The sequence below is a fragment of the Lissotriton helveticus genome, chromosome 1_1 (genome assembly GCF_964261635.1).
Source record: "Lissotriton helveticus chromosome 1_1, aLisHel1.1, whole genome shotgun sequence".
Lineage (NCBI taxonomy): Eukaryota > Metazoa > Chordata > Amphibia > Caudata > Salamandridae > Lissotriton > Lissotriton helveticus.
In genome coordinates, this window is record NC_136057.1 from 1,342,874,548 (window position 1) to 1,343,162,905 (window position 288,358).

The 288,358-nt window shown below is 44.1% G+C and overlaps 1 protein-coding gene and 1 pseudogene across 1 annotated transcript; both read left to right on the forward strand.

Moving 5' to 3' along the window:
- The first annotated feature begins 2,125 nt into the window (after window positions 1-2,125).
- On the forward strand, window positions 2,126-234,398 carry LOC144823916 (coagulation factor XI-like). Its single transcript, XM_078682830.1, has 11 exons — window positions 2,126-2,268; window positions 63,365-63,427; window positions 91,075-91,222; window positions 99,270-99,379; window positions 153,041-153,203; window positions 155,594-155,703; window positions 158,171-158,339; window positions 160,703-160,803; window positions 183,634-183,793; window positions 230,319-230,431; window positions 234,201-234,398. Exons 2-10 carry the CDS (start codon window positions 63,373-63,375, stop codon window positions 230,413-230,415), a joined length of 1,113 nt encoding a protein of 370 aa, XP_078538956.1. The 5' UTR covers window positions 2,126-2,268; window positions 63,365-63,372; the 3' UTR covers window positions 230,416-230,431; window positions 234,201-234,398.
- On the forward strand, window positions 158,346-160,693 carry LOC144823922 (large ribosomal subunit protein eL19 pseudogene; annotated as a pseudogene).
- Window positions 234,399-288,358: the final 53,960 nt, after the last annotated feature.

Here is a 288,358-nt window from a genome sequence, read left to right on the forward strand (position 1 = left end):
TCCTCACCCCCTCCTGGACAAGACAACGAGAAGGCAGGCTCTCTTTCCAAAATATTAGTTTTGCCCCCCCCCCCCCACACTGATGTACAGTACTTAAAGGAGATACTCCAAGAGAACTGATTTAACTGATTGTCCTCCATACTTTGTTAATCAGTGTGGGTTCGATTGTGCCATTTCTTTATTTTCTTACATTATAGACTGCATGTTTGAAGAGCCGAGGTTTGCTTACAATCTAGTGACAGTAATTGTAATTACTCTCTGTGAAGAGAACCATGTGCTGCCTCAGTGTAATCAGGGCCGGTTCTAGGATGTTTGGGGCCTTGCGGAGACATGGCGCATTCAGGGCTGTTTGCTCCTGAATAGATGCCCCTGCTCCTGAAGTTGGCGCCCCCCCTCTCAGTCACCTTCAAGCAAGCACCTCTTAACAGCTCATCAAGGGCTGGAGGTGAGAGGGTTGCCACCCCGCTGTGCCTCTCCAATGCTGCTGGGTATGTGAGCTTTTGTACTGCCTCGGAGTCTGTTACACCCGACCTCAGTATCGGAGTCAAGAAGGGAGGTAGGTGGAAGCTGCGCTGGCTTCAGGGAGTTGCGACCGGTGCCCGGTTAAAATTACGGACAAATGGCGTCCGTTAAAAGATCCTTCACGGACAACGGACAAATGGCCGAAATTACGGACTGTCCGTGAAATTTACAGACGGTTGGTCACCCTAGCACAGCACCGCCTCAGCATTAGCAAAGCTCCAACTCTGCCCTCTGAATCTGGCATCTGATTCTCCCCAGTGTCCGTCCACTGCTCGTGTTGTAATTCAGGTGCTATTTCCCAACCTCCAACCTCCCGTTGGTTATGTCCGCCCCATAACAATCAAAAAGCTATAACAAACAAGCATCAGAAAACGCAGGAAGCAGATGCCTGCATTGCAAGGATAAAGAACTAGAAGACATTTATTATGTACATTTTTTTAACAGGGTCGTTCAGTCATGCATAATGTCTTCTTGGATATATATATATATATATAAGATAGCAAAAATACTTATAACACTTTTTTATTATTATAACCTTTCAACATGCTGCACAACAGCCACACTGTTCTACGCCACAGCTTAAAGACATTGGCAAAGCCAATAGCTCTGGCTAAACACTTATAAGGTCCCAAAGACAAGACCTATTGGCAATGCCAATGATTGTTTTTCAAGGTCGCCCAGAGGAGTAATTAACAAAGTACAAAAGTAGTCAGCTTCGCACGGGTGAAATGTTACAATCTGGTAAAAGGCAGCAGTTGTCTACTCTTGAAGGCTGAGCTGAGACTCTTCTTGGGGGAGAGGGTGACCAACACTCACCTCCCAAGGGAAGACGGATCATACACAGTGTGTGCATGTGTGTGACCACACTTCTTGTGAAGTAATATCTGCCGTTAGCAGCCATTGCGATGCTCTGGGGGTCATGGTGATTTTAAGACTGGCCCAGGAGTCCAAGAGGTCTCTGGTGGCAGAGAGAGCCCTGGGCTCCTATGTGTCCTGCCCTCCCCCCAGTCCAGACCCCCTGCTCGGTTGAGGAGTGAGTGTCGGCTGCCCATGTGGCTGTTTATTATCAGACTGTTTGCAATGCAATGAAATGTGTATTTTGGCCCGATCTGGGCTCTGCCTGTTCAGGGACATGTGCAGTGCTGATTGGCTTCCAGGAATCGCTTCGTCCAATCAGGTTGCGCGTGGTCTTTCCTCCCCGGCTGCTCCCCTTCCCTTGCCCATGGTCTCGCCTTGTCTCAAGTTGGATGCTTCTCCTTTTCCCACGTTTCACAATTACAATTGCCCTTTGTAGGCTGCCCCAGCAGTTTTATCTCCGATCCGTTATGTGTCCAACTTAAATTATATTCGATTTAGCCCCGCCCGTTACTTATCTTCCTCCCCAGGCTGTAAGTGGGCCGGGTCTTGCCGGTGCCCAGCACCGGCAGTTTTAAGAAGTAGGTGCTGAGATGTGCGCCCCTGTCGGGCTTTACATTTTTGCCCTCAGCATCGGGATGCAATTTGAGAGACCCGGACCCCAGTTTTTTCATCCCACTTAAAGCCCCGTTCCATCCTGATTTTACGCAATCACCTGCTCCCATCACTACCCCCTCTGTCTCTGATGTCATTCACCTCCTGTCAGTCACTCCTCCACCTTAGCTGGCCCCGCCCCTCTCCCGCACCTTAAATAACGCGCTCTTGGTCCACGAGAGCGACTCCCGCAATCACCCGAACAGAGACAGCAGCTGCCGGCAGAGGCTGCACAAGGTGAGACGAAAACAACTATTTTCAGAGTATTGTGTGATATTGTACATTTAAGTGAACGTTTCATTGTAACTTGTGGTCATTGGTGAAGTTATGGTTGGGTTGGGAAGGCGTTGGGTTGGGAAGGCGGGCGATGCCCAAGGGTCACCTGCGGTCCGTGTCTTTTTAGGACATCGGTCAACCGGCCAAAGAGCCTTACTGCTTTCCTTGGCACCCGCCAGGCCACTGTAAACTGCAAGCAGGGCCGGCCTTTGCCAAGACAGCGACATGGGCGGAAAGAAATGTAGCGCCTTTGCTAATGGTGGTGAGTTAAACCAGGCACTGGGGGGTCCCGTTTGTGTTCACGAGTCAGACCCTGGCTGAGCAGGGACCGGGCCCTCAGTGCAAACATCCTCATGGAGAGCTGAACCCCGCACACAGATGATGGATTTGTTGATGTCGGTCAGAGGATGAAGGGAGGGCAAGGAAGGGCTAAAGGCGTGTGAAAAGCATCGCCCGCCGTGTGGTAATTTGGCTCCGCTCGCCCGTGCCTAAGGCCGCCCCGACAATACCCCCCCCCCCTATTGTCCGCTGCTCCGTGGTCGGGTCCACACCCCCGCTTCACCCCTTCCTTTGGAGGATAGGCTGCACCTGTCCGTGAGAGCCTGCGGTGAATGATTACAGCGGATGAGGTAGGGTTTTTTTCCTTGACACTTTCCCCTCCCACGCATCTCCGACTAAGGCTGTAAATAAACAAGCATTTACAATGCAATGGTCTCGGCATTAATAAGGTAGAGCTATTGGCATCGCTCATGCCTTTTTTTTTTTTAAATCATAAATAAATGGTATTGTCATTTACAATGGCACTAGGTGAGCATTAGAGAATAGTAGAGAGTATTTGCGGACAGACACAGGCAGAGCCACGCACGCACAGACAGAGCCACGCACACACAGACAGAGCCACACACAGACACACACAGAGCCACGCACAGACAGAGCCACGCACACACAGCCACGCACACACACACAGAGAGCCACCCCCACCCCCACAGAGAGGCATGCACACACACCCACAGACAGAGCCACGCACACTCACCCACAGACAGAGCCACGCACACACACCCACACACACACACACACACAGACAGAGCCACGCACACAGAGGCACAGAAAAACTGGGATGACAAGCCGGGAACAGTGAGATCCTGGGCAAATCATCATCCCGTAGCCTAGTCAGTAACAGCAAGCCATAATCTTATAGCCACGCCCCCCCCAAATAATTGGCAGCGCTTAGAAAGCATACTAGAAGCATATAAGGGACACTTACAGGTAATTATTGCAAAAAACAGGGAGAGGAGGGTCAAAGGGAAAAGAGTTTAAAGACCTACTACCAGTTGACTTCCGCAGCTAAATACTATGAAAAACAAAACAAAACTAGTAAGGTCTGGCGGCCAAATAAATTAGCCAAACTGGCATGAAATACACTATGTTAGTGTGTGCTATAATTGCCATTAAACAGGGTAACAGAGTGTGAACCACATATGTGAGAAGCAAATGTAATCACGGACTGGTCAACAAAATCCAGAGCAACTTGTTATGGATAACCATCAAACAAACCAAGTGATCAGTCATATCATTTGATCGTCCACACTGTGACCAGGCCGGTCTTTAGGTCATCTAGACCCCATGCCACACAGTAAGATGTTAGTACTGGATCAGGTCCACAGTGTGTTGTGAGCCACCAGTTGTTGGCCAGGTAGTGATGGTTGAAAGTGGTGAAAAACAGTGCAACATAAAACAAACGTGGTGAATCTAAAATAGGGTGATATGTCAAAGACTACTCTTTATTGAAAACAAGGCACATCCCCTAACTAAAACAACAGGAACAGTGCAAAAGACAGTATGGAAAGAATGACTGTCGCTAATAGGGCCGACATGTTTCTGCCTAGTGGGCTAAACGTCCCTTGGCTTTCATCAGGGCCACTGCTCTAACGTGTTGCTACTGTATCAAATCTGTGAAAAATAAAACAAACATTTCACTCTAAATTAATCAGTGAAAATGAAACTCAAAAAGCAAGTGAAAGTAGGAACGATACAACCTGTACCTACATATATGTACACATCCTCCTGGTCACCAGGATACTCAACGTGATCTAAGGGGAGATACATAACAGTTACTCAAGTAGATACTGAGTGTTCACTGCTTCACAAACACATATGCTCACACCATCTCATTCGTAAGTTATAAAATAATTTAGATTGATTGCTCACCCAAAGTGACAGGGGACTGAACCTCATCTCACCTGGACCGTGCTCAGGTATACGAGGCCCCGCTCTGTGAAACAAATGGTATGTAAACAGGCGAATGCATCCCAGCTCTATTCTATCTATAGAGTCCAACGATGCCTATCTATCCTGCTCAAAATATCCATTGTTCCACAACTTCAATCAATAGCGCACCTGACCCACTGACGCTGGCCGCTACAATTTATACAGGCATTAAAAAACACCCATATAGTACTCCTTGAGCATACAAAATCGTGATATCAGTGTTTATCACACTTGAACAATATCAAACTTAGCTGACAAACTCGATCTTTTTAGGGTAAATCAAGCCTGATCTAGCCTAGAAACAAGTTGGAAAGTCAATTAAAAAGTAGAAAGGAAACATGCATCGCTATGAAGTAGGCGCCGTGCGTTCTATCTCACCTGTCCGTCGGTGCCCCAAACTTTTCCTGAGGCTTGGGGGAGGCGTGGTGTGGTGAAAAACGAGCGTCTATGTGCAAAAGCACCAAAGGGGACTACTTTGCAATCGAGTCCCCTTTTGCCCAAAAGGATAAGAGACGGATGTAAGACGTTACAAAGCATACTTTTACAACGCCTACCTTTACATCGCAAGTTTTACAACGCATACTATTACAACTCATAATGCTTTTGGGCACTGGATAGTGAATAGTTTAATTTACTATTCCAACTCCAGTCCCCGTGGATAGTAGGGAAGGTGTTGGATAGTACATTAAACCTATTCCCTATCCTAGAGCGCCCCCCAGCGCTATGCGTTGTAATGGTTTGCGTTGTAAAAGTTGCGTTGTAATGGTAGTTCGTTGTAAAAGTTTCGTTGTAAAGGCTGTATACCTAATAGACCGCTCGCTGTTTGTTAATATAAACGATCTCCTCAGTCTAGGAAATGTCCATTATGTGTGTCACTAGGTTTTCATGCAGGAATACCCATGGAGAAGGGCAGCACCGTGAACAGTTTGGAAAACAAGATCCGGGCGTATGAATCAATCCGCGGAACTACAGCATGACATCTCCTCAGCCATGCTTGTAGTTCCAACGGCGTCTTAGTGTTGAAAGATACTGTCAGCACGAGGACAGTGAAGATACTCCAAATAACTAGCCTAAACGGAGGACCGACCATTGATCACTGATCATTAAGGCAATAATTAGTGGTGTGGTGATAATATTTATTTTAGGCACATAAATGCCGAACCAAACGAACTACACTATACAGTTCCATCAGACCCTAGTTAAATTGAGGGCATTAACTATCGTAAGCCGCTATCAATTATGCATTATCATAGGTAACTCTCATTAGTCTAGACTAGAGATATAGGACTACAAGGTAGCAAGATGGCAGCCATTTTGGTAGTTTATCAACTGAGTCAAAATCGCAGAGTCTCACCCCGGGGCAACTTTGCCCTAAATAATCATGGAGTCCAAATATAAGTGTTGAATCTGTAATTATAAGTGTGAAGAGATGGCTAATTACAGAAGGCTCTCATGCTTTCACAAAGAAGTGAAACTAGTGCTCAGTGTATGAAAAACGATTCAGAAGTAAATCGATGGTTTATTACAAAAAATATACTATAAGTAATCCTGTAATTACAACTAGTAAACGATGGAATCTCGGGCTCTGGATGTACAAAATAGAGGGAGACAACAACAATTGCAGGGTGATGAAAGTTATGGAACAGTGACCCTTACAATCGACTCCCAGCATAGAACATAAACAAAACTTTCCAAAGAAGTGACTACAAGGCATTCCAAGGTATCTGGTCATTAAGCCCTGATATGTCAGAGGAAAGTTTAAAAATCCATTTTTGTTCCCTCAAAAAGAGTTATCTGGAGACATTGCTCACATGGGATGGTATAAAAGGCTTTTCTAACACTGTCCAGTGAAAATCTGATTCACCATGATGATTCTCAAGAAAATGTCTGGTAAGGTGTGTTATGGCTTTTCTACAGCAAATAGAACTCTTGTGTTCCAGCATATGTATCCACACCTTGCGGGTGGTCATTCCTACGTATTGATAGGAACACGGACAGGTCAGCAGGTATATGAGGTTCTCACTATTGCAGTTACTGAAGTGAGTTTGTGACCATGGTTTATCCGTGCCTATATTGATCACTGTAGAGTGGCTAGTTTGCGGGCATACAGAGCAGTTACCACATGGGTGGTGCCCGACTACAGGTGGTAAGTCCCACAGGGTACCAAGCAGTCTCTTCGGTGTTTCTTTAGGGTGCGTATGTACAAGGCGGTCCCAAATACTATTTGATCTCTTAAAGGCAAACAGAGGTAATGCAATTTTCTCGTTGCCATGATTCAGGATGCGCTAATGTTTCCTAATGATTTTCTGTAGTGTGTTACTCCTAGTGTTGAAAGTACTAACCAGAGCTAATCTGTCAGTGGGAGTTTTAGGTGTCGGTGGTTCTAAGAGTACCTCACGGTTGATATTAAATGCACGCTTAAGAGAACGTGTGATCAAAGGTCGCGGATATTGTCGATCCAATAGTTGAGAAGACAGGTTATTCGCATGAATCTTAAAATCATCTGCCCTGGAGCAATTTCTCCGAACCCAGAGGAACTGACCGTATGGTAAGTTATCCCGTAGGGATTTGGGGTGATGACTCCCATAAAGCAGTAATGAATTTCTTGCCATTGGCTTTTTGTACAGTTCACTCTGCAAGCCAGTGGATGTCACAAAAATGGAGATGTCCAGGAACGCCAACCTCTCCTTGTGGGCTTCAGAAGTGAATTTTAAGAATTGGTTCCTGCTGTTGAGCCATAGATGGAAATCACTCACTGATTCAAGACTACCTTGCCACACTACCAACACGTCATCGATATAACGTTTCCACCATTTGATCTATGATCGGAAGGGGTTGGTAGGTGTTAGTACGTGCTGTTTTTCAAATTGGTGAACGTACAAATTCGCTAGGCTTGGCGCGAAAACGTTGCCCATGCTCGTTCCAGAGGTCTGTAAGTATATTTGATCCTCGAAACGGATTTTTTTTTCTTTCATGGCCTTGTCGCTAGAGCCATAATGAAGGCTATTGGAGTGATGGTTTCCCCAATGTTGTCCCCCAGGATAGATGTCACAACCTCTAAGGTTTCATCCTGGGGGATCGAAGTATATAGTGACTCAACGTCAAGAGACCAGTAGGTCTCTCTCGGGGTCGAAATCGATCTCTCGAAGTACCCTCAATACGTCTTTGGTATCTTGGAGATAGGTGGGCATTTTCTGCACAATTGGCCTTAGGAAAAAATCTACAAACGTAGATAGGGGTTCTAAAACTGAACCCAACCCAGAGATAATAGGTCTCCCTGGGGGGGGGGGGGGCTCTGTGGTTTGTGTACCTAAAAGTATGGCATGACAGGAAAATCAGTTTTGAGGAAAGACCCCTCATTAGGAGTGATCCATCCCTCAGCTAGGGCTTCTTCCACCAAGATCTTAATGCGTCTCATAAGATCATCGGTGGGGTCTTCCTGTAGGGGCAGATATGCGCGCCTGTCTTCTAGTTGTCTAAGACATTCCACACGGTAGTCAGAGGTGTTCCAAAGAACGATTGAACGGCCTTTGTCAGCAGGCTTGATAGTTATTAGCTGGTCGTCCGACAAGCTTTTTAAAGCCTTTTGTTCTTATGTTGACAAGTTTTGAAAGGATTTATCCGGTGTCTTCCATAATCTTGAGATTTCTTTGTTCACAGCTTGTTCGAACGCTAAAATCTGTGGAGGTACAGTATGTGTTGGTGGTACAAACTTAGATTTCAATTTAAGTCCTGTGTTCACCTCATGAACCAATTCTTGATCATTTGATTTGTTCTTGAAGAAAAAATGCAATTTCAATTTCCTATAAAATTGGTTCAATTCGCATTGAAGCGTGAAAGGGTCTCCTCTATTGGTCAACACAAAACCCAGCCCATTGTTTAATACTGAATCCTCAAGTGGGGTTAAGATCTTGGTGGAGAGATTCACTATGAGGCTGGATTTGACGATGTCCCTGCTTTCTGCTGGGTTTTGGCTGTCTGACTCCGGGTCCCTGCATGGGGGCCGGTTTGGTCTGCCCACTGGACCCCTGGTTGCTGTTGTGAAGTCCGACGCCTGCCCCTGTTCCTGCGTGCGCCAAACCCTAAAAAAGGTTGTGTATTAAAGGTGTTTGGAAACCCTTGGAAATTGCCCGGTGGTGGTGGATAACACTGGGGTTGTTGTAATGGATAACCCCAAGGGGTGGGTGGCCACCATTGTTGAAAATTACTCGGTGGCTGATTCCCATATGAGAAACCTCTCTTCCCTCGACCGCGGCCCCTCTGTTGGAATTGTGGTGCATAGGTGTTATCTGAGTCGCTACTGTCTGTGCTGGAGCCAGAGTAGTTTGACCCGAACCGTTTGCCATTATTCCTAAATGTGGGTGGAGTATAATTCTCACTCGTGTAAGGATATACTCTGTCATGTTTAAACTTGGACAAATCCTTTTGTTTGGCTTGATGATGTCAGCTTGGCTTTTGAGATGTATTGTGACATCCTCTACCAGGAAACCCCTTTCATGCTTTCTTTACGTCACGGAGCGATGCCTTTGTTGTAATGTGCATCTGCGCACAGCTAAAACATGCTAATCCCATTATTACCCATGGTACAAATAATATTTTTCCTTTTTAGGTCTTGCGCCTAGCGTTGTAGTGCGCAGCGAGAGACCACATGTAGGGAGTTTGAAAACGGACCTAGGAATTGCACAGGCTCGTGTGTGCTTTTCCTTTGGGCCACAATTATCGTGCCCAGACACAGGCACGATAATTGAAACCACATGGCTCGCCGTGGCGCACGCGCACCGTTTGTTTTTTCTTTGTTACATTTTCTATCCTGTCGTTGTCCTTCAACTCTGGCCAGGTGTGCAGTGAGTGGAAATAGAACAAACAGTATTAGTATTTTCAACTGAATATTGTAAATAGAACACGTTCGTATCCCCAGGCTACCACAATAAACAAACATTTTTTTCGATTCAGGTAAAAATGTTCTTGTGCCAATAGAGAAAATATGTTCTCCAGTGCTGCCAAATGGAGCTTCAGAGCTGCCTTCTAAAGCTGAAACCTAGACACATTTTGTGTTTTTCACTCCCAAAAAACATGCCTGGTGGAGCCAGCGTTTGAAAACACGACGGACAATTAGGAACCGGACCTGTTGTATCTGGATAGGAGGTGAGGGAGAGACCTGTGAAAGGCAGGGGTTTTCTAACGTGTTTTTTTTTTTTTTTTTTTTTGGTCCTACAATGCGCCACTCATAATTCAAAGACCCTATCGTCCCAGCTACCGCTGCCATCCATTATTAATGATTTTCATTTCAGCGTGTCATTTTGCTTTTCTGTTACAATGGAGATCAGAGCGGCCAGGTTCACCACCAGCGCGCGCCAGGTTTTTTTCTTACCTGGATCTGAAAGTAATAGGCTCGGGTGTAATTTGCTGCAGCCTCAGATCCCACTCTTGACATGTGTCGCTCAGATGGTGAGCTGTCACTGAGCACCGGATGGATGTTTCTGTCCGTCAGCCCTTACAGCTCTGTAACCTCTCACCTGCCAGTCTCCAGCTTGTCCCTGCAGCCATCTCTGTCTCTCATGATCTCTTTCCCCCCTGTCCATCACCCTGCATGTATCTCTCAACAATCGCCACCCCCCGCACGTTGCTTCTCTTCACAGCTCATGCACGTTATGTAGTCAGATGTGAATTTGAGCAGTTAGGGGGTGTGCTATGGCATCATCAGACTTCTGGCCAAGCCAGAGAGGGAGGCAGAAAAGGGTGAAGGAAAGAGGGAGAGAAAAACAATGGTGACCAATAAATCTAGCCGGAATAAAAAAAGAACCTGCAAAAGCAACAGTGCTGGAGCAGTTTTCAGACTGGGTGTCCTGAACAATAACCTCACAAAACACACAAACCTGAGGTAGCACAGTGGCTCAGGGGCGAGTAATGTGCTGCACAGAAGGTGTTACGCACCACACAGGTGTAGAACATATTACATGCTAATGGGGAGTAATGTAATAAACAGTGGTGAAGCTCCTCAAGCAAACTCCTTCTCCAAGGCCCCCTGATGACAGGTGCCCCCGAGTACCACATTGGGTTGTATATCCCAGGTGCGGTATTTATAACTAGTTTGCTCACAGGGACTGGTGCACATTTCCGTGGAAACATCCATGCTTTGCACTGATGGAGAACTATTGCTGCTGAGAGCTATGCAAGAACAAAGAGGTGGAGCATTTTAACTGTCCCTCTTAAGGACCAGCAAACACAATGTATTAGTGGCCAATGTATTTGACATTGCATTGCAGGTTGCATAATTCAGCACCAATGTATACAAAAGATTGTGCAGAATTATGCAGATCTAAATGGAAATCAGCATACCACTCCTACACATGAGGATGCATAGGAGTAAAACAAGCAAGATGTAAATTGGATATGTTTTGTAAAGTGGGCATATTGTTCTAGGTTCCATTTTCCTCACGCAACTGATTACTCCCATGATGTTTGAACTCGGATTCTGAATTGCCTGCCTGCCTGCCTTGCGCATGAAGGACTGGACCCAAATCTCGTCACACTTTCTGTAAAAGTCTTCGTTACCCCAGAGCTTTCTGGGATTAGTATGTCCGCTCACCATCTGGGTCACCGTCTCCTCCATTATTTCAACCCAGTGATATGGTTGTGTCTGCCTCCATTTCTCGCCTCCAGACTATTCTGCTTGAAGCTCCAGCTTCATTCTTTGACACATTTTTAATGCTGACCATTGACCAAGGGTGTAAAAGGCCAGAGCCAAATCGGTTCCAAATTTTGAGAATCACCACTGACTGTAGATTAAGTCTACATTTTTAGGTCTCGCTCTCGAGACCTATTGTCGCCAAATTGCCTCTCAAGGGAGACAGAGCGGTGCACGAGCTTACCAGGGTCTGTGGACGCGCTTACGCAGGCCGGCCGAAGGCACGCACACACGCGCAGACACACACACACACTCACACACGCGCAGACACACACACACACACACGTGTCAAGCCCCCCAAGCCCCACTTACCGCCTCAACCGCCACTCCTAACTTCTGCTGCCACCGGTCCTCTGGGCATCCACTCCGTGGGCGCAGGCTTCTCGCAAAGATGGAAGTCCCGCCCCACGACAGCCGTGAGCGTACACATCCCGAAACCGGAAGTTCGGGAGCGTACACGCTCGCAGATTGTTATGTAATTGCAAGTGTATAGCGCTTACTAGTATACCTGAATGGTTTCTAGCAGGGCCCCACGAGCTCTCAAACGCAAATAAACAATGTTAAAATCTAGGGTTTACTTTGTTGGTCAAATAAAAAGTGCTACGAACAATATATACACATTTTATTGGACTAGCAGCACGCCGACACACTGCAGTGAACTCACAGGAGTAGATAAGGTTGTACCCGGGCAGTAAGTCCAAACACAAGTTTGGTAAAGATGCTGGTGTCGGACCTCCTGCTGAGACAAACAGACCGTGCACACTGTAGGTAAAAAGAGAAGTTTTCTGCACAACGTCCGGGTCCGCCTGGCCAGCCAGGCACGGTGCCTTGAACGAGCAAACAAATGGATCCCACTCCAAATCAGCACGTCTATTCTCACTGGCGCTCACAAAGCGCCAGGACGCTGCAGCCCGGCGCCTAGGCGCTGCCCTCTGCTCTTGGCGCTGCAGACACGGGCTCGCTGCTCGGGGGAGGCGGCGGGCAGCAGGCTGCCGAGGTCCAGGCTGTGTGTGGTGTGAGCAGGGGTCAGGGTCCGCCCGGCCGTCCGCAGCCAAACTGACCACAACAGGTGCCAGGCGCGTAACCAAAGCCGGCGAGAACGGGGCTTCAAGGAGCTGCGAGCATGGCTCCTGCAGCTAAAAGTAACCCTAATACGCGGAAGTGTGGGAGGTGATGGATGTGCATTGAGAGGGCTCATGGCATGCATCTTTACAAACCTACTTTCTGAGCTTCCGCTTCTGATTTTTTACATTATCATAAAACTCGGAGAACATGATTAAATATGTGTGTAGTCTGTAGGGGGTGTGAATAGTAATTGTCACGAGTACCGCTTTCACTCCACTGCCATTGATGGTTCAACGCTGAGTCAGCACCCGTGGGATTGGACTTGGAGATCAGAGAGCACTTGAACCCACCGAGCTACCGCCTCAGTTCTCTTCTCATTCAGGCCTGGCAGTCACAACTCTGCACAAGCTCCCCTTTCCACACCTGTCAGTGGAATTCATGTCTTTGTCAGATGGTATTTTTCAATCTCTGGTTATGACCATCCACTATCCCAATGGTTCATTCAACACCCCCGCCATATAAATGATACCCAGCCCTGGCCTCCAATGTTACCTATAAGCAAACACATATCATCAATAGGAAACCATGTGAGCTAACAGACCCACGCCAGAGCACCGAAGATCCCCCCACACAGACACAGAAATATCCTCACGTCAGCGGCGGCCTGCCACCAGAAGACACTCTAACTGTGTTGCCCCTAGGTCTGAAGAAGGTTTATACGCAGCAAAAAACTTTAATTGGGTGAATTTTCAGCTGCAAATAAAGGAAAGGTTACAATAACTAAACCTCCATGGTTTCACAATGAGAAAGTAAACTCCTTAAATCTACTCGCGGTAGGAATGAAGGAATGTGATACATTTATTTACTCACTGATAAATAAAAGTACTCACATTTTCCATTAGGAGGGAGGGACATGGTCCCTCTTCTAAACCTGATCTGGACCCCTAGCTCAACACACCAATGTGTAGGCATGCACAAGCAGTCAAAAGGCAGTACATGTTGTATAATACATATATTGTGAAGCTCCCGAGGGCTTGCGGGGGGGGCGAGGGGGGGTGGAGGAGTGGCGACCCACATTTGTAAGCAGTGGATACCATCCTGTTCATGGTGGGACGGGTAGAAGTGCTCAAGCAGTCAGTGAGCCAGATCCAAGGCGGTCTAAGAAGAGGGCAGAAAGTAAAAAACCATGATGGGGATGGATGTACCAAAGCACCTACGAATGAGCAAGCCGCCCCCGCCAAGCATTCAGAGACATGTATGCAGACTGCGGGGTCGCCACAGACTCTACATAAGCTCCCATGTCACAGTGGTGCCTGCCTGGACTATTGCATACTGCCCATCAGGCTGAAAATACTTATTCTTACACAAGTGACAAATTCTTGAAAATAAACTGGCACACCTTTGCACCTCTGCTCTTCACTTCTCCAATGCTGAACCACTACGTGTTCAACTACATGGGCTTCTCCTCCATGTATAAATCATGTTTAAAGATGTGACTGTAGTCCATAAAGTTTTACTTCCCACACTTTCTTTCCATCCATAATGTATGAACTTCTAATCACCTTCTTTGGAAGGTACCACAGTTTCAGAAAGCTTCAACTAGTGGTCGAGCTTTTTAAGGGTTAGCACCTACTCTCTGGAATTCACTCTTGTTAAGTGCCAGCTCCTGACACTTACAGAATCTGAGAACAAAACCAAGTGACAGTTCCCTCCTGCTCTGTGGCTGTAACATGAATCCAGAAGTCCCAGCGCACAGAGAGGGGGAGACGCACAGACACACCCACTCCACACAGAGAGAGAAATGAAACTTAACAACTTCCTGCATTTCTGAATCATGGCGGCAACAGCTGAGCTCGGGAATCTCAAGGAAGAGTTCACTTGTTCTATCTGTTTAGAATATTTTACTGATCCGGTGATGATCGACTGTGGACACAACTTCTTCCGCTCCTGCATCACCCAGAGCTGGGAGGGAAGAGATGGAAACTTCCCCTGTCCACAGTGTAGGGAGATATCTTCTGGGAAAAACCTCCGACCCAACAGGCAACTGGGGAACGTGGTGGAAATAGCAAAAAAGCTTCACCTGCAACATGTGAAGCCCCCAGAGGAGAATCTGTGTGAGAAACATGATGAGAAACTGAGGCTGTTCTGTGCAGAGGATCAACGACTGATATGTTTGGTCTGCTGGGAGTCCAAGGAGCATAAAACTCACTCAGCAAGTCCTCTAGAGAAGGCTGCAGAAGAGAACAAGGTATGTCTATTGGCATTCAGGGATCACAATGTCACTCTATGATCCCCACTGAGGAACCTGGTTATAAGGTGTGTGTGTGCTCTGGGACTACAACTGAAGATCACAGGGTATGTCTGTGGACATTCAGGGATCACAAAGTCACTCTGTGAGCCCCATCAAGGAGGCAGCCAAAGAGCACGAGCTATTTGTGCAAGTATTTAGAGGTCACAAGTCACTCTGTGGACCTCATAGAGTCGGCTGCAGAGGAGCACATGGTGTGTGTGCTCAGGATTCACTAGTGAATACACTCCTGGAGGCTTTCAGAAGTTACAATGTCTCTGGGTCATCAGTGATCAAAGCCACCTTGTGAGTCCCTTAAAGATAGTTGTTCAAGAGAAAATGGTATGTGAATGGGTGCTCAGAGCTCACTAATAAAAGAATCATACAAAGGAATACAAGATATCTAAGTAAGATTTGAAGGCTAATATTTTGTTCAAGCCTCAAAGAAGGGGCTGGAAAACACGACAATGCATGTCTGTCGGCATTCAGGGATCACAAAGTCACACTGAGCCCCAATGAAAAACCCGCAAACAAGCCCAAGATACGTATGCGTGTTTTGGAACGACTAGTGAAGAGCACATGGTATGTCTGTAAAAATTCTGGGAACACAAAGTCACTTGGTGAGCCACACCAAGGGGAAGCTGGAGGGCACAAGCTATGTGTGTGAGTGTTCAAAGCTCACAAATCACCCTTTATAGGGTGACCAAATGCCTATGTCACTGGAACACTGGTTTTCGATTTCTGGACTTTGCTTTTATATATTATTTTTATCTGGTGTGTTGCAGCAATAGGATTCAGTAGAATGAACCAAGACCACAACTCCCAGAATGCACTAATCTGTTAAATAAAAATCCCTGAAATTGAAAGTTTGAGTCCCTATGGCATCGCGTCATCTGGTCACCCTACCGGTGTCTGCCATTGAGGAGACTGCTAAAGAGAAATGGGTACATCCATAGATGCCCAAGGAATCAAAAGGCACCGGAGATCCATAGAGGAGGCTACTAAGAGCTCTTGGTATGTATGTGATTGTTTATAGGTCATAATGTACCAATGGGCTCCAAAGATAAGTATGTGCAAGGAGTGTATGTGGGTGTTCAGGATTGACAAGTGAAGGTACTCTGTAAGTTCCACAGAGGAAGAACCTGCAGAGGATCACAAAGTAGGTGTGTTGGTGTTCAGGTACCACAAGTGAAGTCACTTGTTAAGTCTTTAAATGGATCCAAAATGTTTTGAGTTGTTAAGAGATCACAATTCACCCTGTGGATCCATTAGAGAAGGGTGCCCAAGAGCACATAGTATATATGTGGGAAGTCAGGATTCAAAAGTAAATTCATCCTCTGAGTCTCACAGGGGGAATACAAGTTATGTATGTCCGCTTTTAGGGATTATAGGTTGAACACTATGAGCCTCATAGAAGAGGCTGCAGAAGAGCTCAAGATGTGTCTCTGGATATTCAGGGATCAAAATGGATCCCCTAGACTAGAGAAGGCTGCCCAAAATCACAAGGCATGTTTGTGGGCGCTTAGGGATCATAAGTGAATGGAACCTATAAAAGAAACTGCCTTCTACTTTGTGTGGTGTCTGCCCTCTTGATGTGAATGTGTTTTGTCTGTGGCAAACCCTGCATGGGCTGGTGTCTGCTCTCTCACTTTGACTGTGTTTTCTCAGTCATAGCCCTATTATGAGGCTGGTTACTCTCTTGCTGTGCCGGTCTGTTCTCCATCTCAGATCTTGTAGGAGTCTGGTACCTGCTCACTCAATGGATTTGTTCTCTGTCACAGACCCTGTATGAGACTGGTACCTACTCTTGTCCTGTGACTGTTCTCTGACACAGACTGTGTACACGTATGGTGCTCTCTCTCTCTCTCTCTCTCTCTCTCTCTCTCTCTCTCTCTCTCTCTCTCTCTCTCTCTCTCTCTCTCTCTCTCTCTGTTCTCTGGCACAGACTCTGCCTGGGGATGGCGCCTACACTCTTCCTCTACCTCGTTATGATTGTGATACTTTCTTTGGTTGTCTGTTTTCTATCACAGACCATGCATGTGGCTAGCACCCGTGTAGGAAAAGGTCCTTAATTTTAGGTCTCGCTCTCGAGACCTATTGTCGTCGAGGGGCCTCTCAAGGGAGACAGACCGGGGCATGCGCGGCGATTCTGGTCTTGTGGACACGCATGTCCACACTCATGGAAGCACACATACACACGCGGACGCGTGCGCGCAGCCACCCCCCTTCCTTGAACACACACACAAACACACACACAGATGCGCGCACACACACACACACGCAGACACGCGCACACGCAGACACGCGCACACGCAGACATACACACGCACTCATACACACGCACACATACACACGTACATTGCCCCCCCCGCCCCACTCACCACATCGGCAGCCGCCACTTCTGATTCTGCAGCCATCGCGGGGCTCTCCCTTGGGTATGGGAGCCCCGCGTCAGAACTGCTTCTCTGCCAATCACTCCGTGGGCGCGGGCTTCCCATAGAAAACGGAAGTCCCACCCCACGAGAGTCGTAACGCACCCGAACTTCCGACTGCACATCCCGACATCACTAGTGCCCGTGCGTAGCTCGCAGCATGACTCCCACTGTTGCTTTCGTAGCCCGAGAGAAGCAGCAGCAGGCGGGTGTCCACCAGAACCAGGAGGTCATACAGGGTAAGTGCCTACCAATGCCAAGTACTAGATAATGTCCTCATGTGCCTACCGATGCCAAGTGCTGTCTCTAGATAGGGTTCCCGTATGCCCACTAATGCATTGTCTCTGGATTGTGTTCCCTTGTGCCCACCGCTGCCAGCCTCTAGATAGTATTCCTTTGTGCCTACTAATGCAAAGCACTAGCGTTACCTTGTGTCTACTACCAATACCAAGCCCCCTCTCTCTCTTCAGTGGACCTCGTGTGCCCGGCACTTTCTTTGCACTGACTCACTCTATGCTCCCGGTGCATTCGCCAGTTCCTCGTGTGTTCACTGCGACTTACACAGAGTTACACACTTGTTATTTTTGCTATCGCATAATTACTCTTTTAAAGATGCGGTCAAATATCCTTTATCTACCAATCTCCGCCCCACTGTTGCTATTATGTGCAGCTATTGGCCGCAAATCATTTGGTACCTCGTATTTTTTGTTTTTGATATATGCACAATTGTCACTATTGCCTCCTGTAACGTAACTTTTAGTTTTTTTTACAAGCTCACTTGTAATTTCCTGCTCTGCGCTTACCGTTTTCTTTGGGGACAACAAACCTCCATACCTGCTGCCTTTCAGGGTCCTGGCCGTGCTGCCCTGTGTTGCGAGTCCTCCCGCTACCGCCCTTCCAACACCTGCGGCTGCCGAGCGGAGGACTCGCTTTCCCACCATCCTTTGCGGCGGCGCACCCTGACCTCGCCACCGCAGCGCCCGGAGGCGCTATAAAGACTCTGCAGCCTCGGCGGAAGCGGGCTGCGCTTACCATTTTCTTTGGGGACAACGAACCTCCATACCTGCTGCCTTTCAGGGTCCTGGCCGTGCTGCCCTGTGTTGCGAGTCCGTCCGCTGCCGCTCTTCCAACACCTGCGGCTGCCGAACGGAGGACTCGCTTTCACACCATCCTTTGCGGCGGCGCACCCTGACCTCGCCACCGCAGCGCCCGGAGGCGCTATAAAGACTCTGCAGCCTCGGCGGAAGTGGGCTGCGCTTACCATTTTCTTTGGGGACAACGAACCTCCATACCTGCTGCCTTTCAGGGTCCTGGCCGTGCTGCCCTGTGTTGCGAGTCCTCCCACTGCCGCTCTTCGAACACCTGCGGCTGCCGAGCGGAGGACTCGCTTTCCCACCATCCTTTGTGGCGGCGCACCCTGACCTCGCCACCGCAGCGCCCGGAGGCGCTATAAAGACTCTGCAGCCTCAGCGGAAGCGGGCTGCGCTTACCGTTTTCTTTGGGGACAACGAACCTCCATACCTGCTGCCTTTCAGGGTCCTGGCCGTGCAGCCCTGTGTTGCGAGTCCTCCCGCTGCCGCTCTTCCAACACCTGCGGCTGCCAAGCGGAGGACTCGCTTTCCCACCATCCTTTGCGGCGGCGCACCTTGACCTCGCCACCGCAGCGCCCGGAGGCGCTATAAAGACCCTGCAGCCCCTACGTCGCGGGACACGCCGGGCTAAGCCCGGGCAAAGGGCGGGCCGTCTGTGGCCGTCGTTGAACGGAGGAGGACGGGACGGGCCACCCCCTTTACATCTACCGAGGACTAAGCCACCCTTTGAGGAAGGTACTGTTATTGGGACTTAAACCCCCTGGCCACTTCTACTCCAGACAACAGTGTACTCTGAAATTACGAGGGTGTCTTTACCTATGTGACTGGTACTTTTTGTATACATTTAATTTTATTCTTCTATTTTTGTATTCTACCGTCCATTACCCATTGTCAAATAATGAGCAATTTGGGGAAAAAATCAAAAACTCCTGCACCACGCCCACATACGAGACTGCACCCGACAACACCCCAGCCTCTACCAAGTCTGGCTGCAATCAACAAAATGTTGCAACAAACTATAGGGGTTGTGGCTACTGCAATTCAGAACACAGAGCAAAGACTATCTATTACACCTACAGTATGTTTTCAAGAGCAAGGAGGGGATTGCTCAGTTATTATACCTGATGCTATGGTCTTAAACTCTTACCTTACCTCTTCTTATGCCGAGTTGCCTTGTGCACGGGCGCCTGCAGAAACCCCTATAGATGTTGAGAAAGTGCAGGCTCCTATTGGGAACCCCATAGATGTTGAAGACCCACCCATTGTTTTGACCTGTTCCTCTCCCTTGGTAACTCTAAAAGTAGGCAAAACATGCCCTAGGAAAAAAAAAGAGAGCCTTTTTAAAAAAGCGGGCAAAAAGAAGCTGGCCAACCATAATTTAGTGACCCCAACTGTTAACTCATTACATCCGACTCCAGGGATACCGTGTTGGGTTACCAATATGGTCGCTGACCTACAGACATACTTGGAGCAGGCCATTGTCACCCACATTAAACCCCTGGTGTCAAAACTGGATAGACTAGTTTCTATCCTTAATAACAGGGGGGTAGGGAGTACTAAGCCTGCTAATCCCCTGGGAAATCCACCACCTTCCGTATGTGTTGGTATACCTAAAAACTTCCCTAGTGCTAGTGCACCTTCAGCAAAAAACCCTGTATTACAGAATAAAAGCCCAGGAACCCCAACAACTATTACTAAGCAAGTACACGTTGCGCTCCCCCACTATCAAACTACTAGTACACATTCTCAAATTCACCAGCCAGTGGGGAATCTTATTCCCAACATTGATAAACCTAGATTAATGCACAAGGAGGGGGAAATTGCGGGTAAAACCAGTCCACCAACAACTAGGAGCGCTCCATTTAAAATTGCTCCTCGTCAGTTGCCAACTATTAATTTGCCCCCAGAAGCTCTACCATATGTGGTGCCCTCACAGGAGTTCCGGCTCTGGGTGAGGGGAAAAGAGAAAATGAGACCGATTTAAAAAAAATATATATATATATAAGTGCATCCAGTGGCTGAACACAAATAGACCCCTACCCCCAAATGTTTCAGGGGAGATATTGGCGGTTAGAAGAATTGAGTGGATTGGGAGGGGCCCAAAAACAGTGTCAGGAGATGTAACAATACATTTTAGGGATACCTCTGTTGTGGACCATATTTGCAACGCTCCCCCTTGCAGACCTGGTTCTCAAATACACCCGCTACACTTGTCCTATTTTTACCCTATTCCCAACCTAAGATCGACACACCCCAAGAGGGTGTACCACAACAGGGGTCTCTACTCTCCTTCTAACAGAAGGCAACACTGGCAGACATTTGGGGAGGGCCTATTTCCACACACTTCCACATACCCGCTGCAAGCTCACTGGAACAGATTTACTGAGTTGGAGGAGGTAGATTGACTCACTTCGAATGAAAATACCTCACCACATATCAGTAATGGAAAGTCCATGGGAGGTCTAGTATTGTATAAAAATGTTCTACCTGCCACCACTCGAGACAACTCAATTTTTAATACTTTGATGAGGGAGGGGAACAGAGACGAGGGGAGCCTGGATCGTTGTCTAGTAAATGGACTGGGGGACTCACAAGGCCGAGATAAGATAGTGGAAGGATGCTTAAAAATCCTTTCCTGGAATATAGCCGGGATAAAAAATAAGTTGCTCACGCCGGAGTGGTCCTCCTTCATGTCTGCTCACGATATCTGCTTGATGCAGGAAACCTGGGCCCTGGAGGAGAGCGCTAGTACGGGCTTTGCAAATTATGACATCCCGGCAGTAGTTAGGGGCCGAGGCCGCCCTTCGGGCGGGCTATCAATATGGATAGGCACACATTTGGGCATCCAGGCTACCCAAATGCAAACAAATTCCATGGATGTCCAATGTATACTATTAACGCCCCAAAATAAACCCTGAGTTGCCATTATAAACATCTACTCTAGGCCAACTAAGAATGGCCAGGAATCGTGCACAATTAAAGCACTTGATCTCTTCATCCAGACACTTGATCCCACTATTGCGATAATCATTGGTGGTGATTTTAATTGCCAGTTCGAGCCCCTGGGTAGCCCCGAGATGTGCGAAGAGGACGAAGTTGATTCGCTCTGGTGCATCCCCGCCCCTAAGGTCACCCCAGTTAGGGTTTGGACTCAGTTGGTACTCCAAATAAAATCTTTCTCCCTTGCAACGTCCCGGCGGCCTGCAATGGGAGGTTGGATCCTGACTGTCCAGGGCTATCTACCTACAATCGGACTGACAGTTCTTCCATCATTGATTATCTCATGATGGAAGCTAAACACTGGGATAGACTCAAAGAGTTCAGGGTTGTACCAAGGCATGACAGTGACCACAACGCCCTGGTCTTAACCCTGACCCTAATCCCGCCACGGTGTTTATACCCCTTAAGGTAACCAACAATAGGAGAAGGATCAAATGGCCCCATTGCGTAAACTCCCCCACCCTGCTTCCAAAATTTTATCAGATCACTATCCCGCACATAAGTGAGATGGGTGACTTGATTTCTCACCGGCAGGCTATAGAAATTCATAAATGAAATATACAACAAAACAGATCAGGTCTGATGATGGTGTGTACCTGTAACAGTGTCTGAGAAACAGATAGAATGCACATGTGCCTCACTGTCGTGGGTAGTTATAGGCAACAAATAGCTAGAAAGAATCCCATCAGACCACCCTTGATGGTGGAGTTTACGTCACGTGGGAGTCAATGATCATTCAATCACACACATGGCCGTATAGTACCATGGTGGGAAAGGATGTCAGAAAACTAGCCATAAAGTTTGCCATAAAGTGGACATTATAAAGTGCAGTGCTCAAGTGATATAGTGAAATAAAATTGACTACTTCAGTTCTGACAAAGTGTACATACAGAAACTTCAGTGCCAAACATTAAAAACGCCTGGTGAAAAGTCTACCCTTTGGCGCTATGCAGGACGGTCGACATGTTTCAGCCTGTGGGACATTGTCCCAGCTTTCTTCAGGACCATAGGTAGGAAAAAGCTACTGCAATTACAACCACAAATAATGTGTTGGGGAAAAACCTGATACATATCTACCAGTAATTCAAACGTTTTTGGGCGTCCACTGGTGGGAGAAGATTCTCTTCTTCCTGTCAACAAACAAAAGATGATTGTACACAGACATAGAATTACACCTACACAACCACCTGGATACAGAGACACCATATACAGGAACACACCTGCATGAATACATTGTATCCCGCATACAAGAAAAAAAGCTAAATAGCTAGATCACCTAGAGGCATTTCCTCTAAGTAATACTCACCCAGCCTTGTGTGGGTGAAGACCTCACCTCACCCGGCAAACGCTCGGGAGTAGGAGGCCCCGCTCTATGGTGTAGAAAAAGAAAGCACAGTAAGTAAAACTTTACAGTGCCTAAGCCAATCGCTCTACACCCTAAACCTAACTCGCATGTGGTGTATACCTTTCTACCAAACCAAAAACCCCCACAACCCCTCTCTTATGACAAACTAATCAACCGCTTTTGTTGCAAAATGTCTCATATTGCGAGACTTGATACTGACCCTAGGGAGTGTCTTTAAGTGATACTTTTTATACTGGTGTCAATAATGGGGGAGATATCTCAGTGGTCCCATGATAATCAAATGGGCTACCACGAGGCTATGGCTCCTAAAATACAGTGGTGGTATGTGGGACATATGAGTTCCTTTAAACCGCCCCACCACACACAAAGCTCGGACCAACTACACTCCATTGAGGCTAGAATTTCTTTGACACAGCTTTGTGGTCTATAGTCCACAGAGAGACACAACAAACAGACACTCACCTATCCGTCGGTGCCCCGATGTGTAAGCCGAGCGGAAGGGGAGGTGTCGAAATGGATGCCACGAGCATTTAAATAGCCTCCAAAGCGGTAACATGTACCGAGGAAAAACGCGATAGGAGACAGAGCTCCCTCGCGCATGCGCAGACGGCTGAAGGCGCCGCGATCAATACTCGTTTTTTACTCGTTTTTGTCCCCATTAAATTACGCACTAGTAATGGCAAAAGTTCACACTGGAAACCACAGTAGATGCAGCAGTAAACCCCCAAGGGAGGGGGCTGCCCTCCGTAGTGGTGCACAGTTGTCCAAAATAACCAGGCCGTCCAGGAGCATGACCAGCGCGAGACACACTGTTCTCTAGCGCATGCGCCCGGCGGCCTGTGAGCACGCCTACCAGAGTCGAAGTGTGCAGCTTATTTCTGAAAAGAAAGGCTGCCACTGGGCCAAGGAGTAACTGAACTCCCTCGGTATTTGGAGCAGATAAAATTATAGCGTTTAGAGTGTGATAACAACATCGAATAGACCACCATAGATTAGGTGGAAATCTGCATTGGAGTAGTATTATAAATGCAGAAGAAAGGTCAACATACTGATAGGATTGAAATTACACACTGCTGAGGAGCCGAGACCGGAATGTATCTCTGGCTGTATTTCAAATGTAATACATTCATGGTCTGAGCAATGTGTGCGCAAACGCCACTCACTACATACTAAAAAGTGACTTGCCTAAGGGGTCATCATATTGGCATGTTAAATGATAAATTATAAATTATTATCTTCAAATGTCATTGAGGATGGGGTGTGGAGGAAAAAAGGTAGGCAGAGGGGGGGATACACACTCAGTTGAGTTAGGTGAGCTAATGAGGTGTGAATAACCAATGATTCCACCTATATATCCGGACCCGCAACTAACAAGTTGCTCTAATACAAACAAAAACAAAAAATGTGTGTGGAGGGTCAAGGGGAATATTTACCGACCTGTCTGTTACCACCCCTGTTCCAACTATGAAATATACAACAAAACAGATCAGGTCTGATGATGGTGTGTACCTGTAACAGTGTCTGAGAAACAGATAGAATGCATGTGTGCCTCACTGTCGTGGGTAGTTATAGGCAACAAATAGCTAGAAAGAATCCCATCAGACCACCCTTGATGGTGGAGTTTACGTCACGTGGGAGTCAATGATCATTCAATCACACACATGGCCGTATAGTACCATGGTGGGAAAGGATGTCAGAAAACTAGCCATAAAGTTTGCCATAAAGTGGACATTATAAAGTGCAGTGCTCAAGTGATATAGTGAAATAAAATTGACTACTTCAGTTCTGACAAAGTGTACATACAGAAACTTCAGTGCCAAACATTAAAAACGCCTGGTGAAAAGTCTACCCTTTGGCGCTATGCAGGACGGTCGACATGTTTCAGCCTGTGGGACATTGTCCCAGCTTTCTTCAGGACCATAGGTAGGAAAAAGCTACTGCAATTACAACCACAAATAATGTGTTGGGGAAAAACCTGATACATATCTACCAGTAATTCAAACGTTTTTGGGCGTCCACTGGTGGGAGAAGATTCTCTTCTTCCTGTCAACAAACAAAAGATGATTGTACACAGACATAGAATTACACCTACACAACCACCTGGATACAGAGACACCATATACAGGAACACACCTGCATGAATACATTGTATCCCGCATACAAGAAAAAAAGCTAAATAGCTAGATCACCTAGAGGCATTTCCTCTAAGTAATACTCACCCAGCCTTGTGTGGGTGAAGACCTCACCTCACCCGGCAAACGCTCGGGAGTAGGAGGCCCCGCTCTATGGTGTAGAAAAAGAAAGCACAGTAAGTAAAACTTTACAGTGCCTAAGCCAATCGCTCTACACCCTAAACCTAACTCGCATGTGGTGTATACCTTTCTACCAAACCAAAAACCCCCACTGGAGGAAAAAAGGTAGGCAGAGGGGGGGATACACACTCAGTTGAGTTAGGTGAGCTAATGAGGTGTGAATAACCAATGATTCCACCTATATATCCGGACCCGCAACTAACAAGTTGCTCTAATACAAACAAAAACAAAAAATGTGTGTGGAGGGTCAAGGGGAATATTTACCGACCTGTCTGTTACCACCCCTGTTCCAACTATGAAATATACAACAAAACAGATCAGGTCTGATGATGGTGTGTACCTGTAACAGTGTCTGAGAAACAGATAGAATGCATGTGTGCCTCACTGTCGTGGGTAGTTATAGGCAACAAATAGCTAGAAAGAATCCCATCAGACCACCCTTGATGGTGGAGTTTACGTCACGTGGGAGTCAATGATCATTCAATCACACACATGGCCGTATAGTACCATGGTGGGAAAGGATGTCAGAAAACTAGCCATAAAGTTTGCCATAAAGTGGACATTATAAAGTGCAGTGCTCAAGTGATATAGTGAAATAAAATTGACTACTTCAGTTCTGACAAAGTGTACATACAGAAACTTCAGTGCCAAACATTAAAAACGCCTGGTGAAAAGTCTACCCTTTGGCGCTATGCAGGACGGTCGACATGTTTCAGCCTGTGGGACATTGTCCCAGCTTTCTTCAGGACCATAGGTAGGAAAAACCTACTGCAATTACAACCACAAATAATGTGTTGGGGAAAAACCTGATACATATCTACCAGTAATTCAAACGTTTTTGGGCGTCCACTGGTGGGAGAAGATTCTCTTCTTCCTGTCAACAAACAAAAGATGATTGTACACAGACATAGAATTACACCTACACAACCACCTGGATACAGAGACACCATATACAGGAACACACCTGCATGAATACATTGTATCCCGCATACAAGAAAAAAAGCTAAATAGCTAGATCACCTAGAGGCATTTCCTCTAAGTAATACTCACCCAGCCTTGTGTGGGTGAAGACCTCACCTCACCCGGCAAACGCTCGGGAGTAGGAGGCCCCGCTCTATGGTGTAGAAAAAGAAAGCACAGTAAGTAAAACTTTACAGTGCCTAAGCCAATCGGTAGACTTTTCACCAGGCGTTTTTAATGTTTGGCACTGAAGTTTCTGTATGTACACTTTGTCAGAACTGAAGTAGTCAATTTTATTTCACTATATCACTTGAGCACTGCACTTTATAATGTCCACTTTATGGCAAACTTTATGGCTAGTTTTCTGACATCCTTTCCCACCATGGTACTATACGGCCATGTGTGTGATTGAATGATCATTGACTCCCACGTGACGTAAACTCCATCATCAAGGGTGGTCTGATGGGATTCTTTCTAGCTATTTGTTGCCTATAACTACCCACGACAGTGAGGCACACATGCATTCTATCTGTTTCTCAGACACTGTTACAGGTACACACCATCATCAGACCTGATCTGTTTTGTTGTATATTTCATAGTTGGAACAGGGGTGGTAACAGACAGGTCGGTAAATATTCCCCTTGACCCTCCACACACATTTTTTGTTTTTGTTTGTATTAGAGCAACTTGTTAGTTGCGGGTCCGGATATATAGGTGGAATCATTGGTTATTCACACCTCATTAGCTCACCTAACTCAACTGAGTGTGTATCCCCCCCTCTGCCTACCTTTTTTCCTCCACACCCCATCCTCAATGACATTTGAAGATAATAATTTATAATTTATCATTTAACATGCCAATATGATGACCCCTTAGGCAAGTCACTTTTTAGTATGTAGTGAGTGGCGTTTGCGCACACATTGCTCAGACCATGAATGTATTACATTTGAAATACAGCCAGAGATACATTCCGGTCTCGGCTCCTCAGCAGTGTGTAATTTCAATCCTATCAGTATGTTGACCTTTCTTCTGCATTTATAATACTACTCCAATGCAGATTTCCACCTAATCTATGGTGGTCTATTCGATGTTGTTATCACACTCTAAACGCTATAATTTTATCTGCTCCAAATACCGAGGGAGTTCAGTTACTCCTTGGCCCAGTGGCAGCCTTTCTTTTCAGAAATAAGCTGCACACTTCGACTCTGGTAGGCGTGCTCACAGGCCGCCGGGCGCATGCGCTAGAGAACAGTGTGTCTCGCGCTGGTCATGCTCCTGGACGGCCTGGTTATTTTGGACAACTGTGCACCACTACGGAGGGCAGCCCCCTCCCTTGGGGGTTTACTGCTGCATCTACTGTGGTTTCCAGTGTGAACTTTTGCCATTACTAGTGCGTAATTTAATGGGGACAAAAACGAGTAAAAAACGAGTATTGATCGCGGCGCCTTCAGCCGTCTGCGCATGCGCGAGGGAGCTCTGTCTCCTATCGCGTTTTTCCTCGGTACATGTTACCGCTTTGGAGGCTATTTAAATGCTCGTGGCATCCATTTCGACACCTCCCCTTCCGCTCGGCTTACACATCGGGGCACCGACGGATAGGTGAGTGTCTGTTTGTTGTGTCTCTCTGTGGACTATAGACCACAAAGCTGTGTCAAAGAAATTCTAGCCTCAATGGAGTGTAGTTGGTCCGAGCTTTGTGTGTGGTGGGGCGGTTTAAAGGAACTCATATGTCCCACATACCACCACTGTATTTTAGGAGCCATAGCCTCGTGGTAGCCCATTTGATTATCATGGGACCACTGAGATATCTCCCCCATTATTGACACCAGTATAAAAAGTATCACTTAAAGACACTCCCTAGGGTCAGTATCAAGTCTCGCAATATGAGACATTTTGCAACAAAAGCGGTTGATTAGTTTGTCATAAGAGAGGGGTTGTGGGGGTTTTTGGTTTGGTAGAAAGGTATACACCACATGCGAGTTAGGTTTAGGGTGTAGAGCGATTGGCTTAGGCACTGTAAAGTTTTACTTACTGTGCTTTCTTTTTCTACACCATAGAGCGGGGCCTCCTACTCCCGAGCGTTTGCCGGGTGAGGTGAGGTCTTCACCCACACAAGGCTGGGTGAGTATTACTTAGAGGAAATGCCTCTAGGTGATCTAGCTATTTAGCTTTTTTTCTTGTATGCGGGATACAATGTATTCATGCAGGTGTGTTCCTGTATATGGTGTCTCTGTATCCAGGTGGTTGTGTAGGTGTAATTCTATGTCTGTGTACAATCATCTTTTGTTTGTTGACAGGAAGAAGAGAATCTTCTCCCACCAGTGGACGCCCAAAAACGTTTGAATTACTGGTAGATATGTATCAGGTTTTTCCCCAACACATTATTTGTGGTTGTAATTGCAGTAGCTTTTTCCTACCTATGGTCCTGAAGAAAGCTGGGACAATGTCCCACAGGCTGAAACATGTCGACCGTCCTGCATAGCGCCAAAGGGTAGACTTTTCACCAGGCGTTTTTAATGTTTGGCACTGAAGTTTCTGTATGTACACTTTGTCAGAACTGAAGTAGTCAATTTTATTTCACTATATCACTTGAGCACTGCACTTTATAATGTCCACTTTATGGCAAACTTTATGGCTAGTTTTCTGACATCCTTTCCCACCATGGTACTATACGGCCATGTGTGTGATTGAATGATCATTGACTCCCACGTGACGTAAACTCCACCATCAAGGGTGGTCTGATGGGATTCTTTCTAGCTATTTGTTGCCTATAACTACCCACGATAGTGAGGCACACATGCATTCTATCTGTTTCTCAGACACTGTTACAGGTACACACCATCATCAGACCTGATCTGTTTTGTTGTATATTTCATAGTTGGAACAGGGGTGGTAACAGACAGGTCGGTAAATATTCCCCTTGACCCTCCACACACATTTTTTGTTTTTGTTTTTATAGAAATTCATAGGCAGTTAGCCATGACGCTAGGGGATGTATTCTACACAGTAGGTGGAAGCAAACAGCAAAAGTCTAGAACCCACCCCTGGTTTGATCACACATGCAAGAAAGCAAAGAGGGACCTCCTTGCAGCAATCAAAACCAAAGACACTGCAAACATCTGGGCATCTAGATTGCAGTATAAGAAGGAACTCACCAGGGGTAAGAGTGAGTGGGAGGAATCGAGGTGGGAAGACCTGAGACATGCGCTTCTCTCAAAGGATGCTAAGACATTCTGGTCCATAGTCACTTCTGGAGTGAAGGAAGGAGGAGAGGCTGTACTACCGAACATTGCACCCTCAGTATGGGAGGCACACTTCATGGCACTTTACGCTACCCCCGAGTTTGGCGCCGAAGAGTCCCAACGTCGGGATAAGATGCCAGAAGCAGACATGGCAACCCGGAATTCCCCGGCGCTAGACACCCCCCCCCCCCCCAACCCCCAACGAACATGGACTGGCGGGGGCCTCGGGATACCGGCCGGGCTTGTTGGATGCTCGAGAGACGATTCCTACTGAAACCCTTGAGAGCATTTCTCTCAAGGAAGTGGAATCTGCTATTCAAAGACTGCTCCCAAATAAAGCCCCAGGCCTTGACAAGCTCCCAGGCGACCTTTTAGGCTCCCAGCCTAAAATTTGGGCACCTTACCTGGTAGTCCTTTTTAACGCAGTTCTCCGGGGCCCTGTGTTACCGGAGACCTGGCTGGGAGCGGGGATCGTTCCAATCTTTAAGAAGGGTTGCCCGCTAGTTCCATCTAACTACAGGCCCATTAGTCTTCTAGATACCACCCAGAAACTAATGGGCCGGATATTATTGGACAAACTATTGGGTTGGATGGAGGAACACAAAACATTGACCACCCTCCAAGCCGGATTTAGAACGGGCATCTCAACCATGGACCAAATCTTCCGGCTGCAGGTCCTATTTTGTAAAACTGCAAGAGTAGAGGGTAGCATCCTCTACCTTGTCTTTGTGGACCTGCGGGCCACTTTCGATTTGGTGCCTAGGGAGAGATTATGGCTGGTGTTGGAAGAACTAGGTCTCCAGTCCTACCTATTGGATGTCCTAATTAGATTACATGCAGGGAACTATGCGCAGGTAAGGTGTGGGAGGAACGGTGAACTCTTGGCCCGCTTTTCTGTAACCAGGGGCGTACGCCAGGGCTGCGTCCTGGCCCCTACACTTTTCAGCCTCTATATTAATGGTTTGGTAGATGCACTTAATGGTGTCAGGGACAGTGAGGCTCCGCGGTTGGCCACTGGCCGGGTGCCCGCTCTGATGTTCGCGGACGACACTTTGTTGCTGTCGCGAACGTCAACGGGCATCCAGCGGGTTTTGGACGGGTTTGTAACCTTCTGTGCCTCGAGGGGATTGGAGATAAACTTGGAGAAAACCAAGTTTATGATCTTCAATCCCCCGAGGCACACCCGCCCGAACCCTGTATTGATTGGTATTCCACTCGAACGGGTAAAAACTTTCGTCTACCTAGGGGTTACGCTGACCGAACACTTTGATTGGGGCCACCAAGTATCCAAATCTTCTTTGAGACTCTCGCAGATTTCGGGGGGCATTGGTAAATTTCATAGAACCTCTCAATTTAAACCAGTTGCCCCTGTTGTCGAGATTTACAGTACCCAAGCCAGGTCAGCAGCTATGTACGGTGCAGAACTTTGGGGACATACGAACATAGAGCGTCTACTAAAGGTTGAGCAGGCCTTCATGCGTAGTTTGGTAGGCCTAACCTAAAGCACCCCTCTCATACCACTGCGGCTGGATATGGGCCTGGAGCCTATTAAAGAATTGGTGGCCGCACGACCACTGCTCTACTGGAGAATGCTCTGGTCCGTACCAGAGCTCGCAGCCTATAGAGTAGAATTCGCTGCGGTCTGGGGCCTGATAAAGAATAAACTGAAAAAAGGGGAGAGCTTTCCCTATACAACCCAGAAAGGACCGGGAAATAAATCAAAAAAAGGAGAATTCCTTTCTGAGTATTATCACTTTATATTTAACAAAACATTTTTTTAGGCTTCAATACAACAGCAATTACCCCAAGTAGTATAGTTCAACCAACACTAACAACTGTATGTATCAAAATATAGTTTTTATTTTGATATTATCAAAGCAAAGAAAGTACCATCATAAAATTTGCTAAACACATTAAAATCCTAATGACATCATCATAGTTACATAGAATCATAAAAATCCTTTCATGTACAATACATTTTGGACAATACATTCAATTCTTAAAAAACCATAATTTTCAAATATACAGAAAAATCAATTAATAGTGCATATTCATTAAAAAGTTTGTCAACAAACTTTTTAATGAATATGCACAATTAATTAATTGAATTAAATGTTTTGTTAAATATAAAGTGATAATACTCAGAAAGGAATTCTCCTTTTTCTGATAAAGAATAAAAACATACCCTGGCTATCCCATATTAAAGCTTTCCTCTACCAAGTTGGCCTACCTCAACTATGGGACACCCCCGAGGAAAGTTGTCCGAGGATCCAGAGGTCAGAGTTGTTGGCTTCTGTGAGATATCACAACTTTAAATTATTACATTGTTCAACAACTTTGGGCAGGATATCCACCGAGTTTTTGTTGATGAAAACTGAATCCAAGAAAGGGGAATTTTTGGATTTAGTCCAGCCCCCGCTTGCAAGGAAATTATACACTCAATTGAGACATGGCTCCCTGCCTATCAGGGCACTAACTTCTAAATGGGCCAATTCGAACGAGGGTAGTTTCCCTGCTTGTAACAATGGCAGAGAGGACATTGCGCATGTTATGTTTTTCTGCCCGGCATATAGTAGAATTCGGAAATGTTGGCTGACGCCGTTGTGTAGAAATTTGGGACTCAGACAATGCACACAGGCCTGCAGAGTTTTAACATTTGATACTTTCCCCCCTTATTGTTTTCTCTGTTTCCGGTTTCTTGTATGGTATGTGGCGTAGAAGAACTGTTTTTGTTAATAGGAAATAATTGCCCCCTTCTTTTGGTAACTCACTGTTTAATAACTTTTTTAAAACTGTTTATACTTATGTATTTTATCATTGTGCTTGTATATATTTTATCTGCACTTTTATGGTCAATGACCGAAATAAAGTTATCAAAAGAAAAAATTTCCTGCTCATGTATCATTACTGTTCCTATTGTAAAGCGCTGTAACGCCTTCGGTTAAAGTCCGCGTTATATGGAAACACATTGAAAATTAAATGTATTTAAACAGTATGGTCACTCTCTTATACTAATAACACATTTTTGCGCATTTCCCTCTGCAATACAACCGAGGATGCAGCCAACTCATTTCTTTCTTTTCCTAATACTTGTTTTACATGCATTCTCCGCCGATTGATCTGTAGGCCAGTTACCCGAGACACTTTTTCTGGTGAAGTAATTTAAAAGAAGTTAAAATTCTTCTGCAAGACATTTTGTTGATTAGATGTACGTTTTTCATCAAGGCGGTTAGTATAAAAACTCTAGCTAATTGAAATTAAATGCTTCCAAAATATATGAATGTATTTTAAGAGTTGAGTTGTAATCAGAATGAATAACTGGAGGTCCCTGTCCCCACTGCCTGGTTTCTGCATTCTGTGTCAGTCTGGTCGGTTTCACGCTGCATGTTTTCACCTTTATGTTTCTTACGCCGCATGGGGCAGGCCTGGGGGCGCCATTTGTTGGCTCGGAGCCTGGCACTGACTGCTTCTGCCTCATCTCTACCAGCAGTTTAAAACATGTGCCAGCTGCCAAGTCTTCTTACTTGCCCTGTATCTCTATTTGATTGTTGGGCATCCAGGTGGTGTGTGAGCATTCCACCACGTGTCTATCGTAGATCCTTAAAAGCATCTCAGGGAAGGAGGCTTTATCTGTCCATGTGAGACAAAAATAAACAATAGAACTGACGAGAATAGCAACCTGAAATTTATAGACCAAAGTATTGCATTTACAGAAACTACAAATTGTGTGTTGAGGGCACCATTATTGTAGGCATCGAAAACAGCTGAGTTGATATTGAAACAAGCCCCAAAGCCCCTTTCGAGGGTAAGAGAGTGGGATTGGTTGCTCTTCTCGCTTGGTGTAATCCCAGGCATCGAAGTAAGACCTGGCAAGAGTAGGAGGGCTTCCCCGTCTTGTGTTGCCACTGGAAAAAATGCATTTTAATTTGTGTTGGGATGAGAATGAGAGTTATTTTCAATTTAAAAGGGCCTCATTATTGGAACACATAATGAGTGATGAAGGTTTGCGTAGTGTAACATAAAAGGTTGTTCATCACATCCTTTCACCGGAGGCAAAATGCAAAAAACACGAAATAATAGGGGCACAGTCTATCCAAAATTTGGAAGAGAGGGAGGATCATACAACCTTTTAAGGAGTTTGCACTGCCATCCCAGCTAGGACGTAATACCAGTAAAAGAAGCAAAAACAGTGGTTCTATGTATTGCAGAGTATTTCGAAATAGTATAACGCCAGGGAAATTTCTCTGATATTGAAATTAGGATAATTCTGTGGAAGGCGTCATCTGGACAAAGGCCAGGGTGCTAGGCAGTCTGGTGTGCATGTGTCTTGCAGTACATTTGGTGGGCCCTTATAAATGGTTTGCAACTGCAACTCTTGAATAGAAGGGGGACTCTCTTTTTATGCTCACTCCTATGTGTAATTCATAATAGGTTGGAAAAGCAGTTTTGAGACTCACAAAGAATGTCCCATCTCAAAAAAGGTGTTTTGTGCTCACAAATGTTGTGATTTTGCGGACTACAGGCTTTGAACTGCAAAATCCCACGGTACATCATGCCCTTGTTCCCTACAACTGTTGTAAACCAAATATGGAAACATCACTAAAATATTGTTAAATATTTAACATTCCATCAATATTTGGAGTTCAGTGTTAGATGAAGACATCTGCTCACAAATACTAGGTGGGACGTACATAGAAGAGTAGGTGAAAGCAAGAGATTTTGACCACTAAAATGCCATTGAAAACAAATCTGAAATATTGATTTAACTTTTCTCTTTTTTCGATAATCGTAGACTTTATGCATTTAATTAGACTGACTTGAATATGTGTGCATACCCCTAAATGACCGTTGATGACAAAATAAAAATATTCTCAGACAAGAATGTGTTATATTGCTTCCATTCTGTGCATCTAGATTCATTTAAGGATCTCTATATACGTGGTGTAATTACGTTTTAATCTTTCTAATGGCTACACAATTTAATATTGCTATGGTTTTTAGGTCTCGCTGAAGCAATGCGCAAGCATTGTTCGGCGAGATTATAGTAAGAAGCTTTCAAAAGTCTACCCACTGGGAAGGAAGGGATTTATACGCTCACGAGTCAGAGACCCTACAGGTGTTCTCTATTCAGCTCCTTATTTATTCCCGGGTTTTTGTTGGCATTCTGTGGACCCCTCTGGACACGGATAGACACCTGGATGCATATTCGCCAGAAAAACTTAACAGGTATGCTTTCTGTTTTCGAGAAATCAACCCTTGAATCAGCAGGTTTTTTCCATCTATACTTACCTTTGGTCTCTCTTCTTTTTTCTTTTTAGCCTTGAAATGTATTTACATGAAGTGCCTCTGATCTAAACAGCCTGTGTTTCACTATCGTGCACACACACAACCCCACCACACACAACCTCACCTCACACACCCACACCCCCAGACACACCCCCTCCCATACACAACCCCCCACACACAACCCCACACACACAACCCCCCACACACAACCCCACGCACACAACCCCACACACACAACCCCATACACACACAACCCACACACACACACACAACCCCCCCACACACAACCCCCCACACACACAACCCCCCCCACACACACAATCACCCACACACACAACCACTCCAAACACACCCACACAGGCACAAAGCCCCCCCCACACACACACCCTACACACACACTCTCCACACCCCCACACCCCCACACACACACCCCACACCCCCCACCCCCACACACAACCCCCCCACACACAACCCCCCACACAACCCCCCCCCACACACACAACCCCCCACACACACAACCCCCCACACACAAACCCCCCACACGCAACCCCCCACACACAACCCCCCCACACACACAACCATCTATCTATCTATCTATCTATCTATCTATCTATCTATCTATCTGTCTGTCTGTCTGTCTGTCTGTCTGTCTGTCTGTCTGTCTATCTATCGCCCTCACTCTATCTATCTATCTATTGGCCTTACTCTATCTATCTATCGCCCTCACTCTATCTATCTATCGCCCTCACTCTATCTATCTATCGCCCTCACTCTATCTATCTATCTGGTTCAAATATGTTCTCTCAATGTTTCAAGCTTTATTACAAATGTCACAAAAAGATGTTAATATTTCACTTCTGTTCTTGGATTTTCGTCACAATAAAATACACTGGACATAATCTTCTCAAAAATTATTTACAAAACTTTAAGCTATTGCCATTATAAATTACAATAATTTTTATTTAAGTATTAATTATTTAAAAAAAATTAAAAGCCATTGTTATTTGTAATACAATACATCTAAGTCACGTAAATACAAAACATGTTGCATTACAAATGCTATAGGTGTCACATTTACAAAAGTTAAAAGTATTGGCATTGTAAATGACAAAGCTATTAATTTCGCTATTTTCAAAACCAACACATAAATAAAAAAATTGTCATTTACAAGACCAATAGCTCAAACTTTCCTAATGCGAGACCTATTGCATTGCAAATGCTTGTTGCTTTAAGGTATCCTGCAAACATATCATGGATATGCACACCTCCCAGACACTTCTGCTTAGACCATCACCGTAGTATTCCTCTGAAGGAAGTAGTAAAGTGTCCCCTTTTAGTCCACCCTCCACAGAACCATCTGATCTATGAAAAGCAGAGCCTCCCCTTTTTACGTCGAGCCTATGCAGCACGCATGCATTGTCTGCAAGACCTGTTATCTCCACTGTCTGCTTTTGGCATGCCCATAAATTGCCATTTGTTCTTTGTTGTGCCATTTAGAAATACTGGGTTTTTATTGGTGCATTGGGTCTGATTCTCCCACCTTTTCGTGCTTGGGTCACGCTCAGGCGATTTTACTCATTGTTTGCTTATGTTGGCCAACCCAATACGTCCGCTTTATCTCCTGGTCAGCCTTTTTATTTTCTAGGCAATCAACATCGTTTTAGGCTGTTTCACAGAGCAATGCTTTGTTGGGCACCTGCAAAGTGGCAATTTCTGTCCAGTAGCTGAGCTATGCCAATAGCTCTAACTCAAATAAATGCAAGTTCTAATGCTTGTTTAATTTATCACAAAGTAGAGCAGAGGGTTACTGCAAAGAATGCATTCTGCAGATCATAGAATTGTATTTTATGTTCGTAGCTCAGTTGATTCTGATTTTGTCACAGGGATGCTTCTGTTACTTGCAGCTCATAATTTACAATCCTAATATACCACAGTAAGCTATAGGTTAGCTTCAAAGCGCTGCATGTAAACTGCAAGCCATTCCTTGGAACGTTATGTTTTCCCCAGTCTCATTATCCTAATGTTGCTAAAAAGAGTTTGTTTGGGTAGAAATACTTTTGTATTAGCAAAGCCAACCACTGTTATGTTTTAAATCCAGCGTTTTGTGCTTCTCCAGACCAAGCACTCTTAAAAAATACTGCCTGCCAGTATGGATGACAGGTGGCTCCTATACCGTAGTCCTTGTTTTATGTAACATTTCCTACAAACTGTAGGATTTGTTATCTCTGAATAATGTGTCTGTGATGTAAAGCAATGTGACACCCTACCCTGAGTAGCGCTATATAACAAATTAAAATCATGCTTCAGATGGGCTATGGAGAGACAACAGGGCCCCACCATTGGAGTTTGATAGTAAGGGAGCGCCAAAAAAACCCTGTCACATGGGGTGCCACTGGTGCTAAAGCCAGTCCTGATTTCAGTGCTTTAAGGAAGGGAAACACGTGAATTTGTGCTAATGTCAGTTATTGAGCTGAGAGTCCCATGTGGATTTCCTGTTCCTTCGTTCATTGGGTGCTTTAGGCAGTGCTTAATTTGAAGTGGTGGTTGCTGGTGGGGACCATCCGCACTCTGACATTATCCAAGAGAAAGAGCGGGAAAACACACATAGGAGAAAGGCAGAAGAAAATTGACAGAACCGTAACAAGGGAGAAAGCCAGAACCTGTACAAGTGGGACAAAAGGACTCTGTGACCAGTACAGCCTTACCTGCGGACCGAGGCACATGAGAAGCGCTCTCCAGCCAGACCAGCAACCGGGGAGAACAGATACCGCTCCCTCCAGACGCGTCCGCCGCCCCGGGACCTCATATCCCGGCAGCCTTTGCGGCGGCGCGTTCCCTGACGCGGGATACGCGACAGGAGGGGCTAGTTAAGCAGCAAGCCCTCGGGGGAGCGGGGGGACTCTGTGACCAGTACAGCCTTACCTGCGGACCGAAGGCACATGAGAAGCGCTCTCCAGCCAGACCAGCAACCGGGGAGAACAGACACCGCTCCCTCCAGACGCGTCCGCCGCCCCGGGACCTCATATCCCGGCAGCCTTTGCGGCGGCGCGTTCCCTGACGCGGGATACACGACAGGAGGGGCTAGTTAAGCAGCAAGCCCTCAGCGTCGTGGGACGCGAGCGGGACGCCCGGGGCTAAGCCCGGGCAAAGGGCGGGCCCTCTGTGGCCCTCAGAGGCACGAGAAGGCCAGGCTAGGCCACCCCCCTGAGAACAGCTGCTTCGAGATGTAAAGGTACTGTACTCGTTGTTTTGTATATTAGCACATGCCAAAGTGCTGATTAGAACCGATTCATAAAGCGTTATCGTTGCACGATAGTCACATCCATTCGTCCTGCCATTATTGTTCGAATCCATCGGAGTCAACACCCTGAAAATCGTTCAGCCATCTGATAGCCTTCAAAAGTCTGTAGTAAATATGGGGAAGAAATTGGTACCTGCAGCCACTGAGCCACTTAATACTTTAGACTCTTATTTAGTGCAAGTGGTCAGCAAGATTAACAATGAGAGAAGACAATCTCTAGGCTTGAGTCAATCACCAATTTTGTCCCCAGAAAGCCCTTCCACAAGTGCTTTATGCATAGTGATGCCTGACATACCGCTAGAAAACCCTTCTATAAATATATCAGATCCTAATTCCCAAGATAATGGCAATGAGGACGAAGATTCAGATCTACCAGCAGATTTGTCAGCTAACGTCGTCTCTGATTACAATCATCAGATAGATATAGTGGATGAAGTCCTACCACCCCTGCAGCCTGTACCACGGGCAGTGAGAAGCTGTAGAAAATTTCAGGCTAAGCGGGGGGGGGGGGGGGGGGGGAACAGCAAGGTAGGAAAAAGCCGGCTACACCACCACTAAGACGCGAAGGGAGAAATGTGGAGCTTGATGTTGACGCGGAGTCAAGACGCATTATTGACGATGACCTATTTAATAGGATACAAGATATGATAGACATTAAAATAAGGACAATCATTAAGCCTCTGATCGGGAAACTGGACAAATTAACTTCTGAGGTTAAAAAGTTGGGCGGGGTACATAGCAAGCTGACTGAAGAGGTGGAGAATCTATCTACTCTTGTCTCAAAACTGGTGGCCACGGATGTGGAGGTCACCCCCATGGAAAGTTTACCACAGACCATCCCACAAGGGCAGCCACTACCAACTCCATCATTACCTGCATCTAGCCAGGAAGTAGTAGGAGATTTCCCCACCATTCCAACTGCTGTTTCAGCAGGATTGCAACAAGAGGATGACTCAGCCCAATTCATCTTGGAAGCCTCACCAGTAGTGCTCGTATTGGCAAACGTCCCTGCTCTATCACAAGGTAAAACAGAGTCCAACCAAGCCTTAAAGGACAAAGCGCTACATTGGCTCACCAATAATATGCATATGGCATATAAAGGGTCTGATAAATTAGCAGGGGATATCGTCATGACTAGGAGGGTATCATGGATTGGGAACAAGCCAAAAAAGTTTAAGGGGGATTGTGTAATCTTAAACTTTGCCAATTTGGAGGTTCTCCCAAATATTCTGTCCAATATCTTTCCACCCCAACGACGAAGTGGTTCCATAATCCCCCTCACCCTAAAATTCTTTTATAGCGAGAACCAGTTTGCCATCTTCCCCAATATCCCCAGATCCAAGAGATTCATAAACACTACTAGCTGGGGAGGGGATACTAGACCTCGATATACTAATGATCGTTTCCAGCCCATGACCAATTTCGAGACAGGAAGATTTAATTACCCGATTGAGCCAAACACCAGAACAGTTATGATACACGAGCCTACTACAAATGGTTGGGGTTCTGGTTTCTTGGGATATGATCATAGAGGCCGGGGTAACAGGTTTATACCCCGTATGGGAAACGACCAGTCTTTGATACGCCCAAATACCCCACAACCTATGTGGAATACAACACCCAGTGGATGGGGCCAGGTAGCTACTCCTTTTGATTGGGGATTTGGAATGGGGAACAGGTATGGCCCTTTATCCGACCTAAATAACTGTGATTGACTTAAGGTCGGAATTGATCCAGCAAGTGACGCTTTGAATATGCCATCATCCAAGAGTGGTCAACATAGCATTGTCAAAGACCCCAGTGAGCCCATCCATAAGGAAGCGTTAGAGAGCCAAGTGATGCTAAATTGTGACCATCTTGCTATACAAAATCGGCTGGAGGCCTGTGCAATTCAGAGCCTGGTCAGCGATAATACACAGAGTCTTTCTGAAGTGGGAATAAATGAGGGGACACAATCGCCACGAATAGTTGAAGGGGATCTGGCGGGGGTCCAAGAACTTAAGAAACCCACTGATTCCTGCGAGATCATAAGCTGGAATGTAGCAGGCTTACATGCAAAACGACAGGATAAGGCTTGGTCGAGACTTGTTTTAAACCATCACATTATTGCTCTGCAAGAAACCTGGGACACATCCACCAATCTCTGGTGGGATGGGTTCACTAGTTTCACCAAACCTGCGGTCCCTAGTCGTATGGGAAGAGCCAAAGGTGGACTGGTAATCTTGTTCTCCTTAGACTTAAAAGGAAGTTATAGGCAGATCAGTACTGATTCACACAACATTTTAATGGTTGAAAGGGTGATTGACAACACTAGCAGGACCCTATACGTAAATTTCTATAATTCAGGGAATAGTGACTATAGAGGTTGCAACGTTGCTAACTTAGATAGCATTTTAAATACAGTCTGCCAGAATACCAAGTTTGCTTTTGAGTTTATTTTATTAGGCGATTTTAATATTCATTTGTGTAACCTAGCCTGTATGGGAAGTAGTGACATTGATGAAGGTGATGTGGGCCCACAGGGACCCCACTTTGAACATTCCACAGAGGGGCAGGAGTTAGAAGAATTACTCGCTAACTTTGACCTGCATGAACCTGACTGGGGTTTGAGAATGCCAACTTTTATTGGCGCCCAACATGGCACAGTAATAGATTACATTTTTGTCTCACAAGGCATTCTAAACCGGACTATGGATTATCGTACAGTTCCAACACATTTTAGCGACCATAACCCGGTAGTACTCGAAGTGGCCTGGGGAGCCCAGATGGGAGTACCCCCAACAACAGTAAAACTTGCACATCCCTTGAGGCCCACTGATCAAGATAGGCGAGTGAAATGGGCTAAAGTGATCCCGGAAAAATTTTATGCAAAAAACTTTCCAAAAATCAAAGATAAGGTTGAGATCTGCAAAAAATCTTGCGCTCAAAGCAAAGAAATAGTAGAGGCATATGAGGCAATATGCGGCCAGGTGTCTAAGGATCTTCTAGTCAAGCCAAAAAAGGGAACCCCTGGAAACAAGCGCTGGTTTGATTCAGCATGCTCAAATGCCCATAGATCACTGCTGGTAGCCTTTAAAAACATTCCTAGGGTAAAAGATGATATTTCCAGATTAAGGAAAAATTACAAGGCAGCCATAAAGAATCGTAAGGATAATATCAAACGCGAAACATGGGAAAATCTCCTTTCAGCGGCAGTGCTGAAGAACAGTAGGAGATTTTGGGAGATTATTAAACAGCCTTTATTCTCAGAAGATAAAAATGAACCCATGGACTGCGTGATTACCGACGAAAAATGGCTGTCTCATTTTAAAAACATTTATGGGGGCGAGGACGAAGAAATCAAAGATGTCCCGCTGGTCATTGCAGCCGTACACCCCATCATCTTTAATCCCCAAGAAGTGGAAAAAGCTTTATTGGCTACAACAAAGCACAAGGCACCCGGCCCTGACGGCGTCCCTGCTGACTTTTTTATGTACTCACCAAAACTGTGGTCGGAGGTTTTGACAAATGTGTTTAACGCAGCTAATGGTAACCCAGCCCCTGCCTCATGGGCCACATCTACCATCATTCCTATTTTCAAAAACAAAGGCCAGCGGGATGATCCCGCCTGTTATAGGCCTATATCCCTCTTGGACTCAACCATAAAAATCCTGGGTAGAGTCCTTCTATCCAGATTGAGGGAGAATGTTGAGAGTTGTGGCGGGTTGTCCGAATTACAATACGGCTTTAGAGAAAGAAAAGGGACCATTGAACAGTGCATTAATTTGCATTTGCTTATTTCCAAATACACTGTAGCCAAGGAGGGGTCCGTGTTTCTTGCATTCATGGATCTCTCCTCGGCTTTTGACTTGGTCAATAGGTCAAAATTGTGGTTGATCTTGTTGGAGATGGGCATTGATGAAGCCTTGGTTGCGTTCATGGCCACTCTGCACCAAGAGCTTTTTGCAGCTGTGCGCGTAACAAATTATGGTAGACGTACCCCACTGTTTAAATCTTTAAAGGGGGTACGGCAAGGTTGTATACTAGCCCCCTTGCTCTTTACCATCTACATCAATGGTCTGGGCGCACACCTGCGGGGGCAGGAAGCTGACGTCCCGTATGCAGGAGGTGCCCAAATCCCGGCACTTCTGTATGCGGATGACGCCGTGCTGATCGCTCGCACTGGTGTTGGCCTTCAGCATCTTTTGGACGCCTTCGGTTCATTTATGGAAAAGTTGGACCTTAAGGTAAATGTCTCTAAGTCACACACAATGGTAATGGGGCGTGAGTGCAATAAAAAAAGACATAAAACATTTTTTTGCAGGGGGGTCCTTGTCTCAAAGGTATCAACATTTCCCTATTTAGGTGTATTGTTTGACCAGAAAGGATCTTGGGGCCCACAGATAAGAGCAAAGAGGCTGTCTGTAATTAGATCGTCAGCAGCTCTCTTGGGTTTCGCTGGTAAGATAGGAGCCAGGCCTATGGAAGCCCTCTTAAAAATCTATAAGTGTAAACCTGTGGCCATTGCGCTATATGGTTCCGCTTTGTGGGGGTACGCAAATCTAGACCTAATACAGAGAGCAGAGAATAGATTTATTAGAACCCTGCTTTCTGTACCACAGTCAATCCCAACTTACTCTATCCACAAAGAGGTGGGCCTACCTTATCTGTCAGACACACTGAGTTTGTCCCCTCTGATTTTGTGGCTGAAAATGTGGTTGAACGAAGACCTTCCCTTGAACCACAAAATCTTGCACGATGTTTTAGCTTTGGACAAATTTAGCAATATTCCATGGCTGGCCTATTTAGCTAAAACATTCACAGATCTGGGTCGCCCGGAGCTTTTTTCATTCCCAGAGAAAATTAAAACACATGATATTGACTTTATAAAAAAGTCATTTAGGGAAAGGAAGGAAGCATGCCGTGAGGAATATGAATTGGTGAAACCATCGGTAAGGGAACATAGCCTCCTGGTTAGCTCATCCTCAATGGCATCTTATCTTAGTTTTGTTACACTCCCTTATCACAGGTTTTTATTAACTAAGTTTAGATTTAATGTGTTACATTTTTACCTAGGTTCTTTTAAGAGTTGGCAGAAGCCAGATCTAGCCCCACCCTGTAGTTGTGACCAGTTTTCTGTGCAGGATACAATGCATTTTGTTATGTTTTGCGGTTTGTACTTAGAGCAGAGGAAAAAATATTTGCTTCCCATTTTGAAAGAGGCCGGCTTCACACAGGTGAGACCGGCTCTGCTCTTTTTACAATTAATGCCTAATCCACGCATTACCTTCTGCATTGCTAATTTTCTGGTAGCCGCTGCAAGGGAGAAAGCTGTCGGCCAAACTTCGCCTTAAAGCACATGTTCTATTACGTACTTTTACTTCTGAATGAAATACTTTTTGTAACTATGTATAATACTTTTTAAACTGTATATTTATATTATTGTTCTTTAGGAATATGTAGGAAAAAGCTTTGTATGTAATGTTTTTATTGTGTTTTTTCTTTGTATGACTTTGAACAAGCCGAATAAAGATATTCTGACTGACTGAGACAAAGGGGCAGGAAGTGTGTAGTAGTAGTAGTTAAATAAGCCTCAGGGGGTTTTAAGGCTCGACATCCTTGGTATTAGGTGTGCCAAACTCTTATTGCACCGGCCGCGGCTCCTGACATGAGGTTTTGGCACCTGCACGCCTACTTTTAAAAATTAAGCCCTGCTGTAGACTACAGTGGGCTCAGTCCACAATTTTACCAGCATTTAGACCCTGAAATTCATTACAAGAGACCGTATACCGATGGCCCCAAGAGACCAGAGTTATTATCTCCACTTTCGTCGCTTGACCAGACTGTGTGACCCTGGGCACATATCTTCTCTCTGCGCTTAGGTTCCCCTATGCACAAGAATGCACTGTGCTTGACCAGCTCTAGCCTTATATTGTTTCTTTAGAAAAACTGTTACCTTTGGTTTCTTGCACTGTGAAGTTATTGGAAGAACCGAGGGTAGTGATTATTTTTATGCATGCGTATAGAGCGAATGAAGAGCTATACATTCTTGTAGTGTCTTGTACATTTTTCATATGAAGAATGTACCTATTTATTACATGAATTTGAGCACAATGCATCAATAACTGACAATTGATTTGAAATTGTGTAATCTGTTTCTCCTTGGATCCCTGTTTGTGGGTCATTTTGGGAAAAGAAATCTAGGTCGGGCGAGCTCTGTTAATTTAATTTGCATTAGAAGTCAACGAGTGGCGTTTTACAAAACCCATAAATAAATGATATGTATTCATGCAGAAGTGCCTATTGGCGAACCAAGGTTTTGCTCCTCGTCTGATGTGGGTGTTAAACAGAAGTCTAGCTGTCACTATTGCAGCAGGTGCAGTTGAGCATGGAGTGCACTGCAGCCCAGTTATGGCTGCTTTTACTACCAAACCAGGTGGTGGGGGCTCTGTTTTGCTTGCGTACATTGGTGCCCATCGCCCATAGTATCCTTTCCACAGCACTGTTGTTTAAGAGTGCACTATACCTACTCATGGAGTTCTGGCCAGTACTACCACCTCAAAGGCACAAGATTCCTCACTGTGAGTGGAACAATTCCACCCCCCCCGTGGTACCCTCCATGGCTGCAGTGGCACAGGCCATTTTAGATATGCGCATGGATGGAGCACGTGCAGCATGCATATTTCCTTTTCTTTTAAAGCCACAACAAATTACTGTTGGCCTTAAATTTAAGGGGCCTAATACGATGTTGGGCTGACTTGCGGCTGTCAATCAATCAATCAATCAATCAATCAATGCATTTATATAGCGCACTACTCACCCGGAGGGTCTCAAGGCGCTGGGGGGAGGGGGTCAGCTACTGCTTGAACAGCCAGGTCTTGAGCTGCTTCCTGAAGGCGAGGTGGTCCTGGGTCAGGCGGAGGTGGGTAGGAAGGGAGTTCCAAGTCTTGGCGGCCAGGTAGGAGAAGGACCTTCCTCCTGTGGTGGCTCTTCGGATACGGGGGACGGCGGCGAGGGCGTGGCTGGTCGATCGAAGCTGGCGTTTGGGAGCGTAGAAGTTGAGGCGGCTGTTGAGGTATCCTGGTCCTTGGTTGTGTAGGGCTTTGTGTGCGTGGGTGAGGAGCCGGAAGGTGATTCTCTTGTTGACCGGGAGCCAGTGCAGGTCTCTCAGGTGTCCGGAGATGTGGCTGCAGCGGGGGATGACCAGGATGAGTCGTGCTGAGGTGTTCTGGATCCGCTGGAGTCTCTTCTGGAGTTTGGCGGTGGTTCCGGCGTAGAGGGAGTTGCCATAGTCCAGACGGCTGGTGACGAGGGCCTGGGTGACCGTCTTCCTGGTCTCGGTGGGGATCCATCGGAAGATCTTATGTAGCATGCGCAGGATGTTGAAGCACGACGAGGAGACGGCGTTGACTTGTCTGGTCATGGAGAGGGAGGAGTCCAGGATGAAGCCCAGGTTGCGTGCGTGGTCTATTGGTTTGGGTGCGCTGCCCAGGGCGGGTGGCCACCAGGAGTCGTCCCAGGCGGAGGGTGAGGATCCCAGGATGAGGACTTCCGTCTTGTCCGAGTTCAGTTTCAGGCGGCTGTTCGACATCCATGTGGCTACGTCTGTCATCCCTTCGTGCAGGTTGGCTCTGGCGGTGGCGGGGTCGTTAGTGAGGGAGAGGATCAGCTGGGTGTCGTTGTAGTAGGAGATGATGTTCAGGTTGTGCTGGCGTGCGATGGCTGCGAGGGGGCTCATGTATACGTTGAAGAGTGTTGGGCTGAGCGAGGAGCCTTGAGGAACGCCGCAGATGACTTCGGTGGCCTCCGACCTGAACGGGGGGAGGCGGACTCTCTGTGTCCTTCCGGCGAGGAAGGAGGTGATCCACTCCAGTGCCTTCTCCTGGATTCCGACGTTGCTGAGGCGCTGTACTAGGGTACGGTGGCAGACAGTGTCGAAGGCCGCGGAGAGGTCCAGGAGGATGAGGGCCGCTGTTTCTCCGTTGTCAAGCAGGGCTCGGATGTCATCGGTAGCTGCGATCAGGGCGGTCTCGGTGCTGTGGTTGGCCCGGAAGCCAGACTGCGAGAGGTCGAGGGAGCCGTTCGTCTCGAGGAAGGCGGCCAGTTGCTTGTTGACGGTCTTCTCGATGACTTTCGCCGGAAACGGGAGCAGCGAGATGGGGCGGTAGTTCTTGAGACACCGTCTCAGAAACAGGACCGACCGGCCTCCGGTGGGCGGTAAGACTGCCTCATTACTATGTTACCACATATGGTGTGGTCACATTCCCACATTTCCCTGAGGGAGAATGTGTTAGGGCCGTAGTACATGCTCCCATAGGGAAATGTGAGGTAGTGTTAATCCCTGCACCTGCAGGGATTAACAGAGGACACCATAGGTGCGACCAACATAAAACTTGGCCCCTAAATGTGTAGTTGGTTGTCATATGGTGTACCAATAGGGGTGTGCATGGTACTTTTTCACTCTAGAAGTTTTGCAAAGTTCCCAATTTTTGCCCCCCACATAGGGTGTGAGGTTTCCTAATTTCTCTTTGCCATTGTGAAGCTAGTAAGTCACTTTCTATGTTAACATATCCGAGGCAAGTGACACATGCCTCAAGTGCAGCTCATTAAGTGCTAATAAAAGGCACAACATGATTACCATACTCAATAACCTGCAAAGTGGAGATAGCAGCCCCCCCTTCTTTCTTAGGAACAAATTCTCTAAAGGAGTTTATTTCCTGCCCTTCCTGGTAAGAATAGAAATTGGCATGCCAATGCCTAGAGTATGCTGCAAGTATGTAAGTCGGTGGTTTCTGTAAAGGACAAGCCTGGCGGGAATCAGGAAAGGTAGAGAATGAGATCCCAGAAGTAGGAATTGGTCACTTTGTTCTTCTGCATCAGCTGTACTAGACACGTGTCTTGGAGGGATGCAGCAGAGCGTGAGATTGACTTCATTGGCGCAAGTTGATGAGCCACCATTTAAAAGCGCCAATAACACAATTAGCTCTGGTTTTTTTTTTTGTTCCTGCGACCATGAGCGAGATTTGCTCAAATCTACGAGTTACTTAACAGACTACAGGTGTGAGAATCTTTCTAGAGTAAAGTACATTGATACCAAGGGCTATTGAGTCTCACCATGAGTAAGACTTTCTAGGTGAGTGAGACCCAGTAGGGTATACTTGCCAAATATTTGGCCATCATTGGGACTGTGTGTGGGTGAGTGAAACCCATTAGAGTCTATGGGGTGACTGGGTCAGACCTTGAGCGAGAGCATTTCTAAACTGAATAACACTCATTCATGTCTAATCTTTCCGGCTCACTTGAATGTGATTGTTTCTACTGTAAGACTATTGAAGTACAGAAGGTCATAGGTCCAACTAAGGGTGAGGCTCTTTCTTGAATAAGACTCATCCAAGAAACTACTGTTTCCCATTGAGATATGAGGCCCGTAGGAGGGCGAGGTGAAGCTCTGTTTATAATCAGTTAGTATACAGAACAAGTGGGAATTTAGGCCTCAACCATGGGAAAGTGCTCTATGCTGGAACCGGAGCAACTCTTCCATCATCCAATATTCTTCTACTTTGGACCAACACCGGGGCGCTCCTTGAGTGCTGTGCTTTGCCGGACAAACCTTGCATACCTCCACAGCACAGTCACTGCTGTGAGGGAGCCCCAGAGATAGTCACTCCTGCCCAGAGTGTCCCTGACTCCATCTTTTTAATTGTTAATTGGTAATAAGTTATTTTGGAGTAAAACTACTGAACCACGTAAACACCAAGGTTAGCAGCATTGTCTTGTAGCATTCTCTTTGCCTGGGGTTTTTAAGCTCTTAAAGAGCAGAGGGCCCGACCATTTCCTCTGTTTCACTGCCTTTAAACCTAATTTGGCACCCTTCTCTTTTCTCTCTTTAATATGTTAACTAAATGTAAAGTCTCTTTTGTTTCCTTCATAAAGTCTGACCACTTGTGATGCCTCTTCTCCAGGGTGGACCTCTCAGCCAATGTAGCACAGCTGAATGTATCCTCCCCTTCCTATGGGCTGTGTCCACTGCTCTAGAGTGGATTCCTTAGGACTGATGTGTTTTTCTACAATGGCTGCTCCTCTACCACTCGGGGTGGACTTCATATAGCATTCGCTTGTTGGTTACTCATTCCTCGGTGTAATTGGCTTGTGTCCCGCCTACGTAAACTACATACAGCATTTTATGGTTGATTACCCCCCCCCTTGGAAATAAATGACAAATGTTCTGTGCCTTCTGCTTGACCTCCATTCATTACCACAGATTTGGTGCTTTGCCAAAACCAGTAGGCGGTATCACAGCGAACAAACAACGTAGCCGAGCAGTGCATGTACCAGTGTTGTCTAAACAAACTCTGCCGTGCAGAACACATTTTTCATCTGTCCAGATTATCAATAATTATCAATCCACGTTTAGTTTTTACAATTGCACAATAATTCCTGGTAAGAAGTGGGCATTGCTGGCACTTCAGTTCTCTTTTTTTTTTTTGAATAATTTTTTATTGACAACACGAAACAGAAGATAAGAGGAACACAATAGGCATTACTGAGCGCATAAGAAGTACAATATAGCAGAATGAAAATTTACATTAATTACGGTATAGTTCAAATTTAAAGGAATAATTTTGTGAACAAAATGAATAAGTAGCACAGATAAAGCGTTGCGGGGCAATTACACAGAAACAAGAGAAAAAGGAGAAAGTCTACAGAAATCTGACAAAAATATTTACATATTTACATAAAAGTACCCCAGATTTTTTCCTGTTTCAGTAGTGAGCGAACCCCTCTTAGTTTAGCCAAAGCTAGCTCCATGGAATAAATTTCGTTAACCAGTGACCACCATTCCATAAAATGTGGGGTTTTCGGGGAGATCCATGCACGAGCAATAACTAGTTTAGCGCAAGACATTAAAATAGTTATTAGTCTGCTGCGGACTAGCGACGGTATGTATATCTAATAAAACAAGAGATGCAGTAAGAGAGGGGGGGTGAGTTAATTTTAGTTTCAATAACTTGTCCAGGGCAGACCAAAATTCAGACAGAGCTGGGCAAGAGAACAGCATATGCTCCAGATCAGCTACAATAAGATCACATTTGGGGCATTTAGTTCGGTGTATGGTATAACATACAGGTGGTTTTGAATTGTTGAAGTCTTAAGCTTGAAGAGTGAACAAGTTGTTAATATTACAAAAAGAAGAAGCGATCATATTTGGAGTTATATTAAGCCCCAACTTGATACTCCATTTCTCAGCTAATTTAGAGCAATCGCTAATTTTATAAGTACTGAGACACTTCTAGCCAATGCTAATTAGAGATTCAGTCTTGAATAAATAAAAACAGTCCAAGATGTCAGAGTCTGAGATTTCACGCAATTTCGTCTTGCGTATTAAAAAACTCATATATTTGAATCTCATTACTTCAGTAACTTGGTACAATCTTTTTAGTGTCTCAAAATCCATAAAACCATAAGTACCATATAAATCCCCCAGGGTTTTAATACCTAGTGCAGACCATGCATTTACCATACCATCACTAAATATTCCCGGAAGTCCCGGATTGCCCCATAATAAAAGTTTAGGATGAAAAAAAGAGGTTTTGCAAAAAGCTAGAATGTTAAACCAGATTTTTACAATGTCTCTGGCGGTCTTAAATTTCACCCTCTTTAAATAATAATTCGGGTCATTGACTCTTAACAAAAATAGATTAGAGTCCAAATTTAACATAACACACATACTCAACTTTATTATTACATGTTTAAGTAAACACTGAAGACGGCCTAGAAAAGATGCCCAAAAATATAATTTAAAATCCGGAAAGTTGAGGCCCCCATTGTCTAAAGAGGTTTTAAGTAGTGCCAAAGACCTGTGGGCTTTATTATATCCCTAGATAAAACTGCTGAATATCCCGTCCAATTTTTAAAAAAAAGAACTGCTAAGTAATAAAGGAATGGACCGGAACAAATAAAGAAATGTGGGTAATATTTTCATTTTGATCAAATTGATCCATCCAATCATATTTAGGGGAAGCTTGTGCCATTTTTTTAAGGACAAAGCAGTTGTTTTTGCCAGCTCATCGTAGTTAATTGTAATCTCATTGGTTTTTAGCAGAGATTTTAACCCCCAGATAGGTAGCGGTCTTACATAACCCTGTTATGGCGGCGGTTGGCTTATGATTAGCAATTATTTGGGTTTTATTTATGTTTAATTTATGTCCGGAGACATCTCCGAATCTACTCGCCTCGGCAGTTATCCCTTGCATAGCCTCTACGACATCTGTTGAAAAAATGGCTATCATCGGCATAAGCCGTTATTTTCAAAAAATGAGGGCCAGATCGAAAAGGGATAATTCGTGTTTGTAATTGTAAAGCATGAAGAAAGGGTTCCATTAAGAGGGCAAATAACAGGGGTGACAGGGGGCATCCCTGACGGGTGCCCCTTAATATGGGAAAAGTAGCCGACATCGCACCCACATAGCTGACTCTCGCAGTAGGACTATCACAGAGAGCTCAAATCCAGCTTACAAATTGACCTTTAAAACCAAAAGCCGCCAACACAGACCAGAGAATGTCCCACCCCACTCGGTCGAAAGCTTTCTCAGCATCTAATAGAATCATACCGAGTGGGGTGTGATCTGTCTCTGCTATGTCGAAGGCAGTTATAGCCATATTAACATGGGCGGTGGTGTCCCTACCAATAACAAAACCATGTTGTTGTGGGTTGACTATTTTGGATATAAACGGAGCAAATCGGGTGGCCAAAACTTTGGCAAATATTTTAGCATCTGTGTTAATTAACGAAATGGGTCGATATGACCCACATTCATCAGCCGGCTTGTCCTTTTTTTTAAAAAAAAAAACACATTTTAGCGGTGTTCTAGGAACTCAGCGCTTTCCCATTGTTACCTATAGATCTAATAACCTGATGGAGCAGGGATAATAGCTCCTCGATACACATTTTATATGTTGGACCCGGCCTCATGGCGTGGTCCTACTCCTTCGGCATGGCGAGCCCAGGACGACATCGGCCCTCCACCCAGCATCGGGCAGCCCTTTTGCCCGACACTGCACGCCCCAACATTGCTGGTCCGGCCACCATCCCGGACCCCCACTACCGACCTGGCTCCATCGTGGGCCCCTCCCGACCTAATCACGAGGCCGCGCCCGACTCCATCTTGGGCCCACCACGTCATGACCACATGGCCTCTGCTCCAGCCCAGGCCCCAGCGAAGCCCAGACATCGAGGCACCAAGATCCACCCAGGTGGTCGAGTGGCCACTTGACATATCCCGGAGAAAAGGGTGTTTCGATGGCCCTCCAGCCGTCCCCGGACGCCTGGTTTCGATCGCCCTCCGGCCTCCCTGGGCGCTGGCTCCACCCCCCTGCTGGGTGTCTGGACACCATCATCCCGGCCCCTCTGACCCCCAGGCGCGAGGGTCCGGACATCAAAGGACTCCAGTCCTATATCTGGGCCAGCCCTGGATTAGGACGTCAGTTGTATCCTGGACTGGAAGCCCTGCTGACGCTGTCACGGCCGACACCAGACGAACTCATCTCCGGTAACCTGAACCATCTAAGAGCCTGCTGGCGCTGCCGCGGCCTACCTTGCTGAACCATCTGAGAGCCTGCTGGCGCTGCCGCGGCCTACCTTGCTGAACCATCTGAGAGCCTGCTGGCGCTGGCGCTGCCGCGGCCTACCTTGCTGAACCATCTAAGAGCCTGCTGGCGCTGCCGCGGCCTACCCTGCTTAACCATCTGAGAGCCTGCTGGCGCTGCCGCGGCCTACCTTGCTGAACCATCTGAAAGCCTGCTGGCGCTGCCGCGGCTCGAACCCCTCGGAACCCCCCAGCTCGAGGATTGAGAGCTGTGCGTAGGGTATCCCGCTACCCACCCCCCTTTCCGAGACTTTACGGATCCTTCGATCCATCTGTATATACTGCCAAGAACCAGCAACCTTTATTACTTATAAAAGCTTAAGAACTTGATCTCTTGCGTGGTGTCCGTTTGTAGTGTTGTGATTACTCGGCTGTACGATCCTCGGAGAGGGCCCTCATTCAGGAGGCCCCTCCGTAACGCTCGGCTACTTCTCGAAGGAGAGGTGGACCTAGGGGTGGTCAGTCAGACCTCTTCTGCCTCCCCCGGGGTCGCCTTTCTAACATTGGTGGCAAGCGCCGGGATCCGAGCCCACGCAGATCGTACAGAGAGTAATTCACTCACTACCAAGAAAAACCCACTACGACCATGAGCACAGAATTCCAGAAAGAGAAAATGGAAGACTACAGTCACAAGGAGCTAAAGCAATTCTGCAAAGAGCTAGGCATCGCTACCACTGGCTTAAGCACCAAAGAAGACTTTAAATCGGCCCTGCAGGCCTGGGTGGACGCCGGCGAGGTGCCACCCCCGAGTGAAGATAACCCGGGCCCGAACGGAGGCCCGGAGGCCGAGACGAACCCAGCGGGAGGGAGACCCTCAAACCCAGACACGGGCCTCTCCCACGAAGACGCCCGAGAACGAGAGAGGAACCGGCTCCACGAGTTGGATCTTGCTCGACTCAGACAAGAAGGAGAAATCCAACTGGCAGAAAGGAAGTTAGCCCTCGAGGAGAAAAAACTCATGCTCGAGCACGAGCGCGTCCTCAAAGAAATGGAACTTAAAGCCAAGGCAAACGAGTCTGCCATCGCCGGGGGTAAGACCTCACCCCCGCCGGTGGACACGAAGGTGCACATACCCAAGGATGTCGTCAAAGAGTACTATAAGAACGACGACATCCAACAGTGGTTCAAAGCCTACGAGGTCGCCATGGCCGCCCACCGAGTACCCCTCAAGGACTGGGGCGCCGGCCTGTGGGGGAAGTTTATCAACGAAGGGAGGGACGCCCTACTGGAGCTCCCTGATACTGAGATGACCTCGTATGAGCACATGAAGACCGCCCTCCTCACTCGCTACGGACTCACCCCCGAGATGTACCGGCAGCGATTCAGAGACTGCAAGAAAATCCCCGGTACCACGTGGGTGGAGTACGTGAACTTTTACAGCAGAGCCTTCAAGGGGTGGGTCAGAGGCTGCCAGGCCACCACCTACCAGCAGTTGATCGACCTCATTCTATGGGAGCATCTGTCCAATAATTGTTTCATCGAACTTCGGCAACACCTCCTCGACAGCAAATTGACTGAGCCACGAAAACTCGCTGTCGAGGCGGATAGATGGGTGAGCACCCGAGTTCCCTGGGAGACTACGGCCGGGGATCCCCGGGGAACCACCGACCACGAGGTGGCGGAGTAGGCCAGAGCCGGGGTCGAGACGGCCCCCAGGGGTCCTCCCCCACCTCCACGTCGCCATCCCTGGGCCAGAGAGGGGGCCCCCCAGCCAGACCGGGGCCCCGCCCGAACGTTACGTGCCACAGATGTCAGCGACTGGGTCATTATGCGAATGACCCCCTCTGCCCAATGAATCAGCGACCCGGCACCACCGGTCCCCCAACCCGCCAGATCGCAGCCGCTGCCCTGGGTGAAGAAAGGAGTGAGGAGGAGGACGACAACGCCGAGCAAGCCGAGTGGGAGCCCGCCGCCATGACCTTAGCATTCCTGGGTACTCACGACCTGATCCCCCGAGACCCGATCCCCGGCAACACCCAGAAATACCGCCAGTGGGTCACCATCAATGGACGCAGGACCGAAGCCCTCCGTGACACTGGGGCCAGCGTGACAGCGGTCCGCTGCCATCTAGTGACCCCGGAACAGATCCTTCCTAACGTCCTGTGTCCAGTCCGGTCCGCAGATAACTCAGAGACTTTGTGCCAGATGGCCCGCATCCCCTTCGAGTGGGGGGGAGTGTCGGGCGTGCTGAAAGTGACTGTCCGCGACGATGCCCCCGTGGACTGCCTCCTTGGGAACGACCTAGAAAGTTCCCCCTGGGCTAACGTCGAACGGAGAGAGCACCTGGGGATGCTAGGCCTTCCCGAGTGGGTCTGTGCGACCACCCGCTCCATGACCACCCGAGCCTCCACCCCAGCGGGGGAAGCTCCCACCGAAGAGCCGGAGTGGCCCGCCCCTCCGCCGCCCGTCATCCCCGAGGGCGCCGACCCCGAACACGGCCCCCAAGGGCCCGACCAAGAAGATCTCGCCGAGCTCGACCACCTCCCAAAACTCGCCCAATGGCGCCAAGAAGGTGGCCCTACCCGCGAACAATTCCGGCAGGAACAGAAAACCTGCCCCTCCCGGACGCCTGGTTTCGATCGCCCTCCGGCCTCCCTGGGCGCTGGCTCCACCCCCCTGCTGGGTGTCTGGACACCATCATCCCGGCCTCTCTGACCCCCAGGCGCGAGGGTCCGGACATCAAAGGACTCCAGTCCTATATCTGGGCCAGCCCTGGATTAGGACGTCAGTTGTATCCTGGACTGGAAGCCCTGCTGAGGCTGTCACGGCCGACACCAGATGAACTCATCTCCGGTAACCTGAACCATCTAAGAGCCTGCTGGCGCTGCCGCGGCCTACCTTGCTGAACCATCTGAGAGCCTGCTGGCGCTGCCGCGGCCTACCTTGCTGAACCATCTGAGAGCCTGCTGGCGCTGCCGCGGCCTACCTTGCTGAACCATCTAAGAGCCTGCTGGCGCTGCCGCGGCCTACCCTGCTTAACCATCTGAGAGCCTGCTGGCGCTGCCACGGCCTACCTTGCTGAACCATCTGAAAGCCTGCTGGCGCTGCCGCGGCTCGAACCCCTCGGAACCCCCCAGCTCGAGGATTGAGAGCTGTGCGTAGGGTATCCCTTCCTCCGCCCAGAGCTAGACTGTCCCGCTACCCACCCCCCTTTCCGAGACTTTACGGATCCTTCGATCCATCTGTATATACTGCCAAGAACCAGCAACCTTTATTACTTATAAAAGCTTAAGAACTTGATCTCTTGCGTGGTGTCCGTTTGTAGTGTTGTGATTACTCGGCTGTACGATCCTCGGAGAGGGCCCTCATTCAGGAGGCCCCTCCGTAACGCTCGGCTACTTCTCGAAGGAGAGGTGGACCTAGGGGTGGTCAGTCAGACCTCTTCTGCCTCCCCCGGGGTCGCCTTTCTAACATTATAAACCTCTACAGGGAGAGAATCCTCCCCGGCAGCTTTCCCTGATGATAAGGAAAGAATAGCTTGCTGAATCTCTAATAAACTAATATTTTCAGATAGTTGATCCAACCCTAGTATCTCCTATTTTTCTATATTATTATGAGCCAAATAATCTTGGATATTGGCCAAAGTAGGATAATTTCGGGCGTATAAAGTGTTTGATAATACTTGACAAATTGTTCTAATATCTTTGCCGGTTGGTCGTAAATGATATTGTTGGGGCCTCTTAAGCTTTTGATCAGCGTATTAGCTCTATCGTCCGCGACTTTATGAGCTAGGATTTTCCCAATTTTATCTCCACTCTCATATTGAGAGATTTTATATTTTTGTAATTTAACACTGCTTTTCTCCCTAAGTATTGTTTTTAAAGTTGCTTTCAAGTGTCCCAATTATAACCTCCATTCTACCACATTAGGAGTATTTAAATGTGAGGCATCAGCTAATAAAAGTTCTTGTGAAAGAATAGTGGAAGTCAGTATTTTATTTGCTTTACGATGCTCTGAGTTCTGCCTGAAAAGAATTTGTTGTGTGAACCCCCGAATGCTGGCTTTACAGGCATCCCAGACTATAGTACATGAGGCAGAATTAAGGTTAATATCAATAAACTCTGTAAGGTATAGCTTAATCTGGGAGATAAACCTTGTATTTGAAAATAAATGCCTAGGAAAAGAGAACATCCTAGGACCTGAGCGGGCCAATGTACAGTTAAATGACAGCAAGATAGGGTTATGATCGGAAGTAACCCGCGGGCATAACTCAATGGTGCTGGTTTTTATAACCTTATCAGTTGCCCAAGCCATATCGATACGAAAGCATGGTTTATGGGGTGCTGAGTAATAAGTAAAACCGGCAGAGTTAGGATAAATGCTACGCAAAATATCCCTGATATTGTGGAGACGACCTAATTCTAAGATAGCAACGTGCGACCGGCGCATGCGTTGGAAAGCTCCATGCCTTGTAGTATCTCGCTGAAAATCCATTATGCAGTTAAAATCACCCATGATGACAAGATCCCCCTCCCACCCCAAAAGTTCCATATTTAGTTGATCGAAAACAGAGGGATCATCAAAATTTGGGCCATAAACCACACAAAAAACTACTTTATGTTTTCCAATAGACATCTGGGCAATGGCCCAGCGACCACTTTTATCACAAATAGTTTGGCAGATTTCTACTCTAAATCGTCTATCTTTAAGGATGGCAACCCCCGTACAGAAGCGTTCAATGCCGAGCTAATAATAACCTCATAGCCAAGTTGTCCCAGCAGTTTTCTGTCTTTATAGGCAATGTGAGTCTCGGAGAGAAAAATAAAATGTGGGTCGTACAATTTTAGTTCTTCTTGGACCAATTGTCTTTTGTTTTTACTATTAAGACCCGCAACATTCCAGGCTAAACTTTTTAGCTGTAACATTCGAAAAAAAAATGTAGATCTTATCATTCTGCTAAAATAAAATGAATAAGCACTACTCAGATAATTTGACCAAATCTCCTGCTCGTGTTGCTTTTTTCCCCTCAAAATAACAACCCCCCCAAAAGAACCCTCCCCCTCCGTTCCCTCACCCCCCTCAGGAGGGAACAACCCTCTATGTTCTGCTGCCGCTGTATTGGCAGCTACAAAGAGGTGCAGCGTGAGGCTCTACCCGCTACCCCACCCCTCAGAAAAAGAAAGCAGGAAGAGAGATTTTTTTTAGAGATTTTAGAAATCTCCACTTGATTTCTCTCTTACTTTAATTTGGAGAGTGCTATCTTGGCTTCCCTTTCATCAGTAAAGAAATAGGTGTGACCACCCTTTATAACCTTGAGGCGGGCAGGCTCCTGTAAGAAGACTTGCCCCCCAAGAGATTTGAAGGGATCAATAAGTTTGGGGAGTTTCCAACGTCTATCCATGGTGGCCTTGCTTAAATCTGAACGAACAAAAAAAGATAAATTACCAAAAATTACATGGGAGTTGGATCTAGCTTTAAATGAAACAGCGTGTCTCAATAGAAAATTCCCAAAATAAATAAGAAAAGGACGAAAGAATTTGCTATCCTTGTTTCTCTGAACTAGTGGAAGCCTAGCCTATGCACCCTCTGTAATTGGGAGTCCCAATCCCAATCAGTAAGATCTGGGAAATCCTTCTGAAATAAATTAACCACGTAAGCCCGCGAATCAGCCCCCTCAGCCCCTTCAGGAATACCAAAAAGTCTCAGATTTAATCGTCTTTGACGATTTTCTAAATCTTCAACTTTCAATTGTAGAGAGATAAACTGGGAGTCATGCTGGTTCACAACAGATTTAGTACAGGCTGCCCCCTCTTCTATATCAACTACCCTTTGTTGTAACTCCTCTATTTCCTGAGAGACCCCCTCCAGCTTAAGAGTTAACTCTTGCAGGGAATTCTGCAGCTTGCTGTTGTCATCACGCAGCTGCAGAAAGTGTTCTTGCGCCTCCTGGCGATGTCTTGTTAAAGTTTGAAGAATTATATCAAGGGGAGAGCTGGCAGTCTCTTGTTCACCCCTGACATCTGGGGCAGTAGTTAAAGAGGGAAAGTTAGATGTCACAGAAGCTGTCCCAGCTTGAGGGGTTATTGAGGTAGAGCGGGTGGCTGGATTGATGTTATCTGGCATTCACTTAATTAAAGATGCTGCCTCAGAAGAGGGGATCGGAACAGAACTGGCGGGTACAGAAATGGAGAGGGGGAGACAACGCTTGAGATAGAATTTATGGCGAGCATGGGTGGTGTAGTAACAATAGCAGAGGAGCCTTCCAGAGAGACAGAACAGTCTCGAGAGAGATCTGAGTCAGTAGGGCTGGTACCAGAGAGTCGAACCGTCATCTTCTTGACAAGTCCTCTAGCTTGTATCCATTTCCTAAGAGGGCTTTTTTCCACAAGAAGAATCTTTTTAGGAGGAGGAGAAGTGATCAGAGCCGGGGTATTCGGAGAGCAGGGAATTTTCCCTCTTTTGTTCTTAGATTTTAGTTTTAATTTTGCCTTATCTCTTCGGTCAGCCAAGAATTTGTCCGTACATTGCAGAGCACCAGTAAGTTCCTCCTCACCTGGCTCAGCTAGCTCCTCATACTCTTCATTGGAGCCATCTTCAGTTGCCGTCTTCTCCCCAATTGACTGTAAGCGTTCAGTAAGCGGTTCAGATCCCTCAGGGCTTAAGACTAGTGCCTTATGAAGTGTGTTCAATATAGGAGGGTCATGCATGACTGAGTCATCTGGAGCCACAGTCAGGGCACAAGTAACTACTGGAGAGAGAGTCTCAATCACAGCCCCCTCCTCGGCGCAATCAGTCATCCCCAGGGCCCCCTCAAACTCACTCTCAGTCTCACCCAGATTTTGCCCTGTTAACTGAGGGGTCTTAAAATTGTTGTCAGAACCAGGCGCTGTATCAAGAGCATCCACAACCGCCACCTCCGAGAACTCAATTGCCTCTGAGAGCGTGGCACCATTATTATCTCGGCTGCCAACTAAACTTGTAGCCGTAGCAGTGTCTGTAAGTTGTTTGCCATTTTTAAAAGAAAAACCAGCTGGCTTGCTTTCAGTAGCAGTAGGGGCATCTGACAGAATCAGCATGGGTGGCCGAAGCGTTTGCTTACCCGACGGTGGTAGGGGAGCCCTTCCCGGCAGTGAGGGCGGTATAACCACTGCATCCCCCCTAGCGTTGACCGTCTGACATCACCGCTTCTATTACAGCAATCTCAGTTGCAAGAGTCACTCTGGGGACATTCTTTGGAGCCATTTCTGCTCGTGGCAACCGCTCTGGATCCTCTGCGGGAAGGACTTGCGTTGACACTGCGGCCGTTAAGCAAAACAGTCCCAGCCGCGGCAAGAGACCCGACCAGCCGAGCGCCGACCCATGGACCAACCGCGGCATAGCGTGCAAGGCAATCAGGCGTGAAGTCCGCAACAGCCACAGCATCCACCGCTCGCTGGCTACTAGCTGCAGCTCCGTGGCGTCCTCAGTCCGCCATCTTGCCCCTATGATGAGCCCACCACAATAAGGTGAGCCAACATAAACAATTGCATAACAATTCCGGGTAAGAAGTGGGCATTGTTGGCACTTCAGTTCTCATCACATCAAAGCTTGGCACTGCTCAGTTTTTTTGTTTTTTTCTCTTTTTTTGTGATTTTAATGTTGTTTTTATGCTGACTTCACGATGCACTGTTTGTATGGTGGTAAGACCCACCCTTTTATGATTTCTTTTTTATAAATCAAATAAAAAAGTATATATTATCTGCTCAGTTTCAACGCAGACTGAGAAGGAACATGTGAAAATTGTTCTCACCTTCACCCTTCTAAACCAGTTTTTCAAGACTGTTGGGACAGAAATGCCCCTCTCATTTTGACAGACCTGCACCCTGCCCTGAGTGCTCCAGCTGCAATGATATATGGATCCCCGGTGGTCATTTTAAATCATGGGTGAACTCGGATCACTCATGTACGGCATGACCTAGGCCTGTCTCATGGATTGTGGTCTTGCTTAGACTGGGAGGAGTGCCCAAAGCACTACCCTCATAAGTGGTAAAGAGCTCCTGGTCTTACCAAAAAGGTAAGTAGTGCGGGCACAATGGTGGCATCAACAATGATGATCAGTAGTGTGGGCAGATCTTTTTACCGGTCTACTGGCCAACTCATGTAAAAATCTGCTGCTGTGTTCTGAACTCACGCTTGGCCTAGATGGTACTGGCATGTAGCGCTGTGCAGTGCAAGTGTGTGCATGCTGTATGTGGCTTGTGAGTGCTACAATACATGTTGAACTATGGGTTCCATATTGGAAGCCCAGGGTCTTGAGGAGGGCATGTACAGAAGGAGACCTCTCAGACAGATTTGTGGATTTCTAAGAGCTGGCTGGGACACACTAGATGGAGAAAGGCTGTCCTGTGCACTTCACAAAAGAATCGTTGTTTCCAAAGTACAGTGGGTCTCGGTAAAACTGAGGCAGGAGATGGGGCTGATAAGGGAATCATGCAGAGTGGGGCTGGGACCTTTGGTAGGCATATGTCTGTGAGGCTTACATTCGGGTGTCATCAATAAGGAACTCTTATGGCTTGTGTTCTGGGGCTATCTGGGTTGGAGTAGCTTGTGCTGTGACAAGCTGCTTCCTGGGAAAAGGACAGGACAGAGCAGTGGGCACTTCAAAGAAGGCACCCACCACATGAACTCCACAGCATGAGACACTAAATCGCATCTGTGACTGAAAATTAATTATAAAATGGGGAGCTGAAAGCCTCCAAATTGTCAACCATCGAGCAGCCAGTGAGAAGCTCAGTAAGAGTTCTGCCTTGTGTGACCAGAACTGGGAATTAAGGTCTGTCGGTCTCCCAGCTTTAGACCCAAACATGGGACCGAGACCGCCCTCCTCATGGTCACCGAGGAGGCAAGGAAAATCCTAGATCAGGGAGGATCAGTGGCAGTGATCCTCCTTGATCTCAGTGCGGCCTTCGATACGGTCAGCCATGTCACCTTGCTAGACCGTATGGCCCAGGTTGGGATCAGGGGCAGAGCTTGGTCTTGGTTCCGGTCTTTCCTGGAGGACAGATCTTTCCAGGTGTTTGATGGTGATTCAGTTTCCACCAGCATTCCCCTGAACTGTGGCGTCCCCCAGGGATCCTCCCTGAGCCCGGCTCTCTTCAATCTGTACATGAGACCACTAGCTGATGTCGTCCGTCCGTTTGGGATTAAGATCATTTCCTACGCGGACGACACGCAGCTAGTGGTCTCCCTTACTCAGGAGACCAATCTACCTGTACAGAGCGGACTCGGAGTGTCTAGAGGAGGTAAAATCCTGGATGTCCTCATCATCCTTGAAACTAAACGGAGACAAGACCGAGCTTATGGTCCTCGGCAACTCGGTCTCCAGCCTCCCGACCACTCTTTGGCCACCCAGTATGGGCCCTCCACCTATCCCCAAAAATAGTATTAAAAGTTTGGGAATATGGATGGATAGATCACTCTCTTTCGATGTACAATCCACCAAACTCTCGGCCACCTGCTTTGGCATCATGAAGATGCTTAAGAAAATTTTCCCCCTTCTTCCTATGGAAGCCAAGCAAGCAGCGATACAAGGCCTGATTCAATCCCGCCTTGATTTTAATAACGTCCTCTACCTCGGAGCCCCAGAATCCACTCTGAGGAGGTTGCAGATAGCGCAAAATTGTGCTGCACGTCTGCTACTTGACATCCCTCGCAGACAGTCAGTCAGATCCGGGTTGGTCTCTCTCCACTGGCTGCCTGTGCGTCAAAGGGTGCTGTTCAAGGCCTTATGCATAGCCCACCAGTCTTTCTGGAACTCTGGCCCCACGATCACACAGGACCTAATCCATCACTACAGGCCCAACAGGAACCTAAGATCAGATCAGTCTTTCTTAGCAGTCACCCCGAGAGTAAGGAGATCCAGAGCTGGAGGTAGGTCTTTTTCCTACAATGCGGCGAGGGCCTGGAACACCCTTGCACCGCATCTAAGATCCAACTCTAACCTTACGACATTCCGCAAACAACTGAAAACCTTCTTGTTTCATTCAGCCTAACCTCCCCCCTCTCCTGTGCTTCCCCCCCTCTGTCGGACCTGGTATTCTCAGCGCTTGGACGCCTCTGGGCAGCAATTCGCGCTATATAAATCCGCATCAAATCAAATCAAATCAAATCAGCTGGGTGAAGGGACAACTCCCTGGGACATCAAGACCAACGGCCCTAGAACAAGGAGCATCAGTGCCTGCCTGCAGAGTCCAGAAGACCCTATGAGAAGGAGAGCCTGGTGGAGCAAGGTCCAGTGGGGGATCCTGGTGAGTTGATCCCATTAGTGAGGTGTGAGATAGCAGCTGTTGCACTGATCGGGCTATTGTCTGTGTGCAGACTGAAGTTCGCAACCAAAATGCCAGAGCGGACCCCATGAATAAAACTGCTATTGCCCATGTGCAGACCAAAGTCAATTACCCTATATGCCAGAGGGGGCCACTGTAAAGAAAGATGTTGCTTTGTTGACTGGGCCATTGCCCGTGTGTAGACTAATGTCATTGACCCAATATGCCAGAGCGGACCGCATGAATAAAGCTGCAGTTGTTCATATGCAGACTAAAGTCAGTGACTCCGTACACCAGTGCTGGCCGCCATGCAGTGCAAGGGCCTCTGCCCTGAGGGCTAAGATGGATGGCTCACCGGGTGCAACATGTAACCATGATGAAGCAGTGGCCTCTGGCCCATGTGACCTGCGTCCCCACTGAGTCACTGAAAGGTGTGTAACTGTGCCAGACCTGCCAGAAGGATCAGAGGAACTTTATGCATCATCTCAAGGAGTGCCCTGGATGACCACCAGACAATCCACCAGAGTACTGAGCACTCCCCGGTTCTTCTGCATCACAATACCAGAGGGAGTGGGTAAGACTGAGCGCCATGCTAGGGAGCCCTCAGGGCCCATGGTGTGGCCACACTGGGCGCTGACCTGTGGAGGGGGGCGCTGACCTCGGGAAGTGTTCTGTGTTTAGCACTGACTTATGACTGGAGACACGAGGGGCACTTTTGCCCGGTGGTAGTGAAAGAATCTGAGGAGGAGGTCACGGGGGTAGGGGCGCCAAAAATAATTGTTGCACCAGCGCTAAAGCTGGCCCTGGGCAGAAGCAATCCTTTTACATTTGGTGCTGCCATTACCCACCCCCTAGGAGCCCATAAACTAGTAACACAAATGTATCTTCTGTCACCGAGGTAAACATCTCACATCGACCATTGGATCTTGTGCCAAAAACTAAATATTGAGCATGTTTGTAGGTTCCTCAGTATGTGACCAATCTCTTGTTCCCCTTAGCATGAGTATCTTCAAATGGTGTTCAAATTTCTTAGATGAGGAGCTTAGTGGATATCTTCTCTGTTGTGCAGTCCTGCACAGGGAGTAAATCTTCATAATAGAAGAGACAGGAGCTTCGAATACTGCTTGTCACACTTGACTACAGGATGATGGTATCACTCTAATCCATGACCTATGTAATATTTGTATCTTCTGAATAATACCACTTCTCAATTGGGGTTCGCTCGTTGGCGAGGATTGACCTGCTTGAGAGTGCATTTGCACTGCTGGTTCCATGCAAACAACTGTCAGAAATAGATGGTAGGTTTGTTATTCCCTTCTGCCCAGAATAATGGAAAATACCAAAACCAGATCTTAAACCTCAAAGACAGTCAGTGAAAAGTTGGATGGGTGGTGGAGCATCCATGTGTCATCTGCCTCTTATCATTGAATCCAAGGGCCTGAGCGCTTGGCCTTCAGATGTCTATGCCAGGAGGTATCTTGGGGCCATTACTTGGTGGTTGCTCAACATGGAAAAATGAATTAGAAGTTTATTTATACACACACACAGTGAGTGCAGCACATTCCAACATTTTTGTAATTTTAGTGATCAGTGAGTTTTCTGCAGGGTTTTGGAAAACGCAAGTGTAAAACAATGAAAATAAGGTCATTTTAAGCCTAAAAGGGACACCAAACACATTTTACCCAATTTGTTGCTTCAGACTCTAATTTGAACACACACCCCTTTATTACTTCATTTCTTTTGCCTGATAGAGTGTCAAATGGTTGATTTAAACAAATAATAAACTGTGGAGTGATGAACCAGTGGACAGATGTAAAACTTGTTAACATGTTGTTTCCTTCCATCCTCTTCATTTTGTTACTAATCAAGTCTATAATTTTTTTCTTACAGATAAAAGCATGAAATATTTCATCCTTCTTCAAGTCTTTCTTGTGTGTGCAACATCAGGTCAAGGTAAGAGACATTTACAGACATGGTGAAAGTCCTAACAAGCATTGGCATAGCCAACAGGTCTCGCCTTTGGGACCTTATAAGTGTTGAACCATGCAACAGTTAATGTTGTTGCACCAAGGATATTGTGCTGCATAACTAAATACTTATAAGGTCCCAAAAAGCGAAACCTATTGGCTGTGCCACAGCTTCTTTTACATTGCGCTTTTATGTTAAGAAAAAAACAATTTCTTCATTTAATGATGCAAGTGGTGACAAGGAAAATGGCAACTACGTGATTTTGTAGGCGCTGGCATGCTTTGTGGCTCAAGTCTCACCTACAGAATGGCATGATCAGAAACAGAAGTCGTGTGATGGCACTTTTTTTTTTGCAATGCTGTGCGGCATCAGAAAAATGCATTGGCATAGAGCTATTATGTCCTAAAGGTGAGACATATAGGCTTTGTCACTGTTTATTTGATTTGATATGGTAACATGCAGTGTACATATTTAATGGAGACACCCCGGGGTTAATTCTATATGACCAGTTACAAATGGTGCCTACTGGATTCAGAGTGAGCACACTGAATAGTGGAGATTGGTCAATATATGGCCTATGGCCTGTGAGGAAACAGGAGGGACTCTTGCTTGGTGAAATAAAACAAGGTGCACAAATATATATGACTTTTGAGTAAATGTATAAAGGGGCTGGGTATCCTCCTGCACGTATTTACATGTAACCAATGCTGCTTCAATAACTCTGCAAGGATGTACTGCAGCCCAAGAAAAATCTCTGGAATATGTAGGGGGTCAGTACAAGCTCTCCCATATAAGGTATCTTTAGAGAAAGGGTATGTCTTCATCACCACATACACATTTAATTTAACATTTCATTAAGAAAAAGCAATTTGACCATATCCAGATGAAACCATGAATGTGATCTGGTAATCAATATTTCACCAGAATTTGTTTCAGTTTCCTAACTCACTTTGATCCTATTTGACAGGCTGGCTTGTGCTTGTTAGCTAATAATAATTATTATAATACACAATACACAACATTGTTATTTTCATTAATATTATTATTATACCTAAGTCCACTGAAATTATGCAATTGAGCGGCTGCAGCGATTTGCGCGCAATTATGAATTTGCCCCATTTGCCACATAATCCATCTGCTGCATAATCTGCAGGTTTTAACAAAAAATAATAATGTTTGTTTCAAGCTCAAACGGTTCAAAAGTTACCCAAAACCCAGTGCCACATGTTACAGCACAGTGAAAGGCCATTTGCAGAGGTTGACTTGTCACCTTTCAATTGCTTATTGTATTGTATTGTATTGTAATTGCATTTATATAGCGCTTACTACCCCTGACGAGGCGTCGAAGCGCTTTTTCGGCGGGTAGCACGCTACTCCGGGACCCATAGAGGATTAGTGTAGAATTAGTATAGTGAAACATGCAAGTACATTTTAAGTGGTGGATAGGTTAGTCAGTTATTTGGATTTGAAATGATAGCAGAAGGATAGAGTAGGACAAAGGTTTGTATTTATTTATTTATCGCTCGCTTGTTGACACATGCTATTCAGGGAGCCTATAAAGGATTAGTGGTGAAATATGAGGTAATTTCAGTGGTGGATATTATTATGTTACTTGGAGTGAGAAGGATAGAGGAAGAAAGATTTGCAGTCATATAGCACTTGTTACCCCTGATGGGTGTTGAAGCGCTTTTCTGGCGAGTAGAACGCCACTCCGGAACCCATAAAGGATTAGTGTTGAAAATTAGTATAGTATAAATATGAAGTAATTTGAGTAGTAGATATGTTATTCAGTTATTTGGGCAGTATATTAGTATAGTTGAATATGGAATATGGAATTTGAGAAGTCAACATGTTAGTCTGTTAATTTTGATTGATAAAGGATAGTGGAGGGATAAAAGAGTGAAGGATTTTTTTTTTTAAGTCTTAGCAGTAGGAAGAGGCTTTTTGATGAGTAAACCTTGGTGCGAGATTAGCGTCGTCCGAGGCTGATTCCCACCGCCTGACACAGCGCCGTCGCTACTAGGCGCCGGTAACTCAATCTAGCAACTTCAACCGCCATCTTGGGCAGGGGTAGGGGTAGGCTGGCAGTCTAGCTCTTCGTTCCTCCCGCCCTCCCAGGATACTTAATGGGTGTGGCGAACTCTCCCCACTGTATTTGCCTATTCTACCCCTGAGGCGGAAGCCGGGGGAACTCTGCGCTCTCTTGTGCTCTATTTAGATATGCTGACATTGCGTTTGTTATTGAGCTAATAATAACGAACTTTTAAAAATTGTATATATTTTAGCTGTTAGTTTTTATCTAGTAGCCCCCACCCTGGTGCGAGATTAGCGTCGCCCGAGTCTGATTCCCACCGCCTGACACAGCACCGTCGCTACTCGGCGCCGGTAACTCAATCTAGCAACTTCAGCCGCCATCTTGGGCAGGGGAAGGCTGGCAGTCTAGCTCTTAGTTCCTCCCACCCTTCTCCCACCCTCCCATTCATGGATATAAACAACGGACCCGCCCGTCCGCGCAGCGGGCGCGCCGGCAGCGCGCCGAAGGCAAGCCGGTCTGCGCCCGTCTGCGCCTGGACCGGGCCAAGGGCCACCCCCCCTGGTCCACATCCCTTAGCCCCACGAGGCATTTATACAGCGAATCAGCTTTTGCAGTTGCGTCCCCCATATCATCAGTCATGCCTTATACTTGATCCACTGCTCCTTGCTGGAGACTCTGCCCAACTTTGTCCTTGTTGTAAATCGTCGATACCCCTCTATCTGAATTTTCCTTCCAGTTACAACTATAAATCACCGAAATCTTATTCAATTGCCCTTACTAATGTCCGCTCGCTCGGCAAACATCGACAGGACATAGCTGATTTGATAGAGGACAAAAATTTAGATATGCTATTCATGACTGAAACCTGGATGGACAGTTTGTCCGCTCCAGATTTAGTGATTGCAGTTCCTAAAGGCTTCTCCATCCATAGACTGGATAGACAGCGTAAAAAAGGCGGCGGGATTGCAGTCATCTTACGCGACGCATTTACTGTTAGAACCAACATGATCTTGCTACCATCCTGCGAAGCCTTACAATTCTCCATTAAGTTGACCCCCTCCTACAACTTTAAAGGGATCCTCCTGTATCGACCACCAGGGTCAAGGACTGGATTCATTTCTGATCTTGGGTCCATCCTGGAATCGTCAGCCCTCGACAGTTCCCTCACTATCCTTGGTGACTTCAACTTTCATTTTGATAAATCCGAAGATGAAGACACTGCCGCTCTCCTAGCAGATATGTCAACCTTTGGCCTCCCACTGTTGGTCAAATCACCGACACATGATGGTGGCCATATATTGGATGGCATTTTCACTAATTTAGTGGATTTACATGTTTCCCAAATCCTTCCCCTCACATGGTCAGACCACCATGCCATCTTGGCTTCACTGACCATCCACGACTCCGGTGCCTCCATGTCACCGTCTAACCCTCGTCAGCCGTTCCTGGCGTGGAACGACATCGATTGTTCCAGCCTGGAAATACTTTGGACCAATTCCAAGCCTTCTTTATCAGCTGACCCCAACATTGCCACCACACAGTTCTATGAGTGGGTGGGTTCGGCGGCCACCTCTCTGGCCCCGGTTAAACAACGATCTCGTAACCGATCTGCCCCGTCGGCCCCCTGGTATTCGGAGATCCTAAGAACACAGAAACAACAGTGTAGGAACAAAGAGAGGCACTGGCGAAAAGACTACTCGGAAGAGGCCAAAACTAAGTATAAAGAAATGGTGGCTAAATACAAAACCCTGATTAATGAGGCCAAGAAATTTTTTTATTGTGAAAGAATCGAACTAGCTAAAAACTCCAACAAGGCATTGTATGAAACCACCAAGCAGCTAGCTGGCTACTCACCCAACCTGACCCCATCTCCCTCCCAATCTCTCTGTGACGCCCTGGCCAACTTCTTTTTTAGTAAGGTCAACAACATTTACTTGGCCTTTGCCAACAATATTAAAATCCCCTCTAATTCGTCTACCACCTCCTGTACCGGCCCCACTCTCTCTCAGTTTGCTGACGTTTCCAGTCCCCAGATCTTGGACATTATATCCACTATCAAATCGGGCTCTGCACTCGACCCATGTCCTCTTAAAGTTCTTCTACCTGTTATTGAAGTGGTTCTTCCTGTGATTACTACAATCTGCAACTCCATGTTCAGGACAGGCATTTACCCAGTCACTTTAAAAAAACCTCTCATCAAACCTTTGTTAAAAAAGCCACATCTGGACATGGGAGAACTTAAGAGTTACCGTCCTATCGCTAGCCTTCCAGCTTTAGCGAAAATTGCCGAAAAAGCACTGAATTTACAACACTCGGCCTTCATAGAGGAACATCATTTACTTGACAAAACCCAGTTTGGCTTTCGCCAATACAATGGGACGGAGACAGCCTTGATCAAGGCCGCGGACGATATTAGATCCATCCGTGACGCCGGAGGGACAGCAGTCTTGATACTGCTTGACTTATCGGCGGCTTTCGACACGGTCGATCACGCAATTTTGATCGACCGTGTCGAAAACATGGGTGTCCAACAGAATGCCAAGAAACTGCTGGCCTCCTTTCTGGCTGATAGGACTCAGGTGGTTACAATGGGTTCCTTCCAGTCATCCACCCTGTCGCTGCCATGTGGCGTACCTCAAGGCTTATCCCTTAGTCCGACACTTTTTAACATTTATGTGTCGGACCTAGCCAATGTCATTCGAGCACATGGGATGAGCCTTACCTCCTATGCAGACGACACTCAGTTGGTCCTTGCCATCAGGAACGATGGCCATAAAATAGCCGACAACTTAAAATTGGGCATGTTGGCAATTGGGAACTGGATGGCTTCCAACTGCCTAAAATTAAATTCCGACAAGTCGGAAGTAGTCATCTTCGGACATCTGATGCCGGAATGGTCCTCCCGTTGGTGGCCTTTGTCACTGGGTCCTCCCCCTGAGCCTGTTAGCAGGGTGAGGAATCTGGGAGTTATCTTCGATGATCGTCTCACCTTTCTCCCACATGCCAACCAGATCACCTCCTCCGCCTTTCACAAACTGAGACTCATCAAAATAATTCTTCCCTTCCTTCCCGACACAGCTGGCAAAACCTTGGTTACCTCCCTGGTACTGTCCACTTTGGATTATTGCAACGCACTGTTTCTAAACACACAAGAAAGAGTCCTAAACAAAATGCAAATTATTCAAAATTCAGCCGCTAGGCTTCTGGGAGACCTACACTGGTTATCCATCAGAAACAGGATAACATTTAAAACTCTCTGCTTGGTGTACAAGGCCTTGCATAACCTGGGACCAGCTTTTCTCATTCAAAATCTGACCCCCTATTGTCCCCCCAGATCACTGCGCTCCTCCAGTCTACATGATCTTGTGGTTCCCCGAACCAAATCTGTTTCTTGGGGAGACAGAAGATTTCTGGTGTCAGCCCCCAAATTGTGGAACACTCTGCCGCATTCGATTAAAACAAGCCCCTCACTTTGGTCCTTTCGTAGGCAACTCAAGACCTGGCTTTTTAATCAGTAAACTCAGACCTTCCCTCTCTGGTTAAATACGGCAGATATTTTAGCGCCGAGATGCCCACGGGCCTTTGTTCGCGCTTTAGAAATGTTGTTAATAAATAAATAAATAAAAAGGAGTTTGAGGGAAGGAGCCAGAGGGGGGAGTTTAGAAATGTTTGTTTTAGGGGATCGGTGTAGTAAAAAGAGGTGTCAGATGATGCAAGGAGGGGTAGAGCAGGAGAGAGTCTAGAAAAGGTTATTTTGGCGATCATAGTAGTGGAAGGGGGTTTGGGATAAATGAGAGAGTGGATGTAGAGGATATATTGATAGATCTATAGGAGGGTAGTGCATTAGAAGGAGTAGTAGAAAGAAGTTTGAGATGAGTCAGAAGGTTGGGCTAGAAGATATATTGAGCGAAGTATAGGCTGAGAAATAGGCTAGTGCATTGGAAATGCTAAATTAGAAGAAAGTGACCTTCCATTCTGCCCATGATGGCCCATAGTCACACCTAAGCTCTTTGTGTGTGACTGGCTAGAGGGAATGCAAAATGCCCAGAGGTCGCTGACCCCAGACATTTAGTCAGAGACAGACGGAAGGTGCCAAATTGTAAAAGTAAGAAAATGCGAACTTTCTAAAAGTCTGACTTTACCAAAAGTTGTCATTTTTAAATTGTGATTCCAGAGGCACCAAACCTGGGAGTTCCATATTTAACCAATTGGAAATGACACTTGTAAAATGTAATAAGTTAGTCCCAATGTTATCATTTGGGAGAAATAGGCCTTGCAATAGTAAAAAACAAAGGTACGATTTTTTTTACTACCAGGAAATGTAAAACCTAAAAGTACATGTCCTACTTTTTAAATACACTGCACCCTGCCCTTGGTCTGTCCAGGCCCTTCCTTATGGGTGACCTGCATGTATTATAAAAGGTGTGTGCTTGGCAAAAAGCTTAACTTGCCAGGTCGACTTGGCGGTTTAAAGCTGCACACACAGGCTCTGCAAAGGCAGGCCTGTGACATGTTTAAGGGGCTACTTAAGTGGGTCGGAGACCCACTAGTAGCTTTTGAGTTACAGGCCCTGGGTACACTTATTACAGTTTACCAGGAACTTTTAAGTAAATGAAATATGCAAATTGTGGATAAGCCAATTAGGCCTGGGCGTTAAATACAGTTTGCGGAATTTGGGTAATTTTGCGTTCAGCGGAGAACGCAAAATTGCCCAAAATTCTGCATTCCACGACTTCGCGAAATTTTTTGCTTGTTCACGTTCACAAAATGTGTGTTTGCAAGATATTCCCCCCCCGAGCATGCAAACAGCAATTGCGAACAGTAATAAAGCTTCGTGAACAAGCAATTCCGCATGTTTGCGAAATTTCTGCGTGTTCGCCGCGATTTTTTACCGTTTCGCGGACATTCGCGTAACGCGATTACGCAAATTCCGCCCACCCCTAAAGCCAATGACACTATATTTGAAGCAGAAAGCACATTCGCTTTAGCACTGGTGAGCAGTGGTATAGTGATGAAAGTCAGCAAAAACAGGAGGTCTGAAAGCAAAAAGTCAGGGAAAGCACAGCAAGGATGCCAGGTTTAACAATGTACATATATTAATTGAGTCACTGTTCCTGAGAGGGGAATTAGGAGAACGGGTCAGTCATTTTTGAAAGGTGAAGAAGAGTCGGATAGACTCTTTCTTGAAGACCCCACACACCCCAGTTTATTTCCTGACAGAGTTGGATTTTAATTATGGAATATGCAGTACTGGTCCATGAGCTTTAATGAATGAACCTCGATCCTGATGAGCAGTCCGAGAAGGTAGCACTGTTGGGGAAAACGGCAGCGGCTGATCAGACTAGTGTGAGCTATTTACACTTAACTAGAGCTTCAAACTCTGTGCTCACAATCCAGCACATCACATATGCACTGAACACTGACCAACAACTCATGTAAAGGGAATACAGTTCTCCTCTCCCTCTGGTGTTTCTTTTATCTAATTTTCTTGCTGTGTCTCCTTTACCGTATTTCAGTGGATTTCTCCTTCTGCATTATTTCTAACCCTGGGCGTAGTGGGCGTAGTGGGGCTTCGTGGAGCTACGTGAAGTGGGCGAGAAACTCCGCCCACCTCCGCACTCCGCGTAGCCCCACTACGCACCGCAGGCCTCCCTCCCGCCCTCCCTAAATACTTTAAATTAATGGTGTAAAAGAATTAAAAGGCACTTACCTTGCCCGCCGCGTCCCCGCCGCGTCCCCGGGGCTCGCTATATTCATGGCTGCCGTCTTGTGTACTAATGCGCATGCGCGGGCGACCGCGCATGCGCATTTCTCGTGAGAAATGCGCATGCGCGGCCGCTCGCGCATGCACATTAGTACACAAGACGGCAGCCATGAAGATAGCGAGCCCCGGGGACGCGGCGGGCAGCGGCGGGCAAGGTAAGTGCCTTTTAATTCTTCTACACCATCAATTTAAAGTATTTAGGGAGGGCGGGAGGGAGGCGGGTGGCGGCCAGCTACGCTCCGTCTGCGGAGCGTGCATAGTGCCGGATTCTACGCCTGCTACGCAAAATGTGTAGAAGCCGGCACTACGCACACTCCGTGCACGGAACGTAGCCGCCCGCCCAGGGTTAATTATTTCTCTTTTGCAAAGTCTTAATACTTTTCAGAAGCCTTCTACCTTTGTCTTTCACTGGCTCTCTTTTACTTTTTTACTCTTTGTGGACTCCCGGTCTCTTCCAACCATTTTCCTATTTGGAATCTTTTACCCCACATTTATAGATCTTTCTTTCTTTTTCAACATTTTTTATCACATATCTGGGGTTGTTTCCTTCACCCTTTCTGCCTTCCAGGGTCCCATACTATTGCTTCCTGAGGCCTTACTTTATTATCCATCTTCGCCCCATCTCTCGAGCTGTCAATCAGGGGTTTTATAAAGCGCGCTACTCGCCCATGAGGGTCTCAAGGCCCTGGGGCTTGGGGGACGGGTGGGGGGGGTTGCTGCTCCAGTTCTGTCACAGAGCCAGGTCTTGAGGTTCTTTCTGAAGATGTCCAGGAGTGTCTGATGTTCACTGGGAGCTCGTTCCAGGCCTTCGCTACAACATAGGAGAAGGCTCTTCCACCTGCTCTGTTCCTGTAAGTGCCAGGGCGAGGTCGGCGGAGCGGAGCTTCCTTTTGGGCACGTGGAAGGTGACTCTCTCGTTCAGGTATTTGGATCTGATGTTGTAGAGGGATTTGTAGGCATGGGTGAGCAGTTTGATGGTTACTCTCTTCTCAACGGGGAGCCAGTGGAGCTCTTGTAGGAGTTGGATCATGTGATCGTACTGTGGGGTCCCGAGGACAAGTCAGGCTGTGGTGTTCTGGATTGTTTGGTGCTTGTGTAGGAGGGCTCTATTTCCGGCGTTGAGGGTGTTGCCGTAGTCCAGTCTGCTAGTTACGAGTGCATGGGTGATGGTCTCTCAGCATTCCGGGGGATCCATGTGAAGGTCTTTCAGAGGCCACTGAGGCAATTGAAACAGGTGGAGGCGACGGAGTTCATCTGTTGGTCATGGTGAGGGAGGAGTCAAGGATGATGCCAGGTGTTGTCCTAGGCAGAGGTGGAGGGTCCAGGGACGAGGACCTCAGTCTTCAGGCAGCTATTTTTCATCCAGGCTGCGACATCCTTCATTCCTTCCTGGAAGCAGAGTCTGAAGTCTTCATGGTTCTTCATGAGGGAGAGGATGAGCTGGGTGTCGTCAGCGTATGATACTATGCTGACCCCATGCTGTCTGACGATGGTGGCAAGGGGGGCCATGTAAAAGTTGAAGAGCCTGGGGTTCGAGCGATGATCCCTGGTGTACTCTGCAGTTGATATCTGTGGGTTCGTAGAGGAAGGGAAGGAGTCTGATCCTCTGGGTTCTGCCGGGTCCTATTTTGAGGGATTTCTTTCACTCTCTCTTAGGTTGGCTAACATTACCTTTCTCTCTTTGCTCATCCTCTTTATTTATCCCTTGACACTGGTCCACGCAACACAATCTAACATCTCTGGCTTTTTTAATTTTCTCTGCCCAACATATTTTGATCAATAGAAAGAACGTATTGTTTTTCAGTAATCCTTACAAAACTCAATTCCTTCTCTCATACTCTCCCTTTCTCCCTCATTCTCAAGGTTGCCTCTTGTGCTCGTGTGGGTCCCTTTCTCCCTCATTCTCAAGAGTGCCTCCTGTGCTTGTGTGGGTCTCTTTCTCCCTTTCTCAAGGGTGCCTCCTGTGCTCGTGTGGGTCTCTTTCACTCTTTCTCCCTTTCTCCCTCATTCTCAAGGGTGCCTCCATTGCTCGTGTGGGTCTCTTTCACTCTTTCTCCCTCATTCTCAAGGGTGCCTCCAGTGCTCGTGTGGGTCTCTTTCACTCTTTCTCCCTTTCTCTTTCTCTCTCTCTCTTTCTCAAGGGTGCCTCCTGTGCTCGTGTGGGTCTCTTTCACTCTTTCTCCCTTTCTCCCTTTCTCTTTCTCTTTCTCTCTCTCTTTCTCAAGGGTGCCTCCTGTGCTCGTGTGGGTCTCTTTCACTCTTTCTCCCTTTCTCCCTCATTCTCAAGGGTGCCTCCTGTGCTCGTGTGGGTTCCTTTCTGGGTCCCTTTCTCCCTTTCTCCCTTTCTCCCTTTCTCTCTTTCTCCCTCATTCTCAAGGGTGAAATGAAATGAAATGAAATGAAAAAGAAATTTAATAAAGCGCACTGCGGCCAAGCGGCTTCCTGGCGCTGAGACCAAACTAGACTCAACTGAGGAAACCAAAGGAGCTAACAGGGGAATGCCTGGGAGAAAAGAAATGTTTTCAAAGCTTTGCGAAAGTGAGCATAGGTGGGAATAGAACGGATAGAGAGAGGGAGGGTGTTCCAAAACCGAGGGGCCAGAACCGAAAAGCGGGTGCCCCCCGTTCTGGATTTACGAAAGCGGGGGACATGTAGGAGGGAGAGAGAAGAGGATCGAAGAGTGCGGGTGGGGGCGTAAGGAGTAATCAAAAAACTAATGAAGAAGGGGGCTGAGTCAGTGTAGGCCCGAAAAGTCAGACAGGCCAATTTAAAAAATGATCTGAGGTGCACGGGGAGCCAATGGAGGGACTTAAGTGCAGGCGTGATATGAGATGATTTGGGGAGGCGGAGGATGAGACGAGCAGCCTGGTTTTGAATGGCCTGTAGGCGTCGGGTTTCATAAGCAGGAATGCCTACATACAGACCATTCCCATAGTCAAGGCGAGAGGTGATAAGGGCCAGGACTATGGATTTAAGGCCATCCGCTGAAAAATACCGGGAAATCTTCCGGATGAGACGAAGGGACAAAAAACAAGAGGATACAACGGAACTGACTTGGGCGTGCATGGTAAGGTCATAGCTGACCTTGATGCCCAAGGTCCGAACAGAGGGGACCGGAGAAGGGGGGAAACCGAAGGAGGGGGGCCAGTGGATCGGGGACCAAGGGTTGGAGGGACCACCCGTGAGGACAAGCTCCGTTTTATCGGGATTGAGCTTTAAATGATTGGTGCACATCCAATCAGAAATAAAGACTAGAGTGGAGCAAAATTTAGGAAGAGAGATCGAGGGAGAAGAAAGATCAAAGACGAGCTGGAGGTCATCCGCGTAATTATACACAGAGACCCCCAGCTCGCGAAGGGAAATAATGAGAGGGTGAATATAAAGGTTAAAAAGAAGAGGGGAAAGGGAAGAGCCTTGAGGGACCCCACAGGTGACTGAGCCGGGGGGAGCAGAAAAGCCCGAGAGGTGAACCGCTTGAGACCTGCCCGAAAGGAAGGACGCCAGCCAGGAAAAGGCTACGCCACAAATGCCCGCTGCGCTGACATGGTCGAGAAGAGTGGCATGATCGACCGTGTCAAACGCAGCGGACAGGTCGAGGAGAACCAGGGCTTGGGGAAGATTGGTGTCCGCTTTCCCTCCTGTGCTCGTGTGGGTTCCTTTCTGGGTCCCTTTCTCCCTTTCTCCCTTTCTCTCTTTCTCCCTCATTCTCAAGGGTGCCTCCTGTGCTCGTGTGGGTCTCTTTCACTCTCTCCCTTTCGCCCTCATTCTCAAGGGTGCCTCCTGTGCTCGTGTGGGTCTCTTTCTCTCTTTCTCTCTTTCTATCTCTCTCTCTCTTTCTCTCTCTTTCTCTTTCTCTCTCTCTCTTTCAATTCAATAAATCTTTATTTCAGTACGTTAAGTGCCATAAAATACATATAAAATCACTTCACAATTAAACATTATACATTAAAATAAATCACATGGTCACATAGCGGGAAGTATTGTGGGTTATAGAACAGCTCATTTAAGCCCGAACGACCATTCCGAGGGAAGGAAATAGCACATTAAAATATTTTTAAATAGTTAAAAAAGCTAAAAAGGCATACTTATAAAAACCATAATTAAAATCTGGGTATCCGACGGTAACAATATTAATATATCATATATAGCTATCAAAAATGTTCTAGTTCATAGATATCCAACAGTATAGCAAAGAGTATTGCACACAAATAAATGGGTTCTGTGGTTTCCGAATTTCAGACCCAATTTCATTCTCCTAAAATTTACGGCCAGCAGGAGTCTACTAATACCAAAAACTATAACCTGACTGGTATCCGTTTTTAGGATTCTTCCAGCCTCTTTATGGGATCTAGTACTTATGTTCCGGCAAAGGGGTTGGATCCACCTTTTTCTCGGTGCTACATAGGTTGGACAAAAGAACAAAATGTGTGACTCATCTTCCTTTTCCTGATTTGCACATAAGGTACACAAGTTACTACTACTGTTAGACCACCTCAGTTCACAGACATTTGTCCTTAAGGTACCATATCTGAATTTCATATAGAGTGTCTTAGCTAACGGGGGGTGAATCTCATCCAGAAAGTATTCATAGGATGCTACGTCTTTAAATAGTAAAAAAACTATTCTTCAAAGATCCATGTATTTTTATGTTCACTACCTCATAACTCGCATATGCCCAGAATGATAACTTTAGGATTTTCTTTGAGGACAAATTCAGTGATGCTGGCTCATTCCAAAAGTGTGCCAGACCTATTTTTTACCAACCAAGATCTTACATGTTTAAGCCATTGGACTTTATTACAGCAATCTAAATCCATGACTTCTTTTAGGTCTTCTTTATAATCTGTCAGCTCTGGAGTCGTCCAAAGTCTGACCCAGAGCATCAAGGGGCTCAAAATTTCATGATGGGCTATGCATTATATATTCAGGTCTAAAAGTAGTGGTATCAACGGGGTACTAACCGGTAGTTTTAACAGAGCCCTGTAAAACGTATTCTCACCAGTTTCGAAGGCGTTTCTGCACATAGGTCCCCATAGTTCTGACCCATATAGTACCGCTGATTGTACTTTGAATTTAAAAATCTCTAAAGCCGGTGTGATTGCTTTATTCAGGCTATTACCATGTCTTTTCATTATAGGTAACGAATTTTGTTTAAACACTATTTTGCTTTTTTCTATCTGTCTTTTCCACGTTTGATTCGAATCCAGAGAAACACCCAGATAGCTAAAATTCTGAACACATTCCAGTTTGTGTCCATTTAGCGTCAGATTTCCCTTAAAATTTTTATGGGCGTTTAAGGCCATGTATTTTGTTTTCTTTGTATTGATCTCTAGGATCTTTGTGCTGCAGTATACCTGGAACCTGTCCAATAGATTCTGTAGGCCCCGGGGTGTTTGGGATATGAGAATGGTATAATCCGCAAAAGGAGGGACGAAACCTGTTCGCCCCCCAATTTTGGTGAATCATTGTTACAATCTTACTTACAAGACGGAATGTCATTAACAAACGGGGAAAACACTGTCGGGGCCAGCACACATCCCTGGCGGACTCCCCTCTTTATTGGTATTTGTTGTGATAGCTCCCCATTTGGGCCCCACCTAACTTTTGCATAATTGTTCCTGTGTACATTTATAACCAGCTTCAATAAATCAGCTGGTAACCCCTGAAGTTTAAGTGTCTCCCATAACAATTCTCTGGGAAATAAGTCAAACGCCGCCCGAAGGTCTACGAATGCTATGTACATATGGCCTTTCCTCAGAGTAATATACTTCCAGCACAAACAGAATCTTAGTACCTGGTCAATAGAACTAATTTTGGCTCTGAACCCTGCTTGGTATTTTGTGAGTACTAACTCTTCGTCCATCCAATTATTAATACGATTTAAAACATGCCTTGAACATTTGTTTTGTAATATATCAATTAAACTAATTGGGCGGTAGTTTGCAGGATCATTCCTATTGCCCTTTTTACAAATAGTGATTATTTCCGCACCTTTCCATGTGTCCGGAATTTCTGCACCAACAATGACAACATTACATAAGTGATTAATATAGGGGACCCAAATATTTGTTTCGTGTTTAAATAAGTCACCTGGTATATTATCAAGCCCCGGAGCCTTCCCATTTTTGACCAAGGCGATGGCTAATTCAGTCTCCTGGTAGTCAAAGACTATGGACGTGCTCTCCGTGAGTAAGGTTGGAGATGTATATGCAACCTGCGGAACCTTGTCACCCTCTGGGGCATCATATAGCTTGGTAAAGTGGTTTATCCAAGTGGCCTCATCAAGGAAGACCTCTCGTGATCCTTTTTCATTTTTATTACCTTTTGCCACTATTTCTCAGAATAGTTTTTAGTCCTTCATTTTAGCAGCTGATAGCATACTGGACCAAATTTCTTGGTTCCAAGATGATTTAGCTTCAGCTAGGGTTCTCCTAGATTTTGTCCTGGCCTCTTTAACTGCCGAAACATTGTTATTTTTTATCGCCTGGACTAAAATCGATTTTATGGTGCGGCACTCCTTATTAAACCAAGGTTTACCTACAGACTGGAAATTGTCTACTCCTCCCGTCTTTTTTGGTATTTTTGTAATTAGCGGTAGGAGTTCCTTGAAAAACCTCTTGTGTAAGTCTAAAAATATCTTAGGCTCATTTAGAGAAGTGTCGTATGTACCGAATGTGTTGGCAAAAGAACTTTAAATATTGGTCTTCGTTCTCCAATATGTATGCCCATTTAACTGCACAACCATTATTACTAACTACAGTGTTATCTAGGGTAGGATACCATATTCTTTCATTCACGCTCTGTCCCAAAAATAGGCTCCTAGAAAGACTAATTTCAAGTGGACGATGGTCGCTATCTGTTCTCTGTCTTATTTCCATGTCTACAGCAAATGACCAAATATCCGATGATAGGATAATGTAATCAATTTTACTCTGGCACTTATATCTAAAAAAGGTTGGGGGTTTGGGGCTGTCAGATGGTAGACACCCGTTACATGCCCTCATACCATGACCAGCCATTACCTTTGTGATTTGGAGGGCTAAGACAGTGCCAGGAACTGTCCCACTACTGGACAATGATGGTATATTATTGGCACTGTCTTCGTTCTCTAACAGTTTAGCTAACCCTACAATGGGTTCAAAATTACAATTCAGGTCTCCGCATATTATTTTACTTATTCCTGGATCTAGTACATTTAGAAGAGAATCCAGGATTTCTATTGTAGCAGACTCCCTGTAAGATGGACATGGTCTATTGTAAACATTATATAAGTGTAGAACCCTTTTATCATAAGTGACTATTTTTACTCCAAGTATGTCTGGTGAGTCAATACTTAATTTACTAACAGCAATATCAATAGTCACTTTCACCCAAATAATGAGGCCCCCAGACGGTCGGCCCCTCACCGATGGGACTGCATTTATTTGAAAAGTTTTGAATCCTACCCTATGTACAGTTTTTGTAGCCCATGTTTCCTGAAGGATACAGATGTCACTTGTATTGATGTAATTATTCCATTCAGGGTCACTTATGTTTGATCCCATTCCCGCTATATTCCATGATATAATTTTTAAGTCGGAGGGGCCATTTGGGTTAAAAGCACTGGGTAATACAGGGACAACATTAGGTCTAGTAGCACTGAATACATTATCTGTTACCTTAGATTTAATGCCACTATCATCCTTCTTTAACATTATTTCACATAATGAACTTAAAGTAGGAATACAAGGTAAACAATGATCACCACCTTCCATGTCACAGGTAGCAGTCCCCTCTATAGTGCAACCTGTATATACCACTTCCTCTTCCTTATCTATATGGATTGTTTGTAGTCAATCAACCGCCTCTAAAGATGATAGTTCATTGAACCTGTTTGAAGTTTCTAGGAATCTGAGAGTCCCTGAAATTTGCATTAATTTTGGCACACATGGTTTGTAAAAATATCCTAGTGGTAAAGCTTGCATAACAGGGCTTTGAGATGGCAACTCCTCGTGTACTTTTAGTAACTTACGGACCGTATGGGGGTGTCTAAAGTTCACAATGATACAATCCCCTTGTATGTCCTTTGGTGAGGCACCTACCCACCCTACCCTTCTCACCATCAGTATTTCACCACTTTTATGCGGTTGGAATTTTTTGTATGTACAAAGCCAATTGACAACTTTATTCCTAAGGTTGTCCCATGATTCTTTTTGGTCTCTTTTTAGGACTGGGACACCTGATAGTACTAATACGTAAGGAGACGTAGCGGGGGGGTAGGCTCAGAATGTCTGCGTTTGGTACCAAATCAGTCCCCTTTGGGCTATGAATAATCTCCCCTCTTGCTTGATTTCTTGTATGATCTATACTGTTAGCTGCAAAGGCAATATTGCTATTGCTTATCGGGGAACCATCTACCCGTCCTATTAGACTAACCCCCGTACTATCATCCTGTGTCAATATAGGGCTTGGTTGGTTTATACAATCTACAGCATTGGTGACTTTATGACTTTCCATACATCTGGTCTCCAGTTCACTCAATAGGCAAGTGCCATCTTCAATCAACCCCTTACTCTCTTCAATAGTTAAACATAATTTAATGGACCGTTTGTCTAATTGTTCTACTTTGTCATCAAGGACTATCAATCTAAAATTTAAACATTCATCTATCTGGGACTGTATTGTATCTAAAGCATTTTTAGGTTTCGACCTGGCGAGGGGCACGCAGTGCCCCTCCCAGATCGAAAACTTTTGTCTTCAGTAGGGATGTTTGGACCGCCTCTGTTTCCAATTGGCTAGCTCCATAAATGGAGACTAGCCATTGGGAGACAGAGGCTGTCAATCACGCTTTCTTGCGAAAACGCGATTCGGGGGCGTTTCTCGGGCTTTTTTTAAGTCCCGCCCCTTTGTCCCGGGCCGCGCTGTGATTGGCTGCCGGCCCGGGACACCCCCGTGATGTCATTCCCCGGGCCGCGCTGTGATTGGCTGGCCGGCCCGGGACCTGACTTGTTTATTTAGGCATGAATGGCCCCGCAGTCCGTACGCCGTTCCCGCCCCCCCCTCCTGTGTCCGTTCCCGCCCCCCTCCCTCCCTGTGCTCGTGGTGCTTTATTTATTATTTTAGGCATGAATGGCCCCGCAGTCCGTACGCCGTTCCCCCCCCCCCCGTCCTGTGCCCGTTCCCGCCCCCCTCCCTCCCTGTGCTCGTGGTGCTTTATTTATCCTCCCCCCCCTCCCTCCCTCCCGCAGTCCGTACGCCGTTCCCGAACGCCCCCCCCCGTCCTGTGCCCGTTCCCGCCCCCCCCCCTCGCTGATCACTTTGCAGCTTATAACATAGCACGCATTGCCGTTTGAACTTCCAGTTCAAGTCAGACGGAGAACTACGGTACTGAAAATAGAAAGAGACCGTCGGACTTCATCGGAGAGGAAAGGCAAGTAACTGAGCCCGGTATTGTGAACTGAGTGTTGCTTTTTCGAAACAACCTATACGAATACAATTCCAAGCGAAGGCGTCCTTTATTCCTTTGAGTTGAGTCTCTGAATTTTAACTGCCATTCACTTTTTTTGTGTTTCGATTTCCTTGAGTAGCGTCCTCGTGGGTAGTCCGTCTTCTTTTTCCATGACATATTTCCGGAATTATGTAGCCTTCTATTTACTTTATTCAATATTAAGCTTATTTTCCTCTAGTTGGAGTTGTTCTGTTTCATTGACTTATCGCTTTAGTTTTTTTTAATTCCCTAAGTATTACCCATTTCTTCTTTATTTCTTCGTGGTCCGATTCCCATTGTGTTCGTCTCTGCTGTGTAATAAAGTTTTGTTTGCGTTTTTGTCGCACATGCACTGTGCAACCGCTTTCGGCGTTTCGCTGTTTCGAAGTTGGAGGTCTTAAGGGGACTGGTGTGTGGGGAGTGGTGAGTGGGTCGTTCTGTTGACGAGAATGTCGTTATTAGTTGGAAAATGTAGAGGGAGGATTAAAGAAGGTCATCTTATGATCCAGGCTATGGACGGGGATCAAGGACAGGGTGGCTTTAGCACTAAAAACTATTATGATAGGTGGATTATTGCTAGTCTACTAGGTTTTAAGGCATATAGGGACATTTACTGGGATGGGGCATCAGATGCTGAGCTGTCTGACGGTTGTCAACAACTATTTAATGGGTCAAGAAGTCGAGGAGCCTTATGGATTGGAGGAGGGGTCGTAATGTAGCATTTGTATACCGCGTATGATTCCATTGTGGGGCACTAAAGCATTTACCCACTCTAATAGCTAACTGCATTGTATAGGGTGCGTGATTGGATGGGAGTTGTCTTTGTTTTGAACCTATAGGGGAATTGTGTTCATGTCGTTTGGTGCTGACTACTGAAGTGTGGGTCTCGCACAGTGGGTGGTGCTAGGTGCAAGTATGCGAGCGATAGATGCACATCAGTTCCATGGAAGCCAGATTAATGTTTCACGTTTCAAACGTTGTATCATTGAGTGTTACCTCGTGATTAACCATTTCTTCTTTATTTCTTCGTGGTCCGATTCCCATTGTGTACTTTTGTGTTCGTCTCTGCTGTGTAATAAAGTTTTGTTTGCGTTTTTGTCGCACATGCGCTGTGTAACCGCTTTCGGCGTTGCTAGTCATGGCATTTTCTTTGAGCCGATTTTTAGGCTTTGGTGAGTGTAAGATGCGGTTTCAGAGGCGGGCCGGTCATCGTGTTGTGAAGTAGCCTTTATTAGAAAAGGAGGTTAGGGTGGTCGTCAATACTGTATGTACCCCTTCTTACCCCCACCTACTGATCGAAAGGCATAGCCACTTCCCAACCCTTCCGTCCCGAGCAGGACTCCTGATTCTCTCTCTCTCTCTCTCTCTCTCTCTCTCTCTCTCTCTCTCTCTCTCTCTCTCTCTCTCTCTCTCTCTCTCTCTCTCTCTCTCTCTCTCTCTCTCTCTCTCGAGAGAGAGAGAGAGAGAGAGAGAGAGAGAGAGAGAGAGAGAGAGAGAGAGAGAGAGAGAGAGAGAGAGAGAGAGAGAGAGTTGTTGTTGTTGATCTGAATCTGACAGTTGCTCCACTGTCAGTTTCCTTCTCAGCCTCGGGGGCTTCATTCAAACCCCTGGCTGGCCCTTGGCCAGGTTTCCACATATCAATGTTGCTAGTATGGCTGCTCCGGAGAAAGAGGTTGACCGATCAGCCACCTGTGGAGCTCTTCTGGCAGGAAGTGAGGATAACACCTTCCTCCCTCTGAAAAGTCAGAACCAAATAACCTTTGTATACAGATCTCTAATATGTAACATAGACGCTGGAAGTAGGTTTGAAGGGGGTGCTGTAGCACCGCCAAATAACCGTGCTGGAGCCCAAGGTGATTGAACAATAAAGGTGCCTTTAATTTTTATTCATATGAGAATCTTGCTGGTGTGAAAAGAAATGTTGTGGGATGTCACTTGATACGCTGCTGAAGTGGGTGTATAGAGCTGCGTTTCCTACATTGGTACGTCTACTATCTTCAGGGCCATTGAAATTATTTGGCTGCAGTTCTTTTTCTCTTAATTAAAGATTTACCACATAATCTTTGCCCAGACATCATTCCCATGTGCAAAAATGACCAAATAATGAAATACTATCAAAATATGGACTGCATTATGTTTCATAATATCTTGCCTCATAATTCATTCAACTTTTAAACATAATTCATTGCTCCCCTGTCGCTTAATTCGTTGCTCTGTTGGTGTGTGTTGCTCTGTCTGTGTGTGTTGCTCTGTCTGTGTGTGTTGCTCTGTCTGTGTGTGTTGCTCTGTCTGTGTGTGTTGCTCTGTCTGTGTGTGTGGCCCTGTCTGTGGGGGTGGCTCTGTCTGTGTGTGTGGCTCTGTCTGTGTGCAAATGCAATAGGTCTCGCATTTGTGAGAGATTAAGCTATTGGCATTGTAAATGACAATGCCATTTATTTATCTGCTTTCAAAACCAACACATAAATACAAAATTTGTCATTTACAATGCCAATAGCTCAAACTTTTACAAAGGCGAAACCGTTGCATTGTAAATGCTTGTTAAAAATTCCCACCATTGTGCGATCCTCTTTCCTCCTTCCCACCATGTTTACCAGGGTTCATATCATAATCCATGTCAGTTTGAATTCCAATTGACCTGCATTTGACTTCGACCAGATCTTGCACATTACTATCCCCTTTCTTGTGACCCACGGCTGTACTGAGCTTTCCTTTCTTTCCCACCGTTTTTTTCTCCTTAGTCTGGACTTTTGGTTTAGTTCCCACAGCTATACCAGTCTTCTGTGGCCGTAGTCTTGTAAAAATCCCCGCTATCCCGGAATCTTTATGTGGAATACCAGGTGCGGAATTATTCAAGCCTTGTTGCGGTGTCTGAGGGCTGTTACCCTCATTCTGGTGTAAAGCAATGTCCGATAATTGACCGGTGGATTGGCTAATCGATTGACCATATGTTGGGAGACTTGAGGGGTCGAGTGAAAGTCGCCACTTGGCAATTTTGATCTCACTGCACCCTAATAATTCTGCCCTAGATATAAAATCATCGAATGAGCCAGTGACCCCCATCCTCCTACACATCTCAGCCATGGTTTGTGCTCTGGAGTCTAGTCAATATAAGGAATGATTTTTTTTCTCCTTGGCACATCCAAAACTGACAGTCCAAACAGTCAAACTTCCAAAATATAAAGTAGATGGATCGACTAATACCTTAGCATAGATGGCAGCCAAGAGGGGACGCCCAGCCCAGCCTCATTCAGCCTCGGACGGCCACAGATGGCCTGCCCTTTGCCCGCCCTTTGCCCGGCGACACCCACGTGCGTCCCGCGACGCGGGAGGTCTCACGATGTTTTAAGCGCCACCAGGCACGTGATGGGCGTGGGCGTGGTCGGCTTCCTGGAGCAAAGGATCCTGGAGATTGTAGTTCCCCCGCTCGGCGGCCGCGTTCAGGGTCTAGCAACAGCGGCAGCGGGGGAAACCACGGGCGGTGTCTGTGGAGCTGGCCAGAGGTCCAAGAAATAAACAGTATGCCCCAACACAAGGAAAAATGTCTCTCTGTCTCTCTGTCTCTCAAGGGTTCCTCTTTCTCTCTGTCTCTGTCTCTCAAGGGTGCCTCTTTCTCTCTGTCTCTGTCTCTCAATGGTGCCTCTTTCTCTCTGTCTCTCAAGGGTGCCTCTTTCTCTCTGTCTCTGTCTCCCAAGGGTGCCTCTTTCTCTCTGTCTCTCTGTCTCTCAAGGGTGCCTTTTTCTCTCTTTCTATCAAGGGTGCCTCTTTCTCTCTGTCTCTCTGTCTCTCAAGGGTGCCTCTTTCTCTATGTCTCTGTCTCTCAAGGGTGCCTCTTTCTCTCTGTCTCTGTCTCTCAAGGGTGCCTCTTTCTCTCTGTCTCCCAAGGGTGCCTCTTTCTCTCTGTCTCTGTCTCCCAAGGGTGTCTCTTTCTCTCTGTCTCTCAAGGGTGCCTCTTTCTCTCTTTCTATCAAGGGTGCCTCTTTCTCTCTCTCTGTCTCTCAAGGGTGCCTCTTTCTCTCTGTCTCTCTTTCTCTCAAGGGTGCCTCTGTCTCTCTGTCTCTGTCTCTCAAGGGTGTCTCTTTCTCTCTGTCTCTCTGTCTCTCAAGGGTGCCTCTTTCTCTCTTTCTATCAAGGGTGCCTCTTTCTCTCTGTCTCTGTCTCTCAAGGGTGCCTCTTTCTCTCTGTCTCTGTCTCTCAAGGGTGCCTCTTTCTCTCTTTCTCTCAAGGGTGCCTCTTTCTCTCTTTCTCTCAAGGGTGCCTCTTTCTCTCTTTCTCCCCCTCATTCTCAAGGGTGCCTCTTTCTCTCTTTCTCTAAAGGGTGCCTCTTTCTCTCTTTCTCTCAATGGTGCCTCTTTCTTTCTTTCTCTCAAGGGTGCCTCTTTCTCTCTTTCTCCCCCTCATTCTCAAGGGTGCCTCTTTCTCTCTTTCTCTAAAGGGTGCCTCTTTCTCTCTTTCGCTCAAGGGTGCCTCTTTCTCTCTTTCTCCCCCTCATTCTCAAGGGTGCCTCTTTCTCCCTTTCTCCCCCTCATTCTCAAGGGTGCCTCTTTCTCTAAAGGGTGCCTCTATCTCTCTTTCTCTCAAGGGTGCCTCTTTCTCTCTTTCTCTCAAGGGTGCCTCTTTCTCTCTTTCTCCCCCTCATTCTCAGGGTGCCTCTTTCTCTCTTTCTCCCTCTCATTCTCAAGGGTGCCTCTTTCTCTCTTTCTCCCTCTCATTCTCAAGGGTGCCTCTTTCTCTCTTTCTCCCCCTCATTCTCAAGGGTGCCTCTTTCTCTCTTTCTCCCCCTCATTCTCAAGGGTGCCTCTTTCTCTCTTTCTCCCCCTCATTCTCAAGGGTGCCTCTTTCTCTCAAGGGTGCCTCTTTCTCTCTTTCTCTCAAGGGTGACTCTTTCTCACTTTCTCTCAAGGGTGCCTCTTTCTCTCTTTCTCTCAAGGGTGCCTCTTTCTCTCTTTCTCCCCCTCATTCTCAAGGGTGCCTCTTTCTCTCTTTCTCCCTCTCATTCTCAAGGGTGCCTCATTCTCAAGGGTGCCTCTTTCTCTCTTTCTCCCCCTCATTCTCAAGGGTGCCTCCTGTGCTCGTGTGGGTCTCTTTCACTCTTTATGTTGCTTTGTGGGCTTGTCATGCTCCTTTTATACTTACTATTTGGGGATTTCTTTTACCTTTTGATCTTGGATTCTTTCATAAGCCAGAGTTTTTTCCTAAGTGCAAACTAATACATTTCCCATAGCTCTAATCCTGTTTTCTTTCTCACATGTACACATTTGTGCTCATTAAAGATTACTTTTTTCCTCTCTGTTTATATATTCACATCCCAGGTTGCTTTAATATTTCTCAAGGCACCTCTTATAATAAAGAGTTTTTGTTCTGTATTCCTATAATCTCAAATGCATTACTGTACACATTGACCAACCTCAAAATGATAGAAGTATGACTTGGCCTATTTGAGATTCAAATTCATGTACAACAGATCACAAAAAATGACTTCTCTTTTGATCTCACTGTATCTTCTCTCACTTTATCCATCTCAAGTTTTCTCCTCTTTTTAGTTCTCTCACCCGTCTTCTTTCTTTCTCTCTCTGCTTCACTTACACTCATTATTTCCATTTAGCTCCTTCTCATTATCTTGCACCTCCTCTGCTTTACGTTCTGTTTTTCCCCCCTCTCTCGTTCTTCACCCCTTATGCTCTGCTTCTTCTGTCACCTAATCTTTTTTTTTTCTCTGGCTTTTCACATTTGTTTCCCCTCATATTGTTACATTTCTCAATCATGTTTCCCTTCTATCATTTTCTTTCTCTGACGGGTGCCCTCTCAGCTCTAATTTCATCTTCCACTATGTCCCTTATATTTCTCTCTGAGAGGTCAGGCGTTGTGTAGACGTGTCGCTTTGCACTTGAGAGTGAAACTATAAAATAGCGTTAGAATCCCATACAGGAGTAATACGTTAAATAACTCCAAGGACTGGATCACCTCATGGATAGGCAGCATTCTGAAATAACACTGCATATAGGTTATAACAACATAATGCCAGCTGAAAAATACAAATTGTAGCATTATTGCCCCTACGTTGAAATATGCACTGGCCTTTGTGTTCCTTGGGTCCTCTGCAGTGTTTACTATGGAGCTGAGGTCAAGGAACCTTTCTCCAGCACAAGTGCTGTCCCAAATGGACTGCTGTGAATCTAAGCACATTTATTACATCGTGTTAATGAGCTCTGGCATCCCCAAAAAATGGAAAAGACTTTCCACCCCAGGAGGGACTGTATGTATAGACAACAAACATTAGTTTAATGCCAAGTAATTATCCAAGTTTCCAGAACTAGAACAGAAGCACTCGCCTTCGTTCACCCTGGAAAATCACTTTGTCTTAAATGTGTTTATTTCAACTTTCCACTACTGGTTCCTTTTTATAAGTTCTTCTAGCTTTTAGGGGAAAATATGCATCTAGCTTGGGAGTGGTAAGCAGGACCGGCTTTAGGGCAGTGTGAGTGGTGCAGCCGCACTAGGCGCTGACCTGGAGAGGGCACTGTACTCCGGAGGGGTGCTGTGCTTAGCAGCTTCTTACAACGTTAGAAACGCCTGCTGCAGAGTTCCTTGTGCATCCAGCTTTCGGGCAGCAATACAAATGTAAAAATAACTCTTGTAATTAATGTTCCTGCTACAGAAATAGATCAGGGTTTGTGTAGTGGCAATTTTGACTTACCATAAAGTAGCATAGAGTGTTAATATGCCTGCTGCAAAGAACGGATCTATATTTTATTCGGCTAGGGGAGTGGATTGGTAAAACCACCCTTTAACAGTGCTTTAAAACAAATGGAATGTGATATGGGCTATGGAGAGATGAGGGGCACTTTTGACAGATGGTAGTGAGGTAATCCTAGAAGAAGGTCATTGGATGAGGGGTGCAATAAAAGACTGTAGCACCAGGCACCACCAAAGCTAAAGTCGGCCCTGGTGGTGAGTGACGTACTGAAAGCATTGCATGTGATGAAAGTGCTTACCCTGCCTTCTCCGCACTTCCTCTAAAGTGTCTTGAGCATGAACTGATCTGTCATTGGATGGCTAATGCTGTGCCACTTGCTTATAAAGAATCACAACTCCTGACAAGCAGCCAGAGCACGATCGCAATACAGCCTCTCAGAAATAATCTACAAATGAATCCACTGATCATCTCTGATGCCAATCTGTGGCTGGTCTGTTTTTTTTCTACCTGTCCTGGCAGTATCTTTCTCTCCAGTGAGTGGAAACAGCGGTTGATGCAGGGCAGATATGAGGAAAACACATATCTGAGGAGCCTACAAGTTAAAATAAATGCAGTCTACACAGGCAAGATGCCCCCCTCCCTATGCTATTTAATCCTGGTGTCACTTCAGTACTGATAGCTCTGCCCCTGATTTTGTACCTTTCAATGCGTCCCAGCAGATACCTGCTCCTGGAGCTACAAATCTTCTCAGAGGAGGGATGCTGTGAGGAGAATCGCGATTCTCTTATTAGCATGACCAGAGAATCTTGATTTCATTAAAGACACGGAGGCTAAAATTATGCATTCTTTTTAATGCAGTCACAAGCAGCTGCACAACATCATAAACAAAACAATTCTAGAATGCAGTGAACACATTGTATAAAAGGCATGAGCAGCAAACAGACTGCCTCTTTTAAATGATTCAAAGCAACAAAAGTTCCACAAAGGTGAGATCCAACTTGATCTTGAGAGAGAAGAAAACAGGAATCCGAAGGGAGGAAACAAATTGAGGAGGAGTCAAAGATGATGAGAATAATCCATCAGGTGGAGTTATCTGGAAATAAGGAGGAAAATGTTAAATAGGTCAAACTCGAGCGGTAAAAGCAGTATAATCAAATGCAAAGAGAAATAAACATAGCAATAAGTACTCCGTCCAAGGGAGGGATGGGTGGGATAATGTTAGCCTCTGTGTCTTTAATGAAATCCAAGTTCTCTGGTCATGCTAGTAGGAGAATCACAATTTCATTTCAAAACCGGAGGCTACATTATGCATGTTGGTAGCCTTGAAGGACAACATCAGACATATGCTCGATAGGTTTACAATAGTGATGAGCAAAAGTGGAAGCATTGGACCAATCAGCCGCTTTCAGGATATTATCCAACTTACCACCAGACCAGAAAGATTTACTGGCCATAGCACCTCTGAGAGAGTGGGCCTGGAATTGACCCACATGGCTATGGAAGAAGAAGAAAAGGGTTTAAAGGATTTAACAAAGGAAATAAGGAGTTGAGTAGCATCCTGAGGGCGAACATCTCTCATTCTAGAATCCTACTCCTTCATACAGTCTGCAACACAGAGTCTTTTGCACAGATCGAAACGAGGATAAAAAATTGAGTCTGACATAGTTTTGGTCCTAAGGATTTCAAACTTAACTTCACACATATCATATGATCTATTAGAAATATCAAGACATTTCACATCAGAAACTCTACGACCAGAAATTAAACACAAGAGTTGCGAGTTTAATGGAAAGACCTTTTCTATTAAGTGTTGCGTTATCAGGCCGGGAAGAAAAAAGGTCTAAAAGAGCTTTAACATCCCACAAGGATTGGTATTTAGGTGTAGGGGGTCTCTTCAGTCTAATACTTTTCTGAACTCTACAAATGATAACATTCTACCTACCGTTTTATCATTGACAAGGGAGTGTCCAGCAGAGATTGCTGATCTCTAACAATTAATAGATCTATAAGAAGGGTCCTTGTCAAATTGTTCGACAAGAAAGTTAACTATATTCACTATAGGAGCCTCCACGGGATCAAAGTTCCTCTCCAAGCAGCCAACAAAACCATTTTCTCCAAATGTTGTTGTACCTATAGTGTGTTCCTGGTGCCCAGTATTCTCCAAGGAGAGTGAGAGCTGATGATGAAAGGCCAGACAATTCGTTGGATTGCCTGACACTTTCCAAGCAAGAAGGTTTGAATTCCCTGAAAGAATTAGGTAGTGATCTTCTACGTCTGCATTTGAAACCAGACCAGCACTGGACGAAGGCGTTCACCGCAAGAGCCCCCGTGTCCGGCATCCACATGAAGTATTTCGGCAACTGGAGCGTCAATCTGCTGGCAAATAAGTCTACATCCAGAGGACCCCAAAAGTGGAACACAACATTGAAAATGATCACATTGAGTTTCCAATCTCTGAAGTCTAAGCAGAATCTCAAGTTCCAATCCGCAGAAAAATTAAACTTTCCCGGGAGGTATTCTGCCTTCAGGGAAATCTTGTGTTCTAAACAAAACATCCAGAGCTTCTTGGCTAAATCAGAGAGGTCTGCTGATCTGCTCCCCCCAAGGCAGTCGGCGAGTAAGGGGAGGGGAAGGGCGGGTAAAACTCGATAACCATAGATTGGAAATCGAGGGGTGGGGGAAGGAATGGGGGAAATCCATGGTGTAAACTTGAAGATTCAAGTTGGGAAAATAAAAGAGATAGATAGGCAATAAAGTGAACAAGCCATAAAGCAGAACAGTCTACAAGTCTATAAGACAAGAAAAGCTTAATATGATGAAAAGCCAGACATTAAAAGCAAATAGTAAAATGTGAGCAACTTAGACTGCCTCTTAAATGCGGCTCACAAGCAGATGTTTGCTCCTCATACCTTTTATACCATGTGTTCACTGCATTATAGAATTGTTTTGTTTATGATGTAGTGCGGCTGCTTGTGACTGCATTCAAAAGATGAATGCATAAAGAAGCCTCTGGTCTTGTAATGAAATTATATCTCTGAGGCCCACCCACCCTTGTCAGGGTCCTAGCGGGCTCTGACTGAAGAGTTGTTACTTTGTTTTTCTTCAGCCCTGGGTCCATGCAGGGAGCTCCGAGCAGGCTGCACACTGCAGCTGCTTCAGAACTAGACACACATCTGTCTACAGATGAGCTGACCCCCCCTCACATACTTAAGACTGGGCCCCCCGCACCACGGAGGGCGGCAGTGGTGTTTGTTACTCCCCTTGTACCTAGATTGGACCGTTCTGCACGACTTTGTCATACTTTCTTTCAGTATGTTCCATATTCTCTGCTTTTAAGTCTTCTGTGCTTTCAGAGGGTGAGTTAATATGTCGACTGAGGTTATTTGATATTTTGATATTTATGGTTTTTTTGTAAAGCGCTACTATCGCTCCGGGAGGAGCATCTTGGCGCTGCGCCCACAGCAGATCAACTTGGCTAGCATGGATCAGATGGCTGCGAGAACTGAGGAGTCAGATTGAGAGTAGATCCACGTCTTCAGGGCTTTCCTGAAAAGGCTTTCTGAGGGGGCATGCCTAAGATGAGGTTCTTTAAACTACAAAGGAAAATGTGCTATTATCTGGTTATCCATAGGATCCTGTATTCTTTCATAATATTAATTTCTGTCTGTTTTAGATCCTACTCTCTTAGAGAATGTGGACTTTCCTGGAAGTGACATTGCGAGACTCTTGACCCCAGACGCGGAATGCTGCCAGATTTACTGCACTGCCCATTTTCGATGTAGATTTTTCACCTTTATTTTAAGGCATCCCGACATTCCAAGGTAGCTGATGTTTTATAATGTGTATTTATGGGTATATTGGCTGTTGAACAAGAAAGATATATTACTGGCCTTTAACATGACAGCAGAACGGAACTTATGTAAGCAGGAGCCTTAAGTGCAGGTGAGTATGGATGTCCCAAAACCAAACTAATTGCAGGGTGCAGCTATTTGCACCCAATTTTCAGCAAGGTGCAGAAAGGCAGGGAATTACGGTTACAAATTATATTTGCACCTCCTCTGTGCATACTATTTATCCTGTACAGGGAGACATTAGTTGATGCTATCAACTAGTTGGATGTCTGTGTGGACCAGTACACCGAATAATACTCAATGATACCTGCAGTTGTTGTACACCACAGACCTTTAGTTAATGGGTGGTTTTAAGTGGGCTTTGTAAGAGGCAGGTAGCCAATGAGGGAATGGAGAAGATGTAGATCTGTGTTCCATTCCTTCCCGAGTGAAAGTAAATGATTTCAAGGCACCGCAGCCCCCCCGCTCCCCCCCTCCCCAGAGAAGAGTTGATACCTATCGATCACTGATACCCGTGGCTAACTTTAGACACCCAAAGATATGGCAACGGATCCATTCTGGTTTCAAGCAGCAGCAGGGCAATTTGGGATCCGAAGTGCTGAAGACCCAGGTAGAGAGACCGCATCGCATGCAGCCAGTCTGATCAGGGTTCTGGTGTCCATGGCACTGCGGAAGGGGTGTGCATCAGGGCAATGGAATAGAAAAGGTCATGCTTGAGGTCAAGTCGGGTTCCCCACTTGACCCTTGTCCACATCATATTTTCTCCCAGTTAACCCCTGTAATATGTCCAGTGGTTACTAGAGTACTCAATCTCTCCCTTAGTTCTGCTGAATTCCCAAAATCATGGAAACAGGCCCTAGTCACCCCTTTAGTAAAGAAAGCTGGAGCTGACGTAAACAATCCGGCCAATTACAGGCCAATTTCCCAGCTACCTTATTTATCAAAGGTTCTGGAGAAGTTAGTCAACAGAAGTCTTTCCACATTCTTGGAAGCAAATGGTCTGCTGGATGATTCACAGACAGGGTTTCGGACAAACAACAGCACCGAAACTACACTCTTAGCGGTGACAGACAGTATCAGAGCCAAGGTGGATCAGGGTAGAACAGTCGCACTGATACTCCTTGATCTATCAGCGGCTTTTGATACCGTACCCCACAATCAACTATTGAACATCCTGGCAGAGAAAGGAATACTGGGCAAAGCATTAGGATGGCTACAATCGTTCCTAGCTGATCGAACCCAATCAGTACGCTTGGGTGACTACACATCCCCTCCACGACTCATAAAATACGGAGTTCCCCAGGGGGCATCACTGAGCCCAACTTTGTTTAATGTATTCGTCTCCTCGCTGGCAACCATTGGCAAAAAGTGGGGTGTCGAAATGTGCTCTTATGCTGATGACACTCAGCTGATGGTCACCATTGATGGAAACGATGACTCTAAAACCAGATTGACGAACTGTTTGACTGAATTGGCAACCTGGATGCAGGACCACTGTCTTAGACTAAACGCCGACAAATCCGAAATCCTATTGTTCGGCAGAGGTACACAGGCCTGGGACAATAGCTGGTGGCCAAGTGACTTGGGTTTGCCTCCCAATCCCACTGCTAAAGCAAAAAACTTAGGAATAACACTGGATAAGGATTTATCTATGAAATCCCATGTCTCTATAACTTGTGGAAGGAGCTTTGGACTTTTGAAGATGCTTAGACGTGTCTTCCCCTGGGTGCCAACGGATTGTAGGAAAACCTTAGTCCAGTCACTACTGATGAGTAGGCTGGACTATGGTAATTCTCTGTTTGTAGGGATGGCAGATTATCTCTTCTCTAAATTACAGATGGTTCAGAATGCCGCTGCAAAAGCCATCTGCAATAAAAGAAAATATGATTCAGCTAAAAGTTGCATGCGTGAGCTTCATTGGCTCCCAATGCGGCAACGAGCCATTTTTAAGCTGTTGTGTATTGCTCACAAGGTACTCTACGGCTCAGGCCCTACCATCCTACATGACAGGGTCAGATTTCATAAACCCTCTAGACACTTACGATCTATGACGTTAGGAAGAGCAGTTATTACCCGAGTTCGTACTGTCAGGATGGGAGAGCGGGCTTTCTCTCACATTGCGGCAACAAAGTGGAACGAGCTACCCCTTAAAATTAGAACAAATGACTGCTTTGTCTCATTTAAGAAACAACTGAAAACATTCCTTTTTCCCAGGCTAGATCAATAATCCTCAATCAGAACTGATGTCAAACCACTTGCAACTTTCTTCAGCGCCGTGATGTCCTTTTAGGATGAATGTTAGCGCTTTATAAATAAATAAATACAAAATACAAATACAAATACAAAATACAATGTACAGTCTGACACACAGAGGAGGCACCGGGCTAGTGACGGTGTGCCTCTTCCTCCTTGCATAGCAGCCGGTTCTGACCAGAGGGACCTGTAAATAGTGTGGAATACACAGCACAAAACTAAGGAAAAGGTGTGCAACTACAAGCCACCGTGCAGGAACTTGCCTACGAGCCCAGTGGCCTTGTCACTGTGGCTTTGCCAACAGGGTCTGTGGCCTCATGGTGCATAGCTTGTAGGGGTTGTGACCTTGCCTGCTGCACATTAACTAGTTGATTCCTGAAAGTTTTGCTCATGTAGGGGTTGTATGAGGGCCACCTCCAACCACCATAGAGATTAGAGTAATAGACTGCAAAGGCCACGTTGATTGCTAACCTGACTATACAGAAGTTGGCCTCTGTGCTGTGCATTTGCAGTACTTGAGAACCCTTTTATCTAAGTTAGTGAGCCGCGTTATCATTCTACCAGTCTTGTCAAGTTGTCATTCTACCAGTCTTGTTACGTTCCGCATTCGCTCTTGTTATGTATGCTCGGTACTCGTATGCCTGTTGTCAATCCTCTAACATGATGAACTTCTCCCTTTCTGCTCAGTCCTTCTTGAGATGCCTGTTTTCCCTCATTTAGTAGCCCTAACTATGTTAAGAGTTGCTCCTGGTGTGCAATCTCAGCATGAAGCTAGGCCCAAGTCCCCACCACAGCTGATATGCAGTGATCGCATGCTATTTAATTTAAATGCCTCCAATTCTGTTAGTAAAGAAGAAGCCTCACCACTGTTCTCCCTAAAGTAATTACAGATCATGTCCCTCAGTGCAAATGTTGTAGTGTTGAGTTTCGAGGCCAGAATGCTAGGTCTGGATATTTTCCAGTTAAGAGTCCATAATAGCGAGTTATGGTCAGAGTGAGTTTTTGCAAGATATTCTGCTTCTTTGGTTCTCGTCTATGTCAGTAGAACGTAAGAAAACATCTAGGCGTACCAATAGTTCATGCATACTCAAGTAAAAAGAATAAACTCTGCCCTCCGGCTATAAGATTCACCAGGTATCATCAAATCCCCAGTTGTTGATCCAGTCTCAAAACAATTTGTAGTCTTATGGATCGGGGAGGGGATGTAGGTAGTGTGGGATGTGGTCTAAAATTACATCAGCCACACAGTTGAGATCTCCTCTGAGTAATATAGGGTAGTGATGTATACAGATGAGGAGGGGTGCTGGAGAAAGATGGCTGGCCCACATTAGGAGCATAAATGTTCACTAGGGCTATTTCTTTGCAATTTAACTTGACTGCAAATATCACATCTACCTTCTGGCAGTGCTTTTTGTAAAAAGAAGAGTGCTAGTGCTGAAAATGTTGCCAAGGAGGCCACAGCCCACATCTACCTTGGGTGTACCCAACTTTCAACTCCGGCATTGCCTCAGTCTCTATCCTGTAACCACGCTCGGCTGTCTGTTCCCTAAGTCTTGGTTTTTTACTTCTTTACCTACACCGACAGATGCGTGCAAAAACAAAATGCAAGTAATATTGAGCCCACCACCTGCAGGGTCAGGAATCGTAGCCCTGGACCTGTGAAAGAAGTGCCGGTGCTGAGCACTGGAAAGCACGTCTCAAATTAAGCACTGCCTTCTGGGTCAGTCATCTCTATCTGTGAGAAGAACAGGGTCCCGGAAAGCATCCAACCCAGCACCCCTCTAGTGAGTAATGAATACATAGGAGCAAAGATGTTCCCCCTCCAGCACTTCTGCAGCTCCAGGCTATCCTCTTTTATTAGGCGAGTCTCCTGGAGGAAAGCAATTTGGACCCTCCAACCTTTAAAATTTGACTTGCCCTTGTGCCTTCTGGAAGAGGAATTTCTTGGGAGCACCCCTATAGTGGTAGTAGTGCTAGCCATTGGGCTAGAGTCAGAATCTGAGCGAGTTGCATCCCAACATGCGGCCTACTCCATACCTCCCTCCAGTAGGATATGTGTGTGTAGTAATTAAGCAAACACTCAATTATATGATGAATGGAGAAACTTCGTTCAACCCCCCCCCCCCCCCCCTCCCACCCAATACGCCTCCCCGGGCAGTCGGGCCGTGACACCCCATCCAAACAATAATAAACCATGGCATTAACGCTTCTCTAGTGAGATCTGATGAGACTGTAAATTGAGATTAGGGATGGGGAGTAAATCCTCTTAGTCCTGGGATGTAAAGTTTGAGTCCTTCCCTACCCGTCCCCAGGACTCTCACATAAGCAAGCCTTGCAGGAGGCAATTCAGTTGGTGTGTCGCAGATATCAGGAGGGGTCTTTCCAGCAGATCTCCTGAGCGCAGCTTACTCCTCCCCAGCACACCAGGCGGGGATATTGTACTGTCAAATGTCATCCACCGATTTAGGTGTGATCTCAGGCAGCTGGGCGCAGTAGCTAGTGATACTGTCCACACCAGACCCAGAGTCCTCGGCCGAAGGGACTGCACTTCCCTTGTCTCTCTCGCTGTGCACCATCAGTGCAGACATTGCAAGAGCCATGCCTCTGCCTGCCCAAGCCTGTTACACTGGGCCCTCGGCTTTCTTTCTCCTGGGTCATTTGAATCTCCACAGTATGGGGATACCTTTCCTATGGTCTGGACTGCATTGGGTCACCTGCTTGTGAAGCCATTCCTGTGCTGCAGTCTGGGTTTAAAAAAAAAAGACTTTTCATTCTGTTGTACGCTGAGCTTTGCAGGAACAAAGCATGTGGAATATTTAGATCCCACAGACTCTCTTTGATTGGTATAAAGGAATCCCTAGGCAGCCCTGACAGCTACTATGATGTTCAGAAAAAATTAGACTTTTGTATTTTCCACTCGGAAGGGGCCCGCAATGCAAGCCTGTTGCAGTAGATAGCCTGTTACAGTAATAAAGAAGCCAGGCCACCATGGACCGAGGTAGCACGACTGGCACTAGGGAAATCGGTACGCTACTCTGTATGTTCACTGCAGCGCATACATTTTGAACAGGCCTTCCTGGGCTACCACCTCTTGTAGAGAATACTCAAGAAAGGAAATCATTGAGTCACCCTTAATACATTTAGGAAGACCTACTGTTATATTATTACACTGGGCCCTGCCCTCTTGGTCTTCAATTCTGGCCGCCAATGTTAAGATCTGATCAGACATATCGTGCAGCGTAGATGAATGACCAGGGCTAGGTTGGCAACAGGAGTCTCTACTGTGTGCATTAATCTATCGCCACCGAATCAATCTTGGCCTCCAGCGCCTCTCTGATAGAGGTATTGGCTTTGAGTAGCATCCAGTTTGACCCCTGTGGTGAAGATATAGCCCCTGTGTATCGGGCTCAGCGTCTGTGCACTACTCCTGTCTTGCAGAAGAAAAGTGTCTGATGGCCAAAAGGGGGAAAGCACGGAGACGGAGGTGAATGGGGCTGTACTCCTGAAGAGCCACTGCTTTTGAGGTCTCCGTGTGGTTACTAATGTTGGATAAGTCTCTCAGGGGTACTGAACACGGAGGGAGCCCCCTCCGTCTAGTAGTCAGTAATGCCCTGTCCGTTTCCTCTCACAAATGAAATAACATGGGGTCTTGCCGGTGATAACCCCGGGTTGCTTGGGCTGTAGGTCCCGCTCGGGCTATGCCCTTGGTGCCCACTATGCTGTGAAGCCCTCTATGCTGTGAAGCCCTCTGGGGTGGAAGGTGCACAGAGTGAGGGTCCGAGTTCAGGTCCTCTCTGCAGGGCAACCTGGCCATGACCGAGATGTGCTACTACCCCCTGCAGTCCCCCAGCTGGCCAGGTTTGATGATGTCATGGTGGCGTTCAAGGCACTCAGTGAGGTCTGAGTAAAGAAAGCACTGGGGCCTTCCTGAGAATGTGTCAGAGGATAGCCATATTGGTTATTTTGCTTTTGATCGCCTGGATGCATTCTCCATATTGTACACAGGGAAGCTCCACTTTCCTGCTCAGGGGCCCACTATCTGTCTTTTTAATTCAGCTCCATGCCATTCACACCATCTTTCCGTTGTCCAGGCAGCCTGTGATACTTTCAGTATGGGGAATGCGACATCCCCCCACAGGACACTGGACACAGGGCACACAACACTGACACCAGGTGCCGTCACCACACACTGGATGGCAATCTATCCTGTGGGTGGGTGGGGCATCCTCTGCTCCTTGGGACAATCGATCAGTCATAGGAAGGGAAGAGAGCAAGCAGCCCCTGCAGCCCCATGTCAAGAGGGTCAGACCGCTTTCAAGGCTGCAGTCTAGTGATTCCCATTGGGTAACAGCAGTGGGCCTGCTTTGCAGCACAGCGGCAGCTTCCTTATGGCGCTATCTTGAAAGAACATGGTCAGTTGCATGCCATGGTCCCAGGGCGGCAATCTCAAGCGGTGCCTCCACTCCCGAGCAGTCTGCCGCCTCCCTTTTGGTCTTGGAGACACCGGGTCGAGCAAAGAGAGCTTCAAAAGTGGGGTTTACCGCATGACGGGTAGCTCTGCCCCCCCCCCCATTCCCAGGATCAGAACTTATCACTGTAAACATGGCTGTAGAGGGAGTTCCTTGAACAAACTAAGACTCCTTCTGACTGACCGTCACCAGGGTTTAATAGAAATTAGTATTACATAGTTTCACAGCTCTAATATGTAGCTAGATGAGCAGTAGGAGATAAATCACCGGTGACTGTGTACCTCGGCTGAATTGTGGTCCAAGTCTCTGTTGGAGCCTGCAGGTGCCTGAAGCTTCATTTCCTCAGGGTAAGGCACATGACTGTGCTAGTTATCTGAAAAGGATGGATGTGATCTTGATCCTCTTCGGTGGTAGCCCAGATTTATAGAGGCATGCAAGAATATATGTGTCTTGGAGCTGGGACTACCACTGTGGGTGACATATCTATTGCACAGTTCTTGGCATAAATGCTCTTCATCAAATCAAATGTCATAAAAATGAATTTGGTCAGATGTATTTGCCTGTACAGATGATTAGAAACAATTTTCCTTGCAGGTTCTCCCAGTGTGTTATTAATTTGTGTGATTTTTAATTGCTAAATAGTGTATTTTCTATCTTTTTTAATTGTTGTTTGGAAATTAATGCTTTGTGTATGATCATGTACAATTAGATTTAATAAAATATTTATATTTTTCCTACACTTGGCCTTTGATGGTGGTGGTGTTATGCTCTGGTGACATGGTTTTATGTATGAATGTATATGTTGAAGTGAATTAAGTTACCCAAGGGGGATTTCTTTCTGACTGAGGTGTCCTAAACATAAAACAATTACACATAGACCCACTTTATCACATGAAAACCCTAGCACACCATTTAAACAACTGTCACATGTACGCCTTAACACCTCACCCAGACACATGAATGACCACTTATGCACAGAGTACTCCATGACAAAATACATACTACACCCAAATTCACTTCCTGCACTCGTTCATGAAGATACTTACGCAGCTCACATAGGCAAACACAGTTGGATAGAATTTATCTTCACACTATAGTTAGACGGTTGAAGACTATATACCATGCAATTTTAATTGTTTTTTAATGTTTGTACTGCCAATATGATTGAGTTTAAGAATGTCAGGGGTTGTAGTGTAGTAAACCTAAATTGACTGTCAAGTGCACATATTAACAAAGTGCTTGATTTTAGGGCTACAATTCCATTAATATTTCATTTTTCAATTATTTCTTTGCAGCTATACGTGTTTTCTGAAATACACGGACATTGGTCTTCCATTAAGGAGAGTCCCTTTGGCAAATGCTGTGTCTGGGTTTCGTTTATCCACAGTTGACCCAAACAATCATAGTACGTATTGTATAAATGAACATTTCCCCTTGGAATCATCTGTCCAATCTGTTTTATTTCAATATTAGATGAACGATGCACATCTGAGAAGCGTGTGCATAGTAACCACTTCAGTGCAACCACTGCTCATCCTCATGAGGTTATAGTCTGAAAACTATGTGTACAATTTTTATATATTTGATAGCTTTGTTTTTTGTGCATAGCAAACATATTTTCTAAACACGTGATGTTAGATAGATGTTTAATAATACTTTATATTAAGTTGTTTCATTATTTTTCTTTTTTGTGTTTCAGTATACATATTACTATCTGCATCAATATGTTAAGCTGAAACTTCTAGACTGAGTTATATTCCTTAATTCTTAGTTCTTTATTTTATTCTTCATTCTTAATGATTCGAACATACCTTGTAAAGCAACACAAATTTGTCGATAAGTCTTAAGCACAATGATTGGCCTTAATTTTCAGAGTAAGTGGGGTCAGTCATTTTTTACATTTGGTTAACTTTCAAAATGTAAGTTTCACCTCCATACATCAGAGATCCCCAATTTCTTTATTGTTTTTACACCACCAAAGGCACAGCTGTTGTACAACCTTCTCAACACAAAGCTTGGATTTCATTCTTCTTTGCCTTAGACAACCCTTTGTGAAAAATTGGGTTGTTGATTGGCTAGGTTGGGAGTCCTGGTCAAGCAACTGCCACAATCCCTTGCAGGGTGAACCACAAAAAAAATCCCTACATGGACATGTTCCTAATCCTGGGTAGCTTTGCACAAAAAGCAGTCCAGCTTATTGTAGAGTAAATGTGTTAAGTATTTATGTGGCACAATTTAAATTAAGTATTCAAGTCCAAAATGACAAATCCTATTAGTAGGACCAACTTGACCAATTTCTGTATGATTTAAGTGCAATCGGATGCGTAAAACATGAAAGAGCCAACCACAGATATCTAGTCATGCAAGACCTGGTCAAAATCTAAGGGTCAGGCCAACTGCGGTGGAGTGCGGTCTGAATACAAGAAGTAGGTTGTGCACAGTCAGCGCCCACCTTCGGACTTTGGAAAGGAAAGCGTCTGAGAAGGTACAAGTTCAGCAAGGCTGCAGGAGTGCCCAAAAAGGAGGGGTCTTTGTCAGATGGCCGTAGAGAGAAGTCGCAGAGAATTTTACCTTCAGATTTAGCTGTCAAAATGGAAGTTGAAAATCTCCAGCAGGATGAAGCAGGAGGCTGTAGCTGAAGACAGTTTGATCCACGAGGTCGATACCCCTTTGGCGAAGGACCCACTGAAAAGGATTTGCTGCTGCAGAGAAGAAAGTAGCGGGGGAATCAGCAAAGTCTATCTGACCGGCAATGCATGTAGGGTGGATAGGCGACCAGGTTGGTCCCGGTCTCCTCATGTTTCTCATAGAACATTTTGGCCACATTTTGTCTGTCCTCCATTTTGGAAAATGCCCTTTTGGCACATTTAGCACCACAACCAAGGGTCCATGAGGGAAGGGAGACCTCTTGGGAGTTCAGGACTCATTCAGGCAGGTCCAGGTGCGGGTAAGATGGTGGGAACCAGTTATGTCTCTGTGGCTCTGAACAGTAGGTCAGCAAACTAGCCCTTGGAGGCACTTCTGGCAATCCTGGGTGACGATGCAGGGCTGGCCTCTGAGGGTTCAAAGAAGGCTCCAAGCAACGCGCAGGCAGTCCTCTGAGCCCCTCCGCAGGTCCAGTAGTTTATGCCCTCGTGCCCCGCTTCTAGAAGGCGGTAGAAGCTTCTGGAAAGGTTCTTTGAAGGGCATGGAATTTCCTGGCTCCGCTACCCTGGCTGAAAGCTAGTTTCAGTGACAATACAGGGTTGCTCAGCTTATTATGAGGAGACAGGACACAGTCTATTCAAGTGCAAGTGGGCTGTGCTCGGCTCTGCACCCCCTTCCAATCCTGTCAGTGATGGCCCATTGATTCTCAGTTAATACCACTATTGTGACTGGATGTGAGGAATTCACAAAGTCTGTCATCTACACCTAATCATGTGACTCAAGACAGGCTGCAGGCACAAAGGTCTAAGTACAGGAAAATGTCAACTTTCTAAAAGTGGCATTTTTCAAAATGGTAATGAGATCCGACTTTACCATTAAAGAGGGTTTATCATTTCAATTCCATATGTACCTAATGTGACATATCTACCTCTCAATTAAGAATTGTAATAAGGAATCCTCTATTATCATATGGAAGGGGTAAGCCTCACAGTAGTGAAAAACGAATTTGGAAGTTTTACACTACCTTGAAATGTAAAATTTAAAAGTACATGTCTAACCTTTTAGCTACACAGCACCCTACCATATGTGCTACCTAGGGCTTACCTTAGGGCTGACACATGTAATAAAAGGCGACTTTAAGATTTGGCAAGGGGTTTAAAAATATTAAGTCAACATGGCAGTATGGAACTGCATTCAGGCTGCTATGGCGGCAAGTGAGAAATGTTTAAAGAGCTATTTAAGTGAGTGGCACAATAAGTTCTGCATGGCCAATGGTAGTATTTAATATAGCCTTATAGCACACTGTAGTGGGCTATACCGGCTCTTAAAGATCCGCTCAAGCGTTGAGGGCTCGAGCCAAAGGTGAGGGACTTTAGCAAGGGAGCAGGACTTTAAGAGCCGGTATAGCCCAGCTATGAAGGGCTATAAGGCTATGAGAACATTCTGCCACTAGAGGGTAGAATGTTCCAACAAATAAAGCATAGGCCTCTCGATGTTCGAGGGGTTTAAATTCCCTCGGGCTACGGGTTACCGGATTAATCTCACAAAGTCCCATGCCCTTAACCATACCCTTTCGACTGAGGAGGTCCAGGGCCTGAGGGCCCTGATTTCGATATAATGGACCGACAAATCGATGAGGTACCTGGGGTAGATCTTACTCCTTCGCTTTCGAGATGGACTTCGACCAACTGGCCTAGATATAGACGTGCTATCCAGGAGGAATTACATAGATGGAAGAGTCTTGTTCGCATTAATACCATCAATATGTCTTTGCTCCCAAAATCCTATATCTTTCAGTCCCTTCCTACTGCTATACCACAGTCTGATATTCTGGCTCTGCAACAAGATTTGACTAAATTTATAGGGGGGAACTCCCGACTACGCTTTTCTAACAGAATTTCAATGCTACAGTTGGACCGGGGAGGACTGGCGTGCCCTAATCTTTTAGAATACTATTGGGCTTGCCATCTCCGTTATATATTGGAATGGATGGTTTGCGAGAGTGAAAAACACTGGTTCCATTTAGACCGTGCGGTGTCCTGTAGGCCCCTATGGTACTTGGCCTGGCTTCCACGAAGGGCTCGCCCTCGTAGTGCATACACAGCTACCCCCACAAAGACAGTCCTAGAGATCTGGGACAAGCTAGCAATACCCCAAGGTCTGACTACCTTACCCTCTCCCAACACGCCTATAGACGATAATCCTGTGTTTCCTCCTGCCATGAAACCACAGGCATTCCTTGCATGTACTGATGGTGAATGTCGAGTCATTGAGGACCTTTTTCAGGGCGGCAATTTCCTTGTATTTGATGCATGCAAACAGGCTTTTCATCTAACGGACAGGGCACTGCTACAATACTATCAGCTGCGTCATTGAATTTACTCACACTTTCCTCCAAGGGGCCACTAAACAGCTCACTGCTTTCGAATCCCTGGTACACGAATTTGAGGGCTCAAAGGGTTTGATCTCTCAAACACATTCTGTCTTGCAGCTTTCCCAGAACCCCATACTTCAATGGCTATCAGACACCATGGGCTTCTGATCTGGCAGAGGACATCCCGCCTGAGGGATGGTACCGACTATGGCGGGATATCCCAAAGGTATATCCGAGTACGCTGCAGCGGGAGTCAGCGTATAAGCTGATGACATGGTATTACACCATGACCCGCTTACATCAAATGGTTCCAAGTTTTAACCGACCTGTTGTAGGTGTCAGGGTGACAGAGGAGACTTTATCCACATATGGTGCTCATGCCCGAACCTCACAATGTTCTGGAAGGAGGTCCTCAGTCACATCAAGGAGGTAGTGAGGTTTCCAATCCCCTCTATGCCATCAGTAACCCTACTGGGTATTAAGCCTTTAACACTGAATGCGAAGACCCACATGGACTGGTGCTTGAATTTACATTTGCTGGGAGCGGCTAGGTAGTCCGTTGCTTTATATTGGAAGGAGCCACACCCTACCCCCATTGTCACTTGGTTCCTCTATTTGCGGAACTTTCAAGCCCTTGAATTACTTACTGCCCACATTAACCACACAAATGCCAAATTCACTCGTATTTGGCACTATTTTAATATGACTAGACACTCCAGACTGGTCCCACCCCGCCTACGTGCTTTACAGTTGTTTGAAGACTCCCTTGAACCATACGCTAGGGGCCGGAAACTGAACTCACCAGAGGTATCCCTCCCCCCCCCATGACTTTGACACTCCCATGGAAGTTGAACCCACTCCGCGCACCCCCTCCTTACTCCTTTCTTTTTTTCTGTCTCTTTTTCTTTTCTTCTCTAACATATATATATATATATATTCACTGACCATATATAGTTAGGAATTAGCATTTAAAAAAACTTTTTTTACTCACACAAAACCATTGAAATTCCATATATAGTTAGTTGTACTAACTATATATCGCGCACCCGCAATCCACTGCTGATCATGTCACATATTACATCATTCATGACATGGTCAGTGACATCACTGATGACATCACTGATGACATCTCAAATGACATCACTGATGACATCTCAAATGACATCACTGATGACATCACTGATGACATCATTCATATGATAATACGATGAACCTCTTCAGACTCTAATATAACCTTAGATACACTCAGTGTAAACAGACACTCACAGACTGTCACTCATCCATGGAGTTACTCACACACCTAGTCAGTCATGCAAAGAATCAATCACACCTCCATTTCCTCAACTATACATTATACACACCTTACTTATTCAAACATATACTAACACATATTTACTCTCTTTTACAATGCCTGATACAAGTTCACAATGATCAATACAGCCACTCACACATTCACTGGCTCTTATGCACAGTTATTTATATATGTCAACTGTCACATGTACTGTGTTTTACATATGTTATGTTATATTTCTTTTTTGTATAGCGCGCGGCGGCTCAAAAAGAGTATCCCGGCGCTTTAGCTGCGGAACCTACAGCAAAATAACACAACAGGGCAATAAAACAGAGAAGGAAAAACAGAGATACAGGGGAGAAAAAAAAAAAAAAAAAAACAAAGACCTATAGAGTAAACAGCCAGGTCTTTAAGCCCTTCCTAAAAGCAAGTAGGCTGGTAGCGCCCCGGAGTGTCAGCGGCAGAGAGTTCCACAGCTGTGGTGCCCGCAGTCCAAAGGAACGACCTCCAATACGAGCTCTTTCCACGCGTGGCACCACAGCCAGAAGCTGTGACTCCGATCTGAGAGCACGGGCCGGATGGTAAAAGGACAGCCTCCTTTGAAGGTACTTTGCGCCCCCGGAATGAAGGGCCTTATAGGCCAGAGTCAGCGTCTTAAAGATGATGCGCTTGCGGATAGGGAGCCAATGTAAGGCCTGCAGGAGACCCGACACACTGGCTCGCCTATTTAAGCCATAAATGGCTCTTGCCGCAGCGTTCTGCGTCACCTGGAGGCGCTGTAGCAGATACTCCGGCAGGCCCAGGTAGAGGACATTGGCATAGTCCAGCCTGGACCCGATCAGAGCCTGCACAGTCAGTTTGCGATGTTCTTCCGACAAAAGGGGTAGAAACTTCCTCAGTACCTTAAGGAGACCGAAACAAGTGCCCGTCACCCCCAAAATCTGGGCTCTCATCGTCAGGCCCTTGTCCATCTTAACCCCCAGATTCTTGGCAACTAGAGATGGAGAGGAAGGTAGAAACATGTTGACAGGCCACCAGCCATGCCAGTCAGGGTCCGACGTACACCCAAAGAAGAGAACCTCCGACTTCTCAGAATTGCACTTGAGGCCATTCAAATGAAACCATCTGAAAACAGCCCCAAGGCAATGCTCTCTCCATTAAAATCTCCCCCCCTCTCACAGGAGAAGAGGAGCTGTGTGTCGTCGGCATAGGACACGATCCGGGCCCCAAAAGACTCCGCCAGTGCCGCCAAAGGGGTCATAAAGATGTTGAAGAGGGTCGGGCTCAAAATAGAGCCCTGGGGGACCCCAACACCCAGTGGCGGCATCACAGCAGAGTCCGAGGAGACCCAGACCGTTTGTCGGCGGTCAGCAAGAAATGATGAAAACCAGCTGAGCACCGTCCCCCTGAGGCCTATCTCATAGAGTCTAGAGAGAAGGCCATCATGGGGGACGGTGTCAAAAGCCGCCGACAGGTCCAACATGACCAGCATGGCCTTGCCTCCCGAGTCCAGAACTCCTTTAATGTCTTCCGACACCTCCAGGAGTGCTGTCTCTGTGCTGAGATTCGGGCGGAAGCCCGATTGGGAGGCATGCAGGAGCTCATGCGATTCCAGAAAATTGGAGAGCACCGTGTGTATGTGCTTCTCCAGAATTTTCATAAGGGCAGGCAGGAGAGAGATCGGTCTATAATTGACCAACGCCTCAGGATCGAGGCCAGGCTTCTTCAACAGGGGAATCACCATAGCCTGCTTCCAAGCTAACGGAACCAAACCCTGGCTCAGTGAGAGATTAAGAAGAGGGTTGACCAGAGGATTTAGGACTTCCGCCATACTTGATAGAAACTTCGCCGGGCAGGGGTCCAAGGGCGATCCAGATTTAAGCATGCCCATAAGTCCTAAGGACGCAGCGGCTGAAAGAGGGGGGAAGATTGCCAGCGACGGGCCAGATGAAACTGCCAGGCGCGGGCTGTCCTCTGTGCAGGTTACACCAGCAGGCACCGCCAGATGGAAGGAGTCCTGGATGAGCTTTATCTTGCTGGTGAAAAAATTAGCAAGATCCGCAGCCCAGGACTTCAGGGGCATATCGCGGGAAACATTCGAGCGAGGAGCTGTAAATTCTCTCACAATGGAGAAGATTTCCTTGCATGAATTAGAGGCAACCTCTATTCTCCCAGCAGGTAAACCCTTTTTCCGAGGCGAATGTCCCGCTGATATGCCTTAACCGCAGTCTTGTAAAGCAGTTTTGCCTCAGGATCATATTGGGAGCGCCAAACTCTTTCCGCCACCCTACAAGACTGTCGAGCGGTCGACAGTGCCGCAGTGAACCAAGGGGCCGAGACCCGTTTCGATGTTAAACGGGGGGCCATCACTGGGGCAAGATCATTAAGCCTGTCCAGCAGCCAACCCTGCAACGCATCCAAGTCCTTCTCGAGATCCCCTGTGAGGGGGCACGGATGATCTAGCGCCGCCACTTACTTTGACATGTAGCACTGAGATATCCATTCACTCACCAATGCACTCAGTCAACCGCCCATACAGGTGTTTCTACATGCACTTTTGAACCCATACATCTAGTGAATCAACTGCTCACACATCTATGCACAGAGTCATACACCTCCCAGCCACCCACACACACACACACTCAGTCTCCCATACAAATACTTGGGCAACCAATCAATAACCCATATACTTACTCATATAGCTACTGATCAACACATGCAGCAGTTTACAGAACAACAGACATAATGATGCACAAATTAAGACAGTTTAGTCACTAACCCATGCACTCAGTGACACACATTTATTCACTCACTCATACAGTCAGTCATGCACCTACTAAATCCTTCATTCAGACACTTATACATCCACTCATTCTTCAATATGTAACACATATTTTAACTTTACAGAAACATACAGTCACTGGATGTTGTCATCAGTGATGTCATCAGTGATGTCATTTGAGATGTCATCAGTGATGTCATCAGTGATGTCATTTGAGATGTCATCAGTGATGTCATCAGTGATGTCACTGACCATGTCATGAATGATGTAATATGTGACATGATCAGCAGTGGATTGCGGGTGCGCGATATATAGTTAGTACAACTAACTATATATGGAATTTCAATGGTTTTGTGTGAGTAAAAAAAGGTTTTTTAAATGCTAATTCCTAACTATATATGGTCTATAACCTATGGTTTTTTCAGTGAATTTTCAAGGTTTTGTAAATGCTAATTCCTAACTATATATGGTCTATAACCTATGGTTTTTTCAGTGAATATCATTGGTTTTTTAAAAGCTAATATCTATAGCTGTAAAATGTATTCTTCTTTAAATCAAAAAATATATTTTATATGTTTATTAATAATTTTTTTTATTATTATTTTTTTTTGTTCGCTCCCGGTTCGCGAACCGTGAAGCTTCCCGTTAGCTCAATTTGGTGCCGCGACCCGGTCCGCGAACCGGTAAACGTTCCGTTTGCGCAACTGCCGCGTTAGAAATCAACATCGTGACGCGTCACGGAAGCGCGACGTAACACGTTGTCGCGTAATGCGTCTTATAACGCGCCGCGTTAGCGCACCCGGAAGTGCTCCGGTACGCGAACTGAGACGCGGAGCGCAGCTCCCCGGAAGCGATCCGGGGCGCGTCGCGAAAGCGCGACGTATCGCGTTGCCGCGTAATGCCTCTTATGACGCGCCGCGTTAGCGCACCCGGAAGTGCTCCGGAGCGCGAACCGAGGCGCAAAGCTCAGCTCCCCGGAAGCGATCCGGGGCGCGTTCCGCAGCGCGTAACATAAGCGTAACAGGTCATGTGACTTGTTAATACAACTTTTCATTGGTTCATTTCACTTTTGGTTTCCTAATGATGTAAGGCTAGGTCAGGTGACCTAAAAATAACACTTTTCATTGGTTTAGAACTATTTTTTTTCCCAAATGATGAAAGCCCCCACCTTTTTTCTCACTCTGACTTTCAACTTTGTGAAAGGAAGACCTATTTTGCTGAGTGGAAAATGGCTTCACTAGTAGCTGCAGCTGGTGCACCCCCACCACCACCACCTCCTCATAGGAAGAGAGGACCACCTCCACAGTTCCTTTCCAACACAGAGGAGGAAGAGGATCAAGAAGAGGAAGAGGAAATACAGGGAACACAGTTTTTACAAGAGGAGCCCCGGGTATCTCATCATAAAAATAGTTTCATTTGGAAGTTTTTTTCTTTTCCCGAAGGACAGAAAAAAGTTAATGCTCGGTATGTGACGTGCCTCATATGCAAAGAGGACTTATCTAGAGGCACAGATAAGAAGTATAGTTACGGCAACTATACTATGCACCGTCACATGCTGAGGTGGCATCCACTAAATTACAGCCGGGCACAGATGCGTGACCTCCAGGACAACCCACCAACTCCTGTGGCCAGGACATCGGCACAGGTATCTCTGTCGGGGCCAGAGGCACGTGAAACAGTGCCAAACATTCAGGATAACTTTATCCACATGAAGATTGTCTGTTTATATTGCGGTACCTTACTCTCATGTGCCAATATGAGCATTAACTTAATAAACAGAGCATTTGAAAACCACAAGTGCTCTAAACGCCCCAAAAAATCATTTTTTTTTTTGCTCTTGTTGAGCCCTTTCCAATGCCTGTTTTTTGTTGTTTCCCCCCCAAAAAACCAAAAAAAACATAAAATTGTTCAAAAAATACAAAAAAAACAAAAAATGTTCAGAAAAATAAAAAAAATATAAAACAACAAAAACATTAAAAAAAAAGTTCTTTTCAGAACTACCTCCCCTTTATAAAAAAAATTGCTAGAATGTTTAGCACTCTGGCAAGCTCTATTTCTTTTGGTTCGCTTCCCGGTTCGCTCGCCGGTACGCGAACCGGGAGCGAACCAAAAAAAAAAAAAAAAAGAAGAGTAAGTATAAGGGAAGTAAACAGAGAGTAATGTTAAAAGAAAGACAGCTATAGGGACTAAACCAGAGATACTGTTTAATAGATTTATTTACAGAAGAAAAGATGGAAGAGGATATAATTGTGAAAAACAAAATAGATAAGGAAATGAAAGAAAAAAAGGAGAGTAGAAGAATAACACAGAAGAGTTTCTTAGAGAATGTGAGTGACTGTTCAAAATAAGATTAAAACATGTGGAATAACAGAGAGAAAAAACAGAAAGCAGAAAAGAAGAAATAACAGAAAAAGAATAATTGAAACAGCAAAGAAATGTAAATAACATAGGCCCATATTATCAACATAGGCAATAAAAGTTTTGCAGCTTTTATCGGCAGAAATGTGTCGCTAAAGCCGCTTTTGCGGCAGAAAACTGCCGCTAAAACCGCTTTTGCAGCAGTTTTCTGCCGATAAAAACAGCAATAATTTTATTGGCTCTGTTCATAATATGCCCCTTAGTGTGCTTCAACTACACAGAGAAAGCATAATGAACAAGTGCTGAAAGAGTGATCAGTCAAAGACACTAAGAGTATTAGAGACGGAGTGAGTGAACAAGAGTGAGGAACTATGAGAAGAGAGGGACTGAGAAAAGGAGTGGAAGGAGTAGAGTAAGTAAGTAATAGAGAAAGGAATGAGGGAAGTAGCAAAGGCAGGAAAGTGAGGGTTAAAGAAATGAAGCAGTGGAACTAATAGTACTTAAATGTGATAGAAATGTAATGAAAAGAGTACTAAACATTTACCTTATAATTGTCGTTAACTTAGTCACTTGTTATTTTTATACTTTCAATCTGTGAAAGAGAGAACAAACATTTGAAAAATATTAAAACATGTATTTAAAAATTAGGAAAGACGAGGGAAAAGATTGAAGGACAAACAGTTTTTCAACAACTTTGACACTTACAGAAGCTTCTGCTTCTCCAGGCCCCCTACACAGTCCTAAAGATATACATTTTAAACTAACAGTATCTTGATGCAGATGAAGTGAGGCCTATCTTGGAACATGGTGCATCTTTTGCACTGCTGTTGTCTCACAAAAGTGACGCAATGGCAGCGCAAAAGAGGTGCACAATCATCATAAAACTGTTCCTAACATTTTAAATGATTGTTTCAAGATGGCAATAAGGTGTGTCCTATCCAGACGTTTGTTTCAGGTGAGGCCTACTCAGGGTTGCAGATGAAATTTACGCTTGTTGAAGAGTACAGAGGAGATAATACATGTGCAGGCCTACCAATAAAGTTCAGACCTCCTCTGTTTCCCTGGACAAGCCTAAACTTCATCTGCACAATGTGATTCGTAATGTTAGGAAACACAGGTAATGTATTTGAAAAACGTGCAATTTCTTTTGCTCATTTCACAATCACATCACTTGTGTTTCCTTTGGTTAGGTATCTCATTGTGCAGATGTAGTCCAGCATATGAAAGAGTACGCACTGCATGCAACAACTTTGACACTTACTGAAGCCTCAGCTTCTGCATGCCCCTACACAGGTTTAAATGTATATCATAAATACAAAAAGTACAGAATTAATTATACATGTTAAATGGTTTATTTTTGCTGTTCTCAGAATTTATCAAATTTCACTAAAAACAGTGACTTGAAGGTATTCATCATATAACAGCGGGGAAAAAAAAACACAATCAAAATAATTGTGTTTAAAAAACCCATATAACATAACCAATCAGAAATCAGAACTCCTCAAAAGTAACTTACTTTCCATGACGTCGAAGGATGTCCTATGAACAGCTTACACTCGGTTGTGCTGTTTTTATTTTCAGCCCGCCACTTTCTGAAAGAAAACCTCCATCGTTTTGAAAAATATGTTACATACAATAAATGACTTCTCGCTCTCTACCACATGTTTCCACAAGGCCAAATCATGTAAGAGCCATTTATAACTCTTGGAATTCTTGTAAGCAAATCCCGTCATTTTGTATTTCCGCAACTTTCAGAAAGAAAACGTTCAAGATCACTTTCACAATCCTGGACTAGTAATATCTTACCCTTCTTGCTCACTCATGTTCTACATTTCCTATGACACTGATACTGCTTACTATGAAGCAGACTTACACTACCTCTATGACTACTACAATTATTTAATTGTCTACATCACTTTTAATCACAAAGCAATATAAAACAGTAGATAAAATTATATCAACCCCTAGAATCATTATACGCCAGTTACCTACCCTAAATTCTCTTTTCTGAAAACAGAAAGTAAGAATATTTTTAAATAAAAAGGCAACATTGTATCGTAGTCAAATGGGAATAATTTCCGAAACAGCAATTTTTTTTTACATTTTAAGCTGTGTAATAAGCGGATCTGTCAAATGACCATCATGCCATATAATAGCTGCAGTTACAAATGTTCTTCCTAAAATCAACGACTGTGTAGCCACAACATTTGTAATTAAAGTTGAAGACTTACTTTCATCAGGTTTATATAGTTGGATTTTTAAAATGACATTATAATCAAAAGTTTGGACCAATAATCTAGACAGCATTGCAGACTTACATTCCCTCTACTCCATGTTTTGATTGGCTGCTTGAATTAGCTTATAAAAAGAAACAGTTTTTCTGAACTCATTCAAAGTGCAGTTATTTTTCCATGACGTCAAGTGTTATGGTAAGAAGACCGTTTGCTTTGGGAAATACTCTGTTGTCCTTCAACTAATCTGTGCCCACCACTTTCTGTAAGAAAATCTTCTTTTTTTCCAGGAACTATTTAATACTCAAAAATAACTTATGTCTCTGTACTACACTTATCCTCAAGGCCAAATCGTGTAGGAGCCATTAGAACCTCTTGAAATTCCTCAGAGCACATCCCGAGATTCTTTCCCTAAAATTTTGGTTTTAAAAACACCAGGTAAGAATTTTTAAGGTCATACGGCAATTTTTTTTGAAAGTTAAAACAGAATCGTTGCAGAATGACCAGCCGTTTCTAGACTTTAAATAAGCTGTGTAATGTCCTGATGTTATTGAAGGACCGTCATGATATATAATTGCTGCAGTTACAAAAGTCCTTCCTGATATTGACAACTGCGAAGCTACAAAATTTTTAATTAAAGTTGTCAATTTTGTTCCATCAGGCCTACATCGTTGGAACATTAAAATGACATACTGGCCATATGTTCGTATAAATAATGTTGACATCATTTCAGATTTACATTGGCTACACTCCATGTTGTGATTAGCTGCTTTTACTAGCTTATTAAAGGACACTGATTTACTGTCTGGCAAAGTTAAATATATAAATCTTTCTGAGTCTACACTAGTAGTACTTGATACCCTACAGTTCTCGCAGTCATGCTGCCATTGATAAGAAAGCCCAAACAGGTGATCTACATCTACACCTTCAGCATGCAATACATCAAGCATATACATTAAAAACTCCTGACAATCTTGCTGAATATTTTGAGAGAATTGTGTTTGACCTGAACATCTGTCTAACAGATTTCGAATTTCAGACACACTTTCTATTTTTGTTCTATCAGTGCTACATTTCTCTAACACAGAATTTAACAAACTGCAAAATCTGTGATCCGAATTGACCACAATCTCTTCTTTTACATTTTCTAGAGAAAACAAAACATTAACCACTACATTAGCATAGCAGTTGACACCAGAACTGTTTTCAAATTGAAAACCAACAACATCTTCAACAGAATCCTTTTTCTTTCTGCTTATAATTTCAGGTTCATCGACTTTTCGTCTTTTTGCTACAACCTCCCTAGTATTGGTCACATTTCTTCGTTTCCGGCCTACCACACGTTTCTCAAACAAAGGACATTGAGGCAAATGTGGCGCATACTCTCTTCTTAACCTATTGTATTCCTTAACACAATCTAGATCCGCACAAATGTTTGTGACATCACACTCAATCAAATACAATCCCGATAAAGTTCTAAACTCGTGACAATGCCACATATGCCATACCCTCCTTGAACACAGAACTGCCAATATTCACCAATGCACTGTCTACACTTAAACCTTGTGATTTATGGATTGTCACCGCATATGCCAAGCAAACAGGAAACTGCTTACGGCGAACATATAAGTCTTTTACAAGCAAAAATCTAGCAGAACAACGACCAATTAGCTGTACTTCCTCAATGCCATCAAATTTAATTTTTAAAAATTCAATTCCATCTCTATTTCTGTATTTCACAAAATCAACAACATTGATTTCAAATTCTCAGACAAAATAATTGTTGATCCCATATGCTCTACTCTGTCAATAGCTTCCAGTTTCACAATCTCTTGGTTTTCTAAATGCAACATTTTGTTGTTGAAGATGGCACATTCTGCAAGAGTTGGCATCAAACATATTCCAGATTTCTTCTCAGTAATTTTCTGAAAAATATTCTCAGGCACAACGTCTTGTTCTGGATATAAATTTGACAGTAATCGTGCATGTAAACCTTGTTTCCCATGCTCGGTCACTTTTCCAATTCTAACATCTTGTAGAATATTCTTGTAAACTTCATCCTTCGCCTGACGCATATTTTCATGCAGTTCAGCATAATTGAAGTTTAACCATATATTGACGTTGCCAATGCTCCCTAGGCACTTCCTGGTATCTTCATGCGTGAGCATTTTGAACACAGGTTGTCCTTTCACTGGTGTCAGCTGCAGAAGATCTCCGAAAACAATGATGTGTTTGCCACCAAATAACACATCATACTCTGTTTTAAGAACTTCTTGCATTCTCAAATGCACAAAGGCAAGCATGACATTGGAAACCATGCTTACTTCGTCAATGATAAGAAGTTTCATTTTCCTCAAGACTCTTGAAACTTCACAACAAGCATCTCCAGATAACTTGTGGTATTGTAATTTGTTATCATGCTCCACTGGCAGCATCAGTAGACGATGCAAAGTAATACCTTTAATGTTATGTGCTGCCAGTCCAGTTGGAGCGGTGACAACACAAGACAGCGATGACTCAGTCCTTTCCTTCAAATAACATGAAATTGCTTTATGAGGAAACTCTTTCCAGTTCCCGCTTCTCCACTCACGTACAGTCGGACAGGCTTCAACGACGTACATGAGCACTCTTTCTTCTCATGACTTAATCCATGATCAATTTGCTTGGTAACTTCGTCATATATTTTCCTCTGCTCAACGTTGAGTTGTCTTTCCAAGTCTTCTAAGTTAACCGCATCCTCCTGAGCATGTGCCATGGCTCTTTCCACTTAACTCATGGCAGTGGCAGCTTCATTCCTCCTAGTGGATCCTGACTCAATGAAACAGAACTCTGACTGTCCTGAGAACTGTCTCTGGCAATCTCGGCTGCAATCGTTGCTTCCTGCTCGATTTCCGCATTCAACATTTCTACATATTTGGGAAAAGCAGGACATTCTATGGTCTCCTTGGCGGCAGTGAAAGAGTCTTCGTAACAGAGGAAATCTCCAAGCAGTTCCTCTTCTGCACGCCAAGGCTTGAAAAGTTGCAAAAGTGCTAAATAGAAAAACTCCTTTTTTTCAGGAGATTCGCCACTCAATTTTCGATGGTTTACCAAGTGGCATTTTCTTTGCTTGACCAGACATCCCTCACTTCCAATTACAGCATACACTCCTTTATCAATATCTTCTTTGATGTTCCTCTTGAATATGTAATTTTGTAAAACCTCATACAGACAAACATTCTCGAGGTGACTGCTTCGATTTGGATAATATGTATCCAACATGTTGGTCTTCAAAATGTCGGTACTGTTTGGCTCCTTTTCCGCCAAATACTCAATTTCCCGCACAGGTTTCAGAACTCGATTACGCGTTGCAGCAAGACCAAGACTCGCCCAAACGATACTCCTATATTTGGCATAGAGACTTGCTGAAGACAACCGGTCAGAACATTCGTAAGCTCCGATTTCTCGATGCGACAACATCTTCAGACTGAAACTGTACAACTTCTTACTGAGGCTCTTTTCATGGGAAATGTCCTCCCACATATCCTTCAATTGTGTCTTTTCTTTTTTGGTGATGTAAGAGGTCACATACCGAGCCACAGCCATACAGTTATCAGCCACAAACTGTATATCCATGTTAGCATTCCACATGGACAAAATCACTGGGTTGTAGTCGTTGATGTACTTGGACTCTTCGTTCCTCTTCAAATTGTATGTGTTTTTAGGTGATTTCTTCATCACATTATGTCGCAGCGAAGACATCAAACTGTTCACTCTTCCTTTAGAAATCACCGGTCGTGGAAAGGCGAAACGACATTTGGTGTAGAACTTGTCCTTGTTTCTGAATTTACGACAACAGTACTTTCCGCAACGATGGCTTTGAAAGCGTAGAACTTGTTCTCTTAGGCTTTTGTCCTCCTTTGCGTTTGGAACAGCACATGTAGAATACTGTTCTATGAAACTCATCACTAAGTCTTCTGGATCTGTTCCAAATTTAGGTGCATCCTTGATCCACAGCAGCATATGTATATGAGGAGCACCTCTTGCTTGGTACTCCTTTCTCCAGAAGAAATCCAACACCTCTCCAAGAGGTGGATTCTTCTTATTCATGATGAAAGACATCATAGCTTCAAATCTATGATTGAAGTACCTGCATACATTCACTGGATCCAAAGAGCGCAGTTCTCCGGGTGTCTTGAATTCGATGTTTTCGATGTTTCCATTTGCCTCTCGTAGAAATTTAAGTAAGTCTTCCCAGCCATACTCGGCACAGCTCAGAGTGAGGAACCATGTGGGAGTTCCTAAGTTCCTCAGCATATATTTTAAATCACCATGACGACGGTACCAGTACTCATTAGTACCACGCTGACACGCCATGAGATTAATCAGGTGACAATCCAAAATACTGTCTTGGACATTGACTTTATCCATAAAGTCACTTGCCGAAGATGTTTTGCATCTGTATACCACTTTTCAAGATGTGGTTCACTGCATATGACAGTCCAGACAGATCGCTTTCAAACAGGAGATGAAACAAATAGGGAATGCATTGTCAAAACCTAGCATCTTCTGCATACAATCGTAAAGTCCGGTATTCAGAAGCAGGAATTTGATGAGGTCGCTCATCATATCTTCCTCCTTGACCTGTTGGAAATAGCTGTGGGAAACACCGAGCTTCCAAACTTTCCTCCCAGACACTAATGGGACTCCCTTTGGCTTGTTTCATTTGAAACAACTCAATAGCAATCCCCATGACTTCCTTGGAATGCAAAGGATGAACACTATAATGTTCATATATTTCTTCACTTTTAGAGGGTTCTACTTTCTCAATTTGACCAGCACACAAATCGCTATCCTCTTCCTCACTTACTTCCTCTTCTGCAACATATACATTCTTATAGTACTTATTATTTTTTTTCAAATACAATGTTGCCTTTTTGACTTTCCTAACATCCACTAAATCTTGCCATATTTTTTTATTCTTTGTCGGAACCCCATTAACTAAGATAACCAGAGGTTCCTCTTCCACTTTTTTTTTTTTTTTTTTTAAATATTTTTATTATGATTTTTCCATAACAATTTTACCCCACTCATTGTTACAATTCACAGGTTTACAACACTGAGCATATATATGGTCATACATTGTATTTGTCAATATAACTGAATAGTAAATAAATATAATACATATCTTGCAACATCAGTCCTCCAAATCAAATTATACATAAAGCATTAACCAAATTTCAAAGCTAACACAAAGGTATATCCTAATGTTAGCCTATTACCCGATTCCCATCCTGTTTTGTCTAGTCTTCCACTCCGTGATAGGTTGCCATATCGCTTCTCCCAATTCCTTTTTCCTTCTCTCCTTCCTCTCATAAATAGGCTTCTCCAGATTATATGCAGCAAGCAAGCCTGCTAACCAAGTTTGAAATGTTGGTGGTGCCTTATCTAACCATGCCCTTGCTATGTTGATACGATAGACAGCCGTCATCATAAACAAGAACCCTGTGTGGTCACTTTCCTGCTCACTCTTCACCCCCAGTAGTAATAATTCATCATTTAAAGTAATCTTAATTTTTAGTGATTTCTCCAAGAAATCTTCCATAGCTCTTTGCAGGGTGTAGAGTTGGGGACATTGTGCAAACATGTGTACTATATCAGCTTCTGCTGCATTGCATCTAGGGCAGGTTGTGCCTTCCGTCCCTCCCCACTGTGCAATTTTTGCTGGCGTATAGTAGAGACTATATATTGTCTTATAATGCTGTGACTGCAGTGTTGCTGAATACAGGACTAAATTGCCTAGATCTAAAGACTGCTGCAACCCTTCCGGAGAGGTCTCCACCTTTTCTATCCATTTTTTGGAGAAGTTTTTCTCTGTCATCAGTTTTATATGCCTGCAGTTCCGCATGTAACTGCCGTATCTTGCACTGTCTACTCTGTTCTATATATTCCATTAGCCTGCACTGTTTAAATCCCAGCCGTCCCCCCTCTTATCTCACAGATAGCTCCTAACCTGTAGATATTTAAAAAAGGTATTAGAGGGTATATCAAACTTTTTTTGTAGTTCTACAAATTGTATTATCCCCCCATTAATATCCATAAGATCTCCTATTTTCTTAATGCCCTTATCATTCCAAATCCGCATTATTCCATCTCTAAATATCCCCCCCGGAAGGGTTTCATTAGCCATCAGTCTGGTATATCTACTCAATCTACCTATGCCTAATTTTTTTCCCACACCTTTCCAGATTGTATACACTGCTTTTAAAGTTTTAAATCTAGTGTTCTTAAAAATTCCATAATCTATTGTGTTCAGTAGTCCATCCACCGCTCCTGCCCCCAATACAGTTCTATACACATTAATATATTCACATCCTCCCCCTAATAAACCCTGAGCGTACTGTAAAGCTGCAGCCCAATAGTATAATTTAAAATCTGGTGCGCCCCACCCCCCTTTTTCACGTGTAAGTGTCATATACCTATAGGCTCTTCTGGTTTTCCCTTGTGCCCATACTAACCTATTTAGAATTTTTTCCATCTTAACAAACCAAGAGTGTTAAAAAAAATAGAGGTATGGCCCTAAACAGATAAAGCAGTTTCGGGAGTGTGACCATTTTAATTACGTTTATACGTCCCATTAGAGTCAGGTGTAAATTATGTATTCGTTCCGTATTGCTTTTGATCTTAGCTAATAATGGTTCCATATTTAACTTCACCAACCCCTCTAAATCTGCTGACACCCTTACTCCTAAGTAAGCTGCCTCCTTGACCACTCTGGGGTCTGAATAGCATATATATCCATTCATGATAATCTGAGTTTTCCCCTTATTAATTGAGTATCCCGCTAAGGCTCCAAAGGCTGTTGCCTCCTTCTCAATTTCCCTTATGGCCCTTTCTGGTTCCGTGGTTACCAGCGCAACATCGTCTGCGTATGCAAACACTTTATGTTCTTCCTCTTGTATCAGTACTGGTGGGATGTTAGTATTGTCTATCAATCTCCTAAGAAGTGGGTCCAGATATAAGGCGAAAAGTAAGGGTGATGCCGGGCAACCCTGTCTGGTGCCACGTGTGATATTTACCGTTTTTGTATATAGCTTATTTATTTTCACCCTGACCTTTGGTTGCATATATAAAACCTGTATAGCGCTGATATATCCCTCCCCTATATTGAACCACTCCATTACCTTCCACAGAAATTGCCAGGAGACCCTGTCGAAGGCCTTCTCAGCATCCAGAAAAATAGCTGCGACAGGGTCCCCTCCTACCTCAGCCGCATCTAGTATTGTAATTAGCTGTCTAGTGTGCTGAGTGGTCCCCTTCCCAGGGATAAAGCCGTGTTGTGTCTTGCTTACCAATTTCTCTATTACTCTACTCAGCCTTTGCGCAAGTGCTTTGGCATACATTTTGGCGTCCGCATTTAGAAGGGTGATGGGTCGATATGACCCGGGATCTAGTGGGGGTTTGTCCTTTTTAAGTATAACTATTATATTTGCTTCATCCCAGGACTGTGGCGCAGATTTCTGCATCTGTGCCTGTCGAAATGTCTCTAGCATATCAATCCCAAGCCTTTCCCAGAATATTTTGTAAAATTCGGCAGGGATTTGATCTGGCCCCGTAGCCTTACCCCCTGGTAGATTATACACTGCCATTTTCAACTCCTGCAGTGTAAGTGGTGTGTCCAGTTTCTCTCTTTCTTCACTGTCCAGTCTCTCGTGTGATATCCCTACCAGGAAGTCCCTGCACTCTCTTCCTAAGTCCTCTTCCTTTTGATCATACAGCTTCTCATAAAAATCCCTAAATACCTCCTGAATATCTTCCATTTCATTTACGACTACCCCATCAGTGTTTCTAATTTCTTTAATCTCCCCTGCAGCTGAATTTTGCCTGATTCTGATAGCCAATAGTTGTCCTACCCTCTCGTTGTACTCATAACACTTTTCTTTTTTGGCGAGGTAGTTTCCAGCCGTCTTTTCCATTAAGACTTCTCCTGTCTCTGCTTTCTTAATTTCCATATCCAATAGTATATCCTCTATCTCTGTTGTATTTGATCTAGTGACTGCTCTATTTAGTCGCTCTTCTAGTCTACTCATTTCTCTTACCCACCTGTCCATCCTTAATCTCTCCATCTTGCCCCTCTTAAGCGTATAACTCAGGGTCTCCCCCCTTATCCCAGCCTTAAATGTATCCCAGACTATTTTTGATGAGGCTGTTCCCCTATTAAATTCCCAGAACTGTACTATCCACTCATTCATCCTACTAATATATCTTTCATCCTTTAACAGCCTTCTTTCAAAAGTCCATACATACGGTTTACTCCCTCTGTCTGCCCTTGGCATGGTTACTATCAAGATATTGTGATCCAAAATCATTCTGGGCATTCGTTCTATCTGAGCCTTGCTTATTTTATCGTTAGACAGCAGAATATAATCCAACCTAGAGATTATTTTGTGAGGGGCCGAGTAAAAGGTACCTCCTGAGCCTAATGGGTTATAATGAGACCACAGATCACATAAAGCGTTATTCTGCATTAAATTATTTAAGGCATGACATATTTTCTTTTTCCAACCCCCATACCTCCCTCCACTTGGCCCCCCCAAACCGAATAAACCGTTAATATTAAAATCGCCGCAACAAATGACAGTCTCTGGCCATAGTGCTAACTCTTGATCTAGCCATTCGAATATCTCGGGATTATCATCATTAGGGCCATATACAGCTACAATTGTTATATTCCCAGCCGTAGTTTCTACTTCAATTATGGCCCATCTCCCCTCAGGATCCTCTTTCTTCCTTCTAAGTTTTATAACGCCCTTCCTTGCCAATATAGCTACTCCCTTTGTTCTTGTATCCTGATTTGTGCTAGCCAGTACCTCATAGCCCATCTGTTCCAATCTATATTTTTCCTTTCCCATTATATGTGTCTCCTGTAAGCAGATCACATCTAGTTTTAGTAACCTAAACATCGATGCCGCCTTTTGCCTTTTTCCTCCGTCATTTAAACCGCATATATTCACTGTTGCAATTCTTAATGCCATATTTTATTTAATATAGTCCCTTCTGTTGCAGGTTTTATCTCCTTAAAGTTCGCTCTTTTGTGTTGTTTTCTCATTTTTGACAAATCTTTCCCCACCCCCACCCCCCCTCTCCCTCCCTTTCCCTCCCTAGGCTTCCCCTCCCCCCCCTTATACAGGCAAATAGGTCAATCCTGACCTATGTGCTGACTGCTAGCATTGTAGCGTCGCTCTCCCTCTCCTCTCCCTTCCAGCCACACCAGGAGCTTATTCCATTGACCAAGAACCCATATTCTTGCTTCTCAATTCCCCTTGCGTTGCTCCGTTAGCTCTGCGAGGTACTCCCCTGCTTTTATCTCCGAGAAGAACATCCTAGTGTGACCACCCATGATGACCTTGAGCTTAGCTGGATACATCAGATACGCTTCTGCCCCTTGTTGCTGTAATGGGGTTATCAATTGCCTTAATCGCCATCTCCTCTCCACCGTGACGTGGCAGAAGTCTGGTCTTGCAAAGAAGGTGGATCCCTCTGCTTTTCTTTTAGAGTCTGGCCTTGCCTTTTCTATCACCTCCTGCCTTACCAGAAAATTGCCAAAAAATACTAGCATTGCTCTCGGCATATTGCCCTGCGCCCCTCCTTGTCTTTTCTTAATTGTAAATGGATATCTGTGGGCTCTTTGAACCTCATCCTCCCATCGCCACCTAGCCTCAGAGAAGGCTCCCTGTAATAGCCTAATTACATAGCCCCTGGCATCTTGTCCTTCCACTCCTTCCTCCAGTCCCAAGAGTCTTACGTTATTTCGTCTCTGACGATTTTCAAAATCCTCAACCTTCCATTGCAAATCCTCCACTATCTTAGACTGTTCTTCTTTGAATTTATGCCAATCAGTGACTTCGTCCTCCAGATTCCCTGTTCTTTCTTCTACTGACACCACTCTCCCCTCCACCTCCTCATATTTTTTATTCATCTTCCTGATAGAGGCTTGTATCTTTTTTGTATCGTGCCTGGCTCTGCGGCTCTCTATCCTTGCCTCTCCTTGGATTTGCTTCAGCATGTCCACTAGTAGGTTGAGGGTGGCGTGGTCTTCTCCCCTTCCCCCATTCTTTTCTTGATCTCCTTGTGTCTCCTGCAGTCCTTCCTGGAAAAGACCCGTGGTGGTGGAGTAATCCCACATAAGCTTTTTATTTACTTTAGCATTTAGACTGCGTTTTATAACTGACTTTTTCTTCTTTTGTTTTTTTGCGCCTGATAATTCCGATTCTGAGCTTTCTTCCTCCGCAGTTGATAAGTCAGTAGACTCTATCTCTTCTCCCTCCTCTCCCTCACTTGTTGAGGTTGAGCCTTCATCCACCGTGTAAAACTTATCTCCTTCTCGTTCTCTCTGTGAATCCAGGCTCACCATACTCCCCCAATTTGCGTTGGCTCTTACATTATTATCAAGCTCAGCCTCTACTTGCAGTAATGCGTCTAACATTGAGGCATTGTTTAAACCGTCAGTCTCCCTTAATATGGACCTGCCGCCGCCAGTACCTTTCCCTCCATGTGGTCTGCTCTCCCCAAGCAGAGGGCTGGGCTCTGGAACGTTGTTTCTGCCTTTCCCGGTGCCTCCATTGCTTTGACTGATTCCGCCGGTGCACTCTCCAGCACAGCACTGGGCGTGCGCATCTCCGCGTTCTCCTTTGGTTGCTCAGCAACGTTGACGCTTCTTTCCGCGAGGCGTCTGCCTCTCACTGCCGCCGGCTGAGTGACCGCCATTACTCGCAAGCTGTCCCTCAGTAGGCGCTTCCATCTGTTCGCCGCTCCCAGCCGCCAGCGCCTCGTTGCCTCCGCTGTCAGCTCTATCGCGGCCATCGGCGCCCACCTCCTCCTTCCGTGACTGCCTACTCAGCGCGGGGACGGCCACCGTCTCTCCACCAGCTCCTGAGCCGCCAGATGGAGTCACAGGTACCGCTGCCATGGGACCAGATTTCTTGACAAATGTCTCCGAAATGGTAGACTGCCTCAACGCTGCTTCTCTCTCCTTATCTTTGATTATAGCGCAGCTCTGTTTCTTGTTTTCTATGCGCTCCGCGCCGGCCTGTGCTCTTGCCTCCGCTTTTCTCTCCCTTTCCGCCTTTCGCTGTTGTGCTTTCTGTACAGCGTTTATTGCGGGAGTTGTTTTCTTGTTTAGCATCGCAGTTTTTGGGATGGCCCCCGGCCCGTTGCCTTCCTTAGACCGCGCCGCCATCCCGGTCTTCTCCCAGTTAGAAGCTCCTACCCAGCGTTTCTTCTGCACCTCGCTCCAGAGCCTTATTGCTGTCCAATACACCAGCCACGTAATCGCCTTTATTTACTGCATACTCCTGGTTGCTCAGTCAGTCCAACTTCTAGTCAGGAGCGGGAGTGTAGTGCGACTACTCTCTACAATGGACTAGCGGCCATCTTGCCCAGCTCTAGCAGGCATCTGGTTTTGATTTAATTTATTACAACAATAAGTACACACACGTTGATCCAATCCCAAATCAAAACAATTTTCTACCATCAAGTATGTAGCGAAATCCTTCCATTCACTATTATTTTCCCTTTCACTTTTTGCATATAAATCCACTAACTTAGTCTGATTCTTATAATAAGTGCGTCGACAACACACACAAGTGAAATTAGGCCTCTCACTTGATTTCACCTGAAACGTGGCAATTTCCTTCTGAAAATTATCTGTACTGGAAACCTGTACACTATCTTCCACATTACCCTCTTCTTCTGGGTCAATTTCAACATTCTCCTCTTTACTTCCAAAGTAACAAAACTCAATTTCTTCACACATATTCTTCACATCTATTTCAGAACCATGCAAAAGAGCAGCGCATAATTGTTTAAGCATAACTGCTGGACTCTTAGCATAATACAACATTCTAACTCATTTCCTCACTTTATTATGATGCACTGCTAGCATCCTGAAATGATGAAAAACACTCTGGCATACTCTTCTGGAAAGACAAGCCAGTGAATGACCATGCAAACCTGTCACTTCTCTCACTCTGCAAGGATCTAATTCTTGCAACAACTTCATTTTCTGCTTCAAACTTTTCTTATTAAATGTCCGTACAAAATCACAAAGCAAATTGATGGAATCCTGTCGCACACTGCAAATACTACTACACTTCCAGGTGTACACAGGTCCCTTAGGACGTCTTCCTAAAACCTCATTACCTAACATCTCTTCTGCCTCTGTTGTCACAAGTTTTTCTTTTTCAACTGGACAACCATCTTTCACCTCATAAGCTCGACCGCTGGTGTCAACTGCATGCACCAAATCATTATCCTGGAAATAACTCTCCTCATTGAAAAATGCCTCACAACTTGAACTATGCATCCATTCTCCGGAAAAAACTTCACAAAAATTACTACGATTAACTATTCTCTTCCATCTACTATTTCTTTTGAAATCATAAATTGCCTTGTTTAGCTTCCTAATTCTATTGATTATCAAAATAAATAACTTTCGTTTAATTTCAAATGCCTGATCAATAACTTTCTCAACTTTTTTTTTTCTCTTATAAAAAACCACTTTCTGTTGACCTTTCTTAATATTTTTTAACAAATTGACAATTATCCTGTTGCGGAACATTCGTTTACGAATGTCCCTAAACTGTTGTTTCCTTCTACTATCATGCACAGAGTTATCTCTTGCTCTAGCAGTAACATTTTTGATTGGCCTTTCCTTTCCGTTTTAATTGCTTCTCTTTTTCTGGACAAAAACATTTTCTGTAGTACTTTTTTTTCTAGAAATGTTTCTTATGAATGTTTTCGTGGTCTTACCCGGTGCTTTCTTGGTGACTTGACGATTTTTTATTGTAGAGGACTGCTGCAGTAAATGATGGACCTGCTGTCTTTGACGTTTTGTAGCCTTTCTCATTCTATCCTTAGTTGGCATTCTCAAAATTTGAAATGATCTGCAGTTGAATCTGTGGTAAAATATAATAAAAAATGTTATTAACCACTATTACCAAACAGTAAATCAATAACAGTCATCAAAAACTTAACACACTACTTGACATTTTTACATAGAATATTTTTTAGTGCTTTGGCAAATTTAGAATACACAAATATCAGAAAAGAAATGGAATTCTTCTTCATTTTACCTGTCCTGTTTTATATGTGAATCTGATCTAATTTTATGAGCATATTTTAATATTTTATTGAAGACACTACACATAACCTGTTTTTGAAGGTGTGTTTAATTTTAAATGAAACGGTTTACATTTTTACTTTTCATTTATTGTAAATTTTATAAATAAATGTTTATAGTTCCATAGGCTCAAGCAGGTCAGCTTCCCACCCTATGTCATACAATTCTGACAAATCGGCATCCTCATCATGTTCTTCATCATCCTCAGGATTTAAATCATCCAAGGGATCTACTTCCACTGATGTTTCAATTACAAGTTCAATGATGAGGTCGAGATCAACTGATTGCTGATTGTCACTCATGGTTGATGTTGTCGTTATCTTTAAAGAAAGAGAACAACAATGAGATGTTGCAGAGTAAGAGACAAATCTCAGAGATTATAATAGTAAAATTGTTTAACAAGAGTAACATTTTGCAGCTATTATTTAGCCATGTCCAGCGATGCTGAGGAGGTGAGGCCTATGTCCAAGTTTTCAGTGAACAGGACTCATCTCTTCTTAACCTTGGATAAGCCTCACCGACTCGGTGTCCCCTGCTCATACTTAAATGTACAGGGGCAGATTTATGCTAAGTGGCGCATCCCCACGGATGCACCAGTTAATGTGCACCGCTGCTCTGCCACCCATAGTGTGCGCATTTACAATGTGGAGCACCATTGAGCAAAAACAGCACAGATGCGTCACGCATCTGTGCCGCAAAAGCAGCACATTGCAGGAATCACGTCATAAGCGCGACATGTCTACTGCAATGCACAGGAGGAAGCCTCACATTGCATGGTGCATCACTTCTTATGCCTGTTTCAAACAGGCGTAAGGATTTGATTCAGCAATGCTATAAAGTTGACTCAGTGAAATCTTCTAAATTTCACTGTGTTAGTTTTACAGGGCTTTCATGCAAATTAATGCATACCTTGCAACAAAACACCTATATGAAAACTGACGCAGGTTTCATGTGGCACAGGACTTTACAGCATGACACATCTGCCTAGATGCATCAAGTTGTAAATATGTCGCCACATAGCAAATCTTTTGCACCGCCGCTGCGTCACAAAAGTGACGCAAAAGAGACATACACCTATCATAAATCTGTCCCTAACATTTTAAATGATTGATTCAAGATTACGATAAAGTGTGGCCTATCCAGAGGTTTGTTTGAGGTGAGGCCTACTCAGGGTTGCAGATGAAATTTACGCTTGTTGAAGAGTACAGAGGAGATAATACATGTGTAGGCCTACCAATGAAGTAAGTCATATCCACTTCACTCTTGAACAAAGGCCAGACCTTTTCTGTGTCCGTGGACAGACCTAAACTTCATCTGCACAATGTCATTCGTAAACTTAGGAAACACAGGTGATGTAATTGAAAAATGTGGCGTTTCTTTTCCTCATTTCACAATCACATCACCTGTGTTTCCTTTGCTTAGGTATCTCATAGTGCAGATGGACTCTAGCATATCAAAGAGTACACATAAGTTGAGCAGTGTATACAACAATTTTGACATTTACAGAAGATTCAGCTTCTTATCTTGTTGGAGATGAAATGAGGCCTGTCTTGCAACATGGTGCATCTTTTGCATCACTGCTGCATCGGTTTCATGTGGCACGGGACTTTACAGCATGACACATCTGCCTAGATTCATCAAGTTGTAAATATGTCACCACATAGCAAATCTTTTGCACCACCGCTGCGTCACAAAAGTGATGCACAGTGACACAAAAGAGGCATACACCTATCATAAATCTGTCCCTAACCTTTTAAATGATTGATTCAGGATGACGATAAGGTGTGGCCTATCCAGAGGTTTGTTTAAGGTGAGGCCTACTCAGGGTTGCAGATCAAATTTACGCTTGTTGAAGAGTACAGAGGAGATAATACATGTGAAAGCCTACCAATGAAGTAAGTCATGTCCACTTCACTCTTGAACAAAGGCCAGACCTCTTCTGTGTCCGTGGACAGACCTAAACCTCATCTGCACAATGTCATTCGTAAACTTAGGAAACACAGGTGATGTAATTGAAAAATGTGGCGTTTCTTTTCCTCATTTTACAATCACATCACCTGTGTTTCCTTTGCTTAGGTATCTCATAGTGCAGATGGACTCTAGCATATAAAAGAGTACACATAAGTTGAGCAGTGTATACAACAATTTTGACATTTACAGAAGATTCAGCTTCTTATCTTGTTGGAGATGAAATGAGGCCTGTCTTGCAACATGGTGCATCTTTTGCATCACTGCTGCATCGGTTTCATGTGGCACGGGACTTTACAGCATGACACATCTGCCTAGATTCATCAAGTTGTAAATATGTCACCACATAGCAAATCTTTTGCACCACCGCTGCGTCACAAAAGTGATGCACAGTGACACAAAAGAGGCATACACCTATCATAAATCTGTCCCTAACATTTTAAATGATTGATTCAGGATGACGATAAGGTGTGGCCTATCCAGAGGTTTGTTTAAGGTGAGGCCTACTCAGGGTTGCAGATCAAATTTACGCTTGTTGAAGAGTACAGAGGAGATAATACATGTGAAAGCCTACCAATGAAGTAAGTCATGTCCACTTCACTCTTGAACAAAGGCCAGACCTCTTCTGTGTCCGTGGACAGACCTAAACCTCATCTGCACAATGTCATTCGTAAACTTAGGAAACACAGGTGATGTAATTGAAAAATGTGGAGTTTCTTTTCCTCATTTCACAATCACATCACCTGTGTTTCCTTTGTTTCGGTATCTCATAGTGCAGATGGAATCTAGCATATCAAAGAGTACACATAAGTTGAGCAGTGAATACAACAATTTTGACATTTACAGAAGATTCAGCTTCTTATCTTGTTGGAGATGAAATGAGGCCTGTCTTGCAACATGGTGCATCTTTTGCATCACTGCTGCATCGGTTTCATGTGGCACGGGACTTTACAGCATGACACATCTGCCTAGATGCATCAAGTTGTAAATATGTCACCACATAGCAAATCTTTTGCACCGCCGCTGCGTCACAAAAGTGACGCACAGTGACGCAAAAGAGGCATACACCTATCATAAATCTGTCCCTAATATTTTAAATGATTGATTCAGGATGACGATGAGGTGTGGCCTATCCAGAGGTTTGTTTAAGGTGAGGCCTACTCAGGGTTGCAGATGAAATTTACGCTTGTTGAAGAATACAGAGGAGATAATACATGTGAAAGCCTACCAATGAAGTAAGTCATGTCCACTTCACTCTTGAACAAAGGCCAGACCTCTTCTGTGTCCGTGGACAGGCCTAAACCTCATCTGCACAATGTCATTCGTAAACTTAGGAAACACAGGTGATGTAATTGAAAAATGTGGAGTTTCTTTTCCTCATTTCACAATCACATCACCTGTGTTTCCTTTGCTTAGGTATCTCATAGTGCAGATGGAGTCTAGCATATCAAAGACTACGCAAAAGATTACAACTGTATGGAACATGGCTATGTAAGTCAAATAATCAAAATCTAAATTTGCCAAGCACACATGGGGGCGTATTTACAAGGACCTTGCACCACAGGGAAAGGTCTTAAATTAAAATGGGAAAAATAACATCAGAGAGACTCAAAGGCCTTATAAATATGCCCCAAGCAACCTATGAAGCTCTAGCATTACATATCAAGAAACCTAATTGATTTCAAAAATCGTTTTTAAACACATCATCTAAATAAATTATATACCTACATTCATCAGGAAGTGACTTAAAATGCCCTAAGACACATGAAAGCGTTTTTTTTAAGCCCTTGCTCCATTTTTAGATCACTTTTAACATGGCTATGTAAGTCAAATAATCAAGATCTAAATTTGCCAAGCACAGATGGGGGCGTATTTACAAGGACCTTGCACCACAGGGAAAGGTCTTAAATTAAAATGGGAAAAATTACATCAGAGAGACTCAAAGGCTTATAAATATGCCCCAAGCAACCTATGAACCTCTAGCATTACATATCAAGAAACCTAATTGATTTCAAAAAACGTTTTTAAACACAACTTGTAAAGCAATTATATTCATACATTCATGGGGAAGTTACTTAAAATACCCTAAGACACATGAAAGCGTTTTTTTTAAGCCCTTGCTCCATTTTTAGATCACTTTTAACATGGCTATGTAAGTCAAATAATCAAGATCTAAATTTGCCAAGCACAGATGGGGGCGTATTTACAAGGACCTTGCACCACAGGGAAAGGTCTTAAATTAAAATGGGAAAAATAACATCAGAGAGACACAAAGGCCTTATAAATATGCCCCAAGCAACCTATGAAGCTCTAGCAGTACATATCAAGAAACCTAATTGTTTTCATAAATTGTTTTTAAACACATCAACTAAATCAATTAGATACCTACATTCAAGGGGAAATGACTTAAAATGGCCTAAGACACATGAAAGCGTTTTTTTAAGGCCCTTGCAACATTTTTGGGTCACTTTTAACATGGCTATGTTAGTCAAAGAATTAAAATCTAAATTTGCCAAGCACAGATGGGGGCATATTTACAAGGACCTTGCACCACAGGGAAAGGTCTTAAATTAAAATGGGAAAAATTACATCAAAGGAAGTCAAAAGCCTTGAAAATATGCCCCAAGCAACCTATGAAACTCTAGCAGTACATATCAAGAAACCTAATTGATTTCAAAAAACGTTTTTAAACACATCTTGTAAAGCAATTATATTCATACATTCATGGGGAAGTGAGTTAAAATACCCTAAGACACATGAAAGCATTTTTGTAAGACCCTTGCACTTTTTTTGCATCACTTTTAACATGGCTATGTAACACAAAGAAACAAAATCTATTTGTAAAACACTTGACACAAAGCAACATTTTAAATACACAACTTTCCTCATAATTTTCTCCCTAAACCATACTATTCTCTATCTAAATTAAATGAATCTTTTCTCACCTTAGCAAATACTTTATGAGTTTCAAAACAGTCTCAGAAACACACCAAATTGTCTTTAGCAGAGCAAAAGGTATGCACTCCAGAGTCTGCAGCTATGAAAAGCACAGAAATGCTGTAACTCATCACACATATCTCTCATGTCACCCAATCAAAACTCTTCCCTCACTTTTTTCAAATCAACACCCTTCCCCCCTCTGACCTTTCTGCCTTTTTGCATAGCAACCACCTCCTGAAAGACCTCTCATGTTTGCAAGTTCACACAACAATGTTTCAATTGAACTCTGAACTCTCAGTGCACCTGCGTATCCAGTGCAATCTTTCATTAAATGATTTTTTCTTGACCATTCAAATTACATCTTTCAAACAACACATCCATGCACCCTAACTTTCTGTTTTCAGCAATCAAAATCCACCAATCACTGCTACTGCTTCCTTAACACAGAAACTCCACAGTTTTTTTCATTTTAAACTCTTATTTTTCCAACTGCCATTTCATTGCCACACTTCATCTGACTGCAGCAGAACCTACTCTCACCATGTTTTCTGTCTGGATTGTTGGACATAGTTACATCTACTGGGCTCAAAGGTATGCTGAGAACAGAAATTTACCTAACCTCAATTTACAAGATGTGGAAATTAAGTGGTTTGGCCACAGAGGATTAAAATGTCACCAATTGATACCATTGGTGAAAACCTTTATGCATTTTCCTAAACCTGACCTGTTAATTTTGCACTGTGGAGGTAATGACTTGGGCACTTTGACTGATGTAGGTCTGGAAATGCTTTTAAAGGACACCTTTGAGCAATTGATGGCACTTTTTCCTCAAACTGCCTTGGTATATTCAAATATATGCCAAAGACAGAAATGGAGGTGGTCGAACCAATTTTGTCCACAAATTGAGAAGTCGAGGAAGCATGTAAACAAATCTGTTTCAGCTTACATGAGAGACCATGGAATGGGCTCCATGTACAACAATAACTTGCGTTACTACATGCAAGATATCTACAGAGGAGATGGAGTTCACTTCTCAGATGAGGGCAACAGAGTTTTCATTTTGAATTTAAGACTGTGCATTGGTACCTACTTATAAGTACCTAAATGTACCATAAACCCAAAAGCTCTTCTCAGAGCTACCCTACATCTGATCACTCACAATTATTATTTTACTCTAACTTTTTTCACAAATTTTCAACAAAGTACGCTCCCCGGAGCGCTACCCGGTACGCGAACCGGAAGCTAACCGCGCGAAATTTTGTAAAAAAAAGTTTTTTTTCCCGCACATATGGGCCTCCTCAGCCACCCTCAGAAAACCTAGGGGGTCAAGATACGTCTACCGTGCCCCCTTCTACCCATTCTGAACATTATTTGCCCTCCATCTTGTATTTTAATTCGACCGAAACACAAAATGGTGGACTCCCGTAACGCTGCAGGTTCGCGTACTGGGGCGCTCACCGGGAAGCGCTCCATCAAAAAAGGTGGGAAAGTAATTTACAGAAGAAACCCTGGAGACACTTTCACCAAATATAGATTTGCTCATACTACATACCAATCCCTACCATTTTCACAAATTTGGTTGGAATTCCATTTAGCCATTTAGCCTGTAGACCTCTCTAAATACCCTGAGGTAAATTACTTCACAAAACGCATCTGAAGTGTTGGAATTGACAACCAATTAAAATGTTACTTTCATTTTCTATTTTTTTTTACCTGACATTTGATTGGTTATGTACCTGAATATATATAAAGGAAGAGAAGGAAACACAGCCATTTTGACTACTACTTCCTGGTGTACATTTCAATAGGATTTTCACTAATAACTTCAACTTCTTTTTAAAAGTAAGTTGTTATTTTAAAAACTGAAGTATATTGTGCACTTTAAGTTAATATGGTAAACTTTTTCTGATAGTTATATACTATCCCTCTGTAGTAGTTATAGATTTAGATAGACTTCTCTGTTATAGTTATGGATGGAGTTAGGCTTCTCTTGTATAATTATGAATTTACTTACGTTAAATCACATACACTTTTTTATATTCCTACTTCCACTCTGATACTATACACTGCCCAAAGATAAATTCACTGTTAAAAACTGCCTATCTAAAATTAATCCCAACAGTGCCCTATCTCTACTAATATATATTTTTTTATGCAAATTTCAGACAAAATGGAAGGCGAACAGAAAGTTTAATTTGAAATTGTCCTTGCAGAGACCAACCAAGAAATCATTGATCCAAATTACATTGAATTTATGGATGAAACTTGGGACCAAGAACTACTGCAATGTGTGCAATCAGTAGATGTCCTCCTTGAAAATGAGGACATTTTACACACTCAAACATTACAAGCTATGTTCAATGAAAATAACGACATTTCAGACAGTGAAATATTAGACATTTTATTAAGTTTTGAAACACAATGACAATAATAAATAATTGCTTAAAAAATAAAGAAATAAAAAAATCAACAAAACAAACAATCAATTAACATACAATATTTGAAAAGTCTATCATTCTTTTTTCCTTATAGTACGCTCCCCAGAGTAGGTAATTATATATATATATATATATATATATATATATATATATATATATATATATATATATGACGCTCAGAATCCCTCCGGTCTCTCCCAGGAAGGACAACACAGCACTCGAGGGTGGAGTTTCAAACACGCTTAGATTTTATTCAGCGGGGGGGGGGCACACAGACGCGTTTTGGCGGTCTGCCTTCGTCAGTGTGTGATATATATCCACACCACTTCCCATCCAAAAGAACGGGAACCGACACATGCTGGCTGGCTCAGGTTATTTTATTTAAATGACAGGGCTTCAGTTCATCAAAGTTGCGAAACGCAGGGGCAGACGCGTTTCAGCCTTGCGGCCTCTTCAGTGCCCGTTTCGCTGCCAAATATCGAAACATGCTGTGGGGGCTCCCGATTTAAAGTCTTATGGAGTCTCTCCTAATTGGTGTTGCTCTTCGCCCCACCCCCTCAGCGTTCCTCCTCTCCACTCCAAGATCCAGGTCGGAGTTTAGTCACCTCCCAAACAGACTACGGACATAGTATTCCGTTACGCCTTACATCCAGTGATGCCCAAACACAGTTCGGTTTTGGATGGCCTTACACTCCGAGGTTCCCAGGGGTGGGGGTCCGATGGAATTTCATTCCCTGAGCCTGCTACACACAACGGACCAGTGTTGCCCGCCGTATGCTTCCTCCCCATCGCAGTCAGCATCCCAGGTGAGCACTTCTGACCGCTTTGAGGGGGCGCCGCGATGTCTCTGCTAGAAACTTTACTATTTGAGCTGCCACTCTCTTTAGCAAGTTTGACGCGGTGCTCCTGACCGGAAGGCGTGCCGGTAAGACGGTACTTGCTAACCGTCTACTATCTCCACACCACTTCCCATCCAAAAGAACTGGAACCGACACATGCTGGCTGGCTCAGGTTATTTTATTTAAATGACAGGGCTTCAGTTCATCAAAGTTGCGAAACGCAGGGGCAGACGCGTTTCAGCCTTGCGGCCTCTTCAGTGCCCGTTTCGATGCCAAATATCGAAACATGCTGTGGGGGCTCCCGATTTAAAGTCTTATGGAGTCTCTCCTAATTGGTGTTGCTCTTCGCCCCACCCCCTCAGCGTTCCTCCTCTCCACTCCAAGATCCAGGTCGGAGTTTAGTCACCTCCCAAACAGACTACGGACATAGTATTCCGTTACGCCTTACATCCAGTGATGCCCAAACACAGTTCGGTTTTGGATGGCCTTACACTCCGAGGTTCCCAGGGGTGGGGGTCCGATGGAATTTCATTCCCTGAGCCTGCTACACACAACGGACCAGTGTTGCCCGCCGTATGCTTCCTCCCCATCGCAGTCAGCATCCCAGGTGAGCACTTCTGACCGCTTTGAGGGGGCGCCGCGATGTCTCTGCTAGAAACTTTACTATTCGAGCTGCCACTCTCTTTAGCAAGTTTGACGCGGTGCTCCTGACCGGAAGGCGTGCCGGTAAGACGGTACTTGCTAACCGTCTACTATCTCCACACCACTATATATATATATATATATATATATATATATATATATATATATATATATATATATATATATATTATATATATATATATTCCAGCTCCGTTGCACCAAAAACCGGGTCACTCGCAGACGGGTGCCTCTTCGTGGTGGTGCACCACGTCACAAATTGCAGCTCCGATTGTCTCTCATTCCAAAGGAAAGAAAATCCGGCACTCACAGGGGAAGTGTTCAAGTTAACTTGAACACTTCCCCTGTGAGTGCCGGATTTTCTTTCCTTTGGAATGAGAGACAATCGGAGCTGCAATATATATATATATATATATATATATTACCTACTGGCGGTCGCCAGTAGGTATATATAGTTAGAATTTTCAAAAATCCCATAGAGAAAAAATCCTATGTCTAATAACTTTGGCGTTTGTGGACGGAATTGGCTGAAATTTTCAGGAAAATGGAACATTTTGTTTCTGAGCAGCCACTGAAAATTTGGGGGGGGTTTTAAAGGGGGGGCTGAGAAAAAAGGGGGGTCCCAAAACGTGTTTTTCCCATGTTAATTTCCATAGGGCGGTTGGCCTCACTTTTAGCCCGAACGGCTGAATGGATTTGCACGAAACTTGGCAAAATTGTAGGGACTGGTAGCCCGATGTGCCTTTGCTAGGTCTCAATATATGTGATCCAGTGGATTTTGAGAAATTAACGTTCAAAAAAAGATATATATCTGTAAGCGCGTTCCGGGTAGCGCTCCGGTTCGCGTACTTGACGCGTAACGGAACTTCGCGTAGCGAAGCTGATTGGCTCTCCGGTGTCTGTCAACATTCTAAACAGTCCGGAGCGGCCGCCATCTTGTCTCTCGGTAGGATCGAGAGACAAGAGGAGGCCAAAACAAAGGGGGAAATGACCATAAGGGGGCATAGTAGATCCTCCCTGACCCCCTAGGTTTGATGTGGAGGCTTTAAAAGGGCCCCGCGTGGGGAGCGCCCGGTACGCGCACCGGGAAGCGCTCTGGGGAGCGTACTATAAGGAAAAAAGAATGATAGACTTTTCAAATATTGTATGTTAATTGATTGTTTGTTTTGTTGATTTTTTTTATTTCTTTATTTTTTAAGCAATTATTTATTATTCTCATTGTGTTTCAAAATTTAATAAAATGTCTAATATTTCACTGTCTGAAATGTCATTATTTTCATTGAACATAGCTTGTAATGTTTGAGTGTGTAAAATGTCCTCATTTTCAAGGAGGACATCTACTGATTGCACACATTGCAGTAGTTCTTGGTCCCAAGTTTCATCCATAAATTCAATGTCATTTGGATCAATGATTTCTTGGTTGGTCTCTGCAAGGACAATTTCAAATGAAACTTTCTGTTCGCCTTCCATTTTGTCTGAAATTTGCATTAAAAAAATATATATTAGTAGAGATAGGGCACTGTTGGGATTAATTTTAGATAGGCAGTTTTTAACAGTGAATTTATCTTTGGGAAGTGTATAGTATCAGAGTGGAAGTAGGAATATAAAAAAGTGTATGTGATTTAACGTAAGTAAATTCATAATTATACAAGAGAAGCCTAACTCCATCCATAACTATAACAGAGAAGTCTATCTAAATCTATAACTACTACAGAGGGATAGTATATAACTATCAGAAAAAGTTTACCATATTAACTTAAAGTGCACAATATACTTCAGTTTTTAAAATAACAACTTACCTTTAAAAAGAAGTTGAAGTTATTAGTGAAAATCCTATTGAAATGTACACCAGGAAGTAGTAGTCAAAATGGCTGTGTTTCCTTCTCTTCCTTTATATATATTCAGGTACATAACCAATCAAATGTCAGGTAAAAAAAAATAGAAAATGAAAGTAACATTTTAATTGGTTGTCAATTCCAACACTTCAGATGCGTTTTGTGAAGTAATTTACCTCAGGGTATTTAGAGAGGTCTACAGGCTAAATGGCTAAATGGAATTCCAACCAAATTTGTGAAAATGGTAGGGATTGGTATGTAGTATGAGCAAATCTATATTTGGTGAAAGTGTCTCCAGGGTTTCTTCTGTAAATTACTTTCCCACCTTTTTTGATGGAGCGCTTCCCGGTTAGCGCCCCGGTACGCGAACCTGCAGCGTTACCGGAGTCCACCATTTTGTGTTTCGGTCGAATTAAAATACAAGATGGAGGGCAAATAATGTTCAGAATGGGTAGAAGGGGGCACGGTAGACATATCTTGACCCCCTAGGTTTTCTGAGGGTGGCTGAGGAGGCCCATATGTGCGGAAAAAAAACTTTTTAAAAAAAAAATTCGCGCGGTTAGCTTCCGGTTCGCGTACCGGGTACTTTGTTGAAAATTTGTGAAAAAAGTTAGATTAAAATAATAATTGTGAGTGATCAGATGTAGGGTAGCTCTGAGAAGAGATTTTGGGTTTATGGTACATTTAGGTACTTATAAGTAGGTACCAATGCACAGTCTTAAATTCAAAATGAAAACTCTGTTGCCCTCATCTGAGAAGTGAACTCCATCTCCTCTGTAGATATCTTGCATGTAGTAACGCAAGTTATTGTTGTACATGGAGCCCATTCCATGGTCTCTCATGTAAGCTGAAACAGATTTGTTTACATGCTTCCTCGACTTCTCAATTTGTGGACAAAATTGGTTCGACCACCTCCATTTCTGTCTTTGGCATATATTTGAATATACCAAGGCAGTTTGAGGAAAAAGTGCCATCAATTGCTCAAAGGTGTCCTTTAAAAGCATTTCCAGACCTACACCAGTCAAAGTGCCCAAGTCATTACCTCCACAGTGCAAAATTAACAGGTCAGGTTTAGGAAAATGCATAAAGGTTTTCACCAATGGTATCAATTGGTGACATTTTAATCCTCTGTGGCCAAACCACTTAATTTCCACATCTTGTAAATTGAGGTTAGGTAAATTTCTGTTCTCAGCATACCTTTGAGCCCAGTAGATGTAACTATGTCCAACAATCCAGACAGAAAACATGGTGAGAGTAGGTTCTGCTGCAGTCAGATGAAGTGTGGCAATGAAATGGCAGTTGGAAAAATAAGAGTTTAAAATGAAAAAAACTGTGGAGTTTCTGTGTTAAGGAAGCAGTAGCAGTGATTGGTGGATTTTGATTGCTGAAAACAGAAAGTTAGGGTGCATGGATGTGTTGTTTGAAAGATGTAATTTGAATGGTCAAGAAAAAATCATTTAATGAAAGATTGCACTGGATACGCAGGTGCACTGAGAGTTCAGAGTTCAATTGAAACATTGTTGTGTGAACTTGCAAACATGAGAGGTCTTTCAGGAGGTGGTTGCTATGCAAAAAAGGCAGAAAGGCCAGAGGGGGGAAGGGTGTTGATTTGAAAAAAGTGAGGGAAGAGTTTTGATTGGGTGACATGAGAGATATGTGTGATGAGTTACAGCATTTCTGTGCTTTTCATAGCTGCAGACTCTGGAGTGCATACCTTTTGCTCTGCTAAAGACAATTTGGTGTGTTTCTGAGACTGTTTTGAAACTCATAAAGTATTTGCTAAGGTGAGAAAAGATTCATTTAATTTAGATAGAGAATAGTATGGTTTAGGGAGAAAATTATGAAGAAAGTTGTGTATTTAAAATGTTGCTTTGTGTCAAGTGTTTTACAAATAGATTTTGTTTCTTTGTGTTACATAGCCATGTTAAAAGTGATGCAAAAAAAGTGCAAGGGTCTTACAAAAATGCTTTCATGTGTCTTAGGGTATTTTAACTCACTTCCCCATGAATGTATGAATATAATTGCTTTACAAGATGTGTTTAAAAACGTTTTTTGAAATCAATTAGGTTTCTTGATATGTACTGCTAGAGTTTCATAGGTTGCTTGGGGCATATTTTCAAGGCTTTTGACTTCCTTTGATGTAATTTTTCCCATTTTAATTCAAGACCTTTCCCTGTGGTGCAAGGTCCTTGTAAATATGCCCCCATCTGTGCTTGGCAAATTTAGATTTTAATTCTTTGACTAACATAGCCATGTTAAAAGTGACCCAAAAATGTTGCAAGGGCCTTAAAAAAACGCTTTCATGTGTCTTAGGCCATTTTAAGTCATTCATTTCCCCTTGAATGTAGGTATCTAATTGATTTAGTTGATGTGTTTAAAAACGATTTATGAAAACAATTAGGTTTCTTGATATGTACTGCTAGAGCTTCATAGGTTGCTTGGGGCATATTTATAAGGCCTTTGTGTCTCTCTGATGTTATTTTTCCCATTTTAATTTAAGACCTTTCCCTGTGGTGCAAGGTCCTTGTAAATACGCCCCCATCTGTGCTTGGCAAATTTAGATCTTGATTATTTGACTTACATAGCCATGTTAAAAGTGATCTAAAAATGGAGCAAGGGCTTAAAAAAAAACGCTTTCATGTGTCTTCGGGTATTTTAAGTAACTTCCCCATGAATGTATGAATATAATTGCTTTACAAGTTGTGTTTAAAAACGTTTTTTGAAATCCATTAGGTTTCTTGATATGTAATGCTAGAGGTTCATAGGTTGCTTGGGGCATATTTATAAGGCCTTTGAGTCTCTCTGATGTTATTTTTCCCATTTTAATTTAAGACCTTTCCCTGTGGTGCAAGGTCCTTGTAAATACGCCCCCATCTGTGCTTGGCAAATTTATATCTTGATTATTTGACTTACATAGCCATGTTAAAAGTGATCTAAATATGGAGCACAGGCTTAAAAAAAACGCTTTCATGTGTCTTAGGGCATTTTAAGTCACTTCCTGATGAATGTAGGTATATAATTAATTTAGATGATGTGTTTAAAAACGATTTTTGAAATCAATTAGGTTTCTTGATATGTAATGCTAGAGCTTCATAGATTGCTTGGGTCATATTTATAAGGCCTTTGAGTCTCTCTGATGTTATTTTTCCCATTTTAATTTAAGACCTTTCCCTGTGGTGCAAGGTCCTTGTAAATACGCCCCCATGTGTGCTTGGCAAATTTAGATTTTGATTATTTGACTTACATAGCCATGTTCCATACAGTTGTAACCTTCTGCGTAGTCTTTGATATGCTAGACTCCATCTGCACTATGAGATACCTAAGCAAAGGAAACACAGGTGATGTGATTGTGAAATGAGGAAAAGAAACTCCACATTTTTCAATTACATCACATGTGTTTCCTAAGTTTACGAATGACATTGTGCAGATGAGGTTTAGGTCTGTCCACGGACACAGAAAAGGTCTGGCCTTTGTTCAAGAGTGAAGTGGACATGACTTACTTCATTGGTAGGCCTTCACATGTATTATCTCCTCTGTACTCTTCAAAAAGCGTAAATTTCATCTGCAATCCTGAGTAGGCCTCACCTCAAACAAACCTCTGGATAGGCCACACTTTATCGTCATCCTGAATCAATCATTTAAAATGTTAGGGACAGATTTATGATAGGTGTAAGCTTATTTTGCGTCACTGTGCGTCACTTTTGTGACGCAGCGGCGGTGCAAAAGATTTGCTATGTGGCGACATATTTACAACTTGATGCATCTAGGCAGATGTGTCATGCTGTAAAGTCCCGTGCCACATGAAACCGATGCAGCAGTGATGCAAAAGATGCACCATGTTGCAAGACAGGCCTCATTTCATCTCCAACAAGATAAGAAGCTGAATCTTCTGTAAATGTCAAAATTGTTGTATTCACTGCTCAACTTATGTGTACTCTTTGATATGCTAGAGTCCATCTGCACTATGAGATACCTAAGCAAAGGAAACACAGGTTATGTGATTGTGAAATGAGGAAAAGAAACTCCACATTTTTCAATTACATCACCTGTGTTTCCTAAGTTTACGAATGACATTGTGCAGATGAGGTTTAGGCCTGTCCACGGACACAGAAGAGGTCTGGCCTTTGTTCAAGAGTGAAGTGGACATGACTTACTTCATTGGTAGGCCTTCACATGTATTATCTCCTCTGTACTCTTCAACAAGCGTAAATTTCATCTGCAACCCTGAGTAGGCCTCACCTTAAACAAACCTCTGGATAGGCCACACCTCATCGTCATCCTGAATCAATCATTTAAAATATTAGGGACAGATTTATGATAGGTGTATGTCTCTTTTGCGTCACTTTTGTGACGCAGCGGCGGTGCAAAAGATTTGCTATGTGGCGACATATTTACAACTTGATGCATCTAGGCAGATGTGTCATGCTGTAAAGTCCTGTGCCACATGAAACCTGCGTCAGTTTTCATATAGGTGTTTTGTTGCAAGGTATGCATTAATTTGCATGAAAGCCCTGTAAAACTAACACAGTGAAATTTAGAAGATTTCACTGAGTCAGCTTTATAGCATTGCTGAATCAAATCCTTACGCCTGTTTGAAACAGGCATAAGAAGTGATGCACCATGCAATGTGAGGCTTCCTCCTGTGCATTGCAGTAGACATGTCGCGCTTATGACGTGATTCCTGCAATGTGCTGCTTTTGCGGCACAGATGCGTGACGCATCTGTGCTGTTTTTGCTCAATGGTGCTCCACATTGTAAATGCGGCACACTATGGGTGGCAGAGCAGCGGTGCACATTAACTGGTGCATCCGTGGGGATGCGCCACTTAGCATAAATCTGCCCCTGTACATTTAAGTATGAGCAGGGGACACAGAGTCGGTGAGGCTTATCCAAGGTTAAGAAGAGATGAGTCCTGTTCACTGAAAACTTGGACATAGGCCTCACCTCCTCAGCATCGCTGGACATGGCTAAATAATAGCTGCAAAATGTTACTCTTGTTAAACAATTTTACTATTATAATCTCTGAGATTTGTCTCTTACTCTGCAACATCTCATTGTTGTTCTCTTTCTTTAAAGATAACGACAACATCAACCATGAGTAACAATCAGCAATCAGTTGATCTCGACCTCATCATTGTACTTGTAATTGAAACGTCAGTGGAAGTAGATCCCTTGGATGATTTAAATCCTGAGGATGATGAAGAACATGATGAGGATGCCGATTTGTCAGAATTGTATGACATAGGGTGGGAAGCTGACCTGCTTGAGCCTATAGAACTATAAACATTTATTTATAAAATTTACAATAAATGAAAAGTAAAAATGTAAACCGTTTCATTTAAAATTAAACACACCTTCAAAAACAGGTTATGTGTAGTGTCTTCAATAAAATATTAAAATATGCTCATAAAATTAGATCAGATTCACATATAAAACAGGACAGGTAAAATGAAGAAGAATTCCATTTCTTTTCTGATATTTGTGTATTCTAAATTTGCCAAAGCACTAAAAAATATTCTCTGTAAAAATGTCAAGTAGTGTGTTAAGTTTTTGATGACTGTTATTGATTTACTGTTTGGTAATAGTGGTTAATAACATTTTTTATTATATTTTACCACAGATTCAACTGCAGATCATTTCAAATTTTGAGAATGCCAACTAAGGATAGAATGAGAAAGGCTACAAAACGTCAAAGACAGCAGGTCCATCATTTACTGCAGCAGTCCTCTACAATAAAAAATCGTCAAGTCACCAAGAAAGCACCGGGTAAGACCACGAAAACATTCATAAGAAACATTTCTAGAAAAAAAAGTAGTACTACAGAAAATGTTTTTGTCCAGAAAAAGAGAAGCAATTAAAACGGAAAGGAAAGGCCAATCAAAAATTTTACTGCTAGAGCAAGAGAACTCTGTGCATGATAGTAGAAGGAAACAACAGTTTAGGGACATTCGTAAACGAATGTTCCGCAACAGGATAATTGTCAATTTGTTAAAAAATATTAAGAAAGGTCAACAGAAAGTGGTTTTTTATAAGAGAAAAAAAAAAGTTGAGAAAGTTATTGATCAGGCATTTGAAATTAAACGAAAGTTATTTATTTTGATAATCAATAGAATTAGGAAGCTAAACAAGGCAATTTATGATTTCAAAAGAAATAGTAGATGGAAGAGAATAGTTAATCGTAGTAATTTTTGTGAAGTTTTTTCCGGAGAATGGATGCATAGTTCAAGTTGTGAGGCATTTTTCAATGAGGAGAGTTATTTCCAGGATAATGATTTGGTGCATGCAGTTGACACCAGCGGTCGAGCTTATGAGGTGAAAGATGGTTGTCCAGTTGAAAAATAAAAACTTGTGACAACAGAGGCAGAAGAGATGTTAGGTAATGAGGTTTTAGGAAGACGTCCTAAGGGACCTGTGTACACCTGGAAGTGTAGTAGTATTTGCAGTGTGCGACAGGATTCCATCAATTTGCTTTGTGATTTTGTACGGACATTTAATAAGAAAAGTTTGAAGCAGAAAATGAAGTTGTTGCAAGAATTAGATCCTTGCAGAGTGAGAGAAGTGACAGGTTTGCATGGTCATTCACTGGCTTGTCTTTCCAGAAGAGTATGCCAGAGTGTTTTTCATCATTTCAGGATGCTAGCAGTGCATCATAATAAAGTGAGGAAATTAGTTAGAATGTTGTATTATGCTAAGAGTCCAGCAGTTATGCTTAAACAATTAAGCGCTGCTCTTTTGCATGGTTCTGAAATAGATGTGAAGAATATGTGTGAAGAAATTGAGTTTTGTTACTTTGGAAGTAAAGAGGAGAATGTTGAAATTGACCCAGAAGAAGAGGGTAATGTGGAAGACAGTGTACAGGTTTCCAGTACAGATAATTTTCAGAAGGAAATTGCCACGTTTCAGGTGAAATCAAGTGAGAGGCCTAATTTCACTTGTGTGTGTTGTTGACGCACTTATTATAAGAATCAGACTAAGTTAGTGGATTTATATGCAAAAAGTGAAAGGGAAAATAATAGTGAATGGAAGGATTTCGCTACATACTTGATGGTAGAAAATTGTTTTGATTTGGGATCGGATCAACGTGTGTGTACTTATTGTTGTAATAAATTAAATCAAAACCAGATGCCTGCTAGAGCGGTTCATAATAATCTGGAATTGGTTGAGATTCCTTCTGAATTGAAGGATTTAAATACTTATGAATCTATTTTGATTCAAAGTATCCATCCCTTTCAGGCTATTGTAAGAATGGAGCCAAAGACAGGGAAATTGCCTCCATCAGATTCACAGAGAGGATTAAAGGGAAGAGTTGTTTATTTGCCTCTAGATTTGAAGAAAAACATTTACACAATTGGAGTAGAAAAAGTGGAAGAGGAACCTCTGGTTATCTTAGTTAATGGGGTTCCGACAAAGAATAAAAAAATATGGCAAGATTTAGTGGATGTTAGGAAAGTCAAAAAGGCAACATTGTATTTGAAAAAAAATAATAAGTACTATAAGAATGTATATGTTGCAGAAGAGGAAGTAAGTGAGGAAGAGGATAGCGATTTGTGTGCTGGTCAAATTGAGAAAGTAGAACCCTCTAAAAGTGAAGAAATATATGAACATTATAGTGTTCATCCTTTGCATTCCAAGGAAGTCATGGGGAATGCTATTGAGTTGTTTCAAATGAAACAAGCCAAAGGGAGTCCCATTAGTGTCTGGGAGGAAAGTTTGGAAGCTCGGTGTTTCCCACAGCTATTTCCAACAGGTCAAGGAGGAAGATATGATGAGCGACCTCATCAAATTCCTGCTTCTGAATACCGGACTTTACGATTGTATGCAGAAGATGCTAGGTTTCGACAATGCATTCCCTATTTGTTTCATCTCCTGTTTGAAAGCGATCTGTCTGGACTGTCATATGCAGTGAACCACATCTTGAAAAGTGGTATACAGATGCAAAACATCTCGGCAAGTGACTTTATGGATAAAGTCAATGTCCAAGACAGTATTTTGGATTGTCACCTGATTAATCTCATGGCGTGTCAGCGTGGTACTAATGAGTACTGGTACCGTCGTCATGGTGATTTAAAATGTATGCTGAGGAACTTAGGAACTCCCACATGGTTCCTCACTCTGAGCTGTGCCGAGTATGGCTGGGAAGACTTACTTGAATTTCTATGAGAGGCAAATGGAAACATCGAAAACATCGAATTCAAGACACCCGGAGAACTGTGCTCTTTGGATCCAGTGAATGTATGCAGGTACTTCAATCATAGATTTGAAGCTATGATGTCTTTCATCATGAATAAGAAGAATCCACCTCTTGGAGAGGTGTTGGATTTCTTCTGGAGAAAGGAGTACCAAGCAAGAGGTGCTCCTCATATACATATGCTGCTGTGGATCAAGGATGCACCTAAATTTGGAACAGATCCAGAAGACTTAGTGATGAGTTTCATAGAACAGTATTCTACATGTGCTGTTCCAAACGCAAAGGAGGACAAAAGCCTAAGAGAACAAGTTCTACGCTTTCAAAGCCATCGTTGCGGAAAGTACTGTCGTCGTAAATTCAGAAACAAGGACAAGTTCTACGCCAAATGTCGTTTCGCCTTTCCACGACCGGTGATTTCTAAAGGAAGAGTGAACAGTTTGATGTCTTCGCTGCGACATAATGTGATGAAGAAATCACCTAAAAACACATACAATTTGAAGAGGAACGAAGAGTCCAAGTACATCAACGACTACAACCCAGTGATTTTGTCCATGTGGAATGCTAACATGGATATACAGTTTGTGGCTGATAACTGTATGGCTGTGGCTCGGTATGTGACCTCTTACATCACCAAAAAAGAAAAGACAGAATTGAAGGATATGTGGGAGGACATTTCCCATGAAAGAGCCTCAGTAAGAAGTTGTACAGTTTCAGTGTGAAGATGTTGTCGCATCGAGAAATCGGAGCTTATGAATGTTCTAACCGGTTGTCTTCAGCAAGTCTCTATGCCAAATCTAGGAGTATCGTTTGGGCGAGTCTTGGTCTTGCTGCAACGCGTAATCGAGTTCTGAAACCTGTGCGGGAAATTGAGTATTTGGCGGAAAAGGAGCAAAACAGTACCGACATTTTGAAGACCAACATGTTGGATACATATTATCCAAATCGAAGCAGTCACCTCGAGAATGTTTGTCTGTATGAGGTTTTACAAAATTACATATTCAAGAGGAACATCAAAGAAGATATTGATAAAGGAGTGTATGCTGTAATTGGAAGTGAGGGATGTCTGGTCAAGCAAAGAAAATGCCACTTGGTAAACCATCGAAAATTGAGTGGCGAATCTCCTGAAAAAAAGGAGTTTTTCTGTTTAGCACTTTTGCAACTTTTCAAGCCTTGGCGTGCAGAAGAGGAACTGCTTGGAGATTTCCTCTGTTACGAAGACTCTTTCACTGCCGCCAAGGAGACCATAGAATGTCCTGCTTTGCCCAAATATGTAGAAATGTTGAATGCGGAAATCGAGCAGGAAGCAACGATTGCAGCCGAGATTGCCAGAGACAGTTCTCAGGACAGTCAGAGTTCTGTTTCATTGAGTCAGGATCCACTAGGAGGACCTGTTATCGAAAATGAAGCTGCCACTGCCATGAATGAAGTGGAAAGAGCCATGGCACATGCTCAGGAGGATGCGGTTAACTTAGAAGACTTGGAAAGACAACTCAACGTTGAGCAGAGGAAAATATATGACGAAGTTACCAAGCAAATTGATCATGGATTAAGTCATGAGAAGAAAGAGTGCTCATGTACGTCGTTGAAGCCTGTCCATCTGTACGTGAGTGGAGAAGCGGGAACTGGAAAGAGTTTCCTCATTAAAGCAATTTCATGTTATTTGAAGGAAAGGACTGAGTCATCGCTGTCTTGTGTTGTCACCGCTCCAACTGGACTGGCAGCACATAACATTAAAGGTATTACTTTGCATCGTCTACTGATGCTGCCAGTGGAGCATGATAACAAATTACAATACCACAAGTTATCTGGAGATGCTTGTTGTGAAGTTTCAAGAGTCTTGAGGAAAATGAAACTTCTTATCATTGACGAAGTAAGCATGGTTTCCAATGTCATGCTTGCCTTTGTGCATTTGAGAATGCAAGAAGTTCTTAAAACAGAGTATGATGTGTTATTTGGTGGCAAACACATCATTGTTTTCGGAGATCTTCTGCAGCTGACAACAGTGAAAGGACAACCTGTGTTCAAAATGCTCACGCATGAAGATACCAGGAAGTGCCTAGGGAGCATTGGCAACGTCAATATATGGTTAAACTTCAATTATGCTGAACTGCATGAAAATATGCGTCAGGCGAAGGATGAAGTTTACAAGAATATTTTACAAGATGTTAGAATTGGAAAAGTGACCGAGCATGGGAAACAAGGTTTACATGCACGATTACTGTCAAATTTATATCCAGAACAAGACGTTGTGCCTGAGAATATTTTTCAGAAAATTACTGAGAAGAAATCTGGAATATGTTTGATGCCAACTCTTGCAGAATGTGCCATCTTCAACAACAAAATGTTGCATTTAGAAAACCAAGAGATTGTGAAACTGGAAGCTATTGACAGAGTAGAGCATATGGGATCAACAATTATTTTGTCTGAGAATTTGAAATCAAAATTGGATTCATTAGAGAAGACTATATCTAAAACTGCAGGTTTTGAAAAGACTCTGAATGTGTGCTTAAATTGCCGTATAATTTTAAGAAGGAATTTACATGTTGAAAGAGGTCTGGTAAATGGATCAATGGGTAATGTTGTTGATTTTGTGAAATACAGAAATAGAGATGGGATTGAATTTTTAAAAATTAAATTTGATGGCATTGAGGAAGTACAGCTAATTGGTCGTTGTTCTGCTAGATTTTTGCTTGTAAAAGACTTATATGTTCGCCGTAAGCAGTTTCCTGTTTGCTTGGCATATGCGGTGACAATCCATAAATCACAAGGTTTAAGTGTAGACAGTGCATTGGTGAATATTGGCAGTTCTGTGTTCAAGGAGGGTATGGCATATGTGGCATTGTCACGAGTTAGAACTTTATCGGGATTGTATTTGATTGAGTGTGATGTCACAAACATTTGTGCGGATCTAGATTGTGTTAAGGAATACAATAGGTTAAGAAGAGAGTATGCGCCACATTTGCCTCAATATCCTTTGTTTGAGAAACGTGTGGTAGGCCGGAAACGAAGAAATGTGACCAATACTAGGGAGGTTGTAGCAAAAAGACGAAAAGTCGATGAACCTGAAATTATAAGCAGAAAGAAAAAGGATTCTGTTGAAGATGTTGTTGGTTTTCAATTTGAAAACAGTTCTGGTGTCAACTGCTATGCTAATGTAGTGGTTAATGTTTTGTTTTCTCTAGAAAATGTAAAAGAAGAGATTGTGGTCAATTCGGATCACAGATTTTGCAGTTTGTTAAATTCTGTGTTAGAGAAATGTAGCACTGATAGAACAAAAATAGAAAGTGTGTCTGAAATTCGAAATCTGTTAGACAGATGTTCAGGTCAAACACAATTCTCTCAAAATATTCAGCAAGATTGTCAGGAGTTTTTAATGTATATGCTTGATGTATTGCATGCTGAAGGTGTAGATGTAGATCACCTGTTTGGGCTTTCTTATCAATGGCAGCATGACTGCGAGAACTGTAGGGTATCAAGTACTACTAGTGTAGACTCAGAAAGATTTATATATTTAACTTTGCCAGACAGTAAATCAGTGTCCTTTAATAAGCTAGTAAAAGCAGCTGATCACAACATGGAGTGTAGCCAATGTAAATCTGAAATGATGTCAACATTATTTATACGAACATATGGCCAGTATGTCATTTTAATGTTCCAACGATGTAGGCCTGATGGAAGAAAATTGACAACTTTAATTAAAAATGTTGTAGCTTCGCAGTTGTCAATATCAGGAAGGACTTTTGTAACTGCAGCAATTATATATCATGACGGTCCTTCAATAACATCAGGACATTACACAGCTTATTTAAAGTCTAGAAACGGCTGGTCATTCTGCAACGATTCTGTTTTAACTTTCAAAAAAAAATTGCCGTATGACCTTAAAAATTCTTACCTGGTGTTTTTAAAACCAAAATTTTAGGGAAAGAATCTCGGGATGTGCCTTGAGGAATTTCAAGAGGTTCTAATGGCTCCTACACGATTTGGCCTTGAGGATAAGTGTAGTACAGGGACATAAGTTATTTTTGAGTATTAAATAGTTCCTGGAAAAAAAGAAGATTTTCTTACAGAAAGTGGTGTGCACAGATTAGTTGAAGGACAACAGAGTATTTCCCAAAGCAAACGGTCTTCTTACCATAACACTTGACGTCATGGAAAAATAACTGCACTTTGAATGAGTTCAGAAAAACTGTTTCTTTTTATAAGCTAATTCAAGCAGCCAATCAAAACATGGAGTAGAGGGAATGTAAGTCTGCAATGCTGTCTAGATTATTGGTCCAAACTTTTGATTATAATGTCGTTTTAAAAATCCAACTATATAAACCTGATGAAAGTAAGTCTTCAACTTTAATTACAAATGTTGTGGCTACACAGTAGTTGATTTTAGGAAGAACATTTGTAACTGCAGCTATTATATGGCATGATGGTCATTTGACAGATCAGCTTATTACACAGCTTAAAATGTAAAAACATTTGCTGTTTCGGAAATTATTCCCATTTGACTACGATACAATGTTGCCTTTTTATTTAAAAATATTCTTACTTTCTGTTTTCAGGAAAAGAGAATTTAGGGTAGGTAACTGGCGTATAATGATTCTAGGGGTTGATATAGATGTATCTACTGTTTTATATTTCTTTATGATTAAAAGTGATGTAGACAATTAAATAATTGTAGTAGTCATAGAGGTAGTGTAAGTCTGCTTCATAGTAAGCAGTATCAGGCTCATAAGAAATGTAGAACATGAGTGAGCAAGAAGGGTAAGATATTACTAGTCCAGGATTGTGAAAGTGATCTTGAACGTTTTCTTTCTGAAAGTTGCGGAAATACAAAATGACGGGATTTGCTTACAAGAATTCCAAGAGTTATAAATGGCTCTTACATGATTTGGCCTTGTGGAAACATGTGGTAGAGAGCGAGAAGTCATTTATTGTATGTAACATATTTTTCAAAACGATGGAGGTTTTCTTTCAGAAAGTGGCGGGCTGAAAATAAAAACAGCACAACCGAGTGTAAGCTGTTCATAGGACATCCTTCGACGTCATGGAAAGTAAGTTACTTTTGAGGAGTTCTGATTTCTGATTGGTTATGTTATATGGGTTTTTTAAACACAATCATTTTGATTGTGTTTTTTTTCCCCCGCTGTTATATGATGAATACCTTCAAGTCACTGTTTTAGTGAAATTTGATAAATTCTGAGAACAGCAAAAATAAACCATTTAACATGTATAATTAATTCTGTACTTTTTGAATTTATGATATACATTTAAAACTGTGTAGGGGGCATGCAGAAGCTGAGGCTTCAGTAAGTGTCAAAGTTGTTGCATGCAGTGCGTACTCTTTCATATGCTGGACTACATCTGCACAATGAGATACCTAACCAAAGGAAACACAAGTGATGTGATTGTGAAATGAGCAAAAGAAATTGCACGTTTTTCAAATACATTACCTGTATTTCCTAACATTACGAATCACATTGTGCAGATGAAGTTTAGGCTTGTCCAGGGAAACAGAGGAGGTCTGAACTTTATTGGTAGGCCTGCACATGTATTATCTCCTCTGTACTCTTCAACAAGCGTAAATTTAATCTGCAACCCTGAGTAGGCCTCACCTGAAACAAACGTCTGGATAGGACACACCTTATTGCCATCTTGAAACAATCATTTAAAATGTTAGGAACAGTTTTATGATGATTGTGCACCTCTTTTGCGCTGCCATTGCTTCACTTTTGTGAGACAACAGCAGTGCAAAAGATGCACCATGTTCCAAGATAGGCCTCACTTCATCTGCATCAAGATACTGTTAGTTATGTATATCTTTAGGACTGTGTAGGGGGCCTGGAGAAGCAGAAGCTTCTGTAAGTGTCAAAGTTGTTGAAAAACTGTTTGTCCTTCAATCTTTTCCCTTGTCTTTTCTAATTTTTAAATACATGTTTTAATATTTTTCAAATGTTTGTTCTCTCTTTCACAGATTGAAAGTATAAAAATAACAATTGACTAAGTTAACGACAATTATAAGGTAAATGTTTTGTACTCTTTTCATTACATTTCTATCACATTTAAGTACTATTAGTTCCACTGCTTCATTTCTTTAACCCTCACTTTCCTGCCTTTGCTACTTCCCTCATTCCTTTCTCTATTACTTACTTACTCTACTCCTTCCACTCCTTTTCTCAGTCCCTCTCTTCTCATAGTTCCTCACTCTTGTTCACTCACTCCGTCTCTATTACTCTTAGTGTCTTTGACTGATCACTCTTTCAGTACTTGTTCATTATGCTTTCTCTGTGTAGTTGAAGCACACTAAGGGGCATATTATGAACAGAGCCAATAAAATTATTGCTGTTTTTATCGGCAGAAAACTGCTGCAAAAGCGGTTTTAGCGGCAGTTTTCTGCCGCAAAAGCGGCTTTAGCGACACATTTCTGCCGATAAAAGCTGCAAAACTTTTATTGCCTATGTTGATAATATGGGCCTATGTTATTTACATTTCTTTGCTGTTTCAATTATTCTTTTTCTGTTACTTCTTCTTTTCTGCTTTCTGTTTTTTTTCTGTTATTCCACATGTTTTAATCTAATTTTGAACATTCACTCACATTCTCTAAGAAACTCTTCTGTGTTATTCTTCTACTCTCCTTTTTTTCTTTCATTTCCTTATCTATTTTGTTTTTCACAATTATATCCTCTTCCATCTTTTCTTCGGTAAATAAATCTATTAAACAGTATCTCTGGTTTAGTCCCTATAGCTGTCTTTCAGTGATGTCATCAGTGATGTCATTTGAGATGTCATCAGTGATGTCATCAGTGATGTCACTGACCATGTCATGAATGATGTAATATGTGACATGATCAGCAGTGGATTGCGGGTGCACGATATATAGTTAGTACAACTAACTATATATGGAATTTCAATGGTTTTGTGTGAGTAAAAAAAGTTTTTTTAAATGCTAATTCCTAACTATATATGGTCTATAACCTATGGTTTTTTCAGTGAATTTTCAAGGTTTTGTAAATGCTAATTCCTAACTATATATGGTCTATAACCTATGGTTTTTTCAGTGAATATATATATATATATATATGACATTGCTGATAGTTCCCTGCTGCCTTTATAGTTTAAAAGGCCCCACGTCCAGAGACCTATACGATTATATTGAATTGGTCCACATGGCCAGATACTAATGATTTCACCGATCTCTCAACAAGTGGACTCTTTTATATTGACTACGATACCCTGGGCCTCTTTATAATGCTTTTAACCCCTGGCTGACATGTGCATTCTCCTAAGATAACTGGGGATACGGGGGATCGTACGATCTCTCCCTTTCTACCCTATGCAGGTCTATGGGACTATTTCAGTGAAATATGTGAAGGGATATGATCTCATTGTATAGGCTTCTTGTCACATTGTCCTGTTATGTAAATGGATAAAAGCCTTGCTTGGTGATTATCTTTCTAGGGGACATGGGTCCTCAATTTCCTTGATCTTCGCTGTCTGTTATATGAATAATAAACAGAATTTGTAAATAAATAAATTCCTTCGGGCTCAGAGGCCTTTGAAAACAGCGTTGGAATGTTGCTTTGCTGGCCTTTAACGGCCCGTAAAAGCATGGAGCACTCCATTGTCTTCAGTGGAGCACCCAACATTCCAATGTTCTAATTTAGAGGATATCACTCCACAAGGCCTTACAAGTAAATTAAACATGACAAACTGGTATATGTCAATGAAACCATGTTTAGGGGAGTGAGCACAAGCACTTAAGCACTGATATAGCAGTGGCAGAGTGCACAGAGCCCTAAGGCCAACACAAGCAAAAAGCCAGCAAAATTGGAGGCAAGCAAGCAAAAATTTTGGGAGAAGACCACATTAAAGCTGACAGGTCGAACACCCTTTCACAGAGGGACCTTCGGGCAGTACCGATATGTGTGCCTTAGGAACCTATAAAAATACATTTATATATAAATGTCTGCAAAAACTATATGTAAATGTAAACATTATTCATTGTTGGCTAGATCCCCATTTTTCTTCTGACAGACTTGCAACTGGAAAGGTCATTAATAGCATACACAAACTTTATGCAGTATTCTGTAGCAATGAAACAGGATAAATGCTTTTGCGTACGTTTAATAACTACTTTATAGTGTACAAGCTCATTCTTACTCTACATACACTTAGTTCTGAACTTCGATTACGTTTAGAGGAGTGAATGAAGAAAGGTATTTAAACAGAATATCAGAAACACATATATCATGGACCAAAAGATAATGTCAAGAATATCGATTAAGCCAATATTGTGAAGGTTAAGTCTCTACAGCTCAACAAAGTTTTAATATATATAACTCCACATATATGTCCCTGGACGATAAATTTATCTTCAAGGTACATGGATTTGGGGTTAAGAACAGTAAATCTATACTTAACTATTTGCCCGTACCTTCTCTATATTTTGGTCCTTGATATTTTTGACACGTTAAGTCCACATGATATTTCTGCTTCTGATATTCTGTCAGCGATCCCATAGAGATGCATTCAGAATATAATCACATTCACTAAACCAGACGTTTGTGGGTGTGCACAAGCAAGTGTAATGCATTTCCTTCGCGTATCTTGAAATCCAGTAGATCAATCACATATGCCATAGGGATTGCAAAAAAGAGTTCCTAATAGCATTGAGTGAAATTCCACAAATGTCCTAACCTACGTCATGCATGATATTCGCACTGCATACAATGTGTCTGCATAGAATAAATAAAGTCACTATTTTTGGTGAATACCAAGCACTTACACAGCTTTGTTTGTTGCATTTTTGAGTCGGAAATGAGAAATGTTGTTACCAGGTCCAACGACATGTGGATGATTACTGAGTTGGAAATGGGTCTGTAGATCTTAAAAATCTTTCTGGATTGTAGAGAAAGCATCATTTTCCTTAAATGGTAAAGTGGTCCTGTTTCCTCAGACCAATGATGAGCTGGGTGTGGCGTTTAATACTTCAGTGTAGCGATATTGGATTACAAGAACCTGCCGAAGGTTGCAGGACCAGGGCTGCTTTAATTTTTTATGACGTCCGCTTCATACAAGTCAAGTTTGATGTTGCAGAGATATAATTGATGGTACCATGATGTCTGGTACTCCTATCATTGTGTATGGGCCAAAGGATGTATTTGGTCACTTGCGTTACCCTGGCATTGCTTGCTTTAAGAGAGTCAGGTTATTTTATTGGGTATACCTTGGTAAGGAACTGACTACAAGAATCCATAATAAATTGAAAATATTCTATGTGCCAGTTCCATTGTAATCTACTTTTTAAGTAATATTAAACATTAGGTGACCTCTTTGTATGATATACTTTGTTCTGCTTACTCTAAGGTTGTTTCACGAAAACCTACAAAGATGTTGACTTCTTTGGCAACGATATTAGGGCTCTCATCCGCGAAAACCCCACTGATTGCCAGGATTCATGCACCAACTCCCCTGACTGTCAGTTCTTCGCCTATGTTACAGAGCAGTATAATCCAGCTCCCGAACTGCGGTAGGTACACAGTGGCATGGTATTATTGTGGAACAATGTTTTGTAGAACAATTTGACAGGTTATAGTTCATTCTCACACCAGTTCACAGATGAACTTCAGAAGATTTGCCACAGGTACAGTGGTACCAATTAGAGAAAGGGGCTCCACAATACCAAACCATATATACAATCACAAATGTATACCCATGAACATTTGGAGAGCTTTAGTTACCCATCACGAATCATCAACCTATAGAGGGAAACCGCTCTTAGTTGACGGAGCATTCTAATACATGTTGTCTGTAGATTACTGGTGTTGTAGATTGTGGTTTTCTTTTCAAACAAATATACCTGATTTTATTCATTCCAGCAAATGGAAGTCTCTGGTTGTAGAATTCTGAACTCTAAATTCTATTATGCTAACAAGCCATAGGTAGGGTCCCGTACATATCTGATCCTCCTAGCATTACAGTGGATCTGTGCTGGGGAGAGAACCAACTTTTTGGGCCACAGGTTTTTCCTGGTTGTGACCGACAGAAAAAAGAGATTACATCACCCACCGAAATAGGATTTGTGATATAATGCCTTCCACTGACAGCTCTACGGATGCTTTGTCGACAGAAAACCACAGGTCTGGCTACTGCAAAGTGAGGCAGGTGAACCAAGGGTTTGCAGGACCAGGTATTTTGTCATGTTTACCATGGAGTACCCTGTAGAACAAACTCTAAATTAGACCCTTAATCAACAAAGATAGATCATCAATTGGTCATGAGAATTTTATAATCCTATAGATGAAGGCTATTTCATAATGTTCTATTTCATCATAAACGTCTTGTATAATAAAATATGAGCCATAAAAACAAAGATAGGATTAAAACATGGAATGATGCTTTACCATCATTATATAATACATAATTTTAGATATGATTGAGCATATGCTAAGAGACTGTTGCATATTCAAGTCATACACTTAGATGATCTTTCAGTCACTTAGTGTGAACTAACTCTTAATCTATGATGGGAAATCTTTGCATTTATTGTATCCCAAATGGGGAACGTCGTTTACGACGCAACTTTTAGCACGCAGTGCTATTACAACGCGGTCTTTAAATCGCATTCTATTACAATGCATGACTCTGGGGGGCACTCAAGGATAGGGAATACTTTTAATTTACTATCCAACACCTTCCCTAGTGTCAACGGGGACTGGTGTTGGAAAAGTAAATTAATATATTCACTATCCAACACCCCTTTCTGTTATGCATTGTAAAAGAATGCGTTATAAAAACCGCGTTGTTACAGCATGCGTGCTAAAAGCATGCGTTGTAACAACGTACATCCTATCCTAATACATTTATGTACAGACGTTTTTATGTATTGGGCAGCAATAGCATTTTGGCTCATGTACATAGCTCAATAGGAAGCCTTCATCAGGATAAAAGGTAAAGGACGGGTATTTATAATTTATTCTCTTATTATTACAAGTTGAGACCAAACATATAAAAGCGTATGATAATGGGCACACATTCTTGATAAAATTCAAATCAAATGATCCCTCTTGAAAATGATCCCTGAGCAAAATCAACATCTAATTTGTGCAGTAATGACAATAATGACAATGGTCATTAGGAGTCTTGTGCAGTTCATTTTTGGACTGGATTGACTAGAAAATGTCTCGCCAAGTGAAATTATTTGCTCACACCATTGTCCTGACATTGTCTTTCATGTCTTCTTTCATCGGGTTATGTCCTCATTTGAAAATGTCATGCAGTTAACCAGCCAAATGAAATTTTGCTCCATTTGTGTAATTTCCACAAAATGTAGCAATTTTATTAAGTTGTATGATTTTGCGCACACACCTCCGACCCTAAATCACATAAGCAGTGGATTTTGTTTGAGTCTTTTCTAAAGATGTACCAAATCAGAATCGCAAAGCCAAGGCAGTTACTCATGGTCATGCCACCTACTCCAGGATCCTACCACTCCTCTATGCCCATATGAGCTGCTTCTCTGGTGACGAAGGGACCTTAGTGATAAACACTGCTACTCTGATACCTTCTATGTGTCCCTCCCTCTGTATGAGTTTCATTTGCAAAAGGATGAAGACTGGGCGTGAATTGAATGGCTGCGAGGGAGGCTTGGGTCATTGAGCTTAGCAAAGATAGCTTTACCTGGGGAAAGCTCATTTGGTTTTATTGAAGCGAGAGCAGTGTTTCATGCTTACGATATGCATTGCAGTATAGTACAGCCTACTAAGAAGGACACGTATTTAATTAAAAACCACTGTGGTATCAGCAAGGCTGTGTATATAATGAGAGTTCTGGGATCGATATCATTATGTATATTTATGAAAAAGCTCTGTGATACCAAAGCAGTAAGTTTAATGAGGATGCTCTGCCTTTCAATTCCAGTAAGCTTTGCTTCCAGAAATTCGCTACAAAGCTGCCATCTCCACCAGTCATTAATATCCTTGGCAATGTTGTGTCTGGGTTCAGCCCAAGGAACTGCGATGACAACACTTGTAAGTATTGGACAATAGTTGGGTTGCTTCTGTGAAATGAGTGTGTAGAAATCAATGCAAGAAATATTCCTGGGTTAGCCAATGTGATGTTTATGGTCACATAGTACATTTGCTTCATTTTATGAATTGAATTTCTTTTTCTCATTCTCTGCCACATCATGTTTGAAACTGCAAGATACACTAAACAGTAAATTCAGACATTTAAAGCTCTATCTGATATCCCATGTCCTCCTAATGACAAATCAGTCCTCTCTTGATGGCTCCATTGCATACTTCCCCAACCCCACAGTCACAAGACACAACTTAAAACGTTCTTCTCTTTTCGGACCAGACGGTCCACCAATCACGTCTGTGCTCTTGTTTTCTGGCCAACAGATCCCAAAGATCCCCTGCCTGCCCATGCACAATGTTGACTTCAACTCTAGCTAAGGGGTCATTAAAAACTTTGAAAGCAGTGTGTAATTCCACTGCCAGGCCCACTTGGAAGTGAGGTGAGCACTGGCCATGGATGCAGTTCCATTTATGGCCATCCTACTTGACCCCCTAGCAAGGTCAGTCGCACAACCACAGCAATTGTGACTCATTTCATGTGCACACAAACACTCTTCGTCAATTACTTAATTGACCTCACTTTAGAACCCACGTCGTACTATTTTACAGTCCCTCTGGGTCCTGGCTGCAAAATCTACCTCTTGAGCAATAGCAGTGGAGGTCTCGCAGTACAGAACAACAGGGTGTGGTGACCATAGAAGAAACGAGGGGTTTCTTTAGCGTATGTTGGCAGGAACAAGAGGTTGGGTAAGGAAGATGGATGGCCATTTGGTTGGGTTTTAAAGTTTGTTGTCTGAGAAGGACAAATAGTGACCAAAAAGCAGCTACAGTGAGGCAGATGGAAAGAGTGTTGTAAGAAATAAGGTAGGTGTATGTATTGTGGGTATCATGGAACAGACAGGATTTGTGCCTGTAGGAGTAGGCCACCTACTGATCGATGGGTGGTGGGGAAAAACTCAAATAGGATGACCTGGATGAGATGTGTCTTGGCTTGGAGGCATCTCCAGTAGGAGATTTAAGAATTACATTAATGACTTCAAACATAGACTAATAGTACCATATTCATTCATTTACCTTATCTCTCTGATTTCAACCACCAGTTGCTTTTTAAACACTTCTTCCTCTGTCTGCCCCCACTGTCTTCCCCCCTGTATATTCCATTACTGTTTCTACTTCTGCCTAACCCGCTGGCCCTTTTCTAAAACTCTTCTTTGTTTCTGTGCCTGCTTTCACAATCTTTGTTTGCCCTTAGTTGTGCTGTTGACTCAAAGTCTTTTCCTCAGCTTGCTCCTACATCATCTCTCCTCTCTCTACAGCTCCCGCTGTCTCTGCCATCACTCCGTTCCTCTGCTTGCTAGCACTACTCATGTTGATTTGATCTCCTGGTCTTCCTCTGCCATCTCTTCATCATGTCTTGCACTGCTTGCCCTCTTGTCTCCATCTCATGCCGCCATCAGCCGTCTCTCATTCCTGCCTCTGCTGTGCTTCTTGCCTCCTTCTGCCTTCATTTATATATCCTTCCCCCGTGTCTTAGTGTGCGTGCCCTCACCTCTCCTCACAGCTTCCTTCATATCTCCCATATCTCCCTCTGCCTACCCTCATGTTTCCTCTGCCATAGTTGTGCTTTCCTCTGCCTACTCATGTTTCATTCCTCTTTCTCTGATGCCTTCCTCTGTCTTCTCTCATGTCTCATTCCACCTCCCCACATGTTGCTTTGCCTGCCCTCTTGTCTCAATCTACCTTCCCTCCTGTCACCCTCTGCTAGCTTTCATGTCTTCTACTTGCCTGAAGTCACCTGATGCTGAGGTGGAGACGGACCAGAACTCACAAACCTTTCTACCACCCTGCCTATTCACCTCACGTTTCAGTTCAATAAAACTGCAAAACTAGTCAAAATAAATTCTGTTTAAATTAATTTTAATTAGTGCGAATGGATGTTCATCTCACGGATTTGGTTGGTTTGTATGTTGTCAAAGTATATCCAGAATTTAGTTTAGATTATATTTGGGACTGACTGCTGATTTGTTTCTGATTGTGGTTTCCTGCCTCCTCAACCAGCGCTCACTGGAGTCAGTCAAGAGTCCTTTTCCGTGAGTCAAAACATCAAGCCGGACACTACAGGCCTGTGGGTTAAGGGCATGTCATGCTCACCACTTCCAATGAATTGTCACTCACAGAAGCAGCAGAGTGGGTGGTTGACAGTTTTGTCTTGGTGAAAAGGAAGGTGGTTTTTGATTAAAATTCATTCTTCCCTTCTCCTTCTCTCCCTACTCAGGTGATTCCGAATGTCCTGAATTTCTCATTCACAATGTTGATTTTCCTGGCAATGACTCACAGAAGCAATTTTATCTTGGTGGAATGGAAGGTAGTGTTTGATTAAAATTCATTATTCTTTTCTCCTTCTCTCCCTACTCAGGTGATTCCGCATGTCCTGAATTTCTCATTCCCAATGTTGATTTTCCTGGCAATGACTTTGAGCAGGTTCTGGCTCCTGATGCTGAGAACTGCCAGCTCATCTGCAGCAACCATCCTCGCTGCCAGTACTTCACATTTCTCACAGAAGACTGGGCTGCTGACAACAGAAAGTAAAACATTATTTTTCTGTCGGTTTGTCTGTCTATATAATATACAGTGGTGATCACCACTATGTAGTAATGCTTTTAACTTTTGACCTTGTGGATAGATTTAGATGAAACCTGCAAATCTTCTAACCATGTAAGCTATGTTTCAGCACAGCACGTTTCTAAACTTTTCATCCTTAACTACCCCTGTGCATTATTCTTGCTCATCTTTTCATAGTATTGGTGATCCTGTCCCTTGGAAACCAATTCTTTTGAGATTTGCCTGAGCGTGATGTTTTCCCCTTTTTACTCGTGGGATATTTTTTGGGTGATAGAAAATGTCTCAAAGCAATCCAAATGCAAAAATCTGTTACTCTTTTTAAGAACATGTTCTATTTTGGTCATAGTCAATCAAAACTCCTCTCTGAAGTCAAGGCGGAAATACAAAATCAAAAGCAGCCCAGGAAAATATGTTCAAACAAAGCCTGCACCTTCCTCCCCATTACCTCCCTCTTTTAATCTATTATTTCTCTCTTTCTTGCTGTGTCTGCTTTTTCACCTCAGAAAGCTGGAGAAAGTCACACACATGCATGCAATGGCTGTGGCCTTCAAAAGACGGCCTCCGAAGCCTGCAGCTCCAAGTGGGATGATTATTGGGATACATGGTCGATCTGGCTGTTTGGAATCCAAGTGGAGTTCTGTTGCAGGTAGCACAGGCTGCAGCTGACTCTGTAGACTTGTATGTAGGTTTCTATACACGTTCACCAGATATACAAGGCACGTCGTTCAGACATACCATCACAAACATAGATGCGACCTCAGCCGATTCTAAATTTTCGGTCTTCGGCCGGGCTGCTGCCTTGAGTATTCTTTGGCTTCAGAAGAAGCTTGCCTCCAGCATATTGCACTGTGGCAAGAAAAAGTATGGCTGAATCCTAATGAAACAAATACGATTGCCAATGCAATCTAACCAGCAAATCAGAAAGCTGGTGAATTATGGTCTGATTATCCACAAGCCTGGATTTGTTCACTCCTGTGCCCGCTGCAGAAGGAACATGCTTGTTCGCAGTAAGAGAAGGCACATGGGCATTAGTAAGAGAGAGTACTGCCAATGTACGTATGCTAGAAGAAGCTCTCATGGATGATGAGTAAGCATCCTGAGCTTTCTTCCCTGAAGGTACCGTGAGTCCCAGAAGATTGACCGACACCTGTACCACAGCCTTTACCTGAAAGTCAAGGGTAATGTGTTCAAAAACAATTGCATCTAATGTAGCACATTCACAAACTGAAGGCAGCCAAAGCCTGCATGCACCTCCTGTCTAACCAAGCTGAAGTTCGCAGGTCGAAGACTAAGGAGGCTTGCAAGAGACGCGAAGAACGCCTGCAAGAAAAGAAGCAAGAGATCATAAAGACGCGCTCAGAGGAGGGCGAGAACAAAATGTAGGCAGTACTTCCAGTGTGTAAATAGTGAACGTCTATCAGTGCCAAAAAACATCCAATACTAATGATTCTCAACTTTCACCAATAGAATTCCTCCCAGTGGAGCAATGTGTTATCACACCCAGCCTGACATGGCTTACAGTCAACCTGCATGAACTTATAGAAACACTGAAGCTATACAAGGCAAAATGCCACTCAGTTTGCAGTTTTATTGTTGAAGCATCAACTTCAGATATGCATTAACAAACTTTATTGTTAAAATTCTTATTTCTCTTCATTCCTGCAGCTGTGAACTGCCCATATAGACCATGTTCATAATTGGTTTGAAGGCAAGCAGCTTAAGTGTCTACTATTTGCTTGTGCACTGTCCATGGGCTTGCAGTCTATTCCGGGTCTTCTATGGGGCCATCAAAACATGGTCATAAATGGCATATTAAAAACATGATTATTTCTGGCAACCACAAAAGTACAGGCACATAGGAGCTACTTTTGTGTCCTCTGTGACTGAAATCTGTCCAATAGGAGCAAAGAAAGAGTTTGGCCCACGGGGCAGCCTCTTCTAGGTCTCCAGACTCCAAAAGGTGTTGAACTCCAGACCTCTCAACCTATTTGTTAAACAGAGTTGAGAGAGGAGTTGGTATTGGAGACGGAAACCTGAGAGAAGAGGAAGCAACATTAGGATCTAGTCAGAGCAGTCACAATTTAATGTAGGAGTGGAGTGGACGTTTTACACGCAAGAACATCCAGTGAAGGCTTTGAGAATGTCCACTTCCCTTTTTAAAAGCTCTGCAGGTTCTTCTGTGGGTTGGCTACATTCATCAAAGGAGCAGCAACTGAGTCTTTTCAGATGGTTAAACTGTGAACAAATGCACATTATGCCTTTAGCCCATGATAGGGCAGATTTCAAAATGTAATTTCTGATTAGTTGCTAATCTGTTTTTCAATAGGTTCTTTTGCTATCTGAAGAGCTCTGCCACGATACCTTCATACATTCGGTTGAACAACGCTGTTTCAGGCTTCTCGCTAAGAAGCTTTGGGATTAAAAGAAGTAAGTTAAACATATTCTCCTGCATGGCTAATGTTTAGGTTGGATTCTAAAACAGGCTTCACATTTAGGGTGTCGGTGAGTAAGTGCCCTGGGGTTCAAACATCAAATTGTATGGCAAGACAATCTGCCAGGTTAATTGATGATAAATCCTGGTTTCTCAGTGCAATGTTTGTCTGCAGATGCACCTCAAGGGTAACACTATCAAACAGGAGCTACAGTTTTAGGAGAACCATTTTTAGGCAAATATGGTCATTATGTGTAGTGTTGATAATCTGCCTTTCTTTCACCACTTTTGTGTATTTCTGACTACTAATTTTAGTTGAGCCCATGCATTGCATGGTTTATGTACATGGATTCTAGCTAACTTTTGACTGTCTTGAAACCATGACTCTCAAATGGATCCACCTCATAATTTATGTATTGCCAGATAAAGGGTAACAATATTGTGACCTGGTATGCTAAAAAAACACCAGACAAAACAGTTAACATTTTGATCCTTTGTTTGATACATAACGGTCTCTTTGGGCCTGATTCACAATGGTAAACTTACACTTTTGTGTAAGTTTACGAGTATTTGCTATCCAAAATGGGATTCATGAGAAGGCTCTTTACGAGTGCAGAGTCTCCGCACATAAATAGATAAGTCTTTTCATGTGAAGAGACTCCGCACTTGTAGAGATTTCTCGTAAATCCCTTTGTGAATAGCAAACAATCGTAAACTTACACAAAAGTGAAAGTTTACCTTTATATATTAGCCCATCAATTTCTAGTTACAATTATACCCTCCTGAAAAGAGGGCAGTGGCGGCTGCTGCTTAACCGCGGTGGGTGGAGGGAAATATATACATATATATATATATATATACATATATATATATATATATATATATATATATATATATATATATAGTTAGGATTATTTTCCATAGGGAAATCGCAACATTCTATTGGGAATAACTTTGGCGCCGGTTGAGGAATCCGCTCCGCTCCTTCCCTGAAAGTTTGGGGGGGATTCGTCAAGCGGGGGCCGAGATAAAAGGGGGGTCCCAAAACGTGTTTTCCCCATGTTAATTTCCATAGGGCGGTTGGACTCTCTTTTAGCCCGAACGGCTGAATGGTTTTCCACCAAACTTGGCAAAATTGTAGGGACTGGTAGCCCGATGTGCCTTTGCTATGTCTCAAGATATGTGCTCCAGTGGTTTTTACGAAAATTAACTTTGAAAAAATATATATTGGGCTACATTGGGCTATATATATGTTAGAGCCCAAATGTAGCCCAATGTAGCCCAAAGATGGCCACCAGAGACAAAAAAAAACAAATGTAGCCCAAATATCAGCCAGATGTAGCCCAACTATAGCCCAATGACAGAATGTCCCAGAGTGTTCTAAAGAACAACTAGAGCTCTAACAGTCTTACTTATGACAAAAGTATGGCACACCTGAAGTCATCTTGACTGGAATAAAGTGTTAACACTTAAAACATTTAATTTGCAAAGGAACAAAATGAGGGGGTTCTTTTTGCCATAGAAATTAGGATTAGTGCTGAAGAAAGAAAAATTAGGGCACATTTTGAGTGACTTCTCAAATCCTTTTATATTTCATTAAAAGAATTCTGATATGCAGTCTCCCAAGATGGCCACCAGAGACAAAAGAGCCCAAATGTAGCCCAAATATCAGCCAGATGTAGCCCAACTATAGCCCAATGACAGAATGTCCCAGAGTGTTCTAAAGAACAACTAGAACGCTAACAGTCTTACTTATGACAAAAGTATGGCACACCTGAAGTCATCTTGATTGGAATAAAGTGGTAACACTTAATACATTTAATTTGAAAAGGAACAAAATGAGGGGTTTCCTTTTGCCATAGAAATTTTATATATATATATTCACTGAAAAAACCATAGGTTACACACCAGTTATAGTTATAAGTTTTAGTGGTGTTATAGTTAGCTGGACATTTTACTCATACAAAACCAATGAAATTGCTCCTATATAGTTAGTTGTACTAACTATATTTCGCGCACCCGCAATCCACTGCTGATGTCACATATTAGATCATTCATGACATGGTCAGTGACATCACTGATGACATCTCAAATTACATCGCTGATGACATCACTGATGACATCATCCACGTGACAATCACATACACCTTTTCATACACTATTACAATTTTTCATCACTGTTTGTAAAATACAGAGTATCATATTTAAATCCATTGTCACAGCAGTACAAGTATCTAAAAATCCACTCAGTGATTCATAGATGTATACACACATCTAATCACTTACCTATGGATTCACTCATACATGCTGTCAATGAACAATAGAACACTATCAAAAATACTTATACATCTATATCGACATTAAACAACAGCACGCGTCCTATTCACATATGAAGTCATCCTACTCACTTATGCAAACAATGGATCATACTTACATATTTACTTAGCAAAACACTTATACAAACACCACTTCTTCTATTCATTTAGATAGTAAGTCATACTTAGTGAATTATAAAATCATTATTACAAGTATACAGTTATCCATACAGTCACTCACACAATCATTGTGTCTTATGTATACTTATTTATATACAACAACTGACACATACACTGCCTTTTATTTTTCTAGTTTGTTGGACTTGTACCTTTGAGAAATATATTTGCTCATTACCACACCCATAAAGAGATTCCCTCACCCAAACTGTTAGAACATGTAGTTTTAGCTTCATATATCTACTGAATCAACTATTCACACATCTTTGGACAGTCACACACCCCCCACCGAACCACACACACTTTCACACTCCCATACAAATACTCAGTTAACTAATCCATAACTAATATAGACTTTCACATAGCTAGTAACCAACTGTAGAATCAGTTTACACAACAACTGACAAAGTGATACAGATATCCACACAATTTAGTCACTATCCACTATATTTAGTGAGACATTATAAATTGGTCAAGTAAACAGTCAATTACACTGCTACTAAATCCTCCATCCAAATATTTATTTATATATATCCACTCATTCTTCAATGTAAATTGCTATATAAATAATGCATATTTAAATAACGAAGCAAACCACATTCACTGGATGATGTCATCAGTGATGTCATCAGTGATGTCATTTGAGATGTCATCAGTGATGTCACTGACCATGTCATGAATGATCTAATATGTGACATCATCAGCAGTGGATTGCGGATGCGCGAAATATAGTTTGTACAACTAACTATATAGGAGCAATTTCATTGGTTTTGTATGAGTAAAATGTCCAGCTAACTATAACACCACTAAAACTTATAGTTTTTTTGAGTGAATTTCAAAGGTTTTTTAAAAACTAATTCCTAACTATATAACTCCTGAAACCTATGGTTTTTTCAGTGAATTTCAAAGGTTTTTTTAAATGCTAATTCCTAACTATATAAGGCCTGAAACCTATGGTTTTTTCAGTGAATTTTAAAGGTTTTTTAAATGCTAATTCCTAACTATATAAGGCCTGAAACCTATGGTTTTTTCAGTGAATATATATATATACACAGTTCAGTTAGTCTTTATAGGATATTTTTACAATCATAAAAGACACCGCAACAAGTGTCATCTAAAACAATAAATGCATCTTAAGAGCACACCTACTTACAAAATTTATTATCATTATCGAATATTCCTAAGATTGAAAGAAATCGTTAAAATAGAAAAGACAAGTTGATATACAAAAGTACATCCCTGGAGCCAGCCTAATGGGGAATAAACGTTAACCACATAGTACAGTCTAATTGGCCTACATAGCTTGCCGTCTCAAGGCCTAGAACCAACTTAAAAATGTCGCCACTGCAATAACTTTGTCTGAGCAAGTGTTTGCGACCAAGATACGGAAGGCTGTTAGGCTTGATCTAGTGCTTAACTTAGAACACAAGGGCCTAAGCCGAGGACCGTTGTATGCGGGACATACAAAAAATACTTGTGTTATCGTTTCTTCCCTTAAATTACATGAGGGGCAGACAGTGTGAGGTTTTGTTCCATTTAACAGTAAAAGATCATATTGGGAGACTCCCTACTCTAAATTGGTGATAGAGTTTTCTATCACCAGGGATGGCAATTAGATTTCAATAATCCTCTATTCCTGACGAGAATTTATGTTCCATAAAAAGAGCTGTAAGTGAACTACTATCTACCAACTCATTTTTACTGGGAAATGAATAACTTATCTGGTCATCCCACAGGTGACGGAGGCCCATATCAGTCAAGTTGTTCTTAATCTTCTGTAGCCATTTGATTTTGACAGTCTGGGCAGACTGTCTGATATGCTTAAGGGCGCAGGCATATGGTGCCAGTTCAGGTGTAGTCCAGATCCGCCTCCAGTAGGCTAAGGGTCTAAACCCTGCCACTTCATCAATGGATACACATCCTAGATCTAACAATAGGGGCTTGGTAGGGGTGGATTGGGGCAAAGAAGTCAATATTCTCAGGAATTTATTTTGCGCAGTAACAAGAGGGGATAAGTTGTCATACCCCCATAATTCTGCGCCGTATGTGATGGAAGCTCTAACTTTCCCATTGTAAATCGCTATAGCAGAGCCAACAGGTTTGGTACTAGAAAGTCTATGTTCTTTAAGTAGGGCTCCTACTAACTGATTATGCCTGTGTGTGTGTGTGTGTGGGTATATGTATGTGTGTATATATATATATATATATATATATATATATATATATATATATATATATATATATATATATATATATATATATATATATATATTTTTTTTTTTATCTCTTACCTGTAGGCTAGTTGCCACCTCTCGCTCCTCTTCGTCTCTTCAGTCGACTGCAGGAGCAGGAACCACACATGCTGAAGTACTGGGTTTTTCAGAACCCAGCGGTGCCAGGGGTACACCCTAAGACTTCGGGTCCTCCCTGTGTCAGACTACAGAAACTCAGAGTCTTCTAGGTGAAGTCAAAGATCGTGTTTATTGGCTGCAACCAAGTAACAGGCGTCCTAGAAGTACAACACGGTGTATATTCTCAGGAGACTGCTCAATCTTACAAAACCAGCCTTCTCTTTTTATACAAAATATTATGCTTCAGGCAAACATTCCCTATTTTACAGTTGACCATTCACATATTTTCAATACAAAGAAAAAGCAGAGTCATGATGACATGCCCATAATTCAGTTTGTTCAGCCCACAATCAATTACCCGGCAAGGCCCAGTATTTTCATCAGATATCGAGGAAACCCCAATAAAAACGGGTGCCTCCTCCTCGTAAAGCAAGTCATAAAGAAAGAAGCAGAGGCAGGTGTGTGTAAGATTAGGAAGGGTTTGTGTGCGATGAAAGGTTTATGGCATGTTGTGCCTTGATACTATCTCACCCAGCCACTGGGAGAGGAACTGACCGAACAGGTTTGGCCCCGGGCAGTGGAGTCTGCTTGCCCAGGTCGAGCAGAAGTCAGAAAAGGTGTACGTGTCATTCAGACTCAGTTTTGGCTTTAGTCACCGGCCTATGTGAGGGCAATCACAAAATGGCTGCCGTTCACAAAATAGAACCCAAGGGTTCAGGGCGAAAACTCAGAATTCAGGGTGATTTCGTCACTCGAATATGACGAAAATGTTTGTGCATAGTCTACTAGTCATTCTCGGTCTGCTGATATCAAATTTGTCATGATACGACAATGTTTATGACACAGGTCCAACATTTTCAGTACCACAGACTCTCCTTTTGCCCTTACATAGGAAATAACCTATATTCATGCTAATCTGAGTCCAGGTCTATATTCATAAAGTCATTGAGATGTTGCTGTAGCATCATCCTATTACTTAGCTCGTCCCTCGATACAGGTTTCCTTATACACGATGTAGCACAGAGGCCACATATTGCAGGAGCACACTGTATGCACAGACAGAACAGAAAAAGAATGGCTAAGATCATCCCAATGACCATCAGAATTTTCCATCCCCAGGCGGATATCAGTTCCCAGAACCATTCCATCAATGACCAATCTCCTTTATCCACATGAATAGATTCGGAAATCTTATGTAGTTTGGAGATGGCCTGGTACACTGTTGGAGCGTTATCTGGAATGAAAACACAGCAACTCGATTGGATCACTCTACATACCCCACCTCGGTCTGCAAGTATGACGTCCAACGCGACCCTGTTCTGAAGGGTCATAAAGCGATCCGACTGGAGCTCAGCAGTCAAATTACTAAGGGCACCGGCAGTTTCATCTACGGTGGATTCAACCACCCTCGTCAATTGCCCTATGTTCCTGCTGTTAACCATGGGTCCCCAAAACGGCAGAAAAGCCCTAATTAAGTCTCCCAATTCTTGTCCTGCAGTATCTTCTTTACTGAAGACACCTCGAACTATCCTTGTCTTGTGGTAATCTGCTGCAGCGGTGTAGGTGGGAGGCAACAGGAACGAAACAAAACATGTGCCCGAAAAGTCAGGGGGCAACCATGTATAGGCTCTATCATAGCAGATGAAATAGGTACCCTTAGCTGCTAAGAACGAAGGGGAAGTCTGGGACGCAAAAACATACGTTTCAGTGCAGGTACTCTTCCCTAACTGAGCTCTGGGATTCTTGCCATTACCTTGCAGACATAGGTGACCCTGATGGGGTACAATCCAAATCGGGGAAGATCTCTTTGCTTGCTGTTTCTCACTCAGAGTCACTCCATATCCGGTCACGTTCCATCCTATATATACTAGTGTCTCATCTCTCGGGATAGTCTCATAGGAAATATCTTCCCTAATCATATCTACTATACCCTTAACTAGAGCACTATTTTTAGGATTGTCCTTTTCAGAACGTGGGGGGTAGGCTTCATGTGCGTAGATGAACATTGTTCTGTATGCCCACACAGAACCATTGTGGCTGAATGGCAGGACCAGATAAGGGATACCTTTATCCGTTGTGTGAGGCATAAGACCACACACCCAACAGTTAGTCGTGTTCATTACTAGTTGGTGTTGGTGCAAAAGCTGAACGAAGAAGTTATTAATAACTCTAATCTCCTAACAGACTCATGTTCAGGAAAAGGGTGGAAAGAATGCGAGGAAACAGTAGGAGGAGGTATTGACTGTGTAGTGGGTGCAAATGTCACTTGAAAAGAGAGTAACACATATCCTATTAAAAACATCATTACACTGAACAACGTAAAAATGCATGATATCAAAAAGCTTTTCTTGGTCATCATTCTACATATTTTAGCTTTAAAGTTCATTGTTTTGGCAGGTCTCTCCATCTCGAAAAACTCCATCCTCTCTAAATGCTGCTCGCGATGGTAGGGTGTTCTATGCTAAGGAATGCTTCTGTCAGTCCAGGGCAACTCCCTTAGACCAACCAGAACTGTCGACCTAACGTCTTCAGCTGCACTCCAAAGACTTGGGCAACGCGACCCTACAGCGGAACCCGGATGGTGGTTCGAAAAACAAAAATAAAAAAAGTTTCTCAGATGAGAGAGCTGCACTTTTCAAAAAAAGCAAAGGAAAGAAAAACTTTATTAGTTCATAGTTCTCGGCCTCAGGTTATAGCGTCTTTTTCCAGGTAATGTCTGGTTTTGGAACAGTAGTTCAAGTTCTGTAGTGTCCAGTCGGATTGACGGTGGCACAGCTTCTTGCAAAAGATTGTCACTTTCTTGTTCAGAAATTGTTCCTTTTATGCGTGCATCACTGAAAGGCAGAAAACGAGGCACAGTCTCAGTCTCAGAGTCAGCAACACCCTCCTGGCCCCACCGGTCGTACGGCAGAGGCAAAGGGACCCTCTTGCAGTGTACGCCGTGGATCCAGTTCTTCTTCCCTTCCACTCGAACGGCTGATCTTGTTGAGAGAAGAACTAGGTGAGGGCCGTTCCAACGGGGCTGGTCATTCTTTGTTCGCTGGAAACTCTTGACCAGCACCCAGGATCCAGGATCGATACGATGTCCTGGAGATTCAGAGACCTGAGGCAGAGTGTCGTGAACCTGTTGGTGTAAAACACGCAATTTAGCCGTCAATTCATACAAATAGTCAAGAAGTACAGGGTGTTCGATCTCACTGAATTTTGTCGGCCTTGGCACTCCCCATATGTTGGCCGGACGGCCGAACACAATTTCATATGGACTAAGTCCCACTCGCGAATGCACAGTCATTCTTGTTGATAGGAGTGCTAAAGGCAGAGCGTCAGGCCATTTAAGACCAGAGCTCGCTTGGATTTTGGTCAGCTTCAGTTTTAATGTGCCATTGTAGCACTCTACTAGTCCAGCTGATTGGGGGTGATTTGCAGCGTGGAATTTCTGTTGGATGCCTAGCCCTTCACATACTTTCTTCATCACTCGTCCTACAAATTCACTCCCATTGTCACTCCAGACCATTCTCGGCATTCCAAATCTAGGGAAAAATTCTTTGACAAGGGCTTTAGCTGTGGACAAGGCAGTGTTGTCCTTCAGGGGGTATTCTTCTACCAATCTCGAAAAGGCACAAACAACAACGAGTACGTATTTTAAATTGTTGCACCTTTCCATGTGGATGAAATCTAGCTGCAAAGCCTCGAACGGATACGTTGGAGGTGAAAAATGACCAGCTGGAGTTGGGGTTCCCCTACCAGGATTGTATTTCAGACACACCATACAATTTGTGACCACATTCTCTGCACACTTGGGAATTCCAGCATTTTGCCATACTGGAGCCAGCACCTTACAAATCCCTTTCACGCTGATGTGAGCCATTCCATGGGCCATTGTAACCACTGCAAGCATGTACGCATCGGGTAACAACCATCGCTGATGCTCTGACAATTCAACCCAACAACCATTTGCATCCAATTTACCCGTACTCTCTCTCCACACACTCAATTCTTTCTCTGTAGCTTCAGCTTGAATAGACTTCACACTCTCTATCGTGTCTTCACACATTCCAATGTCACCAACCCATCTCGCAGGGCCTGCAACATACATTCGACTCATCACATCCCTCGCTGTTTCTTTAGCGACTTCATCAGCAAATGCATTTCCACGACCAACATCATCAGTCACCTTCTTGTGTGCACTGCATTTTACAATCGCAACTTGCAAGGGCAACGTAAGTGACTCGAGAAGCTCATTCACCAACTGACCATGCTGTATCTTAGCTCCATGCGAAGTCAGGAACCCACGTTCCTTCCACAATTGTCCAAAACTATGGGCCACACCGAATGCATACTGGCTGTCAGTATATATGGTCACTTTCATTCCTTTTGATAACACACACGCTCTTGTAAGTGCAATCAACTCTGCTGCTTGAGCTGAATTATGTGGGACACGTGCAGCTTCAGCAATCATATGCAAAGTCGTAACAGCATATGCCACAGTCGTATCACCATTCGGAAGCTTGAAGCATGAACCATCCACCCATAAGGTACCATCACACTTCACAAGAGGAGTGTCCTGAAGGTCTATTCTCCCTTTCATTTCTTCTTCTGTTCTGAGAAAACAATCATGCTGTTCAGAAGCATCTGTCTCTGTTACAATCGGCAACAACGTAGCTGGATTCAACGTGCTGCATCTCTTTATGTGTACATGACTCGCTAAAAGTGTCAACTCATAACCTGACAATCAAGCACTAGTTAAGTGCTGTGTCTTGGTACTGTTTAACAACGTGTCCACTGCATGTGGAACCATCACAACCAATGTATTATTCATCACTAAACCAGCAGACTGCCGAATGGAAACAGCTGCTGCCGCCGTGGCTCTTAAGCAACTTGGCAATGCTTTAGCTACCGGGTCCAAAGTTGACGAAAAATACGCACATGGGCGCTGTTTGTCTCCGAACAACTGTGTCAACACTGACAATGCACAACCTTCTTTCTCATGGACATACAATGTAAAGGGCTTACTGTAGTCGGGGGTACCCAACACAGGAGCCGAACATAATGCATTGCGCAATTCGGAAAAACTCTTCTGACACTCTTCAGACCATGGGAGGGGATTCGGTGTATCTTTACAAGTTAATGCCACCAAAGGTTTGGCCAACAAAGAAAAATTCGGTATCCATTGTCTGCAGTAAGATGTAATGCCCAAGAAAGCACGGACTTCTCTCTGTGTCCTAGGCACACTCAATTTCGCTATTGCCTGAATTCTGTTCGGGGTCAGTTTCCTTCCCTCCTTCGATAAGAGATGACCTAAGTAGGTCACTTCTTGTCGACAATATTGCAATTTGGAAAGAGACACTTTGTGATGTAAATCAGACAAATGACGCAATAACGACAAAGTGGCTTCTTTACAGATTTTCTCAGTATCTGCAGAAACAAGCAAATCGTCAACATACTGAATAAGGGTAGCGCCATCAGGTAAAACATTCGTATCAAGCTGTGTTTTTAAAGCTTGACTATATATTGATGGACTTTCACAGTAGCCCTGGGGAGCGCGTTTGAAGCGGAAGCTTCGGCCTCCTAAACTGAAGCCGAAAATATCCCTACTCTCCTCGGCAATCGGGATGCTGAAGAACGCATTCTTCAAGTCAATCACCGAGAACCAAGTCGCGGACGCTGGAATCATAGTCAATAGGGCAGTGATATCAGGAACAACTGGAAATTGGGGCACAACGATTTTGTTCACTTCTCTAAGATCAATCACAAATCTGTAAACAGGTGGCTGAGAAGGGTCAGTACGCTTCAAAACGGGCAGAACAGGACTATTGCAAACATTGCCTCTTGTCTCTTCAATTACATCTTTTTCAATCAAATCATAAATGATCGCTAGCAGCGCTTTTTTACCTTCACTAGAGATCTTATATTGGGGAATTCGTGGCATTTTAACATTGGCTTTCAATGTCACAACATATGGCGGTATTTCCAAAAGACCCACATCATTAGGATCAGTAGCCCAAAGAATATCAGGAAGAGACGACAACTCTGTTGGAAGTTTATCCTTTGACAAGTACATTGGGGAGACTACTTCCTTCCCTAGTGTAAGTTGTACTCCTGTAGGAGAACAATACAATGTCGCATACAATCTTTTCAACAAATCCAATCCTAACAAATTCTCGCCACAACCTGTTGTCAGAATAAGGGGTGCTTCTAATTCACACGGTCCAACAGAAAGGGATATAGGACTAGAAATCGGGTTTCTAACCGGGGCGCCAGAAAAACCTACTGAAACATTCATTTCGCCAGACAAAGGTGCGCCAGGGAGTTTAGAGTGCATAATGGAACTCTTTGTAGCACCAGTATCCAACAGAAAAGGCTCTGACACACCTGATGTAATCACCTCACCGTAAGGTCCACTCTGATCTACTGGAACTGAAACAACTCCCTCTCTTTGTCCATGGCTGTCCTAGCAATCATTACCTTCCATATTCTCATCTTCTGCGTAGTAGTCATCAGCATAGTACTGCGGCGTCCTACCTGACGCGTTATTCTGCTGATCAAAACTATTCATTGAATTCTGCGGTGGAAATGGGCGCACGTTCTGGGGGAAATTTCCACGTCCTCTACCTCTAGGCGCTTGTGGAACACCTCGACCTCTTGTAGCAGAAGCACCATTCATACGCTGTAACAAAACAGGACAACTATACTTGAAATGACCCTCTTCTTTACAATATGAACACTGATTGGGGCCTACAGGAACACGCTGTTGAGGATACTCGAACCTTTGCGAGTTCCTCTGAAACTGTTGAGGTTGCTGATAGTTACTCTGACCACCACGTGGCGGATACGCTTGTTGTAAAAGGATTTTCGTATTTAACTCTTTCGTTTTCTTGTCTGCTCTATCCTTTTCATCTTTGTCCCTATTTTCGTAGTACTGCGCAGTAGCCAATATCTGTGCTGAAGAGGAAACGGCCCACGAACTTTCTGAATCTTTTAACTTCATACACAACTCGGGAAGCAAATTCTGCACGAACTTGTCAACGAACAACCGTTGACCACCTTCTGTACTCATATCTTGACCACTGTGGTCGATAAACGTTTCTTCGAACCTGGTGAAGAAATCAGACACGGTCTCATCTTTCTTCTGCTTACACGCGGACAATTTGTCCCAATTCACTCGCATTGCAGGCATTAAAGTCTTTATGTACGTAATTATCCTACCACGGAGGTCTGCCACTAAAGGTTCAGGTTTAGCACCACCAACTTGTCTGCCATCAGCAGCAGCAATATTAACCCATGTATCAGCTAACTCCTGATCATGGTCCGCATGACGAATCTTTCCCCATAAAGGCTGTGGAACAACATTTCCAAACATGTCTATATCCGCTAAATTCATAATGCCTGCGGTCTGTGACAATTCATTGTAATACCCTGCAGGATTTTTACGGGGATCAGGCAATGTCTGCTTAAGGGCCAAAACTTCAGCGCGCTTCCAAGGAACATGTACCCAAACACGCTGAAAGTGTGCGGGCACCGCAGCGATGTGATTAGCGACATCAGCTGCAACGGCATCCATCCATACCGGAGGAACTTCTCTCATGGGTTATTGTCTCGCTTTCCTCTTAACAGAGGAGTCAGACTCAAACAACTGCTGAGAAATAGTTACACTCCTAAGCGATAACAATGTCGCGACTGCTTTCTTAACATCTGAACCCACAATTGTGCCTTTCCCGAACTCGTACCGTACATGACATAACTCAGACGGATTGGGCTCCAAATCATTCTCTTCTAAATCTTCACAAAGGAAAGTACACATTTTATCAAAAACGTACCTCTGCTTTGGTGCTTCCCACTGATGGAAGACATCCATAACAGACTCTAGCTCATATCTTGTCGGGTCGGTAACCCATTTATGTGCTAAATAATCCAACGTTTCCCGCTCTCTAGAGTCGGGCAGTTGACTACGAAACTGTTTGTGCGTTGAAACAGGGGTCATACTTGTTGCCCCAAATAGAGGATACAGAAGATTAGCGACAGTGTCAGTCATTCTCTGTCGAACGGAAGGAGAAGTCGACGAGAGAACAGGAGGAAAAACAGGGTGAGGCAGGGTAGATGCAGATGCAGACGCAGAGGCAGTATCAGGAAGAATACCAGAAGAGGTAGTCGATGCAATAGGTAAAGTCGTAAGAAGTGTAGGTAGAGCAGGTAGCAAAGTCGGCGGCCCTTGAGGAGGCTGCGCCGTAGGAGTAGGAGCCAACTAAAGAGGAGCTGGCGGCTGTGGAAGAACTTGAGGCACAACAACCGGAGGTTGCACAACTAAAGGCTGCGGAGGTGCAGTAGCACTCTGCGCATAGGGGGGTGGCGAACTCAATAAGTGTGACATTAGGGGGTCTTTTTCAAGTTCTTTTGCCACAACTTGCTGAAGAGGCGGCAAAACTGGATAACATTTATCGATCGCCATTTTACGTTGCCTGTGCAACTGCTCACTTGCCTGTTCTTCTTCATCATCTTTATACTGCATAGCAGCTTGCATTATCGAAATACCCCTTTCTCTTTTATTCTTTTTAGCTATTTTAATTTCTTTCTGTTTGGCTTCCTTACGCCATAGGCGGAAAGAGTCAAACATCGCCGGCCGGGCTTTCTTCTTAAAAAGTCTAACTTCGAGATTATCTAGGATTTCCGTGTCAAAGCTACCATATTGGGGCCATTTTAAAACACCATCTTTTCTGGTGTATCGGATCCATACTTCATTATATGTGATTGGGCCTACGCCATGTTTCACATAGAGCTCATAGGCTGGAGTTCCAATCGGAGGAACCGGACACGAGTCCTCCAATCGGGAATCCCTATTACAACCAAGACAAAACAAATTTCCAAGTCTGCTAAGACCAGGCATCTTCACTCTCTAGTCTAGCTTAAACTTCAAAGGATTATCGAATACGATAGTCTTGTGAATAGACGAGTCCCTTGCCTTTGGTACTTGCAAGTTCCAAATCAAAGATCCCAAGGGGATACCCAAACTAAGAACCAAACTAAGGACTGAGAGACGCTCCACTTACACTTAACTGAGGTATCGATGACGTCACCAGAAGACTCGTCTATCGTTTCGCTCTACAAATCATCAAGGGTCAAAAACAGGGCGATAGTCTGGGCAGCAGTCCTTCGTAGCCGTCGGGAAGCGGGGAACCTCGCAGCAAAGACTTTCGGACCACGTCGACATGCAGGGGTCGATGAAGTGGCGGCCTTCCTCCAGAATTTTCACACGAAGCTCCTCACGAACCTCTGGCTTGGACCGGTACCGCTGAAATCGCCCCATGTTGGGCGCCAACTGAAGTACTGGGTTTTTCAGAACACAGCGGTGCCAGGGGTACACCCTAAGACTTCGGGTCCTTCCTGTTTCAGACTACAGAAACTCAGAGTCTTTTAGGTGAAGTCAAAGATCGTGTTTTTTGGCTGCAACCAAGTAACAGGCGTCCTAGAAGTACAACACGGTGTATATTCTAAGGAGACTACTCAATCTTACAAAACCAGCCTTCTCTTTTTATACAAAATATTATGCTTCAGGCAAACATTCCCTATTTTACAGTTGACTATTCACATATTTTCAATACAAAGAAAAAGCAGAGTCATGATGACATGCCCATAATTCAGTTTGTTCAGCCCACAATCAATTACCCGGCAAGGCCCAGTATTTTCATCAGATATCGACGAAACCCCCCAATAAAAAGCGGGCGCCTCCTCCTCCTCGTAAAGCAAGTAATAAAGAAAGAAGCAGAGGCAGGTGTGTGTAAGATTAGGAAGGGTTTGTGTGCGATGAAAGGTTTATGGCATGTTGTGCCTTGATACTATCTCGCCCGGCCACTGGGAGAGGAACTGACCAAACAGGTTTGGCCCCGGGCAGTGGAGTCAGCTTGCCCAGGTCGTGCAGAAGTCAGAAAAGGTGTACGTGTCATTCAGACTCGGTTTTGGCTTTAGTCACCGGCCTATGTGAGGGCAATCACAAAATGGCTGCCGTTCACAAAATGGAACCCAAGGGTTCAGGGCGAAAACTCAGAATTCAGGGTGAATTCGTCACTCGAATATGACGAAAATGTTTGTGCATAGTCTACTAGTCATTCTCGGTCTGCTGATATCAAATTCATCATGATACGACAATGTTTATGACACAGGTCCAAAATTTTCAGTACCACAATGCTCCCGGTCTCTCCTAGCTAATCACATGCTGTTACAGCAGCATTGTGATTGGTCTGAGGGCTGTGGTTCGGCACTCCAAGAGGGACTGGGAGCCTGTGCATTTTCTCGGTGGAGAACATGCAAAGTGTGCATGTCTGGCCGGCCCAAGACATCCAGCCAAAACATTCATGTGCACTTAAGAGGCTGCTCACCACTCCTCTCCCCTGCTCCTCTAACAGCCCAGTCCAGCCCGCTCCACCTCTAAACCGCTTAGCCACGGATGTTATTATCATTTTATTTTTCCTTTTTGACCTGCTCACAGAGCAGTGGGGCAATGCTCCGTCACTTTAGCAGAGGAGCTGCCCCTGAGAAAGACATTTGGTGAAAATCGGCTGCAAGCAAATTTTCCTGAAAAAATAAAACACCAATGATCACTAATAGCAGGGACCTTTTGCTCTCAGTTCCAGAGACTTAACAGCCAAATAGAATCTAGAGCCTCTGCGAAGGATCCAATCTTCCTAAATTAATAGAGAACACAAATTAGTTTCAAACTTCCAGACAATTGTGTTGATTAGTTTGTAAAAATTTCTTGAAAAATATCTGGTTTTGGAACTTTGGCAAAACATTTCTTGGCTTCATTAATCATTCGCAGACTGTATTTTAGCTAGGAGTAATATGCAAGATCATGCATCTGTAAATATAATTAACACATTTAATTGTGCAGAGTAGAATAGTATGCCTAAAACATTGAACATGGTATTGTTAAAATTATGTATTGCTCACCCTGAACTACAAGTATGACTAACATGCACATTTCACCTCTCAAAAAAAGAAAAGAACACGCATTATCAATTTTACAATTGATTGTGAGTATGGAGACCTACCTAGTATACATTTGGAGCCAGTAGGACCGTAAAGGGAGTAGAGATTAGGAGCAAAATTGGTCGGGTATGGAAATAAAAGTAAATAAATAGAGGTAAATAGCAAAAGAAGTCATTTGTGTGTGACCTATCCAGGAGATCTAACCCTCTTCCTGTCTGATATGAATACTTGGCTTTCATGTGTGTACCAACAATATGGTAATACCAATGGTTTAACCTGATAATTTGTAAGACTAAAAACAAAACATAAAATTATCACTTTGAAATTAAGATAATACTTTGGGGTCATGGCCTACTGTGTTTTTGGAGCTGCAGACAATAATTGTATTGTTGAAATGGATGCCTCCACTTTCATCCTCACTCCTGGGGTGATGGATACATTCTGTATGGGTTAATATATTATGTTTTTGCTTAGATAAAGGGAGTCATTTAAGAGGGTTTATCATTAAAATATCATAGGTACCAAACATGACAAATCTACATCTCCTCAGGTAGGAATTACAGCCTATTAAATGTAATTAGGAATCCCCAATATTAACCTACGGGAGGGGATAGGTCTCCCAGTAGTGAAAAATGCATTTTAGGTGTTTTTCACTCCCAGGACATGTAAAAATACATGTCCAAACTTGTATTTATATAAAACCCTGCCATATGAATTACCTAGGCCCTACTTTCTGTGCGACAAATGTCATAAAAGGGGACTTTAAGTCTTGTCAATTATGTTTAAATGCCTAGTCGACATGACAATGTGACCCTGCATTCAGGCTGCAAAGACAGGCCTGGAAGATGTATTAAGGTGCTAAATAAGTGGGAGGCACAGTAAGTGCTGCAGGCCCACTGGTGCATTTAATTTACAGGCCCTGGGTGGATGGTAATCCACACTACAAGGGATTTATAAGTAAATTAAATATGCCAATTTAGTACACGCCAATCAAACCATGGATAGGGGAGCTGAGCGCAAGCACTTTAGCACTGGCTTGAAGTGGTAGAGTGCACAGTCCTAAGGTCAACAAGGCAAAAATTGGAGGTAAGTAGGCAAAAAAAAATCAAGTGTCCCTTCTGAGGGGGCCTGGTCCATCGGTGCCCTTTCATAATCCATGGTGTCAGCAAATTTATGTGAATTTGGAAAAAAATGCACAATTTGATTCAGGTTTTTTTCAGCATTTTCTTGAGGGTACCATCCTCCCCCCTCCAGTTCTCCTAGAAGAGATCTGACCCACTTTTTTGGCTCATATGCTACAATTTAGTTCAGTATTGTACTACGCCATACCACTTTCAAAGATCAGGACACTAATATAGGTGTATCTAAAATAGATATTTGTGCTGTGGTGTATTAATTTTTTGTTTTGGAACTTCCACTATGCCAATTGTTATCTCATCCTTGTTAAGGTTAAGTGACTTCACATCCTCGGTAGATTAAGAGTCATAGGTCATATGAGATTGCTTACTTTGATGTGGTATTTATGTCAAAGGTGTGTGATGTAATTTCCGCTACCCCTGCAATTTTCGTGAATTGGCGTCCATAAGCAGTTGGTTGGACATCATTTATTATACTAATGTGTGTTTGAGTTCAGAGCTCGAGCAGCCCACAATATCCCCCTGAGAAGTCTGTGACCTCACTGGAAGTCCACTGCTGAAGGGGTTTTTCTTGGTCCTGCTTGCAGAGCCATAGTTGGCAGGGTTGCAGAGCCATAGTTGCAGAGCCATAGTTGTCAGGACTGCCGGACCACAGAGGCATGCAATCACAACCCACAAGGTTGAGACCCAGTAGCCCATGCTTCCCCCATGGCCCACGATCACAGTCTGGCAGTTGCACTACTAGAACATGTCTCTAATAGCAAACACATGTACAGGTTGCCTTCATGCCACGCATGGGCGTCCGCAGAAATTTTTCCAGGGGGGGGGCAACATTTTTACTTCATCACCATCCTCCGACATGATTGAGCACAATATTAAATAAACAAATACAAAATCTAATAAGACAAAGAGCTTAAATAAACAAAGAAACCCATGGGGTGGGAGAAAAATCATGTGAGGCTTCAAAGCAGATTACCTGGCAACCACAATGAAACAGAGGAAAAAACAAACAAGCATTGGCATAGCCAATAGGTCTCGCCTTTGGGACCTTCTAAGTGTTTAGCCATGCAACACTTAAAGTTGTTGCACCAAGGAAATTGTACTAGACAACTAAACACTTATAAGGTCCCAAAGGGGAGACCTATTGGCTATGTCAATGCTGTTTTTCTTTTTTAAATGACAAGCAGTGCTATATGGCTCCGGCTGCCACTTAGTCCACCACATCCCACGTAGATTCTGCAGCCATCTTTGAATGGTTTTAAAGCCAATTCAAAAGCTGTCACCAGTGTATGTGAATCCCTATCTCAACTGTGAGACTGCTCTCCTGCTTCCCAATTCTGTTAAATACAAATTATGTAAAAAGAGCATCCCATTCTGAGCTACAAAGCTCATTCTACCCACGTTTCATGCGCAGATTTGAAATACTGATGGTTTGGGCTTCCCGGAATTCAACTGGTTGAGAGGTAGACAGGTGTAGAGAGGTAGAGAGAGGTGTAGAGAGGTAGAGAGACTGTGGTAGAGAGAGGTAGAGAGAGAGAGGTAGAGAGAGAGAGGTAGAGAGAGGTAGAAAGAGGTAGAAAGAGGTAGAGGTAGAGGTACGGAGAGAGAGAGAGGTAGAGAGAGAGGTAGAGGTGTAAAGGTAGAGAGAGAGGTATAGAGATAGAGGGAGAGGTAGAGAGAGAGAGGTAGAGAGAGGTAGAGAGAGAGGTAGAGAGGTAGAGAGAGAGGTAGAGAGGTAGAGGTAGAGAGGGAGAGGTAGAGAGAGTGGGAGAGGTAGAGAGGGTGAGAGAGGTAAAGAGGTAGAGAGGTAGAGAGAGAGGTAGAGAGAGAGGTAGAGCTGGGTAGAGAGGGGTAGAGTGAGAGGTAGAGAGAGGTAGAGAGTAGAGAGAGAGGTAGAGAGAGAGGTAGAGGTAGAGGTAGAGAGAGAGAAAGAGGGGAAGAGAGAGGTAGAGAAGAGAGGTAGAGAGAGAGAGAGCAGTAGAGAGAGAGGTAGAGAGAGACATACAGGTAGAGAGAGAGAGATAGAGAGAGAGAGAGAGAGAGAGAGAGAGGGAGAGGTAGAGTAATAGAGGTAGAGTAATAGAGGTAGAGAGAGAGGTAGAGAGAGGTAGAGGTAGGGAGAGAGAGAGAGGTAGAGGGAGAGAGGGTGAGAGGTAGAGGTAGAGAGAGAGTGGAAGAGGGAGAGGAAGAGGTAGAGAGAGAGGTAGAGAGAGAGGTAGAGAGAGAGGTAGAGAGAGAGGTAGAGAGAGAGGTAGAGAGAGAGGTAGAGGTAGAGAGAGAGAGGTAGAGAGGTAGAGAGGGAGAGGTAGAGAGGGAGAGGTAGAGAGGGAGAGGTAGAGAGGGAGAGGAAGAGGGAGAGGAAGAGGTAGAGAGAGAGGTAGAGAGAGAGGTAGAGAGAGGTAGAGAGAGAGGTAGAGAGAGGTAGAGAGAGAGGTAGAGAGATAGGTAGAGAGATAGGTAGAGAGATAGGTAGAGAGATAGGTAGAGAGAGAGGTAGAGAGAGAGGTAGAGAGAGAGGTAGAGAGAGAGGTAGAGAGAGAGAGGTAGAGAGAGAGAGGTAGAGAGAGAGAGGTAGAGAGAGAGAGGTAGAGAGAGAGAGGTGGAGAGAGAGAGGTGGAGAGAGGTAGAGAGAGAGGGAGAGAGGGAGAGAGAGAGAGAGATAGAGAGAGGTAGAGAGAGAGAGGTAGAGGTAGAGAGAGAGAGGTAGAGGTAGAGAGAGAGAGGTAGAGAGAGAGAGGTAGAGGTAGAGAGAGAGAGGTAGAGGTAGAGAGAGAGAGGTAGAGGTAGAGGTAGAGAGAGAGAGGTAGAGGTAGAGGTAGAGAGAGAGAGGTAGAGGTAGAGAGAGAGAGGTAGAGGTAGAGGTAGAGAGAGAGAGGTAGAGGTAGAGAGAGAGAGGTAGAGGTAGAGAGAGAGAGGTAGAGAGAGAGGTAGAGAGAGGTAGAGGTAGAGAGAGAGAGAGAGAGAGAGAGAGGTAGAGAGAGAGAGAGAGGTAGAGAGAGAGAGAGAGAGAGATAGCGAGAGGTAGAGAGGTGTAGAGAGAGAGGTAGAGGTAAAGAGAGACATAGATTGAGAGACTTAGAGAGAGAGAGGTAGAGAGAGGTAGAGAGAGAGAGGTAGAGAGGTAGAGAGAGAGGTAGAGAGAGAGGTAGAGAGAGAGGTAGAGAGAGAGGTAGAGAGAGAGGTAGAGAGAGAGGTAGAGAGAGGTAGAGAGAGAGGTAGAGAGGTAGTGGTAGAGGTAGAGAGGTAGTGGTAGAGGTAGAGAGGTAGTGGTAGAGAGGTAGAGAGGTAGTGGTAGAGAGGTAGAGAGAGAGAGGTGGGGAGAGAGGTAGAGAGAGAGGTAGAGAGAGAGGTAGAGAGAGAGGTAGAGAGAGAGGTAGAGAGAGAGGTAGAGAGAGAGGTAGAGAGAGAGGTAGAGAGAGAGAGGTAGAGAGGTAGAGAGAGAGGTAGAGAGAGAGGTAGAGAGAGAGGTAGAGAGAGAGGTAGAGAGAGAGATAGAGAGAGGTAGAGAGAGAGGTAGAGAGGTAGTGGTAGAGGTAGAGAGGTAGTGGTAGAGGTAGAGAGGTAGTGGTAGAGAGGTAGAGAGGTAGTGGTAGAGAGGTAGAGAGAGAGAGGTGGGGAGAGAGGTAGAGAGAGAGGTAGAGAGAGAGGTAGAGAGAGAGGTAGAGAGAGAGGTAGAGAGAGAGAGAGGGAGAGAGAGGTAGAGGTAGAGAGAGAGGTAGAGGTAGAGAGAGAGGTAGAGGTAGAGAGAGAGGTAGATGTAGAGAGAGAGGTAGAGGTAGAGGTAGAGAGAGAGAGGTAGAGAGAGAGAGGTAGAGAGAGAGAGGTAGAGAGAGAGAGGTAGAGAGAGAGAGGTAGAGAGAGAGAGGTAGAGAGAGAGAGGTAGAGAGAGGTAGAGAGAGAGAGGTAGAGAGAGGTAGAGAGGTGTAGAGAGAGGTAGAGAGGTGTAGAGAGGTGTAGAGAGAGGTGTAGAGTGAGAGGTAGAGGTAAAGAGAGACATAGATTGAGAGACTTAGAGAGAGAGGTAGAGAGAGGTAGAGAGGTAGAGAGAGAGGTAGAGAGAGAGAGGTAGAGAGATAGATTGGAGATCCTTGCATTTCCAGAGCATTAAAGGCACTACTCATTTGTAACGTCATTCCTTTCACTGCACATCCTGCTTTATCTAAATAACTAGGACCCTCAAATACAAAAGGATGTTGTGGTCATAAAGCTTACAATTTGCAGCATCACAGTGGTTGCTACTGCAAAACCCCTTTTTAGAGTTGTGTATAACCTTCATGATTGACAAAAGGGGTTCTGCATCTTGCTTCATATTGGAATTTGGAGGGGCAGTGGAAAGGGTGCTATCTTCAAATTGCAATTTACAATTACATATATCAATGGTTTTCAAACGCAATGGCAGTCGCAAACCGTTGATCTGCTACCAACACTGAGCTGCAGTTGGTACATGATTCAGAAAAGAAAAGTTGTCCCTGTGGGACAGCTTTCCCTTCGGGAATCATGTCAGGCGACAGTGAGTACAGACAGGGGTCCAGGGGCTACACTCGATACTGCAATGAACATGAGGGACTGCCCCTTTGGAGCAGAAGGCATAAACTCTTTAATCTATCTCATATGCAGACCCTTCTGTAATACTAGTGCTTATGGTGCAAAAAACAGGCATATCCTGTGTGGTGCAGACACTTCTGTTCAGTTTTAACTCTTTTTCAGTTGTCAACAAAATATTTTAATTCATATTTTGGTTTCCATTGTTAACTGTTTTTTAATATATCCATTATTTTATTTTATTTTAGAAATAATGGATATATTAAAAAACGTATAACAACAGTTAACAATGGAAACCAAAATATGAATTAAAACTGATGATTACCATGGAAAAGAAATTGATGAAACTTTAATGTTCGCTGAAAATGCACACATCCATCGGAACAGAAGTGTCTGCACCACACACGATAGGATATACGAAAGGGCACCTAAAGAGTAGGTACCAGGATGTAGCAGCACCAACAAAAGAAAGGAATATAGCTTGAGTACGAATAAATCCGAGTGCACAGAAGGACTTTCCAATTGATCTCGCAAAAAACAGGCAGACACCCATTGCATCTCTGGGCGAATTGTGTAATTCGGTGCTGGCGTTAATGAGGCTTTGATGGTTTTCACCCCTTCCTAGGGCCCCTGACTGCAGCTCCACTCTTCCTTAGCTTGAAAAATGTGCCCCCCCCCCCCCCCCGGAAATTTGACTCCAGGTGCCCCTCTGCTTCAAGCTGTGGGAGCAGCCAGGCCCGGACCTTCTCTGTTGCCCATCAGCAAGACCGTAATTGCAAGCGCTTTCTCACGCTTTTAAAATTCACGGCCCTGCAGACAAACATCACTGTGGGGGCTGTCAATAGTGACGGACAGGTGTTCCAGGGGGGGGCAGGTGCCCCCCCTTGCCCTCCCCTACGGACGCCCATGATGCCACGTGTTAAATCCAAATTTCTCATTTGCTGTAAACTTAAATGCTGAATAGAAAAAAAAAACATGTAGCACTGTTTGTCTAAGTGCTTTCAGGATTTGTAATTCGTATAGCTGCCTGGTGAATACTAATGTAGAAGAGAGATTGATTTTTGCCTCCCTAGTCAGACCCGAAATGGCCAGTGTTGAACCTTACTTTTAAGTAGATGTACATTGGTACAATTCACTGCGCTTGTAAAGGGCCCCACAAGCATCACTGGGGGAAACAGAGGGGGTCATCTCAATTCAGCTTGTAAAGGAAACTCTTAGAGGAGCTGACAGCACACTAAACAATAATCCATCAGACTCCATTTGAATGCTTCTCTAGGAGTGTAAGTGTGTGGTCCTTCCATCAACTGTCATCTCTTCTCTTGCAGGATGCAGTGACCACATTTTTAAAGGATTGGACTTTCCAGGAAATGACCGTGGGGTGGTCAAGGCCGTCTCTGAACAACAATGTCAACTGTTGTGCAAAGAAGATCCTTTATGCCAGTTTTTTACTTTTGTGGATGGCGACTTCTCTAACGTAGCCCAACGGTAAATTCTTTCTTTAAGTCCAGTTTGAATAAATGTCTTATCACACTTGTATCTAACAACAAGAACTCAAATGAAATAATACATGAATATTTGTATTGCTTCTTGAGATGAGCATCAAGGAGCTCTAGGTGGCTAAAGTTTTTTTTTATTTGCTACTCAGATTATCAGCATTAGATGGCTTTGATGTATTGTGCTATTGGTAGTGTTTCAAATAGTGCTCAGATCGCCAGTGAGCTGGTTCTGTGCACTTGCAAACAGGAATGTGTTAAAGGGGCCAGGAGATGTGTACGCATGGTGGGTCAGTGTTGTATCCGTTTAACTATCGCTTGGAATTGGAATGCCTGGCGATGTTATGTTCTGTCTCCATGGTGCAGCTGTTGGCCCGTCGGGATTTCTGCTAGATGACTCGATGGGACAACAGCTTCACCAGAGTGCTTCTGAGTTTGTGGGTTTACCCTTGCGCTCAAGTAAAGTCAAGAGTTCTTTATTCGGTGGTAAAAAAACACCATAAAAGCACATATATACAAACAATTAAAAATACAATTAAATCATTATCAGAACCCCGCCTGAAATTACATAGAATTTAAAAGAGGTTAGCAGAAAAAATTCATTGTAAATTCATTATAAAAATCAAGATCAGGCCCTTGCACTCAAAATTCAACAAACTTCTTTTCAACCAAACTCCTTGCTTCATATTAATGTTGTTAGAGATACAACAGCCAGATACCTATAATCAACTGTGACTGGAAGGTTTGGCTGAACTTCTAAAGCCTCGTGCCATTCAGAAGTCTGGGGGACTCACCTGGAAGTTGTTAGCAGGTACAAAGGTTCTGTTTTCCACTGTAATTTCAGTCTCTATAATATAATGTCATTGCTGGGCCATGGATTCCTCAATGATGTTATTCATGGCAGCCAAAGGCTTGATTACATTTATTTACAAGTGATTTGGCCTACCTACTTAATCCCTGGGGAGATAGTGAACATCCTGGTGTACTGGGAGCAAAGTGCAGGACACTGAACGCCACTTCCTCCAATAGCCCTCAGGACAGGAAGTGCTTGGGATAGAAATCTGTTCCCGCAATTGAGAAAATGACATTCCATCCACCTTAAATTGATTTCTTGTTCAGAGCAAGGTCTCCTCCATTTTAAGTGTCTCATGTTAATTGACTCTGTTTTGTCAATTAGAGTGTGAATACAGCGTTCTTCTTCCTCTTTGGACAAGATGGGATCACACTAGTCGATCTTGCTCTGTTCGGCTGCTGCGCTCCCTGAGAAGTTGGAAGAGTACCTTTGCACTGGTGGTCTGTCACTGCTGAGCACCTGTGCACTGGTGGTCTCTGTCACTGCTGAGCACCTGTGCACTGGTGGTCTCTGTCACTGCTGAGCACCTGTGCACTGGTGGTCTCTGTCACTGCTGGGCACCTGTGCACTGGTGGTCTCTGTCACTGCTGAGCACCTGTGCACTGGTGGTCTCTGTCATTGCAGAGCACCTATGCATGAAATATCTCACTGCTGATCACCTGTGCATGGAATATCTGTCACTGCTGAGCACCTATGCATGGGTGGTCTGTCACTGCTGAGCACCTGTGCATGGGTGATCTGTCACTGCTGAGCACCTGTGCACGGGTGATCTGTCACTGCTGAGCACCTGTGCACGGGTGATCTGTCACTGCTGAGCACCTGTGCACGGGTGATCTGTCACTAATGAGCACCTGTGCACGGGTGGTCTGTCACTAATGAGCACCTGTGCACGGGTGGTCTGCCACTAATGAGCACCTGTGCATGGGTGGTCTCTGTCACTGCTTAGCACCTGGGTATGGGTGTTCTCTGTCACTGCTGAGCACCTGTGCATTGAATAATCTTACTGCTGAGCACCTGTGCACGGGTGGTCTCTGCCACTGCTAGAACTTGTGTCTATGCTGAAGCTCTGCCTCTGCTGCACTACTGCCCAAAGAGGATCTCTGTGTCTGTGCCTGTCTCAGTGTGCCTTGCTTACTGTTGTGCCCCAGTCTACAATGTTTCCCTATCTCTTCACCTGTGTACAGTGTACAGCTGTCACTGCTGGGACAGACATGTGTCTTCAGTAAATCTGTGTCACCGCTATGATCCTCTCTACAGTGCACCTTCTCACCACTGAGCTACTGCCTACAGTCTATCATTGTAACTGCATGTGTGTACAATGTATGTCTGTCACCATAGAGCTCCTGTCTACAGTGTATCATTGTCACTGCATGTGTGTAGAATGTATGTCTGTCACCACTGAGCTCCTGCCTACAGTGTATCACAGCGATACCTAAGGGGATGATGGACGGAGTGCTTGAGGAAATCAAACACTCACCCCCAGTGAACTGATCTGGGTTTAATCCATCTTCATTCTTTAGCTCACTCCACCACCCCAGTTCAGACATGGCCATATGCAAAATCAGTCTGACCCTGTGCCTCATGGGAACAGTCCAGCCCGAACTGCCAAGCCATGTTTCCGGTCCAGGGAAGACGAGCATCCTGGGACCGGTGTCGGGTTCATAACCCTCATCAGCGAGGTTATCTTGAATCCAGTGGCAAAGTGAGCAAGGGACCCACGTCTGGGCATACCCTGCCAACTTAGGGCAAACAAAGCGATACCAAAGGGGATGATGGACGGACCGCTTGAGCAAATCAAACACTCACCCCCAGTCAACTGATCTGGGTTTAATTCATCATTATTCTTTAGCTCACTCCACCACCCCAGTTTAGACATGGCCACATGCAAATCAGTCTGACCCTGTGCCTCATGGGAACAGTCCCGCCTGAACTGCCAAGCCATGTCTTCCCTGCACCGGAAACAAGCATCCTGGGACCAGCATTTGGCAGTTCGGGCTGGACTGTTCCCATGGGCACAGGGTCAAGACTGATTGTACTGTACTGAGGTGAATGTATGACATTGTTCTGCATTCTGTCCATCAACTGTTTTTGCATTTGTCGCCCCGAGTGGGACGAGTATGCTCAGACGTTAGTCCCGTGCTCTCCATACCACTAGAATCAAGCTATCCTGGCTGATGGATGAAAGCCCGAAACTGGTCCTAGGATGCTTGTTTCCAGTCCAGGGAGGACCTGGCTTGGCAGTTCGGGCTGGACTGTTCCTATGGGGCACAGGGTCAAGAATGATTTGCAAATGGTTGGGTTCATATTGGAATGGCATGGTGAGCAAACAAACGATGGATTTAGGCCCAGATCTCTGTACTGGGGTGAATGTATGACATTGTTCTGCATTCTGTCCAACTGTTTTTGCAGTGTATCACTGTCACTGCACATAGATGCAATGTATCTGTTTTACCACTGAGCACCGGTCTATGGTGCACCTCGTCCACTGTTGGGAGTGAGGCGTCTCCTGTGTGTCTGTCACTGCTGAGCTCCAGTCTACAAGGTATCACTGCGGTTGCGCCTGCTTATAATGTATCTTAGTAGTGAGCTCCTCCCTGCAGTGAATCTCTGCCACTGCACCTCTGTACAGTGTATCTGCCGCTGGTGAGCTCCTTCAGCAGTGTATTTCAGTCACTGCCAGACATGTGTTTACAGTGAATCTGTTATGTCTGCGCTCCTAACTACGCCCAATCTCTGTCACTTCTGAGGTTACAGTCTGCAGAGCATCTCTGTTTCTACTTGGACATTTGCCTACAGTGAATCACTGGCTCTGCTGAGCTCCTGTCTACCGTGCACCTGTCGTTGATGTGCTCCAGCCTACAGTGTATCTCGGTCACTGCACTTGTTTCCAATGAATCTGTCACTTTTGTGCTTCATTTCTCAGTGCACTTTTGTTACTACTGATGCACCTGTGCACAGTGCATCACTTTCAGTGCTCCAGCCTACAGAGTATAGCTGCCACTGGTGCAGACAGCCCACGGCATATGGCTGTCACTGCACCTGTGTACAGTGTAGATCCATCACTGCGGGGGACTGTCTACAACGGATTCTGTCACTGGAACTCCTGCCTAGAGTGAATCTCTTTAACTGTTTCTATTCTGCCACTTGATGCACTGCACCGTGTTCAAGCAGTGCAGCACGTTGCCAATCACTGAAATGAGTGCTGTGTAATAAAAGGATAAATGTGTTACCAGTGTGAAGTATCACAGTAGTTAAGTGACATTGCCTTCTGCGATCAGTTCTCAAAGCTAAGTGTGCTGCAAGCTGCTCCTTCAACCTGTTCAATGCACTGAGGATGATAGGAGTGAGAGGAGGAAAGCAGAGTGCTGTGTGTGCTTGAGCTTGCTGTGCCTCCAGCACCGCCTTCGCCCAATCAGGTTAGTCTGAAGTTTATTTGGAGTTTTCCATGACTAAGGGGTGGTTTACAGCTGGTGGGAAAGCAGGAAACACACCTCCCCAGCTAAAACCGAAGTATATATATATATATATATATTACCTACTGGCGGTCGCCAGTAGGTAGTTATAGTTAGGACCTAGTTTCCATAGGAAATCCGCAACATTCTATTGGAAATAACTTTGGCGCCGGTGGACGAATCTTCGCGAATTTCTCAAAGAAGATGGCCCGCTCCGCTCTGCTCCTTCCCTGAAAGTTTGGGAAGATTCGTCAAGTGGGGGCTGAGATAAAAGGGGGGTCCCAAAACGTGTTTTCCCCATGTTAATTTCCATAGGGCAGTTGGACTCACTTTTAGCCAGAACGGCTGAATGGATTTCCACCAAACTTGGCAAAATTGTAGGGACTGGTAGCCCGATGTGCCTTTGCTATGTCTCAAGATATGTGCTCCAGTGGATTTTGAGTAATATAGGTTAAAAAAATATATATATATCTATACGCGCGCCCCGGTACGAGCACCGGGGAGCGCACCCGGCGCGTAACGCGAGTACGCGAGCGGAAAGCTGATTGGCTCTCGGGTGTCTGTCAACATTCCAAACAGTCCAGAGCGGCTGCCATCTTGTGTGTCGGTAGGATCGAGACACAAGAGGTGGCAAAAACAAAGGGGGAAATGACCATAAGGGGGCAGAGTAGACTCCCCCTGACCCCCTAGGTTTGATGTGGGGGCCATAAAAGGGTCCCACGGACAAAAAAAAAAGTACTTTTTTTTTTATTTTCGCGGGGGGAGCGCCCGGTACGCGCACCGGGTAGCGTACCGGGGAGCGTACCAAGGGGAAAACCCAGTGAAACAGTAAAATAATAATTTAAAGTATTTAGAGGTAGGGTAGCTCTGCATAGAGTTGCTGTGTTGTGTGGGTGATGTAAGTACCAACATGTAGGTACCAATGCAGAGTTTTAAATTCAATGTAGACTGTCTCCTCTGTAGATAATTTGTATGTTGTTACAGAAGTTATTGTGGTATATGGAATCCATACCATAGTCTGTCAGGAAAGCAGAAACAACATGGAGGCAGGAGATGAAAAAGAGAAGTCAAATACACATTGGAGATAATATAGTGGGAGAAAGGAAGTAACTAAGAGCAAAATTACTATGTAACATAAAAAAGTTGCACAGTATACTATAAGTCTCACTTTATATTATATTCATTTTGGTACTATATCATGAATTACATATAAAAAAGAATAATGTCTCGAACAATTTTAAATTATTAAATAAACATTTATTGCTGTGATTTTTCAAAATTTAAAAGAACTTCCAACATTATATTGTCAGGAATGCCCTCATTTGGATTCCATGATTCCATTTCTTCCAGACAATTAACTAACTCTTCGTTCAGAGACTGATCCAAAAAGTCTAAATCATAAATCTCTTCCTCTGGGTTGTTCTTCAGATCAATTTCGAATGAAATATTAAAATTCTTTTGTTCTCCTTCCATTATTTTGCTGTAAATTGCATAAAAAATAAATATATCAGTAGAGATAGGGCACTGTTAGATTTAAGTTCAGACAGGTACTTCTGAGTTTTTAACAGTGAAGTTATCTTTGGGCAGTGTATGGTATCAGGCAGGAAGTATAAATATAAAAAAATGCATGTGATGAAGCCTAAGTAAATTCATAATTATACCAGAGAAGCCTGACTTAATCCATAAATATAATAGAGAAGCGTATCTCAATCTACACCTATAACAGAGGGACAGTAAATAACTATCAGCAAACGTTTTTAATAATTTACTTAAAGTGCTCCTTACAAATTAATAACTTACTTTTGAGAGAGGTGAAGAAGAAAAAATGTGAAAATCCTTTCAAGATGTTCTTCAGGTAGTTGTAGTCAAAATGGCTGTGTTTCCCTCTTTTTTCATTTATATTCATATACATAACCAATCAAATGTCAGGAAATAATAGTAGAAAATGAAAGTAACATTTTAATTGGTTGTAAATTCTAACACTTCAGATGTGTTTTTGTCATGTAATTTACCTCAGGATATTTAGACAGGGCTACAACCAAAAGGATCAATGGAATTCCTTCAAATTTGGGAAAATGGTAGGGACCGGCATGTAGTATGGCCTATTCTATATTTGGTGAACATCTCTACAGAGGTTTTTATGTAAATTAACTTTAAAAAAAAATTGGGAGCGCTTACCGGTGAGCGCCCTGGTACGCGTACCGGTAAGCGCAACGGGAGTCCTCCATTTTGTGTTTCGGAAGAATTGAGACACAAGATGGAGGACAAACAACGTTGGGAATGGGTAAAAGGGGGTACGGTAGACACTCCCTGACCCCCTAGGTTTTCTGAGGGGGGTCTTAGGAGGCCCATATAGGCCCAAAAATGTTTTTACATTTTCGCGGGGGGAGCGACCGGTACGCGTACCGGGGAGCGTACCGGGGAGCGTACTTTGGTGAAAAATAGTGAAAAAAGTTAGAAAAAGATAATCATTTGGAGTGATCAGAGGTAAGGTAGCCCTGAAAAGAGCTTTTGGGTTTTGTGGCTGGTTTAGGTACCTACAAGTAGGTACCAATGCACAGTCTTAAATTCAGGAGGAATATTCTATTCCCCTCATCTGAGAAGTGCACCCCATCTCCTCTGTAGATATCTTGCATGTTGTAACGCAAGTTGTTGTTGTATATTGAACCCATTCCATAGTCTCTCATGTAAGCAGAAACAGATTTATTCACATGTTTCCGTGCTTTCTCAAATTGTGGACAAAATTGGTTGGACCACTTCCATTTCTGTCTTTGGCATATATTGGAATATACCAAGGCAGTTTGTGGAAAAAGTGTCATCAATTGCCCAAAGGTGTCCTTTAAAAGCATCTCCAGACCTACCCCAGTCAAAGTGCCTAGGTCATTTCCACCACAGTGCAAAATTATGAGGTCAGGTGTGGCAGATGGTAAAAGGTTTTCACCAATGGTATCAATTGATGACATCTCAATCCTCTTTGGCCAATCCACTTGATGTGCACATTTGGTAAATCAAGGTTGTGAAAATTTCTCATAGCTACATTCACTGGGCTCAAAGGTATGCAGCTATGTCCAGTAATCCAGACAGAGTACATGGTGAGAGGAGGTTCTGGTGCAGTCAGATGAAGTGTAGGAATGAAATGGCAGTTGGAACAGTAGGAGTTTGCAAAAAAAAATGTGGAGTTTCAGTGCTCTTGAATCAGAAGCAATGATTGGTGGATTCAGATAGTTAAAAACTGAAAGTTAGGGTGCATGGTTCTGTTCTGTGAAAGAAGTAATTTGAATGGTTAAGAAAAAGTCATTTAAAGAAAGATTGCACCTGATAAGCTGGTGTATTGAGAGGTCAAACATCCTTGCTGAGTTCATTTGCAACATTGTAGAATAAACTTTTAACCCTGGGAGCTCAGTGTGGAGGGAGTTGCTATGGTAACAGGTAGAAAGGCTGAGGGGGGGGAAGGGTGTTGGTTTAAAAATAGAGAGGGAAGAGTTTTAATTGGTTAACATGAGGGATATGTGTGTAGAATTAGAGGTTTTCTGTGCCATTCATGGTTGCAGTGCCTGGAGTGCATACCTTTTGCTCTGCTAAAGAAATATTGGTGTGTGTATCTGACACTGTTCTAAATCTCCCAAAGCATTTGTAAAGGTGAGTTATGATTCATTGAATATAGATAGAGAGTTCAGATTAGGAAGCACATTGAGCTTCTTTGCTGTTGGTTTGTGTGATGCTTTTTGAAAATGCATGGTATCAATGTTTGCAAGAGAGAGGAAATGTATTTTGTAAAATAGTGATTTTTCAGTACTGAAATGGAATGCTTGTACATAGGACCTGTGTTCTGTTTCTAAAATGTTATTCAAAAAACGATTTTGGGGCAAATGAATGGCTTTTACATTTTTGAGAAGGAATAAATAGTGTGTGCATGATTACATAAAAATATTTGAACCTTTCACAATTATGTCACCTGTGTTACCTCAGATTAGGAAGCAGACTGAGCTTTTTTGCTGTTGGTTTGTGTAATTTTTTTGGTAATGCTTGGTAGGAATGTTTGCAATAGAGAGGACATTTATTTTGTAAAATAGTGAGTTTTCAGAACTGAAATGGAATGCTTGTACATAGGACCTGTGCTCTGTTTGTAAAATGTTATTCAAAAAACGATTTTAGGGCAAATTAATGGCTTTTACATTTTTGAGAAGGAATAAATAGTGTGTGCATGATTACATAAAAATATTTGAACCTTTCACAATCATGTCACCTGTGTTACCTCAGATTAGGAAGCAGACTGAGCTTCTTTGCTGTTGGCTTGTGTCATTTTTTTGGTAATGCTTGGTAGGAATGTTTGCAAGAGAGAGGAAATGTATTTTGTAAAATAGTGAGTTTTTCAGTACTGAAATGGAATGCTTGTACATAGGACCTGTGCTCTGTTTCTAAAATGTTATTCAAAAAACGATTTTGGGGCAAATCAATGGCTTTTACATTTTTTAGAAGGAATAAATAGAGTGTGCATGATTACATAAAAATATTTGAACCTTTCACAATCATGTCACCTGTGTTACCTCAGATTAGGAAGCAGACTGAGCTTCTTTGCTGTTGGTTTGTGTCATTTTTTTGGTAATGCTTGGTAGGAATGTTTGCAAGAGAGAGGAAATGTATTTTGTAAAATAGTGAGTTTTTCAGGGCTGAAATGGAATGCTTGTACATAGGACCTGTGTTCTGTTTCTAAAATGTTATTCAAAAAACGATTTTGGGGCAAATTAATGGCTTTTACATTTTTGAGAAGGAATAAATAGTGTGTGCATGATTACATAAAAATATTTGAACCTTTCACAATCATGTCACCTCTGTTACCTCAGATTAGGAAGCAGACTGAGCTTTTTTGCTGTTGGTTTGTGTCATTTTTTTGGTAATGCTTGGTAGGAATGTTTGCAATAGAGAGGAAATGTATTTTGTAAAATAGTGAGTTTTTCAGTACTGAAATGGAATGCTTGTACATAGGACCTGTGTTCTGTTTCTAAAATGTTATTAAAAAAAACGATTTTGGGGCAAATTAATTGCTTTTACATTTTTGAGAAGGAATAAATAGTGTGTGCATGATTACATAAAAATATTTGAACCTTCCACAATCATGTCACCTCTGTTACCTCAGATTAGGAAGCAGACTGAGCTTTTTTGCTGTTGGTTTGTGTCATTTATTTGGTAATGCTTGGTAGGAATGTTTGCAATAGAGAGGACATTTATTTTGTAAAATAGTGCGTTTTTCAGTACTGAAATGGAATGCTTGTACATAGGACCTGTGTTCTGTTTCTAAAATGTTATTCAAAAAACGATTTTGGGGCAAATTAATGGCTTTTACATTTTTTAGAAGGAATAAATAGTGTGTGCATGATTACATAAAAATATTTGAACCTTTCACAATCATGTTGTCTTACCTCAGATTAGGAAGGACACTGAGCTTCTTTGCTCTTGGGTTGTGCCATTGTTTTTGTAATGCTTGGTAGGAATGTTTGCAAGAGAGAGGAAATGTATGTTACCTGTGTTTTCTCAAATTAGGAAGTGGATTGTGCAGATAAGGTGAGGCATGTCCAGGGGCGCAAAGGAGTTGAGGCCTGTGTCCATGAGTGCAATGGAGAGGACTTACCTCCTCTGACCCTTAGATAAGCATTATCTAATCTGTGCCCCTTGGACTGGCCTCAATACATTTAGTATAATTGATGGTAACAGTGTGCAGATGAGATGAGGCGTTTCCAGGGGTGTAGATGAACTGAGGCCTGTCTAATGGTGCAGATGAGTTGAGGTCTATTCAGGGTTGCAGATGAGGTGAGGATTGTCCAGGGGTGCATAGGAGGTGATGCCTGTGTTGAAGAGTGTAGTGGAAGAGTTCTGTCCATGGGTGGAAATGAGGTGAGGGCTGTGTCTAAGAGTGCAGTGGGGATAGGCTTCATGAAGTCCAATCCAGTGCACTCTTAGACACCGGTCTCACCACCTATGCTCCCCAGGACAGGCCTTACCTCATGTGTACAATCTGCTTACTAATCTGAGGAAACACAGGTGATATGATTGTGAAATGTGCAAATATATATTTTTAATCATGCAGATACTATGTAATCATTGTCAATAATGTAAAGCAATTCATGTGTCCGAAATATTTTTTTAGAATAACATTTAAAAAACAGAGATAAGGTCATATGTATAAGCATTATAGTGTTTATATCGTTTGCTTATTTTCATTGCTTTGTTGTTTGGTAATAGTGGTCTATAATGAGTTTTTTTTTTTATTTGTTTACCACAGATTGAATTCAAGATTTCAATAGTAAGGAAATATGCCCTCAAGGCAGAGGAGACGGAAAGATGCTAAGCGGAAAAAATCAAAAACAGCAACGGAATTAAAGCAGTCTCCTACAACAAATACTTCAAAAAACGCGAGAAACGCTCCTGGTAAGACAACTAAGTCTTTTTTTCGGAACATATGTAGATCCAAAAAAAATGAGAATATACATGTGAATGTACAGAAGGAGAGAGCAAATTTGAAGAGGAAGGAGAGATCCCCAAAAAATGTTACTAATGCAGCAGGAGACAATATTATGTATAGGAATAGAAGGCAAAATCAATTTAGGGACATTCGTAAACGTATGTTTCGCAATAGGGTGGTTTAAAATTTGTTAAAAAATATTAAAAAAGGTAAACAGAGAGCTGCTTTTTATAAGAAAAAGAAAAGTGTAGAGAAGAATGTTGATCAGGCTTTTGAAGTTAAGAAAAAATTATTTATTTTAGTAATCAATAGAATTAGGACACTTAACAAGACAATTGATGTTTTCAAATCAAAGAGTAGATGCAAAAGAGTAATTAATCGGACTAATTTTTGTAAAGTTTTTTCTGGAGAATGGATGCATAGCTCAAGTTGTGAGCCATTTTTTAATGAGGAGAGTTACTTCCAGGAGAATGATTTGGGGCATGCAGTTGACACCAGTGGTCGAGCATATGAGGTGAAAGACGGATGTCCGATTGAAAAAGAGAAACTTGTGCCTAGAGAAGCAGAAGAGGTGTTAGCTGATGAAGTTTTAGGGAGACGTACTAAGGGTCCAGTGTACACTTGGAAGTGTAGTGGTATTTGTAGTGTGCGACAGGATTCAATTGATGTGCTTCGTAATTTCTTACGTACATATAGTAAGAAAACTCTAAAACAGAAAATGAAGATGTTGCAAGACTTAGATCCTTGCAGAGTGAGAGAAAACACAGGTTTGCAAGGGCATTCACTGGCTTGTCTTTCTAGAAAAGTCTGTCAGATTGTTTTTCATCATTTTAGGATGTTAGCAGTGCATCATAACACAATGAGGAAATTAGTGAGAAGGTTGTATTATGCAAAAAGTCCAGCACTTAAGCTTAAACAATTAAACAGTGCTCTTTTGCATGGAACTGAATTAGATGTGAAGAAGATTTGTGAAGAAATTGAGATTTGTTATTTTTGTGAAAAAGAGGACAGTGTAGAAATTGACACAGTAATACAAGGTAATGTGGAAGACAATGTACAGATATCAAGTACAGAAACGTTTGCCCAGGAAATTACCAGGTTTAAGGTGAAATCAAGTGAAAGGCCTAATTTTACTTGTGTGTGTTGTCGACGAACTCATTATAAGCATCAAACTAGATTCGTTGATTTATAGGTAAAAAGTGAAAAGATAAATAATTATGAGTGGAAGGATTTTGCAACTTATTTGTGGGTGGAGAATTCTTTTGATTTGAGTTCTGATCAGCATATTTGTAAATATTGAATTGATGGATTTAAATACATATGAGTCTATTTTGATTCAATGTGTCCATCCTTTTCAGGTAATTGTTCGCATGGAGCCTAAGATAGGGAAATTGCCTCCTTCAGATTTACAGAGAGGATTAAAGGGAAGAGTTGTTTATTTGCCTCTAGATTTCAAGAAAAATATTGATACAATTGGTGTGAAGAAAGTGGAAGAGGAACCTCTGGTTATTCTAGTTAATGGGGTTCCGACAAAGAGTAAGAAAATCTGGCAAGATTTAGTGGATGTTAGGAAAGTCAAAAAGGCAACGTTGTATTTGGTCAAAAACAATGAGTACTACAAACATGTATGTGTTGGAGCAGAGGAAACAGCTGCAGATGAAGACAGTGATTGTTCAGCTGGCCAAATTGAAAAAGTTGATGTGTGTACAAGTGAAGAAATATATGAACATTATACTGTTCATCCTTTGCATTCCAAAGAAGTAATGGGGAATGCAATTGACTTGTTTCAAATGAAATCAGCAAAGGGAAGTCCCATTAGTGTATAGGAAGAAAGTTTGGAAGCTCGTTGTTTTCCACAGCTATTTCCAACAGGTCGAGGTGGACGATATGATGATCGACCACTTCAAATTCCAGCATCTGAATACCGGACTTTAAGATTATATGCTGAAGATCCAAGGTTTCGTCAATGCATCCCATATTTGTTTCATCTACTGTATGAAAGTGACTTGTCTGGGCTTTCTTATACAGTAAACCATATACTGAAAAGTGGAGCACATCTGCAAAATGTTTCGGCGAGGGACTTTATGGAGAAAGTCAATCTGCAAGACAATATTTTAGAATCTCATCTAATCAATCTCATGGCATGTCAGCGTGGTACAAACGAGTATTGGTACCGTCGTCATGGGGAATTGAAATGTATGCTAAGAAACTTAGGAACTCCTACATGGTTCCTCACTCTTAGCTGTGCCGAGTATGCATGGGACGACTTCAATTTATACGTGAGGCAAATGCAAATATACGAAATATAGAATTCAAAACACCTGGAGAACTGTGTTCTTTGGATTCAGTGAATGTATGCAGATATTTTAATCATAGATTTGAAGCTATGATGTCTTTCATTACCAACATAAAAAATCCTCCCCTTGGAGAGGTTTTGGATTTCTTTTGGAGAAAGGAGTACCAAGCGAGAGGTGCTCCTCACATACATATGTTGTTGTGGATTATAGATGCACCCAAATTTGGAACAGATTCAGATGAGACAGTGATGAGCTTCATTGAAGAGTATTCAACATGTGCTGTTCCGAAAACTACTGAAGAAAACAGTTTAAGGCAACAAGTTTTACGCTTTCAATCCCATCGTTGTGGAAAGTACTGTCGTCGAAAATTCAGAAACAAGGACAAGTTCTACACAAAATGTCGTTTCGGTTTTCCACGAGCAGTGATTTCTAAAGGAAGAGTAAATAATTTGATGTCTTCTCTGCGACATACTGTGACGAGGAAATCACCCAAAAATACATACAATTTTAAAAGAAACGAAGAGTCCAAGTACATCAACGACTACAACCCAGTGATTTTGTCCATGTGGAATGCTAACATGGATATTCAATTTGTTGCTGACAACTCTATTGCTGTGGCTCGATATGTGACGTCTTACATCACATAAAAAGAAAAGACAGAACTGAAGGAAATGTGGGAGGACATTTCACATGAAAAGAGTCTAAGCAAGAAATTATACAGTTACAGTCTAAAGATGTTGTCACATCAAGAAATTGGAGCATATGAATGTTCTGATCGATTGTCATCAGCAAGTCTATATGCCAAATCTAGAACCATCATTTGGGTGAGTCTAGGTCTTGCTGCAACACGAAACCGAGTTTTGAAATCTGTACAAGAAATAGAGTATTTGGCGGAGAAAGAACCAGAAAGTACAGATTTTTGAAGACAAACATGTTGGATACATACTATCCAAATAGAAGTCCTTATCTTGAGAACGCTTGTCTCTATGAAGTTCTGCAAAGATATATTTATAAGAGGAACATCAGAGAAGATATCAATAATGGAATATATGCTGTCATTGGATGTGAAGGATGTCTAGTGAAACAGAGAAAAGGTCATTTGGTTAATCATCGAAAATTGAGTTGCGAAAATTCAGACAAAAGAGAATTTTACTATTTGGCTCTTTTGCAACTCTTTAAACCATGGCGTACAGAAGAGGAACTACTTGGAGATTTTCTCTGTTACAAAGACTCTTTTAATGCAACGAAGGATACCATAGAATGTCCTGTCTTTCCAAATTATCTGCAAATGTTGAACGAAGGAATGGAGCAAGAAGCAACAATTGCTGCAGAGATTGCGAGAGACAGTTCTCAAGACAGTCAGAGTTCTGCTTCATTGAGTCAGGATCCACTAGGAGGACCAATTATCCAAAATGAAGCTGCCACTGCCATGGATGAGGTGGAAAGAGCTATGGAGCAAGCTCAAGAGGATGTAATTAACTTAGAAGATTTGGTGAAACAATTAAACCGTGAGCAGAAACAGATATATGACGAAGTCACAGAACAGGTTGAACATGGATTCAGTCATGAGAAGAAAGAGTGCTCATGTACATCATTTAAGCCTGTCCAACTGTATGTGAGTGGAGAAGCGGGAACTGGAAAAAGTTTTCTGATTAAAGCAATTGCAACTTATCTGCAGAAAAGGACTGAATCACCACTGTCTTGTGTTGTTACCGCTCCAACTGGGCTGGCAGCACATAACATTAAAGGGATTACTTTACATCGTTTACTGATGCTACCAGTTGAGCATGATAATAAATTGCAATACCACAAGCTATCTGGAAATGCTTGTTCTGAAGTTTCGAGAATCCTGAAGAACATGAAACTTCTTATCATTGATGAAGTAAGCATGGTCTCAAATCTAATGCTTGCTTTTGTGCATTTGAGAATGCAAGAAATTCTTAGAACAGAATATGATGTCTTATTCGGAGGAAAACACATTATTGTTTTTGTAGATCTACTGCAGTTGACTCCAGTGAAAGGACAACCTGTGTTTTAAATGCTCACGCATGAAGATACCAGGAAGTGCCTAGGAAGCATTGGAAATGTTAATATATGGTTAAACTTCAAATATGCAGAACTGCTTCAAAATATGCGACAGGCAAAGGATGAAGATTATAAAAATATTCTACAAGATGTAAGAATCGGAAAACTAAGTGAGCATGGGAAGGAAGCTTTACATGCACGATTAATTTCAAACTTGTATCCAGATGAAAATATTCTTCCAGAGAATATTTTTAAGAAAATTACTGAGAACAAATCTGGGATATGTTTGATGCCAACTGTGAAAGAATGTTCCATCGTCAACAACAAAATGTTAAAGTTAGAAAATGAAGAGATTGTGAAACTGGAAGCTATAGATAAAATAGAGCATATGGGAGCAACAATTATTTTGTCTGAAAATTTTAAATCAAAATTGGATTCATTAGAGAAGAGTATATCTAAAACTGCTGGTTTTGAAAAGACTCTGAATGTGTGTTTAAATTGTTGTATCATTTTGAGAAGGAATTTAAATGTTGAAAGAGGTCTGGTAAATGGAGCAATGGGTCATGTTGTTGATTTTGTGAATTACAGAAATAGAGATGGAATTGAAATTTAAAAAATTAAATTTGATGGCATTGACGAAATACAACAAATTTGTCGTTGTTCAGCTAGATTTTTGTTTGCTTGTGAAAGACTTATATGTTCGCCGAAAACAGTTTCCTATTTGTCTGGCATATGTGGTGACAATTCATAAATCTCAAGGTTTAAGTGTAGATAGTGCTCTGGTGAACATTGGAACTTCTGTGTTTAAAGAAGGTATGGCATATGTGGCATTATCACGAGTCAGAACTTTATCAGGATTGTACTTGGTTGAGTGTGATGAGACAAAGATTTGTGCAGATCTAGATTGTGTTAAAGAATACAATAGGTTAAGAAGAGAGTATGCTCCACATTTGCCTCAATATCCTCTGTTTGAAAAACGTGTGGTAGGCCGAAAAAGAAGAAATGAGAATAATTGCAGTGAGGTACTAGCAAAAAGACAAAAAGTAGATGAAACTGTAATTGTAAGCAGAAAGAAAAAGGATTCTGTTGAAGATGTTGTTGAATTTCAATTTGAAAACAGTTCTGGTGTCAACTGCTATGCTAATGTAGTGGTTAATTTTTTTTTCTTCAAAATCTACAAGAACAGATTGTTGAAAATCGAGATCAAACATTCTGGTGTTTATTGAATTCTGTGTTTGAGAAATGTAACAGTGATAGAGCAAAAATAGAAAGTGTTTCAGAAATTCGAAGTCTTTTAGACATATGTTCTGGTCAAAATCAATTTTCACAGAATATTCAGCAGGATTGTCAGGAATTTTTAATGTATATGTTTGATGTATTGGAAGATGAAGGAGTAGATATAAAAAATCTTTTTAACCTTTCTTATCAATGGCAGCATGACTGCGACAACTGTAGTTTATCAAGTAGTACTGTAGTTTATCAAGTAGAATAGACACTGAAAGATTTATATATTTGACTTTACCAGACTGCAAATCAGTGTCTTTTAATAATCTAGTTAAAGCAGCTGATCACAATATGATATGTTCCCAATGTAAGTCTGCAATGCTGTCCACATTATTTATACAAAATTATGGTCAGTAAGTCATTTTAATGTTCCAACAATGTAGACCTGATGGAACTAAATTGACAACTTCTATTAAAAATGTTGTGGCTTCTCAGATATCAATTTCAGGAAGAACTTTTGCAACTGTAGCTATTATTTATCATGACGGTCCTTCAACAACATCAGGGCATTATACAATTTATTTAAAATGTCGAAAAGGTTGGACTAACTGTAATGATACTCATTGACTTTCAAACAAAATTTAAGTAAAGGTAATTGGCCTATGAAGATGGGAGCAGTTAATAAAAGTTAGTTTACTGTTTAAAATTATATTCTGAGTAAAAGTGATCAAGATAATATAAAAAATTGAGTTGTCATATAGGTACTGTAAGTGGATCTCATAGTAAGTGATATCAGTATCATACAAAATGATGAACATGAGTGAGTCAGAGATAGAATTATGATTATTTAAATATTGTGAAAATGCTGTATGAGCCTTTCTTTCAGAACGTCGGGAAAACGGTAATTTCAGAGTTTCTTTTAAGTAATTTGAAAATATACTCATACATCTGACACTATTTGGCCTTAAGGAAAAGTGAAGGAATGAGCAAAGAGTTATTACTGAAAAAAAGGAGTATATGAAAATAATGAAAATATTTCAGATGTTCTTGGAGCTTTTCTTCTAGAAAGTCGATGAAATTGATTTTTTAGTGAACAGCAGAGTACTTTCCAACGAAAAGCACCTTTATGATATACTATTTGGCCTAAAGGAAAAGTAAGTGAATGAAAGATTAGTGTACATTTGTGATTTTTAAGTGTATAAGGTTTTTTTTAAAACACAATCTTTTAGATTGTGTTTTTTCCCCCGCTGTCATATGATGAGTAATTTGAACTCACTGTTTTAAGTGAAATTCAATATATTCTGAGAACAGCACATATAAACTATGTAACATGTTGTACAAGTTATTCTATAGTTTGTATTGTGTAATTTAAATTGTATTCCCATTGTCTCACACTCAGTTTCCTTTTTCCACCCTCTTTCAGCTCTTTTTACTCACTTATAATGTTCTCTCACTCTCTTTCACCCCCGTTCCTTTACTCCACTTCTTTCACAACCCCTAATACTTATTTCAACTGTCTGCATACCCTCTCTCCCTTGCATAACTATTCAGCTTTCAGTCTCTCTGCTTTACTTCCCTTTTCCGTCTTTTCCTCCTTTGCTCTTTTAGTAATTCCTCTTTACTCACTCAGCAGTATTGTCACACTCTATCACTATAAATCACCCACTCTCCCTCGCTTATCTTTGTTTGCTCCTTTCTTTTGACCTCTTCTCTCTATTTTCTGTTCACTACCTATATGTCCTCAGTCTCTCACGCTCCTTGTGTTATGTTCACTTGTGTTTATGTACCTTCTATCATTTCTCTTACAACAACTTCACTGCTCCTCTCTTATCGTTCTTCATCCCATTTCTTTTAGTCCGGTTCCATTACTACCCCTCATTTCCTATCTTTCAGTGTACTTCTCTTTACTTTCATCACCGAATCACTTTCTCTCAGTACCACTACTTTAGTCCTCTTCTCCTCTCTTTCCTTCTTTTGCTCCCTTAGTCATTTTCCTTTCCTCACTCATTGTACTCCACTTCCCTCAGTCTTTCCCTTAGTCCCTCTGTCTACTAACTTCCTAACTCCTTTTCCCTTAATCCTTCTATATTATCCTCTCTCCCTTCATCCCTTCACTCTATAACTCTCCTTCACTTACTCTCAGTTATCTTCCATTCCTCATTCTTGTAAATGCATCCTTAATTAGACTCTTTTCCCTCTCAGCCATTATCTTTTTACTTACTCCTGTTTCCTGATTTAGTTTTGCTAACTCACATTCTTTTAGTATCTTTCTTACCTTCAGTTCATTTTACTCTGCTTCTCTTCCTCTCTGTCAGTGAATCTATATGTCTTACTCTTAGTAATTTGCTCTCCTAAATCTTTTTCCCTCTTTTTGTCTTTCTACCTTACTTTATTTCCCTTTTTATGTCCTTCACTCTTACTTTATTTCTAATTACACTGTTATGATTTTTAACCTCTTCATTTCTATCTTTTATTTTTAAATACATATTTTACTAATTATAAGTTATTTTTTCTTCTCTCTTTCACAGGTACAAAGTGTAGTAAAAAAATGTAATTAAAGTTACACTTATTATATGGTAAGTGTGACTAAAAAAATTTCGTTTGTCACTGACCATGTCATGAGTGATGTAATATGTGACGTCATCAGCAGTGCATTGCACACGCAAGTTATAGTGAGTCCAACTAACTATAACGTGGGAATTTCAATGGCTTTATGCGAGTAAAACTTCCAGCTAACTATAGCTGGTGTGAAAACTATGGTTTTTTCAGTGAATTTAATAGGTTTTTTAAATGCTAATTCCTAACTATAACTGGTGTGAAACCTATGGTTTTTTCAGTGAATATATATATATATATTGGATTGACGTCTCCAGCAATATTTATCTATATTGAACTGTTCTCATATTCTAGGTATTTTTCATGTTTGTTTTGTGTGTGGTATAAGAACGAAGTTGCATCTAGTAAATTTCCACATGAACTTGACAGATAAATGACTGTTCACAAGTTGTGTGGGGTATTAGTGCCATGTACAACAAAAAAATACACTCACCTGAAAATATGAGAATTGTAGAAATAGCACGTACGCACAGCTAACTGAACTTCTTTTGGAATCCATTTTCTTTTTTAATCATCTGCACTGTGCATACACACAGCAAACTGGGAGGTTTCTGGGGGCGCCTTTCAGAGGTATGTGGTTAGTGCCGTTTTGGATGTAGAGTGTGGGAGATGTTACGGCACATATACATGAAATGTTGGGCGAGTGTTAGAGGAGTCTCAGCTGGGCATACTTATTTGTTTGAGTTCATCATAGTTAATAACTTGTGTATATATTGAAGGGAGATGCCAGGTTTTTATTGCTTCTGGAATTAGAGGTGGCCTGTCCCTCCAGACAGAGAGAATGGAGAGACTCACAAAGGAAGATACAATATTTTTCTGTCTTTAGTTATATGTAAAAACCAGAAATAGCAGAAAAGTGGACTACTTGTTATGACTGTGGACAATATTGTGTCTTTTGCCACCTACAGAGCTGGGAAAATAGCACAGGCAAAAAACCTTTTGGGTCTCAAAAAACACAAATTATCATAGTACTTATCTGGCGCTGAAGGGAACTACTTAATGAGTTAAATAGTCTGGTATTGGCCGAAGAAAGATATCAAGAATGACCCTGGTAACAAAAGAGGGAAGAAGGCAAGAGGGAGGGCAAGAAGACAAGAAAATGAGGGCAAGCAGGTAAAAGAGAATAAGAGGGCAAGAAAGGAAGAAGGAAAAAGAGGGAAAGAGGGTGAGAGAGGGGAAGAGAAAGGGTAAGGAGAAAGTATGATGGCTAAAAAAGAAGCACAGTGGCAAGAAGGAGCAAGAGGGCAGGAAAGAAAGATGGCAAGAAGGAAGGCAACGAATGTGCAAGAAGGAAGGCAAGAAAGAAAGAAAGAAGGAAAAAAACAAGGAAATATTGAATGATGGAGAAAAGGAAAGAAGGAAATGGAAGGTAAGAGCAGGAAAGAATAGAAAAAAGATAGAAAGAAGGAAAGAGGAGAGAAGGCAAGTAAGAGAAGGCAAGTACAAGAGAAGGCAAGACGAGAAGAAAAACAGAAGAGGGCAATAAAGAAGTTAAGCAGGAAGGAAAGAGAAGGAAGTAAAGATATGGAGAAGAGAGAGAAAAAAGAAGGAAAGTGCGTTTAGGAAAGTAAAAGAAGGAAAGGGCAAGAAAGAAGCCAAAAAATAATAGGTAGGAAAAAAGGGAAAGAAGGAAGGCAAGAGGGAAAGGAGGAATGGAAGAGAAGAAAAAAGAAAGGGGGAAAAGGAAAAGAAGCAAGAGGAAAGGAAAGGGTGAAGGAAAGATAGCAAAGAGAAGGGAAAGAAGGTGAGAGCAAAAGAAGGCAAGAATGAAAGGCAAAACAAGGTAAGAGGGAAAGAGAAGGGGAAAAGTAGGAAATAGGGAAAGGAGGAAGAGAGAAGAAAAGAGGGAAAGAAGGTATGAAAGAAGTCAAGAAAGAGAAGGAAAGAAAGCAGTAAAGAATAAATAAAGTAAGAATTAAATGGCTAGAGGGGGAAAGAAAAGGAAAGAAGGAAATAAGTCAAGAGAAGGAAGAAAAAGAAGGAAAAGGAAGGAAATAAACTAAGACAAGCATTTGCAATGCAATAGGTCTCGCATTAGGAAAGCTTGAGCTATTGGTCTTGTAAATGGCAATTTTTTTATTTATGTGTTGGTTTTGAAAATAACGAAATTAATAGCTTTGTCATTTACAATGGCAATACTTTTTTTTTAACATAAAATTTTATTGAAGTAACAACAGTCATTAAATCAGCCACAATCAAGGTAGTACATGGAAATCAAGGTACAAATCAAGCAAAAACTAATCATCATACAGTTCTTCCTACGGGACCAGCTCGGGCCATGGCCAGCTCAGTTGTTGGGGAGTCACAGAGTTCACCTCGATACTTGTTCCAGTGTCCCCACTTCTTGTGCCATTTCTTGGGGCGGCCTCTTATTTTATACACTGTCTTTTCGGCAATCATGCAGTGGTCCATTTCAGCCACCCTACCCACCACTAATGTCTTTTCTCGGGAGCCCCAGCGCATTGCGATGGATCGCTTAGCCAGAAGAAAACCCAACGCCCACTGCAATTCCAATTCAGTCAGGTCCGTGGCCCCCCATATATTAAGAACACATTCTTTTGGCGTCGGTAGGAGTGGCTTACCCAAAGAACTGCACATTTTACTAATCACTCCTACCCAAAAGTGTTGCACTACCGGGCATTCCCATAAGATGTGAAAGAAGGTGCCGGGAAGGAATTTAGAGGAAATCACACACAATACTGAGTAGGAAGTCGTATTCGGAGGCTCTGGCTATTTACCATAAAAACTTAAAATTGGCCAGAAAGAACTGTCTTGCCTCGCAGTTGGCTAAGGCTGGCAATTCTTCTAGAGAACTTTACAAGATTCTTCAATCTTTTGTAAAGCCTGTGGCCTGTGAAAGCCCGACGACTTCTCTCAAACCTTGTGTGATGATGTCTCTGCATTTTTCGAGAACAAAATTGAGCTAATATATGAAAAAATCACGAAGGCCGCAAACTACAGGAGTAATGTTGACAGCCTCCCCTTTAGGACATCTAGGTGCGAAAGTACTTTATTCACTGCGTTCCCGGAAGTTAGCTTAACTGATGTTATTTCCCTTTACTGTCAAATTAAGACAGGGTCCCCAACAGATCTTATGCCTTCTAAAATGGTTGCTCCATTAGGCGATCTGCTCTCATCAGGTATTCAAACTGTGATTAATCTCTCCATTAAGGAAGGGAGAGTGCCTAGGGACTGGAAAAAAGTGATAGTGAACCCTATTCGGAAAAACGTAGCGTTGCCATGGTCAGATCTTTCTAACCTCCGCCCGATCTCTCTTTTACCCCACCTCAGTAAGATGACTGAGAAGCATGTGAACACACATCTGTCTAATTTTATCAAGGCAGCGGGTGGTCTGGACCATTCACAATCTGGGTTCAGACCTAACCACAGCACCGAATCAGCCCTCCTCTCCGTGACCAATACCATCAGGATGGCACAGGATAGAGCGGGTTCTATGATTCTGGTGCTGTTGGATTTGTCCGCTGCCTTCGACACGGTGTCACATGATATTTTAATCAGTCGTCTGAAAAGGGTGGGGATAGGCGGATCTGCTCTGTCCTGGCTGGAGAGTTTCCTCTTGGGCCGCTCACAAAGTGTCCGACTGGGCTCCCATTATTCTACCTCTAGGGAGCTCAGCAAGGGGGTTCCTCAGGGCTCATGCCTAAGCCCAACACTCTTTAATGTGTATGTGGCCCCCTTGGCTGACATTGTAAGAGAATATGGCTTCACGCCTATATCGTACAATGACGACACCCAGCTTTTGTTTCCTTTCCAAACTCTTACACCGGCGGTTAAGCATGCCTTTGCTGCTGGTATGAGAGCTGTATCCGACTGGATGGCCTCCAATTGCCTACAATGTAATGTGGGCAAGACGGAGGTCATGCTGTTCGGAGAGGCTCCTCTCCTTTGGTCTCCAGAATGGTGGCCTTTGGACCTAGGACCTGCCCCCTGCCCCAAACAGGTAGTGAAAAATCTAGGGGTACGGCTTGATCGGTCATTACTAATAAAAGATCATGTAAATCTGGTAACGGGATCCTGTCTTAGAGTCATTGGGCTTCTGAGACGTGTGTTTCCGTATCTGGCTGACAACCATAGGAAAACATTGGTTCAGACCCTTGTGATCAGCAGGTTAGATTACTGCAATGGGCTCCTTATTTCTGCCAATGAAGAACAACTGGGCAGGCTACAGGTAGACCAGAACACGGCAGCTAGGTTGGTCCTTAACGCCCCTGCCAGATCTCCATCATGTCCTCTTTTGGACAAACTCCACTGGCTGCCCATCCGCCAGCGGGTTAAGTTCAAAATATGTTGCGTAATCCATAAATGCCTGTTTGGCACTGGCCCCAAATATCTGATGGAAATATTTAAACTCTATGAGCCATGTCGCTCTTTACGCTCCAGGCATCAATCGTTGCTCCAGGTTCCGCGGATTAAAAGGGAAAGGCATGGTGGTCGAGCACTGTCCTATAGGGGTCCCACTCTCTGGAACACTCTGCCCCGTACCCTCCGGCAAAATTCCAACTTTGGAGCATTTAGGAAATCCCTAAAGACAAACCTGTTCCCGACAGTCTAAACCCGCATATTCCTGATTTATTGTCATGTTTCTGGCAAGAACACAAGCGCGGAGATACCCCTTCGGGGGTCGAATTCCAGTGCTATATAAGAAATTAAATAAATAAATAAATAAGGCCGCATCCCCGCAGACACATAGAATCAGGGCGGCGACCAATTTTGGCCAGTGTTGGGGCAGACATGTGCTATGTAGAACCTTCAATTGGATTAGTCTGAACCTATGGCATATAGCCGATTCTCTAGGGGACATCAGGGCCGCCCGCCAGTCCTCATGAGCTAGGGGACCAAGGCCTTCCTCCCATTTAGTCCGCAAAGATTGGAAGGGATCCGGGAGATTATTACAAAGCTTGCGATAAGTATAAGAGATGGCTTTCTCAGGGAGGGGCTCTGATAGTAATCTATCCTCCAAGGGGGAAATCTCAGGCATAGAGGTAAAGTCCAGAATGGCAGCCAGGAGTGCGTGTTTGATTTGTAAATCTCGGAAGAATTCCGTCCCTGCAAGGGAGTATTTGGCCTGAAGATCTGTAAATGTCAGTATCTTACCCTTATGAACAAGGTCCCCCACCGTAGAAATCCCTATCGTGTCCCATTTATCGAATCCCCGAAGGAAGCAGAGGGAACCCAGGCATTGGGTGTTGCCGCAGTGCTTTTATCTGACCACCCCAAACTCTTGTTAGCTCTATGCCATACAGCGACCGTGTGTGCCATGGGTCCGAGGTATCTGTTTCTGGTTGGTTTGCTATAGAGGGCCCCCAGGTAACCCTCCCGTCCAGTCTGACATCTATCAAGAAGGAAAGCCGGATTCTGGGGCGAACCATGGATCCAATGATTGACTGCCACTAATTGCGACGCCCAGTAGTAGAGGCGAAGATTGGGCAAGGCAATGCCTCCGTCGTACCAGCCTTGGAAGAGTTTATGAAGGGCAATGCGGGCTGCCCCGCCATCCCACAGGAGAAGACGGAGTTCACTTTCCACTGCACTAAAATAGGAATCGGGTATCAGAAAGGGACAATTTTTGCAGAGCGTATAAAAAGCGCGGGAGCGCCAACATTTTAAACAGAGCCGCTCTGCCGGGCAGGGATAGTGGGAGGGATCGCCAGTGGGCCACGTGACCGCGTAGCCTGCACAGGGGACCGAGTAGATTGCGATCATGAAATACCTTTGGATCAGGCATGACGTAAATACCGAGGTATTGAAATCCATCCGGAGCCACAGTGATGGAAAACCCTCAAGGCAAACAGGGCGGCGAACCATGCAGCATGTACAATGTTGATTTGGACCAGTTAATCGAGTAACCTGAGTACTTCTCGTCATTCCAGTGGAGGCCTCTGATAGAGACATCAGTGCGGACCCAATGAGCCAGGGGTTCAAGGGTGAGGGCAAATAATAGCGGCGACAAGGGGCAACCCTGTCGGGTCCCCCTGTAGAGGCGAAACTGCCGAGACGTGTGGTTGTTGACTCGGACTTGGCCTAGTAGGTCTGTGTACAGAAGCCGCACCCAGCTGATAAAATTAGGACCAAAGCCGAATCGGAGCAGGACCTCGAAGATATGGCCATTCGATCGAGTCCAATGCCATCGTGGCATCAAGGGATGAAATGGCGGCATCGTGCTGTATGACGGGTTGTCTGCTCAGAACATTATGAACCCTCCGCAGATTCAATACAGTATTACGTCCCGGGAGAAAACCGGACTGATCATCATGTATTAGGGAGGGGAGCACTAGAAGAAGACGACTCGCCAGGAGTTTTGCCAGGACCTTTGCCTCAGCGCTTATCAAGGAGATCGGCCGATAAGGGCTGCAGTCAGTAGGCGGTTTATTCGGTTTGAGGAGGACCACGATGGAGGCACGGCTTTCTTCGAACATGTTTTTGAGATGGGGAACAATTCCTGGAACCATGCACTTCATGAATTCTATGGGAACTCCGTCGGGGCCCATAGCTTTGCCGGAGTTAACGGCAAAGATTGCTGTAGTGAGCTCCTCCGCCGACATGTCAGCGTCTAGGGCCTCCTTATCAGCAGCTGAAATGGTAGGAAGGTGCATCTCATCTAGAAGTTGTCTAGACTCCTCTGACGAATAGCATGCTCTGGCGGTGTATATACATTCCAGATGGTCGGCAAAGGCCTCTGCTATTTCGTGAGGATCCGCCACCTCGAGTCCGTCTGGTCGTACTATGAACGACACCCACCTAGACCCTTGGTCGTGTCGTTCCAGCCAAGCGAGCATCTTGCCCGCGTTGTCCCCGAATTCATACGCGCTATGGTGTGTATGGAGCAATCGAGCTTGCGCCTTTTCCTGTGCTAACGCTTTGTTGGCCAGTTGCTGAGTGCGGAGGCGGCGAGCTGTGTCCTCCCAGGGGGCCTCGTTATGGGACGTCTATAGGCTAGTAAGGTCTGCTTCAGCCTGCAGGATCAGATCATTATGTCTACGTAAATGCCCCATTTTGAGTGCCAGTGCCTCGCCCTTGACCACCTCCAAGTATGCCGCCCAAAGTGTGACAGCCGATTTCACAGAACCGATGTTCTCCGCAAAATAAAAGTTGGTTTGTTCAATCAAACTATCTTTGATGTCTGGGATCTGCATGAGCCAGGGGTTAATAATAATGTGGCCGCGTGTAAATTGGCAGTGATAGGTTAGTTCAACACTAAGGGGTGAATGGTCAGAGATGCCTCGGGGAAGCCCCTTCGGGCGGATAAAGCAGCCAATGTCTGTGGTGGGACAAAACAAGTAGTCGATTCGGGACATGCTGGCGTGTGCCTTAGAATAATGAGTAAAATAAGGTGTGTCCGGGTAATGATATCGCCAGATGTCCTCCAGCCCCATAGCATGTGCGAAATCAGACAGATCTGTATTCTGCCGATGAGAACCGTGCTTAGGTCTGCGGTCTACGTCATCTCTCATTGTCATGTTGAAGTCTCCCCCAAGTAGGAGTGTACCCGCGGGGAGGCCCAGCAGTCGGGCTCCCAGGTCCTTGAGTGAGTCTCGAACCAAGGTCGGTGGAAGGTAGGCAGAAACAATGTTTAGAGGGCGTCCCTCCCAAACAGCCTCAACCAGTGCAAAGTGGCCCAGAGGGTCAGTCCATGTTTTCGTGTGTAAGCGCGAGACTCTTTTTTACAAGAATCCCTGTGCCACGGGATCCGGAGGTGAACCCCGCGTGTACTAATAGCTTGTAGCCACCTTTCTGAAGAGCATGGCAAGTGTTGCCCACCAGATGTGTCTCTTGCAGCAAAACGATGTCTGGGGAGTGGCGCCGGAAGAATTGAAGGACTATGCCACGTTTTATTTTATGCCCCAGCCCATTAACATTCCAGGACATGATCGTAAGGGCTCTAGTGGTGGGATGTGACATGATGGTGGACTATATGGGATCTATGGAAGGAGTGATGTAGGGGAGGCCTCTTGGGCCCCCGGTCTATCGAGGCAGGAAGTGACCCAGGATCAGGAGGCCTCTGGACCTCTCAGGGACAGGGTAGTACCCATGTTGGCCAGCGCGCCGTGTGTGGACCCTGAAGGACCAATGAAATGTGACAAGGAAAAACTCTGCTGAAAACACAAGAAACAATCACTAAAACCAAAACACAACATCTGTGAACCCTCCCTCCCTCCCATTCCCTCCCCCCACCCAGCCCCCCTGCCCGCGGACTTGAAACTATCCACTCCCCAACTAGGCAGAGTGCCTGTCGCCCTCCCAAACATGTATGGGGTGTGTGGAGAGCCTTGAGTGCCCCCGCCCAAAACAACCAGATAATTGAGCCTAGTGCCGCGTCAATAAACACGTATGCACAATAATATTCACATAGTACATTAAGCAATGACACAACCTGGACGCCTCCTGGCGTCGGAACTGCAGATAAGAGTAGACAGGCCAGCAGGAGCAAACACAGATCAATTACGTCCCCGGCTTGTCAGGGTCGGAGGACCGTAAACGGATCACTCGAGTTCTAGGACAGCGTCACGGTAGATGGCAAAAAAGTGGTGAGTTCACAAGTCTTTTCGATTGTCGTCTGAGAACAGATCCTGACTCTCCGGGGGAAGTCCAGCGTCGGCCTGTTCATCCAATTCACGACGACGGTGCTGAGTGGCGCCCGACTGACGCCATCCCTCGAGCTAGTCCCACGCCTCAGCAGGTGACAGAAAGAACCAGGTTTTCCCCTCCATCTCCACTCGCAACTTGGCCGGAAACAGCATAGCGTACTTAATTTCTTTGGCACGGAGCGCCTTCTTACCTCGAGGAAGCTGCACCTACGAGCCTGAACCTTCACCGTGAAATCGGGAAAGAATGTGATCTGGGCGTTCTCCAGCCGCAGGGGTGGTCCAGTGCGTGCCGTTTGAAGGATAACATCTCGGTCTCTATAGTTGAAGACCCAGGCAATTATGGGTCGGGGGGGGCACCCACCTTTGGCCTACCCCCAGGAACTCTATGCGCTTGCTCAATGGAGAAGTAGTTGGACAGCTGTTTCGGCTGGAGCTGCTTTAGGATTAGATTTTCGACAAAGAGGTCTGATGCCGGCCCCTCCATCCGCTCCGGAACCCCTAGGATGTGGAGGTTGTTGCGCCTAGCGCGCCCTTCATAATCGTCCAGGAGCTCACCCATCTGCGCCTGCTGTGCCTGTAGTTGGGACACCTGTTGCTGGAGAGTGGAAGTGTCATCTATGAGCGCCGTGGTCTTGACCTCTATATCTCGCACCTTGGAGTCCATTTTGCGGAGGTCTGCTCATAGTAGGGTGACTTCTATATTAACCGAGTCAATCCGGGTCTTCAGCGACGAGCGAACTCCGGCTATCGCCTCCATCACATCGTCCAGTGTGGGGGCATGTGCTGCCGGGGGGGTCACAATCTAAGGGGCAGTATCCGAGCTTGCCTCCTTGGGCTCTCCCTTAGAGCCCCCCGAGAGTTTGTTGATCTGTCGGCCGCCTTTACTGCATGCCATGGTGAGGCACCAAGAAACCCAGCGTAGTCCGTTGGGAGTAAATTATCACCGCCTTGAGCCTGGCGAGCCGTTGCTCCCTTTGCCAGGCCGGGAACACCGGGATGTATACAACCTAAGTGGAGGCCGAGGAGAAGAGGCAGAGCGCCACCCGTAGACCGTGGATGTTAGAGGCGGCACTCATCCAGCAGGAGATCCCAGGTCCCGCCATATAGCTCCCAGCGCTCCCAGGGGCCCAAGCAGGAGTGCGATCCAAGCAGAGGAAAGGGGGGACGCCCCTAGAGTCCGGGCATCTCGTGGGTCCAAGGCAGCACCAGTGAGTCTGTCACTGCTATCGTATCGTACCAGGAAGCTGGAAAGCGGCCTGTCCTCTTGACACAGGATGGACTGTGATACCGCAGTCGTTTGCGCCCATTCAGCAGCTTGGAGCCGGTATCCCCATGGCAGCTGGGGCCAGCCCCCCACAGATCAGCACCCCTCACCTCGCCGTCGCGGATCAGGCGGCCAATGGCTGGACACGTGAGACCACAGTGCCCAGTCGCAGGAACACCCCCAGCGAGGCAAAGGTAGGTGGCAGAACGCCCCGATTCGTTGCAAGCAGGGCGGTGCGACGGGGCCCCTCACCACGCCACTAAGGTCCCCTCTCTCCCCAGAGAGGTCGATGGTTGGGCAGGGGTGGCAGTGCGACAGGCAGTATCCAGCGGGGCCACCGGTAAGGGCGCAGGAGATGTGAAGCGGTCCCCGGCGGTAGGCCCAAAGCCGGGGACTCGTGTAGGCACCACGGCGGGCACCGGGGGGAGCCCACTTTCGGCAAAAGCATCCGGCGCCAAGCACTCCCTCGAGGCAGAGGACACACGTAGGGACAGGCAGCCGGGGCCCAATCCCCGACACCGGCAAGTCCCGGCCACCGAGGCCCCCAGAACTGAGAATCTGCTCCAGGGTCAGCCACTGCGGTAGTCGAAGGTCCCGGACACCATTTTAGGCCAGCGAAGCAGCTTGGCCGCAGGAGTCTGCAACGCCAAATGGGGCTCCGAGGCGGCTAGGGAGCAGGAGGAAGTGGCCAGGCAGGTCTGCAATAAGTTCCCCTTTAAATATGGGGTTTCTCCAGCACCGGCGATAGCACAATGTCTTATTTCAGGGCGAGGGCCAAGGAGCCGGTTCAGAACGCGGCCATTCCTCTCGGCTGCTAGCCACGCCCAATGCCAATACTTTTAACTTTTGCAAATGTGACATCTATAGCATTTATAATGCAACATGTTTTGTATTTACGTGACTTAGATGTATTGATATTACAAATAACAATGGCCTTTATTTATTTTTAAATAATTAATACTTAAATAAAAGTTATTGTAATTTATAATTTAAATAGCTTAAACTTCAGTAAATAACTTTTGTGAAGATTATGTTCAGTGTATTTTATTGTGGCGAAAATCCGAGAAGTGAAGTGAAATATTAACATATTTTTGTGACATTTGTAATAAAGCTTGACACATTGAGAGAACATATTTGAACTAGTTGTTGTAGAATAGTTTCACAGATTGATGCTGTGGTGGCGCTGAGTGATGTTGTGGTGGCGACGAATGATGCTGTGGCGTTCAGTGATGCTGTAGTAGCGCATAGTGATGTTGTGGTGCCCCTGAGTGATGTTGTGGTGCCCCTGAGTGATGCTGTGGTGCCCCTGAGTGATGCTGTGGTGGTGCAATAGATAGAGTGAGGGCGATAGATAGATAGAGTGAGGGCGATAGATAGATAGATAGATAGAGTGAGGACGATAGATAGATAGAGTGATAGATAGATAGATATAGAGTGAGGGCGATAGATAGATAGAGTGAGGACGATAGATAGATAGAGTGAGGGCGATAGATAGATAGACAGATGGACAGATAGATAGATAGAGTGAGATAGACAGATAGACCGATAGATAGATAGAGTGAGGGCGATAGATAGAGTGAAGGCGATAGATAGATAAATAGATAGATCGAGTGAGATAGATAGATAGATTGATAAATAGATAGAGAGTGAGGGCGATAGCTAGATAGAGTGAGGGTGATAGAGTGAGGGCGATAGATAGAGTGAGGGCGATAGATAGATAGAGTGAGGGCTACAGATAGAGTGAGGGCGACAGATAGAGTGAGGGCGACAGATAGAGTGAGGGCAATAGATAGATGTATGTGTTTGGTTGTGTGTGTTTGGTTGTGTGTGGTTGTGTGTGGTTGTATGTGTGTGAGGTTGTATGTGTGGTTGTGTGTGTGGTTGGGTGTGATGTTGTGTGTGTGGTTGTGTGTGTGGTGTAGTTGTGTGTGTGGTTGTATGTGTGTGCGTGGTTGTATGTATGTGTGTGTGCGGTTAGAGAAGGATGCATGTGGAAGAGAGCAGCAGATCAGCAAAGCAGAAGAGAGCAGGGAGTTAAAGAAGGAAGCGGGTGGAAGAGAGCAGAAGATCAGCACAGGATCACAGCACAGGCCCGTCCGCACCTGGACCGGGCCAAGGGCCACTCCCCCTGGTTCTGATCCCTCGGCTCCACGAGGAACTTACACATCTGACATGCTCCGGCAGTTGCGTCCCCCTCTTCACCAGTCATGTCTTACACTCGATCCTCTGCTCCTTGTAGGAAGCTCTGCCCTACTCTGTCCTCACTGTAAAACCTCGCTGCCAATTGTCGTGAATCCCCCCTTATTATCAAGGCTAAACCAATCAAATCCTACTCTATGGCCCTCATCAATGTCCGCTCGCTCGGCAAATACCGACAGGACATAGTGGATCTGATAGAGGACAAAAAATTACACATTCTTTTTATGACAGAAACGTGGATGGACAATTCGTCCGACCCGGATTTAGTGATTGCAGTGCCTAGAGGCTTTACTATCCACAGATTAGATAGACAGCGTAAGAAAGGCGGTGGTATTGCTGTCATTTCACGTGACGCTTTCACTGTCAGAACTAACACTATTACACTACTGTCCTGTGCAGCCCTAAAATTCTCCATTAAGCTGACTTCCTCTTATAATTTTAAAGGGATTCTTTTGTATCGACCACCGTGGTCAAGGACTGGATTCATCTCTGATATTAGGACCATCCTGGAATCATCAGCTCTCGATAGCTCTCTTACTGTCCTCGGTGATTTTAACTTTCACTTCGATAAAACCGAGGATAAAGACACCGCCACCTTCTTAGCGGATATGACAACTTTTGGTCTCCCACTGTTAGTTAAAGCACCCACACACGATGGGGGCCATATATTGGATGGCATTTTCACTAATTTAATGGATCTACATGTTCTACAAATCCTTCCCCTTACATGGTCAGACCACCATGTTATCCTGGCCACGCTGACCATTAATGACTCTGGGGCCTCTACACCGTCCTCTACTTCTCGCCAGTCTTTTCAGGCGTGGAACGACATCGATCATTCTAGCCTCGAAACACTTTTGATTAAATCCAATCCCTTCCTATCAGCCGACCCCAATATTGCCATTATGCAATTTAACGAGTGGGTGGGTTCTGCGGCCACTTCTCTGGTCCCGGTCAAACAACACTCTCATAATAGGTCTGCCCCGTCGGCTCACTAGTTCTCCGAGGCCTTAAGACTACAGAAGCAGCAGTGTAGAAACAAGGAGAGGCACTGGCGGAAAGATTACTCGGGAGAGGCTAAAATAAAATATAAAGAAACGGTGGCTAAATATAAAATCATGATTAGTGACGCCAAGAAAAACTTTTTTAGTGATAGAATTGAACAAGCCAAAAATTCCAACAAGGCACTATATGAAACCACTAAACAGTTAGCCGGTCTCTCCACCAATTTGACTCCCCCTCCCTCACAATCTCTCTGCGATGCCGTGGCCAACTTTTTCTTTAGCAAGGTCAATGACATCTACTCGGTCTTTGCCAATAATACTAACACCCCCTCCAAGCCGTCCACTACATCCCGTACTGGTCCAACTCTTTCTCAGTTTGCATATATCTCCAGCTTCCAGATTACTGACATTATATCCACTATTAGATCGAGTTCCGCTTTGGACCCATGTCCTGTTAAAGTTCTACTACCTGTCATTGAAGTTGTTCTTCCTGCCATCACTCTTATTTGCAACTCCATGTTCAGTACTGGCATTTATCCAGCCACTTTAAAAAAGACTCATTAAACCATTGCTAAAGAAGCCACACCGTGACATGGAAGACTTAAAGAGCTACCGTCCTATTGCCAGCCTCCCAGCTCTGGCGAAAATAGCCGAAAAAGCACTGAACCTACAACTCACGGCTTTCATAGAGGAACATCATCTTTTGGACGAATTCCAGTTTGGCTTCCGCCAATGCCATGGGACGGAGACGGCTTTGATTAAAGCCGCGGATGATGTCAGAACCATCCGTGATGCCGGGGGGACAGCAGTTTTAATATTGCTTGATTTATCGGCAGCTTTCGACACGGTCGCTCATGCTATTCTGATCGACCGTGTCGAGAACATGGGTGTTCTACATAATGCGAAGAAACTTCTGGCCTCCTTTCTGGCTGATAGGACTCAGGTGGTCACACTGGGATCCTTCCATTCTCCTACCCTGTCTCTGCCATGTGGAGTACCTCAAGGCTCATCCCTAAGTCCGACACTTTTTAACATTTATGTGTCGGACCTAGCCAACATCATTCGTGCCCATGGGATGAGCCTTACGTCCTATGCAGATGACACTCAGTTAGTCCTTGCCATTAAGAATGATGGCCACAAAAGAGCAGATGATCTTAACTTGGGCATGCGGGCAATTGGGACCTGGATGGCTTCCAATTGCCTAAAATTGAATTCCGAAAAGACGGAAGTAGTTATCTTTGGACATCTGACCCCTGAATGGTCTTCGCGTTGGTGGCCTTCGTCATTCGGCCCCCCTCCTGAGCCTGTTAGCAAGGTCAGGAATTTGGGAGTCATTTTCGATGACCGCCTCACTTTTCTTTCACATGCCAACCAGATCACCTCCTCTGCCTTCTATAAACTGAGACTCATCAAGAAAATCCTCCCCTTCCTTCCTGATACAGCTGGCAAAACCCTGGTTTCCTCCTTGGTATTATCCACCCTTGATTACTGCAATGCACTGTTCTTAAATGCACAAGAAAGAGTTTTGAACAAAATGCTAATTATTCAAAACTCCGCTGCCAGGTTACTGGGAAGACTTCCCAAATATCAATCTGCCTCGAATACCATCAGAGACTTACCCTGGCTACCTATCAGAAATAGGATAAAGTTCAAATCTCTTTGTATAGTCTATAAGGCCTTGCACAATTTGGGACCAGCTTTCCTCGCCCAAAATCTCATCCCCTACTGTCCTTCCAGAACCCTACGCTCCTCCAGTTTAAATGACCTTGTGATTCCTCGCACCAAATCTGTCTCATGGGGTGACAGAAGATTCCTGGTGTCAGCCCCCAAGCTTTGGAACACTCTGCCTTACTCGATTAAAACAAGCCCATCGCTGTGGTCCTTCCGCAAACAACTTAAGACCTGGCTTTTTAATCAGTAAACCTTGATCTCCCCTCCTGGGTTAAATACTGCAGATACTTCAGCGCCGAGACGCCCATGGGCCATTGTTCGCGCTCTAGAAATGTTATCAATAAATAAATAAATAAGAAATAAATAAGAAAACAGGGAGTTATAGAAAGAGGTGGGTGGAAGAGAGCACCAGATCAGCACGGGAGAAGAAAACGGAGTTAAAGAAGGAGGCGGGTGGAAGAGAGCAGACGATCAGCATGGGAGAAAAGAACAGGGAGTTAAAGAAGGAGGTGGGGTGGAAGAGAGCAGCAGATCAGCACAGGAGAAGATAACAGGGAGTTAAAGAAGGAGGCGGGTGGAAGAGAACAGCAGATCAGCACAGGAGAAGAGAACAGGGAGTTAAAGAAGGAGGCGGGTGGAAGAGAGCAGCAGATCAGCACAGAAGGAGAGAGCAGGAAGTTAAAGAAGGAGGTGGGGTGGAAATGAGCAGCAGATCAGCACAGGAGAAGAGAACAAGGAGTTAAAGAAGGAGGCGGGTGGAAGAGAACAGCAGATCGGCACAGGAGAACAGAAGAGAACAGGGAGCTAGAGAAGTAGGCGGTGGAAGAGAGCAGCAGATCAGTACGGGAGGAGAGAAGAGAAGAGAACAGGGAATTAGAGAAGGAGGTGGGTGGAAGAGAGCAGCAAATCAGCACAGCAAAAGAGAACAGGGAGTTAAAGAAGGAGGCGGGTGGTAGAGAGCAGCAGATCAGCACAGGAGAAGAGAATAGGGAGTTAAAGAAGGAGGCGGTGGAAGAAAGCAGCAGATCAGCACAGGAGAAGAGAGCAGGAAGTTAAAGAAGGAGGTGGGGTGGAAGAGAGCAGCAGACCAGCACAGGAGAAGAGAACAGGGAGTTAAAGAAGGAGGCGGGTGGAAGAGAGCAGCAGATCGGCACAGGAGAAGAGAAGAGAACGGGGAGCTAGCGAAGGAGGCGGTGGAAGAGAGCAGCAGATCAGTACGGGAGAAGAGAAGAGAACAGGGAATTAGAGAAGGAGGTGGGTGGAAGAGAGCAGCAGATCAGCACAGCAAAAGAGAACAGGGAGTTAAAGAAGGAGGCGGGTGGAAGAGAGCAGCAGATCAGCACAGGAGAAGAGAGCAGGAAGTTAAAGAAGGAGGTGGGGTGGAAGAGAGCAGAAGACCAGCACAGGAGAAGAGAACAGGGAGTTAAAGAAGGAGGCGGGTGGAAGAGAGCAGCAGATCGGCACTGGAGAACAGTAGAGAACAGGGAGCTAGTGAAGGAGGAGGTGGATGAGAGCAGCAGATCAGTTCGGGAGAAGAGAAGAGAACAGGGAATTAGAGAAGGAGGTGGGTGGAAGAGAGCAGCTGATCAGCACAGCAAAAGAGAACAGGGAGTTAAAGAAGGAGGCGGGTGGAAGAGAGCAGCAGATCAGCACAGGAGAAGAGAATAGGGAGTTAAAGAAGGAGGCGGGGTGGAAGAGAGCAGCAGATCAGCACAGGAGAAGAGAACAGGGAGTTAAAGAAGGAGGCGGGTGGAAGAGAACAGCAGATTGGCGGGACCTAAAAAACACCCAAACCCTATGTTTATCGCTTGAGCAAGGCAACATCTGTTTTTTTCGCTGTTAGTTTGCTCCCCCCAAAAAAGGCAAAGTAAGTTTGTTTTTTTCACACAAACCCATATGCTATCCTTGATTAACTGCTCTGCAACAATTATGCTAGTAAAAACTACATTTAAATACTATGCAATAAGGGAAACATTGCACACTGAAGCCGTAATATTTAAAACACTAAATACCAAGGCTATAACAATTTTCCAGATAAAATCTAAATGAACGTATGCAGAGCCTGCTGTGTTGACACCGCTCTCTTACCTCCGGCTTAGAGCATGCTGCTGCATGCTTCTCAGGGCGTAATGTACCATTGGACAGTTCTCAAATGGAGGTAAAACACCCGCAGGGCACAGCTGAAGAGAGATGCTGGGCTCGCTAGAATAACAGGCCCCTAGGAAGACAACAGGAGGAGAGAGGGAGTGCTTAGAAGTAAGCAGTGGTTCTTGGCACCCGACACCCGTTGACTGGTAAGAGCGAGGGTGTGATGTGCTAAGGAGAAAATCTGGAAATCTGCAATGCTTCGCCTATGTCAGATAGGTCCACTTGTTGAAGCTGTAAAAACCTTTGTGTCCTTTATGTGATGTGGTTCACAAAAGGTGAACACACCAGTCCTAGACAGAGTATACTGCCCAAGAGACATAACGCATATGGCTACAGTCCCAGATACAGGGGGCCCTGGAGAAGAGACACGGTGCACACAGCAGTGCCAGACACTCTGTATAGTGCCCAAGAGAAGAGCACACATGGCTATAGTCCTAGACATGGAGCACCACTGGAGGAGAGGCAAAGTGCACACAAACGTGCTAGTAATAGGGGGCAGTTCGGAAAAAATACAGCACACATGGCATAAGTCCCAGATGCAGGGAGCATGTCAGGAAGGTAATGGTGCCTCCAATAGATCCGGCAGGAGGGTTGGAGCTCCTCACATACTGGTTTCTATGGTTTGAGCCAGGTTACTAGGCTACGAACGCTCATTCAGCTCCCCTGATGTTTTTATTATTGATACCTGTTATTATAGTAAAGGTGCTAAAGAGACAACTTTAGATCTTACGTAATAAAAAGGAGCAGAGGAGTGCGAGGAGGGGAGCGCTTGGCTCAGAAGCCGAGCTTTGCGTATAGTGGCACTATTACTGCAGACAGCAAGTGATAGGTGCACGTGTAGCAATTATATGATGCACAATGTACATATAAGCAGCTGTAGAAACACGCCCTAGGCCTCTGTAAGCGTGAAAACGTAACGGAACTTAGGAGCGTTTGTAAAGCCATCTAAGCTGTGCAGTGTGCAGCGAATAGTGATGCACAGTGAGCTTTACAAATGACGACACAAGAACAACATCATACTAGTGCATCATATTAAGTACGTTATATTTACACAGATGGACGCCGCTGTGGATTCAAAGAGTGAGCATGAGTCTGTAATAGGACCCGGAGCAGAACTAAGCACTCCGAGGACCTGGAGCGTGAAACAGGCTATGAAAGTCAAGTGAGACACGACAGGCCCTTAAAACTGAGGGAAACTGTATTTTTAAACCGGGTCTCTGGTAGTTTCACGCATTAAGTGATGTGATATCACTGACACCGGTGACATTTTTGGAAAGTATAGTTGTAAACATGAATTTTGAAGCACTGAAGACCACATTTGACCAGTTGAGATCCCGTGTGAACCAGGATAGATGTGCCCGTCACGTACCCTGGGTCAGCCGGTTCCCGAGAAGGGGGGTGGGGGGGCGGCTGGCGAGAAGGCACGGACTGCAAGGGGGGAGGGGGGAGAGTTGGCCGCGCGGCTCACTGAGATTAAAGGGGCAAATTAAGTTGATGTGTGAATGATCTGCAAACAGAGCGAGATGCTGTTACAGTGCTACCGGCGCAAGTAAGTCTTTTGTGAGCAAGTTAAAAAAAAAAGAGTCCGGCTGGAGACTGTTTTTTAAATTAAGTTGATGTGTGAATGATCTGCAAACAGTATCAGATGGGTAACTTTTTAGGTCTCGCTGGTGTTAGCAGCGCGAAGTGCTGCTCCAGCGAAAGACCTATTGTTGTGGGTTTGCCGGGAACGGAGGACAGGGGGGTGGTTACGCGCTTTTCCTTGGCGATTTGACATCGTGGGCGCGCACACCCAGTCCGGCCCCGTGCATATCTCCTCTCCCACACTCACAGCCTCCCTCAATCGCGCGCAGACACAGCCACACTCACGCATGCGCACACACACACACACACCCACGCAGGCACATCAGGACGCACTTACACACACACATCCCCACATTTACACACGCACAGCTAACAGACACACAGTCAAACATATACATACACACGCACAGCTACACACACAGCTACACCCATACATGCACACACCCCGCCGCCACCCCCCACCCACCGCCACCCCCCCCTGCCACCACCCCCACTACAACTAAGCCCCACTTAGCGCATCGGCGGAACTCCGGACTTCAGCTGCCACCGTGGGGCTCTCCCTCGGGCATGGGAGTCCCGCGTCACCACTGCTCCTCTCCTAGCCAGCCACTCCATGGGCGCAAGCTTCCAGCAGGAAACAGAAGTCCCGCCCCACGCCAGTTTTCATCACGCGCACGTCTTTTTTTTAAATTTACTGATCCAAGATAGCAGACCCCTCTTTGATCCATAAATACAAAAATCGATTTTCACTAGCGCAGAAGCGCCTCTTTGAAAGTGAAGCGGCCCAACAGCAAATGAGACCTGCCGAACCCTCCCAAAACTGTTTTTTTTTTAAAAGTATGACTTTTAACGGCCGAGAGGAATAGAGGAGCAACGAAGAAGTAATCAGGGGAGAGGGGACGCAACAGGGAATGGGTGGCAGGCAGTGCTGGAAAGTAGGGGGATCCCGCCACAACCTGCTTCCGACACCTATTTCTGGGCCGGTTCTGGGATCCGACCGACCCAAGGAGACATGCTCAATTTGTCTTAGTATTTTTTCTGGCGCATCACAACATTCCACCTGTGTTTTCACCGACTGGGGAAGAGTTCTCTGCTTCACCGGACAGTGTGCAGATTCGCGGAGGGAAAGAGGTAAGCATTGCTCCGTTCGTCGGTATTTTGGCTGAGGGACTGGGGAAGAGGCAGAAGGTGCAATGGGTTTGATTTTTGCCACCTCTCTCGCACTTTGGAATTGTTGGAAAATGCTGCGCTTTGTTTCAAGGGCGGGAACCCACCACTCTTTACTATGTGGCACTAAAATGTAGTTTACGAGAGGTGGTAGTTGCAGAAGTCCGACGCTCCTCCGCCCTTTAACTATTTTGGATTTCTTCTTGAGAAGGTGGGAATGGACTCACCGGTGAACGTCCTCCTGAATGTATTTAGGGCTTTGTTGTGAACACCGCAGCAGATGGGGGGGGGGTTGCTCACATATCAACAGTGGAGCACACAGTTAGTTCAATGTTGTGCTTTCTTCTGTCAAAAGTGCACATGAAAGTCTGTCCGAATAAGTGTCTGACTTCATTTTGAAAGAGGTGGCAGTGGGATTTTGTGTCTTATATCCTTTGCAATATGTCAGTGCCTGCTGGTTGTAAAGTAAATAGCCGATGCCCCAGTACTGCTGTTAAGGGACACTATGTCACATCGAGCACCTTAAGCCAGTGTTGGCGTTTAACTCGCAGCAGTTTGCATTCTGGGGACGTGTAGTTTTGAGTTGAGTAAATAGAGTATACACAGCTGAACATGCTAAGTACCCGTGCGGAATAGGCGTGGCTCCATTATCGGACGACAATTAAAACACACAGATGTTCTGTAAGAACATGCTTGCCCTTAAAGATGCCTGTTTTATATCCAGTAGATGCTATTTCTAAAGTACTCTGCAGTGCTGACATAACCCTTCTCCCTCGGCTCGGCTCGCCACTCGGCTCTACCTGTGAATTATCTGCCTTGCCCAGTTGATGGGGCTTTGGGTTCAGTTTCTTTGAGTGCGTTGAAGAGACTGGAGTAGTGGCCACTGGGGCCCTGTGCTTCCTTCTCCGTATCACAACTAGCCCTATTGTCCGTGTCACATGACTTCTAAACTTTGTAAGATCTCCTTGCCTTCAAAACCCCTGGAACCAAAGCACTATTGCAGGAGATCGCAGGGGATTGGGCGAACCTTACTGGTGCCCCCAAAGAGAAAGGTTTGTAACACGAAAACACTATACCGCAGCTATTACAACCAGCTTTGTTATTACTTATTAGATGTAGATGGTGTGTGGGAACCACAAACCTGAGCAGGTCCTTGTCATCACAGCCATGACTGGCAAGCATGTCAAAGTATGTCTATGGTTGAAAACATCGTTTGTGAAATGTCTGTCTTTGGCAGTGACACTGCCTTGAGCATATATAATTTTAGTGCTTGTTGCTGGGAGTTTTTCAGGTTAAAGTGTTATTACTTATGTCAAGTGTGCCCGTCTGCGCCTTCTGCCTGTGCCCTTAATCTCAGGATGACAATCAGTAGTTAAGGGACACACGTTTGTTGTGTTCAGGATTGAGTGACGTCTCTCCTTTCTTCACGCCTTCATTGTACTAATACATGAGGCAGGCGTTTCAGAGCCTCTGGGGCCTGCCAAGCGGATGTGATCTGTGTTTTTGGGTTTCGGATTATTCTGCCAACCCCCTCCCCCATTCCCACCATTGTTTCTTGATGATGTACAAGGGCTTGTATCTGCTGCGCTCTGATGTTATTGTTCTGGTTCCAGATAATTGCTCTTCTGGGCACTAGGCCCGCTGTAAACTATTGTTTTGGTAATATGTAATGCCTGCACACCAGAGAAGCTGGACCTTCAATGGAGATGTGCTGTAAATGGAGGCCATGTCTTAACTCGCCATTGTGTGTGATAAATTGTGTAGAGTTGCTGCATGTTGCCATGTGGGAGTTGCACAGTGCAGATGATCATTTAATGCCACATGTCCCTGTGTTGCTGCTTGTAGCCAGGGCTGTTCGAATGTTGTATTCTTTTGGCAATATTGCGAATATCTAGCAAGTCTTGCACCATCACGTTTGTTAGAGTTAAATAAGCACATATACAACAAATTAGTGAAAATGTCACTAACAAAATGGTTCTGCGTGATGTGCACTTTGCAGGAAACTGAGTTCTCCTGCGATGTGCAATTGTTCATTGACCCGCTTTGCGGAGGAAAAATCTGCATCTTTTTTGCAGCTTGGCTGACTTTGAATAGTAGAAAAGTATCTAGCTATTCTGAGGAGACTCGAGTGAAGGTAACCCTGAAAGCCTAACAAACATTGTTAAGTGCAAAAATTGGCAATGTCTAAAAACTTGACAGTAGTGAAAAAACCTTGTATACCCTACTCACAACCTCTGTGGGTAAATCCATCTACATTTTTAGGTCTCGTCCTATTAATCCCGCAAGGGATAATAGGACGAGAGTATAGAGGCCAAACCAAGGTCTGAAACCATCGTGGATTTCCTACAGTTCGTGTGGTGCACTGGGGCGGAACGCGCGTCCACATCAAAGCCATCAGCCTCCCTCCCACAGGCATCTGAAGCTTCCTCCAGCATGCGCGCAGCCTCAGGCATTTCTCCTCCCCCCTAATTATTCACCCCTGCTGTTGCTGCCCACGGCCTCCCAGTGTACTTTTATTTACATTTTTGATCCTCTTTCACATCTCCGCGTTTTTTGTGTGCCTTTCAGCCCTCTGTCAGACTCATTTTTCCCTTGTTTTTCTGCCCTTATGCCCTCTGTTAGAATCGTTTTATGTGCCTTTGTACCCTCTGTTAGACTTGGTTTGTGTGCCTTTGTGCCCTCTGTTAGACTCGTTTTTTGTGCCTTTCTGCCCCCTGTTAGACACGTTTTTTTGTGCCCTTCTGCCCTCTGTTAGACTCGTTTTTCCCTTGCTTTTCTGCCCTTCTGCCCTCTGTTAGACTCATTTTTTGTGCCTTTCTGCCCTCTGCATCATCACTTAGCGCTACCCCAGCATCACTCAGCACCACCACATTATCACTCAGCACCACCACATTATCACTCAGCACCACCACAATATCACTCAGCACCACCCAGCGCCACCCCAGCATCACTCAGCACCACCCCAGCACCACCCCTGCATCACTCAGCGCCACCACAGCATCACTCAGCACCACCACGGCATCACTCAGCTTCACTCAGCGCCACCACAGCTTCACTCAGCGCCACCACAGCTTCACTCAGCGCCACCACAGCTTCACTCAGCGCTACCACAGCTTCACTCAGCGCCACCACAGCATCACTCAGCGCCACCACAGCATCACACAGCGCCACCACAGCATCACTCAGCGCCACCACAGCACCACTCAGCACCACCACAGTACCACCACAGTACCACCACAGCACCACCTCAGTACCACCACAGCACCACCACAGCACCACTCAGCACCACCCCAGCACCACTCAGCCCCACCCCAGCATCACTCAGCGCTACCACAGCACCACTCAGCGCTACCCCAGCATCACTCAGCACCAGCACATTATCACTCAGCACCACCACAGCACCACTCAGCACCACCACATTATCACTCAGCACCACCACAGCACCACTCGGCACCACCACAGCATCACTCAGCAACACCACAGCATCCCTCAGCACCAACACAGCACGACTCTGCGCTACGAGAGCATCACTCTGCGCCACCACAGCACCACTACAGCACCACTCAGCACCACCACAGCATCACTCAGCGCCACCCCAGCATCACTCAGCGCCACCCCAGCATCACTCAGCACCACCCCAGCATCACTCAGCACCACCACATTATCACTCAGCACCACCACATTATCACTCAGCACCACCACATTATCACTCAGCACCACCACAGCACCACTCAGCACCACCACAGCACCACTCAGCACCACCACATTATCACTCAGCACCACCCCAGCACCACTCAGCACCACCCCAGCACCACTCAGCACCACCACAGCATCACTCAGCACCACCACAGCATCACTCAGCACCACTCTGCGCCACCACAGCACCACTCTGTGCCACCACAGCATCACTCTGCGCCACTCAGCACCACCACAGCATCACTCAGCACCACCACAGTATCACTCAGTGCCACCCCAGCATCACTCAGTGCCACCCCAGCATCACTCAGTGCCACCCCAGCATCACTTAGCGCCACCCCAGCATTCACTCAGCGCCACCCCATTATCACTCAGCACCACCACATTATCACTCAGCACCACCACATTATCACTCAGCACCACCAAAGGACCACTCAGCACCACCACAGCACCACTCAGCACCACCACAGCATCACTCAACACCACCACATTGTCACTCAGCACCACCACATTATCACTCAGCACCACCCCAGCATCACTCAGCGCCACCCCAGCACCACTCAGCACCACTCAGCACCACCACAGCACCACTCAGCACCACCACAGCACCACTCAGCGCCACCCCAGCATCACTCGGCACCACCACATTATCACTCAGCACCACTCATCACCACCACAGCACCACTCATCACCACCACAGCACCACTCAGCACCACCACAGCACTACTCAGCACCACCACATTATCACTCAGCACCACTACATTATCACTCAGCACCACTACATTATCACTCAGCACCACCACATTATCACACAGCTCCACCACATTATCACTCAGCACCACTCAGCACCAGCACCACCACAGCACCACTCAGCACCACTCAGCACCACCACAGCACCACTCAGCACCTCCACATTATCACTCAGCACCACCACATTATCACTCAGCACCACTCAGCACCACCACAGCACCACTCTGTGCCACTACAGCATCACTCTGTGCCACCACAGCACCACTACAGCACCACCACAGCACCACTCAACGCCACCCCCGCATCACTCAGCGCCACCCCCGCATCACTCAGCGCCACCCCCGCATCACTCAGCGCCACCCCCGCATCACTCAGCGCCACCTCCGCATCACTCAGCGCCACCCCCGCATCACTCAGCGCCACCCCCGCATCACTCAGCGCCACCCCCGCATCACTCAGCGCCACCCCCGCATCACTCAGCGCCACCCCCGCATCACTCAGCGCCACCCCCGCATCACTCAGCGCCACCCCCGCATCACTCAGCGCCACCCCCGCATCACTCAGTGCCACCCTAGCATCACTCAGCGCCACCCTAGCATCACTCTGCACCACCACATTATCACTCAGCACCACTCACCACCACCACAGCACCACTCGGCACCACCTTAGCACCACTCGGCACCACCCCAGCACTACTCAGCACCACCACATTATCACTCAGCACCACCACATTATCACTCAGCACCAGCACCACCACAGCACCACTCAGCACCACCACAGCACCACTCAGCACCACCACAGCACCACTCAGCACCACCACAGCATCACTCAGCGCCACTCCAGCATCACTCGGCACCACCACATTATCACTCAGCACCACCACATTATCACTCAGCACCACTCAGCACCACCACATTATCACTCAGCACCACCACATTATCACACAGCACCACTCGGCACCACCACAGCACCACTCAGCGCCCCCACAGCATCACTCATCACCACCACAGCATCCCTCAGCACCACCACAGCACGACTCTGCGCTACCAAAGCATCACTCAGCACCACCACAGCATCACTCAGCACCACCACAGCATCACTCAGCACCACCACATCACTCAGCGCTACCCCAGCATCACTCAGCACCACCACATTATTACTCAGCACCACCACATTACCACTCAGCACCACCCCATTATCACTCTGCACCACCACAGCATCACTCAGCGCAACCCCAGGTTATAGGTGTCAAATTTGCAAAAGTTTGGCATTGTAAATAACAAAGCTATTTATTTAGCTATTTTCAAAACCAAAACATAAATTAAAAAATTGTCATTTACAAGACCAATAGCTCAAACTTTCCTATTGCGAGACATTGCATTGCAAATGCTTGTTTAAACAAGCGTGAGCACTGGGAGGAGGGTAGGTTGGAGGAATGAGGGCGAAATACCTCTATTTTCCAGCGTGCTCTTGGTCAGCCGGTTCCCAAGAAGGCGGGTGGGGGGGTGGCTGGCGAGAAGGCACGGACTGCAAAGGGGGAGGGGGGGCGAGTTGGCCGCGCGGCTCACTGAGATTAAAGGGGCAAATTAAGTTGATGTGTGAATGATCTGCAAACAGAGCGAGATGCTGTTACCGTGCTACGGCGCAAGTACGTCTTTTGTGAGTAAGTTAAAAAAATAGTTACATAACACACAGACTCAGAGAGAACCGGAAAGTGTTAAAGCTGACAAAAGGGACGTAGATTACATCCTACTCCTACTCTGACAAAAGCGTAAGCAGAGACGATTGCAGCCATGTTCTTTTTAGAAATAATAGCCTCATGCACGTTTCGCAATGCCTGCAGTCCGTTAAATAAATAAACAATGGTGAGACAACATGGGAAGGAGCATGAGAGACTCAACGATGAGGCACAATCGAAGGACTGGTACTTTACTGCCACGCTGGAAGCGCTGGCTCTCTGCATTGTGGGCGGTGTGAAGTGGGAAGTGTGAAGATCCCTTTGAAGTAGGTGAGTGGGGCGGGGGAGAGAAGGCGGGGAGACAAATGTCTTTCATGTGGTGATGCGAGGCAGGCGGATAGAAGCGCGTGCACGGGACACATGCACTTCTGGAAATCTGCATTTTTGAGACCTTAGTTTAGCTCTTAGTTTAGCCCCAATAGTCTCGCCTATCCATTCCTTGCGGAATGGGATAGGCTCGACCTAAAAAAAGAGGTTCCAATATACAAAAACTACATAACAGTGTCAAATGGACACATTCTGGTACACTGTGAAACAGCAGCAGTCAAAAACACAAACCACTCCAAAAGAAACAGCATTGGCAGGAGATGGGATCTGATAATACTGGAAAGTGCACCAGAAGCATCCTGCGATCACATCACGTTCTAAATACAAAGGCAAAACTAAAGAAATTATAAGGTAAAAACAAAAGCACTGGACTTGAACGGGACTAGCTTGTGTGTGGATGTGCACCTTGTAAGAGCAAAATGCAGTCACTACAAGAAAAGGGAATATGTGGTTTAAGTAGGCTGACCCACTGCTCTATGCTAAATGCTGTAGTGGGCATAAGCAAAAACCACTGACCAATGGAATGAAGATTGGTGGCTAAAAGCCCCAATATGAAAGTATTGTACACATATTTAAGAAACATCAAAAGGTCTTGGCTAACGCCAGGCCTAAAAATAGGATCAGGCAAAAATCAGTTCCTGTCATGAAACAAAGCATGCAAATTGAACCCAAGCGGCCTTTCACAGGGAAAATACCACATAATTATCCCCTTTCAAAAAAATTTCACCTTGAAAATTTGTCAGAATTTCTAATTGTCTTCCCCTTGGAATCCATTATGCCAGCAACACATTAAAACTTTCAAAGAAAGAAATTTCACTTCCTGCTGGATAAGAGAAAAACAAAGCTTCACAGGAAAAAATCTGATCAAAGTAGCTATATTCAACTGGAATTTCTCTTTAAAATAATTTCCTGGAGGTCTGATCAAAAATGTGAGAATTATGCTTATTTTTATCAGTTCGCAAAAAGATAGTTTGCAACAGTACATTTTTCAATATCAGTTTCTCAACATTTATTTTTGGGCATTTGCTTCTTAGTTGTGTCTTTTATGACTTTAAATTGAAGCTCAAAGGTCTTTGTCCTAAATCGGTGCAAGTCCTAAAATGAACGCAAATACTCTGCGCCTGTTTGAGCAATAACTCCCGTAAATAACTCCATCAAGGCCTCATTTCACTCAATAAATTGAGTACGAAAAATGTTTGCTCCTGTTTTAGCAGTTGTAATTATTTTGCGTTGTGTGCAAATAGAGCAACGTAGTAGTCAAATAATGAAGTTATGTATGTACAAATATGGCAAATTATCTGCTAAAACCTAGTGACAATCTTGTGTAATACATAATTATATCAAGGAAGTTTAGAGCCTGTTATACCTCAGCTCCAAAATGGACATTATTGATTAAGTTGTAAATCTAATCAACGTGATTTTTTTTTCCACCACAGGAAGGACTGTTACACGAAGAGTGTGATTGCGCTCCCGCAGCCTGTTCAGATAAGAATCATAAAAGATGTGGTGTCTGGATTTTCGAGAATACCATAGGAGGATTCCATTACAGGTAAACCAGACATGACATGGTATGACAAGACAAACCTGGGCCATCAGGATGTAAACTCACTTGCTAGGGTTCTGGCCCAAGGGGTAGCGTGGGTTAGCTGTCATGAGATTTATTTGATTTCCTTATTTTTTTTATTGTTAATAATACCACTCTACTTGTAAATTGGGTTGTAGAGGGCGACGCAATAAATACCTACAGAGACTGTAATCTATTTACAAATATCTCAAAAGTTAACACATTGTAGGGAAGAAAGTGAATTAAATAGCTGATAGAAGTTGATAGAGCAAATGTCAGTATATCGTGTGGAATTAATTTTGAGTGCAGTAGGAAAGGAAAGACAGATTAGGAAAAGCAACAGGCACAGTGAGGGGTAGGAGGAAATATTAATTAATGAGGGAGTGGGGACCGGCCGGAAGACAACTGGTGAGGACAGTGGGAGCAAAACAGTTACGCAATTGGGTAACTGGTGATAAGGTGGGTTTGCATTTTTTTCCTTAAATGAAGATCTTAATGAAATGTGCGGAGACCCAAGGCACAGCTGAATGAAGGATTCCCCTTCCCTGAGAGCAGACCTGGGACCCAGGCAACCAGATGTTGACCTTGGCTGTGAACAAATAAAACCTAGTTTAAATGAGGGAAGAAGAAGAAGGAAAAACTGAACATCAAAAGAGGGCAATGCAGAGGGAGGAATGGAGGTCCAGAGGCTATTTTGTAATCAAATTAAGATAAATACGGGCATATAAACTGTAAATTTCAGTAATCAGTTCGAGAAGAATACTTTTAATTTAGTCTACTAATGAAAGAAAAGCCTAAAATAAAATAATATAAATAAAACCACTTTATAAACGCACCATAGTAGCAATGGAGGCAGAATTCACTTTATGTAACATTTGAATAACATTTCACTCAGCAGAAGACAGATATGTTTTACGTATTTGAAAACACTTTGGACCAATAAGAAGGATATGACATGGTTCATTAAGGGTCATTCAAGTGCAATTGCAGACCTCTTCTCTTGGACGACTAGTAATTCTCTTTAAATAAAAACTTCTAGGAATACACCCAAAAGCACCAAGAGATGGGTCGGGAACATACATTAATCAGTAAGACGCCACATTACTGAATTCTCTCAGGCGAACGTGATACTACAAAGTTTTCTCTTTAATTTAAGTCAAATTATTTGCAGCGAAGGTCCTTCCACCAACCTCTCCTCCGGGCGAACAACTGGCACCTTAGAAGCTGCTATTGCACGTGTTACCAAAGGAATTTCCTCTTCAGGGTTAGTTGAAAAATATTAAAAATACTAACACTAGAGAATGAACTGCATCTCCCTTTCCAGGTACTTTAACATAAAGTAGTCATTGGATGTGACCAGAACATGACACTCTGTGGACAGAGTGAAGAAAAGATTTCAAAAAGCAACAAGAATACACAGTAAAAACACCACAATGGGTAGTAGCAGGGTGAAGAATGGAGGTCTAGACGCTCCCATGAAAGCCCCTCCCCCATAGGTAAACCAACGAGGAGCTGAGTAATACAAGAGCACGAGGAGAAGAGAAATATGGCTCCAGAGAATCTGTCACAAATGTTTCTGATGTAGTTGTGTAGGATAGTGGGCATCAATTATCTGGCCTTTTACTTGCTAGTGAGTGCAATATTGAAGCAGTCTACCAATCATGGAAACCTAACAGTGAGTCGCTTGTCTCCTCCCCAAGACACCACGACTCACAACAGTCAAAGTGAGACTGCACGAGGCTAAAGATTCAGCCTGTGACGACAGGCACTCCAGGAGGCCTAGCAGACTTGTAGCATGTATACCACCCATAGCAATCCATCCAGCCATCCCACAGCATTTGAAAGAGCAGGTTGTGATGGGAAAAGTTCAACCTTGAGTGACCAGATAAGATAACCCATTAAGAGATGTGTACCCGCTGCTGGGTGTTTTACATAGATGGATGTAAGCTCAGAACAGATGACTTTGGGGTTAACATGCATGGGCTGACAACAAACACATCCGCGAGCCACTTGTCCCTCTCACCAAGGCCCCACAGTGGTCCAAGTGAGACCTCCTGAGGCTAAATAGCAAGTGTATGAAGACAGGGATCAGAGGAGGCCTGGCACACTTCCAGCAGCAAGGCAAGCCACAGGGGCTCAAAGAACTATTCCTCAAAATGTGGAAGAGTGGGTTGAAAAGCAAACGCATCACCGTTGAATGGCAGGAGGAGATTACCCAAACCAAGATGTGTATCTGTTTCTAGATGTCCTGCAGGTGAGAATGTGAGTTCAGAACAGGTGGGCCACAGATTATTACAATAAGACCCAGAAGGATATCTAGGGTCGTGGCAATAGACATTAACAATATCATTGACTCAGCTGTTTCTTTTGTGGTATGGGTGGGAAATATGGCAGAGAATCACAGTTGATTCCACAATCCGTTGTGAAGAAGAGCTCTGTTTCCACCTGGCCTTTACCTTATCTGATTCTTTCCTGCCACTTTGAAATGTGAAAACTGACACAGTACTTAACAATATAATAAGAAATATGGAGTCGAGCATCTTAAACCAGGATTGCAAAATCTATCAGTTTAAAATTCAACACATTTCTCAATGTTTGTCATTGTGGTACATGGTGGGGGGAATGAGTGACACCACTTCCACCCCCCCCCCTCTTGTCCCTGCTCATCACCCACACCCCTGTGTGTGGTGGTGTCGGTGATGCCTAACCAAGGGTCACTGGACATGCGTGACAAAGGTCTCATTTTACTCATATTTAGTTTCACTTAACACTTACAATTATTTCTATTATGATTTATGGCTGTAGCATCTAGTTTGAAAATTAAGTTTTTATATAAAATGTGAGCTATAATTTCTCTTTGTGAAAAAGTGTGAAAGTATTTTTTGAACAAATGTCGAATTGTTTACATATGTGAACAATACATTTTTTCTATATACTGTCTACCACATGCATTTAATTTAATATCATTTAAAAAAAATATTTCCCAAAACGAATTGTTGTAAGCAACGCCCCGTCAATCTAAATTGCTTTCATGCAAAATATTATCTGGGACCAGATAATTACTTTGGAGTGCGTTATAACATTTAAAATAAAATCATTTTTAACCACAGACCTCCCCGCACAACTTCTTCAATGATCTAAATTTCCAAGAGGGTCCTGCATACTGAGTCAAATGTAATTAATTTCCATATTTAAAGTGAAAGGACAGTGTAAGCTTTCCCTCTTTATCTGCTCCCCATTCATCTTCAAGCAGCCAATCAGTGCCAAATGGTAAATAATGGTGGCCAATTGTCCAGTGTGTGATTTTCGCTCAAAGCCAGTATTGAGTTGGTTGGACCAGCAGTCTTAGCACCAGCCTAGTCTAGTAGTTGTCTGCATCATCCTGGTCAGGTCTTTCTACCGAGTCCTGGATAATACTAGCCACCATAGACATAACTAGTGCCAGGTTTTCAGAGTTTCCACTGGTTGTGTATCTGAACTTAGTTAAGTTAATATGTTGTATATGTAGATGCATGCTATGCAGATCTTCTGAAAACTGGGCTTGGATCTGGCCTTCGTTGGGCAACTGTGGTTTAAGACGTTGTGCATATTTGGTGGGCACAGAGCTTTAAAATCCACATTTCTAGGTGAATAACCCATCTTATCTGACTTACTAAAATGGTGACATGGTTTCTGAGCGGATGTTCTTTCGAGAATTACACATGTCTTCTTCTTCAACTTACAAAGCTGACTTGTTCTAATCTTCATTTGACAGGTTGATGAACCCCGTCCCTGAGAGCTCCTGCTGGGGTCAGGAGAAAAGGCTGCTGATTGTTGCAGCCAATAACGTGATCACACTCGACATCTGATATTCTGAGGTCTCCTCCGTGTCGATTGTTGAATCCTTTTTTCTGTAGAAATCAATACTTTTTACATTAAAATAAATAAACCCAATAAAATGCAAAGCTTTGAATTGGCTGTCCATTTTTTATTTATTCGTTGCTTCTTGTGTATGTTTAGTTTGTCTGTAAAGCATGAGTTGCAGAACCTGATTGCTTCTAGGTACTTTTGTATTCCTGCACATCTAACCTGGGCTTCTATTGGAATTCTATAACGCATATTAGCAAGTCCATTAGCGCCATATTAGCGGCAGTTTCCTGCCACTAAAACAGCGATAATTTTAACGAGGTTCTTGCTAATATGCCCCTAAGTTTTTTCATTTTGAAGTCTATTCCTGATCACAAAGTGGACTTTATTGAGCGTAGCATTGATTAAGTTTGCCTTGTAATGAGCTGCGATTTCATTGGTGGGCCTATTGTATCAGAAACCCACGGTACGGGTTCGCATCGGTAAGTTGTTGTCTGATACCAATCGTGTCAGAAGGGGCACTAGACAGGGGTGTCCCCTATCCCCATTGCTCTTTTCATTGGTAATGGAGCCCCTGGCGGAACAGCTGAGAGCACAAGGTATAGATTGGGGGATCCCCCTAGCGGATGGCCTCCATACGGTATCTTTATATGCCGATGACCTACTTTTATATATCAGAGATCTGACCCGTTTGCCAGTGGCCCTAACCGATATCTTTCGCACCTTTGAGGCAATGTCGGGGCTTAAAGTTAATTGGGCCAAGTCTGGGGTGTATCCCTTTAGTGTAGACACGCAGGAATGTGAGATCACTATCAATGGTGGACGACTCACCTGGTATCCTACCACGTTCCGCTATCTCGGAATATATATCTATAGAACCCCAGCAGATGTGTTGGAAGGTAATTTGGTGCGTGCTATCTCCTCCCTGCAAGCACAGATGAACTGCTAGAAGACCTTCCCTCTTAATGTGCCCAGCCGTGTCACGCTGACGAAAATGATAGTCTTACCCAGGCTATTGTACTACTACGCCAACCTCCCGGTATATGTTCCAACACGTATATTCCGCAAATTAGAAACCTCAGTAAGAAATCTCATATGGAATATGGGTCGGCCCCGCGTAGTGTTAACTAAACTCTATGCACCCCCAGATGCTGGTGGCCTGGTGGTCCCTAACCAGGAACTCTACTATCTAGCGGCACAGCTGCAGTGGGTGACTGGCTCGCTGAGCGGGAAGAACTTGGGAGATACCGCCACGGACTCCACTGTGTGGACACTGACGCAGGTTCACACACTGTTTCGCCCACTGACCAGGGCTCCCTACCCGTCACAGTTACATTTGGCAGTTGCACGCAAATGCTACATGAGAAGCTTGAAACACACTAGTGCCGTGATACCATATGCCCCAATAGTTCCATTACTGGGAACACCCAGGGACAGAAATGTCATCACGGAGGCGGCGCTGGAACGCTGGGTACAGGCCGGGGTGGACAGAATGGGAGACCTATATGCAGAAGGGGTGTTAATTCCTTTTGAGACTTTGGTGGCAGACACGGGCCTCCCGGCAGGACCGTTCCTCTTATACGCAACAATCACACACACACTAACGCGGGCTTGGCGCGACCTCTCCGGAGAGTTACCAACGCATTTACTAGTGCAATACTTGCACGTTATGGGAAATGGCTCCCATGTAGTCCATTGGCTCGCACAGGCACTCCTTACCCATACACAGTGTTCTTCCCAGAGCTTACAAGACAAATGGGTGGTGGACAGGGGACCGGCATGGACGGACAAAGAATGGGCGGTAGTACTGGCCAGCGCTACGAACATCCTGCGCAACTCTCGCTTCAATCTTATATAGCTTTACATTATACATCATGCATATCTATCGCCTGATAAAATTAATCGATACTTCAACACCACGACATCCGCATGCCCGAGATGTACACTTGTAGACGCAAACCTCTTACATATGCTATGGTCATTCCCTGCAGTGCAGTTATACTGGCACACTGTGACTGCTTCCCTTGCGGATGGTGCTGGCAGGGACATACAACACACATGGGAGACGTGCATCTTGGGGCTATATAAAAGAACAAAGCAAACTAAAGTCCCCTCTAGATTCTGGGACCTAGGACTTATTACAGCAAAGAGACTAATCACAAAGCACTGGAAATGCAGTGAGTCTCCGCAAGCAGCACACTGGCGCATTTCTTTTGATAATTGGGCAAGAGCGTAAAGCGTTACCCTTCACAGAGAGGAAACTGCGGGATTACGGAAATACCCCATAGCTCAATCCTGGGACGACACCCTGAAGACTTTTCATCAAGCATGCCTTAGAAGAGGAGTTAACTAGACATGCCCTTCCTGGCCCTACCTGGGGGGGTGGCAACACCATGGCCTGGGGGCGCGCGGGGTGGGTTTCTGCCTTCCGCCTACATGCCAATTGCTTCTGTAACACAACGTTGACGCTTAGCTGATCCAGACACTAGCAGCCCTGCTCCCACTATGCCGCTTGCTGGACGCTGGCGGCATACAAGATGCTGACCCTCCCCTCCCCGACAGACCCTGAACACAGTAGCAGCATGTTTCCTTGCTCCCGTACATGGCATACCCCACGACTAATATCTCGCACTTGCAGTAGCACACCAATGTTTTCCTTTATTTGTTATTATCATTTTTATTTCTTTTTCTCTTGCTTTTACTATTTAGTGTCTCATTATAGTTTTAGGTTCAACGGTTGTTACAATGTTATGAATATTGGAACGAACACGTACTGTTTATACTCACTTGCATCTGTCAATAATATTGTGTCGGATGATCCATCCTGTGACTGTTTAATGATACTGACCAATAGAGACGCATAGATAAGATCCTATTCTTTGTATTAAATCGCCATAGTTATTATGATCATAATGCTAGATACTCTCTGACGTTTATCTTGATTTACGAACCCCTCTTGTTATCCCACACCATGGACTTTGTTGTGGTCTATTGTTTCCCGTTACATTCTCCTTTCCTATATAGACCTACCACTCATCGTATATATGATTTCTCAAATGAAGAGCCCTCGTGTGCATATTTGATTTGTATTGCATGGACCATGTGTGATATATACAGTGGCAAATTATTTTTTACAATGTATACTGATGTGTAGCCACAGGATGTTATGTTCCATTTTTACATCTATGTCTATGATATGCACTGTGAATAAAGAACGAAATGCAATAAAAGATATTCAAACAAAAAAAATTGGCTGCGATTTCATGAAACCGATTCCAAGACACATTTTGACGCGTCTAGCAAATGTGTGTTTCATTTATTACAATGTAATATAATTATTTTATGGACAATTATGATGGGAATTCATTGTAGACCGGTTCTTCAGCCGTCACAGAGCTACATTGTACACAGGTGCAGTAACAGACGTAAGCTGGCAGTGTGCAGCTGTAGACCAGTGCTCTGAAAGTGATGCACTGTACACAGGTGCAGTGACAGACATATGCTGGCAGTGTGCAGCTTTAGACCGGTGCTCTGAAAATGATGCACTGTACACAGGTGCAGTGCAGTGACAGACATATGTGGGCGGTGTACAGCTGCAGACTGATGCTCTGAAAGTGATGCACTGTACACAGGTGCAGTGACCGATATGCTGGCGGTGCGCAGCTGCAGACTGTTGCTCTGAAAGTGATGCACTGTACAAGGTGCAGTGACAGACATGCTAGCGGTGTGCAGTTGTTGACCGGGGCTCTGAAAGTGATGCACTGTACACTGGTGCAGTGATAGACATATGCTGGCGCTGTGCGGCTGTAGACCGGTGTTCTGAAAGTGATGCGGTGTACACAGGTGCAGTGACAGTGAAAGACATATGCTGGCGGTGTGCAGCTGCAGACTGGTACTCTGAAAGCAATGCACTGTGCACTAGTGCAGTGACAAACATATGCCGGCGGTGTGCAGCTGTAGACTGGTGCTCTGAAAGTGATGCACTGTACACTGGTGCAGTGGCAGACATATGCTGGCGGTGTGCAGCTGTAGACCGGGGCTCTGAAAGTGATGCACTGTACACTGGTGCAGTGACAAACATATGCTGGCGCTCTGCGGCTGTAGACCGGTGCTCTAAAAGCAATGCACTGTACACTGGTGCAGTGACAAACATATGCTTGCGCTCTGCGGCTGTAGACCGGTGCTCTGAAAGTGATGCACTGTGCACTGGTGCAGTGGCAGACATATGCTGGCAGTGTGCAGCTGTAGAATGGTGCTCTGAAAGTGATGCAATGAACACTGGTGCACCAGCAGTGACAGAGATACACAGTGAAACGGAGTTCAAACGGAACTTAGATTCGAAGGACACAGCTGCAGTGACAGAGATGCACCGTTGACAGAAGCTCAGCAGTGACAGAAATCCACTCTAGACAGGAGTGCAATCGTAGCAGAGGTTCACTATAAACGTGCTTCCAAGCAATGACAGAAATACACTGCTGAAGGAGTTCAGCAGTGCCTATACACTGCACACAGGTGCAGTATCAGAAATATTATGTCAGGAGATCTGTGGTGACACAGACACACTGCAGATAGGGATGTTTGGGAGAAGTGATGTATTATTTGTAGGTGCAATGGCAGTGATGCATTGCAGACTGGAGCTCAGCAGTGATAGAAGTGCACTGTAGACAAGAGCTCAGCAGTAGCAGTGATTCAATATAGACAGGAGCTTGGTGGTGAGTGATTCAATCCAGACAAGAGTGCAGCCATAACAGATTCACTGCAGGCACTAGGGGTGGGCCATAAACTCTGCTCTGCCGGCAGACTTGCAGCGTTTTGCCCACTCTGCACTCCAAAACCTCTGCCAACTGCCATGTGGCAAGGTTTTTCTCACACACAGCTGCCCAACGTTAAGTTATTGAGCTCAAACAAGAAAAGATTGAGTGCTAGACCGGCTCCCGTGAGATTTCTCAACGCAGGCAGTTGAAGCAGGCTGCAACCGTATGGGAAGCCGTTCACGTCAAAATTACAGATCCCCATATACGACACCTTCTGAAATGCATATCGTGATGCAAAATGATTATGACACACACCAGAATGAATATAATATATGTCAAGGTAAATATGACACCTGGCAGAGTGAATCTCACTTGAACCAAAACAAATATGAAACCTGGCAGGATGAATATACTACTTAGTGATTAATATGGATAACACACACTCTGAATTGAATAAGAGACATATTGAAATATAGATCAATGATACTTTTATGAATATGGCCCTCACTATAACCAATATAGCAATCAATGAAACAAATACAATATGCATCAAAAAGAATGGGACAATCCTTGAAATGACTAACATATGCCAAGAGGAATATGACATACAATAAAATGAAAATAACAGATTGAAATGAATATAAGTTACTGAAATGAATATATTATATGCTGAAAAGAATATAATGCATATTGAAATTGTAATAACATACACTGAAATGAATGTAACACATGTTGCAATGAATATAAATTAAGTTGAAATGGATATTACCTAGATTGCAATGAATATGGGATATACAGAAATGAATAGGAGATGATTTCAAATGAATATGGCTTGTGTTGAAATGAATATAAGCCCCATTGAACTGAATTTAACATGCCTTAAAATGAGTATGAACAAAGCTGAAATTCTCATGACCTTTCTCAAAATTAATATGACATGCATTGAAATTAATATGCTACATATTCAAATGAATGTGATATATGTTAAAATGGATAAGTTGCATCTTAACATTAATATGACAAGTGGTAATATCAATATGACATCTATTGAAATAAATATAACATTGATTAAAAAAAATCTAACATGTTAAAATGAATATGAAATGAGTTGAAATGAATATGAGATCTGTTGAAATTAATTTGCCATGTTTTAAAATGAAAACGAGTACAATCAAAATGAATACAGCTTGCTTTGAAAGTGATTTGATGCACATTGACATGAATATGATACGTGTTGAAATGGATAGAAGATTTGTTATTTTGAATGAGACATCCATTGAAAGCAATATGATATATGCTAAGATGAATAGGACATGCATTGAAATGACTATGAGCCCCATTGAAATTGATTTAAAATGTCTTAAAATGAATATGAGCAACAGTGAAAATAAAATTAAACTTGTCAAAATGAATATGTTATGCTTTGAAATTAATATGATATACATCAAAATGGATATTTCATGTATTGAAATGAATATGACCTATGTTGAAATGGATGTGGGCCACGTTAAAATGATTATGACAAGTGTTAACGTGAATCTGACATCCATTGAATTGAATATGACATTAATTGAACGGAATATGACGCATGTTAAGATGAATATGAACCACTTTGAAATGAATATGGCACCTGTTAAAATGAATATGTTCACATCAAAAGGTATATGACATTTATTAAAATGAATATGGCATTTTTTAAATGAATATGAAACTATTTAAGATAAATGTAACATACTTTGAAATTAATACCCACATATCGAAATGAACACAAGCCATGTTTAAATTAATATGACCCCTGTCCAAATGAATATGGCTTGCAATGAACTTATGTTGATTTGCTTTACAATTTATATTACATATTGAAATGAATATTACAAAGTCTGAAATTATATGATGAGGACTACATTGAATCAACTACAATTAATAACAGACATTTAACAGATTATAAAACAAGGAACCAGCCTTTGTCATGCATCCATTACATGCACCTATTTGCAATGCAGGTAAGTATTTCTACATTTGTCGCACCGTACTTATCACATAGGTAAGTATTTTTGTAAATAACAATTTTTTTATGTGTACTTTGAGATAAAGGGAGGTAAGGATGATTTTAGGGTTTAAAGGTGGTTAGAGGTAAAGGGAGGTAAGATTAATTTTTGGTTTTAGAGGTGGGTAGAGATAAAGGGAGGTAAAGGTGATTTCAGGGTTTAGGAAGGGGTAGATGTAAAGGGAGGGAAGGAATAAAAAGGGGCTTCTCCTGTACAAAATAAAAAGAAAACAGACACACACATATAAATCCATATACATGGGTGTGCACACATATGTATATATCTTTATCGTTTCAGGATGTCTAAATTATGCAAAAGAGGAAGTAGGCAACTCTGGGTAGTTCACAAGTTTACATGGAGTGCAGTTCCTTCCTATGAAGCACTCTACAACACCCCCGAATCTGCTTACCTCAAATGTCCATTTTTCTAGCAAAGTTTTTAAGTATAGGATTTGCACAGTTCCATCCACTCCAAGCAATAAAGTGACTAAGTGCCATATTACAAGTTTGCTGGTCTTGGAGTGGGCTGCCACGCCAGCACCATACTCCAAGACCACCAGTCTAGCTGCCTGCCATATTCTGATTGGAATACATGTCAGGCAGTCCTGTAGTGGCTAGCCGGCCCATGGCGGTGCCTATCAAAGAGTCATATGTGAGCCTTAGAAAGGAGGCAGCATGAAACTTCACAGCATTTTCCAGCACGGCATGGACTGTGAAGTCCATGCTGTGCTGGAAAACGGAGTGCATACAGACAGGGGTGCAAACCATGTGTCCTCCTGCATGTGTCTCCTGGCCGAGAGGCAACAGAGGGCCACGTAGGGCCCCCTTAGTTTCCTCACATCACACTTTTCATGGTGGGCTTACCGCCATGAAATCTGTAGTGGTCAGGAAACTCATAATATGCTTGGCGGTGCCGCAGCGGCACCACCAGCATATTGCAGGCCTCAGACGCTGCAAGACTGACAGGGATCTTGTAACCCTGTGGTAACAGTGGTACTACGGCGGTCCGACCATCAAACTCATAATACGGCAGTAGGACTGCCGGTAGCCGCACTGCCACATGGGTTTGGCAGTTCATCGGACTACCAAGTTTGTAATCAGGCCCTAAGTCTTTTGTCATTTTTACAGCAAAGTCTTTAAACACAGGATTAGCTAGTGCCATCCATGCCAAGAAATAAAATAACCAAAGCGTTGTACCATTCCAGGCACTGTATCACAGCTTTGAATTGAATAAAAGCAACACTTGACACATGAGTCAATCAATCAATCATGTGACTTGTACAGCATGACTACTCACCCATAAGGGTCTCGAGGCACTGGTAGGGGGGACTGCTGATCCGTAGAAGGCACTGTGGTTCAGTCGAAGACCCAATTCTTGAGGTCCTTTCTGAATTGAGGCAGTGATGATGATTGGCTGAGGTGGAAATGAAAGGTGTTCCAGGTCTTTGCTGCGAGGTAGTAGAAGGATCATCCTCCAGCCGTGGTCTTGCGGAAACGTGGCCAGGGTCAGTTGGACAGAGCGGAGGAGTCTGGTGGGTGAGGCGGTGGTTGAGGTACGCAGGCCCCATGTCGTGTAGGGCTTTGTAGGAGGAGCTTGAAGCGGATTCTTTAGTTGACTGGGAGCCAATGGAGGTCTCAGGTGGCCAGTGATGTGGCCGTGGTGGGGGGATATTGAGGGCGAGTCTGGCGGAGGCATTCTGAATATTCTGCAGAGGAGTTTCTGATTGATGCCGGCATAGAGTGTGTTGCCGTAGTTGAGTCTGCTGCTGATGAGTGTGTGAGTGACCATCTTTCTGGACTCGGTGGGGATCCGCTTGAAGATCTTTCGGAGCAAATGTAGCATGTGGAAGCAGGATGATGAGACTACGTTGATCTGGAGTCCAGAATGATGCCGAGGTTTCATGCATGGTCTGTGGGGGGATCTAAGGTTTGTGGGTGTGGGGGGATCCAAGGTCTGTAGACGTGGGGGATCCAAGGTCTGTGGGCCACCAGGAGTTGTCCCAGGAGGAGTGGGTTTGTTGGTGAGGGAGAGGATCAGCTGGGTGTCATTGGCATAGGCGAAGATGTTGAGTGTGTTTCCTGACGGAGGCTGCAAGTGGGTCCATGTAGATGTTGGAGAGAGTGGGGCTCAGGGAGGAGCTCTGTGGTCTCTGTGGGTTCAGAGTGCAACTGTGGTAGTCTGATTCTCTGTGTTTGGCCAATGAGGAAAGAGCAGATCCATTCCTGGGCTTTGTCGCGGATGTTAGCTTTGTGGAGCCTTGTGCATAGGGTACGGTGGGAGATGATGTTGAAGGCAGCAGAGAGGTCCAGGAGGATGAGGGCTGCAGTTTCACCTTGGTCAAGGAGGGTGCAGACATTATCTGTGGCTGCAAGTAGGGCGGCCTCGGTGCTGTGGTTGCTTTTGAAGCAGTATTGTGAGAGGTCCAGGATGTGGTTCGCTTCAATGAACTCAGAAAGTTGGACGTTGATTGCCTTCTCGATGACATTGGCAGAGAGATGGGTCTGAAGTTCTTGAGGTCCTTCAGGTCGGCAGAGGGTTTCCTCAGCAAGGGGTTGATCTCTGAGTGTTTCCAGTCTTTTCAGGAAAGTGGCAGAGCTGATGGAGCAGTTGATGGTGCAGCAGAGTTTGGGGCAATCGAGGTGGCGGCTTTGTTGAAGATGTGGTTCGGGCAGGGGCCAGAGGGGGCTCCAGAAAGAATGCTCTTCATGGTCTTGAGGATGTTGTCAGTAATGAGGGGAGTCCAACTGAGCAGGGTCTGCTGGGGTCTGGTTTCATTGGGTACGGTGGTTGCGGGTGGGGGAAGAGGGTCTTGGGTATGTCATATATCTCCTTAATCTTGTTGTGGTAGAAGGTGCTGTGGTTGTTGCAGAGGTCTTGGGAGGGTGGGTTGTCTCCTGTCTCTGTGCTGGGTTTGGCGAAAAGTTCTTTGCTATTGAGTACGTTGGTGTTGATCCTTTCTTGTAGGGCCGCTTTCTTTGTTCTAATGAGGTGGTGGTGTGCGATGACAGCGGTTTTTGAAGGCTGAGTGGTCCTCTGGGGTCTTGCTGCTCCTCCATCTCTTCTCGAGCCATCTACAGTTCAGTCTGAACTCATGAAGGACGGGAGAAAATCAGTTGGCTTTTTTGGAATGTCACTTGCCTGGTTTTTTTTAGGGGAGCGAGTGTGTTGGCACAGTTAGTGATCCATCAATGGTGGTTGCATGCTGAGGTATTAGTGTCTGCAGATGTTGGAGGTGGGGTTTTGATGAGGGAGGTGGTGAGCTGTTCTTTAGTGACCTTGTTCCAACTTCTGCAAGGGTAGCGTTGGCCGCAGTGGTGTAGGGTGGGTTTGGATGCATCGGTGGTTGATCCATTGGAGCTCAGAGGTGTGGCTGAAGGTGATGTTGCCGCTGGTGGAGAAGATGGGGTTGAGCGTGTGTCCTGTTGAGTGGGTTGGGGGAAGAGAACCATTGTTTGAGTCCGACGGTGGGGAGGTTCTCCAGCAGGGATGATGTGTTCTTGTCATTGAGGTTGCCCAGGTGAAAGTTTAAGTCGCCGAAGAGGATGTATTCTGTGGAGGCCAGAGCGTGTGGTGTGATGAAGTCGATGATGGAGTCGCTGAAGCGTGGACGGGCCCGGGGGGTCTGTAGATGAGGGAGCTGCAGAGGGTGGTGTTCGGGTTGGTCTGGACCTGGAAGTGGAGGTACTCCATGTTGGTCGAGTGGTCGTCCGAGTGGGTATTGAGGCAGAGGGTACTTTTGGGTACGATGGGGATGCCTCCGCTCAGTTTGTTGATGCTGTCCTTGTGAATGATCTTGTAGCCATTCGGGATGATGATGGTGATGTCCAGGGCAGAGGTGGAGTTCATCCAGGTTTCCATGAGGAAGGTGATGTCAGGGTCGATGGAGTAGAGTATGTCCCAGATCTACACTGTGTTTTTGTGGAGGGAGTGTGTGCTGAGCAGAATACAGCTGAGGCGTGGGGTCTGGTATTTGTCAGTTGCGCGGTCAGTGGGGCTGTTGGGCGGTGGTAGGTGAAGGTACAGCTTGATCATACCTTCAGTGGGAAGGTGAAATGCGTTGGGCAGGCAGCGTCTTTGAAATAAAGCCGCCTTGAAACTTCAAGTCATACGAGAGAGTGCGTCTTTATTTTACAATTTCTGCTGTCTCTGTTGTTTCTTGGTGAAATTGGAACCAGCGTGGTCCTGCCGGAAAAGACGTACCGCCTGCAAAGGGAGCGCCGGCGTCAAACACATAGGGCTACATTGTAGCAATATAAATATATATTGTTGACATTTTACCTTTATTAATATATTGACTTTTAGATATTTTTTGCATTAATGAATTACTTTATCAGAACAATTTTGTATATAATTATATGTTGTCCATGTGATCCCTTTACATTTGCACTTTTGGCACACTTTGCACCTATTTTCCACAAAAAAAAGAAAAAAAGAAAGAATTATGTTATACAAACACAGTTTAACACATGGCTATGTGAGGATTTATCCTGTGATATATCAACAAAGATGACTACATTGTGAATAACATAAGATGGTTTTATCCAATTATATTTATATGTCATATAACAAAAACAGTTTTTTGCACATATTTATTTGTATTTTAATATATGTATGTGCCTAAATTAATATAATAATAATACAGCATTTTGTAGAGCACGAACAGCTACCTCACGAGGAGGTGTCCCGGCGCTAAAAGAAACACATTGACCTAGAGAAAGGAAGTGAGAGAGTTAGCGAGGTTGGGTGAAAAGCCAAGTCTTTAATAGCTTCTTGAAGCAAGGTTCGGAGGGGGCTTGTTGGATTGCTGGTGGTAGAGCGTTCCATAGTGAGGTAACATTAGCCGAAAAAGTTCGACCTCCTAGTCGAGCCCTTCTAGTTCGTGGGACAGCCAGTTGAACACGGCAATTGGAGCGCAACGCGCGGGCTTGGGAGTATCTTGGGAGCCGGCTTTTCAAGTACTCTGGGCAGGAGCCATGCAGAGATCTGAAGGCCAGCGTAAGTGCCTTAAATTTAATTCTGCTGGCAACTGGAAGCCAATGCAGTGATCGTAAATGCGGAGAGACTGACTGCTTAAAAGGGATTCGCAGCAGCAGTCTCGCAGCCGCATTTTGGACTCCCTGAAGTTTTTGTCTCAGGTATTTTGGTTGGCCTAGATAGAGTCCGTTGGCGTAATCCAGTCTGGATGTGACAGTGGCATGGATTACAGTTTTTCGGCAACTCTCCGGGAGGAGTCTCAGGATCTTGCGGAGGTTCCTCAGTTTATTCAAGCAACAGCCGGCAACCTGTTGGATATGCGAGGTAAAGGACAAACTATCGTCCCACCTCACTCCCAGATTTTTTGCCGTACTGGTGGGTGAAGGGGCTTGGCCCATCTCAGTAGGCCATCATGCTGTAATATCAAAATATGTTTGCAGACTTAGTTACATCAGAAACAAGCAACTTGAATGTAGTCTGTTTTTATACTCACGATCGTGTGACCTGTGATGGTGATCAAGGGGTGTGTTCACTTTAGAGTTTAAAAATCAAGATGGCATGTATACATATTGCACGTGAACAAGGGCTGTTTAGCTTGAAACACGTTGTGTTGGGTTGATTCAATAAACTAGACTTTGCCTAGAGTACTGTGGGGTCTGTGCCTCCTTCTTCGCCGTACCGCCGCTGTGTGGGATTCGGAAGTGGCTGGAGCAGTCAAGTTTGGATATATATGTATATATATATATATATATGAAGCAGATAACTCTGGGTAGTTCTCACGTTTAGGCATAAAGCAGCTCCTGTAGAGCACCCTCAACACCAGCAACACTCACCACAAATGTCTGTTTTTCTATCAAAGTCTTTAAGCGTAGGATTATCACAGTGCAATTCACGCCAAGATAGAAAGGGACAAAGGCTTTTGCCATTTCTACAGCAATGTTTTTAACCCCTTTGCTGCACTTCCGCAAAATGGGCGGAGCCGTGTCGGCCGTTGGCCGATGGCAGATGGCAGAACTAGCGAGGTAGTGCTCCCGTCGGCCAATGGCCAACAGAAGCACGCAACGGGTTAAACATAGGACTAGCACAGTGTTATCCAAGCCGAGCTGTAAAATGACAAAAGCCTTTTACCACTCCAGGCTCAGTATTACAGCTCAGAATAGGTAAAATACCAACCAAGCCAACCTGAAATTATTAAAACGCAACCCCTGACACGTGTTTCGCTCTCATTAGAGCTATTCAGAGAAGTATAGCTTTGTCCAGACATAAGGTAGCACCCAGTATAAGTCAAAACAATATCCTTTCAGGCTTAGAGTGACACATAAATTGTGCAAAAAAGAAGCAGAGAACTCTGAGTAGTTCTCAAGTTTAGGTGGAAAGCAGATCCTGTATAGAGCACCTTCAACACCAGTGACACTCTAAATTTGCTCACCTCAAATATCTGCTTTTCTATCAAAGACTTTTATAGAAAAGCAGACATTTGACACTTTAAATAAAACATCCAGGGTAAGAACACGTGTAACTAGGGCAGTCCTCATGGAAGGAAAGGAGGTACTAAGGAGGGACTTAGAAACAAGTTAACCAACGAACAAAAAACAATTTAAAAAGACACTCAAAGAAGCCAATTAAGTACATAGGCAGAAAATGGGCAGGAAGTCAAGCCCATATTCTGAATACAGCATGTCTCAAAGAGACAGCACAAGCGCTGCCTAAGGGGGACCTAGAAATGTTAAAAGCAACACAACACTCAATAATTCATCACAGGACCTATCTGCACAGTGCGGGGATGAAATGTTAGGGAAGAGTGGTGAAAGATAAATCAGGGATGATAGAGATCAAAATGAAGGGGTGATGGATGGGAAGAAGGACTGAGACTAAGCATGAAGATTAAGTAGTGTGAGATGAGGAATACTGCATGAGGTATGAGGAGCAAGAGATGAGTAGTGAAAAATGGGAAGTGAGGGATGAGTGATTAAGAGTGAAGGCTGAGAAATGAAGACTGAAGAGTAAGAATACAAAACCAAGGATAAAGAGTGAGGGGTGGGGAATGAGGAGTAAGGGATGAGAGTTAAAGAGTGGGAAATTGCGAGTGAGAGATTAAGACAGAGGTGTGAAAGGTTATTGAGGGAAAAGGGGGAATGAGTGAGGAGTAAAGGATGAAGAGTAAGAGAGAAGTGTAGGAAAAGCAGTGAGAGAAGAGAGGTTAAGAGGTGAGAGGTGATGGATGATGACTGAGGGTTGAGCCCGAGCAGTGAAAAAAGTGAAGAGTGTAGGACAAGAAATCTGGCACAAGAAGTAAGGACTAAGGCATGAGTGTTGAGGTATTAGGAAGAAAAGAAGAGAAGTGAAGGTCTCATGATGAAGAAAGAGAAGTGAAAAAAGAGAAATGAGGGGTTAGGGACAGGAAACAAGAAATGAAGAGCAATAAGTTCAGACTGAGAATTGAGCAATGGGAGATGAAGATTGAGGAATGAGAAATCTGAAGTAAGGCATAGACAATAAAGAGGTGAGAATGAAAAAGAATGTGGAGTGAGAGATGAGGAATGAGAGATAAAGAGTGAGGTGTGAAAGTAGAAGAGTGTGGGATGAGGTGAGGTACTAGAACTGATAAATAAGAATTGAATGGTGACAAGTGGAGAATGGGGGTGAAGGAGAGAGGGTTGATGAAAGAGGGGTGATCACTGAGTCATGAGGTCAAAGTAAATTGGATATATGGATGAGTGATAAGGAATGAGGAATAAGAACAGAGGCATGTGGCATGAGGTATTAGATTGCCCTAAAATAGACAGGGCGGTGAATATTTTAGAACATCATCATTTGTCAATTGCACTTATCACGCAAAGCGAAAAGAAAAGGTGAAATCCAAGAGATATAGAATGAGCGATTAGGGGTAAAAGGTAAGGAAGAATGAAGGGAGCATGAGGGAAGAAGGATGAGGTTCCAGAGCTTCTGGAGCCTTGGATTGTTGTTAAGGACCCACTGGACCCACAAAAGGACCTTCTTGGAAGAAGATTCAGATGTTTGAGATAATTTGGAGCATTTTTGTCAAAAACCTCCATAACTTGACTGACCTGTCGTCGAGTGGCCAAGCAGGCGAGGTCAAACCGTGACTCGCCCTCGTCATCGTAGTGTGCCCTAACACCTTGGATAGTTCTCCTGCCCTTCCCTAATGGAGAAAAGGGGGTGGTGATGAACAGAGTGTCTGAATTAAGCGACCACTCTTACCCAGTCCAAAGATCAGGGCATGATCCATCACCGATATTTAGCTTACTGCCCCATCCCAGCTCAGAACCTGGCTATATGCAAATTAGTCTGTCCCTGGCCCAGTGCATCATGGGTAACTTTATACAGAGATGAGGCATCAGTTTAGCCCCAAACCAGTGCACAGCAGTGTAGCGCCAACATGGCTATTAAATTGATCATCCATCATTTTAGTCCATTTTTCCAAGTTGCTCAATTTTAACTCATATCTATTCATTTGCTTAAACAATGTTCCACATACGGGGTTCGTTTGACGTATTTCCCATGTTTCTCATGTAGAAACTGTGCCCATCCGAGCCTCTTGTTAATACACGACAGATGCCAAGGTTCGTTCCAAGCAGTGTTTATTTATATCCCAATGCATTTCGGGCGGGATACGCCCTTCATCAGGGGAACACTATAAAGTAACAATAAAAATATGGAAATATTACATGACTGTACATTATTTTCGTCCTCTTTAAATAAAATGTAACATTTACTCAAATACTGTGTACACTGAATCCATTATTCATTTATGCTCACAAACAAACAACTATATTCAATAAATATTAATTCCTAATTCATGTATTACACCCCCATGATGCTGTGCAACTTTCATTATGGGCTAATAAATCGACCTTGATGCTAACCTCGCATTCTGACACCCTTACTGAAAACCTGCAGTTCACAAAACCCTTTTACGTAACCAGCAACAGAGCTCCTTCTCTCCCTTCATGCCGCGACGTTCTAATCCAATTAACCTTCTTCACCTTTCACCCCTGGATGCCTCGTCTCCCCAGTCATGCAGTCAAAAACCTCTAGTTAAGTTCAAACATTAATTCGGTGTGCATCTTGCACTTACCCCTGTATACTAAATATCTACGTGATCTGTGCAAAAACTTAATTGAAGAGACCTTTCTTGAATGCCCCATTTTTACAGAAAACATCCCTTAAACCAACCCACGCTCTCATACCTGCTCCAGTAAAAGTCACTCTGTTCTCTCGTCTCGCGTGAAAAAAGTCTCACTGGTGGTTTTATTTTGTGCACTTTTATCTCGTGCTCATGTGACCTCCTGTTTTCTAATTGGTGCTACGTGACTACCCCTCCCTCCTCATTCCAGCTGAGTAATACTATCTACGTGTAAAAAACTCAATAACCCACAATGCATTCCTCAGTGCACTACTAATATAAGAAGCAATGTAAAACTGTCCGTTTAACTTTCAATAAACATTACTATAAATAGTGTTTGTTCATGTTGATAGAGCGCGCGGGTCACCCGACCAATGATTTCGCCACTTCCGGCTTCGGGCCCATATATTTCAAATCACCATATACATTGATCGGATGACCTCACGGTCTGCTATCAGATATTTGTGAGTTCCTTTCGTTATTCCTCAGAATACCCGACTTACCATCCACCGATGCGGGTACCTATGACCACAATGGATCAGGGAGCTAGCTGTAAAAGGAAAGGCAGCAAAATACAAACCCAACAAATAACATTCAATACTTTTTGTAAAATGACCACGGACAACTGGAAGTTTTAAAACCTTTATCTAATTTAGTAAAATTCAGAAATCATCAAATTCACAGTAATTAAACAATCGATAATCAGAATAACAGAAAGTACATAGCTGAATAGTAAATAAGTCAGTGCAACCATTTATAAACTAATGGAACCAGGACACATTCAAAATGAAGGATCAGGAATTAGAACGTTTAAGATGAATCACTAAAGATGGGATAGTCTTGATTAGGACTAGTATTCTAAAATTATCTCAGAGAAAATAAGACAGGAGTTCGGGACATTTATATAACTATAGGAGAGTCTATGAAGAGAGACACGCTATGCTTTAAGGCAAAAGTTCTTTAGACAGTTTAAGTAAGGATGTTCTAGACCATATCAGGAAATGACAAACTGCAATGCAAAATATAATTTCTAACAGGTAGGGTAACATAGGAACACGTTATGAAATAAATGCAAATAACTTTATGATTCAATGGTTGCGGGAGAAAGCATGGAAAATTAACATATGCCAAGGTATGTCTTTATTGAAGCCAAAAGACAGGAAATTTAGAAAGGTGCAATATTCAGAGTTTTCAGAGCAATATTTACCTAGACTGGTGTGGAAACCAAACCCTGGCCACGGGTCAGTTAAGGACAGGAAACCCTCAAGGAAGGATACCCCTCAAATGGACAGCAGGTGCAGAATGGACACCCAAGACAGGACAGGAAACCCTCAGATTAGGATCAGGACAGGACCACCAGGATACGACCAGCACCCGCAGTTCGGAAGCAACGCCTGCGCTCCACCCTCTCTGCAGCTATCGATCAGGACCCCGATTGGGTCAGCGAATTCCCCAGCAAAGTGCTCCGCCAGCACTTAAGGTTCAGTAAAACCTTCAGAGTCTATGGTCAAATTTCGGACAGAGAGCTCCGCAGCTCCTCTGTATCAAGTCACCTATTGAGTGCGTTGGGTCAGTGACAGGTCAGCTAAACCAGACAAGTCGGACAATTTCCCTAGGTGAACCCAGGGTAGATATACTGTTTTGGGACGGTGTACCACCAACCAATGTTGCAAAGTGTCAGAATCCCTCAATTTGGATTGGTCCTAAGGTAGGGTTTGGGTAACACACCAATCAGAACAGACTATTTGGAGGCCTACTTTGCATCACTGGGTACCGCCTAGCGAGATTGGGGTTCCCATGGGAAGCTGTACAGCAAACAATAGCGCAACACACAATGTATCATATAAGGAGCAACTTTCTCCATTCTCGTAGGCCAGAGGTGGCTTTCCCATGAGCATCTTGACTGTGGCTGCCAGCTGGCTGAGTTCCACTGTCCAATGTTGCCACCTTTCAGTGCACCACGAGTATGCGCAGAAGGAACCTTCAATATGGCTCCCAACCGGTTCGGACCCCCATTTCCCGCAGTACATGAAAAGTAAGCGAAAACAAATTAAAACATAGAAGTGACGGTATGAAAAACACATCATGGGTTGTGTACTTTAAATTTATCATTATAAAAATATACTATGCAGTTTAAATGTTAGCAACATATACACATTCACAAAAGCATCACCACGTTATTCACGAGAGCTGTGTATTACGCATGCGCACCCTTTCCCACCAAACTTATAACTACGTCAGGTCACGTGAGGGTGACTGACGCATGCGCAGAAGCAATTTACCAAGCGGCGGCCATGTTTTAGGGACATGGATTAGTTGTATTAGAAAACACATATGCAAGCTTCATCTACTTCGTTCGAATATAAAAATAAAAGATTAGTAAGACGTACAAATTGTATTAATTGATTACACAGGCGAGGTTCATGACTCGAGCAAGTCGCGATGCGAAGCTTGCTCTATCAATCCCCTCTTTGATGATATTTACTATCATCACAAAAATAATGGAACCAGATGCCAACTTCTCACACTTTATACAACTCTATCTCTTCCAGCAAGCGATCCAGCTTCTCTTTTTCATTTTTGGTAGGGTGAGAATTTTTCACCTTTTTGTATATCTGATTATTAATTTCCTCTAATTCAAGCTCATCCACACTCCGTTTCACTCCTCTGGCATTCACTTGATGCTTTCTGGTGTGCTTACGGCATTTGCAACAGACAAATATGAAAAATAGGATAAGACCTATAATTCCAATTGGCATCAGTACCTTAAACAATAAGCTTTTACCTAAGCCAGCAAGCCAATGACCTACATTTGAGAGACCATCTACCAGTCTCTTCCAGGCACTGTCAACCTCGAGTGGTTTGAGTTCCTTTTCCAAATTAGTAATGTTTTTCACATATCTTTTGAGCTGCACACTTTTGTCCGGAATATAAGTGCAACAATGTTGCGCCTTCAACATCCGGCAGACTCCGCCCTCTTTTGCTAATAAGGTGTCAAGAGCAAGTCTGTTCTGCAAAACCATTGATCTGATCGCAACCATTTCGGTATTGACCAGCAGAAATCCATGAGCTGTGTCAGTAGACAACACATCCACTATTGTGGATAATTTGCAAATTCTGTGAGTGTTCAGAACCACTCCCACTCCAGGTATCAGTGCACTGAAAATACTACCCATTATTTCACCTACGCTTTCTCTTTTACTACGCACTAAGCCATTAGTATTTTCACTGCTTCCAGCAACTTCATTCACATGGTATATTTTCGGGAAGACAATGCCAAAATAGCAGCTTCCATACCAGTGATCCGGCAATTTGAAATAAGCCTTGTCTCCACATATATAATAGATTCCAGGAAACACAGGCTCTGACCCATTTTTGAAACCCCAACCTCCAATTACTTTGTAATTATGATCACATTCACTGGAACCAATGAAAATGTTATTATAATAGCTAGTCTTCTCGCGGTGAAGACATAGCTTTCCTTTCCTTTCAAAATCCAGCAACAGAGCAGGTCCCGCCCCACCCTTTGAGGTGCCTTCCATGTCCTCAGCCCATTTTGGCGTTTTCTGTTTTTCGTCATCTGCCTTTCTTTTTATTTTTATTCTCCTCTTCTCTGCCATGTTCAGGAACATCTTTTCCTGCTCACGCAAAGAGCAGGTCAAGTTATCTCTGTGTGCGTCACCTATGTCTATATTACCTATAGTCAGAAAGTATTCGCCCATATAGCGAGTAACGTCACTTTTGGTATGTACAGGATTCAGGTTCCCACGTATAGGAAGTTCAGAAAAGATCACGTCATTGTTAGAGTAATAGTACTGTAACGGTCCTCTTTTGTAAAATAAGCTTGCTAAAATACTACAAGAAATTCCATACGTCAGGGGCAGGTGATGGTATGTCACGCCTTCAGCCACAGAGGTAGGTAGCTTCATGCAGACATAGCAATCTTCAATTTCCATAGTCTCTACATAGTGTATTAACAAGTTTGCGAAAACATTTAAATGTGTCTTGTTTCTAACTCCGTGGTAATGTAGTCCTTCCTCATCTGATGCTTCTAAGTCTCGTTTTGTCTGTCTGAGTGCTTTTTCACGTCTTTCTACACTTCGTGTCGTCAGTTCTTCAGTGTCGGTAATCTGAGTAGGGTCAATATTAGTATTTTTGCTCACCGCAAAAGGAATGAAAACTGTCAGTCCTATCCAAACTAATATCACTATAATTATACTACATACACATACCTTGCAGCATGTTTTGCAACAACTGCGACTAGGTCTACCACTCACGTTTGAATCAGACATTTTGGCTCAGAAGAAGTTTCTCGACCCCTCTTTGTGTCTTTGCACGAGTAGCTTACTTTGTGCAAGTTCACGGTGGCTCGTCTTCTTCTTCGGCAGAGTACTCAGCGACTCGTTCTCCGTCGCTTTCGTCAGTTATATCAAGATCTTCAAATTCTTCCAAAACGAGCGTCCATTCAGGAGACTTGTACTTTTTGTTTTGTCTTTTTATTCGATCGCTCCTTCTTTTGGAAGTGTCTTCTGGTTGCTCTGCTATGCGAGAACTTCTCCTTTCTTCTGCACGTTTTTCTTCTACCGTTTTTATCCTCAGTCTCAATTTCTTTATGAATCCAGGCTCAATGTGCTTTCTTTTCTTAAGTCTTTTAGTTGGCACTGGGATTTCGTTTTCTTTTATTGCCCCTTTATTTTCATTTGTTTGTGGCAATCCTGCTTCCTTTTCTTCCCTTCCTATCTGACTAGTTCCAGGGCTCGTATCTGTTTCTTCTGCCTGGTTACTAAACTGGCCTTGTTCAGGAGAGTTTTGTGTTTTCTTTTCAAATGTCTCTGTCTCTGTGTCCTGAACACGTTCTTCTAACCCTATCTGATCCTGTTCAAGCACTTCGATCCCTTGATTTTCTTCTGCTCGAACTATTACACTATGTCTAGTCTGTCCCTTTTCGACCTCAGGAGTCAGTGGAGGTGTATCAATTATTTGCTCAGTCCCTGTCTGACCTTCTCCTTCCTCAGTTTTGATGTGAATCTCAATAGTCTGAGGTTCTTCGCCTGTGCCTTGCTTTTCCTCTCTATTCCACTCTCTACCTTCCCAAATTCGCTCCCTTGTTCTGATGGGGTCTTCGGTGAGGTCAATCAAGGGTATCCACTCATCTGGCCATATGCTTGGCAGCTCGTCATCAGCTACTTCTGGACCAACTTCTGGGAACCCCTCAGCAGGCTTGACTCTTGGTAGCTCGTCATCAACTACCCTCGGACCAACGTCTGCGGACCCTTCAGCTTGACTGGTACTGGGCTGTACGTCGTCAGTTACTTCTGGTCTTGCTTCTGCAGGCCCCTCTGCTGGACGGCCTTCTTCTCCAGGCTCCTCGTCTGGTAGTACCTTCTGGGTGTGGCTGGCGTGGATCCAATGGGGAACACCTGCACACTTCACTGCTGTGGTCGTTACCAGGATTACTTGGCGCTTCTGTCCCCACCTTGGTGCCAGGCAGCTCGACCGAGGATGCTTCTTTATTTTGACCCAGTCCCCTGGAACCAGTTTGTGGAGAGGAGTCGTTGGATTGGCGACGGCGTCTTCTCCGATCTGGCGAGAGATATAACGCACTTGGTCACCTAATCTCTTGCAGTATTCAAGCACCAAATCATCAGTAATACTCAACAGTTTGCTTCCTGGTACCCACGCTTGTCTCATCACTCTTCCCATCAGGATTTCATGGGGGCTCAGGCCTGTCTTTCGATCTGGAATACTTCGGAGTCCCATCAGAACCAGAGGCAGGGCCTTTACCCAGGTCATGCCAGATGCATCACACAATTTCGCTAGTCTTGTTTTGATAGTCCCGTTTATTTGTTCCACCACTCCAGAAGCCTCTGGATGATATGCACAGTGGAGTTTTTGCGAGATCCCAAATGCCTTACAGAGTTGGTCGATCACATCATTCTGAAAATGTCGGCCTCTATCTGATTCAATAGTGACTGGAACCCCGAATCTAGGTATCAGTTCTTTCAGTAAACACTTGGCTACTGTCAGTGCGTCACTTTGGGGAGTAGGGTAAGCTTCCACCCACTTTGAAAATAGGCAGACAATGACAAGGACATAACGTTTCCCCTCACAACGTGGCATGGTGATGAAATCAACCTGTATTCTCACAAAGGGACCCCCTGACCTCCCAATTTTCCCTAGTTCCACCATTGTTCTCTTGCCTGGATTCATCTGTTGACATGACAGGCACCTCTGGCAGAGGGATTCTGCTACTTTCCTGAACTTTTTGCTGTACCAAGTCTGTTGGAATACCAGAATCATGGCGTCCCTACCAATGTGTGATCCCTCATGTATCAATCTCGCCATTGTGCCAAGCAAGTGTCTGGGTAACACAGGCATACCATTTGGGCCCAAGATGACACCATCCTCACGTCTTGGTCTACACCCTTCTTCCTTCCACTTCTCTCTCTCTTGCCAGGGTGTCGCCTGCTGCCATTCTCTCACTTCATCCCATGTAGGCACTTCTTCAAACACTCGAAGTTGGCAGCTGGTTCCGGGCCCCCCCCGTTTTGGATTTATGATCAATCGATCCCTGGCGCATAATTGTGCCACTCGATCAGCGAAATCATTTCCCAATGATACAGGGTCAAAGTCCTTCTTATGGGCGACACACTTGACCACTGCCAATTCCTTTGGTAATTGGATTGCCTCTAAAAGGTCTTGAACAACTTTTCCATTTCGAATAGGGGTACCTGATGAAGTCAGGAACTCCCTCTGTAGCCATAATTGGCCAAAGTCATGCACAACTCCAAAACAGTACTGACTGTCAGTATACACTGTTAGGCGTACGTTTTTCCCCAATTTGCAAGCTTTTATCATAGCGATCAATTCGGCTACTTGTGCAGACTTTACTTCAAATAAATAACCTGCTTCTACAATTTTGGTTAAGGAGACTACCGCATAGGCAGCACTCAGGCCTCCTTGTTCATGTCTTAGGCATGAACCATCCACAAACAATTCCATGTCATGTTTAGGCAAAGGTGTTTCTTTAATGTCTGGGCGTGGTTTTGTGCAAAATTCTGTTAAATCAATGCAGTTATGCTCATTTTCCTCCCCATCTTCCATATCCATTGAGTTGGGAAGCAGAGTGGCGGGGTTCAGAATGTTGCACCGGACAATTGTTATATTTGCAGCACCCACGAGAATCCTCTCGTATTTAGTCAGCCGACTAGGGGTGAGATACTGAGTTTTCGTTCTTGTTAGTAAAATCACCACTCCATGCGGAACATACACAGTTACAGGATGTCCCATGACAATGGATTCACTCTGCTCTAAACTTGTGCAAGTAGCAGCTACTGCTTTCAGACATCCTGGTAATCCAGCAGCCACTGGATCCAGGGTGGCAGAAAAGTATGCCACAGGCCTTCTGGTTGTGCCATGCTCCTGGGTTAGGACTGACAACGCGCAATTATCGCGAGTGTCACAGAACAGAGCAAATTCCTTGGAATAGTCTGGCATTCCCAACGCAGGGGCTGTACACAGACAATCTCACAATTTTGTGAAGGCTGTTAAGCTTTCATCATCCCATTCTACAATATCCGGTGTTCCTCTCTTGGTCATTTTTATCAAAGGTCTGGCTAGGACTGCAAATCCCACAATCCATTGCCTGCAGTATCCTATCACTCCAAGGAACATTCTGATTTCTTTCTGAGTACGGGGTAACTGCATCTTTTGAATTATTCTGACTCTTTCTGATGTTACTTTCCTGATGCCTTTCTCTATCTGGTGCCCCAGATATTTTACTGATTTTGCACAGAACTGTAATTTTTCAGGGGCCACTTTATGTCCCTTCTCACTCAGGTGATTCAGTAGGGCAATGGTGTCAATCACACAATCTTTATGACTTTTGGACGCCACCAAGAGGTCGTCAATGTATTGCAGCAAAACTGAATTTCCAGGTAAGACCAAAGTTTCCAAACATTTTTTCAGGATCTGATTAAAGATAGAGGGGCTCTCTGTGTACCCCTGGGGGACCCTATTCCAGACATACACGTGACTGTTGAAAGCAAATGAGAAAAGAAATTTGCTGTCTGGATGCAAGGGAATGGAAAAGAATGCATGACATAGGTCTATCACAGTGAACCACTCAGCATCCCAGGGAATCTGGTACAGAATCACTGCTGGGTTCGGGACAATAGGACAGCAAGGAACCACTATTTTGTTTACCTTTCTTAGGTCCTGAACTACTCTGTACTTGCCACTAGGCTTTTTGATGCCCATAATGGGTGAGTTGCATGGGCTACTCATTACTTCCTGTATGATGTTTCCTCTAGCAATTTCTGTATTTCCAGGGCAACACCTGCTCTCACTTCTGCATTCATTCTGTAGGGTTTAGTATTAGGGTATACTGCATTGTCCTTTATTGCTATCTGTATGGGGTCTACGTTTTTCATTAATCCTACATCTTTTCCGGTAAAGTCCCATACCTCTGGCTTCACTGTTTCTTGGAGTTCTTTGGGCAAATCCTGCATAGTCATTCGTTTAATTTCTGAGTCAGGTCTGATTAACATTAATTTATAAATGCCATCTTCATCTGGGGTCTGAATTTCAACACCCTTTGGTGTGCAAAAGATGGTACAGTTCATTTTGCACAGCAAATCACGTCCCAGTAAGTTCACTGGACTGGTGTCACAAACGACAAATCTATGCATTTCTTTAAAATTTCCAATTGAGATCTCCATGGGCTCTGTAACAGGAGTACTAATCAGTTGATTAGATACCCCCACTACTTGGATTGCTTCTCCCGAGAGGGGTAGGTTTGGAACGTCCACTGTTCTCACAGTAGAACGGGTAGCGCCAGTGTCCAACAGAAAGGTGACATCATTTCCGTCAACCTTTCCTTCAATGTATGGTCCGGACTGGTCTACCGGCAAGGAGGCGCCAAGTACGCACTCCTCGTCCTCCCCTCTCAGGCCCCGTCAGTACTGGTCATCACAAAGGAAGGTATCATTTAGTAAATACTGCGAAGTTGCTGCATTTCTGTTCTCATTGCTCCCCCAGACTTCTACGTCCTCACCCTGTGTGGATTTTCCCTTAAACACTTGCTTTGGTGCTCGGGGCAACTGAATCGTTTTTACCTGTTGTTGGGTCTTTCTTGGTCTTTCATTCTGCGTCTGTGGAGTTAAATCAGGTGTTTGGGAGTTATCATCCTGCAAATAGGGACACTCGTCTCGCCAGTGTCCAATTTCTCCGCACTGGTGGCAGGGAAATTTCTTCTTAGCCTCCTCCCTGCTCATTTTGGGCCGGGGCTTTCCTCCACCCCCACCCCCAGGACCTGGATTCTGAGTAGTTTTGGCCATTTTATTCAATTGTTTTTCCTGCTGTTCTGCGAACTTCACTTGAGCCCACATAACCTTCTCCTTGAGAGCCTTTTTCTTTTCTGCCATCTCGTCCTCACAGTACTTTGCGTACCGTAGGACCTCATCCATCTTTTTAGTATGCCAACAGATTTTGTTATCTTTTATCCACTGACAAACTTCGGGTCTTAAACCATTTACAAACCTGTAAATAAAATGTGTCATATCCTTCATCTCGATGTTATCTATACCACTGTATGTTTTGAACACCTGCAACAGCCTTTCATAAAAGGAGTGCACTGTCTCGTCTCTTTCCTGCGTGGTTCTATCTATCTTGGTCCAATCAGTTTCCTTTGCTGGCACCTTTAGTTTCAGATGCTGAATTACTTGTTCATATTTTCTCATCACTTCTTTCGATGGTTCCCCTGTTTTGTCATCTCTCGGGTATTCCTCACTAGGCCAAGCTATGGCTATTTTACACTCGGTCCATAGATCTACAGGGACCACAATGTCAAAGAACCCATCCAGGTCTTTCCACAGGCATTTTTGCACCTTTACGAACCTTTCCACCTGCCTGTACCAGTCGACTGGCTTTTCGCGCAATTTCGGGAAATCGTTAGTAAAGGACACAATATCCTGTCTGGACCATGGAACGTGCACATATTTTCCACCTGGTACTTCACGCATAGGGCATAACTGTTCTGGTTTGTCAGCTTCCCTTAGAGCGAATTCGGGAGTTGCCTGCCTAGACCTGGCCTCATCCTTTTTCTTGGCCCATCTGGCTTTCCACCTTTCCACATCTCCCCATTTTTGCAATACTGTCAATAGTTCTTTGACCTGTGCTTTTTTCCCTGAAACATTCAAGTTTTCCAAATCCTTGTCTGAGAAATCTGCCCTATATGGTTTTTGCAGCGGTTTCTCTCTCGAAATATCTATTCCCATGCTAGCAGCAGTGTCTGTCAGTTTTTCATGAAGTACTCGGGTATTTCGGGTGAGACTCTTGCAGATAAACAGCATTTCGTCTTCGGAGTAGGTATTTAATCTGTCTAATCCTACGTTTCCTGCCATCAATTCCTCTATCTCTATTCTCAGCTTGTAGAGATCTAAAGGTTTCGTTGGGGACGCTTGTTTTTCAAATTCTTGACTCCATCTTTCGATTTCTTCAGGAGTCACCAATGTGACACTCTTCGTACCTGAGGTCGATTCCATTTGAATTTCCCTTGCGTTAAAAGGATTATCAGCCTGATTCATGAAACGAAATAGCGCCCGCAATCGCAGCGAAAATGCAATTGCGGGTGCAATTTACGTAATTGGCATTCAAGAACAAAATAGCGAATTCGCTAACACATAATAGCGAATACGCTAACACATAATAGCGATTACGCTATAATAGTCGCAGATTCCCGGTAGTCGAGCATTAGCGATACGGAAAAAGCGACCAACCACGGAATCTGCGAAATAAATAGCGAAACGCAATATATTCTCAATCGGCATTCATGAAAAATCTACAATTGCGAAAAACCCCAAAATCGCAGTTTGCGCGGCGCAAATTAAGGACAACTCAAAGCAGGTGGTAACCATAAAAGCCATGAATAAGTAAAATTGGAAAAACCGTTGGCCAATCACCAACAGGTTCAGGCCTGACCAATCACACATAAGGACATTCAGCAGCAGCATTAGGCGTTCCACAATGCCAGGAATGTACATGGTGGTGAGGCGGCGAAGGCTACAGCGAGCAGCACGGAGGAGACGCATGAGGCAGGAAAGGATTTACCGGCAGCGGGTCACCTTGCTGGGCCAAACCAGAGAACAGATATTTGCTAAATACAGGCTGAATGGGGAAATGATCATCTGGCTGATACATGAACTTGACCCCCTCATGCAGCACCCAACAAGGCGAAACAATTCGGTGCCTACACATGTGCAGGTATTGTGTAGCCTGCACCTCCTGGCCTCCGGGAGTTTCCAGGGCATAGTAGCGGCTGCTGGGGGGATATCCCAGCCCACCATGTCATGCTGCCTCCACACTTTCGTTGACGCCATGCTCACCCAGCTCCACCGTCACATCACATTTCCCACGAGCCAACAGGAATTGGACTTGACAAAACTACAATTTTACAATGTAGCCCATTTTCCCCATGTCCTCGGCTGCATAGACTGTACCCACGTCGCCATCTGCCCACCAGCTGCCACGGAGTATATGTTCCGCAACAGAAAGTCCTACCACTCCCTCAACATACAGATGGTCTGCAATGCCAAGACCATCATCACTGACATTGTCGCCCAGTACCCAGGGAGTACCCATGACTCCTTTATCTTCAGGCACAGCGGACTCCACACACGACTGCTCAGGGGAGAGTTTGGGGAAGGACACCTACTTGGTAAGTACACTTTGTCGACAATGTCACATTGCTATGAAGTAACTGCGCTGCACAGGCAATCAACATCTGCTCCTCTCATTCAGGTGACAGTGGCTACGCCCTACGGGAATACCTCCTGACCCCTTACCTCAACCCTGCCACACCTCAGCAACGGCGCTACAATGTTGCGCACATCCGGACAAGGAACTGTATAGAAAGGACATTTGGCCTGCTCAAGAGCAGGTTCCGTATACTGCACAAGACAGGTGGGGCCATGTATTACAGTCCTGCTGTGTGCTGCCGCATTGTGGCTGTCTGTGCAATGCTTCATAACATTGCAACCAAGCGCCGGATACCTGTTGACATCTCAGGCAGTGAATCAGAAGGGGACGACCGGCCACCAGCACATGCGCACCATGCACGCGGGGAGAACCCAGCTGAAGGCCACAGACGTCGCAACCACATCACAGAGAACAATTTCTAGCCCACCCTCTTCCCTCACCCCACAAATCACAATTGCATGCAAAATGTAATGATTACACAACGCTAATGTGTGCTGCAAAATAAATATATTTGTTTCATTCACAAAAAATGTAATCAGTACAACTATTTACTACTAACAGTATTCCTTCATACTGCAGTGTCAAAGGACAGGGCAGGCTTATAGTCAGCCTGTGCCAGTGATTGTCTGAAAGAGTCAATTGCGCCTCCTGCGCGTTATGCCCAAGCTCCTCTGAGGCTCTTCCTCTTCCGGGGCACCTGTACCTGGCGTTGCCCTGGTGCTGTGCCTAAGTGGCGGGACTAGTGTGGCAGATTGGCTGCTGATGCTGGATGCCCCCTCACTGCCATCGTCACCCCCTACAGTGGCAGGTAGAGCAGGAGGGTGTAGTGCCGTAACCGCCGTGGTGAGGTGCTCCAGGACCCTGGTGATGTCCTCACAGCACTGTACAAGTTGGTGCTGCTGTGTTAGTGACCGCCGCGACAACTGTGAAGTGGCATTTGCAGCCACATAATTGGAACTGCTGTAGGAGGCCAGCCGGATCATGAGCTGGTGGTGGCGCCGGCTTGCTGCACTGCGCTGCTTAATCATCGCAGCAGTGTTGGCCTCCATGGCTGCAGTCATGCGGCCCATGGCCGCCGTCATGCGGTCCATGCGGTCTCCCACTCCGGCCACATTGCGCCCAATCTTGTGTAGCTGGAGCTGAATGGCACCTTGCTGCTGTGACTGGCGCTGATGAATCCTCAACATGCGTCTTTCGACGCTCAAACAGGCATGTCTCTGTCCATTGCCCCTCCTGCTGATTGCAGCAGTGGTGTGATGGCGAGACCTCCCACGCCTGCTCTGCTGGCCTGTCACTGTGGCTGGCCGCTGTGTTGGCGCTGTTGCAGGCCCAGACGTCGTAGCACCAGCTGCAGATGGTGTCACAGCAGGCGTTGCTGGTGCGGCAGGGACTGGAGGCACATTAGTGGCGTGCCTGGCTTTGGCTGTGGGTGGTCCGCCAGATGCAGGGGGTACAACGGTGGGGGTCCTGGCTTTGGCTGTGGGTGGTCCGCCAGATGCAGGGGGTACAACGGTGGGGGTCCTGGCTTTGGCTGTGGGTGGTCCGCCAGATGCAGGGGGCACAACGGTGGGGGGCCTGGCTTTGGCTGTGGGTGGTCCGCCAGATGCAGGGGGCACAACGGTGGGGGGCCTGGCTTTGGCTGTGGGTGGACCGCCAGATGCAGGGGCCACAACGGTGGGGGGCCTGGCTTTGGCTGTGGGTGGACCACCAGATGCAGGGGCCACAACGGTGGGGGGCCTGGCTGCTGGTGTTGTTGCAGCGGCAGGGGCTGGTGCCTGGGTTTGCGGTGGAAAATCCTCCTCCTGGGCCTCCTCATCTATTTGCAGCCTTTCACTGTCGCTGCTTTCTGCGCCACCTGTGAGGGTAAGTGGATACTCATTAGTTGCATGTGACTGTCAGACGTGCTGATGTTACATGCATGCTGGGTGACATTCCCTGGATGGCTGTGGATTTGCGTACTTTGGAATCTGTCTGGCTGCATTGTGGTACTACTACATTGTGGACAAACTACATCTCCCACAATGCTTCAGGGCATTTCCTGATGCGCAACAAAGGCATGACTAAGGGACATTATGTGAGCCTATTTGGTCAGGGACGGTCATAGGGGACAGGGTCGCAGTCGCATGCCACTTACCTTGGGTGTCTTGGGTGGGGCGGGAGGAGTCCAGAAGTGTGACGCCAACGCACGCCTCCCTCTCAAGGGTGTTCTCCACCTGGTCCTCCAAGGGTGTGTTGGGAGGGACTGTAGGTCCGCCACCTCCAGTGCCCGATGACTCTCCAAGGCGCTCCGCCACCCTCTCCTTGGCACGACCTCGGAGGTCATACCATCGTTTCTTGAGCTCCTCCAGTGACCTATCAGCCACACCCACGGAGTTCACACTGGAGGCTATTCCCAGCCAGATCCTCCTTTTGTCTTGCTCCGGGACCTTCCTGGAGTCTTTCCCGAAGAGTTTGTCGTGGTTGGCCACCACCCCTTCTATCAAATTTTCGAGCTCCTGCTCAGAAAACTTTAGCTTCCTCTTCCGCCCTGTGCTGTTGCTGGGGCCAGGAACAGGTTCCTCTGACATGGCAGCAGAGTAGTAGCAATTTCGCAATCACCAGAATAGCTGCTGCTTTCCAACTTGCTCCCTTGAGGTCTGCCTCACTGTGGTGAATGGGGGTGGGAACTGCCTGCTTCCTGGTTGTGATGTCATCACTGAGCTCGAAAAGCGACTTCCCGTTTTCCCGATCGCGCGAGATTGCGATTCGCATTCCCGATCGCGCGAGATTGCGATTCGCATTCCCGATCGCGCGTGATTGCGATTCGCATTCCCGACGCAGGTAGCCGGAAATAGCGATTATTCTGCGATTATCGTTAGTCGCTAACGGATTTTGCGCCCGCGTGCGAGTCGCTTTTTTTTTCCGGTAATCTTCATGAATTCAGATTTGCGAGTTCTCAATAGCGGTTCGCATGTTATCGCTATTTGAGACTCGCAAATCCCGTTTTTCATGAATCAGGCTGTATGTCTTTTCTGTATCCTTTTTCCGGCATTTCTAACGGGCAGATCTAGCAGCGAGACCTCCGACTCACACTCACTTGTCTGGTCATCTATGATTAAGGGTTCTGGTCTGGTCGGTGCAATGACAGGAGTAATTACTGGAGGTTTCGGACTCCCTTGACGGTCCCCGTACAACGGAACCACCGGTCCGATAGTTACTGGGATCGTTAAGGCTTCAGGACTTGCATTTAGCTGTGACATTTTCTGTATTATCTCAGCTCTCTGGTTTGCTAGCGCTTCCCGCTCTTTCTCTTCTAATGACCTGTCCAAGGATTTGTCATGTAACACCTGCAGTGTTAGAATGGGAGCATAACTCGGGGCAGTGGGATGTGTCTCACTTGGTCCTCCGCCATAATTAGGTTTCTGAAACAAGCTTCCTGTGCCTAGAATTCTCTGATCTTCCTCATCCCGGGGCTGTAATAACTGCATTCCTGAACCTAAGGACCTCACCTCACCTCCGTAGGGGGGACGAGGGTAAAAATCTCCTTCCCGTGAATATCCCATTTCTCCACCTACAGGTCTCCTGGGGTAAATACTTCTGGTTTCTACGGGTCCTAGATTCTCAGTATAAGGAGGAATTAGATAATCCCCTCTTACACTTGCGGACCTGACCTCTTCCCTTTGTAGGGGTCTCCGGGGAATATCTCCTGCACTCGAAGGTCGGTGTCCCTCATTATAAGGAGGCGGACTTCTCATGCATATGTCATCTAACAATTCGTCATCTGATTCTCCTAGGGGCCCCCAGTGCTTGGATTTCTCTGTCCTTTTTCCCCCCCCAGGAGGATCTTCTGCTGGCATCATGGGAAACAGTCCCTCAACAATCATGCTCTGTCTCCATTGTTTCATCTTTTTGTCTCGGGTTTCTTGTTTCAGTTTTGGGTAATACTTTGTCAGCCCTTTGTCCATTCGGGGCTTTTCTCTTTGGAAAGCCTCAATCTCCCATTCCTCTAATGCCTCATACTGCGTTAGTCTCGGTCTGGGATGTAATTCATTCATTCGGGTTCTTAAATTGAATAGGATCCTACCATTAAAGGTACCTTCTAACGGAAAGGCCATTATTCCGTCATCTTGTGTGTATTTCGCCCAATTTTCTAACCACACACAGGTATTGTACCCTCTGTCAAACATCATGAAAGAGGCGGGAGTATTTGGTGGTGGAATAACAATGCCCTCTCTAGTTTTAATCGGCTTGTCCTTTTTGAAGTAATTCTTTACCTTATTTACAAGGGACATTTTTCTCTTAGTTCCGTACATAATATCGTATCTATTAGCCTTCCACTGATCCCTTTCAAACCCTAAGTTTCTTGGATCGGGTCTAGTCTCTGGAGTATACGAGTGCCACATACGATTCTTACGCTTAACTTTGTTTACAAAATTACCTCCAATCAGAATGCGTCTTGCAATTCCGCGCGACCAATGGGGTGCACGAGTTCAAATATTTTCGGCCAATGGGTGCGCGGCCTTTTCGCGAGACAGTTCTCACGCTTCGGCGCTCACCCCTCCTTCACAATTCCAGCCCCGCTACCCGCCCGCTGTTTCTACCAATCCCAGCGCGGCACAGAGTGACGTCAGAGACGCTTCGCGACTGACTCCCTCCCTTCACAAGGTAACGGAAACTTTCTTTCTTTCTAAAGTGCTAGTGCTTGGTTATTTTACAACGAATACACATTCGCCATAGTGCTCAAGTGTCTAGACAGGAAAGAGTTGTTTTACTGCAAGTAAACTACTTCCATTTACTTTTCACACACTACGGGTAGATCTCTTCCGCCTACCCTTCACTCTAGCATCAGTGAACCTGTTACTTCCCTAGACCCATCCACTCATTCCGGGATATATCCGAGTCTAAGGTTTCCCAGCGGACCCCTTTGCTTTCACCCAAGCTCCGCTGAACCTGCTACTCTTCCGATGTGACCCTTATTAGGTTACGCCACTATGGGAATTTTGCCAATGAACCTCGTTACTAACATTTATTCACACATGTATTCAGAAAAAGCCCTAGTTAGTGCTTCCGGTTCTACCTAACCTGCACCTAACTTTCCTTGAGCCTGCGACCTCAAGCAAATGGATTCTATTCACCACTCGCTTTTCAATTCCCCGGGGATTTCCGACAACATTTAACAAAACGTTTTACATACGCATGGATTAATACATATAACAATATAAGAACAAGAATAACAATTTTCAAACAATTCATAAATTTAAAAGCAACACATTTCAAGAGATTGATCAATTCCTCGAAACGGCGGCTCTTATAGCAGCAATAATGTTAGCAGCTACCGACTTAGCTAGCTTAACTAGTCCTACCTAACCTTTAACTATTCCCTAACCATAACTCTGCTACCAGAAAATACTGATAGAGCGCGCGGGTCACCCGACCAATGATTTCGCCACTTCCGGCTTCGGGCCCATATATTTCAAATCACCATATACATTGATCGGATGACCTCACGGTCTGCTATCAGATATTTGTGAGTTCCTTTCGTTATTCCTCAGAATACCCGACTTACCATCCACCGATGCGGGTACCTATGACCACAATGGATCAGGGAGCTAGCTGTAAAAGGAAAGGCAGCAAAATACAAACCCAACAAATAACATTCAATACTTTTTGTAAAATGACCACGGACAACTGGAAGTTTTAAAACCTTTATCTAATTTAGTAAAATTCAGAAATCATCAAATTCACAGTAATTAAACAATCGATAATCAGAATAACAGAAAGTACATAGCTGAATAGTAAATAAGTCAGTGCAACCATTTATAAACTAATGGAACCAGGACACATTCAAAATGAAGGATCAGGAATTAGAACGTTTAAGATGAATCACTAAAGATGGGATAGTCTTGATTAGGACTAGTATTCTAAAATTATCTCAGAGAAAATAAGACAGGAGTTCGGGACATTTATATAACTATAGGAGAGTCTATGAAGAGAGACACGCTATGCTTTAAGGCAAAAGTTCTTTAGACAGTTTAAGTAAGGATGTTCTAGACCATATCAGGAAATTACAAACTGCAATGCAAAATATAATTTCTAACAGGTAGGGTAACATAGGAACACGTTATGAAATAAATGCAAATAACTTTATAATTCAATGGTTGCGGGAGAATGCATGGAAAATTAACATATGCCAAGGTATGTCTTTATTGAAGCCAAAAGACAGGAAATTTAGAAAGGTGCAAGATTCAGAGTTTTCAGAGCAATATTTACCTAGACTGGTGTGGAAACCAAACCCTGGCCACGGGTCAGTTAAGGACAGGAAACCCTCAAGGAAGGATACCCCTCAAATGGACAGCAGGTGCAGAATGGACACCCAAGACAGGACAGGAAACCCTCAGTTAAGGATCAGGACAGGACCACCAGGATACGACCAGCACCCGCAGTTCGGAAGCAACGCCTGCGCTCCACCCTCTCTGCAGCTATCGATCAGGACCCCGATTGGGTCAGCGAATTCCCCAGAAAAGTGCTTCGCCAGCACTTAAGGTTCAGTAAAACCTTCAGAGTCTATGGTCAAATTTCGGACAGAGAGCTCCGCAGCTCCTCTGTATCAAGTCACCTATTGAGTGCGTTGGGTCAGTGACAGGTCAGCTAAACCAGACAAGTCGGACAATTTCCCTAGGTGAACCCAGGGTAGATATACTGTTTTGGGACGGTGTACCACCCCCCAATGTTGCAAAGTGTCAGAATCCCTCAATTTGGATTGGTCCTAAGGTAGGGTTTGGGTAACACACCAATCAGAACAGACTATTTGGAGGCCTACTTTGCATCTCTGGGTACCGCCTAGCGAGATTGGGGTTCCCATGGGAAGCTGTACAGCAAACAATAGCGCAACACACAATGTATCATATAAGGAGCAACTTTCTCCATTCTCGTAGGCCAGAGGTGGCTTTCCCATGAGCATCTTGACTGTGGCTGCCAGCTGGCTGAGTTCCACTGTCCAATGTTGCCACCTTTCAGTGCACCACGAGTATGCGCAGAAGGAACCTTCAATATGGCTCCCAACCGGTTCGGACCCCCATTTCCCGCAGTACATGAAAAGTAAGCGAAAACAAATTAAAACATAGAAGTGACGGTATGAAAAACACATCATGGGTTGTGTACTTTAAATTTATCATTATAAAAATATACTATGCAGTTTAAATGTTAGCAACATATACACATTCACAAAAGCATCACCACGTTATTCACGAGAGCTGTGTATTACGCATGCGCACCCTTTCCCACCAAACTTATAACTACGTCAGGTCACGTGAGGGTGACTGACGCATGCGCAGAAGCAATTTACCAAGCGGCGGCCATGTTTTAGGGACATGGATTAGTTGTATTAGAAAACACATATGCAAGCTTCATCTACTTCGTTCGAATATAAAAATAAAAGATTAGTAAGACGTACCAATTTTATTAATTGATTACACAGGCGAGGTTCATGACTCGAGCAAGTCGCGATGCGAAGCTTGCTCTATCAATGTTAAAATGTTTTTCCGTATTGGTATCCCTTTCTTGAAACGCTGCTTTTGTGTCCCGAACCAGAATGATTTCTCCGTGCATGTGGAACTTTCAGCTTCGTTATATTTCATTTCTTATGCTCTTCTTCTTTTGGGTGCTACCCCTCGATAGGGCAAAAAATGTGGCTAACAATATGCAAAGTCGGGATGCACTCCTTCTTTTTATATTTATATTTATTCTATGCTTGTCCATCATTTGTGAGAGAATGCGTGCAACTTGGTAAAGTGCCTTGCCCCGGTGGCACTTGAATGTGTAACTTTATACAGAGATGAGGCGTCAGTTTAGCCCCAAACCAGTGCACAGCAGTGTAGCGCCAACATGGCTATTAAATTGATCATCCATCATTTTAGTCCATTTTTCCAAGTTGCTCAAGTTTAACTCATATCTATTCATTTGCTTAAACAATGTTCCACATACGGGGTTCGTTTGACGTATTTCCCATGTTTCTCATGTAGAAACTGTGCCCATCCGAGCCTCTTGTTAATACACGACAGATGCCAAGGTTCGTTCCAAGCAGTGTTTATTTATATCCCAATGCATTTCGGGCGGGATACGCCCTTCATCAGGGGAACACTATAAAGTAACAATAAAAATATGGAAATATTACATGACTGTACATTATTTTCGTCCTCTTTAAATAAAATGTAACATTTACTCAAATACTGTGTACACTGAATCCATTATTAATTTATGCTCACAAAAAAACAACTATATTCAATAAATATTAATTCCTAATTCATGTATTACACCCCCATGATGCTGTGCAACTTTCATTATGGGCTAATAAATCGACCTTGATGCTAACCTCGCATTCTGACACCCTTACTGAAAACCTGCAGTTCACAAAACCCTTTTACGTAACCAGCAACAGAGCTCCTTCTCTCCCTTCATGCCTTGAGTTTTTTACACGTAGATAGTATTACTCAGCTGGAATGAGGAGGGATGGGTAGTCACGTAGCACCAATTAGAAAACAGGAGGTCACATGAGCACGAGATAAAAGTGCACAAAATAAAACCACCAGTGAGACTTTTTTCACGCGAGACGAGAGAACAGAGTGACTTTTACTGGAGCAGGTATGAGAGCGTGGGTTGGTTTAAGGGATGTTTTCTGTAAAAATGGGGCATTCAAGAAAGGTCTCTTCAATTAAGTTTTTGCACAGATCACGTAGATATTTAGTATACAGGGGTAAGTGCAAGATGCACACCGAATTAATGTTTGAACTTAACTAGAGGTTTTTGACTGCATGACTGGGGAGACGAGGCATCCAGGGGTGAAAGGTGAAGAAGGTTAATTGGATTAGAACGTCGAGGCATGAAGGGAGAGAAGGAGCTCTGTTGCTGGTTACGTAAAAGGGTTTTGTGAACTGCAGGTTTTCAGTAAGGGTGTCAGAATGCGAGGTTAGCATCAAGGTCGATTTATTAGCCCATAATGAAAGTTGCACAGCATCATGGGGGTGTAATACATGAATTAGGAATTAATATTTATTGAATATAGTTGTTTGTTTGTGAGCATAAATGAATAATGGATTCAGTGTACACAGTATTTGAGTAAATGTTACATTTTATTTAAAGAGGACGAAAATAATGTACAGTCATGTAATATTTCCATATTTTTATTGTTACTTTATAGTGTTCCCCTGATGAAGGGCGTATCCCGCCCGAAATGCATTGGGATATAAATAAACACTGCTTGGAACGAACCTTGGCATCTGTCGTGTATTAACAAGAGGCTCGGATGGGCACAGTTTCTACATGAGAAACATGGGAAATACGTCAAACGAACCCCGTATGTGGAACATTGTTTAAGCAAATGAATAGATATGAGTTAAAATTGAGCAACTTGGAAAAATGGACTAAAATGATGGATGATCAATTTAATAGCCATGTTGGCGCTACACTGCTGTGCACTGGTTTGGGGCTAAACTGACGCCTCATCTCTGTATAAAGTTACACATTCAAGTGCCACCGGGGCAAGGCACTTTACCAAGTTGCACGCATTCTCTCACAAATGATGGACAAGCATAGAATAAATATAAATATAAAAAGAAGGAGTGCATCCCGACTTTGCATAATGTTAGCCAGTGCATCATGGGAACAGGGCAGACCAAACTACCAAGCCAATTCTCCACCAGAAAGGAGACAAGCTTCCGGGTCACTGCACCATCAGGATTCAAGCAAGCCGGGCCGAAGACGGCTGTAATGCCAGAAACCGGTCCCCGGAAGCTTGTTTCCTTTCCAGTAAAGAATTGGCTTGGTAGTTTGGTCTGCCCTGTTCCCATGATGCACTGGGCCAGGGTCAGACTAATTTGCATATAGCCAGGTTCTGAGCTGGGATGGTGCAATGAGCTAAAAAACGGTGATGGATCAAGCCCTGATCTTTTGACTGGGTAGGAGTGTTCTGCTTAATTCAGATACTCTGTCCATCACCACCCCCTTTATGAATCGTTTTGGCCACCACAAGTGTGGAAGGGTATACTCAGATGTGAGTCCCTTGCTCACTGCACCATCAGGATTCAAGCAAGCCGGGCCGAAGACGGCTGTAATGCCAGAAACCGGTCCCCGGAAGCTTGTTTCCTTTCCAGTAAAGAATTGGCTTGGTAGTTTGGTCTGCCCTGTTCCCATGATGCACTGGGCCAGGGTCAGACTAATTTGCATATAGCCAGGTTCTGAGCTGGGATGGTGCAGTGAGCTAAAAAACGGTGATGGATCAAGCCCTGATCTTTTGACTGGGTAGGAGTGTTCTGCTTAATTCAGATACTCTGTCCATCACCACCCCCTTTATGAATCTTCCCTAATGGAGAGCATAATCAGGGAGAACCGTTCCTGTCAGGGGCTAGTTACTCCATCCCATCCATGGCATCAAAACAATTCGAGGTGGGAACTGTAAAACCAACAGGCCTTATCACATGCTCAATGGTAGTCCTTACAGGGCCAATGCGAAGACATGACCTTTTTTTGTGCTAAATTATCACTTTCCCTAACACAAGATGGTTTATAAAAAATACCCCAGCTGGAATACCCGAATCATAGACTCTCTTCTGAGTCAGGGAAGCAGGCCAAATAACCTCTGTACTACCTGGGGGGATCTGAAGTTTATAATTATACAATCACTACAATGATCCTTGGATCACGACCCCAACCGTACCATTCTCCGTTTGAGCAAAATCTCAGTAGCCATGTAATAGGGGAACTTCCCCTGTTTGTGGAATTTTAGTTCGTGTATTGAACATCATCTACGCCATCTTGCAGACTCACGTATGAACATACACGACAGCCATTTTAGGTACCATGGTCTCCCTGTTCACGATCACCCGTCAGCACACTTCCCTGACCCTGCAAGCATCCCCCATGCACCCTGACTGCCCCCGCTCTCACATGCACAAGTCATGAACCCTTCTCCTTCTGCATGACGCTTTCATGAATGAATCACACCCCGCGCCTGACCAGCACCTCCTCTCCTTCCATGAATACCCCTCTGTGGATAAACCCTTCCACCACGCTCGATTGTCCACACCGATCCTTCCTTTCATGACTATCTCTCCTTTGATGACCCCTTCCTCTGAGCCCGATTGTCTGTACGAACCGATGGTCATCCCTTAGCCTGAGGATACAGTTTATTGCCCACTACTGTATGCACTCGCCTCTCTTGAAAGGAGCCACTATTGATCATGACCTCCCCACCCCTGAGATTCGATCAGGCGCACACATTCCAAAGGAATCGGCAGAACACTCAGCTGCGTGATAGCCCCCTCCCATGGTATGAGGGGTAAGGGCCTCTACTGTTGTCATGTGTTGAAATGGGCCGGAACTGGGGGGGTGCCGGGGATGTCATCCTCATACTTCACAATGTCTTTGTTGTAATAAAGAACGTCCACATGTCTTAAACCAGTGTATAAAAGACCAGGCCCCAGAGAGGCTGGGAGAGCACCTCGAGACGATACCTTGTTGTCCGATCTGACGTGTTCTGATCCATCGGAATAAAACTTGTTTCCTGTCTTCCTGTCTCCAGCGCCTGCCTCTTTATTGGATAACTTCGTATGGTATTAGAGGCGTTTTACGCCGGGCAAATTTAACTTAGGAAACCTCAACTGAATCGCCTGACCATTTTTGAATTGATCTTTATCAATTGGCGTCCCAAACGCGGGGCCCATCAGCAACACGTGGATCCAGTGGGAGAGGTCCCGACGACAGAGTGAACGACTGCAATGATCGGGAGAGCTCCTGTCCGATAGACCCTCGTCTGACAGCCGATCATCTGGACTTCACTGATTCCGAGCAGACCTCTCCCGAGTGATCTACGGTCCTGACTGGGAACCACCAGGAGTGCCGCGATAGCAACAGAGAATAGAGGACGATCGGGCGCTGGAAGCGGAAGACGAGAAACTGTCCACGCGGTCCGGGTAAGGTCGTGACATACGACAAATTGCGAAATTGATTGTTTGAAAATACTAGTATTACTTACTTTATTGTCTCTGAGAGATTCTCTATTTGCAAACAAGCACAGAGTCGCCATACTCTGTTTAGTCTTTGCAGATAGTGAAGGATAGGTAACGCGGACTTTTGTCCCCCATTGTAATCTGCCGTGCCTATTTTTCTCCCCATTGATTGATTGTTTGAATCGAGCATTGAATTGTTCTAAGTTGGTTCTCTCAAGGATCTTCTCTGCTTACAAACGGGGAAGAATAGGAATATTCTCTCTCCCTTTGTAGAAAGTGAAGGGTAGGTAACGCAGGCTTTTGCCCCCATTGTAACCCGTCGTGCCTATTTTATTCTTCATTGATTGATTGTTTATCCAAACATTGACTGTTTGGAATTGGTTCCTTCTGGAGGTATTCTCTGTTTGCAAACAGCGTAGAATAGAATATTCTGTCCAGTCTTTGCAAATAGTGAAAAGATAGGTAGTGCAGGCTTTTGCCCCCCATTGTAATCCGTCATGCCTATCTTCTCCCCATTGGTTAGTAGTTGGGTCAACCCGGACCGCTTATTAGAGATGAACCATCCAACTCCATTGGAAGGCACCCCTAATAAGGACATGCTTACTAAGCAAGGACTAGTCGCTATAGCTTATAGTAAGTTATGGCATAAATATACAAAAAAGAATCCCGAAAGTCAGTGGCCACTGATAGGTTCTTTTGATGAAAATAAAATAAAAACGTTAGAAGCAGCTGTAAAAATAAATAAGGCAACGCCCACTATGCTCGATAGTATTGGCATGTGGCGCAAAGAAGCAGAACAGCGAAGGAAAAGAGAAGAAGCAAAAATAGTGAAAGAGTTACGAAAAGCAGCCCATCTGGCCGCAAAAGAACTAGATGAAGAAATAAGAAGAAGAGAGGAAGTTAAACAAACACAAGAATCAGGACTGGCAGGCCAATGGCCTGTCAGGACCCCCCCTACGCTCTACCCGGAGATGCCCTCCAAACAGCGGGCAAATGACGAGTTACTGCTCGGTCCTCCAATTATCTACATGCCCCCTCCTTATGCTCCCTGCCAGCCGCTAGCACAACACTCACTAGTTCAGAGTGCAGTCGAGGGTAACCCTAGCGCTAGTGCCCCGACTCTTAAGGCCTTCACACCGGCCGCATTGGTAACAACACCAGACTGGCAAACAGCTAACAGCCAGACCAAATAGGTTGAGCAAAGATGAGCGGGATGGAATCGACAAGATAGCAAAAACATTGGTAGAACGGAAGGAGAGCGAAGAATATGCGATGAATATGCACAACTCACATGCCGGTACTCACAGACGGCATTTCATAAAACAACTGCTGAGGTCTTTTGGTGTTCCAGAGTAACTAGGCGCAACACCTGGATAACCGCTAGGTAATAGATACAGGAAGTGAACAGTGTAGGCAATGGGGCGAGCGGTAATCCCTCACAACCACTCAAAAATGGACCAGGAAGCTGGTCCACAATTTAGAATATGAACAACTGTGCCCCTGCACTAAACACAATATATAATATTTCGATAGTATAAACTGAGTTATTCAAATACAATAGTATAGCTTAGTACAGCAATCTAAACATTTGGTAGAACTCCGAGACTCAGTATACATGAACAAAATTGAAAACGTCGGTAGATAAATAGTCTGTTCTTGGAGTATTCACTTCTGTTTATTGTTCCATTTCATAAGCCAACACGTGTTTCATCGCAGGGAACAAACTGCGAATCTTCAGGGCTAGATAGAAACATAAATTGGATCTTTACAAACATGTTCTATTTATGAACATGTCAAGCAAGTGACTCATAGTGTTCACCGGAGTGACATGAGGCATGCCAAATGGGTGACTTGGTGTGTATGTGGTGAAAAGTCATTCGTTTGGTGACATATGTGACAAAGTGATTTGGATTGAGAAACGAAAGATGAAAAATATATACTGTATATACTGATATTAGGGACATAAGAACACTGACCGGTTTGAGAGGTGAAGTAGTGAAGTGAAAAGTGTGTTTATTCTTGTAGAAAGGACGACATCCCATGTGACTTGTGTGTGATATTTAGAAAAACAAGGCATCAACGTAGCAAGAAATGGTAGTACCCTTTAACATAGACAAATATTTTATGCGTCTGACATAGTACACATTTCCTGTGTAATTAGTTAATAGACTGGCGTCAAGCGGTGATATTCTGAGACATTAGTGCACTATTGTATTCTAACACCCTGTCTTTATTATGATCCAGTAGACACTCCTAATGGCTATCGTACCTGGAATGAGTGGCTTTCACGATTAGATATACTTGTTCAGAATAGTAAAACTCCCGATGTTTGACGAGAACGAAAATAGAGGGGGAGGGCCGGTCAGTGTGTAGACTCTGGTTTGTGTCTACAGGAGAAATTACATAACATAAAAGAGAAAAGAGACAAGGAGGAGAAAAAAAATGAATAAATAAAGCTGGTTTTTTTTTTTTGTTTTGTTTTTTTTTAAAGTAAAGAGGAAAGAAAGCGGGGGGGTTTAATGGTATGACACCCTGAGTTAAACGACAGGGCTTTACCTGATGTATATGCCCGCTATTAATATAGCCATGATCTTACTTCAGAAAATTACTATCAAGATTGCAAAAACTCACCAGAAAAGCAAAAGTTTTGCTCGTGATCATATGCTTAAGGGTAAATGGCCCCAGTCGGGGCGTTGAATGGAGTCCTAATTTCGGAATCCCAAACAATTGCAGATTTGTACTGTGATAGATCTGCATGTAAAGCAAGGTATAAAAGTGATTGTAAACACCACAACATTTCATTTGTAACTCGTTATAATTGCGTACCAAGAGAAGGCAGAAAGAATGGCTAGGAAAAACAAAACCTACCTCGATATTTCACGAGTAAGGTGAAAACCGGGAGGAGAGAATTCTTCGTGGTCGGTCGGGTACGCCTTAAGATCCACGGAGTGCTTTACCTTCAGGAGAATAGGAAAAGGTAAGCCCACATGATTTTTAAAACTGAAGTACGTGTTTGAAAGGCAGATAGCGTCTGACCAAAGCTGTAAATACAAGGGGACGGAGAGCGCTTACCTAGTATGTGAGGTTCTCCCTCTCTTAGTTTCCCGGCGCCGTGTATCGGAAACGGACACGTGACCGGAAGCCTGGTTTGGTTAAATACCGGTGTTCTTAGCTGGAAAAGGCTAGAACGTCGGCTACGGTCTATTTTCCAAGGAGTTGGCAAAAATAGAAGAAATACTAAGCTCATCACTTTGTCGGAAATAATCTTGGTTTGTCACGAATATTATTGTATTAGTGTATATAATTAGTTCGCCTGGCGAGTTCAATTTTGTTTTAACAAAAATGAAGATAAAACAAAAAACAAGTAACTGGACAAAAAGTACACCATTAATGGTGTATCCTAAATCGCGGGAATTGTTGTAAGAAGGAAGACCAACATTAATGGTGTAATGCCGATAAGGCATAATCTATAAGGAATAATTTTTTTATAGTTTCAGAAAAATGATGGGTTGGGAAAGGAGCATAATCGTATCGAATGAAAAGAAATATACATTTTTTTTTTTTTAAAACACCCAGCGAGGTAATAAAAGAAACGGACAAGAAGGTATTACTTGGAATATTTATTCCAATGACGAAAAAGTTAACCAAGGAGTATTCTTGGTCAAGCCAAATGTAAGCACGTCGAGTCACGAGTCTTACATATGTGTATGGTATGAGAAACTGAGTTTTCTCTTGTATAAACTACGACTGTTGTTGAATATGTTATATTCATAATCGTCGCCTCCTAATAAACTCTAGGAGGACTGGGCTATCTCAAGTGGACAAGTGGTCATTAACATAGAAATATGAGTACAACAGCTTGTTAAGAACGCAGATGAGAACAACAATTAAATACTGCAGAAACAATATTTCTTTTTTCGATACATATTGCTCACAATTGTTGTGTTTGTCTGTGTTGTACTGTCCAATATAAATATGTAATGTTCTAATGCTTTGAACATGTAATTCCGTTCATGCAGGGGAAGGGAACAGACACCACAGGACAAATAGTTCAGATGTTGGTGCATAACTAGTTACCCAAAAAGAATTGCAGTTCTGGGTCATAATTCAACCCACACTCTATGCTTCGAAGACGCATAATCCAAGTTGCTTCTTTGCGTCTCAAAGCTAATTCCCGATTGCCACCCCTCACATGGATGGGCACAGTCTCTATTCCAAAAAATGAGACTCGAAAATCCTCTATATTTGCTTGACATTTGGCTATATGTAGAGGAACTGGGTATTTGTGATCCTGCTTTTGAATAGCTCTCATGTGCTCTGATATTCTTTCTTTCAAAGATCTTATTGTGCTGCCAACGTATTTTTTGCTTGCCACACTGGCATTCAATGATGTAGACCACGTATTTAGTGGTGCAGTTGATATTAGTTCTGATGTCATATACCTCTTCAGAAGGGCCCTTGAAGTGCTTGGTTTTGTGTTTCGCCCACTTGCACATTGTACACAAACCACATTTAAAGAATCCATTGCTGCGTTGGGTTAGCCAATTCGGGTTCATATCCATGCGTGGCACCGTGGGGCTAAGCCTGTTCCTCGATGTTCTCCCTTTGCGAAAAGTAATCTGAGGGGTTGTCGGGATCATTTCTTTAAGTGTTGAGTCATCTCTTAGCAGACTCCAGTGTTTGGTCATACTGTTCCTGATTGAATTGTGAAGGGCATTATATTCCGTGATCATTCTCACTGTTTGTCTTTAGCTCTTTGGTTGTCTTTTGTCTTCAGAGTGTCCTGTCTCTTTATTTTGTTTAGTATAGTTTTTGCTTGGGACAGGATAGCTTTTGGGTAACCTCGTTTCTCGAATCTCATGTTCATGTCTTTTAATGTACTGTTGAGTTCATCATCATCACTGCAATTTCGTCTTGCACGGAGAAATTCACCAAATGGTATGGATTTAATCTGATGGAAAGGATGAAAACTGTCAGCCCTTAGAATGGCATTACAGGATGTGGGTTTCCTGTATAGCTTGCTTTGTAGAGTGTTATTTTTCACATAGAATTCCAGATCCAGAAATTCTATATGAGATTTGCTCTGTTTCATGGTGAAACTCAGTTCCCAATCGTTCTTGTTGAGATAGTCAAAAAAACTTTGTAGCAATTCATCGGTCCCGGCCCATAGCAGGATGCAAGTGAACCAGAAACAGAAATAGGGGACACTCTTGATGCAAACAGCAGTCCTTTTTTAGTAGAAATGGAACGCATTCGCAAGGGGAACAGGGCACAATCCCGAAGAGGTCTACAAACTCCAAAACCCATAGAGGGAGCAGAGGTGGACAACGACGAGTATCGCAAAAAACTAAGATCTGGCAGAACAAAGAACTAGAAAACATTAACAAAGAGGTTCAAGTAATCAACCTATCCTCTTTCCCCCTCACCTCAGATATGACTAATTTACTCGCAAAGGGCTTGAGTTTTAATCCATACTCTACTGGTGACATCTGCCAAACTAAAATAGATCTCTTTAAATTTGTCCGCAATTTGAAAATAAAAAAGTACTTTGCAGGTAAAACCCCTGTTAGAAAAAATATCAAAAATATTCCTGATGTATTGGATGATACTGTTGTACACACAATAAAGGATATACAAGCAGTTCATTTACTGTTGTCAATTACTGAACGAGAAGACAGCCCCATGGAAATGGGGCAACTTTTAGAAGAACTAAATATAGACACGGATTTTGGGGTAGCCAGTGGTCTTAAATCTAAGTCCACGTGGACACCCACATTACCAGGTGGTAACAGCATTGACAATTTTCATAGGCATGTACTGGAGGATCTAAACAAAATTAACACCAAAAAATTAAATGAAACATTCATATTCAAAGACAACCTAACGAAAGGAGAGCGTAACACTTTGACCGCACTGACTCTGAATCCCTCCATTATTATCCGTGAGGCAGACAAAGGAGGAAACATTGTGGTGATGAACGCAGACGACTACAATAATGAAATATTGAACCAATTAGCAGACCCTTCTTGCTATGAACCCATTGCACACAACCCCATGGGTGCACTAACAACTATTATCAATGACCATCTACTGAAATGGAAAGAGGATGGTCTCCTGAATGAAGAGGAATATATGTATCTTAAAGTATTCAAACCGACATACCCATGGCTCTACACCCTTCCAAAAATCCACAAGGATCTCCCTTTTCCCCCAGGTAGACCGATAGTTTCGGGAATCGGAGGTCCAACTGAAAGACTAGCAGAATATGTGGATCTGTTTCTGGGCCCACTCGTCAGAAACTTACCCTCATATATCCAGGATTCAAAACACATTCTCAGCTTGTTAGGTGATTTAGAATGGCAACCAGGTACCACACTAGTCACTATGGATGTTGTTGCCCTCTACACCAGCATTAATCCAAGATTAGGCATAGAAGCCATTACACGAGTGCTGTCCAAGCGGCCGGCCTCGCTTTGGGCACATACACAAATGCTAATTTCTATGATGAACCTAATTCTGAACAACAACTTTTTCATCTTTCACAAACAATGGTACCAACAAAAACGAGGAGTAGCCATGGGTTCGAAATTCTCACCCTCTTTTGCCAACCTCTTCATGGGCGCGTTCGAAGCAGATCACCTTTGGGGTACACATAGTAGCCAATACACTGACTCCATTCTCTTTTGGGGTCGTTATATAGACGATTGCATCCTGCTATGGACCGGGACCGATGAATTGCTACAAAGTTTTTTTGACTATCTCAACAAGAACGATTGGGAACTGAGTTTCACCATGAAACAGAGCAAATCTCATATAGAATTTCTGGATCTGGAATTCTATGTGAAAAATAACACTCTACAAAGCAAGCTATACAGGAAACCCACATCCTGTAATGCCATTCTAAGAGCTGACAGTTTTCATCCTTTCCATCAGATTAAATCCATACCATTTGGTGAATTTCTCCGTGCAAGATGAAATTGCAGTGATGATGATGAACTCAACAGTACATTAAAAGACATGAACATGAGATTCGAGAAACGAGGTTACCCAAAAGCTATCCTGTCCCAAGCAAAAACTAAACTAAACAAAATAAAGAGACAGGACACTCTGAAGACAAAAGACAACCAAAGAGCTAAAGACAAAACAGTGAGAATGATCACGGAATATAATGCCCTTCACAATTCAATCAGGAACAGTATGACCAAACACTGGAGTCTGCTAAGAGATGACTCAACACTTAAAGAAATGATCCCGACAACCCCTCAGATTACTTTTCGCAAAGGGAGAACATTGAGGAACAGGCTTAGCCCCACGGTGCCACGCATGGATATGAACCCGAATTGGCTAACCCAACGCAGCAATGGATTCTTTAAATGTGGTTTGTGTACAATGTGCAAGTGGGCGAAACACAAAACCAAGCACTTCAAGGGCCCTTCTGAAGAGGTATATGACATCAGAACTAATATCAACTGCACCACTAAATACGTGGTCTACATCATTGAATGCCAGTGTGGCAAAAAATACGTTGGCAGCACAATAAGATCTTTGAAAGAAAGAATATCAGAGCACATGAGAGCTATTCAAAAGCAGGATCCCAAATACCCAGTAGCTCTACATATAGCCAAATGTCAAGCAAATATAGAGGATTTTCGAGTCTCATTTTTTGGAATAGAGACTGTGCCCATCCATGTGAGGGGTGGCAATCGGGAATTAGCTTTGAGACGCAAAGAAGCAACTTGGATTATGCGTCTTCGAAGCATAGAGTGTGGGTTGAATTATGACCCAGAACTGCAATTCTTTTTGGGTAACTAGTTATGCACCAACATCTGAACTATTTGTCCTGTGGTGTCTGTTCCCTTCCCCTGCATGAACGGAATTACATGTTCAAAGCATGAGAACATTACATATTTATATTGGACAGTACAACACAGACAAACACAACAATTGTGAGCAATATGTATCGAAAAAAGAAATATTGTTTCTGCAGTATTTAATTGTTGTTCTCATCTGCGTTCTTAACAAGCTGTTGTACTCATATTTCTATGTTAATGACCACTTGTCCACTTGAGATAGCCCAGTCCTCCTAGAGTTTATTAGGAGGCGACGATTATGAATATAACATATTCAACAACAGTCATAGTTTATACAAGAGAAAACTCAGTTTCTCATACCATACACATATGTAAGACTCGTGACTCGACGTGCTTACATTTGGCTTGACCAAGAATACTCCTTGGTTAACTTTTTCGTCATTGGAATAAATATTCCAAGTAATACCTTCTTGTCCGTTTCTTTTATTACCTCGCTGGGTGTTTTTTTAAAAAAAAATGTATATTTCTTTTCATTCAATACGATTATGCTCCTTTCCCAACCCATCATTTTTCTGAAACTATAAAAAAATTATTCCTTATAGATTATGCCTTATCGGCATTACACCATTAATGTTGGTCTTCCTTCTTACAACAATTCCCGCGATTTAGGATACACCATTAATGGTGTACTTTTTGTCCAGTTACTTGTTTTTTGTTTTATCTTCATTTTTGTTAAAACAAAATTGAACTCGCCAGGCGAACTAATTATATACACTAATACAATAATATTCGTGACAAACCAAGATTATTTCCGACAAAGTGATGAGCTTAGTATTTCTTCTATTTTTGCCAACTCCTTGGAAAATAGACCGTAGCCGACGTTCTAGCCTTTTCCAGCTAAGAACACCGGTATTTAACCAAACCAGGCTTCCGGTCACGTGTCCGTTTCCGATACACGGCGCCGGGAAACTAAGAGAGGGAGAACCTCACATACTAGGTAAGCGCTCTCCGTCCCCTTGTATTTACAGCTTTGGTCAGACGCTATCTGCCTTTCAAACACGTACTTCAGTTTTAAAAATCGTGTGGGCTTACCTTTTCCTATTCTCCTGAAGGTAAAGCACTCCGTGGATCTTAAGGCGTACCCGCCCGACCACGAAGAATTCTCTCCTCCCGGTTTTCACCTTACTCGTGAAATATCGAGGTAGGTTTTGTTTTTCCTAGCCATTCTTTCTGCCTTCTCTTGGTACGCAATTATAACGAGTTACAAATGAAATGTTGTGGTGTTTACAATCACTTTTATACCTTGCTTTACATGCAGATCTATCACAGTACAAATCTGCAATTGTTTGGGATTCCGAAATTAGGACTCCATTCAACGCCCCGACTGGGGCCATTTACCCTTAAGCATATGATCACGAGCATAACTTTTGCTTTTCTGGTGAGTTTTTGCAATCTTGATAGTAATTTTCTGAAGTAAGATCATGGCTATATTAATAGCGGGCATATACATCAGGTAAAGCCCTGTCGTTTAACTCAGGGTGTCATACCATTAAACCCCCCCGCTTTCTTTCCTCTTTACTTTAAAAAACAAAAAAAAAAACAGCTTTATTTATTCATTTATTTTCTCCTCCTTGTCTCTTTTCTCTTTTATGTTATGTAATTTCTCCTGTAGACACAAACCAGAGTCTACACACTGACCGGCCCTCCCCCTCTATTTTCGTTCTCGTCAAACATCGGGAGTTTTACTATTCTGAACAAGTATATCTAATCGTGAAAGCCACTCATTCCAGGTACGATAGCCATTAGGAGTGTCTACTGGATCATAATAAAGACAGGGTGTTAGAATACAATAGTGCACTAATGTCTCAGAATATCACCGCTTGACGCCAGTCTATTAACTAATTACACAGGAAATGTGCACTATGTCAGACGCATAAAATATTTGTCTATGTTAAAGGGTACTACCATTTCTTGCTGCGTTGATGCCTTGTTTTTCTAAATATCACACACAAGTCACATGGGATGTCGTCCTTTCTACAAGAATAAACACACTTTTCACTTCACTACTTCACCTCTCAAACCGGTCAGTGTTCTTATGTCCCTAATATCAGTATATACAGTATATATTTTTCATCTTTCGTTTCTCAATCCAAATCACTTTGTCACATATGTCACCAAACGAATGACTTTTCACCACATACACACCAAGTCACCCATTTGGCATGCCTCATGTCACTCCGGTGAACACTATGAGTCACTTGCTTGACATGTTCCTAAATAGAACATGTTTGTAAAGATCCAATTTATGTTTCTATCTAGCCCTGAAGATTCGCAGTTTGTTCCCTGCGATGAAACACGTGTTGGCTTATGAAATGGAACAATAAACAGAAGTGAATACTCCAAGAACAGACTATTTATCTACCGACGTTTTCAATTTTGTTCATGTATACTGAGTCTCGGAGTTCTACCAAATGTTTAGATTGCTGTACTAAGCTATACTATTGTATTTGAATAACTCAGTTTATACTATCGAAATATTATATATTGTGTTTAGTGCAGGGGCACAGTTGTTCATACAGACGGCATTTCATTTTACGGTTCAGCTACCACACCCTGAACGCATATGAAGATAGGTACCAGAATAAGGGTCCTGCAAAACTGACAACTCTATATAGAAGGGTCGATGTTGGAGATGGGACTGAGAGCGATGTGATGGACCTCTTCATGCAAACGCTTGAGGTCTTCCGCCACCTCGCGGAACAGAAACCAGAGGTCAAGATCACAGTCCCTGAGACGATTGAGCCTTCATTAGAAGCAGCCAACACTATGATGCCTATCAGAGAAGCCGCCCCCTACTGGGTTCCCCCAAGAGGTAAGGGAACAAACGATGATATCAACCACGCAGATGCAAAGGGAAGGGTTGTGTATAATTGGGTTTACCAACCATGGGATCGGCAAGATATTTTAACCTTTAGGCAAACCCTGCCCGATTTAAGAAAGAACCCGACAGCATTTTATACCGAACTAAGTACAGCCCTGGGCTCAACCATAATGACTCTAGCGGACATTGATTTGTTTTTTGGGTTATGTCTGCCGGCTGACGTGTGGAAGCAAATCCGGAAGGCCAACCACACAGATCTGTTTGGACATACCTGGAATCAACTCGGTGAACTAGATAGGCTGCGAGAGCCCGGTAAGAAACCTGTAAAAGACATACTGGAACTCCCGGACAAAATAGTGCAGAAGTTAAAGACATTGATCCCAGAGAGAAAGGTAGACTGGTCGATAGTCACGGCTTGCCGTCAGAAACCCCAGGAAGACGTATCAGAATATTTCTCCCGATTTGAAACAGTGTTCTCCGACTACAGTGGCCAAGACATGACCACCGCAACCGGACAACACCTATTCGTGCAAAACTACGTAAAGGGGCTATCGCAAGAGGTCTCCCAAAAGTTACAGACGAGTGAGAGTAGTTGGGGAGCCTCCAAACCTGCTGCTATCCTTCAGATGGCTCAGTATTATGAACACCAAAAGAACGAGAACGAGAGGGCGACTGAGAGAAAGAAAAAGGACTTAAAGGAACGAGTGATGATTGCTCAATTACATGGAGTGACTACAGGAAGGGAACGGTATAGGGGAAACTACCAGTCGAATGCCCCTAGGAATCCGCCCCTTAGAGACCGCAACCCCACACCCGGTGCTCCACGAACCGACCTCGATGAGAACCAGTGTGCATTTTGCAAAGAATTTGGACATTGGAAGTCCCAATGCCCGGCCCTTCGGGAAATGATTAAAAATAAAGAGACAAGGGACATAACAAATGGCCCCAAAACTGGAGGGCAGGGGCGAGGGCAGGCCCACGACACCATCAATGACCGACCTGGCAGACCAAACACATTTGACCGCCCCCGACAGAATCAGTGCCAGCAGTCCGACTGCAACAATGCTCACGACTCTGCATAGGACTGCCAGGGGCAAGGGAGGGATCCAGTCGAGCTCTGTGTTGACCAGCAAGGTCCTTACGTCACTGCTAAGGTCCTGGGTACAAAGTCTCCATTCTTGGTAGACACTGGAGCGACACGTAGTGTATTATCAAAGCGACTGATTCCAAGGGCACCCTTGTCTGGCTCACATATTACATCGGTAGGTTTCGATGGAACGCCCTCCACCAACCCCCTGTCCGTACCTATCTCCTTTGACCTAGGAGACAACCCCACTGACACAACATTTCTGCTCTCCTCCAACTCCCCTGACGCGATTATGGGTATTGATTTACTGAAACATTTCCGAGCTACTATTAGGTGTTCCCCGGATGGAATCCGAGTCATCCTGTACGACAACCCGAGCATGTCCAGACCCTACCCCGCAAGACATATGTACACCATAACAGATGCTGACCTATCCTCGCTCGATACCCTACCCCTGTACCTATGGGCCAGAAACGACTCGGATGTAGGACGAATGATGATCGATCCTGTACACATAACTGTTCGACCAGATGCAATACTCCCGAAACTCCCACAATACCGGATATCGCCCGAAGGCGAGAAGGCATTGGTAGCGATTATTCAGTCCTTGGTAGATGCAGGAGTGGTAGAGGAAGTGGTTAGTAATGTCTGTAATAGCCCTATCCTACCCATTGTTAAGAAGCAAGGTGAGGGAGATGAGAAAGCGTACCGCTTCATCATCGACCTGCGAGAAGTCAACAAAGTGGTGGTACCACAGTACCCCGTAGTCTCAGACATCGCCACCATTCTGACTCTCATCCCGTCCACCGCCACCACCTTCACCGTTATTGATCTTAAAAATGCATTTTTCTCTATCCCCATCCATCCAGACAGCCGCTATCTCTTCGGCTTCACTTTAAAAAATCGTTCATACCGATTTTGTAGAGCTCCCCAGGGCTACACTCAAAGTCCCAGCATTTACAGCCAGGCCCTCAAAAGACAGCTGGACGCCGTCCAGCTACCAGATGGAGTGGTGTTGATCCAATATGTCGATGATATCCTTTTGGCGGCCGACACCACTCAGCTTGCCATCACAGCCACTATCCAACTCTTGCACTTTCTTGCGGAGAATGGCCACAAAGTCTCCAAAAAGAAACTGCAGTTCTGTCAACCTCAAGTGACCTACCTACGCCATCTCCTGTCCAAAGAAGGGAGGAAACTTACACCTGACCGAATCCAGACCATCCTAGACACCCCCATCCCAAAAACACAGAAGAAAGTCCGTTCATTGGTGGGCCTTACCTCTTTTTGCCGACAGTGGTTACCAAATTTCAGTCTCACCATAAAACCCCTACTTTCCCTGTTGGCCAAGGATGTCCCTTTCCCACTCCCTTGGACTCCCGAATGCCAAGCATCCTTTAAGGAGTTGCGGGATGCCCTTTGCTCGGCACCCGTTCTAGGAACACCAGATTACTCCAAGCCCTTCTCCCTCTTCACTCACGAAAGGGAGGGATGCGCATTGTCTGTTCTAACTCAGCCCATCCGCACCAAACAACGCCCGTGTGCCTATTTTTCTGCCACTCTTGATCCAGTCGCCAGAGCTCTACCTGCCTGCCTTCGAGCAGTAGCCGCTGCTGCTGACTCTATCCGCCAGAGTGAGGGAATTGTACTTTCGAACTCTCTCACGGTATTAGTACCCCATGCAGTTGACACCCTTTTGAACCAGACCAAGACTCAACACCTGACCAGTGCGCGACTGACAGGGTACGAATTGACTCTACTTGCACCCCACATCACCCTGAAGAGATGTACGACATTGAATCCTGCTACACTGTTGCCCTTGCCTGAAAATGACCCCGATGTGCCCCCTATACACGACTGTGTGACCCTCACGGACGAACAGACCAGGAGTAGAATTGACCTCCGAGACGTTGCTTTTACAGACCCTGACGGAGAACTATGGGTAGATGGCTCTTGTATCAAACTCCCAGACGGCACCACTTCTGCTGCCTATGCGGTGACGACAGCTCGAACAGTAGTTGAAACAGCTCGCATCACACAACGATCCGCACAGGCAGCAGAGCTAATTGCCCTCACACGAGCATGTATCCTAGCGGCGGGAACCACGGCAAACATTTACACGGACAGCCAGTATGCCTTCGGGGTGGTTCATCATTTTGGGCTCTTGTGGAGGGAAAGGGGATTCCTGACGTCCCACGGCACGTCCATCCTTCATGGAGATCTAGTCTCCGCCCTAATTGAAGCAGTTCTTCTCCCCAAACAATTAGCAGTGATCAAGTGCCAGGCACACAAGAAGGTGACAGATTTAGTCGGACAGGGAAACGCACTAGCCGACATCACTGCCCGAACCACAGCTGAGAATAGGACAACGACACGCATGTATGTGACCAGGTCACAAGCAGAAAAATGGACCGACGCTAGGGAAACAATCAGGGACATCCAATCGGCCAGCACGCCACACGAACTGACTGAGTGGGCGCGGGTGGGTCTAAGGGACGATGAAGGCTGCTGGCGGACAAAAGACACGAACAAATGGTTGCTGCCTGATGCATACTTGATCCCCATACTGACAATGGCACACTCCCCTGCACACATAGGCTCTGCCCCCATGATTGAACTCATTTCC

Excerpts from the sequence above, each read along its gene's own strand:
- LOC144823916 (XM_078682830.1), top strand. The coding sequence starts at position 63,373 with ATGAAATATTTCATCCTTCTTCAAGTCTTTCTTGTGTGTGCAACATCA. Across the intron at positions 158,340-160,702 it reads TGGGCTGCTGACAACAGAAA|GTTCTTTTGCTATCTGAAGA; the intron begins GTAAAACATTAT and ends GTTTTTCAATAG. Across the intron at positions 183,794-230,318 it reads TTCTCTAACGTAGCCCAACG|GAAGGACTGTTACACGAAGA; the intron begins GTAAATTCTTTC and ends TTTCCACCACAG.